At 45.5% G+C, this 288,358-nt stretch overlaps 5 protein-coding genes, 2 long non-coding RNA genes and 35 other non-coding genes across 44 annotated transcripts; 33 read left to right on the top strand and 9 right to left on the bottom strand.

Moving 5' to 3' along the window:
- The first annotated feature begins 69,857 nt into the window (after positions 1-69,857).
- Positions 69,858-69,930, top strand: Trnat-ggu (transfer RNA threonine (anticodon GGU)). Its single transcript has one exon. It is a non-coding gene; the product is annotated as a tRNA-Thr (tRNA).
- Positions 69,931-82,996: 13,066 nt separating this feature from the next.
- On the top strand, positions 82,997-86,875 carry LOC135377171 (uncharacterized). Its single transcript, XM_064609457.1, has 2 exons — positions 82,997-83,085; positions 85,312-86,875. Exons 1-2 carry the CDS (start codon positions 83,062-83,064, stop codon positions 85,945-85,947), a joined length of 660 nt encoding a protein of 219 aa, XP_064465527.1. The 5' UTR covers positions 82,997-83,061; the 3' UTR covers positions 85,948-86,875.
- A 9,903-nt stretch (positions 86,876-96,778) lies between these two features.
- Positions 96,779-107,732, top strand: LOC135377172 (uncharacterized). Its single transcript, XR_010418079.1, has 3 exons — positions 96,779-96,981; positions 105,575-105,686; positions 107,592-107,732. It is a non-coding gene; the product is annotated as an uncharacterized LOC135377172 (long non-coding RNA).
- An 11,761-nt stretch (positions 107,733-119,493) lies between these two features.
- On the bottom strand, positions 119,494-119,565 carry Trnad-guc (transfer RNA aspartic acid (anticodon GUC)). The gene has a single exon. It is a non-coding gene; the product is annotated as a tRNA-Asp (tRNA).
- Positions 119,566-119,815: 250 nt separating this feature from the next.
- On the bottom strand, positions 119,816-119,887 carry Trnad-guc (transfer RNA aspartic acid (anticodon GUC)). Its single transcript has one exon. It is a non-coding gene; the product is annotated as a tRNA-Asp (tRNA).
- Positions 119,888-120,459: 572 nt separating this feature from the next.
- Positions 120,460-120,531, bottom strand: Trnad-guc (transfer RNA aspartic acid (anticodon GUC)). Its single transcript has one exon. It is a non-coding gene; the product is annotated as a tRNA-Asp (tRNA).
- Positions 120,532-120,781: 250 nt separating this feature from the next.
- On the bottom strand, positions 120,782-120,853 carry Trnad-guc (transfer RNA aspartic acid (anticodon GUC)). Its single transcript has one exon. It is a non-coding gene; the product is annotated as a tRNA-Asp (tRNA).
- Positions 120,854-121,103: 250 nt separating this feature from the next.
- Trnad-guc (transfer RNA aspartic acid (anticodon GUC)) lies at positions 121,104-121,175 on the bottom strand. The gene has a single exon. It is a non-coding gene; the product is annotated as a tRNA-Asp (tRNA).
- Positions 121,176-121,425: 250 nt separating this feature from the next.
- On the bottom strand, positions 121,426-121,497 carry Trnad-guc (transfer RNA aspartic acid (anticodon GUC)). Its single transcript has one exon. It is a non-coding gene; the product is annotated as a tRNA-Asp (tRNA).
- Positions 121,498-122,714: 1,217 nt separating this feature from the next.
- Positions 122,715-122,786, bottom strand: Trnad-guc (transfer RNA aspartic acid (anticodon GUC)). The gene has a single exon. It is a non-coding gene; the product is annotated as a tRNA-Asp (tRNA).
- A 5,564-nt stretch (positions 122,787-128,350) lies between these two features.
- LOC135377173 (uncharacterized) lies at positions 128,351-162,888 on the bottom strand. The gene is made up of 5 exons (XM_064609458.1): positions 162,730-162,888; positions 152,228-152,290; positions 140,568-140,645; positions 131,124-131,177; positions 128,351-128,441 (listed from the first exon to the last, which is right to left on the bottom strand). Exons 1-5 carry the CDS (start codon positions 162,868-162,870, stop codon positions 128,361-128,363), a joined length of 417 nt encoding a protein of 138 aa, XP_064465528.1. The 5' UTR covers positions 162,871-162,888; the 3' UTR covers positions 128,351-128,360.
- A 14,267-nt stretch (positions 162,889-177,155) lies between these two features.
- On the top strand, positions 177,156-178,877 carry LOC135396170 (uncharacterized). Its single transcript, XM_064627200.1, has 2 exons — positions 177,156-177,224; positions 177,996-178,877. Exons 1-2 carry the CDS (start codon positions 177,156-177,158, stop codon positions 178,875-178,877), a joined length of 951 nt encoding a protein of 316 aa, XP_064483270.1.
- A 2,743-nt stretch (positions 178,878-181,620) lies between these two features.
- Trnar-ucu (transfer RNA arginine (anticodon UCU)) lies at positions 181,621-181,693 on the top strand. The gene has a single exon. It is a non-coding gene; the product is annotated as a tRNA-Arg (tRNA).
- A 369-nt stretch (positions 181,694-182,062) lies between these two features.
- Trnar-ucu (transfer RNA arginine (anticodon UCU)) lies at positions 182,063-182,135 on the top strand. Its single transcript has one exon. It is a non-coding gene; the product is annotated as a tRNA-Arg (tRNA).
- Positions 182,136-182,504: 369 nt separating this feature from the next.
- Positions 182,505-182,577, top strand: Trnar-ucu (transfer RNA arginine (anticodon UCU)). Its single transcript has one exon. It is a non-coding gene; the product is annotated as a tRNA-Arg (tRNA).
- Positions 182,578-182,946: 369 nt separating this feature from the next.
- Positions 182,947-183,019, top strand: Trnar-ucu (transfer RNA arginine (anticodon UCU)). The gene has a single exon. It is a non-coding gene; the product is annotated as a tRNA-Arg (tRNA).
- A 366-nt stretch (positions 183,020-183,385) lies between these two features.
- Trnar-ucu (transfer RNA arginine (anticodon UCU)) lies at positions 183,386-183,458 on the top strand. The gene has a single exon. It is a non-coding gene; the product is annotated as a tRNA-Arg (tRNA).
- Positions 183,459-183,827: 369 nt separating this feature from the next.
- On the top strand, positions 183,828-183,900 carry Trnar-ucu (transfer RNA arginine (anticodon UCU)). The gene has a single exon. It is a non-coding gene; the product is annotated as a tRNA-Arg (tRNA).
- A 369-nt stretch (positions 183,901-184,269) lies between these two features.
- Positions 184,270-184,342, top strand: Trnar-ucu (transfer RNA arginine (anticodon UCU)). The gene has a single exon. It is a non-coding gene; the product is annotated as a tRNA-Arg (tRNA).
- Positions 184,343-184,711: 369 nt separating this feature from the next.
- Trnar-ucu (transfer RNA arginine (anticodon UCU)) lies at positions 184,712-184,784 on the top strand. The gene has a single exon. It is a non-coding gene; the product is annotated as a tRNA-Arg (tRNA).
- Positions 184,785-185,146: 362 nt separating this feature from the next.
- Trnar-ucu (transfer RNA arginine (anticodon UCU)) lies at positions 185,147-185,219 on the top strand. The gene has a single exon. It is a non-coding gene; the product is annotated as a tRNA-Arg (tRNA).
- Positions 185,220-185,587: 368 nt separating this feature from the next.
- Trnar-ucu (transfer RNA arginine (anticodon UCU)) lies at positions 185,588-185,660 on the top strand. The gene has a single exon. It is a non-coding gene; the product is annotated as a tRNA-Arg (tRNA).
- A 360-nt stretch (positions 185,661-186,020) lies between these two features.
- Trnar-ucu (transfer RNA arginine (anticodon UCU)) lies at positions 186,021-186,093 on the top strand. Its single transcript has one exon. It is a non-coding gene; the product is annotated as a tRNA-Arg (tRNA).
- Positions 186,094-189,178: 3,085 nt separating this feature from the next.
- On the top strand, positions 189,179-189,251 carry Trnar-ucu (transfer RNA arginine (anticodon UCU)). The gene has a single exon. It is a non-coding gene; the product is annotated as a tRNA-Arg (tRNA).
- A 360-nt stretch (positions 189,252-189,611) lies between these two features.
- On the top strand, positions 189,612-189,684 carry Trnar-ucu (transfer RNA arginine (anticodon UCU)). Its single transcript has one exon. It is a non-coding gene; the product is annotated as a tRNA-Arg (tRNA).
- A 360-nt stretch (positions 189,685-190,044) lies between these two features.
- On the top strand, positions 190,045-190,117 carry Trnar-ucu (transfer RNA arginine (anticodon UCU)). Its single transcript has one exon. It is a non-coding gene; the product is annotated as a tRNA-Arg (tRNA).
- Positions 190,118-190,485: 368 nt separating this feature from the next.
- On the top strand, positions 190,486-190,558 carry Trnar-ucu (transfer RNA arginine (anticodon UCU)). The gene has a single exon. It is a non-coding gene; the product is annotated as a tRNA-Arg (tRNA).
- Positions 190,559-191,349: 791 nt separating this feature from the next.
- On the top strand, positions 191,350-191,422 carry Trnar-ucu (transfer RNA arginine (anticodon UCU)). The gene has a single exon. It is a non-coding gene; the product is annotated as a tRNA-Arg (tRNA).
- Positions 191,423-191,791: 369 nt separating this feature from the next.
- Trnar-ucu (transfer RNA arginine (anticodon UCU)) lies at positions 191,792-191,864 on the top strand. The gene has a single exon. It is a non-coding gene; the product is annotated as a tRNA-Arg (tRNA).
- Positions 191,865-192,227: 363 nt separating this feature from the next.
- Trnar-ucu (transfer RNA arginine (anticodon UCU)) lies at positions 192,228-192,300 on the top strand. The gene has a single exon. It is a non-coding gene; the product is annotated as a tRNA-Arg (tRNA).
- Positions 192,301-192,666: 366 nt separating this feature from the next.
- On the top strand, positions 192,667-192,739 carry Trnar-ucu (transfer RNA arginine (anticodon UCU)). The gene has a single exon. It is a non-coding gene; the product is annotated as a tRNA-Arg (tRNA).
- Positions 192,740-193,101: 362 nt separating this feature from the next.
- On the top strand, positions 193,102-193,174 carry Trnar-ucu (transfer RNA arginine (anticodon UCU)). The gene has a single exon. It is a non-coding gene; the product is annotated as a tRNA-Arg (tRNA).
- Positions 193,175-193,539: 365 nt separating this feature from the next.
- Trnar-ucu (transfer RNA arginine (anticodon UCU)) lies at positions 193,540-193,612 on the top strand. Its single transcript has one exon. It is a non-coding gene; the product is annotated as a tRNA-Arg (tRNA).
- Positions 193,613-193,978: 366 nt separating this feature from the next.
- Trnar-ucu (transfer RNA arginine (anticodon UCU)) lies at positions 193,979-194,051 on the top strand. Its single transcript has one exon. It is a non-coding gene; the product is annotated as a tRNA-Arg (tRNA).
- A 362-nt stretch (positions 194,052-194,413) lies between these two features.
- Positions 194,414-194,486, top strand: Trnar-ucu (transfer RNA arginine (anticodon UCU)). Its single transcript has one exon. It is a non-coding gene; the product is annotated as a tRNA-Arg (tRNA).
- A 365-nt stretch (positions 194,487-194,851) lies between these two features.
- On the top strand, positions 194,852-194,924 carry Trnar-ucu (transfer RNA arginine (anticodon UCU)). Its single transcript has one exon. It is a non-coding gene; the product is annotated as a tRNA-Arg (tRNA).
- A 359-nt stretch (positions 194,925-195,283) lies between these two features.
- Positions 195,284-195,356, top strand: Trnar-ucu (transfer RNA arginine (anticodon UCU)). The gene has a single exon. It is a non-coding gene; the product is annotated as a tRNA-Arg (tRNA).
- Positions 195,357-195,724: 368 nt separating this feature from the next.
- Positions 195,725-195,797, top strand: Trnar-ucu (transfer RNA arginine (anticodon UCU)). Its single transcript has one exon. It is a non-coding gene; the product is annotated as a tRNA-Arg (tRNA).
- Positions 195,798-202,645: 6,848 nt separating this feature from the next.
- On the bottom strand, positions 202,646-204,290 carry LOC135377175 (uncharacterized). 3 transcript variants are annotated; one of them, XR_010418081.1, is made up of 4 exons: positions 203,417-204,290; positions 203,308-203,332; positions 203,081-203,242; positions 202,646-203,022 (listed from the first exon to the last, which is right to left on the bottom strand). It is a non-coding gene; the product is annotated as an uncharacterized LOC135377175 (long non-coding RNA). The 3 variants fall into 3 exon arrangements; XR_010418082.1 differs by having other exon boundaries at positions 202,646-202,901; positions 202,996-203,022; positions 203,308-204,290; XR_010418080.1 differs by having other exon boundaries at positions 203,308-204,290.
- Positions 204,291-219,138: 14,848 nt separating this feature from the next.
- LOC135396190 (keratin-associated protein 19-2-like) lies at positions 219,139-219,644 on the top strand. Its single transcript, XM_064627218.1, has 2 exons — positions 219,139-219,168; positions 219,234-219,644. The coding sequence occupies exons 1-2, from the start codon at positions 219,139-219,141 to the stop codon at positions 219,642-219,644; spliced, it is 441 nt and encodes a 146-aa protein (XP_064483288.1).
- Positions 219,645-229,804: 10,160 nt separating this feature from the next.
- Positions 229,805-229,877, top strand: Trnar-ucu (transfer RNA arginine (anticodon UCU)). The gene has a single exon. It is a non-coding gene; the product is annotated as a tRNA-Arg (tRNA).
- An 8,532-nt stretch (positions 229,878-238,409) lies between these two features.
- On the top strand, positions 238,410-240,597 carry LOC135377176 (uncharacterized). Its single transcript, XM_064609459.1, has 2 exons — positions 238,410-238,443; positions 239,941-240,597. The coding sequence occupies exons 1-2, from the start codon at positions 238,432-238,434 to the stop codon at positions 240,523-240,525; spliced, it is 597 nt and encodes a 198-aa protein (XP_064465529.1). The 5' UTR covers positions 238,410-238,431; the 3' UTR covers positions 240,526-240,597.
- Positions 240,598-288,358: the final 47,761 nt, after the last annotated feature.

Below are 288,358 nucleotides of genomic sequence, written 5' to 3' on the forward strand. Positions count from 1 at the left end.
CATCACTGGAAAATCGCCGCAAGGCGTCTCGTTTGAAACTTTTTTTCGACATATACTATGGATACACGGGTGTTAGCCGATACGATTATTTGCGAAGTCCCCATTTTATCTCGGAACGGCTGGATCACGCATGCAAGGTCGAGCTGTATCGCCACCGGTCGTCAGTCTTTAAGGATTCATTTTTCCTGCGAACCATATCAGAATGGAATGGCCTTCCACGGGACCTAGTTGCCACCAACAGTAGAAACACGTTCTCCATGAAGCTTTTTTTATTTATGTCTGAATCTTCCTGATACTTAGAAAGCACTGAGTTTCTGTTAGCTAGATATAGTGATTGACATTTTTGTATCAGCTGTATTTCGCTCTCCCCTACGCAATTCCACGTTAAGTGGAGAAGTAGGGTAGTTTGAATAAATAAACTGACGACTTTGCACTATTCTCGACGAAGTTCTTACACTCAGCATTACGTCTCTGCCGGGTTCTACTTGCGTGGGTACCTTCGGGGAGCGACGGATGATTACAAATACGTACTTATTCGAACGTTCGTAGCCGCCGCCACTTCTAGGTACCGAAAAGCTGCTGCCAACTTTGTGCTTCCTCTTACTCAGCTTGGCGGCGCCGTATTGCGGTCTCTGCCTTCTTTCGCCGGTGCTCCTATAGGGATTGGTTTCATAACCCATGGCGCGGCCACACTAACACGTCTGAACCTGTCGACCAGCACAGCTGCACTGGCCGGCAGTGTTGCCACACGTAAAATAAAATTAGCTGTAGATCGGAGTCCGAAAAAAAATCTGTAGCCACTCAAAACTCAGCTTCTTGAACGTTTTGCCTTCAAGTCTACGAGGGGTGTTCAAGTCAAACCGGGACTTTTGATTTGTCGCAAAGGTAAAGTGAACTGGCAGGCGAGAAATTAGTTTTATTTTTCAACGTAATTTCCAGCTGCACTAATGCACTTCTCCCAGCGTTTCATGAGGGCTTGGATGCCACCAGCGTAGAAATCCTCACCGGCGCGTAGCAGCCACGATCGGACCGCATTCTTGACCTCGTCGTCGCAGCTGAAATGGCGAACCCCAAGGAATGCCTTCAGTGGCCCGAAGAGATGGAAATCGCGGGGGGGGGGGGCGAGGTCTGGACTGTAAGGGGGATGTGGCAGCAACTCCCAGCCAAGTTCCTGTAAGGTGCGTGTTATGAGATGTGCGGTATGCGGGCGTGCATTGTCCTGTAGGAGGAGGACTCCTTTGGTGATGAGGCCCGGCCTCTTTTACTCTAGCGCCTTATGCACATCCCTGAGAATCTGGCAGTAATATGCGCTATTGATGGTGGTACCATTGGACAGAAAATAAACCTGAAAAACGCCAGCCTTGTCCTAGAAAACCGTGGCCATGAGCTTACCCGCAGACGGGGTGCTTCGGAACTTCTTGGGAGCTGGCGAGCTCGGGTGCTTCCAATGTTTTGATGCGCGTTTAGACTCAGGAGTGAAATGGTGCACCCACGTTTCATCGCACGTGATGATCCGATCAAGGGACGGCTGTCCTTCAGTGTCGAGACGGTACCTTAGCTCTTGGAAGATTTCCAGTCTTCTCTGCCGGTCAAACGCGGAGAGCTGCCTCGAGACCCAACGGGCACTAACTTTCCGAAACTGGAGGTGTTCATGAATGATAGTGTTCAACGTTCCCCCAGAAAGGTCAGTCTTTCGAACCAGTTCGAGACATGTTATCCGTCGGTCCTTGAGGATCAGGCGCTCCACAAGTTGGATGTTCTTAGAAACTTTGACACTGTGCTCTGAGTCGCCCCGGCCGGGATCGTCCTGCACTGATGTACGGCCGTCTCGGAACCGTTTGCACCACTCAAAGCTTTGCTGCTCCTAAGTGTACCGTGGCCATACTGAGCCTGAAGTATTCTGTGAATTTCAGATGACTTTACGCCTTCATTCACGAGAAACGTCATGACAATTCGCTGTTCGATGTGCGCGCTCACCTCGTTGTCGGCCATCTTGTCCAGCACGTGTCTTTTGTTTTGCACAAACTTTGGACCACCACGTGGTGAACGCAGAGGCCTGTCGCGTGTGGAAATGACGAAAAAGCAGTAGCACGAGCCATTTGTGCACTCAGGAGACAGAAAGTCCCGGTTTAACTCGAACACCCCTCGTAGAATGTCTGCCTGCATCTCTAAATTAGTGCAAGAGCAAGGGCTTACTTCGTTCCACTGCTAAAGACCACAGCCGGAATTTATGGCAGCGGACCACTGGCATTACGTTGGAACTTTCGGTTTCGGTTTGCGATGTTGCGTACTTAAGTCTGCCACAATCTGAAAAAAGCGTCCCTTCACGTAGTATTTAATGCACTGACATGTGCATTCACATCAGCTGCAGGGATCAGAACCGGTATTTTTTGTCAGTCCGGTTCGGGTTCAGACATATTGGTTCGGTTTGGGTTTAGCTCCGCTGAATCGAAATTATCAGCTTGAACCGGTTCAGGTATTTCGGTTTGGATTTGGCTCAGGGAGAATCCCCCCCTCCTCTCGCACACACGCAGACAAGAAAAATCGGTCACCGGTCGGGACAATTACAGGGATTGCACCGTTACGTTTTTCGGTCCCGGTTTAACCGGTTCATGGGCAGTAATTTTGCTACATGAAAGCGAGCTTACGCTCACGATACACGGTTGTAAGAGAAAGGTGTGAGATAACCGTTTCAGTTGAGTGGAAAAAAAAAAAAAAGGTCGGTCAGTAGTACAATTATTTCACTTCTGAACCGATTCGCGAACCGGTAACCGTATGAATCTTTTTCGGTTCAGTTCCGGTACGGTTCAGGACAAGCCAAAAAATTGTTCGGGTTCGGTACGGTTCGGTTCGGGTTCGTCAGCAAACAACGTTTTTTCCGTTTTTCGGTTCGGGCTCAGTTCCGGTTCCGATCCCTGATCAGCTGTGGCACTCTAGTGCAAGAATAACGCAGGGGGGCCGTACCGCGTGAAGTAGAAACATTCCTATCTCTCTCTCTCTCTCTCTTTCGTTCCACCATCACAGTGATGAGTGAGGATCGCAATGGAACACAAAAACAATCATCAAGATCGACATCTTATTTCCAGATATATAATAAAGGCGTACATGTGTGACGCGAACTATAAACTTTGCGGTTTCGCTTCAAAGCTAGTCAATCCAAACCTGTGAGCCAAACTGGCGACGCGCTCACAAACGTTCAAGAAAACTTATTTAACGTTGAGGTTCGCCAAAGGTTCAGTCGCTGCATAGACATCCTTCTCCTCCGCCGAGCCCCGCCAGTTTCGTGATCGACGGATCAAATCATTGTCAACGGCGACGGCGAAGCAGCTTGACTCAACGCGTGCGCAGCGTGGCGCATTCTCCACGTGCCCTCTCCTTCCCTCCTTCCCCGTCCACTCACCGCGCCGCGTCGTGGCTACAGACAGACCTCACCGTGATCCTTTGCGTACCGAGGACTCTAATGCTAAGGCATTAAGCGCGGACCCCATCACAAGCGACAAGCGAAACGATGCAGAATTTGTCGCTGTCGGGTCTGGTCGTGGCGCGACCTCCCGGTCCATTTGAGCAGCGACATTTCGTCGCCGAGATGATGTTTTTGGAGAAGGAATGCTTATTTTATTCGAGCTACGTTCTAAATTGCCATAAATATACCAAAAATAGTATTTCACTCGTCAAAACGAGGAGAACTTGTAATAAAGGTGCTACGTAATATTCGCCGTAAAGCAGTGGCGCTGTGGTTGAAGTTCCCAACACCCCGCCCACTTTCTTCGTCTGCTACTTTTGTTGGTTGCCCTTTCCACCCTTTCCCTTGCCCTTCCCACCCACCCTTTCCCTTCAATTGCTAAGAGATGCTATGCGGTGAAGTTCTATTTTTAGAGTGTACGACACGTCGCCGCGCGACAAAACTGCTTGGACATCTCCGCTCCCGTCGGCGGCTTGTCGCACGGACGTTTTGATGTCGCGAACCAAGCAGCCACTGATGCTGCCTCTCTGGTAGGTGTAAGTGGGTCCGAGAAAAAAATGGCGGACACCGTGCGTTCTGAATGCAAACAGTGACTGATTTCGTCGCGTAGCGCCCTGAAAGCCAAATGAGATAACGAATTGAATGAATTGTTCTCGTTTACTGTGTTTTATTATGTGAGCAAATTTCGGTATGTTAAATAGAGTGTAATACCCCGTCACAAGTGTCATTTTCGTCAAGTGCACTCCCATCAAGCGAATGTCACTTTCACTAGTGCTTGCTACACGGCTTTAAGTAAGTGTCACTAACGCAATGTAAGAGAGACGGAAAGACTGGGAGACAGAGAGTAGTGGGGGATAATAATGGGCTTGTACGAAGGCGAGAACCCTCCCCGAATGTCGAAGTCCGGGAAGCGCCATGATCGAGATTTTGGGTTCGGCCGGACTCGACCACCTCCATTCCACGTGTACCAGGACGCGTTGAGCGCCATGGTATCCAATCCAGTAAAAGTCGGGCTTGCTTCCCTGGGCTCCGTGTGCCATGCCGTGTGCGAGGTGTGTTTTTGTTTTTTCTGCTCCCCTATAAGAACGACTGTTCTACGGTTTGAACCCCGTGCTGTGACATGAAAAAACGGTGCACAGAACTCGTAGGAGGCGCCGTTCGTAGCACGCTAGGCCTAACGTATCGATGATGGTGACTCCCATGTTGAGATGCCCTCATTCACTGGCTTGGTTTCCAGTTATTATGAGAGTTCGATGGTATCTAAGAACACCACTGAAGCAGCAAACAGGTACGGACAACAGACTAACAGGACCACCGCTGTGGACACTGGCTTTGTTTGTATAACGAACTGACTATGCCGCAAACTTTTGTTTCGAATTTTGTAAACATGCCATGCATAAAACAGGAAAAAATAAAGGAGAACTGAAGCTCATAAGGCACAATTCTAGAATGTCGTCAGCGTAAGTATGCCCCAGAAAATTTTCCAAACGCATCTCCTCTCCTACGCTTTTATTTAAGTGCATGGTGTCACATGCGATTCCATGCAAGTATGGTGACACGCGTCTCCTTATATCTTGTTTCTCACTAATCTCATGTTATTACCTCTTCTCTTTCCAGAACACCTTATCTTGACAGTAATCCGTATTTTTTTATATATATTTGCTCCACAAACGACAAAGGAAGGAAACATTCTGTTATAACCCACCCGGAAATATTAACCTTTTAGGTCTGTAGTTTATAGTGACTGTCACCCTGTAATCGCGATCGCCCGCAGCGCCGCGGAATCCCTTTTCTCAATGTCGTCTTCTGATTAGAGATGCAAAATTTTGAATCGCTCAAAAACCCGTTCTTTTCGGGTTTTTTTTCCAAAAATTTACAAAAATTGAAACAAACGGGGTTACTGCTGAGTCAAAGCATTGCCGGCCAAGCCAGAGCATACAATGAGCTAGGAACTTTAGTAATGTTCACCCTCTACGCATAAATGCAGAGCAGAGCATCCCATGAGACTGCTGTCTACTCAGCGATAGGTAATTGGAACAACCCGTCCACTCCGACCAGAACTCCGACATTATGTGAACGCGATGGTGATCGCTTTGAGCGGCGAGACGGAGCTCTAAGTTGGTGGGTTTGGCGGATTAGAGGCACCCAAGGCACTGTTGGCGATCGCTTTGAGCCGCGAGACGGAGCTCCAAGTGGTGGGCGTTGGCGGATTAGAGGCACCCAAGGCACTGTTGGCGGGTTGGAACACATCGAAGACACGAAAATTTACAGCTATGAATTTTGTCGCTTGGAAATTTTGGGCAATTTTTCCGGAGACGAGGAAAAAAAAAAGAAAAACTGTGCTTTTCCCCAAAATTTTCGTTTATCTTCTCAGGACTTCGCATCTCTGGTTCTGATTGGTGGCTTAGGGAATGACGTGTTCGCCTTCTCCCAGGGAGGGAGTTCCGGCCAACGCCAAATAGATACTGAAGCCCTGCGTATTGCCTCCTCTCCCTTTTTCGCTACGTGCACGCATAAAGTCAGAATTCGTGCTGTGATTCGCCGTTCTGCGATTTCGAGAACTCGCAAATAATTGCAGCTAACTTGGAACCTGTAAACCCGAATCTGTAGACAAAAAAAAAAAGTGCAACACGCTTTCCAGAAAACCAGTCTTGAGAACGATATGGGACCGTTTTGCCCCTTATTTTAAAGGTTTCCCATTTTGTACGCGGGAACGTTCAATCACTACTCGCAGACGATGGTGGTTCGTCCCCATGGCCACGACCGCTGAAAGCAAGTTCGTGATTCGCTACTGCCGTTGAAAACGCGAACCTGATTGGCTTACTCTTAGTTGTTACGTCACCTCGACGATTGAGCAGTCTTTCTCTAACTAGGTGGTGCTGGTTCCGGCATACTCACCACATCCGGCGCCTGCTCTTGTCACGTAATTTCGATTGGCATTTTCGTTACCGTCGTCAGTTTCCAACGAAACCAGAGTGACAAAATGGACAAGATTAGATGTGACCGTCCCTTTACACGAAAGGTTATCACAACACAGCTTACAGATTACAATCTCAAGACTCTTCCTCTAAAACACCTTTTGCGTTTCTTAATTATGTTTCAAATTGAAAAATTTCGAGACTTTCCTGTTTTTTTCAGCATATTGTATATAGGATGAAATTGACGATTATTAACCAAAGTGATTGGTGTTGAGGTTTCACGTGATCCTTTGCCCTCATGTACTTTGTCCTTTTTCTCAACCCAGGGTTTCTTCACTTCCTACGGCTTGAATATGACCCAGTTTGAGCGGTATTTCAGAGTAAGTCTTTGACTATCTCGTCAATAGCATATACAGGATTATCAAGCTGACTGGGAACTGACTGGGACTTTCCTATGTCCATATTTAAGAAGCGACGTCTAGTAGTCATGACAAGTAATTGTTACACAATTGTAACAGCTCGGACAGAGACAAAGGTGACTGGTAAATCTAATCGCTGCTGAAACAATTCGTCTCAGGCAGGGAAGGGTAATGGTAACGGAAACAGAAACGTTATATTACCGATATTGGAAATGGTAACGATAACGAAAACGGAAACCCATACCACGATCATCCATTACCGGAAACAGAAACGGTAACGAAAATTAGCGTCCGGTATTGAATTTGGGTAATGGCTATTCCTGTTGTGTGACGATATTTGAGTCGCTTTTCTTTTTTTTTTGTATTTTGATGTCTCCATTGCCTGTAATGCTCTCAATACACCAGAGCATGAAAAAAAAAAAAGAAAAGAGCGCAATATTGGATCTTGTGGGTGCATCTCGCGCTTACCTACTTGTCGCAGTCCTCCAGACTGTAGACTCCAGGCAATCTACCCCACCATAGCACGAGGATGAAAGCCGATATTTTTATTTATCTATTTTTTTTTTACTCTTTGCATTTCACCGTGGCTATCTCAGTATTGTTTACTACCGAGAGCGTCCGCCCATGAATGCGACATTGGACGAGGCTCACGCCCATCTTGAGTTGCTGGACTCAGAGTGGCTGAACACAGAAGACTGAGTGAGGACTGAAGAAACGTTCTCAAATTTTTAAGAAATCTTGCAGGACGTGCGCATCCCAACGACGTAAAATTACTTGTGTAATGTGTGTGCGTGACACCGTAGCAGCACTTGGGAAAAACAGGGTGCAGACAGAGCCGGACGGGCTGTCCTCCCGCAGCTTTGTAACAGCCGTTCCATTACCAGACACAGTAACGGAAACGTAACAGAAACGAAATTAAAAGGCAGGCGTCAGCAACGGATGACGGAATTGAAAATATAGCGAAACGGAAACGAAAGTAACGAAAATGGAAGCGGTAACGAAAATACGTCTGTTACCGTTCCCTGGTCTCAGGTATACCTTATTTCGAGGATCATTTTTGTTCCGGATATCAGTCAAAAAGTAACCTTAAAATGGCGACAAAAAGGAGGAGATAGCGTAGGACGCGGTTGATTTTTAAAATGGTAAAATGGTAATGGTACCGTGATGTTACACGTAACGTTAGTCTGCGTAGAGTGTGGGGCGACATGTTGCACGTTCCGCTGGGTAGAACTGCGGATAATTTGGACCACCTGGGGTTCTTTTGACGTGCGCCGGAGGTATCCGACACACGGTGCTGGGAAGCAATGTTTGCCTCCCCCACATCGCTACCATTAGATATGCTCGCATTAGATATGTTCCAAGGTCACGCTAGACCGAGGAGCACGTGGCAGCCAGTTGGCGTGACGCAAGGTATGACGTTACAAAGTCATGTCCAAGATGTTCGTCCCATTGAAGGTTTGCACCTGAGAGGGGCAACATACCGTTATCGTTTTTTTTTTTTTTTCTGATAATGGGACGACGATTAACGGCCCCTTCGTCATCCCACCATGGTCGTGCCCTCCACAGATCTATTACAAGATGCTGAACAGTACATCAATCTGCCGTAGACCACATGGAAGAAGCAAAACGAACATCTTGCGCAAGTCTGGCAGAGGTGGCACAAAGCGTACCTCACCGGGCTAAGATCAGCGTACCACTCTAAGGGCTTACGAGCTTGCGACCTAAAAGTCGGGGACGTCGTGCTCATCAAGGATCCCTATAGACTGCAGTTGTAGATGGGGGTCATAGAGGAAACGTTCCCTAGCTCAGACGGTAAAGTTAGAGTCGGTGTCTTGCGCACTGCCAATCGTACAACCATACGCAGGCCTGTAGAGCACCTGCACAAGATCGAGTCTGCTGACGTTCAGCAGTCATCCGACCAACCAACTCCTGGGGCGGCAGGTTATTGAATCTATATGACGAGGACAACGATCTTCACCTGCCTCCCACGCACGCGCCTTACACCTGATTCATTCATTTTGCACTCTTTCCACGTAACCCATCGTCTACCCGTATCTCTGTCTAGCCTCCCACAAAGTGCCTACAGGTTTATGGATGTTGCAGAAAGTTTGAACCTGGCTTCTGAACTTTGACTCTTGCATGTCGGTCCGGACAATCAGGTGTTAAAGACGCTATCGCAGAGGCGATCATGCACGAAAATCGGCGGGAACTGGCTGAAAGAGTTAAACTGAGCTGAAAAGGTTAACCAGCTGTAGGGATCGAACCCACATCTTCTGGATTGGGTTCGATCCCTACAGCTGGTTAACCTTTTCAGTGACTTTCATCTTTCATCGTTGATTTCTTGGCAATTTGAGGCTTTGTTTGTATCTGTCCCTTCTATGTTGTTCCAGCCTCAGAACATCAGTTTATCTCTTGTTCACCAGGATGCTTTCTTCCCGGATTTCGTGCATTAGTCAAGTGATGAGATACGTGGACTGAACGCGGGGAGGGAGTGCACTCTTAAAAATGAACTTCACCACATAGCACGCTCCTAGCCAACCACCATCCCGAATGACAACGTTCTCGCCCTAGATTTGTTGAAAACGGGAGGAGGAGCCTATTTTGTGCCGTGCATAATGGGCACAAAATAGGCTCCTCCTCCCGTTTTCAACAAATCTAGGGCGAGAACGTTGTCATTCGGGGTGATGGTTGGCTAGGAGCGTGCTATGTGGTGAAGTTCATTTTTAAGAGTGTGGGGGTGGCTATATTGATAAGTGACCGAATTATTTTGTCTCGAATTTTGTTTAAATAAATGTCTTTTGTTGTCTGGAAAGAAAAAAACAACAACAACAAATATTAAGGTTCCTTTTTGACTGCCTTTCGTGTAATCGTTCCGTCAGTCGCAATCCGTGTATACCTTCAATACGCGATTTGCGTAAATTCCTGGAGGCGCCGCGAAGCCGCACGGTGCACGTGAAAGGTTAAGCGCGGATCACGCTGTCGCGTTCCAGCGCGTCCGCCCTCATGCGTATGTATGAGACTGACGCATGGGTTTCCATTTCTCGTCCGCACCTTCGCGACGTTTGTGGTGGTCGCTGAATTCTCGCCCCCCTCTCTTACACAAAAGTGCTTGGTCCCTGGCAACATCCAGCCCACCAACGCTCTGCCCTCAAAGCTCCCTTCACCTTTCTGGATACTATATAGGACTTGGATCCTTATTGTGAAGGGGCTCATCACTTGAACAACAACAACAACAACTTTATTTCAGAATGATTCGTGGGGAGTTTCTTCGCCGGGGGCGATGCTCTACCCCATTGCTGGAGGTGAAGCGGGGAATGAAGGAATGGGTCACGTTACAATGAGGATCGAAGTCCTGTGGCGTCCAAAAAGGCTAAGAGAGCCTTGAGGGCAGAGCGTTGGTGAGCTGGATGCGGCCAGGGGCCAAGCAATTGGCAGCAGGGGCCAAGTGGCCCAGTGGCCAAGCAGGGGCAAAGCAATTTTGTAAAGGAGAGGGGGCGGGAGTCTAGCTCGTTGAGGGAGGAGGAGAGTACGGAGCGGGAAGGGTGGTAGTGTGGGCAATGGAGAAGAATGTGCTCGAGATCTTCAACAGCACCGCAGTGACTGCAGTGGGGAGAGTTAACTTGTCTCAAGCGGTAGCGCCACTGCGCTGTGAAGGCCACGTCGAGGCGCATTCGATGAACTAATGCGACGTCTAGACGAGAGATATGTGCTGGCATGTGGAAAGCGAGCGCTGGGTCAACTCTGCTTAGCATGGCGTGGGGTAGTATGTCGGCGGTCCGTTGGCGGGTAGCCAGAGGAGTCACAAGTCACAAGGCTTCGAAGTATGGACCTACTATCACCCTGTATGCTGGGTTTGCCACGTCCTTTCGTCGGACTGACAACGATTGCGCTCAAAAAGTCATCCAGAGCTCCGCTCTTGGTGGCCCGAAACGCATGATATTCGGCTATTTTTTCCGATAGGACAGCTCCTCAATATCCTATAAATTTCAGTAAATTCGGCACGCTCTTCACATTGGTGGTGTAAAAAAGTGACCTTTACTTGGCAAATTTCAGAGTTCGGTCCGCAAAAATTCACATAATAAAGCTTACGTCACATGATATTCACATCAGGGGGTGGCAAAAACCTAGTAAGAAGAGATGCCGTTATAACCGTATGATTCTAGGTGGCATATTTTTTTAAAATCCATTTTACTTCAACGACACGTTTTCTGGGGCACCCTGTACATATCTATGTTTGAAGTGCCTTCTGTGGATCAAACTTCTAACGAGAAAGTCACATTAAGGGAAGGGGGGATTTGACCACAATACGCATGGAGTACCCAGCGCAACTTAGCAAAGGGACGCGAAGAGGCAAGAGGACGACGACGAACCTCCATTTGCCGTTCATTACAACAAACAATTCTCTAAATACTTATCCCAAAGCCAATCCAGGTACCTATTCCTTGACCGAGCTACAGCGAGGGCTACAATCAGATACCATGAATGTTGTTTCCGAGCAAGCTAAAGCACTTCTTCGCAAGGATTCGAAAATAGAATAGGGTGAACATCATTCTGAAGACGAACCACCACCTCGATACCCAACATAACACTCGCATTCATTTTGAGCCAGTAATTAATTCGTAAATGAGGACAAGAGCCAACCGAAACTGAAATGTGAAGAGCAGAAGACAGAGCTCCGTACTGCGGCAGTTCGTCCGGAGCTGGATACTGTGACGCCACCCAGCATTGTCGTCTGCTACGAAGCCTGCATTCTGACTTGCTGGATGTCGGATGATGTCACAAGTGTGTTACTTTCAGTGCTGTCTCGCTTACACAGGGGGAAGCGCTGGCTTCGTAGTAAGTTTGTTTCAGTAAAATCTGCAGAGTTTTGGAACGAGTGTTCCACACGGAACATTCCATTGCAACACATGTTCCTTAAAATCTCAAAGTTTAGAGATATGTGACAACCTTTGTGGTGATTTTGTTGCGGACTCCCACTTTAAGCACTTTTCAGTCCCAAGTCGACCAATGAGGTATGCCTCTGCTATCTTGGTTCCTATTATTATTATTTATTTTTTTTTTCAATAAACCGCTTCAACTGACGTCTTGCCGAATCTGGGAGTGCAACCGCACATGTTGCAATGAACGGAAAGGTGACCCGACAGAGAGCCTCGTGATTACGCTGCATGTTCGTTCAGCCTAATACTAGCGCACCTTGCTGTCTGACCCACGTAAACTTTGTCGCAACTAGTACCCCAAACGTACTATCGCACGCAATCTGAATCGGCCTGAAACCCTGGTCGGAGCAATTCCGCTGGATACGCCTGCGTCGTCCGCAATTCACGCTCGTGATCCAGGTTTTGATTTGACGCCGTCTGGCGAGAGATTTTCACAATACAAACTAAAGTTTCAAATAAAAGCTTCAAATGAGTTTCAAATTAAAGAAAAACACTGATCCAGAATGTTTATTTGAAAGAAGTTCACATCAATCCAAATGCTACTTAAGCTATTTCAGCGCTTATCCATGTCGGTTTCTTTGCGCGTGTCGCCGTCATCGCCGTCATCTTGCCCGCCCGGATCCGGCAGTGCGAGTAGCGAGAAGGCCAAGGTAAAAGGAAGCTACTACGCCTGCGCCAACCCTCCTTGAAGCGTGTAATCATGTTCGCGAAAGGGGGACTCTTGTCTGTGTTGTTGATCTCTATCGCCGAGACTCGCATTGATCCCACCTGAAGGCGATGACAATTGGGCTGCGTAATCACGACTGCGCGCGATATGGATCCCGCGCAGTATGTTTGGCGTATAAGTGACATACAACGGATCGCTCCCTTCTTACACGGTACGAAGGACTTCTCATGGGCGGTGGAGCACGTGGTCGTGACATATCCTGTGTGGTCAGTTCCGCTGGTTATATCTTGTGAACTACTTACTAACTACCCCACATTGTCCTCTTCCTTTAATTTGACCATAATACGGATACTAGGGTTGTCCCAGTTCATCTTCGATACACACGTGGGAAAAAGAGCTTCTTCGAGCGGCGTAACATTGTAGAATCTACATTTTTTTTTGTGGCATATATACGTCTCTCTATTCCCGCCAATGGACAACTTACGTTCTCTCCCTATCTATGCTGAGCAGGGTTGGTCCAACACTCGCTTTCCGTATATGCCACGAAACGGCTCTCATCAAGATGCTCCATTAATTCCTCCAATGCAACACGATGTGGCTTTTACAGCGCAGTGGTGTTTGCGCTTGAGGCGCTCCCAGATGCTGTCACTGCGGCGCTCTAGAACACCTAGAACACATTCTTCTTCATTGCCCACGTCACCAGCCTTCGAGAACCGCACTCTCCGGGTCTCTTAACTAGCTAGACTCCCCGCCCCCCCCCCCCCCAGAGATGCAAAATTTCCGGAAATTTTGAATCCGAAAAAACCCGTTTTTTTAAGGTTTTTTTTTTTCGAAAAATTGGAGAAAATGGAAACAAACTCGGTTACTGGTGAGTCGAAGCTCTGCCGGCCAAGACACAGCATACAATGAGCTAGAAACCTTAGTAGTGTTCACCCTCTAGACATAAATGCAGAGCAGAGCATTCCATGAGACTACTGTCTACTCAGCGACAGGTAAAAGGAACAACCCGTCCGCTCCTACCAGAACTCCGACATTAGGTGAACGCGATGGCGATCGCTTGGAGCGGACAGACGGAGCTCTAAGTTGGTGGTTATTGGCGGATTAGAGGCACCCAAGGCACTGTTGGCGGGTTGGAAGGCGTCGAAGGCACGAAAATTTACATTTTTAAATTTTGTCGCTGGAAATTTTGGGCAATGTTTCCGGTGACGAGGAAAGAACCGAAAAATTAAGTGTTTTTTTTTCAAAAATTTGAGTTTTTTTTTCAGGGCTTCGCCTCTCTAGCCCCCTCCCCCCTTTCTCAAAATTGCTTGGCCCCTGGCCAAGTCCAGCCGAGCAACCCTGTGCCCTCGAAACTCTCATGACATTTTTGGACACCGTAGGATTTCGAATCTTATTGCGAAGGGGCGCATTATTTTATTCCCCACATCACCACCAGCAATGGGGTAGAGTATCGCCCCTGACGATGAAACTACCCACTCAGCATCTTAAAAATAAAGTTGTTGTTGTTGTGCCATATATGTATTATTATTTTTTTTTTCAGAACTGTGGCCGTCGCCTGCTGCCAAGAAAAGTGAACCACATGTTGGGACTCGTTCAACTCATTCTGAAATTTATGGGATGAAAGAATAAACAACACAATTGTTTGGGTTTAGAACCACACGTGACAGACGTGGTAAGGAGTCGTATCTCATATACAGGTTCAACGCTCTTCACCCGTCCGGTATCAACAAATCACGAGGCACCCTGGAAACACTTCACAAATAAAATATGCTTTTCCCTTCTATCTCCATTATCATCAGTTATGTTCTGCATGGCCACTGCCTTCTGCTTTCTTTATTGCATGCCACAACTTTGTATTACAAATATTAAAAAAAAACCTTTGCTCGTTCTGGAATTTTCCCCACGTAACCACTAACCTCCTTACCTTTCGCTATGCTTGCCAATTCTTGCCTATGGTCCCATTTCGTCTACGTGTTCGTGAACCCCCATTTTTCTGTAACCGGTCAGGAGCCTAGATGACTTCGTTCACATAATCCCCTACACACTCTAACAAAGCGGCCATTTACTTCTGCCGTAAAAACCCGTACGGACCCTTTCTTCCCTCCGGGCTGTTGAACCACAATTCGTACGAACCTTTAAACACGTCACACCTAACCCTTTAAATACCATGCCAATGATGAGGACGGTGCCCAGAAGAAGAACAGTCTCTGTTCGAAATATCGGCGGCTTCTGTCCTGAGGCAACTCCCTTCCTACATCTCTACCGGTTCGCTGGATTTCTACCCAACTACAATTATTTGATGTTACTGAGGCGTTAACGGGCGTCATTTTTTTTTTTTTTTTCATAAAAGTTTCTATGGTGGACTCAGTTCATCAAATTTGGAGGACTCGGAGAAAAAAAAAAGAAATGGTATGCACGTGCTGTTAAAGGTCAGCTATGCCGATATCCCAAATAGTCGAAACGGTTGTGATATTCTGAAAGCCCACATCCAGCTCTCCCCAAAATGCACCTTCATTCTCTCAGTTCGGTACAGTACCATGTCAAAAAAATAGATAATTCATTCCGAAACACACATGGGCGCAGCCATTTTTATGACGTAGATGCACCCGAACGGGCATTGTGACGTGTACGCGCCTTCGTACTTGTCAGTGGATTTCAGCTACGGCTTCTCACGGATTCACGTACCTGTGCTTGAAGATGGCGGACAGCCGGGTTCCACCGTTCCGCGATAAGTAAACAGTGTAGCAGCTGCGAACTCATTCGCGAACCAACCTCTGTGCGATGTTGTGACTGGAATTCGTCGTTTGTGTTTTGTGAGCACGTACAATTTGTATCAAGTCGCGTCTGCGTTAGCCCCTTTACAGCACTTGCCCATTGTAGAGACTGACGTTCCGACAGCCGTGTTAGCAAGAAAATGCCGACAGCGCTTTATTCCTGCAGGAAAAAATTGTGCTATGTATTTGAGAAACCGCATACTGCTATGGGACAAGTTTTACGTACGATTTATCAATGTGCAACAGCGTCGACGATGGTATGTAACGACGAGAGACGTAAAACAAAATATAAATCACATTTTAAACTTTTTGGGGGATTCTGTGCATTTTCCAGAAGCTTTCTTTGAATAACACACTCCCATGTCACGCTGCGTTGTGTGGCACGCTACAAACTACTGCATTTTATGTCTAACATCTGGATATTGTTTGTAATGTGCACCGTCGCACAAAAACATGCACACGAAAGCTCCAGTAGCCATGTGGTTGCACACTATGCAGACGCAAAAGAAGTACCAGAGCACATATTGCCACTTAGAAATGGTGTTTTTAGAAATGTGGCGCTGAAGAGTTAGGGCATAGCATAGATCCTAGAAATCAGGTGCACCTTATCCTTCTGTAGAGTGCTCTTTCAATTCACAACTCAGCCCATGGGGTGTAAAAGTGTTAGAGGCAATTATGTGACTTGTCGTCCTGGGTGACATCACTGGCCAGCCTCGGAATTAATTCCGTCCTCAGGAATTATTGTACAAATCACTTTGTATGTAGGACATGATAAGCAATATGTAAGTTGCAACCTTGTCTGCAGCATTCTCGATTGCCTCTTACCTTTACAGTTAGAGACACGTTACCAAACCATTTGCAAAGGGCACTCTTACAGGGGCCATGTAACTTGAGTTTTTAATTTATAAAAATATAAGTATACAATATGTAATATGAAATTTATATAAAATAAAAAATAACATTTATCAAAAGAATTTATAAAAATAAATAAAAAGGCTTCATGGAAGCAATCCGTTAGCATACCCATTGCACATGAAGCACAATTATATATGCTTGGACATCATCTAATTAATCTTCTGAACCATATGTGTGGCTGCATATGACATTTTTTATGCATATGCTCTACCTTCCTATTCCTACATGTGCACACGAATATATGTGAAGTGGCAAAAAGCAACGCTAGACTCTACCATCATTATGCCCCTTTAACTTTTCCACATTTATGTCTGGTGAACAGGGAATATCTCACTAGAAAAGAAGACATTTGTGCATTGTTTGGCAAGCAAATAAATATGTTTATTTCCATTTTCCATCAATCAACAATGTTGTGACCTGCTGCAAATATTAATGTCAACAAGGAAAGTACTTACAAATTATTCCTATGTGCTCAAATCCAGATATGACAATTCTCTTTTTGTACCTCAGCACAGTACAGTTTCAAAATTAACAAACTGCACAGCATCAGCAATCTTAAAGTATCTCAAGAGGGGAATCACATAAAGTTCCAATAATAGACTCTGCAAACAAAGCTCCAAAAAACAAAGTACTTCAAGAAAAATCTGAATAATCGTTGCCATTGCGATATGTACTACTATGCACAGTTCATGAATGGAACATGTTACCTCATTGCATTGCCTCCATGTGAGCACTAGAACAGGCAGCTTTTTAGGTCGCTCTTTTCGTGTTTTTCTATTGTCTTTTTTTGTTTTCTGTTTTTGCAATAGCAAGCATGGCCATAGTGAAACACAAGCAGCCAAGGACAGGATGAGACATCTACAATGCGACTGCTAGCTCTAAACTGATATATTTATTAGCAGACTCTGGCATATACACATATATGCTGCTAAGCAAATGACAATTTAACCAATAGAATAACAGACAAGAAAAAAGGGTTATATATCTTCCCCTCTCCTCATTCTATTTCACAGGCAGCCCTAGTATCATTCTGAGTGTGTCCGTGCGTTCCCTTTGAGATAACGCATCTCGGACAGAAGCAAATCCAACAGCGGACTGCTTACACATGCAACTGTCTTGGATTTCTCTAACCACTTGTTATGTAACCGCTGCCTTGAGGTGTGTGTTCTGGAAATTTAGGCAGCATCCAGAGTTCCTGCAATGTGTTGCCATGTTTCTCGAGGGCATCAAAAGTCTGTCCTTGGCTGCCTGTGTTTCACTATGGCTCTCAGATACAAACTACCCCATTTTAACACAGTAGAAAGCACAGATTTGTAAATAGCATCTGTTGATTGCACTGTACATACCCCCATATAAAGGATCATAGTGGATACTACATCTTGTGCGATAATGTCAGGAACACAAAAAATGTAGATTTGAAACCACTCTTATGTCGTAGTAGTAGTATTTGTGTGAAGCTACGCAATTCCTGTCCTGCAAATAATATATAATATATATAATATAATAGAATTTAAACCATATGTTTCATCTGCTAGCGTGATGATCCCCTGAAAAGCAATTCATACTTGGCGGGAACTACCGGTTCTGAAACCTATCCCTGACATGTGTAGGCATCAGGGAGGAAACCCAAGGGCTGCGGTAGAAAAGACAAACACACACGGGCTATGTTCTCACTGTGTATCAGCTGCTCTGGCTACTAAGAAGAACATGTTCCAAATTAATATAACATGGCTTGATATGATACGCCGGCAAAAGCTAACCAATAAAATTAGTAGTTAAACGCACAATACGTAAACACTTGCCATAACATGAGTTTCCTTCCTGCATTTATGCGCTACCATTCAACCCACATAAACAGTGTACTGAATTTTTTTATAGCATTACACATCGTTTGACAGAACTTGAACAAGATTATATAGCACACGATAAAAGTAGAGTGAACATAATGTGCAGAAAAAATGGCTAGGAAGCAAGCGAGCTGGTGAAGATGATGCATATGTAAGACCCCAAGACTAGGGAACACAAAGGGACGTGTTTGTGTCTGTCCCTTCGTGTTCCCTAGTCTTGGAGTTTTACATCATGCATAATGTGCAGCTTTCCATTCACGCTTAATGGCCGTAGCAGTAATGCATGAAGGCCACTGCTAAGTTGTGTTGAGAAACACCACTTTATGTTTGCCATGTCTAAGTGGAACGTACATGACCTGATCCAAATTAACCGTTCTGAGTCTGGAACACACAAAGAGAAAAACGCAACACACGCCACAACATTAACAGATAGGCAAATGAGCTGTGGCGAGCTCCACCTTGGGACAAAGTCAACAAGTAATTCACCAAAAGTCAATGAGCGCCTGAAATGTAACATCTCTGACTGGTAGCAGGACGGTCCACGTTCAATTCCTGGTGCTAGCACTGACTGGCTTTTTCATGAATTATTTGTTGAAGTTTCGATGTGCTTGAGAACCATTCGTCAACCATTGTAGCCTCATGAGGTGATGAGGGTTTGTCATCCCAAAGAGACTCCCTTTCTTGCATGTGTTCTTATGGATGCTCATCACTGCAGAAAAAAAAGAAAAAGCATTTAATGACAAGAAATGGATATTCGTATTTACTGTATAATGATTGTGCACAATAGAAAGAAGACTTTCGCACAGAAAGCTGTACTTCTCGAGGTCTAACATCCAAGTTACAAAATTCCAGAATATATAAGACATGTTGTAAGGTAGAGAACAAGTAGAGTGATTGAGTTGTCGAGTTGTGTTGAGGGGGGAGTTGTACCCCCTTTTTATTTTATTATATATGATTGTATAATTATTTTTATGTCTGTACCAACCCTCACTCTCTACATTACAACATGTTTTATATATTCTGGGATTTTGTAACTTCATGTTAGACATTAACAAGAGCAGCCTTGTGCATGAAAGTCTCGTCTCATTAAAATTTAGATGCTCTCAACAGTCTTCGTTCTGTTGTGAATCTCTATCGCAGCATGCCTGCACATTCTACGCTGTTCTATGTACTGTGACTTTGCACTAAGAGTATGGACTTTGGGTAAAAAGACTACACAGCACTGCTCAGGTATTTTTGCCTATCGAACAGTATGTATGTATGCAGTATGCACACATTATTTGTGCACCGGACCCACTAAAAATGTAATGGATGTGGCATTGCCCACGGTAATGCACCAAGTTCAACACAATTATTGTAGAATCCAGGTATTTTAGCTTACATGTCAATCCAGTACCACATCCAGTGTGAAGTTGTGACAAATAAATAGTTTCCATTTTTCTTAGCTCTCAGAACACAGACAGTGAATTAATAAGAGTAGACAATGTTAACATGAATTCCGGGCTATTCTTCAATTAAAGATTCACAGATAGTAAAGGCACCTTCCTCAATGGACGTTGATGACACTGAAAATTCTAAAATGTTATCAGAGGCGACATCAGCTTCTGTGTGTCAAAGGATTGTATGTCCAACAGTAATCCAGCTAACAGTAACAAAAATGTGCAAAAGACAAATTAACTGAACTAATGTAATGTACCTTCTATATCAGACAGTGAAGCTTGTAACACCCCATCCACAGGAACCAGTGTCCAGACAGCAAAAGTGCTTGAACTGGGAGATAGCAGCTAATCGCAATGGCGACCTTTGTTTTCCACCCTGAAAGCACGGGTTGTAACTTTGAGGGCAGATTTAAAAGTGGTGTCAAGATGTTTGCATGCGAGTGCACATGAAAAGTTGAACATAGGTGAATACTCAAATTATGACATCACATTGTCATACCTGTTGGTGGAGGTAGACTGCAACTAACGTGTCAGCAATTTCTTCATGCACCAGATGCAAGACAGATCATGCTTCATTTCCGCCTTCAGCGTGCACCTGTGATAATTCAGAAGTTAGATTATCAATACTATTGTGTTGTTAATCGTGGTTATATCAGAGTAAGTGCAGTAGGACAGCTGCACAGTCGATTCATTAAGCTTGCTATTTTTTATATCTGAACCTCGACTTACCTTTTTTGCTCTCGTTTTTTTGCCTTGATCCTCCGTGGCACGTTCAAAATGTTGTGCGTCGGGCACCTCAGATTTTCATCAGACGATTTCGTGCCGAGATTCCAAATTGCCTGTCGCGCGTAACCTATGATAACATTCGTGGACGAAATCCTTGCAGTGGAAATTAGCAGGCACCACTGTCAGCCAAGAGCTTCGCACTGCTTGGTCTTTTGGCAGCTTATAATAGGTAACACTTGAATGCTCCGACGAATTGTTCTAACAGCGTAGCACCGTCGCATCTTCGACAACTTCGCCGTGGCATATCACGCATCATATAGCTCCAGCCCATAAAAGGCAAGGTCAGAACAAGGAAGTGCACTTTCCAAACGACGCCGTGCCAAAAAAAAATATTCACACGCTTTGTTTCCGGCTTAGCAACAACATAACAGCTGTTCGCTTATGTACGATGCACAGAGGACGAAACGAAAGAAGCCAAGCGGCCAAGCCAAGAGTTCATGCCAAGCCAAAGACGGATAAACCGAGAGCAGTGACGTCGGTGCGCCCGTGCGCAGGGTTTGCCGACGGTCTGACGGCCGGGCGTGGGAACTAAAAAAATTGTTTTCTAAAAAACTACGAACAGTTGGAGCAAGATATTTCGCACACATGTTCAGTGTTCGGTAATGAACACACAGCGCGAGTATCGCTCAGTTCTGCGGCACTTCAAAATCGGCATATCTGACCTTTAAGCAGTCGCGGGTAAGTTACTCAAAAAAAAAATTAACTGTGTTACAGATGCCCTTACCCTGCAAAATAGTAAGGGCATGATAAGATCCAAGCCGACCCATCACAGCTTCGATGACTCGCACTCCCAGCTCAGCTCCATGAGGGACGCTGGAAGCACCGCTTATTTTTTTCGGCATAGCACCACATAATTCATGTTGGGGGCGTTATGCATGTTTTGCATGTGCACCATAGATTGAGAAGCAACCCGTCAAAAAGAACTCGTTACGAGTTAAGTTACCGTGTGAAAAATGTCACTAAGTTAATAACGAAGTTCTTCAGCATGAAATGTAACTCGCAGTTACCGAGTTACTTAAGAAAAAGAACGAGTTAGTTCCAAGTTACTTCGGACGCAAAGTAGAACTACACAGGTGCAGCGCGCGTGAGCAGTTGAGTTAGACCTCGAATTGCCTGCGGAGGAGTGCAACACGCTTCGATCGTTTTCGTTTACGTCCAACAATTCAAACGCTTTGCCTCTTACTCCCTGTGGGCGCACAGTGGCTCAGCTTCATTTCAGTGAGAGCGGTTCTTACTTCCTGAATAGTATACTGTCGCTGATTGAATATCACGTCTTATGGCATAAAACGCCATGAAAGAACCTCATAGGAACCAAGAAAATATGTGGACGTGAGTGAAAAGCGAATTAAAAGTAACTTGAAACTTAGCTTCAGTTACTTTGTCAAAGTTACATGAAAAAGAAACGAGTTCCTCTAAAAGTTACCACGGTGCAAAAGTACCGCGTTAAGTTACAAGTTATCCAGATAGTTACAGTGACGAGTAACCTCAAACTCTGGCATAAACACAGACAATTGATCCATAACTTAAAAACCCGAAACTGCGGGACAAAAAAAAAAAAAAAAAACAGACAAGGTCTCTCTGTCATCTCGATACGGATTATTGTTTTCCTTCGTCAATAAATTTATTTCGTTTCCGTCCTATATACGCTAATACGGACGACTCGCTTTATTCACTCGCACCTGTGTTCAATGCAATTTTCTATGGTGTCCATGAGCGCAGCAAGGGTAAATCCAAGGGGTAGTCAGCGTTCAAGATGCACAAGCACAATGAAGTTCACGCCAGTGAAAGCTTTCAACTGTTTACTCACAGTAGCTTCCGTGGATAACATGCACTTCGTCAGGTTCAACTGTGTCCCCCTCGCTTGAAGGAGGCGAGCGAACATTTAAGTTGGAAAACGACGATAAAACCAGAGACAAGGAACAGAAAATAACCAGTTTTGGCAAGTTACTTCTAAAAAGTAACTGAGTTGCAGTTATAGTTACTTGCTCGGTCAAGTAACTAGTTACAGTTGTGACTGAGATACAGTAACTTAGTCACATTACAGTTACTTTTCCTAAAAATGACCATGAGAGGGTGAACAATCGTTAAAAACATTCATTTATTTACATTTACTTAAGCGCGATAAAAGTATTATTGCACTTAACCAGAAGCTGTATAAGTCAATATGAGGCTCTCCCACAGGGACATATACGACATGTGTACGTACGCAAACAAGAATCGACATTTATTCCAGTAACACTTACATTTTGCAGTTACATTCACAGTTACAGTTAAAAGCTACTTTTCTGGAAACATAACTATTTACTGTAACTAGTTAACCCCAAAAGTAACTAGTTACAGTTGCAAGTTAAAAGTAACTTTACCACACGATACGTTTTCAAACTCAGCAACACAGAGAGACAGAAACACCTACGCTCCCAATAACCTCCTGATGGTTGAAGGGGGCGAAACAGAGGGGAGGGTAACACAATTGCCTCTGGACCGGGTCAAGCACCTTTTTCAAAACACAGGTCTCGTGGGATATTGTTTTGGAAAGGTGCATGCCCAGTTTGGTCGACTCTTAGCCAAGTTCAAGGAGATTAGGTCCAGAGGCGTTAGCGTCCCCTCTGTTTCCCCCTTTCCACCCATCAGGAGGTTATTGGGAGTGTAGGTGTTTCTGTCATTAAATGGGTTGCTGAGTTTGAGAACCCGTCGTGTTATTTTCTGTTCCTTGTCTCGGGTTTTATCGTCGTTTTACAACGTACCAGCTCACCTGCACCCTCGCACTTCCACCACTTAAGTTGGAAAATAAATGAAAGACACAATACGCGGAACACCTATAGGTCCCTCCTAGAGATAGCTCGTGTCAAATCAGGCATTATTTCTTGCGCATATAATGCATAGTCGGAAACTGACGGTCGGCATCCCTAGGCTTCCGCACGAATATTACTTTTCCCATGGCTTTCCTGTTCTTTACTTGGCTGGTACCCATGAAATTCTATGTAACGTTTTGACGTTACGGACCAGACGTCCGACAGCGTAGAGCCAGAAAACTTGGAAAGGTGCCTTCGTCGTCCATGGCAGTCATCGCTCTCAAGCGCGCAGGGTCAGCAAGCAACAGCCGTCAATATCGTCGATGAGAGGTGATTCAGCTCTCGAGTGAAAAAAAATTGCGGCACGGCTAACGCTTGGATTTAAGTCTAATTAGCAGCGGCAGCTGCTTAGGGGTGGTGTTGACACTTTCGTCGCTGCGTGACACCGGCACCTTGGACGTACACGCACGCCTATAAGTAAAGGCCATCATTATGTGAGTTGTGTGAGTACCCGTACCTACCAGGTGTAGCTTTCATCAGATATAGGTCCAGTTAAGGGCAACTGGTACATATTCAAGTTTTTTTTTTTCTCCCACCTCTTTGACAACTCAGGCAGTGCTGTTGTTGCGACTTCAAATCAGCAGTAGAAATATTCTCAAAATGACGAAGGGTTGCTGTCCTGAAAAAACTGCGGAGTTGCCACTCTGGAGTTGGAATGATCCCGGAATCATTCCAGATATTTAGCAGAGCCCGGAGTGGAATTGAAATGGAACGGCGGAAACTGTCCTAGGAATGGGAATGAAATGGTCTGGGTGCGCCGGTGGCAGTTTTGGTTTCAACGTGCTGGCTTCTGCCCTCGCACCCTTTGCACAACACCTGCACGCGGTCAAGATTGAAATAACCTTGTCTTTGTGCTTTTTCCGTGCTTGGTAATGTCAATCTCCTCTAGCGCTTCTGGACTTGCCAGTATGGTTACCGGTCCTTTCCTTTTATTGAGGGAATTAACGGAATGGGAATTGGGTTGCCAAGCCATTCCAGGAGTGGGAACTGACCATACCTTTTCATTCCGAGGAATCGACAGGAATGGAATTAGCGCAAATCTTCATTCCTCGAAATGGAATTGGAACGGAATGGGGTCTCCCATTCCGTTCCAGCAACTCTGGTTGGGACAGGAGCATTCGGCGACTGATGGCAGACATATGGAACTCATTTAAAGGGACTATGGACTCTACCAAGCCCGTCGACTGTGTCGGCTCCAAACGGCGATTTTAACTTTTGGCTGTGACACCTTTTGTATAGATGAATCGGATAGGTCCGTTTCTTCACCACATATAGCGCTGTCTCTCATGCGGTCCGAGAACTCTGTTGCGCTGGACTTCTGCAAGATTATATCCGCAAATTCGCAAGCTTCAAACACTGACGTATTCCGCGCTTCCACTTCCGAGATACAGGAGGCGATCTCACGAAGAGAGCCAGTGGTGAACGAACAGATGGATATGGACTTCACATTGGGTGAATTCAGAGCCGCGGTGTGCCTGTCACGAGTACAATCGACGCCAGGTGGAGACGGAATCTCCTATCGAGCCATCCGAAACCTTAGCGACGGCTGTGTTTCCTGTGTGATCCATGTCTTCAATACATCATGGAGAAGCGGTGAAGTGCCGCAGTCTTGGAAAGATGCCGTAGTAGTCCCGCTGTTAAAGCCTGGAAAGCACCCATCTGACCTGTCATCCTTTCGTCCAGTTAGCCTGACGAGTTGTCTTGGTAAAGTCTTGGAGCGAATGGTCTTGCATAGACTGGAGTGGTGGCTTGAGGGTCATCGTACCTTCCCCGAAGAGATGGCAGGCTTCCGTCGGAATACTAGCTCCATAGACTCTGTTCTCGATCTCGTCACCACCGTCGAGCAAGCGAGGAGCCAGAAGAAAATAGTCATGGCGGTGTTCCTGGACGTCAAGAGAGCCTACGACACCGTCAGTCATGCGAACGTTCTGCATCTTTTGTTGCAAGCAGGCGTTCCCGACAGAATGTTCTTGTGGCTGGCTGATTTTTTGCGCCATAGAACACTCTCTGTTCACACAAAAGAAGGAGTCACTTCGAAAGTTGTCTTGACTCAGGGCGTACCACAAGGCAGCGTTTTAAGTCCTATCATTTTCAACCTTGTAATGACAGGCCTAAAGTCCTGTATCGCCCCTAAAGTCAATATATCTATCTATGCTGATGACGTCTGCATTTGGACTGTTGGGAAATCGAGGCCTGCAATCCTACGCCGTCTTCAGCATTCCCTGGATAACATCTTGCGGTACCTAACGGAGGCAGGCATGGATATATCAACTGAGAAAACAGCAGTCATGGCTTTTACTCGGAAGCATATGCATCGGTATCAGCTCTTCCTTGGCGATACGCCTCTTAGGCTGGTAGCACACCATAGATTCCTGGGTGTCATCCTACACTCCAACTTGTCCTGGAAGAAACACATCGATCACCTGGACACAAAGGCACACCGGTGGATTTCCGTCATTCGCCACTTTGCTGGGCCGAAGTGGGGAATGAATGAGAAGTCTATTCTGGCCATCCACAAAGCCCTAGGCCGAGGGACTCTGCTATATAGCCTACCAGTCTTGCACGGAATTTCACAGACGCAAGAACAACGACTGCGGTGTATTCTAGCACGGAGCTTAAGGGTATGTCTTGGCGTCCCGAGAGCCGCGGAAACGCGGATGGTGATAGCAGAAGCCCGCGAAATACCCATTGAAGTCTTACGGCAGAGGGAGACCATTCGCCATTACTTGCGCCTCAGAGCACACCACCGCCGCCATCCACTAATACAAAAAGTTTGTCGCCGGAAGCAATGTAACGCATACAACTGTTTCATGGAAGTGAAACCTAAGGTTCCCCCGTTTTCTGCAAGATCAGTGGTGCCCACGACGCCTCCGTGGTCGCTTCCAGTACCATCGACCGCATTGTCAATTCCTGGTCTTAATGTCAAACGAAACCAAGTGCCTACATCAGTTCTGAAACAGCTTGCAGCGGATATGATGCACAATCGCTATTCTGACCACACTGCAGTTTTCACTGACGGATCCTCCAGTCATGAATGTTCATCGTCTGCATTTGTTATTCCAACTGACGGTGTGTCACATGGATACCGTCTCTCACACCGCACATCATCAACGTCGGCTGAGTTATATGCTATCCTGTTGTTTCTACGTAAGACGCCCTGTGACGATCCGCGGGCCTGGATCATCTACTCAGATTCAAAGGCTGCTCTTCAATGTATAGCCAACATGGGAATACGTGGATCGCTCTACCCAGTTGTCACTGATATCCTCCATCAGGTTCAGCTTCTAAGCGATCACGGTCATCATATATCCCTGCAGTGGGTCCCGGGTCACTGTGGTTTGAGCGGAAACGAAGAAGCCGACAGAGCGGCAACGGCTGCCCAACAGTCTCGGGCTGTTGTACCAACGGTGTTATCAAGAGGAGACAGGAGATCACTTCTGAATGAGCTCATTCAGCCACTAGCTCGCCAGCAGTGGAGTCGGGACATCACTGACAGGTCTCTCATGTATTCTGTGGATCCCACTATGTCCTCCTCAGTTCCTGACCGTTTACCACGCTATTTTACGTCCCTCCTGCACAGGCTTCGTCTCAACGTTGCCTTCACTCCCCAATTCAAGTGCCGAATCGGATACTGTGACAGCTGCCTATGCTCCAAATGTGGCGTTGAAGCGAACATTGAGCACGTCCTAATAGAATGTAACCTCTACGAAACGGAGAGGCGGCAACTCTGTGCTCAGCTGAGTGGTGCTAGCCGACAGACGTTCAACCTGGCTGCAATTCTTGGTCCATGTCAGAGCCATGTCCAACACCGTCGAGGACTTCTGATGTTCTTGGAGTTCCTCTTGGCTACCGGCTTGCTCCAGACGCTGTAGGGTCCACCCCTGCATCTCAAGGACCATTGGCGCTTCTTTCATGTGCTTCTTCCTTTTGTGCGACGTATAGCGTTGCGCAACCAGACGACGGGAGTTCGAGTTGGACTTGCACATAACTTCATTTTCATATTTCACATCTCATGCTTCTCGTGTAATGGGGTAGGGTACTGCTCTCAAGCGGTGAATCACCCCAGGCCATAGTCATGATTTAGTTGTTGTTGTTCACCACATATAGCACGCTGCTAGCCAACCACCATCCCCGATGACAACGTTCACGCTCCTGATTTGTTGATAACGAAAGGCGGAGCCTATTATGTAACATTATGTACGGCATTATGGCTATAAAATAAGCCCCGCCTCCCGTGTTCAACAAATCAAGGGACGGGGATTATGGTTGGCTAGGAGAGTGGTGAAGTTCATTTTTAGGAGTGTAGAGCAGAACGTTACGTGTACCTCCGCGTTGGCGTCTGATTGGGTACTACGATTCTTCAGATGACGGAACAGTGAATAGAGGTATCTGGACGGGGGTACGTCTACTCGGCCGTATCGCAAAAAAGTGCGTTTTTGTATTAACGCTGCACACGTTATGAAGGAGAAGTATCACACAATAAATTGTAAATAGAATTACGAAACGTATAGAAGCACAATATTTACACCTATTACACCCGTAACTAAAGTACGTGCAGATAGGAGTCATTACCTCTTTTAAAATCTCTAAAATACAGACAGACGATATGGTACGAACAGGCGCAAGCTGACATTTTAAGCATGGAACTCATGGATTTGACAGCCACTGCAGCAAAAATCGCCGGTAAAGTTCAAGTGCGAGACTTAACGATTTTAATGACTTAAGGATAAATTCGATCATCCGACGGGGTGTGATTGTATTTCTAATCGTCGACAGAAGTCGCTGCGCGTGGCCGTGTACTTAACCCGTTATGGCATTCAGCGCCGTCCACAACAAAGTTCGGTAACGCTATACGCCCACTTGATCCTCGCCCACTATCGGTATAGTGACCCGGTGTCAACGGAATTCAATTTTTAAAGAAGCATGGAAGAGACCCCAAAAATATTTTTAGTTTTTCGCTGCAGCGTCTTCTGCAACACATAAAATGAGCTGCTGCGAAAGAACGATGGGCGCAGATAACCCAGAGAGCACGCGCGAGTCCCCGTTCCGCAAGCCTTTAAAGAACCCTCTCCACATCCAAAGAGCGGCGAAGCGAAGCCGAAGACGGCGTGACGTATCACGGGCTACGGCACGTGACCAATGACGTCCGACTGCCGTTCTTCGACTGTCTTCTGTAAGTTTTGTTGCGCGGTGACAATACGCCGCAGATCGGAACTATTCTGCATGGTGATTCCTTGTGGACAGCTTCACAAATGAAGCACGATTTCGAGTCATGTTAGTTGTCACTTCCATGCTCCTTTAACCATTCACTGATGTTGTAGCAGCACTAGCTGCACCAACATCGCCTTTGGCCACATGACCCTGTTTGTGCCCTGCCACCTCGCGCTCGCGAGATGCGAGCTAGTTACTTCTTCTTCTACTCGAGCGACCGGCCAGAACGGTCAATAAAATAGTCTGGTCCGACTTGACGCCTTTTGTCTCCTGACCTCACTCAACACACGACAACTGGTGACCCGGACGTGATGGCCACTGGACCCCCTTCTGCTACTGGCCCTCTCCCAGGACCAGTCATTCTACAATGTCATTCTACGTGATTCTCAATTGAGTTCTTCGGCGCATTAGGCGGCGTAACGTAGAAACCGCGATAAGTTCGTCCTAATGTTGGATGTCTTCAGAGGGTCGATGCGTCCTTGTTAGCATTGTGTCCAGTATCTCAGCCCGTCACACGGGAGACAAGGATCCGATCCCTCGACAGCGACAGAATCTCCAAGTCCGCGTCACTGAGCAGACTTGGGAAAATCTGGGATACATTCTTCTCCATCGCTCGCAATGTCAACCTTTCAGGATCACACTTACAGTGTCAGTGTAAGAAATCAGATTGTCACGCTCTCACTAGAGACTCGCTTCACTGCGTGATATCGGTACCGCGGCGATGCTATCCTGCTTGGCGGGGCAAAAATCGCAGGATCATCGAGTCATTGGGTGTTTTCTGTGCTTATTGAAAGCGTGCCGCAAAGTGATGTAGCTATTATATGTACTACGCGGTACAGAAAGGCTAAATACGCCATACGGTTTCCTACTCTCTTTTGCCCACCAGCGACATCTGCTGTATGCGCATGCGGAGGATGCGCCCTCTTGTTTACAAATAGAAGTGGGTCTATGGACTCACTTCAGTGCGTGACGTCATAGCGATGTGACGGCGCTGCTGTCCTGCTTGGTGGTCAAACATTGCGCAATCTCGAGTCACAGTTACCCGTATTCACCAACTTACTTAAACCATTGGTTTTGTGACGTCGGGTTTAAATCGATCACGTGAGACTTTCGTTCGCCAATCCTGGATCACCATCCCAACGAGGTCCCCATTTTCCCTGAATTCACATGTAATAGATTTGTAGTTCACATAGATGAAACTGAAATGTGTGTTTTACTTATTTCAGCGTGCCACAGCAGAGGAGACCAATGAAAAACAGTTCTTCAGGTAATGTGTTACTACTGCTACATTGGAAAACATTCAAAAAGACAGCTGCTTACTTCTATTTTGATTTATTGTATGGTAACAGTAGATCTGCTTTTGTAGGGCTGTTTCTGCAAAAGACACTACACAGCAGTGTGCTAAAGGAGGCTGGAGTCGTTTTGGATGCATCATTACTTTTTAGGTTAACTATTGCAGGTACATAACCATAACCAATCACTGACAGTTCTCGTGCATTGTATAAGCACAGATATTCTGGAGATAATTTCTTAAAAGATCTCTGTTGTGGACTCATTCGTCACAACAACTTTGTATTTCGTGAGATTTTTGTTTATATTCAGACAATAAAGGCTATTACGTAGTTCCACAAGGATGACTTTTTTCATACAGGCATGCACTCTCGATACCCTGCTCAATTAGTTGGTGAGGTCACGTGAAAACATAAGTAAGCAACGGTGCGCAAGGAAAAAAAATCCTTGCTACATTCCACATACTGACTCCACTAATATGTCTGAGGTGTACTGCAAAAGAGCTGAATTGCATAGGAATCAAGGGCAATGTGTGCAGAAACTTTGAGCTCCCTTGCTCATTATTGCATTGCACTTGAAGTTGAAAATTAGATCAACTGCAATTACTGCATATAACACCTTCCAGATAGATTTAACAAAGCATAGGGTACAGACTTATCAATAGATGGTATTGACAATTACAATAGTAGCCAGCTGGTACACGCAACATCAAAATGCAAACGTGGTTCTGTCATAACTGTAGCATGAGTGCATGGAAATATTGAACATGGCCACGTGACTGTTGTCAACTACGTAAAAGAAAGTTAGCTTCTGTTAGCATGGGTACAGATTTGTCCTGCCAGTGCAGCTGTTTGTATATACACTGAGCACACGAGAACATGAAAGAGCACGGTCCCATGTTAACAATAGCTATCGTTCTTTTACGTTATAGACAGCTGCCATATGGCTGCATAGTTAATTTCTGTGTGCATGTGTTCAGTGTGGATATTGATGACAGTAGTAAAGCAGGGTAAACATGCACCTATGTTACACTATCTCTTCTTGTATGTTGTTGATATAGCTGTCATATGGCCACCGAGTTTATCCATGTACTCAGGTGTTGAGTGTGAATATAGTACTAAACAGAAAAACAGAGTCCCTTTTCTGTCTCCTGAAGCTCGAGGCTTTTCTTTCAAGCTAAAACGTATGCATGCTGTTCTGCATCATTTCTGTGAGCAGGACTGTTAAAAATTGCTTGACGACACTGCAGCTTTACACTAGTGTGATCAGTGCACTCTTGTTGTGTAGTCGCATATCCTGTAGAGGTAAATCTTATGAATGGGAAAACACATTCCTATGGAATCATGCTACATGATTTATAATATACTCCCGCATGCACATTGCAATCATGCTTCTATTTATCGCGAATGCCACAATGCCTCTAATTTGGTGTTGTGCCTGTCTTCAACGTGTTCTGCATAGCTGAGTTCAAAAATAGTGAACCAAACCAATATCCACTTCTATTATGCGTATGTGTAATACCTCACTATACATTCAGTTATGTTACAACTTGTTCCCCTTACACCAGCTCAGGTGCATGCTAAGTGTCCACGGTTTTTCCCGTATGACATGTCCTGTACAATATCTACGCAGAATGGGTACTCCCATATCACACCGTCTCTCCTCTGCCTTGACTCGCACTCCACCCCTAAAGCAGTGAGCGGAGGGTATACACAATATGGGAATACTACGGTAACAAAATTCAGATGTAACTAAGAGTGTGTCATCAGCGTCATGACAAATGGTTTTAACGTCTATGGATCTGTCACTCGAAACAGTGCCTGAATGCTGTTGCAATACATGCCACCATGACATATATTTATCGCTGGAAAGCTTCCTTCCCCCTCATCGTCACCAGGAGAATATGTGGCATCTCATGCAAACTACTTTCACTGAATTACTGGCACCAAATGCCTGTGACATTGGATTGTACATGTGTCACACCTGGTTATTTATTTTGTTTCAAGTAAGCAGTTCTTCAAAGTCACATGTGAAGAAAATTTACTGCTATACAAATATGTGGCTGCCATTAGCTTAGGCTTATCGCATACCATACCATCCCCAACACGACTGACCTTCATGTAACACACGAAAAACATGTCTGTGTAAGAGCTTGCTTCACCATAGGTTCATAAACCTTGTGGTTATGTGTGTGGAATTTTTCATTTCTTTTTAACGGGAAATTCACACTACTTCTGTTTCTTTTCAGAACCCCCCCCCCCTCTCCTCCCACATTTTCATTTTGTTAGGGGTGCATAAAGTTCAGTAAAGTGGAACGAAATAACTACATGCTTATCTTGGGTGCGCCAACGTAATGCATTTGGCCGGAACTCGTGAAACTGTTGCTTTGGGTGCTGGTAAATCTTCTGAACCATTTCCCCATACATCATGTATTAATTTCACGAAGTTGCCTGAAGACTGCATGTTCATAACTCGTTACTGAAGTTAGGTGGTTAGTCATGCAGAGGCATCTGTATTATTTTACTACATATTCAGTGTTATGTCCCATACACCTGATCCCAAACTTTGTCCTTCATGATGCAGTACACCATGCTCACTACATTAAACTGTCCAGTTGCACACAACTGGATGAATATGTCCGCCTCTACAAAGTGACAACTACCAAAGTGGTTCAAAAAATAAGTGAAATTGTGGAAGAAAGATATACAAACATGTAAATTCTAATAAAAGTAATACAGCACATTGTAGCTAAGTATCACGTGATTTCAAGTTGCATTCCTTTCTTTGTGTGAGCTTATTTGCATTGCACATATTTGTCCATTGCAAACTTCATCTCACTGTCTGCTATAGATCAATACAGAAAGCAATCAGACAATGATCAGTGCTACTCCAGAGATTTCATCCGAGAATGAGCACCTCTAGATGTGCCTTGCTTTGATATTCCACTGTGTTGTTTCTCAAGAAATAGCACAATCTCTCAATACAAAGCTGTACAGTCAAACTGCATGACCACATAGTGCAGAAATGCAGTCTGCGCAATAATTTTTCAGGGGTTTAACATCGGTGTAAAGAACGAGAACTAGTCTAGGCTTGTCACAAACATGTAATCCTCGAATGCCCAGTTGCTTGAATTACAGTGTGTAGCTCAGGATGTCTGCAATCCAGTAAAGCATTGAAAACTGGGAAAGTAGTCCGAGAACTATTCCATGACTGGAAAACTAAAAAAATGCCAAGCAAGCGGTGAACAGCTACTGAAATAAAAAGTAACAAACTAAGTTTACACAATTATTCAGTGGCAGTTATCATTCTCATGGCATCACACAGGCCTCTTATGTCATTTCACAGTCAAAGTTGAGTGATCTGTGTTAGGGTGGAGTGATAACTAACTGCATCACAAGCGCAAATTCTTTCTGAACAGGAATCATAAATTAAAAGCTTAAATAAGGAGTGATTTCACAGAGCGTAGTGCATGATGCAGTCGTCCGTGTCATTGTTCTTCTGTCCGCGTCTTTTGGCTGTCTACGCACCATAATTCGTACGACATACCCTGCCTTGCTACACTTGTTTAGTGCATGATGTGCTGTTTCCAGCCGTATTTTAGCATGGCATGGCATGAGCTGTGGGGAGTTTTTAAGCATTGGTGGTCGTGATGGTTTGGCATGTAATAGTGCGATGATAATGCTAGTGAAATTTACAATGCCAGTCTGAAGTTGAGAGAGAAGCTTGTAAAGAATGAACATGGAAAATGTGTAAGTCCCGAACAAGTTGCATAAAAGTGTTCCCTCAATAATATATGAAGTTGAACAAATAAACACAATGCAATTATTGAACAAAATAACAGCACAGGTTTATTTCTAGCTGATGTTGCAGCTGTTGTATGTGTTTTCTTTGGTCTATTCCTGTTTGCTCTATCCTTTGAACACCACTTGTGACACTGGTATAACACCTCCTTCTTTATGAGACATTTGGTTCATTTTAACATCTGTATTTTGTGTACATGGTCCCACTAAACTACAAAGCCTGAGTGGTTCAGACGTAGTGTGCTGGCACTAAAGTGTGGCCATTTATTTTAACAATGTCGAATGCATCATATCAAATGACAAATTTGCTCAGTAACTGTAATGACAAATATATACTATAGGTATGTTCCTATTTCGTGAAATTTCATCAGAGCAAGAGACAGTCACAACGTAACGATGAATCTTTGTGGGCTGAACAGAACAATCAATTTAGTGCTTAGTGATTTCTACAATAATCTGATATGCTGAAATGCAGAAATAAAAGCGGTCAGAGTTAAGCACAGCAACGCACGGCACTGACAGGGGGTCACAACACTTCCACGCTCACAAGCAAGGACGCCCTGGGTAACATGACGAAAACAGAGCTAAACAAACAAAAACGAAATACACACACACACACAGGACGACGACGCAAACAAGGCAGCACCCTGAGTACGTCTTCCGTATCAGTCGCGCTCCAAAGAAACACAGCCAGCAAATAGATACTCTAACGCGTTGCAGGTTTGTGACACGTTGAAAGTATCACGTCGATTTCTTAAACCGATAACACCGTAAAAGTTGTGCGTGTGGGAGCCCCATGCAGCATAAGGCCACCCTTGCATCAACTTTCTTTCTGTTTACATAGCCCACAGTGATCAAACACTTGCACACACGTTGCGCCCATGACACCAGGCTCGAAAGCGTATAAAGGACGCTGCTGGAATGCCCCAGCAATCGAGAGGCAATCTTGATCGTTGCAGTTCACCACACATATCACACAACAGGCGATAAATAAGCGATGGTCGATACGGATGAAGTTATTACACGCAACCACAATCAACGACCAAACACTGACAATACCACAACGACCACCTCCGCGAGGATACCTACTTCTGTTTTTCAAATAACATTGCAAACGCTTTTTAGCGACCATATAAACCATATCTTGTTGAGCTTGTCATCACAGATACAGAGGTAGACCTAACTACCGATACCCTGATCCGCAACCACCTGCAGCAGCGCCATCTCAACTTTTCTTCCGTAACAACCTCATAATAATAATAAAGAAAGAAAACAGGAGCCTTCCCTCCTTCGCAGTCCTGTCGTCTGCTACTTTCTCTCTCCCCTCAACCGTCACGTGACAGTGTGAATAATGCGCATGCGTTGTGGTCAACCCCTTGGATGGCGCTTCATAGCCGGAAAGATCACGTGATCGATTTAAACCCGACGTCACTAAACCAGTGGTTTAAGTCGACTGGTGAATACGGGTACTACTGTTTCAACTCCGGCTCTAGTCCTCGTTATAGTATAATGGCCAGTATCACCGCCTGTCACACGGGAGATCGGGGTTCGATTCCCCGACGGGGAGTGAATATTTTGTTTTGCACGCCATGCGCGATCGTGCGCTGGCGTTATCGGACGTTTTCCTCCTCCCCAGCCTGCTATCGAATGAATAACCGCATGCATTCAGTTCACGGTCGACTTCTATCAGCTTAGTATGTGCGTTGGCATGCTCACTTTTCCTTGTGTCCGTCATGGTATGTAACAGATAGGACTTTTACTTGGCAAATTCCCGAGTTCAGTTCCTAAAAACTGACACAATAAAACTGAAGTTCGATGACATTTACCGCCAGGAGGCGCCAAAAAGCTAGTAAGAACAATTGCCGTTGGCCGCGCGATTCTAGGTAGTGTAGTTTCACTATCATAATTTAATGTTTTCTTCAACACCCTGTATTCTCTCCCAGTCTTCCCCAGTCAAGACCAGTTAAGGCCCCAAGGTCAGATTCTCCATGCGCGCTGGCTTTGGTGCTGAGCTAACATCAGCGTGACTTCCTGAAGGCGAGCGTACATCAGTGGTTGTTTGACCAGACTCCGAGACCGAGCATGTGTGACGATAGCCGTGACGCACTGACGAAATACGCTGCTGGGAAAAATGTGTCAGCGAAAGCCAAGAAAGGGAGGAGGAGAGATCGGCATGGACGTTCGTCTTGTGTGTTTCGCTATCTTATTGATGGGTGCCATTCAACGGGCTCAAAACAAGTCCTTCTCTTGGTGTTTCGTGAAAAGGAGTAAGTACTGAATTGCATTTTGGTCAAAGTGACGTTTTCTACTTGCAAGAAACGAACGTAAAGCGAAACAAGATGTGCGCTTATATGTTACGAAGGAACGTCGCAATGTAGCCTGGTCTAAACGTGACAGTGGAAATAAACGGCATCGAAAAGGTCAGGGGAACAACAGTGCAGTCGTGCGTCCACGAATTGAGGTGTAACCGTCGAAGAGCGTTTTGAGAAGAACAAGTACGGGGTGAACATAGGACGCTCGTTCATTTTAGGAACTAAGGCATAAGGAACTAAAAGCGTCGAGGACAACAAGGACCTGGGGAACCGGAGGACACTGGTTTAATGAGGAACTAAGGTGTCATGTAGGACAGGAGAAGCGGCAGGACAATCGTTTAGGTAAAGGGTGAGGCTCCATAAGCCAACGGCGTCTAATAGAAGGAGGATTGGACAACAACAACAACAATAACAACGACAACTTTATTGCGAGATGATGAATTGGGAGTTTCATCACCAGGGGGCGATACCCTACCCCATTGCTGGTGGTGATGCGGGGGAATTGAATAATGAAATTAACAACATGAGGAACTAGCAACCACAATTAATTGCCTGCAAATTCTGAACTGTTTGTCCCTGGTTCAACGATACACATGCTGTTTCTTTGTATTCTTTCTTTGTGTATTGCCTTGGTCTCCACTGTAATTTGCTGCCCTTTTCAGGGGGCAACGTTCGTGAAATAAGCACTTCAATGGGGTTGTTCGACTTTCCGTGAGTTCGCAGACTTTACTCGAGGAACGATCTTCTTTTTAATTGCGTGTTAGCGCCGCGAAGCAACTACAGCGTACAGCGTAACTACAGCGTACAGACGTGGACAGATGGAGAGTCGACAGCAGGAATGAGTCGGGGATAAGGGGTTAGTATGCGTACAGGGCCGACTTTACAGGAAACTTTGGCCAACATTCGTCTGGAAAGTGCTCGTAAAGCCCAGGGAAAACCGAAGACTACACAGTCGGCGGTAGGATGCCCAGGAACGACCTATACTTAAGGAATGACTTTTTCTGGTTAAAGCCGATTCCGCCCTGTTATCGCCCCCCCCCCCCCGAACTGACCTCCTACCAATTCGGGTTAACCCCGATTTCTCCCCGAATTCCAGTCACTATGAAATCCTCAAGTGACGTTTCCACTGAAGACGAACAAAGGTCGCCACGCGTAACACATGTAAGAATGGGTCACTTACTTTCCAAGCAATACACCCAGGTGTGTCAACAGTGTCTATGCCTTCGGGGATAACCGCTGGAAGGTCACGATCTCGCAAAAAGAACAACAAAAGAACAAAAAAGAGAGATTAGGAAGATACTTAATAGAGAAGAGGAGAAACAAAAACACCCGATAACACCCGAAGGTACAACTGTCGCCCGATTTCTCCCCGAATTACAGATTTAAAAATAGCGCCCGATTTTTACCCCCCGAATCTGAGAAAGGCATTTAACCCGAAAAAGTCACTCCCTACCTATACTGCAGCGCGTTCCACGGTTGGCCATCGCGTAGAATCAGACACAAAAGACAGCAACAAGAGACAACGGCAATACAAAGACACTGGTGAAGCGAGCAACAGGTTTTCATGTGTCTTGGATAGGTAGCAGCAGAAATGCAGCTATCACGCTTGGATAACACCTTCTTTGTAGAATGTCTGCGCTACCCCATATATGAAATTGGCTCGCTATACAGACAGTGCTTGACACCATTAACATGACACAATGACCCATTACCAAAATAATGTGATTTGATGTGATGTAATGATAGCAACACTCGTTACTCGAGCCAAATATTGCCAAATACATATATTGATACCCGTTTTTTTTAAGTAATGCAATACCGGTAGCGTTACTCATGGCAAGGAAGTCGACACCTTATCTGCCACTTTATCCGCCACTTTAGCAAACTTGTGTTTCGTGTTCCTGTTCCTACCACCACCAAGAAAATGAAGCCGTCAAAATAGAGATATTGTTTGTAGTATTTGTATTGCAGTCCAGCATGTTTTGTATAGCTGGCAGTAGGCCGTGCGTGAATTTGATTGGAAATCTGGTGTAGCTGCGCTCTAGTTTCGCAAAGGCCATTAAAATAGTGTAGCCGTTTGTATGTATGTAGCAGAATGTTGTTACTAAACGGGGAGGATGCCGTAAGCAGATAGGAAATCTGACAAGGCAGTCGGCAGTGATACAGTCACCGAGGCGATACCACGTGTCCATGGGAGTAGGGCAACCCTCGGATAGGTTGTGGAACGGGAGATGCCACGGTTCTTAGCATGGCGACAGCAGACGCCAGTGACATTTGGGCCCCGGGACATCAAAACCGGTGGCCGCCGCTTCGGTTTAGTGTGATGTTGTTGACTTCGGTATGGGTTCATCTGCGTGGGTTCGTAAACCATTCAAGCCACGAGTTAGGGGTATTTACCGCATGTTCCGAGAAAGGGTAGCGCCACAGTGGGGCGAAACAAACCCGCCATTGGTGTAACTATCCTCAAGCGGGTACTTTCTGCAAAACTGCCATCTTGTCCTAGTCGCACGTCATAGAAAACGTCGTTTTGAGGTCACGTGATTTTGTTTACATGTCGTTTTGCCGCTTACCGACATATTTCCGTCGTCACAACGTCAAGAGATGGACGTATTTTGCCAGCGTAAACTACGCGGTGCTTCTTCCGCAACATGGTAGCCCATTTCTCCTTGCACGTTTAAGTACGTCGCATCGGCTCAGTGAGTCTTAACGCGCGGTCGTCATCGCATCTTTGGAAGTGGTCAACGGTACGAGGCATTATACGCAAAACTGCGCGTTTTACTGCGAGATTATCGGATAAAAATAATTGTCGTGATCGAAAGACGTCCAAAACGTTTCGCAGAAACGACAACCGCATTGTCTACAAACGGCTTGGCCGCCGATCATGGGCGCCGCCATCTTTAAGGTCACGTGTGCCATGATGTTTGTTGTGACGTGCGACCAGGACCTGTTGAGGGTGCATTGCGTTCGCCCAGCACGCTTTCGTCAAAGGAGCGATACATTGGATGCCACCCCTGTGGGTCGCGCTGTTCTCGTCCGCAACTAGCTCTGAAACGCCTAGAAACAGGTTTCGAGCACCATATGCAACGATCTGATGTGTGTGGTATGTAAGCTTCCGTGCATGTTGCCCTGAACAAAACATTAGATGGCAAAATCCCCACTGCAACTTTCCTGCGCCCTCTATGATCCAGTCGAGACGAGCAGCAGCAAAAAAAAAAAGCAGACGACCGTAGATTTTAATGCAGACGACAGCTCTGACGTCACTACTCTTAGCTACTCCCGTCTGATAGGGAGTAGAGGGAGTCTACCTCAAGTGGACTCCCGAGTAGGCTACCCGATTTTAGAACGGAGGTCGTGACGTCATCGGGTAGGTTTTGGAACGCAGAGAGTACAGCTACTCCTTACTGTCGGGTCAACCCGTGCGAGTTCTCGAACGCAGCCATGGAAGCAGCGCGCTTCCACTGCGCTATTTTTCTTTCTCTTTTCTGCTACGTTTTTTTTTAAATTCCGTGTTAGCGCCGCGAGGCAACTGAGGCTATGAGCAGCGTACAGACATCGCCACTATATGTATGCGATAGTGCTGATCATCGTAAGAAACTAAAAGAGTATATATTTGTCGAACGGACACATTCAAATATTCTTCGTTTCCATGGTCTATATTTCACAGCGGTATCACCCCCACCAAGCTGTAGTTAGTCAACCAAATGTTAATTTGTCCGATAACAAGTTCTGTTAGTTATGACAGTTGATAGTTGAAGTGGCATGTATCGGCCGCAACGCGTTCATTTTAGTTCTCTATCTCCCTCTCTATCACCCCCCCCCTACTGTAATGTATTTTAGGCGCTGTGGGTACTCGAATAAATCAATCAAACATGCCTCACTCTCAATGTGTACACTATCCTCATCGCTGGCGCGGCATAAAGGTGTGTCGTCCATCCATGAATAAAGCGATTCTTGCGAAAAGCTAAACGTTACATATACGTGTGCATGCTGAACACAACCGTGAGCCACGTCTCGAACTTATTTGCCGCTCCAGCTTGCTGCCCGCCACCTAGCGGACCCTTGTAGAAGCACTCAATGCGTGACAGTAACAGCAGCCGATCGATATGTTTCGCGGTGAAGGAAACAAATGCCCAAACTTCCCTTCCCGCGCGCGATCCAGTTTCCCGGCTTACGGAGCTCGAGCAGCAACATACACTGCCCGGTTCCACATTGCTAAATCAGCGCGAAGGAGAAGATTTAAGAAGGCAAAGAAAAAATAAAAGAAAAAAAAGAGTTACGTTATTTTTACACAACTCTTGCAACGTGTCTCGTGGAAGAAAGCGTGCAGAGGCAGACTGTGATTCATCGGCAATCATTCATTTCTCCGCCATCTTGAGGACGACGCGAGCGCCTCTGAAGGTATTCGAATGGCAGATTTGGAGCGCCTCCGGAGCAAGTTTTGTTGCCCCGCCGAGAGCGAGTCTGTTCGAATGGCAGATTGGGAACAGTCTTCCAATGGGAGCTTCGGAGCGGCATTCGAGCAAAAGGTCGCTCCAGGGAGCAACCCAGACTGCTCCGCCAAAAATAGGCAGATTCAACGGGAACTCTACGTGACGTGTCACTTGTAGCTTGTGCTTCCTATTTCCTGTCTCTGCTTCGCCAACATGGCCGCCTCGCAAAGCGTCTGCGCCGTGACTGGTCTTTCGCGTCGTACGTTGGCGATTTTGTTTCATGAAGTAATAAGTCAGACATTACAATGGCAACGTTAGGATCGAGATTAGAAGGACCTTGATATTGCAAAACATGGCGTTATAATGGAACATGAGTACGTTCTGCTTCTTCTTCCGTCTCTGGCCGCCATCCACCAAGGGAGATTGGCCAGGGCTAAACTTCAAAGTTGGGCGCAAGTGTTCCAGTCGCAGATCCGCATCACTTGCTCTAGGCCTGATCAAGTCGCTCCATTGCCGAGTCTGCCACTTGCTCGGACTCTGCCATTGGAATTCAACAGTGGAGAGGCTGTAGCGCGTGGATGATACAGGTATCGCTGACACTTCTTCCCAGTCTCAATATTTTACGAGTACTTTTCCTGCGATGTTTTGTGTGTAATTTTTTTTTTTGTAGTAGCAATTTTTCTGTCAGTACCAGCGGGTAAGCATTTGAAGCTTATAATGGGCGGCTGCTCCACCCGCCCCCCTCGAAACGGCTCTGATGAGAGGCCTATTCAGAGACATCGAAAGTGTGGTTCGGAAAAGTTGGTAGTGCCAGCAATCGAGTGGGACGCGCTGTAGATTTTTCAGGTCACCTCATTCCTCGCGTTTTAGGTACGATTCCATGTTTTCTTAACTTGATCCGTTCACTCCCTGCAGATGCCATAGAAAACGCAAAGATAGCGAAGCTCGGAGCTGACATACTCGCTTCGTGCAAGCAGGAAATCATCACCATGAACGTGAAGCCCGGCATAATTGAGGTAGGGATAACTTGGCTACAACAACAAGGGATTGGAACCGCTATTCTGTTGGTTCGGTTTGGGTTCGGGTTCAAGCCCACCGGGTCAGTCTGGGCATGGGTCTAGAACAGGAGAAAATAAAAGTTTGAACCTGTTCAAAGCCGTTCACCGAAGTTAAAAATCATAGTTTTTAGTGGCAAGTGGACGACGACGTGCCATTGCTCCCGCGTGTCATGGCACCACCCTGTCAGTTACACGCTTGTGATGGGCAGTACTTGAAGTACCACGTACTGAGCATGAACGCCCACTTTCCCTTTGCTGTAGTGCGGAGCACAGATTTGGTATCGTTCATGGTAAGCATTCCACTAAGTACATGCTGCCTGCGGACATGAGGAGCGATAGACCTCTCCCTGTTTGTAAACAAATGACATCACAGTGTTCGACAGCGCCACCAATTTGGTAGAGTTGAACTACGTTCGAAGCTAGGGGGGTCGAACAGAAAGCCACGGTCTGGCGGGGATTACGATGGTCCCTGAATGGGACGCGACCTTCGATCCTACTTTTCTTTCAATAGGAGGCAGCGAACAAATGCCCATTCGTGGAACCCAGCCCTTCCCTTCCAATTTGTTTCGGTTTCAGTCTGTCTACCATCGTCATGATGAGGTCTATTGACGTAGTAATAAAGCAAAATAATAGCAACACAAGCAAAAAGGTGGTCGAAGATGCTCGCTCTTTTACCATATGGCTGTTGCTGTAGAAGGAAATGAACTCTTCGGTGCGTTAGCGTACTAAAAACGGCGAAAATATACTAACTACAGCAGTAACTTCTGAAGCAACTAGTAATGCCGCTATACTAACAGGCTAATACTAGTGCTGTGCGAACAATAAAGATGTCGGTTATGGATATAATATTAATGTCGCGAATATTTGATTTTGAGTACTGAATCGACTGAGGCCTTCAAGCAGCCATGCTTACTGCAACGTGCACATACAGCAGATAAAAGTCCAGACTGGTGCGAAATGCGTTACTAGCAATTGCGTTACTTGTAATAGTTTACTTTTGAGTAATTTTTCGAGTAATCGGTTACTTTACCGTCCGAGTAATTTTTCGCGCAATCAGTTACGTTTCGGACCAGTCGATTACTCAGTAATTGATTACGTTTGCGATTAGCAGAGATTAACCTCGTATCTTTCTGATACGTATTCATCCCCAAGTTAAGCCCCTCGTGCCTTCTCTTCTTTTTCTTTCTTATTTTCCTTTTCTTTTCATTTCTTCTCCTTTCCTTTTCCTTTGCTTTGTTCTTCTCCTTTTCTTCCCGTTTCTTTTCTTATTTTTCTTTTCTTCCCCTTTTCTCCTCCTTCCTCCCCTTTTCTTTTCTTATTTTTCTTTCCTTCCCCTTCCCTTTTGTTTGGAATAGCAAGCCGACCCTCGTCTGGCTGACATTTCCTTTCTTTTTCTTAATAAACATATCCCCCCCCCCCTCGTGCCGTCGGCCTTTGTAGGGCCGTTCTGCTATAGCACGCGGGGGTCAGCGTAATAACGTTCTGGAATTTCAGCGCCCCTCTCTCTAATCTCTTCCCACACCAGTGTGGTGGCACCTGAAGCTTTGAAGGTTTATTGAATCATGGGGAAGTTCCACGCAATGTTCTTCCAAAATGGGGTCATGGTCTTCCCGGGCGACATATACAGCAGACGTACAGATCTACCTTGTCCTGCACGTTTTTGTTTTTCGTGTTATTTGAGCTGTTCCACTGTTGAATCTTGTCCTCTCTATTTATCATTTTCTGAGGCACCCAAAGACGGCTGTAATTCGCGTGAATGGGGAGTAACGACCGTAGTAACGCGTTACTTTTCTACTCGTTACTCAATTAGATTTGGAGTCGAGTAATTGGTGACGGTAATCAATTGCTTTCTGCGTAGAGGTAACAGTAACGGTAATCAGTTATTTTTTTTTTTAGATTAACGGGCATAAGTTCGCATAGGACCACGTTTTGATAATCACAGAAGCACAACGAGTCGCTTCCCCAAACCCCTCAGTCCCGCTGGCCCTTGGGTGCAACGAACCGCCTCGCCAGAGAAGGCTGAACGCACCTTCCCACTACAAGCACTTAAATACAACTTTAAGTACATTTCCAACTGTGTACTTTGAGGAGTACTTTAAGTACCTTTGTCTAGTACTGTCCCACGAGGTACTCAAGTACCGACCGCAAAGGTAAAGCCGAGGCGTGGAGCATATTAAGAGCTGTACTGTAACTTTGCAAGTTAGTACAGTTTTGTATCCTCCATGGTATTAAGCAAGTTTTGGGCCTAGAAGCACTATTTTTGATACAAGAAAATGGATTGCCGTCCCCCTGCTTCATATTATACGAAGAGAAGCGAGAACGAATACATAAAAATACTTTCCTCAGGCAGAGCTCGTTGCTCGAGCAAAGGGGTGCATATCCATGGGTGCAAAGGCGCTAAGGAGAGCCGAGCTTCAGAACTAGCATTTGAGGAAAGATGCTTAGATTGGCACTCACTCGATCACCGTATAAGACTTTGCACACCACCAAGCGGTGACAGGTGGCACTATGGAAACTAGGGTCGCAATGCAGAAGAGGAAAAACGCAGTGCAATAAATGAACACATAAATAAAAACAAACAAAACAAAATAGTGAAATAAAAAGAAACGATAATACAATATATACAAAAGAGAAAATGCTGAACAGATGAGGATAGTCTATATAGACACACACTTTTCCTCAGTCCCGTCTTTGCACTTGCACGTATATTCCAAGTTTTTCCTCTTCAAGTTGTGCCCATTTGCATAAACTACTTCCCTAATTCACTTGCAACGTACTTCACCAGTATAGTTCAAAGTACAATTCCCAGTGCTTTGTACCTTACTATAAGTGCAGTTAAAATGTGGTACTTTGTACAGTACTCCAAGTACCATTGACGGCAAGTACTGTGTACGTTAAGTGGGAAACATATCCTTGAGCTTGAGGATACACGATTGAAACAGAGAGGGGACAAGAACCAGACAAGACGATCTCGTGAGCTCATATGAGCTCGTCTTGCCTGGTTCTTGTCCTGTTTTAATGGTGTTTATTGAAGCTGGAGGATATGTTTTCTCACCTCACCGTTACACAGGCTCGCTTGTTTTCTACTGCTGTGTTCACTTTGGCTAGTTGGGTATACCGGGTGTTTCAGTTAAATCCCCGGGCTAAATAATTCGCGAACGGGTGCACCAATCCACGAGCTTTCTTTTTTACAAGTATCTGTCCGATACCACCTACAAGCTGCACACCGTGTGGATTAGTGGGAGGCGCTCATTATTAAGATAAAAATGCAAATGAGTTAAGTAAAAAAGCGTAACTTCTAAAGCAGGGCGCTGTCGGCATCAAAATGGGTACTACCCCTTTTGGGACCTTCAGTGGACACCTTTTAGAGAAAAATCTGCCACCGAAGCGGGTCATTTGTTGCAGTAATTAATTGGTTTCGGTTTACGTATTTTTGTCGGGGCTTGTCGCTGCGAAGCACAAAAGGACGCTCTTTCACTCCCTTATCCATCAATGAATTACGTCCTTACACCAATGAATTACACCAATGAAATACGCCCTTTTGCGCTTCGCCGCGACCAGCCGCGAAAAAATACGTAAACCGAAACCAATTAATTACTGCAACAAATGACCCGCTTCGGTGGCAGATTTTTCTGTAAAAGGTGTCCACTGAAGGTCCCAAAAGGGGTAGTACCCATTTTAATGCCGACAGCGCCCTGTTTTAGAAGTTACGTTTTTTTACGAAACTCATTTTAATTTTTTATTTAAATAATGAGCGGCTCCAATTCGTTCACACGGTGTGCAGCTTGTAGGTGGTATTGGACAGATACTTGTAAAAAAGAAAGCTCGTGGATTGGTGCACCCGTTCGCGAATTATTTAGCCCGGGGATTTAACTGAAACACCCTGTATATACTTGGGTACTTTGACCACAGCTCCTGCTAGCGGCGCGGTCTTGGAGTCCTGTGCGCGGGCGGCGTATATGATCCCCAGCACATCGGGTCATCCGGGACATTTCATCATCGCCGATCGGGACTCACTTAGCGGGAAACCATCACATCTACCTGTGCACCAATATCTCACAGCGCAAACGTGACTAAAGCCGGCTTAAGTACACAGAATACAACTTTCTCTCACTTAAGTGTAATATAGTAGATGACCCCCTCGTTACTATGACCCCCGATCATATGACATATGCGCTTTACGACGATACCCCTGGGGAACAATGCAGTGAAACCTCTGCAAATCCCCCCGGTTAATGTGACAATTCCGCACTACGACCAAAATTTTCGGGAACGACCATGGTCATAGTAACAAGGGTTCACTGTACCACTCTGCAAGAAGAAATTTGACTGACACCGGGTGGTTACACTAATAAATCTTTAAGAATAAGTACTTTAAGAAAAACGCTTTCAAAATATATTGTTTTACAATAAACCGCATAAAACCGCGCAAAAATTCTCGCAAAAAAAATAATCGTTCAAGAATCCACCATGAAAATATATCGTGCCAAAATATATCGTTACAAATCAACTGTTTAAAAATATATCGCTAAAAATAAAATGTTTCAAAATATATCCCGTTGTCCAACGGCAGCGGAGTGATAGGTGTGTATCTCTACGCAGAACATAGCAGTCGTACGTAGCTCACATTGGTGGTTTTTGCCCTTGTTAACACTCACCCTGTACCTAGTGGTCTGTCACGGCTGCTATATTTATTTGCTCTGTGTGTGTGTTGTTGCTATGTTTTCCTTTCTAGTGTAGAAAAGCCTATGCATTATATGCATGTCCCGCGTTACTGACAACTGTAGTACAGCGTCAAAGCTATCAGTGGGTTCCAAATATCCATCCCGACCGGTTTTCGATCCTTTGTGTTGCCCACGTGGATTTGTTTTGCCACGCTTCGAGCGTGGTTCGTTTGACAGCCGCTAGGGTATGACGCGTACGTGAAAAAGGTCCATAGGAGGCAGCGAGTAAGTTCCCATTCGTGGAACCCAGCCTTCCCCTTCCTATTTGTTTCGGCTTCAGTCTCTCTACCAACGTCATGATGACGTCTCTCCGGTAGAGGTCTATTATGCAGCAGCTCATTATGCATGCTGCTCGCATCTCACGACCAAGTCATTCATACATAGCGATTTTGCAGAAACTCTAATTACGTACAATCACGTCACAGTACGAGATTCGAACACCAGAGAGGACAGTATTGCAGACTTCCGAGAAAATGTAGCTCTAAAGTAATGTCATTGCTTGATGAAAGTAATTACATTAATAACGCGTTGCTTGAACGAATAATGCAAATGCAAATACATTACTTTACAAAACTCTAATGAGTGGAGGGAAAGCGCAGTGATGGCCACTAACTACTTCTACAGTAGTTTAACTATAACTACTAACTACTTTGCCACTGAGTAGTTAAACTAGTAGTTGAACTACTTTTCAGAGGAGGTAGTTAAAACTACTTCTTTAACTACTGCAATGCATTTTAACTACATCTATAACGACTTAACGTTGTCCATCGACACCAATCCCATTCTATAGTGTTCTTGGACACCTAAATATGAACCACAAGCAGTGATAAAAGTGAAGGTTTAGTACGCATGCACGGCACAATTGCTCTGCACCTCCGTTCTCATCAAACAATCAAGGTATCAACGTAATAAATCATCAGTCAAGGTAAAAGTCGGAAGCACAATCGTGCCGTAAAGCTTGCGGCAAAATCGGAAGTAGCTGACGCCTCCAGTAACCTAACTACTGTAGTTAACTACTCGAAATAGTGGTTTAACTAGTGGTTGCACACTACATTTCTGCAAGTAGTTGATAACTACTTTTTAACTACAATCAGGTAGTTTAACTAGTAGTTTAACTACATGTAGTTAACTACTGGCCATCACTGGGAAAGCGTCACAAAAAAGTAATCTTCCTGACTCTGCTTTTCAACGACTCCTCCCTTTCGATCTTAAACCACAGTTTCTCTGCGAGGTATAGCTCTCTATCTTTTGCGTACTGCTCTTCTTAAGTACTAGTGTGTTATTTCCTTTACGTGCAGCACTTGGACAAAACGTGCTGGGGCATACACATGTCATACGCTCTCGCCGAAGACGACCGCCACGTAAGTCTCAAACCAAAAGACATCTGAATGTCCTTATATAGTCATAATAAAAGAAAGTAAAAAAGTAAAAAAATAAAAGTAAGTAAAAGTAAACAGTCATAATTATGCGTAATGCCTGTCCCCAGTCTACACTCTTAAAAAATGTACTTCACCGCATAGCACGCCCCTAGCCGGCCATCATCCCGAATGATATCGTTATCTGCGCTGATTTGTAGAAAAACGCGAGGCATAAGCCTTTTTTTGTGACAGTTATGAACAGCATAAGTGTCACAAAAAAGGCGTACGCCTCCCGTATTCAACAAATCAGGGCAGCAAACGATCTCATTCGAGATTTTGATGGGCTAGGGGCGTGCTATGCGGTGAAGTTGACTTTTTAAGAGTGGTGGGAACACGGAGGGGCAGACACAACACGATGTTGTAATTACTAATTTGCTACGCATACGTAATTACTATATTACATATATTTATTATTATACATTATCGAATAATTACTATACAGGATATCTGTTGATCCGTAACACGTCCTTCAAATACCAGTCCGGACTCGGAAAAACGGCGCTTATATTATTTTGTTCATGAAAAGAAGGTGCCTCAAGAATTCTATACGCGAAACTTCAATCCTGTTAACGAAAGCTTTCCATTTCTGTCAATTTTTGAAGATCTGTCGAGCCTCCACAAGTTTCGATGACGCGAGGAGCGGGTGACGTAATCATAAGCCCACAGATTGCAATGATGTCACGTTCTACGGAGGGCACTCATCTGCTAACAACGACGCTAGCCGGGAGGGTCACGTGGTGGAGAAGTCACGTGACACTGATAGAAAGAGGGGGAAATGGGGGAGATGTCTCCTACCTCGCTTGATGTGTTCTCGAAGGTCGGAGCGGGCGGATGATATGTCACGTGGGGCTCCGCAAACGGGGTGCAAAAAGTGAAGCGAATTTCTCACGCAAGACGCCCGGGGCAATAACGTTGAACAGATGAGAGCCGAGCGCCCCGTGGGAGCCTAACGCGACGTCACAGTTGTCAAAAATAATAAAAGAAATAATTTATCTACCTTTCGCGTAGCGGAAAGATACGTATTTTGGAGGAATGCAAGAGTGAGACAAAAGGATTTGAGCAACATAACTTTGGCAGGATTCCGAAGACGCGAGATCCAGTTCATAGTGGCACTTTAATTAAAGCAAGCTATGGAACCAGCACAGACGCTGTTTTGCAGTCCTATATTATACGACTAGGTGGGCATACTGTCAACGAGAGTATGAAACTACAAGAACATAAATTACCTGAGACTCGTCAACTACCTATTATTTATAGATAATTAGTTCGAAAAATATGAGTGAAAATATTTCGAAGATATCTCCTCTTTGAGACCCAACACTAAGGGTTTTATCGCCTGTATCATTTATTAGAGGCACACCCCATTTTTGTCGAAAAAAAAAAGAAAAGAGTGGGCATGTAGCTACTTTTATGTATACGTCGCCAAAGGTTCGTTAGCAAATGAGCCGGCATCAAAACAAGTACACAACCCGGCACCCCCAAGAAAAAAAAAAGGAAAACGGGCCTTCATATACGGCCTGTGGTTTCTTTACATTTTCATTATACGCCTGTTACGCGGGCGCTTTCGATCCACATTGAGCCAACGCTCATCGAACTCAATGCGGATCCGAGGCTGCTACACGGACACGTTCGAGTATGAACGAACTCAGATCCTGCTTAACCCAATCCAGTTTGCTAAGCAGGATTGAAATTCTCGAGACTGCTTGAAGACCGCGATAGGCATGCTCGAACTCAGCGAGTTTCCACTATGAAACAAAAACATACATTAATTTGATGCTGATCATAATGAAGATGATGATTCGCGTTTTAATGGCGCAGCGGAAACTATACGACCATAATGCGCCAAGACCATGACAAAAAAGCATTAACAGTTCTAGTGATTAATTAAAGAATATAACGATTCGGCTAAGACTAACGCGTTACCAATGAAAGGGCATAAAAGCAACTGTAAAACTGGAGTGCATTTAAAAGACCAATATTTTGGAAAAAGTTAAAAGCCCGTTCAAACGGTACGAAAGCTTAATCTCGTAGTAAAAGGGAACGATGGAGAGGTAAACGGTATGTGTAAAACTCGTGGAATGTACATCAATTTACTGATGTTACCATACGAGTGTACACTCTTAAAAATGAACTTCACCACATAGCACGCTCCTAGCCAACCACCATCGCGAATGATATCGTTATCTGCCCTGATTGGTTCAAAACAGGAGGCGTACGCCTTTTCTGTGACAATTATGAATAGCATAAGTGTCACAAAAAAGGCGTACGCCTCCCGTTTTCAACAAATCAGCGCAGATAACGATATCGTTCGCGATGGTGTTTGCCTAGGAGCGTGCTTTGCGGTGAAGTTCAGTTTTAGGAGTGTATGTAAATTCATTTCACGGTCAGGGTTTTCGTCTAGGTACACTCTTAGAAATGAACTTCACCACATAGCACGCTCATAGCCAACCATCATCCCGAATGACAACGTTCTCGCACCTGATTTGTTGAAAACGGGAGGCGGAGCCTATTCTGTGCCGTGCATAATGGTCACAAAATAGGCTTCGCCTCCCGATTTCCGCAAATCAGGGGCGAGAACGTTGTCATTCGGGACGATGGTTAGGTAAGAGCGTGGTATGTGGTGAAGTTCATTTTTAAGAGTGTATGACAGCCGACTGCGTTTTCCAGTTTGTTTAATCTCGACCGCTCTCGACACCGAACCCCCCCCCCCCCCCCGCTGTGAACACTTACTAAACAGCACAATCCGGAGGCGGATGCGGTTATTCTTGACTTTTTAGGAACACATTTGTCAATCCCACCGCAGTGCGCCGGGACTGTTAGCGCCGCCTGTCGACAAGCGAACCTTTCCAAACGCATCGAGTTGGACGGTGTAGCAGCATCGCGCATCGAACTCTCTTGAGATACTCGATCCGGATCGGATTCAATCCGCATTGAAACTGCCGTCTGAAGAGGACACTAAAGGAGCATGAAAGTTACCTTTAACACTTTGACTCGAAATCCTGCTTCATTTGCGAAGCTATCCACAAGGAGTCGCCATGCAAAATATTTCCGATCTGCGGCGTATTGTCACTGCGCAATACAATTTAGAAAAGAAAGTCGGTGGCGAGAGACGCGAGCCCCACGTGATGTAGAACCTGCTCCGTGCCTTTTTTCTTTATCTCAACTTTATCTCTCTATTCTCTTCGACTCTACTCGACTATACCGTACTCTACTACTCGACTATCGACTATATATATATCGACTATCGACGAATCGACGAATATATATCGACTATCGACTATACTCTTTATCTCATTTTTTTATCTCGACTTGCGAGCCGCTTATACATGTTTCAGCTGTGCCGTTGGACGTCACTGGTCACGTGCCCTAGCCCGTGATACGTCACGCCGTCTTCGGCATCGCTTCGGAGCTCTTCGGATGTGGAGAGGGTTCTTGACAGGTGGGCGGAACAGACCCTTGCGCATGCTCTGTAGGCTATCAGCGCTCATCGTTCTTCAGTTCGTTCTTTATCGTTCGCAGCAGCTCATTTTATTAGTTGAAAAAAGACGTTGCACCGAAAAATTTAAGACAAAATATTTCTGGGGTCACTTCCACGCTCTTTTGAACCTCTTCGATCACGCACATATGTTGCGCTCATCTCGTAGCTTACGTAACACGCGGCCGCTCTAATTCTCCAGCTGCCCGCGGGTCCGTACCAGGAGAAGCTGTACCAGTACATCATGACACTTGTCAAGCTGTGGGATTCCCTCCAGCCCGTAAGTGCTCTCACTCCACGCAATCACTTTTGGATAGAGGACCGGAAACACTGACAACTTTGCACAACGAACCCCCGGAAGTCGCTTGGGAGGTGAGTTAGCTTAGCTCAGACACGTACAAGATACTCAAAAATGTATTTAAGAAAGATAATAAATACTAATGTTAGAATGTAATTAAGGTAGAATATAAATACATGAAAATTAAAGTAATTAAGGTAGAGGACAAAATACTCCAAAAATTATTTGAACTGTTAGCTTAGCTCAGACATGTACAAGATACTCAAAAATGTATTTAAGATAAGATAATAAATACTAACGTCAGAATGTATTTAAGGTAGAGTATAAATACATGAAAATTAAAGTAATTAAGGTAGTGTGCAAAATAACCCCCAAAAGCATTTGAAATACAATTAAGATAGTATTTATCCTTGAACGAAAAAAAGTCACCGGCCACTGGTGAATGCAGCAAGAATTGGCTATGTGACTTGAATCACCTAAACCCCGCGCACTATGCTAGCCGCCGCTGTGTGATAAGAGTTATCTAAACACAAGTCCCAAAAAGATGACAAAGCGATACCGCATAGCTGCATTAATTATATGTGACCCAGAACAAAGCAAACTTCTAGCAGGTCCCTGATCGGCGAGGTCACAATTCCGCGTCACCGCGTCAGGGCATACATAATAGAAAGCTCACTGGCCAAGGATTGGTACACACGGGGCAAGATCTCTAAATGGAGACTTCCAAGAAGGGCAAGTGTCCGAGGGACTCAGGAAATTTCCACTGAACAGGCAAGATAATGGAAAGACCAGACACAGAAAGTTTGAGAGGGAGATCGAAAATATGTAATTAGAGTATTGAGTAGAAGATACCATAAAATGTATTTTAAATAGACTACAAATACACAAAACAAGAAGTATTAAGTAGAGTACCAAAATACCGCAAATTGTATTTAAAATACAGTATTTTAAATACAATACTTCAAATACGTGCAAGTCTTGCTTAGCTTAATTGGTAGAGCCCTGGACCGGTAATCCAGAAGATGTGGGGCCGAGTCCTTTAGCTGGCTAACCTTCTCAGTGAGTTTCATCTTTTTCTTTAATTTCTTAGGCAATTTGAGACTTTGTATGTATTTTTGCTTTCTATGCTGTTCCAGCCTGAGAACATCAGTTCTTTCATTCGAAGTTGTTACACTCAGCCATAGCCTCCTACACAGGGTGTTCGCTCCAAAGTGTCCAGAAATTATATTTAAAGCGAGCGGTAAGAGAAAAGCAAGTGGTACTTTTCTTCAAACTTGAGTAAGAAACCGGTACTGCTTCCCTATAGTATCACCTGTTGTTTAGTCAAGTAGCTGAAAAGTAGCGCTCGTTTCTCTTTTATCTCTCGCTTTACATAAACTTTCTGGATACGATGAAAGATGAAAGTCACTGAAAAGGTTAGCCAGCTGTAGGACTCGAACCCACATCTTCGGGATTACCGGTCCACGGTTCTACCAATTGAGCTAAGCCAACACGCCTTCTCAGCGACTTCCAGGGTGCGTCATCTGAAGGGACGGTAATCCAGAAGATGTAGGTTCGAGTCCTACAGCTGGCTAACCTTTTTAGTGACTTTCATCTTTCATCGTTAATTTCTTATGCAACTTGAGGCCTTGTATGTGATTTTCCCTTCTATGTTGTTCCAGCCTCAGAACATCAGTTCTCTCATTTCTGGATACGTTAGAGCAAACAACCTGTATGCTAGATGCCTGCCCAATGAGGCGAAATGAGCCGTTCACGCTACCGTATGGAGGCGCCACTTTCCTAGGGTTGGAAACGCGGACAGCCAGAGCAGTGACAACCTTTGTCTGCACTCTTCGAAATGAACTTCACCGCATAGCAAGCTCTCAGCCAACCGTCATCTCGAATGATATCGTTACCTGCCGATAATATCATTATGATATCTGTCGAATGATATCGTTATCTGCCGACCGTTAACGATACCATTCGAGAAGAGGGTCGGCTAGGAGTGTGCTATGCGGTGAAGTTCATTTTTAAGAGCGTACTCCGTAAGCGTACGCTGCCGGGTGCCCGGTGCATACGCGCATACGGTGCATACGGTGTTTTGCGTTGATTCGCGTCCTCGATTGGGTGCACGCTGTGCAAGCCTCTGTCATCGCTCGATACACCGGTGGTTATCGAAAGACGCCGCGCCAGTTGGCATTGTCTCTTGGCTAGCGTTGGCTAGCGTAGTTAGCGGTCTCTTTTCGGTGCCGCCATCATGTCTCCTACTGTCGGACGCCACCGGTTGTAACCTACAGTGTGTGTGTGTGTTTAGGAGGACGGTGTCATGACCATATCTGCTGATATGGTATCGAAGTAACTATCACCAACCTAGGAAACTAGCGCCACTATACACTCAGAGGGAAAAAAAAAAGGTGTGAAAATGTGGTTACTTCGATAGTTACCACACTCTTAAAAATGAACTTCACCGCATAGCCCACTCCTAGCCAACCGTCATCTCGAAAGATATGGTTATCTGCCCAGATTTGTTGAAAACGGGAGGCGTACGCCATTTTTGTGACACTTACGCTGTTCATAATTGTCACAAAAAAGGCATATGCCTCCCGTTTTAAACAAACCGAGTCAGATAACCACACCTTTCGAGATGATGATTGGCTAGGAGCGTGGTGTGCAGCGAAGTGCATTTTTAAGAGTGCACCAAGGTCAACATATAACGTCTGATAAAGGGTGTAAAAGGGTGGTAAAAGCAATTATCATATATCCAAATTGCTACAAAACGGCGTACGCCCTCTCCGCTTACCGAATCAGAAGTGGTAGCCCCGTATCATTCGTGGCAGAGAGTGAGGTATAGCAGGTAGAACTTTGCAACCTTTTATGCATAACATTTGCGACAAATATTACCTTCTGAAAGGTGCAACTTTTCCTTCCTTTTTTTTTTTTTTTTCTGGGAGTGTTTTGTGGACAACCAGCGCCCGTGTGTTTTGAATTAATTGGGCAGGCACTGCAGCAGTGTTACTTTTTTGTTGATGTTTTTTTGCGTGGAATTATTTTTCGCGCTTTTCGCGCATTCCTCCACAATCGCGAACTTAAGTTCCCGCGAACAGCTCTGGCCACACGAGGGCGAAAATTGTGTGGCGTTCGACGCCATAACGTGACTGCCTTGACCCTTTCTACTCCGTGCAGCGTAGGCAGTTTAAGCAAGCCGCAGAAGATTGTTTTATCCCACCAGGCAAGATGCAAAGGAATGAAGAGTGATCACGCTTTTGTTACTCCTACAAACGCATTGCACTGTACATACAGGGTGTCCCAGCTAAGTGTATACAGATTTTTTAAAAATATATATAACACTTTTTCCAAGATGAAATCAATTGAAATATAGCATTTGCTGAAGGGCACTCCCTAGGAGGGCATTAGCAGAGTCCAAAGGCAATGTCTTAATTAACTTTCATTAATTAACTTGTTAATTATAAAAGCTACAAAGTTGTCCCAATGAGAACATCTGTTCCTTTCGGTCACCTGATATCGTAGCTGTTTTCAGAACAAAAATCCGTTTCATAGATCGCCCGCAAAAAATTAGTGAAGGAACGCCATTTTTTTCTTTATTTTGTTCATTGCGCATCTTTGCAGACGCGTATTTCCTTCATCCCCAACGTGAGAGGGGGAAGGACCACAGTGCCGCCTCATGCGTCGAAGATGAGCTTTAACTTGCGGAAACAAAACAAAAACAAATGTATCGGGTGACTCTATCGGAACCGGCCTTATCTTGGGTTGCATGTTGTGTTTCCTTTTAATCTTTTTCCAGGACGTCAGAGGCGATAGTGTGCTCTTTCTCCCTCTCACATTGGGGATGAAGGAAAGACGCGTCTTCTAAGAAGCGCAATGAACAAAATAAAGAAAAAAAATGGCGTTCCTTCACGAATTTTTTGCGGACAATCTATCGAACGGATTTTTGTTCTGGAAACGGCTACGATATCAGGTGACCGAAAGGAACAGATGTTCTCATTCGGGCAACTTTGTAGCTTTTATAATTAACAATTAAATTAACGAAAGTTATAATTAAGACATTGCCTTTGGGCTTTGCTAATGCCCTCCTAGCAGTGGCGTATCTAGAGCTACCTGCGCCCATGGCAACATGGTTAACATGATGTCCTTGGGGATGCGTTTTCGTGTGTTCCGCACTACGTTTCACACTGCAACCTCTCTAATGGCGGGTGCTTTAGATCATTTATGAACGTGCCAGGTTGAGTGCCCGACCTTGCACATTCACACCCGACTACATAATGGCGCCCCTGTTCACCTGGCGCCCATGGCAGCTGTCCACACCTGCCACACCCTAGATACGCCACTGCCTCCTAGGCAGTGCCCTTCAGCATATGCTATATTGCACTTGATTTCATCTTGGAAAAAGTGTTATATATATCTTTCAAAAATCTGTATACACTTAGCTGGGACACCCTGTATATACCACTACACCACGAAGCCGCAACATGTCCTTCCCCGCCTTCTCAAAACCAGCTTGTACGATAGTACGACATCTCAACAGAACTGTTCAGTGTGCCTCGAGTGATAATGAATGAGAACTGCTAAAATGAACTCGCTGACCTGCACACGGCCAGTACTATATGGCCTCCTGCAGTGTCCTTAGAGGTCATCGTACAGGGCCTTTCCTCCCATGTCTTCTGTGGAGAAGAATGGGATGGACCTAGAACGCCACCATCCCCGTGAACAACGTATGTCTTAGTACGTGCCGAAATATGCCCGAGTACTGACCGCGTCACGCTACCCAAGAGCGAAGCACTAATGGAAACCTGTGTCGCGAAAATAAGTTCTCGCGAATCACTCCTCAAACGAGCTTTGTTCGAAAACGCGAAAATATTTTCCACGCGAAAAACAAAACAAAAAAAAAACACTTCTACAGTATGTAGTATAAACGGAGGCTATAACGCACCATTACGTCCCGGAGCGATGGATCATTGCAAATCACGCCCCCACTAGATTATAACGACCATGTCATAATCGGCATCTCTCATGAGGAGCCCGTCCGCACAATCCGCTAGGGGCGCTACTCATCGGCACGCGAGCATCTGCATCACGATTGGGCGATGGAAATTTGAATTCTGAACGCGCAGAAGCGTACGTACGACTACCGTAGCAGACGACAGCGATAGCTCCTATGAAAACGCGTAGAATGATGATGATAATCAACCTCAGAATAGAACATCTGTGGAATATCCACCGCTTGTATTGAGAACTACTAAGCTAAGCTGAAGTACAAAGTATTGTTGAAGTTGAGGAAGCAATAACTGGGACGATGAGCAGCGCCACCGCTACGTTCCGAAAATGCGGCGCTGGGAAGGGGTGCCATGTCATGGTCGTTATAATCTAGTAGGTCGTGTTTATTCGAGCGTTCGCAACCGCCTCCTGTTCTACGTACCGAAAAGCTACGGCCAACCTCGTTCGTTTATTGACCAAATGTTGCCACGTAGAATACGTCTCTGTCCCGGAAGATTTGTCGCGGATACTGTGGAAGAACATCCAAAGTGGTTAACAGGTACAATGAACCCTGGTTAATATGACCCCCGATAATCTGACATACGCGCTTTACGACCAGACTCTTGGGGAACAGTGCAGTGAAACCTCTGCAAACCCCCCCTCCCCATTAAGATGACAATTCCGCATTATGTCCAAAATTTTCGGGAACGACCATGGTCATAATAACGAGGGTTCACTGCACACTAACACGCACGAACGCGCAAATAGAAACAGACCGCCGTACCGAAGTGAGGAGAAAGGGGGGTGGGGGTGGAAATGTTTATTAAAGATGAAAAAAGAAAGGGAGAAAGGAGGAGAGGAAGGGATATGTGAGGAAGTATCCAGCGAACACTCTTCTTCAAACGTGCGGGATAGAATGAGAGATCGTCCGGCGACGCGTTTTCGCCGCGGCATTCCCCACACATCCGAAAAAGAGCATTCGCTCCAAAAATTACACCTCATCCCTCTCTCCCCAACTTTGGTGCACCACAGGCTCTCTATTTTCTGTGATACTGTAGCACCCACCACACAAAGAAACGTCTTGGCAGACAGACAGACGTACGAACAGAGGCGTAAAATTGGCATAGATTCAAGTGCTCACCAACCGCTGCTGCTTCTGGGTGAAGTATTAAAAAGGCATCGAGTCTTCACGAAACCCTTACACCAGGTCCCCCAAGGTCGCCATTTGCCCATGTATTTGTTCCTATCCCGATGCGTGCAATGCCGGAGGCCGCCCTTAGATACCCCATTGTTACCAGACGTTGGCTTGCGTGGATTGTAGCGCGTTAAAGATCCAGTTGAAGCACAACCCAAGCCAGGCCAAGTCACCGAAGGAGAAATGGACGACTGCAGCGCCTGCGGCGGCTGGTACGACAGGTACGCTATGTGATGCACGCAGCCGTGCACTAGATCCTTGCGATCGCTCAACACGTTTAAAAACGGGACCAAAAAGTGAAACACGACAGAGAAAGTTGTTATACGCGTTTTATTTGGACATATAAAGACTAGATTCATTCGCAGAAACAACAAAAACATTTTGCCGCTAAACTTAGCGCGCTGAAGCGATCCGGAACGGCAACAGTGGGGTATCTAGTGGCGGCCTTCTTCGTTGCACGCTTTTCCGAGGTGAGTTTGGGGGACCTGCCTTACACCTAGAACACGTCTGTGTCATGTGGAATTACCTTTGTTCTTTTCCAAGAATGACAGGAGAAGTAAACTTTTATTTAAGTAGCTCATCCGGGACCTACAGACCTAAATAAAAAACCTTCTTCAAAACCGTATAATTCGCACAATATTGAATGCACATCCTAGGCAATCACGTCTACCTTTGTATGAAACACTGCGCATTCTGCCATTTAACACACTGTGTTTTGAAAGGACTGTATTGATGATAAGGAAATGTATTATTACTGAAGGGCTAGTTCTAGGTCTTCATTTTTCCTCTGTAACTCGCATCAGCCGCTCCGTGTTAGGGCATCATCTCTTAGTACAACAACAAGCGAATGAGCATGGTATGCGTACTTTACAATATCAAGGCGTCATTAAGTGGAATTCCTTACCACTATCTGTAATTTCATCTAGGAACTTTAAATGAGCGTTACATATGCACTTACTTCACAGTACTGGTCTTGAATCAACATAGGTAACACTGTTTAGGATTTTTGTGTCTTGCATATTTTTAGTGTAGTAGTATTGGGGTTCAGTGTATACTGCTGTCATATATTTGTTTGACATGTTTCTACGGATCGCACTAGCTTCGGCTATGATCCGGATGGCCTTTCAGCCTTAATGTATCACTTTTATGCTGTCACTGAAAAAAAAAAATATTTAGACAAAACGCGAAAGACGCTTTCCAGGAAATGAGTTTTGAGAAACATTGAGACTTTTTTTTGCGTTTTATTTCCAAGGTTTCCCATTTAGTACGCGGCAACGTTCAATCACTACTCGCAGACGGCGGTGGTTCGTCCCCCATGGCTACGAACGCTGAAAGCACGTTCCTGATTGGCTACCGTCGTCGAAAAGACTATCCTAATTGGCTGACTCTTAATTGTTACGTCACATCGACATGTAAGCAGGCGTTTTCTAACTGTCTCGTGTTGGTTCCGGCAGACACACCCCATCCGGCGGCGCCCGCTCTTGTCTAGAGATGCAAAATTTCCGGAAATTTTGAATCGCTTGTAAAAAAACGGTCTTTTCGGGGTTTTAATTTCAACAAAAAAAAAGAAAACGGAAACAAACGCGGTTACTGCTGAGTTGAAGCATTGCCGGCCAACACCCAGCATACAATGAGCTAGAAACGTTAGCAGTCCCATAACTTAAAAACCCGAGACTAGGGGACAAAAAAACGACAAACACAGACAAGGTCTCAATAATGCCCAGCGTCCATGCATGCCATACGCCAGATGGCATGAAACCTTTGTAATGTCCAGTGAAAGTGACCTCAACAAAAGGCTTATGAAGGAAACACTGTCCATTATCTCTGCTGGGAACTGTGTCAGCAAGCCTGCCCTGACCTTCCCGTTGGTTTTGGGGACGTTCTTACGTGCTCCTCACCCTTCATTCTCACCCACTTGAACCCTTATAGGTTTGTACTGTTATGTAAACTTTCAGAGACTTTGTGTTCTGTCGTCTGTTTTTCGTCTTTTTCCCAGTCTCGGGTTTTCGTCATGGATTTCAGCTGTGTTTGAGACCTTGTCTGTGTTTTGTCGTTTTTTTTGTCCCCTAGTCTAGGGTTTTTAAGTTATGGGTCTATACCACCAGCTCGCTTGCTACCTCTCTATCCTCACTTTAGCAGTGTTCACCCTCTAGGCATAAATGCAGGGCAGAGCATCCCATGAGACTGCTGTCTATATACCCAGTGCTAGGTAATTGGAACAACCCGTCCACTCCGACCAGAACTCCGACATTAGGTGAACGCGATGGCGATCGCTTGGAGCAGCCAGACGGAGCTCGAAGTTGGTGGTTGTTGGCGGATTATAGGCACCTAAGGCACTGTTGGCGGGTTGGAACGCATCGAAGGCACGAAAATTTACATTTTCGAGTTTTGTCGCCTGGACATTTTGGGCAACTTTTCCGGAGACGAGGAAAAAAAAACAAACGAAAACCCAAAATTTCCGGTTTTTCCCGGGGCTTCGCGTTTCACTATTTCGGGTGGGACTGTCGATACCGTAGTCAATTTTCAACGAAGAATATTGGCGGCGAGACCCTCACTAGGGGCGCCACTGTGCCGTCTCTTGGTGGGGATCCCCGTTTCGGTTTCGTTTCTGTTACTTACAGTAAAAGCTGTCATATTGGAATAAAAATGCGATTTACTTGGCACACATATGTCGTTTTCTTCATGAATCACCAGGAAATATCAATGCTGGACAGCCCCTAACACGTGCAATGCCTTTATACGCAATGCAATGTGAGAATACTGCCCGGGGACATCCCCACGACAAGGTTCGTTCAGTGAACACCAGGGGGCGACTCCCAAACTTCTCGGCGCCAATAAGCTGACACTTAGAGTTACAGAATGGACAGGAACGGACTTGTCCGTCCCTTTAAACGAAAGATTATCCACAACACAGCTGCAGATTACCACCTCGAGTCTCTGACCCTAAAACGCCCTTACGCGTTTCTTAATTATGTTCCAAGTTGAAAAATTTCGATACTTTCCTAGTTTTTCAGCATACTGTACGGATGTAACTGATGATTATTAGCCAAAGTGATTGGTCTTGAGGTTTCAAGTGATCCTTTACTTTCATGTACTTTTTCGTTTTTTCTCGCCCCAGGTTTTCTTCGCTTCCTATGGCATGAACATGACCCAGTTTGAGAGCTATTTCAGAGTAAGTCTTTGACTACCTTGTCCATAGCTATGGTTCCGAGCTTTCGGAATTTTTCGTTTTGGAAAATTCGGACTTTTCAACTTTTCGTAAATTCGGAGTTTCTCGGAGAATTAAAAAGTCCGGAAAATGAACGGCGCCGATTTCGGAATATCGCGGAGCAGTTATCGAGAGACAATACGAGAAAAGCTGTGCAAAAGTGACTGGGACCACACGATGTAACGCACGGATGTTTTAATATCCAGAGCTATTGAAGTACCAGCAAGCGTATTTGCACAAATTGTGAGTGGTGCCCAGACTCAAAATGTGTATTAGCCTTGACAAACACAGAACTGTTCTGTGCCAAACTATAGTCCAATACCCGGTGTCAAGTAGAGTCACTAGGGTCGAGGATACATACAGATGGGAACAGATTGGACAAGTGTGTGTAGTATCCTCCTTTTGGGACATTCATGCGTCCAGCGACCTTGAAGGAGGCTACCACTGCTGACCTTTTGTTGTTGTTTTTTAGTTGTCAATCAATTTGAAGTCGAAAAATAGCTGTGGAAAAAAAGGACAAGGGAAAGAAAGAAACGGGGAAAACCTGAAGGCCGCCCCGTGGGTGTTGGAAAAATCGGAGTTTATCGGATAAATTCGATGTTTTGCAAAAAAAAAAACATCGGATGGAGTTTATCGGAGTCTATCGGATAAATCCGAGAAGTCGGAAGCCTATCTATAGCATATACAAGCTTATCAAACTGACTGGAAACTGACTGGAACTTTCCTATACCCATGTTAAAGAAGCGACATCTAGTGGCCATGACAAGTAATTGTTACACAATTGCAACAACTCGGGCAGAGACAAAGGTGACTCGTAAATATAATGGCTGCTGAAACAATTGGTCCGAGGCAGGGAACGGTAATGGTAGCGAAAACAGAAACGTTACATTACCGAAATTGGAGATGGATAACGATAAGGAAAACGGAAACGCATACCACGATCATCCGTTGCCGGAAACAGAAACGGTAACGGAAATTAGCGTCCGGTATTGAATTCGGGTATAATGACTATTCCGGTTGTGTGATGACATTTGATTTATTTTTTTTTTGTTTTTTGGTTTGATGTCTCCATTCCCCGTAATGCTCTCAATACACCAGAGCACGAAAAAAAAAACAAAAAAACGCAATATTGGATCTCGTGGGTACATCTCTCGCTTACCTACTTGTCGCTGTCCTCCCGACTGTAGTCCTGTAGACTCCAGGCACTCTACCCCACCATAGCACGATAATGAAAGCCGAGATTTTTATTTATCTACAGTCAAACCTCGCTTTACGAACACCCTTCGTTTCTCAGAAAATCGTTCGTAAATCGAGGTATCCGTAAATCGAGGTCCGAGGTGTGCAGTGCACAAATACTTCACAAAACCACTTGAAATTCATTTGAATAAGTTTTATTTTTGAAAATACTGCGTAATTGTGCTTTGCACCGTACTTTCTGCAGGGTCTCTCCTGTTTAGAAGAGATGACAGATGTCTGACACTTGACTCATCCACCCGGTCCTCAAAGTACCGTATCGCGCGCGGATGAGACTGTTTCCAACGGCAAATATCTGAACTGCTGAACGGCTGAACGCCTTCTCTTGGAATGGCAAGATGTTTCCATATCGGAGACCTGGTCCAAACTCACAACCGTTCGGCTGTAAACGCCGGAATTATTCTTTCAGGAAATAGTGAATCATGTTTGTGGAACGTAGTGGCGTTGGGACATTGTATGTTTGACCTTGGCAGCATGTACTGAGGAACTTTCATTATCCTCTGGTCCATTGGCCTGGTCCTCTGTACGTTCATAACGCCCGTTCGTATATCGAGGTCAGAATGTCTTGGCTACTTTGGGTCCGTTCCCTAATAATCTGTTCATAGTTCGGATATCGAGGGTTCGTAAAACGAGGTCAAAATACACGGAAAAAGTTTGGTTCCCTGTGGAGCCGTTCGTAAGTTGAGGGAATTCGTATATCGAGGGTTCATAAAACGAGGTCCGACTGTACTTATTTTTACTCTTTGCATTTCACCGTGGCTATCGCAGTATTGTTTTCTACCGAGAACGTCCGTGCATGAACGCGACATTGGATGAGGGTCACGCCGATCTTGAGTTTCTGGACTCAGAGTGACTGAAGACAGAAGGCTGACTGAAGGCTGAAGAAACGCACCCACATTTTTAAGAAATCTTGCAGGATGTGTGCATTCCCAACGACGTAAAATTACTTCTGTAGCGTGTACGCGTGACACCGAAGCAGCATTTAGGCAAAAACGTGCCCTTCCCAAGAACTAATTTTGGTATACAGTCAACCCTCGATTTATGAACCTTCGATTTAAGAATTCCCTCGTTTTATGAACACTAGCACGATAAACCAAACATTTTACATGCTTTTTTTCCCTCGTTTTATGAACCTCGATATTCGAATAATGAATGGAATTTCTGGGAACCAACTAGGAGTTGCCCAGCGTTTTTGCCCTCAATTTATGAACGGATTCTTCCGAGGCCAACAAAAACCTTCATAGGGATTATTCGTGGTCTTCTAAATGACGCCTTAACAGACAAAACGTTTTCCAGGTATTGCACCCTCGGTTCTTAACCCCTCAAAATCCGAACAACAAACGGGTTTTCCACAAGTGTTCCTGACCTGAATTGATTAAGAGGGTGTCCGCTGTCACCCGGAGATTAACACAGATTGGAGATTGACACAGCAGAAGGCATGGTCGAAAGCAAAATTACACAATATATTGCATTATAAACACAATCCCAACTCGGAAATACTGCTCCATTCGCTCGATAGTACTCACTTAACGGAATTTTCGATTTATGAATCCCTCGATTTATGAACGATTTTTTGGGGGAGCCCAGGGTGTTCATAAATCGAGGGTTGACTGTATATAGATTTAGTTATTGTGGACCAAAAGCATGCAATGAGTTACCAAAAGAGCTTCGGCAATTAAATAACTTTTTCTTATTTAGACAGCGACTACGAGTACATTTAATTGGGCGTTGATACACCGCTATCTTTTTCACTGGTTTACAGTATGATATTGTTGTCGTTAGTGATGCATAGCATATGTCATTTAGTATTACTAGGGCTAGCCATTCTACTTGAGGTGTTAGCGTTGTAGTTGAGATAACTATTGCTGATGCTGTCAATTTGTCGTACGTATGTTACATACCTGCGGTTTCACTTTATTGTCATTACACTTGTGCACATATGCTGACTCACAAGACATGTAACGCAGTTTCGGTAGTGTTTACCCACACGGGACTACATAACAGGCTACGGCCAAGTAGTCCCACATTTCATCAGTGTACGAGCAAGGTGTCAGCAAATAAAAAAAAAACACAAAAAAACAGGGTGCTGACAGAGGCGGACGGGTTGTCCATCCGCAGCTTCGTAACAGCCGTTCCATTACGCGTAACAGTAACGGAAACGTAACAGAAACGAAATTGAAAGGCAGCTGTCAGGAACGGATGACCGTAACGAAAATATAACGAAACGGAAAGGAAAGTAACGAAAATGGAAACGGTAACGAAAATCCTTCCATTACTGTTCCCTGGTCTCAGGCATAACTTAGTTCAAGGACATTTTTGTTACGAGTATCAGTCAAAAGGTAACGTTAAAATGGCGAGAAAAAGGAGGAGATGGCGTTGAAGGAGGACGCGGTTGATTTTTGAAATGGTAAAATGATAATGGTACTGCGATGTTATACGTAAGGCTTGTCTTCGCAGCGTGAGGACATCCTGCATGTGCCGCCAGGGCCAGTGCGCGGGGCCTGAGGCAAAGGCACATCGCGGAGCCTGTTACCAGACCAGCACTAATGAAAAGATAAGAAATGATAAGATTAGCGCAGTGGGAGTATTTAGCAGTACACTCTTAAAAATGAACTTCACCACATAGCACGCTCCTAGCCAACCACCGTCCCTAATGACAACGTTCTCGACGCTGATTTGTTGAAAACGGGAGGAGGAGCCTATTTTGCGGGAAATGGCAGCAGGAGAGAAGGGTGCGAAATCCTCGGTATAGCTTGCAGGGTTGGCGGATTTTTCTTAAAAGTGGGACTTTTGTCTCATCACATGACGGAATGGCACATAACACATTCTTCCGTCGAACATCCCGCGTGCGATTAAGTGCATACTCGATATTTAAAAAAAAGTAATCACTGGTTGAGGGCTTCGTGCGCGGGGCCTATGCAAGCGCGGGGTCTAATAAGGCGGTCGCCTTACTCGCCTATCCCTATCGCCGGCCCTGCGTGCCGCAGGGTAAGAGTGCGGATAATTTCGACCACCAGGGGTTCTTTTGACGTGCGCCGGAAATCTCCGACGCACGATGCTGGAAGCAATGTTTTACCTCCCCCGCACTGCTACCATTAGATATATTCACGGGTCACGCTAGGGCGAGAAGCACGTGGAAGCCAGTTGGCGTCACGCAAAGTATGACCTCACAAAGTCATGTCCAAGATTATGCATAATGTAAAACCCCCGAGACTAGGGAACACGAACGACGTGTTTGTGTCTGTCCCTTCGTGTTCCCTAGTCTCGGGGTATTTACATTATGCATCGTCTTCACCAGCTCGCTTGCTTCTTAGCCATTTTTTCGTTGTCCAAGATGTTCGTCCCGTTGGGAGATTTACACCTGAAATGGGCAACGTACCGGTATCGTTTTTCTGACAAGCGAGGACGGGAAACATGAACACATTTATTGGAGGACGTCTGAATATCGTGTCTGCACGCTTATGGATGTTGCAGAAAGTTTGGATCTGACTTCTGAACTTCGACTTTTGCATGTCGCTCCGGACAATCAGGTGTTAAAGACGCTATCGCAGAGGCGATCATGCATGAAAGCAGGCGGAAGCTGGTGGGTAGCAATTAACAAAGCTGTTAAAAAAATTAAACAATAGTCACAGCTAGGCCCACTAGAATGTTAACGACGAGCTGCGCTGCCGCAAAGTCTCCGCCAGGTGGGTCCCAAGGTAGCTTATCGCGCCTTTGCGACGTTTGTCGTGGTCACTGGATTCTCGCCCCCTCTCTCACACAAAAGTGCTTGGTCCCTGGCCACAACCAGCCCACTAATGCTCTGCCCTCAAAGCTCTCTTGATCTTTCTGGATACCATAGGACTTGGATCCTTATTGTGAAGGGGCTGAATATTTCAACAACAACAACTTTATTTCAGGATGATGGGTGGGGAGTTTCATCGCCGGGGGCGATGCTCTACCCTATTGCTGGAGATGAAGCGGGGAATGAAGTAATGGGTCCCGTTACAATGAGGATCGAAGTCCTGTGGCGTCCAAAAAGGCGAAGAGAGCCTTGGGGACAGAGCGTTGGTGAGATGGATGCGGCCAGGGACCAAGCAATTTTGTAAGGGAGAGGGAGCGGGAGTCGAGCTCGTTGAGGGAGGAGGAGAGTACGGAGCGGGAAGGGTGGTAGTGTGGGCAATGGAGAATAATGTGCTCGAGATCTTCAACAACACCGCAGTGGCTGCAGTGGGGAGAGTTAACTTGTCTCAAGCGGTACCACTGTGCTGTGAAGGCCACGTCGAGGCGCATCGATGAACTAAGGCGGCGTCTTGACGAGAGGTATGTGCTGGCATGTGGAAAGCGAGCGCTGGGTCAACTCTGCTCAGGATGGCGGGGGGGGGGGGGGGGTAGTATGTCGGCGGTCCGTTGGCTGGTAGCCAGAGGAGTCACAAGGCTTCGAAGTATGGACCTACTATCACTCTGTTTCCTGGGTTTGCCACCTCCTTTCGTCGGACTGACAACGATCCCGCTCAAAAAGTGATCCAGCACTATGCTCTTGGTTGCCCGAAAAGCATGATGTTCGGCTATTTTTTCCGATGGGATAGCTTTTCAATATCCCTGCCAATTATCACGAATTTCAGTAAATTCGGCACGCTCTTCACATTGGTGGTGTAAATAAGTGACCTTCACGTGGCAAATTTCAGAGTTCGGTTTGCCAAAATTTACATAATAAAACTTACGTCACATGATATTCACATTAGGGGGTGGCAAAAACACAGTAAGAAGAGATGCCGTTATAACCGCATGATTCGAGGTGGCGTAGTTTTTTTTTTAATATATATTTTACTTCAATGACACATTTTCTGGGTCACCCTGTATATATCTATGTTTGAAGTGCCTTCTGTGCATCAAACTTCTAACGAGAAAGTCACATTGAGGGAAGGGGGATTTGACCACAATACGCACTTCGACGAACGACGAACGACGAACTTCTATCTGCCGTTCATTAGAACAAAGAATTCTTCAAATACTTCTCTCAGAACCAATGCAGGAACCTATTCCTTGTCCGAGCTGTAGCGTGGGCTACAATCAGATACCAGGAATGTTCTTTCCGCCTGAAGGTTGACTCAAGCACTGCTTCGCAGGGATTCGAACAAAGAAGAATAAGGTGAACATCATTATGAAGACGAACTTGTCCTGAATGCGGTCACGACGAAACCCTCCAACATTCTGTTCTCGACTGTAGTACCTACCGCCGCCTTCGCCTACAGTCCCTCACCCTTCCACTGCTAAGGTTTAGCGGGCCTCTCTCATTATGCGCATTACTCTCGTTCGGTGCGTCCCATACCGGAAAATGGAATCCCGTCATCGCAGATAATCTCATTTCATTCGTTGCCGGCTCCAACCGGTTCTAGCCTTTAGTGTCACTGTCACACTCATATCATAATGAATTAGCCCTGGCCAATCTTCCTTGCGGATCGTGGCCATCTTCCTGAGGAGAAGAAGAAGCAGAAGAAGAAGACGAACCACCACCTCGATACCCAACATAACACTCGCATTCATTTTAAGCCATTAATTAATTCGTAAATGAGGACAAGAGCGAACCGAAACCGAAATGTGAAGAGCAGAAGACAGCGCCCCGTACTACATGGGTTCGTCCGGAAGGGGATACTGTGACGTCACCCAGCACTGTCGTCTGCTACGAAGCCTGCATTCTGCCTTGCTGGATGCCGGATGGTGTGAGCAGCGTGTTCCTTTCAGTACCGCTTATAGTACTCCTTTCAGTCTCGCTTATACAGGGGGAAGCGCTGGCTTCGTAATAATACTCCCGTCAGACGTGCACATATACGGCCTTAACGGTCATGGCCGTAAATGCATACTGTCATTAACTTCCTGCCAGATGGTCAGCAATAAAGTCTTTGTGACAAAACGGAGAAGAGCAACGGCGTTCCCGCAAAATAGTTTACGGCATCACGATCGAAACTGCCCAAGCCTCGTTACCAAGCACACCATAAACAGGATATAGCACATTTAATTCAATTCGAAATAAAATACTTTTCACCCGACGTTATTCATATTTTTTGTGTGTTTTTCTGGCGTTTTTGCACTTTGCTTCGCTTTTAATACGATCTGTACAAGCGATACGTTTCGAGTCACACCCTCGAACCACTCCACGTGGCAACTCACAGTGTCGTCTGCATCCAAAAAGTCTGACGCCACTAAAAAAAATATCCAAAGCGCTTAAAACCAAATATAGCTTGCTGTTGTATTTTACAAACAAAACAACGATACGAAAATACAAACAAAACGTTGTTTTCGTGTACTTTCAGGAAGAAAAAGCGTGATTTTGCTACATTACATTCAGCGTCCACATACTTGCGTATCGACGTAGACATCGTCGACAAAATGCCTTCACGGATACCGTCTGGCAGCTCCCCAGAGCTTAGGGCCGTATGCAACTTACGGCCATTTCTTAATGCTCGTAACTTTAAGGGCGTATACGTGCCCGTCTGACAGAGGTATAAATTTGTCTCGGTAAAATCTGCGCAGTTTTGGAACGAGTGTTTCAGATGGAACAAACCCTACAAACTCTACAGATATGCACCAACCTTTGTGGTGAACAATTTTCAGTCCCACGCTGACCGATGATGAGTGCCTCTGCTATCTCGGTTCCTATTATTTTTTTTAATAAACCGCTTCAATTGGCGTGTTGCCGTACATGGGAGTGCAACCGCACATGATGCAATGAACGGAAAGGTGACCCGACAGAGAGCCTCGTGATTGCGCTTCATTTTCGATCAGCCTAATGTTAATACACCTTCCTGTCTGACCCACGTAAACTTTGCCGCAGCTACTACCCCAAATGTAGTGTCGTGCGCAATCTGGATCGACCTGCAATCCTGGTCGGCGCAATCCCGCTGGTTATGCAGCACCGTGCGCACTTCACGCTCGTGATATCGTTCGTTTTAATTTTACGCCCTCTGGCGAGCGGTTTCCGCAATACCAACTTCAGTTTCAAATTAAAGTTTCAAATTAGTTTCAAATTAAAGAGAAACACTGATACCGGATGTTTATTTGAAATAAATTCTCATTGATCGAAATACTACTCAAGCTATTCCGACTTTTATCCATGTCGTTTTCTTTGAACGCGTCGCAGCCATCGCCGCCATCTTGCCAGCCCAGGGAGCTTAATCGCTTCATCGTCGTTACGGTCGTTACAAGCTAACAAGTGGCGGGAAATTCAAAAAGGTGGACACGTGACACATTGCGCGTGACGTGTACCACGGCCTTCACGAATCGCGCGAAGAGCGCCGTGCACGTGTTTTATCACGTGCCCACCTTTTTAAATTTTCCGACCGCCTTTTTGAATTTCCCGCCACTCGTTAGCTTGTAGTAACCGTAACGACGATGAAGCGATTAAGCCCCCAGAAACGGCAGCGTGAGTAGCGGGAAGGCGAAGGTGAAAGTGAAAGAAAGCTACTGCGCCTGCGCCAATCCTCCGTGAACTGTGTAATCATATTCGCGAAAGGAGGTCCGCGTTGTTGATCTCTGCCGCCGAGATACGCTCTGTCCGCACCTGACGGCGCTCACAATCGCTGCCCAATCACGACTGCGCGCGACATGGATCCCGCGTCAGTGTGTTTGGCGTGTTATACCCAAAACTTGGTTATTGCTGAGTCGAAGCATTGCCGGCCAAGCCGCAGCATAGATACAATGAGCTAGAAACTTTAGTAGTCAACGATGAAAGATGAAAGTCACTGAAAAGGTTAGCCAACTGTAGGGATCGAACCCACATCTCCTGGATTACCGGTCCAGGGCTCTACCAATTGAGCTAAGCTAACACGCCTCTCCAGCGACTTTCGGGGTGCGTCATCTGAAGGGACGACAAACCAGCCACACACTCTCACTCACCCTCCTTTCACTCTTACATTTCTTGCTCACTCATACACACATTCATACGACTGAAATCGACGCAAGCGGCACCTGTTGAACAAGAGATAAACTGATGTTCTGAGGCTGGAACAACATAGAAGGGACAGATACAAACAAAGCCTCAAGTTGCCTAAGAAATCAATTATCTCTTGTTCAACAGGTGCCGCTTGCGTCGATTTCAGTCGTATGAATGTGTGTATGAGTGAGCAAGAAATGTAAGAGTGAAAGGAGGGTGAGCGAGAGTGAGTGGCTGGTTTGTCGTCCCTTCAGATGACGCACCTTAAGTCGCTGGAGAGGCGTGTTAGCTTAGCTCAATTGGTAGAGCCCTGGACTGGTAATCCAGAAGATGTGGGTTCGATCCCTACAGCTGGCTAACCTTTTCAGTGACTTTCATCTTTCATCGTTGATTTCTTAGGCAACTTGAGGCTTTGTTTGTATCTGTCCCTTCTATGTTGTTCCAGCCTCAGAACATCAGTTTATCACTTTAGTATTGTTCACCCTCTAGGCATAAACGCAGAGCAGAGCATCCCATGAGACTACTGTCTATACTCAGCGACAGGTACTTGGAACAACCCGTCCACCCGATTAGGAGTCCGACGCTATGTGAACGCAACGGCGATCGATAGGAGAAGACACACGAGGCTCTAAGTTGAGGGTTGTTGGCAGATTATAAGTACCTCAGGCACTGTTGGCGGGTTGGAAGGCATCGAAGGCGCGAAAATCTACATTTTTGAATTTTGTCGCCTGGAAATTTCGGAGAATTTTTTTCCGGAGACGAGGAAAGAAACCGAAATAAACTTTTTTTTTGCAAAATTTCCGGGTTTTTTTTTCACGGGACTTCGCATCTCTAGTTCCCCTCCCCTCTTCTGAAAATCGCTTGGTCCCTGGTCAAATCTAGCCCACCAACGCCGTGTCCTCAAAGCTCTCATGACACTTTTTGGACACCACAGGATTCGGAACCTTATTGTGAAGGGAGGGCCCATTATTTCATTCCCTGCGTCACCATCACGAATGGGGTAGAGTATCACCGCTGGCTATGAAACTCCCCATTCATGATCTGAGAAATAAAGTTGTTGTTGTTGTTGTTTTTGTTGTTGTGGCATATACATACACCAGCGGCAGAGCCGCTCGTTGGTGAGACAGCCAAGTACCGTGCTGAAGACTGTGAGGTGGTGGGTTCGAATCCCACCACCGGCTGCGTCGTCTGAGCTTTTCCCTGGGTTTTCGGAAGACTTTCCAGACGAATGCCGGCACAGTTTCCCCCGAAGTCGGCCCTGGACGAATTACTAGCGCCCCCTGTACCCAGCTCCTTCGTGCTGTCCTCTCTCCATCTGTCCACGTCTGTACGCCGCTCATGGCCACCGTTGCTTCGCAGTGCTAACACGAAAAAAAAAATATACACATGTAACTTTTTTTTTCGTTTTTTCAGAGCTGTGGCCGTCGCCTGCTGCCAAGGAAAGCGAACCACATGTTGGGACTCGTTGACGTCATTAAAAAATATCTAGGATGAAAGAATAAAACAACACAATAATTGTCCGGCTCATATTTTTTTCGTCGTTACTGCGACAAATAACGGGCGTCATTTTTTTTTTTTTTCATAAAAGTTTCTACGGTGCACTCAGCTGGCCAGATTTGGAGGACTCGAAGAAAAGAAAGAAATGGTTCGCACGGGCTGTTAATCAGTCGCGGGTAAGTTACTAAAAAAAAGTAATTATGTTACAGATGCTCTTACCCTGCAAAATCCTAGCTGACCCTTCACAGCTTCCATCCCAAGCAGCACACGATATTGGGCCCATACTGGCTGGTCATTGGCGATACGGGTTCAATATGGGGCCTATATTGCCCGTGCACACCCCACATTGACTGAAAATGATACGTACCCGTGCTGCACAAATGCCCAAGCAGCACGGTAAGATTGGGCGTTGAAGCGTGTGGAATGCCCAATTCAGTACATCGTTACACAAGTCCAACAACTTCCCGCAGATGATACACATTGCTCGAAACAATCAACATGTGTGGAAAATGCCATTGTAACGTTCACTAGAACTCGACAACTCAACTTTCCACGTTCTGGAAGCAGCCGCCATCTTGCTTCGCGATGCCAATGCCAATCGGTCGAGCCGACTGAGTGCGAGCGGGTCGTTTAAGCGAAATCACGCCTACAATTAATGCGCATGCGCGACAGCGGGATCGGACGTTTCACATGGGCTAAAATGTCACTGGTTGCTGTAATGATAACGGAATTGCGGCAGGTCAAGTAAAAAAAAAACACAATGTTTGATTGAGTGGGATGGCTCTTCTGTAAAGTTAGGTGCTTTCAAGTTGCTGCAAGCAGTGTGAATTGCTCTGGTCTCTGTCCGTCACCGTCACGAAAGTGTTTCGCTCCTTTGTACTCTCGGAGCGGGTTGGAAATTTTTGGTTCAGAAAGACGGGCTTCAGAAAGACAGGCGTAAAACCCGTTCTTCGTTTACTGCAGCGTTGTTTTTTTTGTACTTCTAGGCAACGTGGATCAATGACGTATGCAGAAATGAAAAAGCAAAAAGCACAGAAAAATAATATGAGTGGTGGAAATTAAACCGGATAATGCTTTATTATTACACGGACTCCTCGTTAGCGTCACCACAGGAGTATTGTCAATATTGGCGCAAAATGGGCTTGCCAATATTGGACCAATATTGGCGTCCTGCTTGGGATGGCTCGCGCTTCCCGCTCAGCTCAATGGGAGACGGTGGAAGCAGCGTTTATTATTATTTTTTTTTGGCATAGTGGCGATCTGCACCGCATATCTTATGTTGAGGGTGTTTTGCATGTTATTCAACTGCGTAAATACAGATTATCGATCCATAACTTAAAAACCCGAAATCGTGGTACAAAAAAAAAAGAAAAAAAAAGTAGAGGTACAAGGTCTCTATGTCCTCTCGATACGAACTATCGTTTTCCTTCGTCAGAAATTTATTTTGTTTCTGTATTATATGCGCTAATTTGGACTACTCCCTTTATTCACTCGCACCTGTATTCAATGCAATTCAATTTTCTATGGTGTCCATGAACACAGCAAAGGTAAATTCAAGGGGTAGTGAGAGCCCAAGATGCACAAGTACACGCAGTGAAAGCTTTCAACTGTTTATTCACAGAAGCGTTCGTGGATAGCCTGCACTTCATCAGGTTCAACCTTTGGTTGTTTGACCTGTGTGTGTGTGCCCCTCTCGCTTTAAGGAGGGGAGCGAACATTTAAGTTGAAAAACGACCATAGAACCAGAGACAAGTAACAGAAAATTACCACACGATACGTTCTCAAACTCAGCAACCCATTTAATGACAGAAACACCTACACTCTCAATAGGCTCTGCAAGTAACCGAGCGTTCTGCGCATATCTCCTCTCCCTGTTGCCCCACTCGGAAAGCCCCAATGGCTACCGTCGGCGCCCTCCCTCTTCCCTCTCACAACCTCCTCTCATGCGTAGAGACGCACTTGCACAGCGTATAACCTCCTGATGGGTGGAAAGGGTGAAACAGAGGGGACGCTAACACAATATTGCCTCTGGACCGGGTGCAGCACCTTTTTCAAAACTCAGGTCTCTGGAGTATTGTTTTGGAAAGGGGCATGACTAGTTTGGTCGACTCTTAGCCGAGTTCAAGGAGATTAGGTCCAGAGCAGAGCCGTATATTAAAAGGGAGTCTGGCCATTGGGAGGAGTCACAAAAATAGGCTCGACTTGTCAATCACAGTTTCGCTCCTCTGATTAGTTTGCTTTTTACCAAGGGGGTCGCCATGACACCATACTGCCACCCAAAATGGCGACGAAAACAAACACAGTGAAGCGGGGATTTCGTGACAAAAATTTTTCACAGACTAACTTGATTTTACGCTGCAAATGTACATCCTAATATAAAATTCCTGGAAATCAGTTTCAACTTATGCTCATCCATCGATATCTAACTGAAAATAATACGTTTTGTCGCCGATGTTAGGCCTAGTGGACACGGCGATCACAACGACAACATTCATTACGACACGACGACAATTATTCAACAAATCAGTTTCAACTTATGCTCATCCATCGATATCTAACCGAAAATAATACGTTTACGAAATACGAAATATGTAATACGAAATCATAACAAAAACGGCGCTGTGCTGTACAATGTTATATTTAACAGCTGGATTTCATGGATATAAACATTCTTGCCTCTTATATTCCAACTATTCATGTAGATTTCTTTAAAAATCATACCGACAACAGAATGTGCCCCAGCAGGTGGTTCTGCCGGCAGCGGTACAACGACGGAAGCAGACGACAATTCCCGACGTGCCTTACTCTCCCTAGGTGGCGCTTATGAAATCTGCACCAACAATCCACTACTTTTGCAGATTGCGAGAGGTATCCATTTCAATCCCATCCAATCCATTTGCCATCCAAAATGGCGCTGCCCATATTGGATAGGGGGGCAAATAGTGAGGATAGGCTGATTGATAGCGCCCCATATTTCAAGACTTTCATTGGTCGGAAAGCTGAAAAAGCGGGTGGAGCTTCAGGTATAGACATGACCCATTAATCGCCAGACTCCCCTTTTAATATACGGCTCTGGTCCAGAGGAGTTAGCGTCCCCTCTGTTTCCCGCTTTCCACCCATCAAGAGGTTGTTGGAGCGTAGGTGTTTCTGTCATTAAAGTGGGACTCCGCAACAAAATCGCCAACAAGATTGTGACACACCAGTAACCCTCGGGATGTCAGGAACATACATACGAAATATCGCGTTGCCAGTGCGCGCAGATTTCATTCGAACGAATTATTACGAAGTAAGCGCTTCGCCTCTGTGAAGCAAGGGGGCGCTGAAAGCAACACTGCTGGCGTCATCCTGTATGGAAGAATGGAAGCTTCGTAGCAGACGACAATGCCGGGTGACGTCACAGTACTTTCCTCCGGGCAAACCGCTGTGCGCTTTGCCCATGTTGGTTTCGGTTTCGTATTGTCACCATTTGCGAATTAATTACTGATGACAAACACAAAATGAATGCGAATGTTCTATTCGCTATTGAGGGAGCGTTCCGTGTTCGGTATGATGCTCACCTATTTTTTTTTTTTTTTTTTCGAATCCTTCTGAAGTCTCTCTTGAAATGTGTGGCTGAGTTTGAGAACGCGTCGTGTTATTTTCTGTTCCTTGTCAGGGGTTTCATCGTCGTTTTCCGACGTACCAGCTCGCCTGCACCCACGCACTACCACCATTTAAGATGAAAAATAAGTGAAAGGCACACGTACAACAGCTAGGTCCCTCCTAGAGATGGCTTGTGTCAAATGAGCCGTTATTTTTTGCGCATAACATGCATTGTCGTTAACTCCATCTGTCGGCATCCCTAGGCGTCCGCACGAATATCAGTTTTTCCAAGGCTTCCCTGTTCTTTACTTCTCTGGTACCCAAGCAATTCTATGCATCGTTTTGACTTTGCAGTCCAGACGTCCGACAGCATAGAGCCAGGAAACTTGTGAAGCTGTCTTGGACGTCCATGGCAGTCATCGCCCTCAAGCACACTCGGTCATCAACCAACAGCCGTCAACATTGTCGACGAGAGGTGATTCAGCTCTCGAGTGAAAGAAAAAAGGCATGGTTAACGCTTGGATTGAAGACGAATTAGCAGCGGCAGCTGCGGAGGGGTGGTGTTGACACTTTCGTCGCTGCGTGACACCATAGACGTACACGCACGTCAATAAGTAAAGGATATCATTATGTGAGCGCTGTGAGTACCCGTAGAGTAACTAAATAAGCTACGCTTCAGGGTATCGACACTGAGTTCCGAGAGCGAGCATGCGCCATCTTGTTTCCGCGCCACGCTTCCTACGCGCACGCTAGCGCCATCTATTGTGCGTGGGTGAATTTGTTCCTTTCGTTTACAAGCCGCAACCCTTGTTTCACAGCAAGCGTCTGATTGGGTACGACAATCCTTTAGACGACGTAACAATGCGGATAGAGGTATCTGGACGGTGGTACGTCTACCCGCCCGTATCCGAAAGAAAAAGTGCGTTTTTGTATTAACGCGCTGCACACGCTATGGAGGTATTATGGAGAAGTATTAAACAATAAATTGGAATTGGAATTACGAAACGTATAGAAGCACAATACTACACCCATAACTAAATCCCTGCAGATAGGACTTCTTACCTCCTTTAAAAGCTCTAAAATACAGAGGATAATGTACCAACAGGCGCAAGCTGACATTTTAAGCATGGAACTCAAGGATTTGACAGCCGCGGAATCAAAAGTCGCCGGTAAAGTCCAAGTGCGAGACTTAAAGTTTTAAAGGCTTAAAGAAATTCGATCATCCGACGGGGTGTGATTGTATCTCCAATCATCCACAGAGGTCCTTGCGCGTGGCCGTGTGCTCAACCCGTTGCGGCATTCGGCGGCGTCCACACTCCTAAATAAAGGGTGTACTTTAACTCATTTCCTTGGCACATATGTCACTTCCTTTTTGGAGAGTACAATTACTCTCAAAAAGGGTGTCTCCTCACTTCATTCAGACCTTTTAGCTCCATACCGGAGAGTAACGTTACTCTCCCGGGTCTATGGGGAATCTTTGTTCGCAGGGTTCTCGTAAACCTCGCTAAATTTCTACATCAGGCAGGTACAGTCGTGTTCCCCTCGAGTTTATCTGGGGAATGACATATTTTTTGAAGGACTAACGCGGTCCACTGATTTTCGGCGAATTAAAGTGTGTCAAATTTTCAATACATTGGAGTCTATGGGAGATGCAACAAAATCGCTTCTTTGGGCACGCCCGGCCGCGATATCTCGGCCAAAATGAGGTCATTCCCTACGGTAACAGTCGGGGAATTAATTGCAATCGACAAATTCGACAAGCCAGCAGCAGTTTTCCAGGTCCCTGCGAATGAAAATAATGGTCTTTGTCGTTTACTATCACGTTCTGCACGCTGGCACCGACTACATTACTTCCTTAAAGCGCAGGAGGAAAGCAAAGGAAAGAAAACAATTTCGCGATTGTACTGTAGCTCTTTCGGAAGCAAATGTTAACTAGACCCCACGAGTCCATAAGAGTGTATGTGGCAAGAAAAAGGAGTTAAAGTACGCCGTCTTTTTTAGGAGTGCACGACAAAGTTCGGTACCCTACACGTCAGCTTCATTCTCGCCGGCTGTTAATATAGTGACCAGTATCCCCGCATGTGACGCAGAAGACCGGCGTTGGATTTCCCGGCGTCAACAGAATTCAGTTTTTAACCATTCATCAGTGTCTTTCTGCGTGACTCTGTAAAGAGTTCATTAAACGGCGTAACGCATAAAGCGCGATAAGTTCGTCCTTATATAGAACGTCTTCAGGGGGTCGATGTGCCCCTCTTTGTGGACAGCATCTGAGCCCGTCACACGGGAGATCCGGATCCAGACTTGCACGTATTTGGAGTATTGTATTTAAAATACTGTAATTTTAAATACAATAATGCGGTATTTTGGTACTCAATTCAATATTTTTTGTTTTGTGTATTTGTACTCTATTTAAAATAGAATTCATGGTATTTTCTACTCAATACTCTAAGTACATATTTTGGATCTCCCTCTCAAACTTTTTGTAGCTCGTCTTTCCATTATCTTGCTTGTGCAGTGGAAATTTCCTGAGTCCCCCGGACTTGACCCGGACATTGGCCCTTCTTGGAAGTCTCCATTTAGCGATCTTGCCCCGTGTGTACTAATCCTTGGCGAGTGAGGATTCTATTATGTGCGCGCTGACGTGGTGACGGTGAATTCTGACCTCGCCAAGCAGGGACCTGCTAGAAGTTTGCTTTGTTCTGGGTCATATATATTTAGTGGAGTTACGTGGTATATCTCTGTCATCTTTTCGAGACTTCTGTTTAGATGACGCCTATCACACAGGGACGGCTTGCGTAGTACGCTGGGTCTCGATGATTCATGTCACATAGCGGCGACTTGCCGTATTGAGCAGTCACACGTCACTTTTTGCACTCAAGGATAAATGGCATCTTAATTGTATTTCAAATACTTTTTCAATTATTTCGTACTCAATCTTAATTACTTTAATTTTCATGTATTTATACTCTATCTTAATTACATTCTAACGTCAGTATTTATTATCTTATCTTAAATACGTTTTTGAATATCCTGTACATGTCTGCGCCGGATCTGATTTGGCGACAGCGAGAGGATCTCCAAGGCTGCGTCACTGAGCAGACTTCAGGAAATCTGGGGCACATCCTTCTCCATTGCTGATACGGTCAACTTTTCAGGGTGACGCTTACAATGTGAGTGTAACAAATCAGATTGTCACCCTCTCACTGGAGACTCACTTCACTGGGTGATACTGGTACCGCGGCGCTCTTGTCCTGCTTGGCGCGGAGCCGTTCATAGAGAGAGCTTGGCCACTAGGAGGAGCGTAACTTGAAACCGCGTCATGCGACGTCACGGCTGAACGACCTCCCCCTCCACCCTCTATTGTTGTACAGTCGTCAACCTGTGGCCGACGCCGTGTTCATGCAAAGCGTTGGTCTGGAGGTGAGGTGGCAGACACGTGCGTACCTCGTCCTTTGAGACTCCTTCGTCCTTGTGTCCTATCCGTCTGGTAACAAAGCCCCCATTTCATGTCAGGCGCTTGTAGGTGATAAGCCGGCGACCCTGGTAGATTACATTGAGCGCGACAACTGTGCGAGTCGACCACCAGGTGAACAGCATCAATATCTTGCCTACCTGCTGGCTGGTAAGCGGATTTCGCTTGGATTCAGGAATTTTGGGCGGTGCAACCCCGACTCTGACGTCAAAACAGGCTCCGCCCGCGAAGCGGCAAAGGATCAAATGATAGCCAAACTCTCTCTACAGGGTGTCCCAGAAAACGTGTCATTGAATTATAATAAAAAAAACTACACCACCTAGAGTCATGCGGTCAATGGCATTTGTTCTTACTGAGTTTTTGCCACCTCCTCATGTGAATGTCGTGTAACGTAAGTTTAATTATGTAAATTTTTGCGAGCTTAAGTTAGAAACTTGCCTAGTAAAGGTCCCTTTTTTACCCCACCAATGTGAAGAGCGTGTCTAATTTAGTGAAATTAGTGATAATTGACAGGGATATTCAGGAGCTATTCCATCGGAAAAAATAGCCGAACATCATGCTCTACGGAGGTCGCACAGAATAGCGCACGATGAATTTTTCAGCGCAATCTTTGTCAGTCCGACGAAAGGAGGTTGGAAACCCAGCCCTCCCCGACATCGCAGAAAGAGATAAAACAGGCACGGCTTATCACGTCCGACTTTCACTGGGATAACGCTTTCCCTCTCCCAATTTTAGGAACTGTTACTTTTTCTACTATCACTCTGTGGGCTGGCTTCGGAACCTCCTTTCGTCGCACTGAGAGCGATTGCGCTCAAAAAGACATCGCGCGCTATGGTCCGATGCTCCGAAAATCATGATATTCGGCTATTTTTTCCGATGGGATAGCTCGTGAATATCACTGTGAATTATCGCGAATTTGAGTGAATTCGGCACGCTCTTCATATTGGTGGGGTAAAAAAGTGACCTTTACTTGGCAAATTTCCGAGTTGAGTTCACAAATATTTACATAATTAAACTTGGAGTACATGACATTCACATTAGGAGGTGGCAAAAACCTAATAAAAAGAAATGCTGTTGACCGCATGATCCTAGGTGGCGTAGTTTTTTTATTACAATTCAATGACACGTTTCCTGGGACACCTTGATATACGGCTCTGGCTTGACGGGGCAAAAATCGCAGGATAATCATCGAGTGACTAGGCGTTTTCTGTCTTTACTGAAAGCATGCCGCAAAGTCGTGCAGCTATTGGACGTACTACGCGGTACAGAAAGGCTGAATACGCCGTTATACACCATGCGGTTTCCTACTCCCTTTCGCCTACTAGCGCCACCTGATCTATGCGCATGCGCAGATGCGCCCTCTTGTTCACAAATAGAAGTGGTTCTATGGACTCAATTCGGTGCGTGACGTCATAGCGATGTGGTGGCGCAGCTGTCCTGTTTGGTGGTCAAAATTGGGCTTTCATCGAGTCACATTGTGTTTTCGGTCGATATTAAGGGTATGCAGCAAACTGATGTGCTATTGTACGTACTACTAGGGATGCGAAGCCCCGAAAAAAAAACCCGGAAATTTGGGGGGAAACATTTTTTTTGAGTTTTTTTCCTTGTCTCCGGAAAAGTTGCCCAAAATTTCCATGCGACAAAATTCAAAAATGCAAATTTTCGTGCCTTCGATGCATTCCAACCGGCCAACATTACCTTAGGTGCCTCAAATCCGCCAACAACCACCAACTTAGAGCTCCGTATGGCTGCTCCAAGCTCGCCATCGCGTTCACATAATGTCGGAGTTCTGATCGGAGTGGATGGGTTGTTCCAATCACAGGGGTTACACAAACCCGCCATTGTTGTAACTATCCTCAAGCGGGTGCTTTTGGCAAAACGGCCATCTTGTCCTGGTCGCACATCATAGAAAACGTCATTTTGAGGTCACGTGACTTTGTTTACATGTCGTTTTGCCGCTTACCGACATACTTTCACCGTCATAACACCAAGAGATGGCCGTATTTTGCCAGCGTAAACCATGATGTGCTTCTTACGCAACATCGTAGCCCATTTCACCTTAGTTTAAGTACATCGCATCGGCTCCCTAAGTCTTAAGGCGCGGTCCTGAAAACATCTTTGGAACTTGTCAACAATACGAGACTTTATGTGTAAGAATGCGCGTTTTACTGCCAGATTATCGGATAAAAATAATTACCGTGATCGAAAAACATCCAGAACGTCGTCCAGAAACAACAACCACATTGTTTACAAACAGTTTGGCCGCCGATCACGGGCGCCGCCATCTTTAAGGTCACGTGTGCCTTGACGTTTGCTGTGACGTGGGACCAGGACCTGTCCATGATGCATTGCGTTCACCCAGCACGTTTTCATCAATGGAGCAATTCATTGGGTGCCACCCCTGTGGTTCCGATTACCCATCGCTGAGCAGACAGCAGTTTCACTTGCTACTCTGCTCTGCATTTATGCCTAGAGGGTGAGCACTACTGAACTTTCTAGCTCATTGTACGCTGCGGCTTGGCCGGGAATGCTTCGACTTAGCAGTAAGCGCGTTTGTTTCCATTTTTTCAAATTTTTCGGAAAAAAAATTTGCTTTTTTTTTTCTAGCGATTCAAAATTTCCGGAAATTTTGCATCTCTACGTGCTACGCGCTGCAAGAAAGTCAAATACATCGTCCACACCACTAGCAACGTCTGCTACGTGCACATGCGAAGGCGCGCCGTCTTGTTTACAAGCTGAAGTGGGTCTATAACTAGATCATTTGGTCCATGGTCCAAACCGGACTCTAAGAAAAAAAGGTGTGAAAAGGTGGTAAATTCTCTACACAGTAAACTTTTTTACACTTTTTGGGTGTAAATGGTTTGTCCCATGGCGCACACCTTTTTGGTGTTGCCTTTAAACTCAAATGATAAGTGTTTTCTAATGCACCCGTTAGTTAAGTGTATTCCTAATAAAACACTGTTATAATGGGTGTTTAAAAGCAAAAACACCCTTAAAATGGGAGTATTCTATTGAAAACCCCTTTTATGATAGAATTATTTGCTAGCAAATATTCCCTCGCAAATAGTGTAATAGGAGCTTCCGCGGCAGCATACAGACACCACTGGCCGAGACATACAGTTCGACGTTCTTGCTCCTATGGCAAGCAGCACCGCGAACGCGGTAGAGTTCCAGCCGTGGTTCCTTCGTAGAACCTAAACCGGAGTGCAATGCGTCGCAGGCACGCCTCGTTAGCTTGTTAACACTGTGGGACCAACGTGAGTGCAGAGGCATAAAGAGACCTGGGGCACCCTCAGTAGCCTATATTGGCGTGTCGGATGTATCATATACTGAAATAAAATTTGTTGGGGCACGTTCGTTACATGTGGTGGGGCGGGAAACGTTTGTAACAGTGGCGGGAACGTGTTTTTGCAATTAACACCCACGCTTGCAACGAGTCAAAGGTATAAGCTAAATTTCTAACTACCCTCCCTGTCAAATACTGTGTTTTTAACTCAGGTTATCGTCTATAATGTGATTACTTGCTGAGCGGAGCTGTGAAACCAGCTTAATTTTTCTCTCACGAAATAAAACACCATTTTTAACACCATACTCCCAATTCAAATGGGTGTAAAAAAGGTGCATTCGACGGAAAACACATGTTTCAACACTCCACTTTACACCCTTAGTGATCCATAATCCTTGTATAAGACGTGGTGTATGTCGATATTACACTTTTAGTAATGCACTTTTTGCACTCTTTGTGGAATAGAAAAGGGTGTTTTTATAAGAATACACCTTGTTTGAGCAAATAAAGGTGTAAAATGATTTACTGTGATAGTTGCCACCTACACTCTTAGAAATGAACTTCACCGCATAGCACGCTCCTAGCCAACCATAATCTCGAATGATATCGTTATCTGCACGGATTTGAAACGGGAGGCGGACGCCTTTTCTGTGACAATTATGAACAGCATAAGTGTCACAAAAAAGGCGTACGCCTCCCGTTTTCAACAAATCAGGGCAGATGACGATATCATTCGAGATTATGGTTGGCTAGGGGCGTGCTATGCGGTGAAGTTCGTTTTTAAGAGTGTAGGTCAACATCGCAACTAATAAAGGGTGTGAAAGGGTGGCAAAAGCAATTATCATATATCCAAATTGCTACAAAAATGCGAACGCCCTCCTCGCTCACCGAATCAGAAGCGGTAACCCTATCATTCGTAGGCAGAAGGTAGAACTTTGCAACCTTTTAGGCACAACATATGCGACAACTGAGACTTTTCTGAGAGTGCGGTATACCGACGCTCTGCACTCTTAAAAGTGAACTTCACCGCATAGCACGCTCTTGGCCAACCACAATGTCGAATGGTATCATTATCTGCCCTGATTTGTTGAAAACGGGAGGCGTACGCCTTTTTTGTGACAATTATGAACAGCATCAGTGCCACAAAAAAGGCGTACGCCTGCCAGTTTCAACAAATCAGGGCAGGTAATAATTTGAGATGATGGTTGGCTAAGAGCGCGCTATGGGGTGACGTTAATTTTTAAGAGTGTCTCGCAAACAGGACTGGCGTTTCTCAATCTCAAGAATGTAGGATTTGTTTTGAAGCTCACCGTTATATCCCTAGCGACTTTTCGCCAGCAATGAGGTCGTCATCGGAAAAAGGGTTGTTGTTGTACTCTACGGTATCCTCTCATCAGGGACTATTAATGAGCCCGCATCATTAAAGAAGTACGCCTCGCGTTTACAAAACACGCATCAAATTCGAGGTCTATCTCCCGATTAGACAGTATCGGTTAGGTAGGCTCATTCAAGGACATCGTTTTGAAACGTCGAGATGTCTTCTGTGGCCCCGTTTCTCCGCAGTTGCAACTTTGCGGATCACCCGTTGAGAACGGATTCGCGCACGGCTACATCGTGCGCGCTGTCACAGCGCGTCTCGAATTCGAGTCTTATGCAGGAGAGGATGAAAGTTATTGTAAGTGATTAATTGATTGTTTATTGCCAGTACTACGCACTAGCTTTGTGCCCACCGCTCCGTGAGTGCGATCTCTTGCGTTGTGAATGGTTGCTACTCATGTCGCCATTTTTTATTTGATTTTTGAGTTTTTAAAGGGCGTGGGGAATGCTGGACACTTCAGGTGTAGCGTGATGTCGTGTTGATAGCGAATATTATGATTATGTCTGTGCGATATGAGTGTATCGAAATCGCGTATTACAACATGGCATTACTTAATGAAAATGGTGAGGCACATGCATATTATTATGTGCATATAGTTTGTTAAGCATGTCTTGATGCTGAAGCGTCTGCAGCTTCGTTGCTATTTATTGAGCATGTTTCTGAATGAAGTGCATTTTGTTTTTCAATGCCATGTATGTATTCGTTAACGGGTAGTTTTTTTTTTTTTTTGCTTCCTACCTTTTATTTTACATTACTTCTGTAGGCAATAATTCGCAGCCTTTTGTCCTAATAACCAAAGTAAATAAATCGAACGCTGCTACCGAACGGCTTCAGTTGCGACTGTGGTTGATTGCGTCTCAATCCTGTCATGTTGTACTTTCAATAATTTGTGTGTGGTATTTTGCGTTTAAGTAGAATAATATCGAGTCCCATTACTCTTGCCTATACTCAGTCCCTACTGCTTGTGATCCGAGAAAAACATCGTGACGTATTTCTCCGCAGACCTCCTAAAGATTACTTAGGTTAATTTGAATATGCGTGATCCTTTAACAAATGGGTAACATTTGGATGTGTACGTGGGAAAGAGTAATACCAGATCTACCTTCTGCACCCAATTTTGAGGTGACATCGACGAACGCCTAATTCCAGGACCTAGACCACAGGCAAATGCTGAATCCTAATCCTGCGCTTCACCGCCGGATGTGACCTTGAAGCCTTGTTGTGCTATAATCCATGTATGGTCCCCGAAGATGTCAACGGCGAGCTCAAGGCAGTCAACTGATTCTTGTAAACGAAAGGAACATTTCACCTGCCCACGATAGATGGCATCGTGCTCTAAAGTGCGCGTGCGCGTGGGTAGCGTGGCGTGGAAACAAGATGGCGCTTGCTCGCCCTTAGAACTCAGTGTCGATACTCTGAAGCGTAGCCTATTTAGTGACTGTAGTTCTAACAGCGCGCAATGAGGGATGGGAAAGAGCTCAATCCCCGTACGTCCTTATGAAGTTTCCTTCGAGTCGCATCCGTTTTATGCCCCCCCCCCTTTTTATATACTGGTCAACCATCACCACGTAGCGATAAAACCTGGTCGCTTGAGCGACGTGATATCAGGGCCTGTTCCCCTTCAATGGCGAACCTTTCATCTCCTAGGATGGGGATCATATTATTTATTAAATAATTTATTGATTTATTATTTCATTTGAGACAATTACACCAATCAAAGTCTGGAGGGAACAGCGAAAGAAAAAAAGGCACTATAGTGGCTTGACGAGCTCGCCATTCTCACATACGTGACAGGCAAGAAGTAGTAACAATATGACTTGTTGAGAAGACATTAGTAAATATTAATATATTAACAACATTACATTAATAATAGTACGTAAATAGTACATTAATTAACTATGGTAATCACAAAGGCACAAATACGCTACGGCACTAAGGAAACTCAGGCAAACAAAAGAAACAAAGGTACTAATAGACCAAGGCATCTCATAAAGCATATTCCTCCCGTTTTGTCTGACCTGTAAATTCCCCTGCTCCATACTCAACCCTGTGAACTCAGTCGTGCAATCTCATTCTTCAGTACCCCACTCTCACCCTCAACGCATTAACCTCATGCTTTCCTTTTAAAGCCATCCACTGTGATCCATCTCATCATTCTTTCACCGTTTGTTAGTCATCTTTGTCTTTAATCTACCTCATCCTTCTTCCATCATTTGTTAGTTTATCATTTATTTCCTAATTCATTTTATTTTCTTTTTATTTATTTCTTGTGTCTTGATTTCTTTATTTATTTCTTATGCCGTCTTCTTTCTTTCTGTCTTTCTTCCTTTAATTATTATTTTCTTTTTATTTATTTCCTCTTTCTTAATTTTATTTGTTTATTTGTGGAATAGCAAGCCCACGTCCCGTTTGGCTGACCTTTCTCCAGTTTTTTTTTCCTATTCGTCTAATAAATATATCCCCCCCGCCCCCGTTGACCTTAAAAAGAGCAGTTGTGGATCACCTTCTGTTTTCCTATTTCAGATCTTCGTCCTTTTCGCCATTGTGGTCAGCGCCTCCGCCGGAAACGTTGGCTACGGACGCCAATTTGCCACCGGAAGCCGCTTCGCCGTCGACGCTCCCGTCAAGAAGCCGCTGGTCACCGTGGGCTTCGTGAGAGAACCGGTCGTCAAGCAACACTTCGTCACGAAGGCCGTCGTGAAGTACGTGCGCGTTCCGGTCACGACTGTCACGCACGTTGTCAGGCCCTTTGTTTACAACCACGGAGCCAAGAAAGGGTCCCGACTACGTTTTGGTCCAGCCGAAGAATTTGGGTCTGGACGGCTGGGCGTCACGTACATTAAAGACACGATCCCCGATTACGGTGATCTCAAGGGACTCGGCGTAGGATACGGACCGGGAGGATTTGGAGGAGGATACCTTAGCGGATTCGGTATTGCCGACCGGTTTGATCCGCCGCGCGTTTACAGTGATCTGAAGGAACTACCGGTGACAGACGGCGTTCAGGATGGATATGAGGACGTTCTCGGATCGAGCTCGAGGTTTGGAAACGATCTAAAGGGATTTTCGCCGGTAGCGGGCCTAGAATCGGCGACGCGGGACTACAAACTGAAGGGTGGGTTTGACGATAGCTACGGTTACAGCAAGGGTTATTACTAAACGTGGGTATATTTACGGGGAGCAGAAAAATCGGAAGTTAACCAAGCGAGCGAAAAGCGCGTATTTTAAGCGCCACCTACACTCTAAGAAAAAAAGGAGTAAAACGGGGAGTAATTGCAGCTTCTACTCCCCTAGTCTGCAATTACTCCCCATTTTAGTCCCCTAACCCGACATTTAGTCCCGACGTTTACTCCCCAGGACTGCAAATTGTCACTAAACTTCGAGAATGGTCTCTTGAATGCAACAGTCTACGTAAATATGTGCCCTTTGTCAATCTGAACGACATAAGGCTGTATAACTCAGACAACGTAGCAATTTTTCAGCGACACAGAGTAAGAAACAGTTAGCGCATCTTTCTTCGCAAATTGTGCCCTAGTATGGCGCAAGATTTTATATAACTCGATATATCACGGTTGACGGTTTGCTTCAAAGTATTTTCATGCATGCACACCAATTATGTACCTGGGACTCTTACAACAGCGCCTGAAATTCGGTCTCCACTCTGTGACATTCATTTACTCCCGTGAATCTACTCCCAAAAGGGACTATTTTTTGTGGCAACGCATTTAGTCCCCAAAAGGAGTAAAAGTACTCCTTTTTTTCTTAGAGTGTACTTGGTTAACATTGCAATACTGTTGCGTTCACATCGTAAAGTGAGAAAAAGATGGTCGTATCTGGAAAACTACGGAGAAGTATTTCGTCTCGTTCTAGCCCTGGAAGCACGCAGATATCAGTGCCTTATTGAGATAACGTGATAAGTCATATCTGGAGCCCTTTATGTAGCGTAAGTAGATTGTGTAAAGAAAGGAACTGAAGACCCACACATCAAAATCATAACGAGGCCGCTGACGGAAGAAAGCAGAGGCTGGTCGGCGCTCATGATGAAATTCTTTGTATCATGTAATGATGATGATGAGCATTAAAAAAAAAAAAAACACGCGTGCTTTCATGAGCCATTGTCTGGTTGTCTGGCTCAGTGAGCATCCATGCTTACAGCTAAAAAGTTGAGGTTGACTATTTTCTCTGCTCGTTAGACATCCAGAACACTATCTCCTGCGGACGTCCAAAATAGATCCCCATGTCCATATCTGGAAATGAATGTCTGGAGGACATTTCAGGAGCTATGGAAGGGTGTCCCTAGCCGTATATCCGCAGGATGTGAAGTAACGGCCGTTTCAAGAATTGTCCGAATAGGGTCCCCGATTAGATGTTACGTGGAACATTTATTGCGACAGAGAGAGAGAGAGAAACGCGGCATGGTGTAACACGGCGGGAGTGCCAATGCCTCAGACCAAAAGCTGCAAGAAACACAAACGTTATATCGTCATAGTGAATTAATACGCCAAGCAGTTCCTCAGTTCAGTGTTACCTACATACGCAATCGCATGAAACTTAAGCACCTCGCCCTTCATTTTGCCTCAAAGGCAAACAGGTCTGTCGAATTTGTTGAGGCTCGCGAGACAAGCAACATGTAGTATCCGTTTTCTCAATGGAAAGATATACCAGTGCGTTTCTAAGCGATCTTCATTGACTTAATGGTCCCAAGCGCTCTTGTATGTATGTCTCTATTTTTTGCCTTCTAAAAATTCACGCTCATAATGGAAATACAAGAAACAAACGAAGAGGAGCAACAGAAACAGAAATATGTAGTTGCCGAGGTTGAAACAAAATGGCAGAAAAAGTGCCTACACACCGAATAGGAATCTGCCCACTTAGCAGCAGCTCCACAATGAACAGTGTCAATACTGATCAGGTAATACAGCGCTTACTACGTTCACAGGTAAGTCCGTGCAAAGTACCGATATCTCCGTGTACTTCCTCTGACGACAAAGGATGGATGTTTGTGGGATGCCCGAACCGTGGCCTGTGGGAGACGTGGGGGACGTCCTTCGGGAATATGTCTGTCTCCCAGAGAGATCCGTATTTCCGTGAAAGGACATCCCCAGGAACACCATGGGAGGTTTTGTTCCGTTTGGGTATCTAATAATGTGTTCCTCTTGATAACAATGATTGTATGCAACAGAAACGGAGCTACATGAGCTTCCCACTTTTTGTCTCTTTCTTCTGCTTTGCCGTCAACACTCGAGAAAAATGATCACATAAGACACTTAGAAATAACCACTAGTACGCAATGATATCTCCCCGTTTCCTTGGTGGTCAAAAAGTGAAGGGCGACTCGTGTATGTGACAGCTGATGTCCTTAGAGAAATAGTCCAGCTTAGGATTTAGTCTTTAAGATTTATTAGCGTAGCACCCCTACGCATGCACTGCCCAAAGCAAGGTGAACTGCAAACAAGGGGCTTAACTAACCTCCCAGGACCAAACTAGCCTTAGCTATCCCAAACTAACCCCAACTTGAACAAAACTAACCTAACATAACCTGATCTAACCCAACGCAGAATGCAATCAATCCGTGTCAGTGCTGGATGATGAGGGGATTTTGAAACAGTTTATTTTTAATGGTGGATTCTCACACGGTGGTCTCTAAACGTGGATATTAACCTCTGTGTATTTTTAAGCGGTTTATTCTTGAATGTTTTATTCTTAAGCGGTTTATTCTTAATGGGGGATTTCGGGTACCCCCACCCTCCACCCTTGTCTTACGCCTATAATCGTGCTTCACGTGACCTCGCAGTGTGGAAACAACCGTGAAAGAAGGTAATGATGAAAGAAGGATGTCACCGAAAAGGTTAGCCATCTGTAGGATTGGCATCTTGGCGTAGGATTTTTATTAATTAATATCTAGGCACTTGAGGCCTTGTACGTATTTGTCTTTTCTATGTGTTCCAGCCTCAGAACATCAATTCCGATCACGTTCAACATATGCCACTTGCGTGGCCCCGTCGTGTGAATGTGTGTGCGAGTGAGAAAAAAAAACATGTAAGAGTGAAAGTGGTGTGAGTGACTGAGTGAGTGAAGTGAGTGAATCTGTTTGTCCCTTGAAATGACGCACCCTTGGAAATCACTGGAGAGGCATGTTAGTTTAGCTCAATTGGTAAGAGCCCTGGACTGGCAATCCAGGAGATGTGGTTTCGAGTCCTACAGCTGGCTAACCTGTTGAGTTACTCCTTTCTTTCATCATTAATTTATTAGGCACGTGAGGCTCTGTATGTATTTGTCTTTCTACGTGTTCCTCAGAACATTAGTTCCTATCATGGGAAAACAAGCGTGTATCTCTTTGTGTGTCAGAAAAAGAGAGGGGTAGAAATTGCGAAGTTTCGTAACTGAAAAGCTTCGAAGGCAAGTTTGAGAGCGTGGAAGATGCTGGAAGTTTTATATTTACAACGGCTTCCTTATCCTTTCACGGTCAACCCCAACTGGATATTGTGTAACTCTTATACGATGTTCACACCCAGGCGGTCAAGGAGGAACTGACAACAATCACAAGTATGTGGTGCCATGCAGCGCGACCAACAGTGTAAACGTGGTGATCCTGGGTACCTGGTTAGAAATATAGGGTGCTCCGCTTCGGATAACTGGACTAGCGATGACACGAAGACGTGTACGACGTACAGTGTTGAACAAAAGTTTACGGAACCCGCTCCGGCGCGTTCCTCCGTAGGAGCGACACGCTAGCAACAAATGGTACCGCGCGGACTTGCAAACAGGTGACTGGGTTACCGAGGCACATATTTGTAAGTCCGTACATCCCATTCGGTGCTAACGTGTCACTCTGGAGAAGGAATAACGCGCCGGAGCATGTTCCATTAACTTTTGTCCTGCACTGTACGCGTCTTTGTGTTCCCACCTATTTCTCGGCAATGGATAAATACCGTATTTTTCTGTGTACAACGCGCGCGTTATACAGTAAAAAAAGTGCTCCGAAGAGGTTCTGCGCGTTATCTAACAGTGCGTGTTATACACAGAAATACTTTCCTATAGAGTTCCTTTTCTGGTCAGTAACGTGCAAATTCTAGCCTCTTCCAGGGTGTGCGGGTGAGTTTCTCCCAAATCACTCAGTGGACAAAACTGGCGAAATATGATCTGGTCTCCCTTCAAATCCGCGTAAGCGGTGGAGGGAGGCAAATGGGAGCTGGTCGCTCATATAGTGGAGAGGGGCCCCTTGATAACGCGGTGTTGTTTCGGGAAGAACGCTTCTTAGATATTCACATTTTCCATGCACTTTTAGCATACCTTAGGTGAATGAGGCGCTTACATTTTCATTTTTACATTTATATTGCATTATACTTTTGGTGCACAAAGAAGCACACGACTCCTCGAAGCTACGCTTGCATAGTGTAAGCAGGACAGTAGAGGCAGGATAGGAGGGCAAGAGACCGTTTACTGAGCGACGCTCAATATTCGAAAGCGGCGGGTGCTAACCCAACGATAGCGAAGCGGCTGCCCGTTGCTCGTCTTCTTCACATCTCCCCCGGGGCAAAGAGGGAGCCATCCTGGCGATCGCTCCGGTGTTTGGGGACGGGAGGACACACGGTTTTAGCCGGGAGACGTGGACGACGTCGGAGCCGCGGTGTCGGGCGTCGGGCGGGGAGTGCACAGGCTCAACGGCGTAATTGACATCAGAAACCCGCTGCACGATTCTGTAAGGGCCGGTGTAGCGGCATGAAAATTTGGGGGAGAATCCGGGCTTCCGTCGAGGTACCCAAAGCCAGACCAGATCGCCAACTTTGTGAGACACAACACGGTGCGTCTCATCGTAGCGCTGTTTCGCTGCAGCTTGGGAGTCGTAGGTACGGCAGCGGGCGATTTGACGGCATTCCTCGGAGCATGAGGTCGCCTCTTCGAGTGTCGGGTTGTTGGCGCTACAAGGGGGATACGGAAACATGGTGTCGACGGTACAAACGGGGTTTCGGCCGTAAAGGAGGTAAAATGGGCTGTAGCGTGTCGTGGACTGGACCGCCGTATTGTAAGCGAACGTGATGTAAGGGAGAATGGCATCCCAATTGTCATGTTGCGCCGACACATAAAAGGCGATCATGTCGGCGAGAGTGCGGTTGAAACGTTCTGTGAGACCGTTCGTCTGAGGATGGTAAGCGGTGGTAGGCTTGTGGACGACCGCGCAGGCACGGAAGATGTCGCGCAGTAAAGTGGCGAGGAAGGAGCGACCACGGTCGCTGATGAGGACGCGAGGGGCGCCGTGGCGAAGTAGAATGTGAGATATGAAAAAGGCAGCTATTTCCTGAGATGTACCAGAAGCGAGGGCTGCAGTCTCGACATACCGTGTGCTGTGGTCGATTGCAACGATTACCCAACGCTTTCCAGTAGACGATGTGGGAAGAGGACCAAACAAGTCGAGACCGATGCGATCAAAAGGTAGTTGCGGCGGCTCAAGAGGATGAAGGAGGCCAGGGCTAGGAGAGGGCGCAGGCTTCTGCTGTTGGCAAGCCAAGCAGGAGTTCACGTAGCTCAGTACAGTGGAATACATGCGGGGCCAGAAATACCGCTGACGGACGCGCTGGTATGTTTTGTAAAAGCCAAGGTGGCCCGCGGTGGCATCGTCGTGTAAAGCGCGAAGGATGCGCGCACGGAGCGTCCGAGGAACCGCTAATAGCAAGCGCTGGCCGTCCGGGCAATAGTTCTTTTTGTACAAGACGCCGTCCGACAAAACAAAGTTCCGAGCTCTCTTGAGAAGTTTCTTGTCAGATGAGGCGCCTTGACCGTCCAGAAGAGTTATTAAGGAAGAAAGGTTGGGGTCCTTCAGTTGTTCATGACGCAGAGAGCGGGCATCGTAGGACGTGAAAGGGCACACAGAGGCCACGCACGCAGTCGGTGATTCCGGAGGATCTGCAGTAGCATTCCTCGGGAGGGGACAGCGGGACAGGGCGTCGGCATCACAATGTTTCCTCCCGGATTTGAACTTGATGGTGATATCATACTCCTGAAGACGGAGAACCCAGCGGCCGAGTCGTCCAGATGGATCCCGCAATGAGTGGAGCCAGCATAACGCGTGATGGTCCGTCACGACATCGAAGGGTCTACCATAAATATATGGGCGGAAGTGGCAAACGGCCCAGACGATCGCAAGACATTCTTTGTCAGTGGTGGAATAGTTCTGCTCAGCTTTCGTAAGGGTGCGGCTGGCGAACGCCACGGCGTGTTCCATCGGAGCTCCAGGCAGGCGTTGTGCAAGCACGGCCCCGATACCCACGCCGCTGGCGTCTGTATGGATCTCGGTGGGAGCGGACGGATCAAAATGGCGGAGAACAGGTGCGGAGGTCAACGTAGATTTGAGGCGTTCGAAGGCTTCCGTGCAGGCCTCTGACCACAAGAAGGGCGCGTCCTTGGAGAGTAAGGTGGTTAACGGGGCTGCTAGGGCGGCGAAACCACGAACAAAACGTCGGAAATAAGAGCAAAGTCCAATGAAACTGCGGAGCTCCTTGAGAGTCTTGGGTGCCGGAAATTCAGAAACAGCTTTGATCTTCTCGGGATCGGGGGAAATGCCCTCGTGGGAGACAACGTGGCCTAATACCTTGATTTGACGGTAGGCGAAATGGCATTTTTTGTGGTTGAGTTGCAGACCGGCGGCGACGAAGCAGTCGAATACAGCTTGAAGACGCTGGAGGTGGGTGGGAAAGTCTTTGGAGTATACAACTACATCGTCCAAGTAGCAGAGACAGATGTTCCATCGCAAGCCTCGGAGCACCGTATCCATCATTCGCTCAAAGGTAGCTGGGGCGTTGGATAGGCCGAAGGGCATGACGCGGAACTCGTACAAGCCGTCGGGAGTGGTAAACGCGGTCTTTTCGATATCGGATGGTTCCATTGGTATTTGCCAGTAGCCTGACCGGAGATCGAGGGAAGAGAAATACGTAGTGCCTTGAAGTGAATCCAGTGCGTCGTCAATGCGAGGCATGGGGTAGACGTCCCGGCGGGTAATTTTGTTAAGGCGACGATAGTCAACGCAGAAGCGAATGGAACCATCCTTTTTGGTGACAAGTACCACTGGAGACGCCCAAGGGCTGGAAGATGGCTGTATGACTCCTTTAGCTAACATGTCCTGGACTTCCTTTTCAATGACTCGCCGCTCGGAAGCAGACACGCGGTAAGGTCTCTGTCGGACTGGCCGAGAATCTCCGGTGTCGATAGAATGCGTAACACCCCTGGCAACTCCTTGCCATGGCCGGCCGATGTCAAAGAGCGAAACATAGTCGTGAAGAAGGCGGAGCATATCGGGGCGGTGACATTCCTCGAGGTCGGTAGAGATCATTTTGTTTAGAGCGCTGGAGTCGGTGGCCGATAGGGGGGGCGGTGGGTCGTCGTTGGCGGCGAGCAGAGGCGTAACGGCAGGAGAACTGGGCGAGTCGAGCAATGCGGCAACGAACCCAGCCGGCAGCCAAACAGGCGCTGCCAATGTATTGGTGATGGGAATACAGGTTTCTCCATCCTTGATAGTGGACAAAGTACACGGTCTTATAACGGTCAGCCGCTTTCTTGTATGCCGGGCGGCCGAAGAGCTCCCGAGCGCGTTGGCAGAACACAGGCCAGGTGGCAAGATCAGCTTCGTGGTTCAGGAACCAAGTTTTCGCGAGGTCGGTAAGATAGAACGCGACATTGGTGATTTTCATGGTGTCATCCCACAGGTTGTGTTTGCTCACGCGGTCGAAAGCGGCTAGCCAGTCCTCTATGTCACAAGAGTCAGCCCCAGAAAAGAATGGAGGATCGCGTTGGCGGAGCGCAGGGGCGGGCCGAGGAGAGGAGGATGGCTGGGCATCCCCAGCGGGAGGAGAAGATCTCTCAGCATGATTTTGTGGCATGGCGACTGCTCGCAAAACTCGTCCGGAGCGAAGTTCCAGGTCAGTCAGTAGGCGAGGGAAGCAACGATAAAATCGTCTCGAGGATGGGAGCGGCCGCACCTCCACCAAGTGTAAGCAGGACAGTAGAGGCAGGATAGGAGGGCAAGAGACCGTTTACTGAGCGACGCTCAATATTCGAAAGCGGCGGGTGCTAACCCAACGATAGCGAAGCGGCTGCCCGTTGCTCGTCTTCTTCACAATACCATTATATGATTGCAATGTCAGAGGGTTCCAGTTGGCAGCTGACTGAAATTATGTTGCCCGAAGTCCCCTAACAACAACTTCATTGATTTTATGACTATGAACGGAAAACTCTTGGAGAAGATGCCCGCCCGGTCGTATATCTCAACTGCAGAAACGGGATGAATGCTGCTCTCGTAAGTTATTTATCACAAAACTGTAAATGATTAAAAAAAAACTGTCACGTGTACAAGGTGTCTCAGCCACTGTGCCATGAATTGTAAGGAAAAAACCGCGTTGTAGGAAAATATGATAGAATATCGGTGGCATTGGTCTGTAGGAAAATCTTGCCACGTACTACATGTAATTTTACGAAATATTCGTTGGATTGAATCACATTTCATGAAGCGAACCCAGAACTATAAGAACTTTATTCGGCTCTTACAATAGTTGTAGAGAACGTATTTTGTAATGGAACGTAGCAAAGTCGCATGCGCTTTGTGTTCTTGCAAAAAAAAAAGAAAGAAAAAGAAAAAAAAACACTCAATTCACCTGGGAAATTTGAATACAATTCAAGAAATTGAATTGCTTTACAGCGAAATTCGATAAAATATCTTGTAGCTAGTACACGGCATAGGTTATCTAGACACGAATTCATAAATGTTGTTCAATGCATGTTATTTCTGCAGTGTGCTTTTTCTTCATAATTTTTGACACTATTACTGGAACACCCCGCACGTCGCACGAAAAGTGGGACTCTAAAGAATAAAGTGTGTGCACATTAGCATTACTAACAATGTAACGAGACCGATATTAGCTCCAGTGGCGTGGTGGTTAGTGCGATAGCTTTCCATGCCGAGACTGAGAGGTGGCACGGGTTCGAATCCTGTCACCGGCTGAGGTTTTCTCTGGGTTTTCCGAAGACTTTCTAGACGTAAAATAAATCGGCACAGTTCCCTCTGAAGTCGGCCCAGGACGCATACTGACCCCCTGTCCCCCCACTTCTTCCTGCTGTCCTCTCTCCATCTGTTCACGTCTCTACGCTACTCATAGCCGCAGCTGCTTCGCGGCGCCAACACGAAATTAAAAAAACAAACAAGATCCATCATCCTTCCACGCCGATTGTCGAACAGCACAACATATTGGCCCAATAACGGACCATTATTGGCAGTATTTGACCAATATCGGTCCAGTGTTATAGAGGGTGTCCCAGCTAACTGCGAACAGATTTTTTAAGAAATATATACGACACTTTTATCAAGGTGAAAGCAATTGCAATATAGCATATTCTGAAAGGCACTCCTTAGGAAGGCATTATCAAAGTCCAAAAGCAATCACTTAATTAACTTTCATTAATTAAGTTTTTAATTATAAAAGTCACGAAGTTGTCCCAATGAGATCATCTATTTCTTTCGGTCATCTGATACCGTTGCCATTTTCAGTAGAAAAATCCGTTCGGTGGATTCCCCGCAAAAAAATACTGAAGGAACACCTTTTTTTTCTTTATTTATTTTGTTCATTGCGCATTTTGGAAGACGCGTATTTCATTCATCCCCAACGTGAGTGGGGGAAGGAGCACAGTGCCGCCTCATGCGTCGAAGATGAGCTTCAACTTGCGGAAACAAAACAAACAAAAACAAATGGATCGGGTGACTCTGTCGGAACTGACCTTATCTTGGGTTGGATTTTCTGTTGCCTTTTAATCTTTTTCCAAGACACGAGAGGCGATTGTGTGCTTTTTCTCCCTCTCACATTAGGGGTGAAAGGAAGACGGGTCTTCTAACAAGGGCAATGAACAAAAAAAAAGGCGTTCCTTCACGAATTTTTTGCGGGCGATCTGTCGAACAGATTTTTGTTGTGAAAATGGCTACGACATCAGGTGAGGTGACTTAAAAGGAACAGATGTTCTCATTGGGATAACTTTGTACCTTTTATAATTAAAAAGTTAATTAAGAAAAGTTAATTATGACATTGCCTTTGGACTTTGCTAATGTCCTCCTAGGGAGTGCCCTTCAGCATATGCTATATTGCAATTGCTTTCATCTTGGAAAAAGTGTTATATATATATATATATTTTTTAAAGAATATGTTCGCAGTTAGCTGGGACACCCTGTATATGTTCGTTATTGTGCAGAGATGTTGTGCTGCTTGGGATGATGCGAGGTGGAATCCCGCCATGGGCTGTGCTGTCCGAGATTTTTCTGCAGATTTCCTGCACAGAGGAACGTCGACAGGCTTGCCCCTGAAGTCGGACCAGGACGCAAACCTGCCCCTGTGTCCTCCTACTCTTTCCTAGCTGTTCTTTCTCCACGCCTGGACGACGTTTGAGCCTGGAGTCATATAAAGCTGCGGCATTTAATCGCTTTGGCACAATGTGCAAAGATTAGCACCCAATTATATAACAATGACGTCACCGCACGCTCCCATGTGTAGCAGCACCGAAGCCTTTGTTATCAAATACGAAAAGCAATATTACACCATGTATTGCCGTATAATAAAAACACACGAGTAGACATTATTTCCTCAGTTTACGCGAGTCGCAGAAACCTTGACACTATACATCGTCCGAAAGCAATAAGCACTGCCTCGGGGCATAAAAGTAAAAGATAAATAAAGAAACAAATAAATAAATAAATAAATAAAAAGAAAAGAACATAAATAATTCATTATGACAAATAACGATATGCTGGATTCCCAGGCACGAAAACTCGTATTGGCCACCCAGACATTCCTACGTGCTCCGCATTCAACCCGAACCCGCATTGATATTCTGAACGCGTCCTTTCCAAGAATCTCTCCGCATGCGGGAGCCGTTCTTGTTAGAAGAATAAAAAAAAAGAAACGAAAATGAAACAAAAACTCACATAACTTACAGTTTATCAATTGGTAGGTCAGTCGTCGTATTTACGTACCTCACTTACACTCGGAGTTCTTTTCATGTTGCCGCGTGTCGTTTGAATGGTTCAGCCGCGGGACATCGTTTGAAGTGTCTCTGTGGGGCGGCCCGTCATGTCTGTCTTGCGCTCGTGTTACCTTCTGACGGTCGTCGCGACTGTGGCGTCAGCGGCAGTGTTTGTGCAGAAGGTCCCTGTTGAAAACGGTGAGAATTTTTTTTTTTCAATATTAAAAATAGGGCTGTTCGGTATTTCGTGCTTCAGGAGCGATAAACAAAAACGATAGAGCTGCTGACTGAGTCGACGAATTTATGAAAAGTGATAGGAGGAGGACCTCTTGATAAGTCCTGCGCATTAGAGAAAAGGCACTAAGCAGGCTTGAGGGTGTAGGAGGGGCAAGCTTGCAGAAGAGGGCTTTGCTGGCTCAGGTTATTTAAGAAGCAGGTATGTCAATAAAAATACTGTTCGTCAGTCTGTGCTGTGTGTTGTGTCGTCTTCGTGTTTGTTTCCCGGCACGTTTTTTTTTTATCGCTTTTAGAGTATTCTCTTTGTCGATGAATTTCTTGCGTTTCTGTCTCGGTTTTGTGTGTGGGAGCCTGTCAAATCGTTGCTTAGTGATTGATTTTATATACTAATTAATAATAGTGATTGGGGTTTACGTCGCGAGACAACTGGAGGACTTTATATACAGCTCTAATAAGATGCACGTTCCAGTACGTGTTAAGCAGTAGCGGATATTCCATGTTTAAAATACGTATGTAGATATAAGAGCCGGTAAAATTTATGCGCACTTACAACGTGACCATAAACGTGTGCATACATAAATAAAATACACTTCTATGAAAATGAACGTGTGGTACGTGGCCCATACAATGAAAAACCTGGAAAGACAGACATGCATGCCTAAAGTGTGATGTAATGGTTAGGGTATAAGGGTAAACAGGAGGGACTATCAAACTATACGCTCGTATCTCTCAGGAGCGCCTCCTGCAAGGTCCTACACTCTTAAAAAAAGAGTGTACTGTAAGTCCTTTTTTTTTTTGCCACATATATAACACCATTTTGGAGAGCACAATTACGCTCAAAAGGGTGTTTCCTCACTCCCTCAAGGGAGTAGCATAACACCTTCTCCCTGCCGGGGAGTAATATTACTCTCCAGTTGGGAGAAAGGTGTTATGCTACTCCCTTGAGGGAGTGAGGAGACACCCTTTTGAGCGTAATTGTACTCTCCAAAAGGGTGTTATATATGTGGCAAAAAAAAAGGAGTTAAACTACACCCCTTTTTTAAGAGTGTAGAAGGGCCTGACAAAGGCTGACGGCATGAGGGGCTTGACTTGGTAGCAGCATATCTAGAAAATGAGTTAATCTCTGCCGGAGAAGTAATCAATTACTGAGTAGTCGATTACTCAGAAAAGTAATTGAGTTACAGTACACCCTTTTTTTAAGAGTGTAGAGCATATCATCGTTAGTCGTCTAAATAATTATATTGAGAACGAAGGGATATTGAAGTCGAACGAATACGGCTTTCGAAAAGGCCATTAAACTACTTTGCAGCTTTTAAAAGTTAAGCCCTTTTCAGTGAATTCCTTCTTTAATTTTACAAGTTACACATGAGTTCGCAAAAACTTTGGGTAGGACTGGACAAATTGATGTTGTATTCCTCGATTTGCATTCGACCGAGTCGACCCTAGGAAATTGCTACAAAAATTGAGCAGTATTCTACCGAAATAAAATATAGCAAAGTGGATTGAGTTCTATTTGCTCGACAGAAACCAGTTTGTGCAGATTGGCGATGTTAACTGGGATAAACTTTCCGTCTTATCGGGGGTGCCGCAGGGCTCGGTTATCGGTCCCTTATACGCTTTGTAAGTGAGTTTCTGCGCAGAAGAGGAGGGGGAGAGAGTGGAGTGACGCGCGCGGTGATGTGGCGAGCTCCTATTGATGGAGAAGCCCATTGCACCACGTGCGAGCAGCGAAAAAGATAAACAAGACGGATCGGTCGCTTTCACGTTGTCAGTTTGTTGTGTTTTACGTCGTTTTTAAGCGACCAAATGGTAAATACGTGTTGTGGATTTCGTGTTGTGATAAATACGTGCTATGGACAATTGGATGAAGTATCTGTCTTCCCTGTTCCAAAAGACAAACGGGAACGTCGTCGGTGGCAGAAGGCACTCGACCGTCGCGACTGGCAAGATACAGCTACCAGAGTTGTTTGTTGTCGTTACTTTGACGCCGCAGTTCCGAGGCACCATCTTCAGGACTTTTAAAAGTAACGAGTTACTTTCTATATACTTTGATGTCACATTCCGGCGGACATCGGTCCTGTCTGATTGGGTTTGGATAGTTTAACCGCATACCGTTCAGGACCTCACATCGCTCCCTGCGTGCCCCCAAACCGCCCAAACCCGAGGCACAGTACGCTACCCCTTCAAAAGAGGGACATGGATGTCCCGCTTGTTTCGGTCATTGAAGCATTCATACACACATGATGCATTGCTGCGATAAAAGGGAATATTTTCTTGACATCCAGGTGACGCACAGAGTAGTGCTTTCAGTGTAACATGGAAAATGCGTAGAAATACAGAAAAAGTATTCAAGTTCGATGACTAAATTTGGCCTTTTTAAAAACACACTTAAATACACTCCTCATGTCTAGTGGTATGGTACTGTTGGGGCGGCGTTTCTACTGTTGCGGTACGTTAGTTTTTGACACGTACTTGATGGCAGCAAACGGCATGACTACATTTCTCATTTCCGTTGGGGCATTCACACAAAGCACACTGCATCCGTCCATAGGTTGACAGCGTAACCCTGACGCGGTATGAATGATCTCTGAATGAAGCACGCGCATTCGAACTAATACAGACGTCCAGGAATTCACGCTTAAGCGCGTTTCCTACGTTCAACTTTCTTTTCACGTCTGTTCATACAGCCAAGATCATCACAGAAAGAAAAAAAAACACACTTTTGATGTCGATATCAGAGCCGTATTCGCTGTTTTACAGTTCAGCTTCGGCTAGACGCTGCATTGTTTACCTTTTAGGAGCGAGCACATGTTTCGTCCAGCCAATCAAAGGCGTCCTTGGAACGTCACTCCTGCGTCATGCGCGGTGACCCCGCGCGCTTACAGAGCGTATTGTTTGTTCTTTTTATCAACGATATGAACGATAGCTTCGACGGCAAAGTTTGGATAAACATTACGCTGATGACACAGATAAGTAGCACCTAAGACAATATCTTATTAAATAATGACTTGGCGAAAGTTTCTAGATGGTGCGAAGATTGGTATTTTACCTCAAGTATTTTAATGATCGTTATGTGGAAGTAAATCAGACTGTTATGCAGGTTGCCCTGTGTATGACATCCGATTCCTGCTCTCAGTCCTCCAGAAGTGCTCACTACACAAGTTAACTATCGAAAACCTCAATCTTCCTTTTGTGTGCAAATGCGCACCCAGTAAGAGTAGGATGTAGACCTTGAGGAACCAAGCTTTGTATCTTGGGCTGCTCATATAGGCATGTTGTAGTCAAAGATGATATGTAACATGAAATGTGGTCTATATAGTTCATTGTGGCACTCAGATAATATCTTCAAAATATGTCTGCAGAGATTGTTCCAAAATAGCATATGTGATGCAGCGTCATACATTATTGGGCTCCTGGGAAAAATCATGATTCACCTGATACAGACGGCAGCCTTTGTAACGGTGTCTGACACATTTTTTGCAGCCACTGTTTTAAAATATGCATTAAAAATGCTCCAACTATGAAAGTATCACGAAGTTCTTCATTTCATTTGTTCACTTTAAAGACCCTTGTGAAGGGATTAACATAAAGGGGGAGGTTTGTATCCAAAAAATACAAATACCAAAATGATGTACACTAAAATACACAAAATTCGTTCACTCACCACAAAGAAATTCATTCGATCTGAAAGTGATCGTAGCAATTGGAAATAAATGACGATATATTTTGTTCTGATGCTACGTGGACAGGAAGGTCATTCCAGTTTGACACCATCAGTTGGTGCGGAGAGTAGAGAAGTTTTTTTGTTTGTGTAGGTGGAGCAAGTACTTTGTGCGGGGTCATCAAGTATTGGGAGTAACTTGTGAGGGGATTGAAAGTAAGTGGGGTGGGGAGGAGGGTGACCGTAATATAGCTTATGAACCAGCCACTGAAAAGAAGCATATGCCATATGAGCGCCTTGAGTTTCTACACGCGAAAGAAACAACGAATATCAGGACGGGACAAAGAAAGACTGTACACGAGGCCGAGGTATTCGAATAGTGGAAAGAAGGCAGCCGCAGTACCCTAGCTGCCCTGAATGATTTCCCAATTATAAGAATATTCGCTAAATATAATACCGGCATTCCCTCCAGCGCCCCAGTTGAGCGGCTTTTCAGCGGGGGCCGGGATATTTTCGCAATTTATAGAGGCAAACTCAATGATGCGAACTTCGAGCAGCAGCCGCTCCTTAAGTGCAGTACGCACAGATAATATGTGTAATAAAAGTAACTATGCGATAAAAGTTGGTGCGCCATCTTAATTAGTAAATTTTCTGAAAGTAACCGTAATTTGTAACTGTAACTTAACTAGTTACATTTTTCGCGACGTAACTGTTGCTATAACTTAACTACTTTTTAACTGGGGTAGTTGTAACTCGAACTAGTTACTTTTCAAATTAACTTTTCCCAAGACTGGACCGTGCACTGTCTCGTGAGTGCTTATGGCCAAACGTCTAAAACACTCCAAAGGCTCATGTTGGAGACGAAGGTCATGGCAGCCTCTCATGTCATATGTCCCCTTTCCAGGAATGGGACAGCCCCATCGTATTTGTGCCAAGTTACATTTTCGGGAGAAGTAACTAGTTACTGTAACCGGTTACGTGTAACTAAGTTCCTTCCCAAGGCCTCCTCTAGAAGTATCGTTGATTGGAATACGCGTCCAGAATATATAAATCAATTGTAGCCTATTAAAAGGTTCTGCTCGGGTCCTACATGACCACCTGGTACAATCAGTCTTGTCCTGAAGGACCACTCGTGTGTTTGTGGGATTTGTACGGAACAGAAGTTTGCAGAACGTACTCCGGAGCATTCCTTCCTCAGAATAGCTACGCTAGCAGTGAATGAAACCGCACGGACTTACACACAGGTGTCTTGGTTAGCTAGACACACGTCTGGGAGTCCGTACGGTCCCATTCGCTGCTAGTTTGTCACTCTGATAAAGTATTGCTCTGAAACGTGTTCCGTAAACTTTTATCCAGCACTGTACTGAATTAGTGAACTAGTTCTGTGTTTGTTGATTCTTATCCTTAGCGTCTTTAGTCGTGACCACTTCATTTCCACTTCACCACTTCCCGGTCCCTGGCCACGTCCAGCCTAGAGTCACTATAAATAAGCTACAACTCAGAGTATCGACGCTGAGTTCCAAGCGCGAGCATGCGCCATCTTGTTTCCGCCCCGCGCTACCCACGCGCAGGCGCACTGCGCACTTTAGCGCACGATGCCATCTATCGTCCGTGAATGAAATGTTCCTTTCGTTTGCAAGCAGCAGCTGACGGCCTTGAGCTCACCGTGATGTCCTCGGGACGCTCTGGTTGACAATACATGAATTATTGCGCAACAATCATACATACTTTTCTGTCCCACGGGGAGCATTATGTTAGCCGTCTTTGGTCCTCGAATGGGGATGATTCCGGTGTGATGCGGTCAAGATGGCACTTCTGCTCTCCCTCGGCCCTCAGTGTCGATACTCTGAAGCGAAGCCACGGTGAGCGAAGCTTATTTAGTAACTCTAATCCAGCCCACTAATGCTCTGCCCTCATTGCTGTCTTTACTTTTCTCGATAAAATATGACTTCGATCCCCATTGTGAAGCAGAGGCGGATTTAAGGGGGAGAAGGGCGACCGCCCCCCATACGGCCGTGTTCCCTATGTAAAAACCCTATCTCCTGGATGATGATGCGCCGCAAGCACAAAAAGACCGCCCCACCCCCATGACAGACCCTTAAATCCGTCCCTATTGTGAAGGGGCTCATTATTTCATTCCCCGCGTCACCACCATCGATGGGGTATGGTATCGCCCCCGGCGATGAACCTCCCCAGTCATCATCTCGTAATAAAGTTGTTGTTTGTTTTATGTAGAATTGCATGCAGTATGTACGTGTACATACATGTACAGAAGGAACAACCATCTGGAAGTAGATAGTTGCGACTACGTATGAATAAAAATCGATAAAATCAACGTGCATGGGGTAAATATTTTTCGCGAAGCCTACTAACTGACCGAGCGTTCATCTTACGTTCCGAATAATGTTAATACTAACACTTTGTTCACAAAAGGCGCAGAACGGGCCAGCCAGTTACACACCTTTTCCTGAAACTACGCGTTAGGTATTCGCAATCACTGTGTTCTGACAATCTTGTGCTGTGATTTATGCCCTCCTGAAAGGTATGTATAGGTTTTACCTCAGTGGACGTCCAGAATTTATACCTCTACAGAGGTATATTCGAATCTAGTTTGCGACAAATTTTTAGGAGAGTGAGCTAAAATGACATTTGATGAGAAGAAAAAACATTTCTTTCACACACACTCACACACGCAAACTATTTGAGAGCAACGACCGAGTGTGCCATACGAGTTCCCCATATAAATTGAAACATAAAATACAATAAAATAAAAGAAGAAAGGGTTCAAAGAGGCATACCGTTCCGCGAGTTTGGCAGTTTGGATCGACCAAATCCAGACACCAACATGTAAAGGACAACAAATAGTGATATACGGCTGGCAACTTGGCAAATTGTAGGGCGTCCTTCGCTTGACCGGCAGCCATACAAGTGAGAACGGCAAGATTTCATTATTGCAGGTACACATATTACGCAGTCAAAAACGCAACCTGTAGATTATAGTATACAAATCTAAGGAAGTCTGTGTATTTTAAAAGAAATTACTGTTTATCTTGAATGATGCCGCTTCAACAACAACAAAAAAATTATGTGATTCAACACGTGGTGGAAGTAAAGGTATAAAAACCCTGAAGGTATAAACGACCTGCAGTTATACCCTAGGAGGTATAACCTCCGGTGTTTACGCTATACACAAGGTTTAAACACGCGATGATGAGTTATAAATATGTTACATTATCCCTGCTGACCTCTGATTAACCGTGATTGATCTCTTTTATATCCTTCTGCATGGTTGGAGGTATAAAGGTCCACTTTCTATCTTTTGTATACCCTAAAGAGGTATATATCTGAAACAGAAGGTATAAAAAAGGTTCAATAGCCAACCATCCTTGTAACAGTGAAGCTTGTGGCACGCAACTTGTGTAGGGGACATAAAAAGAGTACTAACTTCAACTTTGTATTCTGTTTCTGTACCTCATTTTCATATGTTCGGGAAAAGCACCCGTACCGGCAGGATAATTAGACAGGCAGACTGAACAGGTTTTTGGCTGCTTTTATTTCTGAATCACCCACAAACACACGTCCTCAAAGCCGCGTTTCCTGCTTTAAATTTTGGTGTTTACCACGGCCACCGAGAGGAGGCAGCGAACAAGTGGCCATTTGTGGAACGCCACCCTCCCCTTCCGATTTGTTTCGGTTTGGGTCTGTCTACCAACGTCATGATGACGTTTCTCGGGTAGAGGTGTATTCCCACATCTTGGTCACCAAATAAGAGGCCCCGGTACACTTTTCCTTCGTGGTACTTACCCTATTAATTGTAATAGATTTGTATTATTATTAGTATATTAAATGTTTTATTTTTTAAACATGTGGTAGAGTTGAACTATGCTCGAAGCTATGACACGAACAAGAACTCTCTCGAAAGCCACGGTCGTGGATTACGATTTTCTATGGCAGAGACGCCACCTTCGGTCCTACTTTTCTTTCGGTAGTAGGCAGCGAACAAGGTGCCATTCGTGGAACGCAACCCTCCCCTTCCGATATGTTTCGGTTTCAGACTGTCTACCAAAGTCATGCTGACATTTCTCGGGTAGAGGTCTATTCCCATATCTTGGTCGCCAAATAAGAGGCCCCGGTACACTTTTCCTTTTTGTACTTTCCCTCTTAATTGCGATATATTTATATTATTATGAGCATATTACATATCTTATTTTTAAAGATGTGGTAGAGTTGAACTATGCTACACGCTATGGGGGCGAACAAGGACGCGCCCGAAAGCCAAGGTCTTGAGGGGATTACGATGGTTCCTGAAAGGGACGCGACCTTCGGTCCTACTTTTCTTTCGATAGGAGGAAGCGAACAAGTGGCCATTCGCGGAACCCAGCCCTTCTCTTTCGATTTGTTTCGGTTTCAGTCTGTCTACCAACTTCATGATGGCGTCTCTCAGGTAGAGGTCTATTGTGTGTGCGTGCGGACGTTCAGTAGCTGTCTTATAAGCCATCCCAGACGGACGTACGGAACTACTGAGGAAAATCCTGCTGCGAGTATGTTCGGAAGAAAATCCCGCTGCGGGGTGTACGGAAGAAAATCAACAGGGCGAACCATTCACATCGGTATAGCTCAGATAAACGCCACCGTCGCTGTCGTTGACCTGATGCCACTGTAATCTGCATATCATACCTGCCAGTGTTTGTTGATCTTTTGTAGCACGTGTGTTTGTGTGGTTGAGCGACAAGAGTGCTCCGTTGAAGCGCCACTTGACTGTTGATAAGATTGGTAAATACATCCATTGTAAGGCCGTATCTAAAAGCAGGTCAGCACTCTACGAGTGATATTGACGCAAAATATTTACACGTTCACTCTATGAAGTGACATTCCTGTCTCTTATCTTCGCAGGTATGTGTCTCACGAAGAAGGGAGCGAAAAGACACGGAGAAGTCTTCTACGATATCGAAAGTTGTCGGAAACACGAATGCAATGCCCGCCGAAGCGCCGTAGATATTTACGCGTGAGCCTTACGTTCGTTCCTGTACTTTCCTAATACCAGAGAGTTTTAGTCGACCGTTACAAAGCGAACGGAAGGAACGCCATTCTCCATGTGAGCAAGAGCGCGTGCGCGGGAACGGAGACGTGGTTTCCGCGTTTCACGTTGGAACGATCGGCTCATCTTTACGCGTTCCGTCCTCTACGTTGTTTTCGTTGCAAAAAACAACATGGCTGCCGGCAACACCTCCTCGACTGTGTCCGAAGTGAAGGCCACGAGATTACGCTTCACTACGAGGGACTACATCTTCTGCTGATAAGAAGTCGTATACCTTCTACCGTTCGAAGACACGTAACAGAAATTCTGGTTTTGGTATGATGCAGACCAAGTCCGACTCAGCAGCAGCGTCCGCCATACCGGCAGGTGATGGCGATGAACTGACCGGCAGGGGGTGTCTGTTGTCCTTTCGTTTGTTGGTGGAACAACATATTAATTTTCAAACGCAAAGAAAACAAAAGCAGACCACGAAAACGTAGTTATAATAGGCAATTCTTTCATAAAGAGATGCCTAGACAGCTTGGGAAGGGTAGCTCATGTTGTCGCCGTTGGATGGCAACACAGTTCTTACAGTACCGTTCGTAGCGTTGCCTAACGATCTGCTAAAACTCTCTTGCTATCCGTTTCACGGTAGAGAACCACGTACTCTGCGTTAACGTTCCGTGCGTTACGGAACGGTCTACTAAAACTGTCTATTACCAGAATTCGTCGATTTGCGTCGCGTGACAGTGAAGTGTTTAGACTGGGGAACCCAAGTGCTTTGAATGCGTAGTATGCGTAATAGAGTCATCGCCATGCCGCATACCAAGAACTGAAATGCCGCTTGGGGGTTTTGGTTGTGTTCGGGGTTTGGACTTCGCATCGCGTTTCCTTTCTTTTTGTCTAAAATTGCGTGGAGAACGTGAGGATAGGCTTCGTTCTCCCGGTCGACCAGACTGCGCCATCCGAGACCATCCGAAACGGTCCATCCGAGAGTCGCGCATGTGTAGGACGCGTGATTTCTCTCAAACGACCCCGCTCTCAGTCAGTTCGACCGATTGGCATAGGCATCGCGAAGCAAGATGGCGGCTGCTTCCTGCAAGTGGAAGGTTGAGTTGTTTAAGTTATAGTGAATTTTATAATGGGATTACCACGTATGTTGACCGTTTCGAACAATGCGTATCATCTGCGGGGAGTTGTTGGATGTAACGACGTATTGAATAGGGGATTTCACGCGCTTCAACGTTGAATCATGCCCTGTTGCTAGGGGATTTTTACGAGACGGGCACCGACCATTTTCTGCATTTTGAACCAATATGGGGTGTACAGCGGTAGTACGGGGCCTATACTGCCAGGAATTTTCCGATATTAGTGGCTCAGACTTTGCAATATAGGGCCCGTGTTGCCAAGTTTGAGCCAATATGGGTGAAAAGGCATCCATTAGAGTTACAAAGCTGCCATCAACTGGTTTCGTATCGTCGATTCTCTCGCAACAAGTTTTTCATTAACATTTCGGGCTGTGTTTCATTCTAATGAAAAAACAAAAAAATATTCTTGACAATTTGTAACAGATCCTCAAACCTGAAGAAGTGCAACCTACAGCACGGAAGTCTTGTTTTTAGTAAATTAAACTGTTTAATGCTCTCAACCGTTTTTCTCTTTAATTGTGAATCGTTATCACCGGAAACTTGCACATTGTTTTTTCACGTTACACGATGAAAAAAAAAACTGACTGATTACTTACGCGTGTGATTAATACAATAATTAAAAATAAGATAGTCTGAGCATCCTCACAACTGGTAACATGCACCATTATGCAGTGCGTCTTTTTTTTTTTGTCTGTGTGTGCGATTCATTTTTTTTTTACTGAAAACTATGTGGATTTGTTTGCAGGTGTTCTCCAGCGGCATTCGAGGTGGTCGGCAGGACATGCACCATTGTTGGGTTCCAAAGAGGCTTCTATCCGGAATGCTGCAAGGCAAGAGTGATGTGCGAAGGACAGAAAGCAAAGTCAATAAAATGTGGCTGATGAGCGATACGTTGCTCAGAAGAGACACACACAGATACACACAGAGATAAACATCTGGAATGAAAAAAAAAACACATATACACACCAGGCTGAAATCCATGAAAAGCTCCGTGGAGAAATATAGACCATGTCCTCATTGGTGGGGTATCGCATTGTCGGGTTTTATTTTTGCAGCAGATTCGACGCATGTTTTTTTTTTTTATGTTGATTGGTTTTCACGAAATTCGCGCTTTTCGACGTCTTGCTTGACGTCTACATGGTTTACCCAACAATTATAGGCGTAACAGAAATCACAATGTAATTTCCGCATGACGCACATTCAACATGACGTCGTTAGCTTTGGCGGCGTTTTAGGACCTTTTGTCCGTTTCTCCACGCCTGATTGGTGAAATAAAATGAATTGAATTGAAATAAGTAAACGGACATTTTCCACAACCGTAGTATTTCTCCGTTTCTTTTGTCTTTTTGTATTTGCATCAACGATATTTTAAGGCATGTGCAGCATCTTATCTCTGTCATGTCCTGGAGTGCCCCTGTGTACCAGGGGTTTCTCGATTAAAACCGAATGAGGGTAAATTTGCCCAGAGTATTTTTCGACGTTTTTCGGTTTAAACCGAAAGCGAAGAACCCTATTCGCGGGATACGCAGTTGACCTTCGTTCGCCAACTCTGAAGTATTCAACGTCGGCTCCCTCACTCCGTGTTTGGCCGGCGGACGCTATCGGACATCCTCTACCCTGGTGGTTGACCTTCCCTCTCTGTAGGAGTGTCGGCCTTGCCCAACGGCCTCTCTCTTCCTTTGCACTACCCCGCGGACTCTTGCACCCACTACACCATGTCTATCCTTCACTTTCCATCGTCCATCGTTTATTTTCTTGTCTTTTTGTTTTTGTTTGCTATATGCTCTCGACAATGCCCACTTCTGTGTGGCCAGCAACGCCGAGACGACACAGACATTCCCCCTCCCACACACCTGGCATATGACTTGCATATCTGATAAAAAGTCTGCATATTTTTGCGCATACTTCTCGTGACAGTGAGAACGCCACGCGTATTCAAAGTACAGAGGCCAAGAACGGCGACGCACAAAGAACACAGCCCGCCGCGAGGAGCGGAGCAGACGCCGTAAAGGCGCCGTAAAAAGAACGCTCCTGGCGTCACGACTGTCCAAGTGCGGCTTTCAGTCGAGCGGCGCAAAAGGATGCAAGTTGAAAATTGTATTTCAAATTCTCGGAGCCGAATATAAACGAAATATTTTGCATGGCGGCTCGGAAACATACACAGAATCATGTGATGAGGCCTATTTACGTCACACCTGGGGTCCAGACTGTCTAAAAGCGATAAAACCCCAGTTCATGAACTGATGAATTTTCTCGGGAATCCGCACGGAAAACGTCTCGGTAACACTGCAACACCAATCCGTACCAATTGATATTTCCGTGAATACAATTTGTCGTTAAAAGAGGCGCTCCAACGGCTATGACGTTCATTGCCGGGAGGTTCATTGCCAGAGGCGATACTCTACCCCATTGCTGGTGGGGATGTGGGTACGAGCACTATCTCTATTGTCAATTTCTTCGCAATGGTCGTTCAGAAAAAGAAAACAGTTAACATGATGTTCATGATGAAAGAAGAAAGTAACTGAAAAGGTTAGCCAGCTCTACGACTCGAACCCACATCTTCTGGATTACCGGTCCAGGACTCTACCAAATGAGCTAAGCTAACACGCCTCATCAGCGACTTCCATGGGTGCCTCATCTGAAGGGACAAACCAGCCACTCACTCTCACTCATCCTCCTTTCAGTCTTACATTTTTGCTCACTCATACCAGAGCCGTATATGAAAAGGGAGTCTGGCCATTAATGGGTCGTGCCTATACCTGAAGCTCCACCCACTTTTTCAGCTTTCCGACCAATGAAGTCTTGAAATGTGGGGCGCTATCAATCAGCCTATCTTCACTATTTTCCCCCCTATCCAACATGGGCAGCGCCATTTTGGGTGGCAAGTGGATTGGATGGGATTGAAATGGATGCCACTCGCAATCTGCAAAAGTAGTGAATTGTTGGTGCAGATTTCATAAGCGCCACCTAGGGAGCGTAAGGCACGTCGGGAATTGTCGTCTGCTTCCGTCGTTGTACCGCTGCCGGCAGAACCACCTGCTGGGACACGTTCTGTTGTCGGTATGATTTTTAAACAAATCTACATGAATAGTTGAAATATAAGAGGCAAGAATGTTTATATCCATGAAATCCAGCTGTTAAATATAAGATTGTACAGCACAGCGCCGTTTTTGTTATGATTTCGTTGTGATCGCCGTGTTCACTAGGCCTAAGACCGGCGACAAAACGTATTATTTTCAGTTGGATATCGATGGATGAGCATAAGTTGAAACTGATTTCCGAGAAATTTATATTAGGATGTACATTTGCAGCGTACAATCAGGTTAGTCTGTGAAAATTTTTTGTCACGGAATCCCCGCTTCACTGTGTTTTTTTTTCGTCGCCATTTTGGGTGGCAGTATGGTGTCATGGCGACCCCCTTGGTAAAAAGCAAACCAATCAGAGGAACGAAACTGTGATTGACAGGTCGAGCCTCTTTTTGTGACTCCTCCCAATGGCCAGACTCCCATTTAATATACGGCTCAGACAAATGTGACGTAAGGATAATGGAGGAGCTGTAGCTTTCTTTGGAACCACACGGGGGGGGGGGGGGTTACGTTGACTGCATGGCGCAATGAAGTACGTTTGCACACGCCACTTTGGGAGTCACTTCGGCGTGCTGTCACCACAACGCTCCAAGTATTCCGAAACTATGCATTAGGGTGGCTCCCATTTACACGTATGTAACCGGAGTCGGAAGCGGATAGCTGTTGCGTCATCAGCGTCTGCCGCTTCATCCAGCGATGGCCAGTAGTTAACTACATGTAGTTAAACTACTAATTAATCTATCTGATTGTAGTTAAAAATAGTTACCAACTACTTGCAGAAATGTAGTGTGCAACTACTAGTTAAACTACTATTTCGTGTAGTTAACTACAGTAGTTAGGGTACTGCAGGCCAACTACTTCCGATTTTGCCGCAAGTTTTACGGCAGGATTGTGCTTCCGACTTTTACCTTGAGCTACTTGTTTGATGAGAACGGAAGTGCAGAGCAATTGTGCCGTGCACGTGTACAAAATCTTCACTTTTATTACTGCTTATGATTCTTACTTAGGTGTCCAAGAACACTATAGAATGGGATTGGTGTTGGTGGACAAAGTTAAGTAGTTAGAGATGTAGTTAAAATACATTGCAGTAGTTGAAGAAATAGTTTTAACTACCCCCCCTGAAAAGTCGTTCAAGTTCCAGTTAAACTACTCCATCGCGAAGTAGTTAGTAGTTACAGTTAAACTACCGTAAAAGTAGATAGTGGCCATCACTGGTTTCTTCTTCGTGTGTAGCTTCGCTCGCTGCTGGACTACATAAACTATGGACTATTAAAACTATGTACTATACAGGGTGTCCACGCTAAGTGTAAACAGATTGATCAAAAATATATCAATCACTGTTTCCGAGATGAAATGAATTGCAATATAGAATATGCTGAAGGGCATTCCCTAGGGGGGCATTGACATACTCCTAAGGCAATGCCTTAATTAACTTTCAATAATTAACTTTTTAATTATAAAAGCTACAAAGTTGCTCCAATGAGAACATGTGATCTCTTCGGTCACCAGATACCAAAGCCGTTTTCAGAACAAAACTCCGTTCGATAGATCGTCCGCAAAAAATTCGTGAAGGAACGCCATTTTTTACTTTATTTTATTCATTGCGCATCTCTAGAGACGCGTCTTTCCTTCGCCCCCTATACGAGAGGATGAAAGAGCACACTATCGCCTCTTGCGTCCTGGAAAAAGATTAAAAGAAAACAGAAAATGCAGTCCAAGATAAGGGCAGTCGCGATGGAGTCACCCCATAGATTTGTGTTTTTGTTTTGTTTCCGCAAGTTAAAGCTAATCTTCGACGCATGAGGCGGCACTGTGCTCTTTCACTCTCTCACACTGGGGCTAAAGCAAGCCGCTTCTTTGAAGATGCGCAATAAACCAAATAAAGAAAAAATGGCGTCCCTTCACGAATTTTTTTGCGGACGATCTACCCAACGGATTTTTGTTCTGAAAACGGCTTTGGTATCTGGTGACCGAAGAGATCAGATGTTCTCATTGGAGCAACTTCGTAGCTTTTATAATTAAAAAGTTAATTATTGAAAGTTAATTAAGACATTGCCTTAGGAGACTGTAAATGCCCCCTAGGGAGTGCCCGTCAGCATATGCTTGATTGATTTCATCTCGGAAAAAGGGTTATACATATTTTTTAAAAATATGTTCACACTTAGCGTGGACACCCTGTATATATATATATAAAGAGGGGGGAAAGCCATTAAAAAACAAGTAAATGATGCCAGACGTGTTTGAAATTCAAGTTACAGATTAAGATGGCTTCTGTGGCTGCACGTATAGAAACAGATACTGATGGAACGATGCGAGAGCACTAAAGGATACGTGTTTGGCCGTGTTTGCGGCTCGTCAGCTCTGGGTAGCTGCGCATCGTTCGGGATTGGCAAACCAGGGGTCACTCAGCGAGCGATATACACCTGGGAGGGTGACTGAACACCCCTCAATGCCACAGTGCAAGCCAGTGAATTATAAAGAGGGGGGAAAGCCATTAAAAAACAAGTAAATGATGCTAGACGTGTTTGAAATTGAAACTTACAGATTAAGATGGCTTCTATGGCTGCACGTAGAGAAACAGATGCTCATGGAACGATGCGACAGCACCATGCGACAGCCATCTTAATCTGTAAGTCTGAATTTCAAACACGTCTAGCGAAAGGCTTCCCTTGTTGTTGTTGTTATTCTTGTCCGTGCATACCCAAACATGTTTGCAATTTCCTTATTGCTATTCTCGTCGGTGCCGCATATGTTCGCGAAGGTGAAAATCTTGTGTGTGTGTGTGTGTGTGTGTGTGTGTGTGTGTGTGTGTGCCTGTTTTCCCGCGTGTTTTCCCCTCGTTAGCACTTTTTGTTTTGTTTTTTTGTGCATTCCACGGAAGTCCCCATGATGACAGCGGTGCTGCCACCTGACGTGACGCTTTCCGACCTGCCTGGTGTGACGCTTTGCAACCCGTAATGGCGGCGCCCATGGGCTGATGCTGTTACCGAACCAGACATATTAATGAATTGAATGCGTATAGTAATGACTTTAATTATTCAATGAGTTTAGATATCGTATTTCTGCATATGTGCGCTTGTTTTCGTGTGTCTCATTATAGAAAAATACAAGTTAACGATAATTTGATATTTTCCTCCTCTTTCTCTTTCGTAGGAATGAATAATAATAGCCTTTATTAATTGAAAATTATATTCTACTCTCCTTTATCGCATTCGTATGCGTGTATGAGCGATTTTAAACAGGAAATCGACAATAAAAACATAAAAATTGGGGTGGGGGATTGCAAAATTGGGGGTAGCAAACGAGGTGAGGAAGGACGAAAGCACCGAGTTGCTCGTTAACTTGTATTATTCCCTCACAACTGTTATAAACACAGGAATTCCTATGCGCGACGTCTAATGCCATGGGAGCTAGTCAAACCTCTGTCAAACAACACATATACTGCCTTTAGGGTTACTGCGTTAAGAAATGGCCGTAGCTTAGATACGGCCTCAAAGTAGGACAGAAGTCATTTTAACACCCAGTTTTCTTCCTATAAAACTGCTAAGTTTGCCAGTAAGATGCACGATGCGAAGTATTTTACACCACAGAGTCATAATTATCGCAGAAATTGAATTTAAAATACGCCGCAAAAAGCGACCGTGCGCAACGGTGGCGAAGAGCTGTACCAGCCTCTGATCTGCCTGGAACCTCGCGCTGACGCTATAAGGAGGACGCTCGCTGATTGCCCTAGAGAAATGTTGTCTACTACTCCGCTGTCGTCTGCTACTCGGCTGTTCGGGGTTCTGATAAAGCATTTCTCCTTGCTCGATAATGCTTCGGCCACTTCTTCTATCCCCAATTCTCCGGGAAGACTGGCAAAACAGGTTTACGGCGGCAAAGGGACAAGGCTCTGACCCCCACTGACCGGCAAACCAGAACGAGTCTCCTTATGCCGTCATCGGTGACGTGGCATCATACCTCCTCATCCTCGTTATAGCTGGAGTGGCGAGTTAAGGGTGAACGCGCGGAGCCATGTTTATGAGAGTTTGTTTCTGGCAAACAAATTGCACACATCAAAACCGTTCGCGCTATTCGGTACACACACACTTTCATCAGATGTCTTAATCTGAATTTTTTTGGATGGCCCTCTGTACTCCTTTAAGGGAGAATTCGCACCAAAAACGTGTCGAGGTAACAGTGCAACAGCAATCCGTACCGAATGATATTTCAGTTAATACAAATTCTCGTCACCGAGTGGCACAGACAATTAGAGACGGGATATTATCTTTGGAGTGATCAGCGCTTCTCCACGGAAGAGCAGTTCAGCGATACTGAACTTCACTTGACCGGTATTCTTCGTGTACGGCTTTGAGTAGGTTCTTCTTTTGCCGCTGGAGAATATTTTAGAATGAAATCGATGAAGCGGAAGAGTGGTGAGCCACGTGGGGTGAAGTAGTTACACAGCACGTGCCCGAAAAACACCCTGATGGCCCACACGAAACTACAGGCGACGTCAAGCAGGGTACACGAGGGAGGGAACGGCCAGAAGTTTCGGTTTCGTTTTGAGCTTCCCAGCTCTTTTGGCAATTAACGGGCCGCCGACTGCCAAAGCAACTTGATTGCTTATTTTGGAAAACAAAGTGTATCGAGCCTATTTTCGCCGCCATTATAATATAGCTTCGGATTGCTCCGGAGTCTCCCTGGGAAGCTCTCGGAAGCTGTAGGGCGGTGTTGGACGGCCAGACGGTAAAAGACGTGCCACAACGGCTCTTCAACAGAACAGAGAAGCCTGGTGCATGTGACGTAAGGGTTAGAGATGAGCTGTAGGTTCTTCACAATCACACGAGGGTCACGTCGCCTGAATGGCGCAATGAAGTCCGTTTGCACACGCCACTTTGGGGGTCACTTCTGCGCGCTACCACCATAGCGCTCCAAGTTTCCGTTGGGAGTATTCCGTTCCGATCCCCCCAACTATGCGTTGGGGGGATCCCTATATCCCCCCATATACCTATATACCTTTGATACCTATATAACCGGGGCCAAAATGGGGAGCAGTCGAGTCATCAGCGTCTATCGTTTCTACTTTGTGTGTAGCTTCCCTCGCTGCTCTTTTACATGAACTATTAAAAACAATGCAATAAACATATGTGTTTAGCGGTCCATTCGAAGCCCATTCATGGTGTAGCGGGCCCCCCAATTTGCAACGCCATCAGCGCTCGTTCGTATTGGTCGCGCTAATAAATGCAGGGCGCACGGGCCGCCCCGCCAGTTGTTCCGGTGGATTAGTCAGAATGCTGTCTCTTTCTTGGAACACGCTACCTACAAACTGGTGACCTGTACGTGCTAATGGCGGTCTTCGGAAGGCTCCCATGCGCTATCGGGATCTGGTGGTAGGCCTTGACCAGATCGATCTTGCTGAAGGTGGTCGAACCAGCATGGCCACTGGTGAAATCATGAATGTGCGGCAAGGGATACTGATCTGGTACGGTGCGGGAATTCAGGGCTCGATATAGTCGCCGCAAGGCCGCCAATCGCCGTTTGGCCTGTTCGAATTCGTACAAATGCCGTTCGGTCTTCGGAATGCCGCACAGACTTTCGAACAGTTTATCAAGGAGGTCATCCGAGGTCTCCCACTCGTGTTTGCGTATCTGGACGCTCTCCTCATTGCCAGCAAGTCTCCTGAGGAACACAAATCATACCTGCGGCACGTGTTCCAGCGCCTGGACGACAACCGCCTTGCCATCAATCCCAGCAAATGCCCTTTCGGCGTTCCATCGTTGCCATGCCTCGGCCACAGCGTGTCAGCAGACGGCATTTCACCGCTCCCGTCCGAGGTACAAGCCGTCCAAGACTTCCCCGTGCCTTCTTCACTGCGGAAGCTTCGCGAGTTTCTCTGCCTCGCAAACTTCCATCGCCGTTTTATCTCGCACTGTGCCGACCTTTTACGACCCTTGACAGAACTCCTTCGTACAAAACCAAGGCGAACTCCCCTCTGACTCTCCACTCAAAAGCTCTCACTGCCTTCCAAACAATCAAGGCGCCCTTGCCTCAGTCGCCATGCTCGTATATCCGGTGTCTTCGGCACCTACACGCCTAATCGTTGACCCCTCATCTCATGCCGTTGGCGCCGTTCTCCAGCAGCAACATCAGTCTGGTTGGGCCTCCTTGGCTTTCTTCTCTCAGCGGCTCAAGCCAGTATAGCACCTTTAGCCGAGAACTCCTCGCCATATACTACGCTGTGAAGTACTTCCAGCATTACCTCGAAGGCCGACGGTTCTACGTTCTTACCGACCACAAGCCTCTGACGTTCGTCTTCAAGTCCAACCGTGGCACATATTCCCCGACTGATCTCCGTTGTCTCTCGCACATCTCGGAGTGCACCACCGACATCCGCTTCGTTCGGGGTGATCAGAACGCTCCGGCCGACGCGCTGTCGCGCCTCGAGGGCGCCACGTGTTCGGCCGCCATGACCTGCGACACTCTGGTCTTCACGCAAGCAGGAGATCCTACGCTCAGTCACCTTCTCTGAGACTCGACCAGGCACTGCATACGGCTTCAGAAGGTGCCGCTGCCCTTTTAGTCGTCTGACATATAGTGCGACGTCTCTGGCCCCGTCCCCTGTCCCTACTTACCGCCTTCCCTGCGCTTCGCCGCCTGTCCAGTTCTTCATAACATCAGCCAACCTGGGACCCGTGCAATGCAGCGACTATTGACATCTCGCTTTGTGTGGCCGGGAACGAACATGGACGTTTGGCGTTGGACGAGGGCTTGCATCGCTTGCCAACAGGCCAAGATCACACGTCACACCAAAACACCCGTTCATCCCTTCACCTTGCCTGACGCACGGTTTTAGCACATTCATGTCGACCTCCCTGTTCCATTACCACCATACCACTGTCATCGCTATCTTCTTATTATCGTGGACCGCTTTACACGATGGCCGGAAACAGTTCCTCTTCCCGATGCGACTGCAGATACCTTGGCGCACGCCCTCCTCTCCGCCTGGATCGCACGCCACGGCTGCCCCGACCGCGTTACCACCGACCAGGCACGGCAGATGCATAGTGCGACTTCACGCAACTCATGGTGCTCCTCGGCACTCACCATCTGCGAACCACAGCCTACCACCCTGCTGCCGACGGTCTGGTGGAGCGTTTCCACCGGCAGCTGAAGACCGCTCTCGTTGCTCGCCAGGCCGGGACTTATTGGGTGTCAACCATCTGACCCTAGTCTTGCTAGGCATTCGCTCCGCCCCTCAAGAACTACCCTGCCTGCTTTGCCGCGGAGTTGCTTTCCGGCACGTCCTCCGTTTGCCCGCTGACTTCTGGTGCCCCAGTCAAACTGAGCAGCCTGTTCCCCCGGCAGACTATGTCCACGACCTCTGACGCTTTTTCCATCAGCTTGCTCCGACACGTTCGCCCCGGCCCACCACCGTCCCCGTTTTTGCTCCCCACAGACCTTACCTCCTGCACACATGACTTTCTGTGTCGTGACGCCGTTCGCCGTCCCCTGACCCCCGACTACGACGGCCCCTTCCGTGCCGGTCTGACAAGGCAATTACACTCGACATGGCCAGACACACAGACCGCGTGAAGCCGCTTAGATGGAGTCCAACTCACCTGCACCACTTCCTTGCACCACTCTAAGACCTCTGCACCCAGGCTCGGTCGTACTGTCTGTTGGGTCAGCATCCTAAGCCTCTCTTCAACTCCCCCCTCAGTCAGTCCAAGGGGAAGGGAAGCGCTCTAGCGCTCCTTCGCATTGGTCGCGCTAATAAACGCATGCGCTCGTCCAGTTGCTCCCGTGGATTAGTCAGAACGTTGTCTCTTTCCCACCTACAATAGTATCCTGGGAGGTACCTGGGTTCGAATCCCGGAGCCGGCTGTGCGGTCTGGGGTTTTTCCTGGGTTTTCCTCAGAAGCTCTCAGACATATGTCGGCACACTTCCCTTAGAAGTCGGCCCAAGACGCACATTCTCCCAGGGCGTCAGTCGTGACGTTGCCCACATACGTGAGGCCGACAACGGCGAGCACTTTCATCACCATCACCACCACCACAATGGTGTCGTGTCTACATACTACGCTTTAAATCACCGTCTGCTACTTGCGTCACTAAAATGTATCACACATAATAACCAACCTTGTTAAGAACAGCCCAGGACAGCTGTGAACTAGAGCCCTGCGCGGATGAGGTTTTTGGCATCCGCATCCGACCCGCATCCGCGCACACGTTATCCGCATCCGATCCGCATCCGCACCATACACAACAGTTTACATCCGCATCCGATCCGCTGAGCAAAACGCACCATCCGCATCCGATCCGCAAAAATCCGCACGTTTCGAAAGACGCGTAAAGACCGCCGGAAGCATGTTGGTATAATTTCGGATGCCTCCATGCTGTCACGGAAGGACTCAGTCATGACGACAAGCAAAGGTAAACCTTTCAACAAACGCGATATGGAGAGACTTCTGGAACGCGTGGAACGCTACCTCGTCGGCGCTCGCGCGGTTCGAGACGCCTGAATGCCTCCTCTCCCGTCTTGGCGCCGTGCATGGTCAAAGGTGAACCAGAGCATGCGCTCGCTGTCGGCTGTCGGCGCGCAATACAAATAAATTGCGGGTGGAAAAATGACAGCACGCGGTATATCCGCATCCGATCCGCTACCGATCCGCTGCCTTCGTATCCGCATCCGATCCGCATCCGACCTCGAGCCATCCGCATCCGATCCGCACACCGCAGAAAGTGCTAAATTTTCATCCGAATCCGCAAGTATATTGCAGATATCCGCGGATGGTGCAGGGCTCTACTGTGAACGGAACGGCTTCGTGTCCCATCGCACTCAATCAGCGTATAATGAGCAGTACGCAAAAAGAAAAGAGTATTCAAAAGAAGACAAGATTATACCGCGAGTACGGTCGGTTTATTACTTCTAAAAGTGTTGCGTTACTGTAAATGGATGATGTATGGTTTCGCTGGCGTTTCAAGGGCCCGCGAGCCATAAACTGCAAACCTCTCTTCTCAAGGTAATATATCACGGTTATAGGCTACAACCGGAGGCTTACGACGTGTCAAAAACACCGGGGAATGCAACGTAGTAAAAGTGCACTATTTAACATAGAGGAAATTCTGCAAGCCGCAATGTTTAGTGGATGCTCCCGTGTGTGCAGGAGAGACAAGTAATGTACGTCTTCCACTGTTGCGTAGCCCTGGCGGCTCTGTTGAGTGTAGCTTGCCTCAAGGAAGGTTCTTCGTTGACTCATGTGGAGAATGGTGAGTACACTCTTAACTCGATACCCTTTATTGTACCTTTTAGCAATGTGTAACATTTATATAGACGTAGATTTCCAAATATCGCAGAGGTTTTTAAATATATTATTATATATTTATTATATATATATTATATATTATAATATATTATTTAAAAACCTCCGGAGGTTTTTAAATATATAGAGCTCTGGTAAATAAATTTTTTTTTGCTGTGTTCGAGAATTCTTGTTGTGTCGTCTCTCTCCCTCCCCGTCTCGGGTACCGCCTCTCTCATCATGCACCAGCTTGTCAGCGCCCTGCCACTTCTTTTCTCTCCCCGTCGGGGAATCGAACCCCGGTCTCCCGCGTGACAGGCGGGGATACTGGCCACTATACTAACGAGGACGAGAGCTGTTGTTGAAACAGTAGAAGTCGACCGGGAACCCAATGTTATGAACCTATATCTGTTCGATGTCATGACGGATAGAAGGAAAATAATTGATTGAGTGAGCATGCCAACGCACATACTAAGCTGATAGAAGTGGGCCGTGCACTGAATGTATGCGGTTAATCATTCGATTACACTCTGGGGAGGAGGAAAACGTCCGATAACGCGAGCGCACGAACTCGCATGGCGTGCAAAACAAAATTTTCACTCCCCGTCGGGGAATCGAACCCCGGTCTCCCGCGTGACAGGCGGGGATACTGGCCACTATACTAACGAGGACGAGAGCTTGAGTTGAAACAGTAGAAGTCGACCGGGAACCCAATGTTATGAACCTATATATGTTCCATGTCATGACGGATACAAGGGAAATATTTGATTGAGTGAGCATGCCAGTGCACATACTAAGCTCATAGAAGTGGACCGTGAACTGAATGTATGCGGTTATTCATTCGATAACAGGCTGGGGAGGAGGAAAACGTCCGATAACGCGAGCGCACGAACGCGCATGGGGTGCAAAACAAAATTTTCACTCCCCGTCGGGGAATCGAGCCCCGGTCTCCCGCGTGACAGGCGGGGATACTGGCCACTATACTAACGAGGACGAGAGCTGGAGTTGAAACAGTAGAAGTCGACCGGGAACCGTATGTTATGAACCTATATCTGTTCCATGTCATGACGGATAGAAGGAAAATAATTGATTGAGTGAGCGTGACAACGCACATACTAAGCTGATAGAAGTCGACCGTGAACTGAATGTATGCGGTGATTCATTCGATAACAGGCTGGAGAGGAGGAAAACGTCCGATAACGCGAGCGCACGAACTCGCATGGCGTACAAAACAAAATTTTCACTCCCCGTCGGGGAATCGAACCCCGGTCTCCCGCGTGACAGGCGGGGATACTGGCCACTATACTAACGAGGACGAGAGCTGGAGTTGAAACAGTAGAAGTCGACCGGGAACCGTATGTTATGAACCTATATCTGTTCCATGTCATGACGGATAGAAGGAAAATAATTGATTGAGTGAGCGTGACAACGCACATACTAAGCTGATAGAAGTCGACCGTGAACTGAATGTATGCGGTGATTCATTCGATAACAGGCTGGAGAGGAGGAAAACGTCCGATAACGCGAGCGCACGAACTCGCATGGCGTACAAAACAAAATTTTCACTCCCCGTCGGGGAATCGAACCCCGGTCTCCCGCGTGACAGGCGGGGATACTGGCCACTATACTAACGAGGACGAGAGCTGGAGTTGAAACAGTAGAAGTCGACCGGGAACCGTATGTTATGAACCTATATCTGTTCCATGTCATGACGGATAGAAGGAAAATAATTGATTGAGTGAGCGTGACAACGCACATACTAAGCTGATAGAAGTCGACCGTGAACTGAATGTATGCGGTGATTCATTCGATAACAGGCTGGAGAGGAGGAAAACGTCCGATAACGCGAGCGCACGAACTCGCATGGCGTACAAAACAAAATTTTCACTCCCCGTCGGGGAATCGAACCCCGGTCTCCCGCGTGACAGGCGGGGATACTGGCCACTATACTAACGAGGACGAGAGCTGGAGTTGAAACAGTAGAAGTCGACCGGGAACCGTATGTTATGAACCTATATCTGTTCCATGTCATGACGGATAGAAGGAAAATAATTGATTGAGTGAGCGTGACAACGCACATACTAAGCTGATAGAAGTCGACCGTGAACTGAATGTATGCGGTGATTCATTCGATAACAGGCTGGAGAGGAGGAAAACGTCCGATAACGCGAGCGCACGAACTCGCATGGCGTACAAAACAAAATTTTCACTCCCCGTCGGGGAATCGAACCCCGGTCTCCCGCGTGACAGGCGGGGATACTGGCCACTATACTAACGAGGACGAGAGCTGGAGTTGAAACAGTAGAAGTCGACCGGGAACCGTATGTTATGAACCTATATCTGTTCCATGTCATGACGGATAGAAGGAAAATAATTGATTGAGTGAGCGTGACAACGCACATACTAAGCTGATAGAAGTCGACCGTGAACTGAATGTATGCGGTTATCCATTCGATTACAGTCTGAGGAGGAGGAGAACGTCCGATAACGCCAGCGCACGAACTCGCATGGCGTGTAAAACAAAATTTTCACTCCCCGTCAGGAGATCGAACCCCGGTCTCCCGCGTGACAGGCGGGGATACTGGCCACTATACTAACGAGGACGAGAGCTGGAGTTGAAACAGTAGAAGTCGCCCGGGAACCGAATGTTATGAACCTATATCTGTTCGATGTCATGACGGATAGAAGGAAATTGATTGATTGAGTGAGCATGCCAACGCACATACTAAGCTGATAGAAGTCGACCGTGAACTGAATGTATGCGGTTATTCATTCGATAACACTCTGGGGAGGAGGAAAACGTCCGATAACGCCAGCGCACGAACTCGCATGGCGTGCAAAACAAAATTTTCACTCCGCGTCGGGGAATCGAACCCCGGTCTCCCGCGTGACAGGCGGGGATACTGGCCACTATACTAACGAGGACGAGAGCTGGAGTTGAAACAGTAGAAGTCGAGCGGGAACCCAATGTTATGAACCTATATCTGTTCGATGTCATGACGGATACAAAGGAAATATTTGATTGAGTGAGCATGCCAATGCACATACTAAGCTCATAGAAGTCGACCGTGAACTGAATGTATGCGGTTATTCATTCGATAACAGGCTGGAGAGGAGGAAAACGTCCGATAACGCGAGCGCACGAACGCGCATGGCGTGCAAAACAAAATTTTCACTCCTGGTCTGGGAATCGAACCCCTGTCTCCCGCGTGACAGGCGGGGATACTGGCCACTATACTAACGAGGACGAGAGCTGGAGTTGAAACAGTAGAAGTCGACCGGGAACCCAATGTTATGAACCTATATCTGTTCCATGTCATGACGGATAGAAGGAAAATAATTGATTGAGTGAGCGTGACAACGCACATACTAAGCTGATAGAAGTCGACCGTGAACTGAATGTATGCGGTTATTCATTCGATAACAGGCTGGGGGAGGAGGAAAACGTCCGATAACGCCAGCGCACGAACGCGCATGGCGTGCAAAACAAAATTTTTACTCCCCGTCGGGGAATCGAACCCCGGTCTCCCGCGTGACAGGCGGGGATACTGGCCACTATACTAACGAGGATGAGAGCAGGAGTTGAAACAGTAGAAGTCGACCGGGATCCGAATCTTACGAACCTACATCTGTTCGATGTCATGACTGATACAAGGAAAATAATTTATTGAGTGAGCATGCCAACGCACATACTAAGCTGATAAAAGTGGACCGTGAACAGAACGTTTGCTGTTATTCATTCGAGAGCAAGTTGGGGAGGAGGAAAACGTCCGATAACGCGAGCGCACGAACGCACACGACATACGTACCATAGCAACGTCTTAGCAACATTTCTTGAAATAGTTAGCGCACGTAATAATAATAATAATAATAATAATAATAATAACAATATTAATAATGTTTTATTGGTTTAAAATGTTGCCACTTACCTCCGACAATGGCATGCTGAGCAGTTGCCTTTGTTCATGGAATACAAAGGGCCCCAGGGGGCCTTTGGGGTACATCGAATAAATAAATAATGAGTAAATAAATAAATACTGTCAGCACGGCGTCAACTCAGACACAATCTTTTGAGTGGAATCCATTCCAGCATTGGCAGTGAACCTGTATGCGCCGTTAGAAAAATGTGAAGAACAGACGCGCAGGACGTTTTTCTTTCTTTGTTTGATGGTCCGTCAGGGTTTGCACAGGAGATTGCATCCGCTCACCTTCGCTCTTTCTGGCGGTCTCTTGGCTCGTGAACCGTCGCCTCTAGGTTAGCGATGCACGTCTTCATGCAACCAGAAACGTAACAAAATGCACCGCAGGGCACGATCACTTTGGAAGTGAAAGAAATGTCACGACCAGAAGTGAAATGTCAGCGAATTTGCCACTATTCGCAGGTGTTGAAAGCAGTCTTGGGTAAGTTTCTTCTAAAAAGTAAATGAGTTGCAGTTATAGTTACTTTCTTGGTTAAGTAACTAAGTTACAGTTATAGTTACTTTCCTTGTCAAGTAACTAGTTACAGTTTCAGTGACTTAGAGAAAGTAACTTATTTACATTACAGTTACTTTCTATAAAAATGACCATGAGAGGGCGATACAATTGTTAAAAACATACATTTATTTACATTTACTTAAGTGCGATAAAAGTATTATTGCACTTAACCAGAAGCTGTATAAGTCAATATGTGGCTCTCCCACAGGGAAAAATACGACATGTGTACGTACATAAACAAGGATAAACATTTATTCGAGTAACTAGTTACATTTTGCAGTTACATTCACAGAAATAGTAACTAGTTACAGTTAAAAGCTACTTTTCTGGAAATATAACTAGTTACTGCAACTAGTCAACCCCAAAAGTAACTAGTTACAGTTACAAGGTAAAAGTAACTTAGTTACTACCCAAGACTGGTTGTTAGGAGAGCAGACGAACTTGGAAACAACAACCTGATCGACTGATCGCACCCAGCGCAGCAGCCCTCTGGTTCGCTTCGAAAAATACGTCACGTTGATGCATAGATATCCTAAGGAGGGAGGTTAGAAGAAAAGGTGGAAGAGAGAGAGTAATGGGGGAGAGCAAAGGAGTTGTACGGGTGCAAAACCCTTTCCCAATGTCCAAGCCCGGGATGCGCCATGATCGAGATTTTGGATTCGACCGGATTCTGCCACCGCGTTTCCACGTGTAAAGACCAGGCGCGTTCGGTGCCATGGTATCCAATCCAACGAAAGTCGTGCTTGCTTCCGTTTTGCTCCGTGTGCCATGACATACCATGTGTGAAGCGTGTTTGTTTTGTCTTGCTCTCACGTGTGCGCTTGAATTGTGTCTTATAGCGTCCTCGATAAACTGCACCGGTGCGCCCCGGTGCGACCTGGTGCGGCTTGCCATCCTCGATAAACTGCACTGGTGCGCACTGAACGTCTTCGATTAAAGGAGTGCACCCTTTCAGTGCAGCACTGAGTTGCCCCGAACCCACACCGAGAAAATCGGCCGGGCGCCAGAGTGCAATCCCAAGAAGCATCGCGATTGCCGGAAGCACGGAGGAAGGCAGAAGCGGCAAGTAGCCAGGTGTAGCCGGGCAAGTAGCAGCAGACAGTCATCGTCAGCATGGCATTCGATCGGTGCCGCTCGCCGGGTCGCGCAGCCTACGAGCCACAACGAGCACAGATCCCTAGGTAGCACATGCTAGTATCCATCAGATCCACCAATGCAGTGCAGTTTCATGTTCGATAATGCCTCCGCCCAGGGCACCGCCAGTGTAGAGCGCAACGCACCACTGTGGTTTCGGGGCAATTCCGGAGCAAGTTTATCGAGGACGCTATTATTTCCGTAGGGAACGAATGTCGTACGGTTTACACCTTGTGCTGCGACATGAAAGAAGGGCGGAACTCGTAGCAGACACCGTTCATAACACGCTAGGCCTAGCGTATCGATCATGGCGTCTTACATGTTGAGATGCCCCCCCTTCGCAGGCTTGGTTTCTGCAGGGTTATTCTAGCAAACGTTACACATTTCGATCGCACTGTAAAAATAGAAGACTCGGTTTGACCCATCCCAAACTTTGCAGACTGCATGATAGCCGTTTATCTGAAGTTTCATTCGAATTTTTTGTTAGCGCTATGGTCATCTAGAAAGAAAATTAAAAATAAACCAAAATCTCGCCCCATGCATTTTCAATGGCCTATCCCACACAAACGCCGCCATTTTTTCTTGTGTCTGCTTCACATTCACATCACTTCACGCAGGTAGCGCTGCCTACAACGATGTGACATGCCGTTTCTGATGTTATGCACCAATGCTCATGTTCAAGTCCTGTTCTGTATGCTGGTGCCACCTGTGTGTGGTGGAATGAAAATGAAGCGCACACAGCACAAAATGGCGGCTTTTGAGTGAGATAGGCCATAGAAAATGCATAGAGTGAAATTTTGCTCTATTTTTAATATTTTCTTCTACAGGACCATAATGCTCACAAAAAATTCCAACAAAACTCCAGACAAATGGTAACCAGTCTGCAAAGTCTGGTGCAGGATAAACCCCGTCTTCTATTTTTACGATGCGACCAAAATGTGTAACGTTTGCTAGAATAACCTGTAGTTATTATGAGAGTTCTATGCGTTGATGTCGTTCCCGCTGGAGCCTTCGTGGCTTCGCAGGGGGCGCTGATCCCTAGAATTCGTTTATTTAATATTTAAGGTTCCCGTCATGAAAATCAGCGAAAGTGACCAACCAGCGACGCCGAACATTACGGTTGACATGTTGATGGTTGATATGAAATTTCCCGAACCCCCATACTTTTTTTCGATGGAAACTGTTCTTCCCGCAGAGAAACTAATATGCCACAAATTTTTCCGGACGAAATCGCTCCACTCTGCGAGGAGCGCGCGCTGGAAATGTCTCTTCCGCGTTCCTCCTCTCCCGCGCATATTTCCCTGCCGATGGTGTAACAGTACGGACCGCACTTCGGTTCCCCGTTACGTCACCGGTGTTGCACAATGGCAAGTAATGCCGCGAGCTCGCGCTGTGGCTGCCGCCACTGCCGAAATCTGCCGATCACGCGAAAGCTGCTGTCATGGAGATTTCCACTCCCGATGAACGCATACGCGGGATCCTACGGCGCATGCTCCTGGCGGGATTGCTCGGCTCGGCAACACGTCACGATGACGTGTTGCTGAGCCGGCCGTGGTCGCGTCAAGTTGCCCGTTGTGTCTCCGCTCGGCAGCTCGCCACGGCGCGGCGCTAGCTGTCCTCCCTTCGCCGCTCCGTTTAAATTCGCTCCCGAGAAATCCGCTCGCGCGACGAAAGTAAAATTTTGGTTCTAGACTCAGAAAAATGTCTTCTTTCGAACGAAACGAAGAAAAAAATCGTTTCATAGTCCCTTTAAAGTTGCACTCCGCAACCAAAATAACCGGAAATGTTGTGGTGTATCCGTAACTTTTGGGATATGGAGAACATGTGTACGAAATACCCCGTTCCAATACAGCACATATTTTACTTCAAGGAATTATTACGAAGCCAGCGCTTCGCGTCTGTGAAGCGAGAGGGCAGTGAAAGGAACACACTGCTCACATCGGCTGTGTTCCAATACTCCGGTAAGCCGACTACTTGGCGGTGTAACCGGAAGTGCCGCCATGTTAAGTTTCGTTCCAATTCCCGCCTAGACTGCTATTCAGGTGTCCTTCGCATAGTTTGCATCGATGCAGACTAGCTATGCGTCTGAGTGGTCGTCATTGACCTGCAGCCGTGAAAATTAATACACTGGTCTGCGACATAGGTGCGCTTCGGTCTGGCGTGTTTATAACGTTCAACAATAAGTCCAAAAGGTGATACTTTATTGAATTTATTTATTGCAGTACCGTAAGGGCCCAGGGTTAATACATGGCGGAGTGAAGCTTTGCAAAACGTGAAGAACAATGAAATGCAAGGAACACTGAGGAAATAGCGACATATACGAATGATATGAACACATCAAGAAAATACAAGAAACGCATATTTATTGACTACGCCTTAATAGAAGTGAGCCTTGACGGCATTTTTGTCGGTCATTGCTAACTAATGCTACTGAGGTCACTAGGTGTTCTGCAATATAACGATAGGCAGGTAGAATGCATCGACATGTGAGCTGAATTATTATAGTTTGCTTTTATTTACTTTATTTGCTTTATTTGCTTTACTTTTTTGCTTTATTTGCTTTACTTTTATGCTTTATTTTTTATTTGCTTTATTATAGTTTGCTTTATATAGTTGCACAATTGTTGTGATGCTGCTGTACGTTATTAAAGGGGCGTGCCCTCGTCAAGCTGCAGTATTGCCGCTTTTTGGCCGCCTCTAATCAACTGATGTAACATGTTGTCTATAATAAATAAATAAAGAAAGAAAGAAAAAAATTATATCAGCGTTTATTAATGAATTATGCGGCGTTTAAATAAAGTGCGGAATTGATGTTCCTATGGGCCACGACAGATGGCGACAGCGCCGGCAATTCCGGAAGTGTGTTCCAAATCTCCGCCGATAAGGCGTCTATCTAGCTGTCCACTCAGACAGCTTCTGCTGCGCCGAGTATTGAAATACAGCCATCATCTGCATGGTATCCAGCAAGGGAGAATGCAGGTTTCGAAGCAGACGACAGTGCTGAGTGACGTCACGGTATCCTCCTCCAGGCGAACCGCTGCAGTATAGAGCTTTGTTTTTCTGCTCTTCCCATTTCGGTTTCGGTTTGTTATTGTCATCATTTACGAATTAATTATTCTCGCACAATGAATGCGAATGTTGCACTATTCGGTATCGAGGAAGAGGTCCGTGTTCGATATTTCGTTTTTTCGGAACCTTGCTCTGAAGGGATGGGTGTTTGTGGGCCTCATTGGCTACGAGGATCCTGTACTTAATGCCCAGTTTTTTCGAATAATACGCTGTAACGCAGGAATAATAAGAAGTGCATGTTATTTCGCGATACCGATTGTAAGGCGTGTGTAATGAGAAATTTCACGTCAAAATGACGAATGAATACTTCGTAGTCGAAGTTTTTTCTGCGTCATTTTTCAGACCACAGTTTCTTTTGTGTTGACGAGCTGACTACACCATAGAAAGTTGTATGCCAAAAAACAGTGACGTCCGCCAAAGGCTAAGTAAAAACATAATTGCAGGATCGTCGCACTGTTTATTCTTTCATCCAATAAATTTCTTTGCGATGTGAACGACTCCGATCGCGTGGTTCTTTCTTCGTGGTATCAGGTGGAGAGCACATTTCTGAAAAAAAAAGAACAAAAGAAAACAACAACAAGAGGATCATTTTCCCACATGTGTGTGAATGATGAGCTAGGACAACCCCTCTATGTCCAGGGTGTGGCCAAATCCCACTCTTTTCCACGTTTGGCGATTTTCTGGTTCGAGGATTAAAAGTACCGTAGAAAAGTAGAGCTGCAATCTTGAAAAATGCGCGGATTCGATAGCTTTTACCGCTTTTTACATAGAGATTAGTTTCGGCAATTACATGCCCTCGTGCTGCCACCGTGAACTAAATATGCCGCCAGGATTTTCACTAAATACTCTATAGCGCTTACTCATTTTGAGATCCTCCCGGTTTTCGGCCCATCGCTTCACCTGCATTACTGTGTGACTAAATGAACGCTTTATAGCACTTGGTAGGAATCATACACTTCAACATTAATAATGCATTTCAGTTTTCGTCATATGCGGTAAAGCAAGCTGTCGGCTGTAAGAAACAAGCAACGCGCCGGCATTAATGAGGGCCAAAATGGCTGCTTAGTCTGGGAATGGTGCTCTCCCGCCAAGCAGGTGGTGTCAGATGACGCACCATCACGCAAAGTTCCGCCCCTTGACCGAACCCTCCCTATACAAGGCTGTGTACCGCAGAGCCCCCGCATCTCGGCCCTTCTTCTTCACAGAGATGCCTTATTTTGCAAGAGGGCCGTTTATAGAGAGAGTCTGGCAAGTGGGAGGAGCCGACCTTGAAGTGCGCCAGGAGTCGTCACATCTGATCGACCTGCCCGACACGTGCGTAGTGCGCCCTTCGAGAGCGCTTCGTCCTTCAACTCTTTCGGTTTGGCTAGAGTCACTAAATAGGGGTACAGAGTATCGCATTCCGTTTCCGCGCCGGAGCCGCCGTTCGGTGTCCGCGATTGGGCCGATCTTGTCACGTGGTTTCTCCTTCCAAGAACGCACCGTCCATGTTGTGTTCCTAGCATCCAAAACCAGTTTCCTCGGTTGCGAGCTGGCTCGATTGTGCGTTGTTCACCGGCGGAGGAGGGGGAGATGGGAGCCCCGTTGCTAGGCGACGCAGCCACGCCGGACCCAAGATGGCGCTCAAGCTCGCCGGCGCTGCTCAGTGTCGCTACTCTTCTCCTTGTTTAATGACTCTGGATGGCGCCCCCCCTCCCAAATGGCTGATAAACAGATTCTGGACGGATTACGCTTGGCTTAAGGTTTTTTGGGAGCCGCAACGACGACTCTGACGTCAACATAGACTCCACCCACAAGGCGGCAAAAGATCGAAGAATCTGGTCAGACTCTCTTTATATATGACTGTTTTACGGCAAGTTTACTAGCAAATTAAAAAAGTATTCAGTGTTACCTGTCACATGTGTAACTTGTTGTGCTGGCTTTACAAGCAAGAAGCTGTCAAGCTACGCCGCCAACAGAATCGCTCTGTCTGCTGCTTCACGGTATCCTCAAGGGACTTGAGGTGACTCAAGGGTAGTTACAACGCTGGCGGGTTTGTGTCACCCCTGTGTTGCGCAGGGTCGCTTTTTGTGACGTACTTTAAATTCAATTTCTGCGATAATTACGACTCTGTGGTTATTACTTTTTTTCACTTCTCGCGGTGCATCTACTGGCACACTTAAACTCTCTTACGGGAAGGAAACAGGGTGTCCAAAAATGACTTATGTGTTACATTAAGTGTGAAACGGGATAGAAAACAGGGTGTCCAAAATGACTTCTGTGTTACATTAAGTGTGAAACGGGATTGAAAACAGGGTGTCCAAAATGACTTCTGTGTTACATTAAGTGTGAAACGGGATAGAAAACAGGGTGTCCAAAATGACTTCTGTGTTACATTAAGTGTGAAACGGGATAGAAAACAGGGTGCCCAAAATGACTTCTGTGTGAACGGGATAGTGCGCAGAGGAGCTTCCTGTCATCTTTCCCTGCGGTTCCGGATCATGTTCGCTCAACAGAGTCGTCTCTGACTCTTGAAAGACTCTTTCGTGACTACTCTCGTGAAAGACTTCTTCTTTATCAGTATGACTGCAGGGTGTGCGCGCTACTGTGTCACCATAAGGAACGGAGCCACCCCCTAAGGGTGTTTCTCTCTCACTCTCGCTTTTCTTGTTTTTTTTCTTCTTTTTGTTTTCGTGCATCTAACGTTCCTTGCGTCCGAAAACTTCGATACGCAAATTGTATGAATCACAACATTTGCTGTTGTTGTTGTTGTTGAACAGAGGTAGCACGGGTGGTCCAGAAACATTATCCTTCTGAGAGACAATCATACAGACGTCAACTCGTCAACTTTTTCCCTGTACACCTACGTGCAGAGTCATTATTTTTATTCGTTTACATAATTTTTATAAAAATCTACGAGAACAGCAGATATATTGATTTTGCAGTAGATCGTACGTAGTAGACTGCGCGTACATCTTCTAGAAGAAAGTATGTAATTAGAAGATGCCTAATTACCTAAAAATTGTTAAATAATGCTCGAATTACGGGATTTTTGGGCGAAAGCGAGATAGCAGAATGTGAGACTTTCCTCGCTGAAAGCCACTTCACGTCTCACAAATTCTTAAGCACGCGCGTGCACTAAAACATCCTTTCCCGTATCTCTCCCGATAAAAAATAAACACTCTGTATATATATGTGCAATTAATTATCATGTCACTAGAAGTTGCTTCTTTAATGTGAAACACTTACTCTCAAATGCGTCTGAAACTTGGTCTTATTCACCCCGTAGGAATCGAGGAAGCCCTGTGAAGTGAAAGAGAGCAAGAGATCACGTGACACCACAGCACCCATCACCTTGGTCAAGATTGAGTTTCATAGTACACAGTTTTCTCAAGAACCGCTTAAAAATCCCGATTTTTTTTATCTGAAACACATTTGGTCGCATCTTTCTTACGGTGTATTCTGCTTTTCCTTGGAAATGCCTTCTTTTGCACCCTTTAAACACCTTTTTAGGAGGGTGAAATATTGTTAAACACCCTCCTAAAAGGGCGTATAAAGGGAGAAAGGGTGCAAAAGACGGCATTTCCAAGGAAAAGCACCCTTTCAAAGGATGTTTTACACAGAATACACCATCTAAAAGGGGCGTTCCAGACCATACGGTGTAAAAAGTGGTCTGAGTTATAGGACAAGCCATTTACACCCATAAGGGTGTTTTTTAGTTTACAGTGCAGTTGCTGGTGGTGATGCGGGGAATGAAATAATGGACCCCTTCACAATAACGATCGAAGTCCTATTGTATCCAGAAAGGTGGAGAGAGATTTGAGGGCAGAGCGTTGGTGGGCTGGATGTGGCCAGGGACCAATCACTTTTGTGTGAGAGAGAGGGGGGGCAAGAGTCCAGCTCGTTAAGGGATCCGAGAGCACGGTCCGGGAAGGTTTGTAGTGTGGGCAGTGGAGAAGAATGTGCTCTATAGATATACTACAGCACCGCAGAGACTGCAGTGGGGAGAGTGAACTTGCCTCAAGCGGTAACGCCACTGTGCTGTGAAAGCGACATCGAGGCGCATTCGATGAACTCATGCGGCATCTTGACAAGAGATATGTCGAGGCATGCGGGGCCATCGAGGAACACGGAGGAATAGGAATGCGGAATCATGCGGAATATCGAGGCATGAGAGATACGCGGAGGCATCGGGCATGCCTGGGCCAAAAAGAGACAACGAGCATAACAACACAGGGGTGGCATCCAATGTATTGCTCCGTAGACGAAAGCGTGCTGGGCGAACGCAGTGCATCCTGGACAGGTCCTGGTCGCACGTCACAGCAAACGTCAAGGCGCACGTGACCTTAAAGATGGCGGCGCCCGCGATCGGCGGCCAAACCGTTTGTAAACAATGCGGTTGCTGTTTCTGGACGACGTTTTGGATGTTTTTCGATCACGGTAATTATTTTTATCCGATAATCTCGCAATAAAACGCGCAGTTTTACACATAAAGCCTCGTATTGTTGACAACTTCCAAAGATGTGATGACGACCGCGCGTTAAGACTTACCGAGCCGATGCGATGTACTTAAACTAAGGTGAAATGGGCTACCATGTTGCGGAAGAAGCACCACATAGCTTACGCTGGCAAAATACGGTCATCTCTCGGTGTTATGACGGCGAAAATATGTCGGTAAGCGGCAAAACGACATGTAAACAAAGTCACATGACCTTAAAATGACGTTTTCTATGACGTGCGACCAGGACAAGATGGCAGTTTTGACAAAAGCACCCGCTTGAGGGTAGTTACAACAATGGCGGGTTTGTGTCACCCCTGTGCATAACAACGAGAACGGCACCAGCATGGCGTGCCACGTGATGTCGCCACTGAACTCACTGCTGCAGTTTCATTAAAAGCGACTTGCGCTGTTCTTCTTTCTTTCTTACGAATAAACTAGCTTGGTCACCACTTGGCGCTTGCTCATTGGGTCCAGGAACCCAGGCGTGTCACTACGGAACAACATACACAGAGAAACTATGTATATACGGAAGCTCTTGCAGCGCGGAGAACTCACATCCACTATTGCACAACATCTATTACAAAAAAAATTATTACATATTACGCTGCACACTTGAAGAAACAATATATACTTGTGCATATGCATTAGCTGGTTTAGGATAGTAACAGCTATAGTCCCGTTCAAAGTAAGACGGGAAATAAATCTAGTCCGTCAGCTCTCAAAATATTACTGCGCCGCGGATAAGATGGCTGGACACAGTGAGCGCGCGCTCCCTCCTTGCGCCACATAATGTAATCCATCATACTCACTCTGCTTCCGTATTGGCTGTTAAAACTGGCCGCATGACGCAACGCTGCGGTAGAAAGTGCGCTCCCCTGCTGATGGCGGGAGGATGACACTACAGTATTTCTCCTCGCGCTATTCGTTCTCATTATGTCGAACGGCGTATGCCAGTTGACGGACTAGATTTCTTTTCCTTCTTAAGTTGAACACGAGTTCAGTCAAATATGAACAACAGCTCAGCAGAGCGGCGAAATGGGAATAACATAGCATTCATGTCGCCTGTAGCTGTGCACGCTTAGAAAAAGGGGTGGAGCAGTTATACCCCTTAGGAGGCAGTAGCTGTCGCATATATGTTGTGCCTAAAAGGTTGCAAAGTTCTATCTGCTACCTCACTCTCGAAAGAGAACTTCACCGCATAGCACGTTGTCCGCCAACCGCTGCCAACAATGGTAGGGTTAACGCTTCTGATTCGGTGAGCGAGAGGGGCGTACGCCTTTTTGTAGCAATTTGGATGTATGATAAATGCTTTTCACCACCATTTTACGCCTTTATCAGACGTTATGCTGACCTAGGTGGTAACTATACAAGTTACCACCTCTTCACACCCTTTTTCCTCAGAGTGCGTGTTTCGCGTCCAGTATATACGGAGTTGTTGGTTTCTATTGCCATAGTTGTAACCGGGGCTATCAGTTAAAAGATAAGTGTATTGCTTTGGTATAACGCGGAGCTCATACCGTAACATCTGCGTCTCATGCAGGGTGCGACACTGGGGGATCTTTCATTTTTCTCTTGTCCTGGTTTGAAAGCGTCTATCATTTCTGACGATGCGTGACAATACGTTCCGTATTGTTTGACCCTCAAGCTCGCGTTCTCATCACCAAGCCTCCGTTCCCTTTACCATATCTTTATGTGTGAACTTTCTCTCATATTATTTTTCATTCTTTCTTCCTCGTTGTTTGCCTTGTAAACAAAAGAGTAGGCATGCGTAAAGAACTACACATGTGCACTTATTTGTCTATAAATGTGTTGTGCAATTGAATGTACATGTAGTGAAGTGTATGTGAATGTATATGTAGCCGCTGGTGCTGGGGGGCCGAGGTGCTCCTCAAGCCTAAAGGCTTTTTTACCTCGGTCCCTTCACCCAGTAGGGTGAAAAACAAGAAAAAAAAATAAAATATAAAAAAATGTGTCTCTAATTGCCACCTGTCGTAAATTTCAGCGTTGCGGTTAACCGGTACTCGTGCCAATGTGACACTGCGATAATGGCTAAGTTGCAGAGTAACAAATTCCCTGCGTGCGAGAAAGGATTCTTTAAGGATAGCACGAACTGCGTTCTTCTCGGCTCTATAGAAAGACTGTTCGGGTTTTGTGATCGTCATTGTTGCTTCCCACACTAACTGTCTATACGACAAATTATGTGAAAATAATAAGGCATAGTACAGGGTGTTTCATCTACAATGAGAAAAAAAAACTCTAACTGGCCACGTACTCGCCGGAGGGCTGTAGGGCTTTCGGCAATGACCTTTGGAAACTTTCGCCACCATTGAGGAAGGCTTCGGACAAATTTCAAATTGCGGAAAATTTATTTTTCCACTTGAAGTTTGAAAATTGGCAAGCGAACCTCACCTTTTTTTTTTAAACAGAAATATGAAGTCCTCCAGGGATAACCGCAGACCAAAAAAAAAACCTATGCGTAGTATCGCAATAGAAATAGTAAAAAAATAAAAAAAATAACGCTCTAGCCCCGCCTGCCTGATTTTCGCAAAAGAAGCGCGCCCGAAATGTCCTCTAGAGGAGGAAGTGTCCCCGCCCTCATTTGTTTTGCCTTCTTTGTGATAAGCCGTTTGTTTCGTTTTCTTTGTGATAAGACCAGCACATAAGATCACCAGCATTAAGGTCAAAGCGTGGGGAAGTACACTCTTAAAAATGAACTTCACCACATAGCACGCTCCTAGCCAACTATCACCCCGAATGACAACGTTCTCGCCCCTGATTTGTGGAAAACGGGAGGAGGAGCCTATTTTGTGCCGTGCATAATGTCACAAAATAGGCTCCTCCTCCCGTTTTCCACAAATCAGGGGCGAGAACGTTGTCATTCGGGGTGATGATTGGCTAGGTGCGTGCTATGTGGTGAAGTTCATTTTTAAGAGTGTAGGTAAAACAAGAGGGGAGAATAGTTCCTCCTCTCCCCGAGCCTTTCATGCGCTCTTCTTTACACTCTTAAAAATGAACTTCACCGCATAGCACGCTCCTAGCCAACCATTATCTCGAATGATATCGTTATCTGCCCTTATTTGTTGAAAACGTGGGGCGTACGCCTTTTCTGTGACACTTATGCTGTTCATAATTGTCACAGAAAAGCCGTACGGCTCCCGTTTTCAACAAATCAGGGCAGATAACGATATCATTCGAGATAATGGTTGGCTAGGAGCGTGCTATGCGGTGAAGTTCATTTTTAAGAGTGTACGACATTCAAGCAGGCGGGGCTAAAGCGGATTTCTTATTAATTTTTTTAGACTATTTCTGTTGCGATACCGTGAATAGTTCTTGTTGGGTGTACGGTTATCTGTAAAGGACACCCTATTTCTGTTAAAAATAAAAAAGTGATGTTCGCTTGGCAATTTTCGAAGTTCAATTGAAAAAAAATGAATTTCCCGCAATTAAAAATTGTCCAAAGCCTTCCTCAATGGCGGCAAAAGTTTCCAGAAGGTAATTGTCGGCGAGTACGTTGCCAGTTAGTATTTTTTTTATTACTTTAGGATGAAACAGTCTGTATAAGTGCCAATTTAACTTTAGTTGGTAACAATAACTTATCATGGAATATAAAGCTTGAACGTTCACTAGAATTCTTCCATCGGCCTTCCAAGATATCCAAGACCAAGTTCACCAGACAGAGACGTATTCTTAAAGAACTAAAAAAAAGTTACAAAAACTTTAAAAAACTTAAAACTTAAGAACTTAAAAAAACTTTTAAAAAACTATTAAAGATGTCTACTCCCGGCAATTGGACTATATTCAGGGACGTATTCTGCATCGTACAACGTTGTCAAAACATGAGCAAAGTTTTACGTCCTTTTTCGCTACTTTACGTAGAAGTGGTAGCGATGGTAAGCACATGAAACAAACGCTTGTTTCCAGTGTCCTCTCGTTCGTCAGAACACCTTCTACATGATTTCGTACGAGCAAGACATACAGGGTGTCCCAGAAAACGTGTCATTGAATTATAATAAAAGAACTCCACCACCTAGAATCATGCGGTCAACGGTATTTGTTCTTACTAGGTTTTTGACTGAATAAAACCGGAGCACAAAACACGGACAAGAACACACATAGACGACACTCGCTCCACTATCAACAGATTCTTTAATGGCCGCAATCCTTAAATAGGGCTTGCCGAGGGGAAGGGGAAAACAAAACAAGTCACTATTCATGTTCTACATCTGCCTTCTAGATATTTAAATTCTCCACGTGTCAGTGCCGCAGACGGTTCGCTGACACAATTACCTTTGCCCAATCTCTCGATTCAGGTCCCCCAAACTCACCTCGGAAAAGCGTGCAACGAAGAAGGCCGCCACTAGATACCCCGCTGTTGCCGTTCCGGATCACTTCAGCCCGCTAAGTTTAGCGGCAAAATGTTTTTGTTGTTTCTGCGAATGAATCTAGTCTTTATATGTCCAAATAAGACGCGTATAACAACTTTCTCTGTCGTGTTTCACTTTTTGGTCCCGTTTTTAAACGTGTTGAGCGATCGGAAGGATCTAGTGCACGGCTGCGTGTATCACATAGCGTACCTGTCGTACCAGGCGCCGCAGGCGCTGCAGTCGTCCATTTCTCCTTCGGTGACATGGCCTGGCTTGGATTGTGCTTGAACTGGATCTTTAGCGCGCTACAATTCACGCAAGCCAACGTCTGGTAACAATGGGGTATCTAAGGGCGGCCTCCGGCATTGCACGCATCGGGATAGGAACAAATACATGGGAAAATGGCGACCTTGGGGGACCTGTCTCGATTAAAAAGGCTTCGAACACTTCCCTTTCAGTTTTTTTTTTTGAACCTACCCTTTATCTGTGTTTTTGTGAAATCGGGTGAGCAACCACACTTCATTACATGCACCCCAAGTGTACCACTAGCTGTGCCTTTGGTGTTGTAGTCGTGCTCTTTAAGACGTTGATTGATGCATCTACCCGACTGTCCTATATACACTTTTTTACAAGGTAAGGGAATTTCATACACCACTGAAATCCCGCGGAAATGGATCTGGTTCTTGTGACTCACATCACACAGCTGCACTGGTTTTTCATTTGTCATTGGAATTAATGATGATAACTTGGGCAATGAACTGAAAACTACTGGTACGCCGAACCTGCCTCCCATTTTTTTTTATATGGTGAGATGTTTTGTGCATATATGGCACAACTACTGGTCGTACTGAGGGCCTACTCCGGTCTTTTTTGACACCTTTCACCTCTTTTTGTAACCTAAGCTACCTAACCTACACTTGGGGTGCATGTAATGAAGTGTGGTTGCTCACCCGATTTCACAAAAACACAGATAAAGGGTAGGTTCAAAACAAAAACTGAAAGGGAAGTGTTTGAAGCCTTTTTAATCGAGAGATTGGGCAAAGGTAATTGTGTCAGCGAACCGTCTGTGGCACTGACACGTGAAGATTAAAGGACGACGGAAACGAAAATAGGCTGCAAAGCTATTTGCCTCATATTGCGATGTGTACCAAAACAATCCGGAATTCAACTTAGATTTGCGTATATTAGTTGAAACGCCGCCACAATCGCGATATAAAATTCGGCCGTGGAGCACTCTGAGCCCCTGGTGAGCGTCGCCACGCCGCCGTAGCAGACCACGGAAGTGACGCACGTTGGCTCTCCTGTTGGAGTTCCTGACTTTCATTTCGCTTCATTTCATTTGGTGTTTCGGCGTACGTCTAATTCCTGCTACGGGGAACGAACGGAGACGAAGAAGCATGTACGAACCCATCTCTCATAGGATATATTGTCTTCAGACTTCCACGAGATCTCCGAATCAAACATCTTCAGGCGTTATTCAGAATTCGCCGTGTTTGTGCCGGGCAGCCACACATGGAGCGCGAGAGATATTTGACGTCACGCGCTCCTCAGATTTTTCCGCAATGCTTGGCGCGCTCCATGGGCGATCGTGTCGTGTGGGCGGCCCAGCGCTCTCGTAATCGTCAGAAATATGGCCATCCGCACAGCGTACTTGCAAAATACTAGTGGCACCATAATTTTACATAATATTTACACCTTGTTCGGTCCCCTTTTTACAATGGACAAATTTCGTTTCCGTTGTCCTTTAAATATCTAGAAGGCAGATGTAGAACATGAAAAGTGACTTGTTTTGTTTTCCCCCTTTCCCCTCGGCAACCCCTATTTAAGGATTGCTGCCATTAAAGAATCTGTTGATATAGTGGAGCAAGTGTCGTCTATATGTGTGTTCTTGTCCGTGTTTTGTGCTCCGGTTTTATTCAGTCATGTACCAACAGGCCCATTCTGCCATTTTGATGAACACCTTTACTAGGTTTTTACCATCTCCTGTTGGTGAATGTCGTGTAACGTAAGTTTGATTATGTAACTTTTTTGCGAACTGAAGTCGGAAATTTGGGGGATTCCCGAAATCCTCCATTAAGAATAAACCGCTTAAGAATAAAACATTCAAGAATAACCCACTTAAAAGAATACACGGTTAAAAATATATCTCCAAAAATAAACCGCTTACTATCCCCGCTTCGAGATCACCGTTTAATAATCCACCATTAAAAACAAACAGTTTCAAAAATCCCTCACCATCTAGCAGGGAGGCGGATTGATTGTAATTTGCGCCGGGTTAGATCAGGTTGTGTTAGGTTAGGTTAGGTTAGGTTAGGTAACACAGTTTATTTTGGGATAGTTTAGGCAAGTTTCGCCCTGTGGGGTTAGTTTAAGCCCCTCGCTTGCAGTTCGCCTTGATTGGGGCTATACCACATGACTCTAGCAACGATAGGGTGGACTTAAGGGGATTCTGAGACGATTTATTTTTGACGATATATTCTTAACCGTGGATTCCTTAGCTTTTTATTTAAACGGGGATATTTCGGCGATTATTCTTGTGCGTTGATATTTAAGCGTATATTCTGTGATATATATTTTTAACAGTGTATACTTACGCGTTTATTTTTGAAAGTTTATTTTCAAGGGTTTGAAACGGGATGCACCCGGAAATTTCCCAAGTAAAATCACTTTTTTACCCCACCAATGTGAAGAGCGTGTCTAATTTACTCAAATTAATGATAATTGACAGGGATATTCAGGAGATATGCCATCAGAAAAAATAGCTGAACATCATGCTCTACGGAGGTAGCGCCCGACAAATTTTTCAGTGCAATCCTTGTCAGTCCGACGAAAGGAGGTTGGAAACCCAGCCCACACCTGCAGCACTGAAAGAGATAACACAGGTATGGCTTATCGTGTCCAACTTTCGCTGGGATCGCGCTTTCCATCTCCCAGTTCCAGGAACTGTCACTTTTTCTACTATCACTCGGTGGGCTTGGTTTGGAACCTCCTTTCGTCGGACTGAGATTGCGCTCAAAAAGTCGTCGTGCGTTATGGTTCGGTGCGACAAAAAGCATGATGTTCGGCTGTTTTTCCGATGGGGTACACTGTAAACCGAAAAACACCCTTATGAGTGTAAATGGCTTGTCCTATAACTTACACCTCTTTTGACACCATATGGTCTGGAACACCCTTTTTAGAGGGTGGATTCTGCGTAAAGCACCCTTGGAAAGGGTGCTTTTCCTTGAAAATGCCTTGTTTTGCACCCTTTATACACCCTTGTAGGAGGGTGTTTAACGATCTTACACCCTCCTACAAGGGTGCAAAAGAGTGCAAAAGAAGGCATCTTCAAGGAAAAGCACCCTTCCAAAGGGTGTTTTACACAGAATACACCCTCTAAAAAGGGTGTTCCAGACAATATGGTGTAAAAAGAGGTGTGAGTTATAGGACAAGTTGTTTACTCCCATAAGGGTGTTTTTCAGTTTACAGTGTAGCTCGCGAATATCACTGCCAATTGTCACGAACTTGAGTGAATTCGGCACGCCCCTCATATTGGTGGGGCAAAAAAGTAACCTTAACTTGGCAAACTTCCGACTTCAGGTCGGAAATATTTACGTAATTAAACTTACGATACGCGACATTCACATGAGGAGTTGGCAAAAACATAGTAAGAACAAATGCCGTTGACCGCATGATTCTAGGTGGCGTAGTTTTCCCTTTTTTTTAAATTATAGTTCAATGATGACACGTTTTCTGGGACACCCCGTACGTAGAAGACTTTGTAAACGATTGAAGCAGGTGGACCCCACTTTTTTTTTCCGTAATTCATTCAGAATAGAGCGTACTTACGGGGTGGAGGGAATCCCACGTGTCGAGAATCGCCATGGCGTACTTGTACGTCTTCTCCTGAAATGCAGCTGTGGGCAGCTGGAGAAACAGAACGACGGCCGCAATGAATTATACGTTGTATACAAAATATAAATATATAAATAAATGTAAATATATTTTAAATAAATATACAAGTAGAAATATTAAATAATATACCAAATGAATATGCGTGCAGAATATGCGCGCGATATAAACAATAATCCGACGTCGAGCAAGTAATATACGAGATGTTTTCTTTTTTTTAATTCAACGCATTTTTTTTTTACAAAGAACTGTGTGAGCAGCGCTGATGCGATCTTGGTAGGCGAGTTACGAGGCAGCACGGACCTCTTGTATAGATCATTGTAGCGAACTATCGGACCACTAATTAATCGCAAATTCTTCATTAACCAATTCATTACAGTCTTAAAAATGAACTTCACCACATAGCACGCTCCCAGCCAACCATCACTCCGAATGACAACGTTCTCGCCCCTGATTTGTTGAAAACGGGAGGAGGAGCCTATTTTGTGCCCATTATGCACGGCACAAAATAGGCTCCTCCTCCCGTTTTCAACAAATCAGGGTCGAGAACGTTGTCATTCGGGATGGTGGTTGGCTAGGAGCGTGCTATGTGGTGAAGCTCATTTTTAAGAGTGTAGACGTTTTCCGGTAGCGGTGATGAAGCTGCTCTCCCTATGGTCAGTAATAACATAAGCCATACACTTGACCCCGCCCCCACATAAGATTCGCTCCGCGCCCGCTAATGTAGTGCGGCGCGGCCAAGTGTGGGCAGGAGGGAGAGAGGTACTACATCACGAAGCGGAGGGATCGCGCGAAAAGGCTGGTAACCAATCGTGGGAGCCTTCCACGCTGAACGGCCGATCGCAGTTGTAGGAGTTGTCAAGTTGTCACTCACTATAGTCGACCGCAGTTAGGCCTGCAACGTCCCGACTAGGGTTGCGTACACTCTTAAAAATGAACTTCACCACATAGCACGCTCCCAGCCAACCATCACCCCGAATGACAACGTTCTCGCCCCTGATTTGTTGAAAACGGGAGGAGGAGCCTATTTTGTGCCCGTTATGCACGGCACAAAATAGGCTCCTCCTCCTGTGCTGTGCTGCCTGGGGTTTTTCCTGGGTTTTCCTCAGACGCTTTCAGACATATGTCGGCACAGTTCCCATAGAAGTCGGCCCAGGACGCACATTCCCCCAGGGCGTGAGTCGTGACGTTGCCCACATACGTGAGGCCGACAACGGCAAGCCCTACACTCTTAAAAATGAACTTCACCACATAGCACGCTCCTAGCCAACCATCATCTCAAATGATATCGTTATCTGCCCTGATTTGTTGAAAACGGGAGGCGTACGCCTTTTTGTGACAATTATGAACAGCATAAGTGTCACAAAAAAGGCGTACTCCTCCCGTTTTCGACAAATCAGGGCAGATAACGATATCATTTGAGATGATGGTTCGCTAAGAGCGTGCTATGCGGTGAAGTTCATTTTTAAGAGTGTATCACCACCACCACCACCTCATTTTTAAGAGTGTACTTGCCACTCCGGAGTTGGAATGATTCCGGAGTCATTCCAGATTTCAAACACACAAGCATTCCAGACAAACAAGCGTTTTCTTTTTTGAATGGTCATATGCAGCATACAACAGTGGCACATGGAATACAGGAATGTATTTAGTCGTATCATATATATGCTGCACACACACAGGCACAATACTGTGCAGGGTTGCGGCGTTGCCACTCCCGGAGTTGGAATGATTCCGTAATCATTCCAGATTTAGCAGAGCCCGGAATGAAATTGGAATGAAATGGGGGAAACTCTCCTAGGAATGGCAATGGAATGGTCTGGGTGCCCCGGCTTCTGCCCTCGCACCCTTTGCACCGCACCTGCACACGTTTCAGAGTGATATAACCTTGTCTTTGTGCTTTTTCCGTGCTTGGTAATGTCAATCTCGTATAGCATTGCTGGTCTTGCCAGATTGGTTACCGGTACTATTCTTTTATTGAAGGAATTAACGGAATGGAATTGGGTTGCCAAGCCATTCCAGGAGTGGGAACAGACCATACCTTTTCATTCCGAGGAATTGAAAGGAATGGAATTGGGTTGCCAAGCTATTCCAGGAGTGGGAACAGACCATACCTTTTCATTCCGAGGAATTGAAAGGAATGGAATTGGGTTGCCAAGCTATTCCAGGAGTGGGAACAGACCATACCTTTTCATTCCGAGGAATTGAAAGGAATGGAATTGGGTTGCCAAGCCATTCCAGGAGTGGGAACAGACCATACGTTTTCATTCCGAGGAATTGAAAGGAATGGAATTGGGTTGCCAGGCTATTCCAGGAGTGGGAACAGACCATACCTTTTCATTCCGAGGAATTGAAAGGAATGGAATTGGGTTGCCAAGCTATTCCAGGAGTGGGAACAGAACATACCTTTTCATTCCGAGGAATTGAAAGGAATGGAATTGGGTTGCCAGGCTATTCCAGGAGTGGGAACAGACCATACCTTTTCATTCCGAGGAATTGAAAGGAATGGAATTGGGTTGCCAAGCTATTCCAGGAGTGGGAACAGAACATACCTTTTCATTCCGTGGAATTCAAAGGAATGGAATTATCGAAGATGTCCATGGGAATTGGAACGGAATGGGAGACCGTATTCCGCAACTCGACCATCGCGGGATGGCTGTCCTATTACTGGCCGGTCTGCCAGCCGATGTGACGGCACGTTGTTCGAGGGATCGTGTTCCCCGGGCCGACTTCACACTTAAAGCGTCAGGGGAACCCCAGGGAAAACACCCAGACACCACAGCCTGCGCCCGGATGCGAACCCGGATCTCATCCGGCGTCGGACGTTCTCTGGAAAACGCGAGATATCAGAATGGAAGACAGTCATTATTCAAATCCATCGCCCTGGTTGAATACCCTGCGAAGCGAACGTACCGTCCCCAGGAACACCGAATATCCTCCGGGTGTACGAATAACGTCCTAAGGAATTCGTACGTCCGATGAATATCCTCAGTACGTCCTATGAATAGCCTCAGAATATCTATCGGATATACGAATCACTTAGGGGATTATTCCTACATCCAGAGGACATTCGGTGTTGCTGGGGGTGAGATATAATTGCTTACAAATTTTGATATGCAAATGAGCCGATACCAGAACTACGCACTTCTGGAGCTGGAAAGAGCGACAGCGAATCAGCGTGAGAGGGCCACGTGCTTTGGAGCGATGGGGCTGATTGGAGTAGGTGCTAATCTCTTGGCCAGATAAACCGCTCTCCGACCCGGATAGGGCCCAGCCCGCGTTTCACGTTCCAAAGTTTCGGGTTCTCCGCGCCCAAAAAGTGCAAGTGATCATTTCTGGTGGCCCATTAGAAAGCAAAATTTGGAAATTTTCATCTCAAGGTACGCCCTCTTCACTGGGTGTTTAAAGGGATACTTCGGCACCATCGGTGAAAAAAATTGCTGCACATCCTAGTTGGTGCACAACATGCACGGTATACCTGCCATCAACTTTGCTTCTTTCTCATGTGACGAATTATGTCTCAAATCAGGGAGGAATCAAACCGAAACAGGAATGCTGACAGATGTCGGAGAAACGTTTCCTTCCGGGAGCCAACGCGTGACGTCACCCAGCATGAAGCGGACAGGTAGTATTTACTTGAAGTTTTTCTCTTTTTTTTGAAGCAGAGAGACAAGGACAGAAGAAACAGACAGGAAGGCTGCGTCTGTTTCTGCTACTGCTGAAAAAAAAAAGACAGAAACAGGAAACGGTAAATATGACTTACCAACTACCCCGTTTCTCTAAGTTAGTCAACAGGTAGTATACCACGCCGGATGTAGCCCCTGTGTTACGTTCCCGAAACAGAACAATGGACGAAGGTTCGGGATCAGACTACTCAATCACAGATGGGGTATGATTAGTGCACGGTGATGTTGGCCGAACAAAGAAAGCAACAGGTACTTCCGCAGACGCTGGGTGGGAGCCAGACTTTTGTCAAATTTCAAAAGTCGTTTTCGTGATTCCACCTTGGTTTTTCAACGTAGAACGTGAAAAAAAAAACAATGTGCAAGTTTCCGGCGATAAGGATTCACAAGTAAAGAGAAAACGGTTGAGAGCATTAAACAGTTTAATTTGCGAAAAAACGAGACATTCGTGCAGTAAGCTGCACTTCTTCAGGTTTGAGGACCTGCTACAAATAGTCAAGAATATATCAAACCCAAGTCGCAAAAAAAGTAGAGGGCGAGGGTTGAGAAGAATGCAAATAAATGTACTATAAAGGAGGTGACTAGACAGATTCGGGCAGACGTACAGATGACGTAGCACAACATATATATCATATACAGTCAACCCTCGATTTATGAACATTCGATTTATGAATTCCCTCGTTTTATGAACACTAGCACGAGGAACCAAACTTTTTACATGCATTTTTCCCTCGTTTTATGAACCTCGATATTCGAATAATGAATGGAATTTCTGGGAACCAACTAGGAGTTGCGCAGCGTTTTTGCCCTCAATTTATGAACGGATCATTCCGAGGCCAACGAAAACTTTCAAAGGGATTATTTGTGGTCTTATGAATGACGCCTGAACAGACAAAACGTTTTCGAGGTATATTGCACCCTCGGTTCTTAACCTCTCGAAATCCGAACAACAAACGGGTTTTTGCAGAAGTGTTGCTGACCTCAATTGACACAGCGGAAGGCATGGTCCAAAGCAAAATTATACTATTTGGTATTGCATAATAAACAGAGTATGGATGCCCTAACATCTGTGTTTTGTGAGACTGATACAGCAGAAGGCATGGTCCAAAGCAAAATTACACAATATATTGCACTATAAACAGAATATCAAATCGGAAATACTGTTCCATTTGGTCGATAGTACTCACTTAACGGAATTTTCGATTTACGAATCCCTCGATTTATGAACGATTTTTCGGGGAACCGAAGGTGTTCATAAATCGAGGGTTGACTGTAATCGCATATATCATATATCATATCATATGTTGTGCTACGTCATCTGTATGTCTGCCCGAACTTATCGAGTCACCTCCTTTGTAGTACATCTATTTGCGTTCTTCACAACCCTCGCCCTCTGCTCTTTTACGACTTGGGTTTGATCATGGAGGTAAGAAACTAAGGAGATGGCTACACTCTAAGAAAAAAAGGAGTAAAACGGGGAGTAATTGCAGCTTCTACTCCCCTAGTCTGCAATTACTCCCCATTTTAGTCCCCTAACCCAACATTTAGTCCCGACATTTACTCCCCAGGACTGCAAATTGGCACTAATCTTCGCGAATGGTCTCCTGAATGCAACAGTCTACGTAAGTATGTGCCCTTGGTCAATTTGAACGACATAAGGCTGTATAACTCAGACAACGTAGCAATTTTCCAGCCACACAGAATAAGAAAGAGTTAGCTCATCTTTCTTCGCAAATTGTGCCCTAGTATGGCGCAAGATTTTATATCACCCGATATATCACCGTTGACGGTTTGCTTCAAAGTATCTTCATGCATGCGCACCAATTATGTACCTGGGACTCTTACAACAGCGCGTGAAGTGCGGTCTTCACTCTGTGGCATTCATTTACTCCCGTGCATTTACTCCCGAAAGGGACTATTTTTTGTGGCAATGCAATTACTCCCCAAAAGGAGTAAAAGTACTCCTTTTTTTCTTAGAGTGTGTAAGCACGGAGGGCCGTGTGACTCCTCCAGCGGTCGCTCTTCACAATACCGCGCCCATCTAGTTGCCCGGTCACGTGATCCCCACATGTTTCGGTGCTATGGCAGTCCGCGCGGAGGCTTGCAAGTTTAGCAAACCTCATCTCCAGCAAGCCTCTTACCTATACAAGGAGTCCATTTGTACACTACTTTGAAGGTTATGAGGTGTTTCAAGATTTTCCGCTTGATAAATCACAGCAAAACAGCAGAACAGAAGAGCAGACAGGCAATGTCACGATGACGTACGTACGTCTTCGAGCGTTTTAGTGATCCATTGCTTCCACACACGCCTGGTCTATTCTGTGTTTCAACGGGTATGAAACTTCTAACTCCAAAGATGATATGAAAGCGGAAGCAAGTTTTTCGGCCGCAGCTTGTTTCTGCACTGTTAAAACAGAACTTCACCACATAGCACGCACCTGACCAACCATCATACCGAATTATATCATTCTGTGTCATGATTTGTTCAAAACAGGGGGGAGGCGCCTATCTGGGACAAGATAATCTGTCCCAGATAGGCGCCTCCTCTCATTTTCAACAAATCAATGCACAGAATGATATCATTCGGAATGATGGTTGGCTAAGAGTGTGCTATGCGGTGAAGTTCTGTTTTAACAGTGTGTATTCAGGTAAGGTACGCCGTGGGCATGGATGACGCCATGTTTTATGACGTATTTCCGTGACGTTTATGGGTCACGTGTGTAGGCAACTAACCACAATGCCATGCGCGGGCAGAGCACGCCTGCTTGCATTCGTGAGAAACGCTTAGGGCATCTCTTTAGTTTCTTACCTCCATGGGCTTGATATATTCTTGACTATTTGTCGCAGGTCCTCAAAACCTGATGAAGTGCAGCCTACCGCATGAACGTCTCGTTTTTCGCAAATTAAACTGTTTAATGTTCTCAACCGTTTTCTCTTCGTTTTCCAAGTGAGATATTTCACAACTGTGCTCAGTTGTGGGAATACGGCGAGCTTGAAATCCATTTCGTTGCGAAGTCTCCCTTCAAGAAGGACAACTGGTTTGGATAATTGCTGGCTCCATTTCTGCCCGCTCGCATTTTCCAGAAAACATTTCAATGATCAGCTAAGAACTGAATTTTAGCTAATTAGCGATCCAGTAGTTGCACGATGTCCGCCCATAGCCTGCTAAGATGGCATCGGCGCTGCTCTCACAGCTTCTTTTACAAAAAAATAAAAAAAAGAAAACACCCTGTGTATGACAATGAAAAAACGAGCTGGTGAAGATGATGCATAATGTAAAACCACATAATAATGTAATTGAGACTTCGTATTTGTGTCTGTCCTTTCGTGTTCCCTAGTCTCGGGGTTTTTTCATTATGCACCCTGTGTATATCCGTATATGTAACCTTTATATAACACCCTGTCCGTAGGCTTTTGTTTCTTTTGCTTCGCTTAAAGCAACCCCCTACGCCTTCGCCGATGAATATTCGCCAGCCGCTAACGCTGGTATTGTTCGGGACACGGTAGTCTAAAACCTCCAGCCTGTAGCGGAGCGAGCCCCTACCGGCGAGGTCGCGCACGAAGGAACTATACCAATACCCTCCCCGAGGGAAGGCGGCGCTGAACTGCTTTCCTTAAAGGGACTATGAAATTTCCCGAACCCCCATACTTTTTTTCGATTCAAACTGTTCTTCCCGCAGAGAAACTAATATGCCACAAATTTTTCCGGACGAAATCGCTCCACTCTGCGAGGAGCGCGCGCTGGAAATGTCTCTTCCGCGTTCCTCCTCTCCCGCGCATATTTCCCTGCCGATGGTGTAACTGTACGGACCTCTCTTCGCTTCCTCGTTACGTCACCGGTGTTGCACAATGGCAAGTAATGCCGCGAGCTCGCGCTGTGGCGCCACTGCCGAAATCTGCCGATCGCGCGAGAGCTGCTGTCATGGAGATTTCCACTCCCGATGAACGCATACGCGGGATCCTACGGCGCATGCTCCTGGCGGGATTCCTCGGCTCGGCAACACGTCACGATGACGTGTTGCTGAGCCGGCCGTGGTCGCGTCAAGTTACCCGTTGTGTCTCCGCTCGGCAGCTCGTCACGGCGCGGCGCCAGCTGTCCTCCCTTCGCCGCTCCGTTTAAATTCGCTCCCGAGAAATCCGCTCGCGCGACGAAAGTAAAATTTCGGTTCTGGACTCAGAAAAATGTCTTCTTTCGAACGAAACGAAGAAAAATATCGTTTCATAGTCCCGACGCTTCCCGACGTTCCCGTCCCGTCCCGTTCCCGTCCCATAGTCCCGACGATCGACGCTGAGAACGCGATGGTACTCTCTGCCGACAGGTGGCGCTGCGTGGCCTTACCTCAGAGACTGGAATGGTATAGTCCCTTCGTGAGCGACATCGCCGGTAGGGGACTCCTGGGCCACGGGCTGGATTTTTAGACAACCGTGTCCCCAACATATATCTATCCAGAGACATTTCCTCCAAGTACAACACTTCACGTAACATTTCCTCGAAAGGTGTGCACAACCCAGCAAACCAGTAAGGAAACGTTAAAGGTACTGTAAAGCAGTAGACAAGCAGGATATGCTGGCGACGTGGCTTGAGACTGTGTTGCTTGTAAATCCCATATGCGGAACCATACGACCGACAACGCTCTCTAAATATTTTTAATTTATCATTAAAAATCCGGCATTGTGCAGCTGCGCGACGCCTGGTGTCGAACGACCCCCTGTGCAGTGGGCAACAGTGTCGAATATGTATTATGCATGCAGCACTATTTTGTCGCGTTTTGTTCTTTTGGTGGCTATATTATTTCGTATCATATTTCAATAGGAATGCAGAGACCCCTTTTTAGTGTGTTTTTTTTAGAAATAAAATCAAAAAGAAACGCAGCGCTGTTCGGCTGTCGGGCCCAGTGTTATACGCATGCAACGTGGTTGCCGCCGTATGCGGCTGAGAGTACGGATCCCTTCCGAATACTAATACAGTGTTGCCCGTAATCTTTAGTTTTAATTTTCTAATTAATTGCACCACCGATTGGAATGAAATTTGCACTGTTTTTGTACTGATGGCTTGGACCATCGAATAGCCACGCTAAATAAAATTCCGCCTCTGCTGCTTCACAGTACCTTTAAAGGCGAGTTCCCACATATAGCGCTTCGCTCTATAGGGCTAGAAAATAGCGCTCGAAACCTAGCGCTCTTTTTCCGTTTGCAGTTCTCAAATACAACCGAACACATAGCGCAATCCTGCTGGGGTCACGGGATATCTCTTTGTGACGTGATGCACCGGTGCTACCGTGATTGCTTACTGTCGGCGTCGGGTATCCGCAGCATCAAGGGGGATGGCACTTATGCTGTGATCGCGATACCAGACTTTGTAACCAAACACCCATGCATTGGCAGATGAAACTCGTGGCCATTTTCACGTCGTCGTCGCTGCCTTCCCGCCTTGCTGCTTCGAGTGATCGGAAGCAAAACATACTCCAGCTTCCGCGACGTCACGGCTGAAAGAAGCTCACGATTGGTTAACGGAGACTCACCGCTCAATATAGCGCTAGAAAAGTTGACCGGGGCTCTACTTCGACAAGAGAGGTTTTATAGCGGTTCGTAGCAATTCGAGGAGGCAAATATAGTGCAATTTTCAAGTACTATGTAGCAAAGCGCTATATGTGGGAACTGGCCTCTAGGGAAGTGCCTCAGGACGGGAAGCGCCGATATTTCGAAGACAGGCCGGGAGGTGTAAACGGGGTGGGGGTGGGGGGCGTACGCCATTTTTGTGGCAACACGCAGTTCGCAATTGCCGCGAAAACGCAGTTTGCCCTCCCGTTTTCATCGAATCAAGGAAGAACTAACGTTGTCATTCGCGGCGATGGTTGTGCTGCTACGATCGTGCTATGCGGTGAAGCTCAGTTTTTTAGAGTGTCACGTCGAGACTGGGAGGTAGCCGGGTTCGTTCCTGGGTTTTCCTCAGGCGCTTTCAGAGGTACCAGGGTTCGTTTCCTCAGACGCTTTCAGGCATACGTCGGCACAGTTGCCTTAGAAGCCGGCCCAGGACACACATTCCCCCAGGGCGTCGTCAGTCCTGACGTTGCCCACCTGTGCGATGCCGACAACGACGTGCTCTTTCACCACCGCCACCACACTACACACTCTGTTTTTACAGTGTAGACCAGCAGACCCAGAAAAAAAATGATAATCAGCATCACTCGTTATCTCGTTCAGCTCGTGAGAGGCCCCTGCATTTATCGTCGCATGTTATAATCAGTGATGTCCAGTATAGTTAGCTACATGTAGTTAAACTGCCTGATTGTAGTTAAAAAGTAGTTATCAATTATTTGCAGAAATGTAGTGGCAACTACTAGTTAAACTACTATTGAGAGTGGTTAACTACAGTAGTTGGGTTACTGCAGGCGCCAACTACTTCCGATTTTGTCGCAAGCCTTACGCACAATTGTGTTTCCGACTTTTACCTTGAGCTACTTGTTTGATGAGTACGCAGGTGCAGAACGCTTGTGTCGTGCATATGTACCAAATCTTCACTTTTTATCACTGCTTGTGATTCATATTTAGGCGTCCAAGAACACTATAGAATGGGATTGGTGTTGATGGGCAACGTTAAGTAGTTATAGATGTACTTAAAACACATTGTAGCAGTTAAAGAAGTAGTTTTAACTACCTCCCCTGAAAAGTAGTTGAACTACTAGCTAAACTACTCCATCACGAAGTCGTTAGTAATTATAGTTAAACTACTGTAGAAGTAGTTAGTGGTCAGCACTGGTTATAAGTAGGGCCCGGATTTTTAGGCTCTAACAGGTAGCGCTCTTCGTCGGATAAATCATTCTAGGCCAACCAACCTTCAGAACCGTATTGTTTTATCTTCCGATTGGAAGGAATGTTACTACATAAAACGGTGCACACCCCCTTTTTCAGCTAATCGGGAGACAGAGCCATATCATTCGCGATGATGATTGGAATACTCCGTCTTATGCAGAGCCGTATATTAAAAGGGAGTCTGGCCATTGGGAGGAGTCACAAAAAGAGGCTCGACCTGTCAATCACAGTTTCGCTCCTCTGATTGGATTGCTTTTTACCAAGGGGGTCGCCATGACACCATACTGCCACCCAAAATGGCGACCAAAACAAACACAGTGAAGCGGGGATTTCGTGACAAAAATGTTTCACAGATGAACCTGATTTTACGCTGCAAATGTATATCCTAATATAAGTTTCTCGGAAATCAGTTTCATCTTATGCTCATCCATCGATATCTAACTGAAAATAATACGCTTTGTCGACGTGTTAGGCCTAGTGAAGACGGCGATCACAACGAAACCATAAGAAAAACGGCGCTGTGCTGTACAATCTTATATTTAATTGCTGGATTTCATGGATATAAACACTCTTGCCTTTTATATTCAAACTATTCATGTAGATTTGTTTAAAAAAACATACCTACGACAGAATCTGTCCCAGCAAGTGGTTCTGCCGGCAGTGATACAACGACGGAAGCAGACGACAGTTCCCGACGTGCCTTACGCTCCCTACGTGGCGCACGTCAAATTTGCACAAAAAATCCACTAGTTTTGCAGATTGCGTGAGGTCTCCATTTCAACCCCATCCAATCCACTTGCCACCCAAAATGGCGCTGTCCATGTTGGATACGGGGACAAATAGTGAGGATAGGTTGATTGATAGCGCCCCATATTTCGGAACTCTATTGGTCGCAAAGCTGAAAAAGTGGGTGGAGCTTCAGGTATAGGCATGACCCATTAATGGCCAGACTCCCTTTTAATATACGGCTCTGGTCTTATGCGGTCAAGGGCGCCCCCTCTTAGTGCCTAAAAATCCGGGCCCTAGTTATAATACTATCAGAATGCAATGTTATCATAATAATTATCGCGTCTTAACGTTTCCTTCTCTTTTCAGACTTACTTGGGCGTCGTCTTCGGCAAGGGCGTATGCCACGTGTATACCCCAGCAGATTCTATCCGTGTACTGAACGCAGAGGAAATCGCACATGAGTGATTAGAAAACGCAGTACCCGAGAGAGACATAAAGCTGCTGTGCAGAGGGACCAGACTTGTGCGAAATACTGCGCAAAAGTATTTAGAATAAGATACTAAGTACTCCGACGTAAAAAAGTATTCAAAATAGAGCACGAAATACTCAAACCTGAAATAGTAGCTATTGTAGAAATAGCTAGAAATAGTAGAAATAGCTCCAAATAGTATTTAAGACATCTCTTTAAAGTACGTTAATATTAGCAGTAAATGAAACGCGTATACTCTGAACGTGGCCGTACAAATGAACCAAATGAACTTCATCTCTCACGCTGAAGCACATCTTTCATATGCAAGGTCTTGGTGTCAAGCAATGTTTGGTGAACTTTGGTGAACCCAGGTGAACTTTGTTGATATTTTCTGACCCAAAACTTCGTAATCCCTCGTGTATGATTTTTCATCCAACCCAAAGAAATCTGCGACTACACCATATGGTAAGCTGTTGCTGCGAGGTGTGGAATTACGAATGGCAGCTGTAACTAAGTTCCTGGGGTTGCACATTGACTTACACTTATCCTGGTCATTCCACATAGATCACGTGCGTAAGAAAGGTTACGAATGGACTACAGTCAACCCTCAATTTATGAACACCCTCGGTTCCCCGAAAAATCGTTCATAAATCGAGGGATTCATAAATCGAAAATTCAGTTAACTGAGTACTATCAAGCAAATGGAACACTATTTCGTAGTTGGGATTGTGTTTATAATTCCATATATTGGGTAACTTTGCTTTTGACCATGCCTTCTGCTGTATCAATCTCACAAAGAATAGATGTTAGCGCATTCACACTCTGTTTATTATGCAATACTAAATTGTTTAATTTTGCTTTGGACCATGCCTTCCGCTGTGTCAATCTTGGAAAGAAGAGATGTCACCACATTCGCACTGGACTGGTCTCGGATTTCCTCCGGGATTTTTAACCTCCGTTTATTAATCTCCGGGTGACAGCGACCACCTGATTCATCAACCGAGGTCAGGAACACTCGGTCGCACCTTGTGCGACCCCGGAAAACCCGTTTGTTGTTCCGATTTCGAGGGATTAAGAACCGAGGGTGCAATACGTGGAAAACGTTTTGTCCGTTCAGGCGTCATTCATAAGACCACGGAATTATCCCTTTGAAGGTTTCTCTTGACCTCGGAACGATCCGTTCATAAATTGAGGGCAAAAACGCTGGGCAACTCCTAGTTGGTTCCCAGAAATTCCGTTCATTATTCGAATATCGAGGTTCATAAAACGAGGGAAAAATGAATGGAAAAAGTTTGGTTCCCCGTGCTCGCGTTCACAAAACGAGGGAATTCATAAATCGAAGGTTCATAAATCGAGGGTTGACTGTATTTGCTATTTCCCGGTTGAAGTTTGTTCTACCCAGGTCCCCCAAACTCACCTCGGAAAAGCGTGCAACGAAGAAGGCCGCCACTAGATACCCCGCTGTTGCCGTTCCGGATCACTTCAGCCCGCTAAGTTTAGCGGCAAAATGTTTTTGTTGTTTCTGCGAATGAATCTAGTCTTTATATGTCCAAATAAGACGCGTATAACAACTTTCTCTGTCGTGTTTCACTTTTTGGTCCCGTTTTTAAACGTGTTGAGCGATCGGAAGGATCTAGTGCATGGCTGCGTGCATCACATAGCGTACCTGTCGTACCAGGCGCTGCAGTCGTCCATTTCTCCTGCGGTGACTTGGCCTGGCTTGGATTGTGCTTGAACTGGATCTTTAGCGCGCTACAATCCACGCAAGCCAACGTCTGGTAACAATGGGGTATCTAAGGGCGGCCTCCGGCATTGCAGGCATCGGGATAGGAACAAATACATGGGAAAATGGCGACCTTGGGGGACCTGGTTCTACCACTACACACATTGTTGATGGTGTATCAGACTGTGATCCAAAGCCACATAATATATGCCCTCGAAGTTTATGGTGTTACGTATGAGTCCCGACTCTCTGATCTTTACGTATTACAAAAAACGTGCGTTGCGCATAACGTTACATGTGCCAGCTCGTGACTCAATTACATATGCTTTCTCGTTAGTGAACATTAAGCCCGTTTGTGTTCTACTCAAATATAAGTGTCTATTACTTTTGTATAAGTGTAGCGTTTTGTATAAATGTATATCTTGAAGCCGTCCAAAATCGCGCAGCCAGATTCATCACCAATAACTACTCACCTTATGCGAGCATCTCCTCACTCAAGGAACGCATCGATCTCGCTCAACTGTGCATTCGTAGAAAGGTTTCGCGTTTATCATTATTTCATAAATTCTATCACTCTCCTGCAATACGGTCACCCTACATCATTCCTGCTCATAGAATATCTTCACGTATCGACCATCAACTCAAAGTAGCACGTGTCAAATGTAACACTTCCACGTTTTCGAATTCATTTTTTCCTAAAACCATCATAGAGTGGAATGACCTCCCATCTCGTATCGTCACCATACCTGACCCATCTAGCTTTCGCGTGTCTGGTAGTAATGTGTAACGTCCGTGGATAACCTTTTATGCTCAGTTTTTTTTTCGTTGTTGTTGTTGTTGTTATTGTGTTGTTTAAAATGATCCTTGTCGCTTTTTTTATTTTTTTATTTCCTGTAACCCACTCCTCCCATGTAACGCCCTCCCGAGGGACTCTTGGGAGTAAATAAATTGATTGATTGATAAGATTATTCATAATATAGCAAGTTCATGTATGATACAACCCAAGTTCCTGATTCATGGACACAATCTCAGAACCGATACTTTAATGCTAACTTTGCCTTGTCCTCGTACTAATTTTGGATTGTTTTCCTTTCATTACTTCTCGGGTATATTATGGAATCGCATTCCCTATATGTTATCCGTGATACCCCGTCATTACTCTCATTCCGCCGCAAATTGCAGGTGTACCTCGGGTAAAAAAACTTGCTGTTGTTCCCACACTGTTAGAAAAATCTATACCTTTTGGGGTATAAACGGCTTGTCCCAGGGCGTGTACCTTTTGAGGTATAAACGTTATACCTTCCTCAAGGTATAATATCTTTATACCTCCCTGAAGGCATATTATTTGCACCTCAGGGTATAAACATATACCTCCTAGAGGGTATATTTTTAAGGGCTTTGTGGTATAATTGAAGAAAACAGTAATACAGTCAACCCTCGATTTGTGAACACCCTCGGTTCCCCGAAAAATCGTTCATAAATCGAGGGATTCATAAATCGGAAATTCAGTTAACTGAGTACTATCGAGCAAATGCAACAGTATTTCCGAGTTGGGATTGTGTTTATAATGCCATATATTGTGTAATTTTGTTTTTGACCATGCCTTCTGCTGTATCAATCTCACAAAGAACAGAGGTTAGCACATTCACACTCTGTTTATTATGCAATACTAAATTGTTTAATTTTGCTTTGGACCATGCCTTCCGCTGTGTCAATCTTGGAAATAAGAGGTGTCACCACATTCGCACTGCACTGGTCTCGGATTTCCTGCGGGATTTTTAACCTCCGTTTATTAATATCCGGGTGACAGCGACCACCTGATTCATCAACCGAGGTCAGGAACACTTGGTCGCACCTTGTGCGATCCCGGAAAACCCGTTTGTTGTTTGGATTTCGAGGGGTTAAGAACCGAGGGTGCAATACCTGGAAAACGTTTTGTCCGGCCAGGCGTCATTCATAAGACCACGGAATTATCCCTTTGAAGCTTTCTGTTGACCTCGGAACGATCCGTTCATAAATTGAGGGCAAAAACGCTGGGCAACTCCTAGTTGGTTCCCAGAAATTCCGTTCATTATTCGAATATCGAGGTTCATGAAACAAGGGAAAAATATATGGAAAAAGTTTGGTTCCCCGTGCTCGTGTTCACAAAACGAGGGAATTGATAAATCGAAGGTTCATAAATCGAGGGTTGACTGTATTCGATTTGTTTCAGCGTCATATCCGAGTGGCGGCTTCCCAGCGCAGCTTTCCACAAATGTTGAAGGAAAAAAACAGGACCGAAGGAACGATAACAAAAAAGAAAATACCTGGAGACACTCACGCACAAACTCACAAAACATGGATGTGGATCGGAGAGGAAAAAGATTAAGTAACAATTAGCATTACATTGGAAACCAAGAAGCAATACAAACAAATATTAGGCAAAATATTTCCAGGAGCAGTTGACATTTGCTGGAGAACAGATACATATACAACACACCGCGGCTACACATGGTGGAGACCATCCCTCGCGCGGGAAGCAACTTAAGAAGTGAGGGCGTGTAAATTTATTTATTTTGGGATCAAATAATTGGCTTCCAGATGTCACTACCCAATATAATTAGAATGCTACTGTATTACTGACTATGTTTTTAAATTAACTTATTGTTTAACTGAGATGATATAGTCGCCGTCACAAATTAATGTGATCCCAGATGTTGCGGGAGAAAAGGTATACAAAACGCTGAAGGTATAAACGTAATATAGAAGTACTCTTTTATACCCTCAGCTGCCGTGGAAGGTATAGAATCAGTGATCAGTACCTTACACATGGTTTAAACAGGGTATAGACAATGGTGATGAGGTATAAATGTCGTACTCTAGACCTTATTTATACCTTTTTTATACCTTTTATATACCTTTTCTTCTAACAGTGCAGTTTCTTTTCTTTTTTTACCTAGGGTATTTCTTTTGATATGCATTGTCTTCACCCTTAAGTCTATAGCAGAGGCGGTGTCTCTTTTTCGCTCCTTGAATAATTTCATTGAAGTGCATACGAGTGTTATATTATATGATTGGTGTCTTTTTTGGTGCTTCTTTTCTCTGTATTGATACTTTGTATTTCTTTTTGTGCCCTGATTGCTGCCAGAACCACGTCACAGGCTTGCCTTGTGGTTCTGTGTATTCTGTATTTGAACATATCTCACAAAATAAAAGACCTCTGACTTCCGACCTCTGACTATGTCAGCTGGGATCTTTCAATCTCTGGCGCGTGTCTATTGCTTTGATGACCGAGAACATACATGCCGGTATTAACGTGTAACATCTGGCGATTCACCTGGCAATATGAATAGGAAGCGTTGTCTGACAATATTGCCTATTGACAACATGGCCAAGCGTGGGCCCAGCCTATTGTAGAAGACGATAAGTGACAGATTCCCCAATTCCCGAAAAAAAAGAGAGAGAGGGAGAGAGAAAGGGTGGTAAGTTGCAGTCACCTGAAAATCTGGACACAGCTGAAAGTGTGCTTGGCGAGGAAGGAAATTATTTAGAGTAACTGAGTAGCAACTACAGAATTTTTTTTTAATACGTTAGAAATACAGTCAACCCTTGATTTATGAACCTTCGATTTATGAATTCCCTCATTTTATGAACACGAGCACGGGGAACCAAACTTTTTCCATTTATTTTTCCCTCGTTTTATGAACCTCGATATTCGAATAATGAACGGAATTTCTGGGAACCAACTAGGAGTTGCCCAGCGTTTTTGCCCTCAATTTATGAACGGATCGTTCCGAGGTCAACAGAAACCTTCAAAGGGATAATTCCGTGGTCTTATGAATGACGCCTGAACGGACAAAACGTTTTCCACGTATTGCACCCTCGGTTCTTAATCCCTCGAAATCGGAACAACAAACGGGTTTTCCGGGGTCGCACAAGATGTGACCGAGTGTTCCTGACCTCAGTTGATGAATAAGGTGGTCACTGTCACCCGGAGATTAATAAACGGAGGTTAAAAACCCCGGAGGAAATCCGAGACCAGTCCAGTGCGAATGTGGTGACATCTCTTCTTTCCAAGATTGACACAGCGGAAGGCATGGTCCAAAGCAAAATTAAACTATTTAGTATTGCATAATAAACAGAGTGTGAATGTGCTAACATCTATTCTTTGGGAGATTGATACAGCAGAAGGCATGGCCAAAAGCAAAGTTACACAATATATGGAATTACAAACACAATCCCAACTCGGAAATACTGTTCCATTTGCTCGATAGTACTCAGTTAACTGAATTTTCGATTTATGAATCCCTCGATTTATGAACGATTTTTCGGGGAACCGAGGGTGTTCATAAATCGAGGGTTGACTGTACTTGTCACAAAAACTATTGAGTAGAGTACCGGAATACCGGAAAAAGTATTTCAAAATACTCGTTGAGACACGTCAGGCCACAGTGGTAGTCGAATATGAACACTTGTTGATTGCACGTCGTGTGCGGTAACCATTATACCACGCTGACACGATAAGAGATGCGATACCACGTGCGAGACGGTTCCGTTCCATTCTTTTCCTCAAGGTAAGGAAATATTGTCAATTTCCAAACTGGGAAGGAAAACAACATTAAATTGTGGCAAAATATAATGCATAAACGCATCCTCAATACATCAACAGAAGTTCTCAGAAGCTCTTGTCGAGTTAGATAAAAGAAAACGTATGCAACATTTGAGCCGTAAGGCTAGCGCTCGTGCTGCTTATACCGTAATTTCACGCGTGTAAGCCGCACCGCAGATAAGCCGCAGGACGCGTTTTTTTGGGACGTTTTGAAAATTTTCTGGCAGATAAGCCGCACCCGCAGATAAGCCGCGGGCAATACGAGACGACTGATTTGTGCGACAAAGGAGACCATAGAGAAGGCCATAAACCCTGAGGTCCATACTCCGGGATCGGCACAGTGTACAACAGAGGAGGTCAGTTCCGGAGTTCTACCAAGATCCGATTGTGCCCTCGTCGGGTGTTTTTCGTGGACTGATGGGTCAGTGATCTTCCAGCAGACGTGAATCACTGTCACCACTTTCCTTAAACCACTTGGGGGAATGCACCAGGAAGATCAATCTACTCGAATGTGGACCCGTCCCTGTTACGCACTGTTCGTGCATCGGCAGGGCAGTGCTGTTCCAGAGACACTGTCGGCCCTTTCGTTAAAATCGGCGTATGCGGAAAATACCAGGAAAAAATAGTCATCAGATAAGCCGCACCGGTGGATAAACCGCAGGGCGCCCGTGAGAAAAAAAAATCGCGCATAAGCCGCGGCTAATACGCGTGTAACGCGTTGACGTTACGATTAGGTGTAGGGCGAAATAATGCAGACAAGTAAAAAATCGAGGTTCGAATTGAACATTTTTGATTAAATAATTGGTAATTGCTTAGTTTTCGTTGACGAATGAAGATGAAACACCGGCTTGACGCAACGGGCAACAAAATTTACCCTCGAAGTGTGTGTGTGTGTGGGGGGGGGGGGGGGGGGGGGGCTCCATGAGCTTTCCGATGAGTGTCTCATTTCGATATCTCTAATGCAGTTCATGCCCTCAGAAGTGAGAGCGGTTGTGGGTATATCCGGGTTACTAGCAGTTATGCGGGTTACTAGCAGTTTTACTCATAGGTGGCTCTCAACTCAACTTTTTACTCAACTTTACTCATAGGTGGCTCTGCGCATGTCTGCACGCAAGAATTGTCCGGATAGGTGTTTCGGTTGAAGGAAAAAAAAAAGTTCAGTTATCACTACATTGAATGTAAAGACTAGAGAGATGTCACGAACTTATTGCGAACCTGCTGGCTCAGGAGGGTTCGGCGGACCTTCGAACTTCAGTCGGGTTCGGAAAGACCCGCATATAGGTTAGCAGATTTGGCCTCAGTCGCGAAAAGGTGAAAATTCTGTGACTAATATAGGTCTTGAAATTGAAATGCCTGAAGGAAAAGAACACAAACTTGAAATATCTGTCTCTCAAACGTGACAACAACATTGGCTTGGCTAGTGAGTACACGTTGACGATGAAACGAGCGGAGCACGCACAGGGACTGAGAAAGAACGATGCCACGCACGTGCTCAGTAGCAAGTATACGGAAATTTTATTGAAAACAACTGTTCTTTTAACCACAGGAAGTGTAATTCAGATTGTAATAATGCATAATGCACCCGCATCTACACTCTTAGAAATGAACTTCACCACATAGCACGCTCCTAGCCAACCATCATCCCGAATGACAACGTTCTCGCCCCTGATTTGTGGAAAACGGGAGGAGGAGCCTATTTTGTCCCCATTATGCACGGCACAAAATAGGCTCCTCCTCCCGTTTTCAACAAATCAGGGGCGAGAACGTTGTCATTCGGGATGATGGTTGGCTAGGAGAGTGCTGTGTGGTGAAGTTCATTTTTAAGAGTGTGTCAAACCCTTTATGTCGTCTGCCTGCGTCCGCTTCCGAATAGTTTCAAATCGCATGTGATGAAAACAAGCGGCGCACAGTAAGCTATACGGTTGTTTTCCGGCTCCGTTCTCAGTAGTGCCAGCAGGTGGCTCGCGTTGTACTTTTTCCTCAGAGCCGTTCATTAGGAGAGTTTGGCCACCGGGAGGAGCCTGTCCCGAAGCGCGCCACTTGACGTCACGCTATGGGCGGCGCCAAGGCCACTGGCGCCATTTTGGATCAGAGCTACCGCCTTGAAATCTACCATTCCGCCATTTTGGAGCAGAGGCACAGCCTTGAAATCACCCGAGCCGCCGCGGCTTGCTTTTCATGCCGGTCAAGTGGGCGGAGCGATGACAGCTCTGACGTCACAGCGGCTCCCCGTCTCCATGCGGCAAAATATCAAAGAATGGCCAAACTCTCCTCATAAACGGTTCTGTTTTTCCTCTTCAGATTTCCAATCCACCTTGCTAGTGTAATAATAATAATAATAATAATAAAATATATAGCACGCAGAAAAATTGAGAAAGTCATAATCTAAACATACCACGAGAACTTGGCGGCTTTTCGAGTCGTGAAATACATGCTTCCGCTTCCGGTAAGGAGACCGGCGCGCATGCGCAGTCGAAGTCGCGCTTCGACCAACTTTTCCGAATTTTCCGAAGAAAGGTTCAAATTTCGCGAACTTTTACGATTCATTTCGAACCTCGAGAGGCTCGTGATATCTCTAGTAAAGACCCGCAAAAAAAGGCGCCATTTTGTGTAGTCCTTTTTTTAGTCAGCTGTGCTGCAGTAGGCTTATTCTATAAATGTAAGTACATATACTATTTCTTCATTCATTCATCTAGATATCTGCAATATATGGGCGCTCTTGGTTATTCATTGTCTAACTGAAAAAAAAAAAATGCATCCGATGATACGCAGGGGGAAGACGCGACAACTAAATGTAATTTAAATTTATTTGATTTTGAATTTAATGTAATTTAGAAACTGATAAGTCACAAGTCGACTATCAGGTGACTTGATGCTTGTTCCTCAGAGATTACTCTTTTTTTTTTTTTTTTGCATATCGCCTACGATTTTCCAGCAAATTTTCCTGTTTCCAAGGATACTTACAGCAAAGCAGAAGCGCACGCTAAAAAGCGAACGACCAGCGACAGACCAGTATGGCGATGCCCTGTTTGCAGAGGACGGTGGATGGAAATAGCACGGGGTTCTATGTGGTTTTATTGCACATAACGTGGGCGTGGGTCAGGTCAGGTCAGGTCAGGTCAGGTCAGGTCACGTTAGGTTAGGTTGGGTTAGGTTGGGTTAGGTTAGGTTAGGTTAGGCTAGGTTAGGTTAGGTTAGGTTAGGTTAGGTTAGGTTGCAAAGACTAATCTGTATAGTTCATCACCATGGCTTGTCTCATCTTGCCCACCCCGATGCCTCGTCTTGCACTGAGTATTGGGGGGCAAGACGAGAAAATCTGCATATTTGAATTTCTTGCTCTGCGTTTATCTTAGAACCGGCTACGTCCGTTCTGATTTACAGAACAGAAGCTCTAGAGCTCTGAGAATGCGCCCATGGCTAGTTTTAAGCACGAAAAATAAAAATATCCAATTGCCAATTTCTGTCTCATCTAGCCCCCCCCCCCCTCCCCCCTAGATGGGCGTATAGTCGCGGCACGTTGGGGGTGCCGGTGCGGGTACGAATTTACTTTCCGGCGTTTAGATTTATTAATGCGTCACACTCGTAAACAAACACTCTGCAGCCGTTATGCACTGTAAACCGAAAAACACCCTTATGAGTGTGAATGGCTTGTCCTATAACTTACACCTCTTTTGACACCATATGGTCTGGAACACCCCTTTTTAGAGGGTGGATTCGGTGTAAAACACCCTTGGAAAGGGTGCTTTTCCTTGAAAATGCCTTGTTTTGCACCCTTTATACACCCTTGTAGGAGGGTGTTTAACGATCTTACACCCTCCTACAAGGGTGCAAAAGAGTGCAAAAGAAGGCATCTTCAAGGAAAAGCACCCTTTCAAAGGGTGTTTTACACAGAATACACCCTCTAAAAAGGGTGTTCCAGACCATATGGCGTAAAAAGAGGTGTGAGTTATAGGACAAGTTGTTTACACCCATAAGGGTGTTTTTCAGTTTACAGTGTGCTGTATCTGTCTTTTCGTGGGTCACACTTATCCTCGAAAGTTACACGATAGCGTTTTTACCGCATGAATGACGTGCTTTAGTCAAATGATTCTTACCTCAGTTATACTGGGTTTCACGTTCAAATCGATGATGGCATGCTTGCACGAAGCGAGAAGTTCAGCTCCAAGCTTCGCAATCCTTGCATTCTCGACGGCGGCTGTACAGGAGGAACGGATCAAGCTGAGAAAAGTTGGCATCAAACCGGACAGCCGAGGCTTCACGCGTACTCCCAGCACTAGAATCACCACAACGATTGCGAGATAGCAGTAACCCTTGGGACGTCAGGAACATACGTACGAAATATCGCGTTCGCAGAGTGCGCAGATTTCATTCCAACGAATTGTTACGAAGTAAGCGCTTCGCCTGTGTGAAGCAAGAGGGTGCTGAAAGCAATGCCGCCGACGTCATCCTGCTTGGAAGAATGCTGGCTTCGTAGCAGACGACAATGCCGGGTGACGTCACACTCTCTTCCTCCGGGCGAACCCCTATGCACTTTGCATGTTGGTTTTGGTGTTGTATTTTCATCATTTACGATTTAATTACTCGCACAAAATGAATGCGAATGTTGTATTCGGTATCGAGGGAGTGGTCCGTGGTCGGTATGATGCTCACCTAATTTTTTTTTTTTGAATCCTTCCGAAGTCTCCCTTTAAAGCGCTACTCGGGACTGAATCCCGTGTCCTTGGAATCCTGCCAAAGTTTTGTCACAAACTGCGATCTGCGATCAAAGCGCAAAATATTTTCGCTCTTCGCGACGCGAAAGTTAGAGAAAATTACTATTATTACTATTGTTGTTGTTATTTTGATGTTTGTTTGATTATGTTATTTTGTTGTCATTTTGTTTTGTTGATGTTTAACTCCACCACAAGTTCGTAGTTCTGTCTTGGACGCTCTGGGGCATAGCGTTCTACGGTATGGGAAAACTCTGCTTTGCCATTGTACACTGTAAACTGAAAAACACCCTTATGAGTGTAAATGGCTTGTCCTATAACTCACACCACTTTTTATACCGTTTGGTCTGGAAGACCCTTTTAGGAGGGTGTTTAACAATCTTATGCCCTACTAAAAGGGTGTTTAAAGGGTGCAAAAGAAGGCATTTTCAAGGAAAAGCACCCTTTCAAAGGGTGTTTTACACGGAATACACCCTCTAGAAAGGGTGTTCCAGACCATACGGTGTAAAAAGTGGTACGTGTTATAGGACAAGCCATTTACACCCATAAGGGTGTCTTTCAGTTTACCGTGTAGTGAATCGTGGAGAACCAAAATTAATTGTATCTTGCGTATAGCTGCGTGAAAAGTGTAGCATACAAAAACTGTCTCAAGCAGGTCACTCGGGTGATCTGTTTCGTGATCTTCAGTTCCCTTCTGGGAGAACACCGAGCACGTGTTGGTCACCTGCGGACTCTTCGACTTCAGTCGGCGAATACTGAAGAACGCCCGGGCGAAACTTGACGATCGACCGTTCAGTGTTGAGAAGGTACTGGGGAGCTGGCCGAGGCAGCAGCAGCACACCTGCGCTGTGTGCACTCACGACCTACCTCGAGGACATACGTGCTGATGTAATCTTTTAGTTCGTTCAGTGCTTCCACCCGTCGAGCGTCCTGGAACAGCTGCTCGCAGCAGTGCGACCTACGTTTCAATTTTTCTTCTTTTTATTTCTATTTCGATTTATATTTGTAGTAATAAACGGCTGATACACTGTAAACTTTTTCACACCTTTAAATGTGTGCGCTATGCACATTCAATCTGGTTGCGTAACATTGCATCTCCAGTATGATATTTTACAAAATTCGGAAAGCATTACTAAAGATCAAGTGTCAGTGCAAATCTTGCTTTCATTATGTCTTGGATATCGTCGGTACGAGCTAATGCATATATCCATCGCTATCGATAATCGAGCACGCGCAAGTGTCTACAATACTGTTGAACAATGTTGAGATGTTGCAAGACTAAATTTTTGGAGGACAGACAACACTCGAGTAAAGAAAATTTGTGCGAAACCGTGCTCCATTATGATGTTACCAAAATTACACCTAAAAAGGCGTGCGCCATGCACGCTATTACACCTTTAAAGGTGTGAAAAGATTTAGAGTGTAGTTCGCCGTTCACCGTGTTTCGTCTGCCTTTGTTCTTGCCTCGCCGTCGCTACCTTGCCACAGCTCCTGTTTGTCTCCGTTGGTTATAAGGGGAGAGAGCCAATCTGGTATCGTGATAACGTAGACATTGCACAAAAAAAAAAGGAGAAGAAACTGGCGGCAACCAAGCTACAAGTGATGGCTACATTTTTTCTGCAACTCTCTTCAAAACTGAAGAAGGTAGTCATGAAACCCAGTTGCTCGTTTGGCCACACTTATGTATTAGTGTTTGTCTTCTGTTGGTAGTCACTGTTGCAGCACGATGGGCAAAAGTGGCACGCGTTGCCGCGGTTCATTTCTGGAGTAAAGTCTGCAACTTCAAGGAAAGTCGAACGACACTGCGGAGGAGCTCACTTTAGGAGTGTCGGATAAAAGCAGTGTCACGTAACAATGCAGACACCGTCTGCGAAAGAAAGAAAGAAGCAGCAGCACTATAACTGAACTATGCACAAAAGTCCTGAATTAACGAGCAACTAACTGGCCGTTGCTATAGTTCCCAGATTGTTATATATCTGTTTCCAATCCTCGTTCTCTTAGACGCTGTTCGTTTATGGAGCCTTTTTGTCCTTAGTTAGACGGATGTCGTGTTGTTTCTCCTGTCCTTGTGTCTTTTTCGACGTTTTCCTTCGCTACACTTTAGGTCCTCATTAAACCAGTAGGTCCCGTCGTGCCATCTCGTTCTTTAGTGCCCCACTCTCATCCCCGAAGCATTAACTTCATCCTTTTCTTTAATCCGCCTCACCCTTTTTTCACCGTTTGTTTCGCCTTTATTCCCTAATTAGCTTCTGCTCCTTTTCTTCTCCTGTCTCCTTTCTTCTATTCTCCTTTTCTTCTTCTCCTTTTATTTTATTCTTCTTCTATTTATTTTTGTTTTGTTTTTCCTTTGCGGAGTAGCAAACCGACGTTCCGTTTAGCTGACCTTTCCTCCCTTTTTTCCTCATTTTCTTTCTGTGTCCCCCCCTCCGCCTGCCAAGTGTCCTGTTCTTTCTCATGTCTTAGTTGTCTGCGACGCTTTCCGATCGTTACGCCTTAGTTCCTCGACGAGCGAGTGCCCTATTGCATCCCCTGTATACTTGTTCTTCTAAAAAAGAAAAAAAAAACTTTTCTCTCGTTACGTCTCAATGCCTGGATGCACGTTTGTGCTGCTGTTCCCTGGTTCTTTTCTACAACCCTTCCCGCTCCGTACTCTCCGCCTCCCTCAACGAGCTCGACTCCCGCCCCCTCTCCCTCACACAATTGCTTGACCCCCGGGCCGCATCCAGCTCACCAACCCCCTGCCTCAAGGCTCTCTTCGCCTTTTTGGACGCCACAGGACTTCGACCATCTTTGTAACGGGACCCATTACTTCAATCTCCGCTTCACCTCCAGCAATGGGGTAGAGTATCGCCCCTAGCGATGAAACTCTCCACCCATTATCCTGAAATAAAGTTGTTGTTGTTGTTGTTGAAATATTGAGCCCCTTCACAATAAGGATCCAAGTCCTATGGTATCCAGAAAGATCAAAAGAGCTTTGAGGGCAGAGTGGGCTGGTTGTGGCCAGGGACCAATCACTTTTGCGTGAGAGAAGGGGCGAGAATCCGGTGACCACGTCAAACGTCGCAAAGGTGCGGTAAGCTACCTTGGGACCCACCTGGCGGAGACTTTGCGGCAGCGCAGCTCGTCGTGAGCATTATAGTGGGCCTACCCGCGACTATTCTTTAATTTTTAACATCTTTGTTAATTGCTACCCACCAGCTTCCGCCTGCTTTCATGCATGATCGCCTCTGCGATAGCGTCTTTAACACCTGATTGTCCGGAGCGACATGCAAAAGTCGAAGTTCACAAGCCAGATCCAAACTTTCTGCAACATCCATAAGCCTGCAGTCACGATATTCAGTTCGAAGTTTTTTTTTGTTTCGACGCTCTTTCTTTCCACTGTCACGCGCAGACTAGGCTACGTTGCCACTGTTCTTGCGTAACAAGATACCGCACGCCTCACGCGCCTTATACCCCTGTCACACGGGCATTTCGATCCTTATCGAATCCGATCTGCATCGAACTTCCCGAGCACGCTCGAGTTTTGACGCTGCTACACGGCCACTTTCAATGCGCATTGAATGGTTGACGGTGTCGAGAATATAGGCAAATGAATAAACGGAACTCATTAATTTCGCGTTTCCTATATAACAGCGATATTAGTGGTAATTTATCGTATACCGATGTAAGCATCATTTGTAGCTTCGCGCGCATGTCCGTCTTAAGTTATGACAGTTCACCGGGGTCGGGGATGCAAATGGCGGCCGTCGAGCCGTCTTGAAATTCTCAATCCTGTTATGGGAACTGTCTTGAGTCAAGCAGGATCAAAGTTCGATCCTGCTTGGAAGCGGCCGTGTAGCACCATCCGATCTGCATTGGGTTCAAGCAGGTTCGGTCGAGCAGGATCGAAAATGCCCGTGTGACAGGGGTATTAGGCTGGTTTCTTGGAAGCGGAAAAAGAGGTCGCGCCGGGCCCAAAATGCGAAACAGCACTTACTTCTTTTGACGGAACACCAGGAAAAGGACTTGCTCTGCGCCCGCTCAACGGCGCTGATTAATACAATGGTGAACCAGAGGAGACGGTCACCCATACCAATATTTTCGGAACCCTTCCGCGCCAATACACTTTTTCCAAGCAGCGTACCTCGCTGCTGCGGACTTATTACGAATATCCACAAACATGTTCAGTCTCGACGTCTGTTCAAACAACCGCACGCGTAGGTTGGCTATGAGGAAGTGGTACAGATGTCAGCCCAGCAGGCGAAGCCAGTGCGCATAGAGACACTGTCCTTGACCGCTCGACTGGCCTTGACTGAGCAGAGAGGGAGAATACAGAGTCGTTAATAAGCCATCGCGGCCGCAGGCAGGCGCCACCGGAAAATACGCGCCAGAGCCGTTTATAGGGAGAGTTTGGCCATTAGGAGGAGCCTAACTTGAAGCGCGTCATGCAACGTCACGGCTAAGCCACCTCCCTCGCCGTGCTCTATTGTTGTCCCGTTGTCAGCCGATCGCCGACGCCATATTGATGCTGATCGTTGTTTACGATGCAAGGAGGGAAGACACGTGCGTACATTGTCCTTCGAAAGCCCTTCGTCCTTGAACTCTTTCAGTTTGGTAACAACCCCCCCCCCTTATCAGAGACGGCTGTGGGTCATAAGCCGGTTATTCCATTCATTGCGACAACAAAGCTGACGGACAGCATCAATATGGCGCGCATCAGATGGCTGATAAGCGGATTCTGCTTGGATTCAGTCTTTTTGGGCGGCGCAACGATGACTCTGACGTCAAAATAGGCTCCACCCACGAGGCGGCAAAAGATCAAAGAATGGCCAAACTCTCCCTATAAATGGCTCTGATACGCGCTAAGAATAAAAGTTGACGGGCGCTCACGGGCTCCAGTTTTTTAGCGAGCCGAGTGCAGCCCCGAGTTCTGTTGCCTCACGCTTGTCGGCCTGTCTACGTTTCTCTGCCACACACACCAAACGAAAACAACTAACAACTTTAGTTTCGACCTTGGAGAGTGGGGAGTTTCATCGCCACAGGCGATACTCTACCCCATTGCTGGATGGATAGGGCGGAATAAAGTATAAGTAACGACCCCCTTCACAATAACGATCGAAGTTCGATGGTGTCCAGAAATGTCAGAAGAGCTTTGAGCGCAGAGTGTTGCTGGGCTGGATTGGGCCAGGGACCAAGCAATTTCGACAGGGAGAAAGGGCGAGAGTCCAGCTGACGAAGAGACTCGGAGAGTGTGGTTCGGGAAGGTTCGTAGTGAGGGCAATGAAGAAGGATGTGCTCCAGATCCTCAAGAGCACCACAGTGGCAGCAGGTGGGAGAGTCAACTTGTCTCAAGCGGTAACGCCACTGAGCTGTAAAGGCCACATCGAGGCGCATTCGGTGGATTAATGCAGCATCTTGACGAGAGGTGTTTCGTGGCATGCGGAAAGCGAGCGTGGGATCAACAAGGGACACACCAAAGCTCAGCTTGCGACATAGAAATCTTACGAAGCAGGACATAGACTCGCCCTCCAACGGTTTCCCGCCTATTGCGGTGTCGAAGACAATGAACTGGCGGACAGCGCCGCCGAAGCCGGTCTCCCGTCTCGGACACGCACGCGTATTGCGCTGCTGAGAGGCGATCGGCGGTCCATACTTAGAAGCCTTGTGACTCCTCTGGCTGCCCGCCAACGGACCGTCGACATACTAGCTCCACAAGTTTAATTATGTAAATATTTTCGAACTGAACTCTGAAATTTGCTAAGTAAAGTTGGAAAATTCATTTAAAATTCATGATAATTGACAGTGACATTCACGAGACATTCTGTTTGAAATAATAGCCGCATTATGAGTATTTCACCTATCGCAGGAATGGAAATGACATGTTCATCGAGAGATTGTGTGCAAGTATGTGACAGTTGTTACTTGTTGGAATATGCTGTGTCGATATGCGTGCTTTGCAAGTTTGAACTCTGTTTGCAGTGTGCCAGGAACGCTATACACGATGGCCTCAGTACGCTCAGTGCATGTAAATGCGTCTACCTGCGAGGCGATTGTGTCAGTATATTGACTCAAATTAATTTCTGTTCATTACAACACTTTTCATAGTTGTTTTGGAATAATGGAATTACTGTGCAGCGTGCTTTAAAGCGGGTTGGCCTAGTAGCCATTGGTGGCCGGGACCAACCAAGCCAAACTGTGAGCTGGACCCCAGTCAGAAAATTCTGTCCAACGGATGTCAATCGGATATACTTTCACGGAGATACGGATATCCGCAGAATAATGAAATTCCTCAAGCTTAGATACTACGGAGATCACTTGGCCGGGCTTCGAACTTCCTACGAACGTTCACTTTGCGGACATAACCAGGAGATACGGACATAAACAGGAGCTCTCTGGGATGTAACGTGTATCTGGAGCACGTGTTACTTTTTATTGTTCAGGAGTCAGTATGCGCTTTGTAGTAAAATATAAAGCGTGCTTCCGCCATTTTTTTAACATGTGCCACCGTCGCCGCTCGTTTCACTTTCTGTTGCTCCGCTTTGCTTTCCATGTGGGAAAATCTGCGCGGCGTTTCAAAAAAAGAAAAAAAGAAGAAGAAGAAGAAGAAAAGAAGAAGAAACAGCAACAAGAGATTGGGCCACTCAGCCGAAATGCTTTGGAAATGAGATTGCATTCACTTCCAAACAGGGAACAAACACTGTACATTGGTGTTCTCGCGAGCTTCTACACATTCGAGAGCCTTGTTCGCCTGGCAGTCGAAATGGAGGGTGAGCTGTCTAAGTTTAATTCGATTGCGTGCACAAACAACCGTGAAATGAGAAATTGTTTGGCGTATTAAGTCGGCGTAGAGGTAATGTCTCTGTTTCTTACTCATGTAGTTTGAGAAAGGGAGTTGATTCATGGAGAGTCGAATTTCTGCAGTGCTACATCACCCCGCGTTTCTCTCTCTCTTCAAATACATGATCTGTACAGCATCCCATCACGGAGCTGATTCGGACAATCCGTGAAACCGCCGCAACAGGACCTCCTGAGGATATACGGCTACGGATATCCCTCTATATATATCCGAGGAGAGTCCCACGGAGGTCAGTTTTCGGATATGGACATTGGGATCGATTTCAGACGTCCGTAGGAGATGGTGTTCTGTCTGGGACGGCGAGGCTCAGGGGCGGATTTAAGGGGGAGGGGCGATCACCCCCCCCCATACGGCCGTGTTCCCTATCTCCTGGACGATGTCGCGCCGCAAAACACGCAATTTCCTTAAGCCCCCCCCCCCCCCAATGACAGACCCTCAAATCCGTCCCTGGCGAGGCTTCTGACTGGAGGATTGAGGGAGCAATCGCTGAATTCTGATTGGTCGTTTGTCCAGTGTTGTGTGAATTATCCTATACTATGGGGTGTATGGGGAGCTACGGCGTGCTGGCTACGCCAGCTATGTGTCGGACTGCACTCATAAACTGTACTACATTCTACGGTCAAGAAGAACGCGTACTAGGGTTTTCCCTCTCCACGTAGGAGTTGCCACGCCTTATGTACCACGGGACTTCGAAACCTTCTTTGTACCTCCACGTTGTGTGGAAGCGCTCAAAGCAGGGATGGGCATAAATAATTTTTTTGAGTATTTAAATATAAATACAAAATACTTTGTTGACAGGGGTATTTAAATACTCTTCATAAATAGTTTTCAACATGAGTATTTAAATACAAAATATAAATACTGTATTTAAATACCGTAACTACTACCATAAATACTGTGAGGAAGATGTCATCTGGAATTATAGAAATAATTATGATCATAAGGACAAATCAGCGAGAAAGAATAGCATTTATTTGGTTAGATTATCATGGCGATTTTAATATTAGAAATTTCTCGAAGACTGCTTCTTTTAGGCATCTTCTGTTCGGCAGTACAATCAGATTCGCAAAGGAAAACAGCATCTCCACAGGTGCCGATGAACAAATGCTTGTATTAAATTTGACGAGGATGCTTCGTAGAACAATGTAATCGGGTAGTCACGACCGTTGTCCGCAACAACAGTGAAAAACTCGCCATCTAAAATGGTTTGTCGCATGCGCATGCTAGCGCAAACCCGGCATAATTGCGCCCCAAACTCGCCCTTCTTCCCGAAAGGTCAAATGCGGGCAACTTTAAGATATGAGTCAGTATATTATGTATTTAAGAGTATTTATAAAGTAGAATAAATTCCCGAAAATTGGTATTTAAATATAATTATAAATACATTTTTCAAGTCTGTATTTAAATACAAAATATAAATACATGTATTTATATTTTAAATAGTATTTTAATTACAATGTATTTAAATACTGCCCATCCCTGGCTCAAAGCAATATTTTGCCCAGGTGACAAAAGGCAAACTGTGAAAGTCTTTTGAATACGACCGATTCATCTCTGCTTGGAAAATATATCTCTACCAGAGAAACGTCATCATGACGTTGATAGACACTCTGAAAACGAAACAGACCCGAATGGGAGGGTGGAGTTCCAGGAATGGACACTTGTTCGCCGCCTCCGACTTAAAGAAAAGTAGGACCGAAAGTCGCGTCCTTGTCAGAGACAATCGTAATCCCCACAATGCCGTGGCTTTCTGGCAGTGATGGCCACTAACTACTTCTACAGTAGTTTAACTATAACTACTAACTACTTCGCGATGGAGTAGTTTAACTAGCAGTTCAACTACTTTTCAGGGGAGGTAGTTAAAACTACTTCTTTAACTACTGCAATGTATTTTAACTACATCTCTAACTACTTAACGTTGTCCATCAACACCAATCCCATTCTATAGTCTTCTTGGACACCTAAATATGAATCACAAGCAGTGATAAAAGTGAAGATTTAGTACACATGCAATGCACAATTGCTCTGCACCTCCATTCTCATCAATCAAGTAGCTCAAGGTAAAAGTCGGAAGCACAATCGTGCCACAAAACTTGTGGCAAAATCGGACGTAGTTGGCGCCTGCAGTAACCTAACTACTGTACTTAACTACTCGAAATAGTAGTTTAACTAGTAGTTGCCACTGCATTTATGCAAGTAGTTGATAACTACTTTTTAACTACAATCAGGTAGTTTAACTAGTAGCTTAACTACACGTAGTTAACTACTGGCCATCACTGCTTTCTGGCACTACCTTGTTCGCCCCCTAGCTTTGAGCAACTAACTTTGAGCAACAGCTAGTGCAACTCTACCACTTTTGTGACGCTGTCAAACACTACGACGTCATTTGTTTACAAATAGGGAGAGGTCTATTGCTGCTGTACATTGGGGTTGCGAACAGGGCTTGTATAACGTCGCAGTAAAGGTTTCTTCTTTGCGCTGTGACCTGGTACATACCAACCTCATATCTTGGAAAGAGCGTGTCCGGCAATCAGGGGAGGAGGAGGGCATGTGGTGACGTAGCCAGTAACACATTCTCCTGGCACATGGTTCGTGACGTGCGCCGGCCCATTGGTGGTGGTTGTGGGGATGGAGCTGTATGTCCGAGCGGCGTTCCTGGTTCCAGCTCAATCGGTTAGAAACAGCGCGTGAGCTGAGAAGAAAGTAGCAAAGATGAAAACGCACGCGGAGTTTCCGAATTCTTACGAGGATTATGTTGATGTTGGCGAGGATTAGATTCATCACAGGGCAAATTCGTCAACAAAGAAAAAGCTGGCCCCATAGCTAGGAAAGAAGACGCCGCAAACGGCGACATGGCCAGCACGCTAGCCACTGCACGCCAACTTAACGCAACCAAGAGATACGCTCTTTCCCGATCACGTAAATATCTCGATGCGACGTTTCCGCGGCGGGTGGTCCGTCTATTGGTTGAGAAGGAGGACAACGTAACAACTTATTCAATAAAGACAACGTTGGTCTTCATTATCGATTATGGAGGAAACCTGTTGATCTTAGTAGTATCTTTAAAGCTCGCACGCGAATGTCCTCACGAATCCACAATTTGCATGTTGCGGAAGCGATGGTATTATGCACTGTGAAAGCGAGAAGAAGAGTTTTTTTTTTTTTTTTTAAATCTGTGACCGAATAAAGTGAGGCGGGAAACTGCGCTGTCCATTTTGCAATAGGAGAAGAGGAGAATATTTCCGGATATTGGAGAGAACTAGTCGAAATGGACCGTTTGTCCCTTTCGCTTTCTCGTTCGTCTCCCCCTTTTATAAGCGCAGGTATAAATAAGGTGGACGGTACAATGTTGATCAGAGGATACGTTGCAAGGACCTCTTCGCACTATGAAGGCTTCTGTAAGTATACACTGATCCCCACCTTTAATGCGAAGAAATGGTTAGAAAACGAGTTAATCTTCTTCTTGAAATCCGGAATGATGTGCTTGCTGTCTTGTCAGTTGCAGCCCGCTTCGCTGAATCGTTCATTCACCGGTGATTGGGCTTTGATCGATTGAGCTTCTATTTTGGCACAGGTGCCTGCAAATGGCTAAGCTATAGCCTAAAGGGCAGTGCACCGGACAAAAGGTTCTTCGTTTTAGGGTTTTATGATTTTTCAAACTCGGTAGGGAAAAATCTGGTGCTATTTACGATCGAGAATTTGGGAAGAAATCGTGCGCTATGATATCTGTTTGATATGTCAGCGGGGAATTTTCCGGTGAAACGAAAGGCATATGAAACAAGCCACTGGCTGTGACACTGGGACGAGATACAAGGATCTTTATATTTCCGCTCGGAACTGGGGCAATATAATGACCGTGGTAATCAAACATTTGCCCGAGCTCCAAGCTCGTCTTTGACTCCTGCAGGAGGGGATCATAAACGGAGGGCAAAGCGAAGGATCAGAAATAGGACTCTTTGCTGATATTATGATTCACTTCTCCGACGGTTTGCCGATGAGAGCATGTTGAAGGACAGCAACGATTTCGGGCAGATATCGCGTTTTACCCGAATTCTTGAAAATGTGTTCGGGGAAGGGGGGGGTGGAACTATCGTGAAAAATCGGGTTTAATCCGACAACGAAAAACCCTAACCATACAACATCAGAAATAAAAACAGTGGTTGTAGAACATTAGAAGAAAAATATAAGCAAGAGAAAAAATAAATTAATGCATTTCATGCAGTACCAATAGAACACTTGGCTACACTTATTATTGCAATGCCTAAAATTGGAGAAGATATCAATATAAAGGGAGTCAATATCATTAAAGTACAATGGCATACGGGATGTTGTAATCATGGGATGTATTTGGTGGGGATAAAACAGGGAATGATGTCTATACTAGACAGTGACGAGCAACGGAAGCACGCAGCAGACAGTAGACGTGGGATGTTAGACATACCATTGATGAATTTATAGAAAAATAAATTCATCGCGCGGAGAGAATCTAGATTTCAGTCTAGCCAAACACAAATGCTCCAACATAAGCCTATGGGAACAATACAACCTCCTACCAACAAACCTGTCATAGAAAATTCTAAGAAACCTCGTTTTGAACATTTTGAATCTCATTGGACTTCGCTAACGACAGATAATTTGAAACATTACGGGCAAATTCAACTCTAGTTCTCACAAGAGAACAGTCTAGTTTTAAGAAACAGTGTGGGAAAATACTCCAAAAGACTCCATGACATAACGAAAGAAAGAGAGGACCCGGACTTAACCTAACGAACAAACATACTTTAAGCAGACGTTTCTCCTGTCATACGACGGGCATCATCAGTGATACCAATACTGTCATCTCCTTAAATAGCGACTGGTTGGCGGCTCTCCCGCTCAGTCTTGCACTGATGATGCCCGTCGTATGACAGGCGAAACGTCTGCTAAAAGTTTGTTTGTTTGTTACGTTAAGTCGGAGTCCTCTCTTTCTTTCGAAACAATGTGGGTATAATAGAAGTGGCGTGTAACTCTTGCAATAACACCAAGTAATCGAAAACTACAACCAAACAATTGAAGGAATATGTGATACCTGAGTTAGAAGCAACTTATAAATGCTCACTTTGTTCAATAACTCTAGTTACATATCGTGCAGGCATGTGATGTAATTTCTTAGAAGCAACGCAAGTGCAGTACTTAATTATCTTCGTGGTAATCCGTGGATTTCAGTAATATACTTGCATGTTACGTAATCGTAAAAATAAGTTTACTTGCGCAAGTAGTTTCGAATGCAGTTGAGGTAGCGTTTAAGATAAGTTTGCATGCACATTGTGGAACAACTTCCCTTTAAAGGAGGTAAGAGCTCCTACTTGCAGTTGTTTAGCTACGGGGGTAATAGGCGTGATATTGTTCTTCTACGCTTCTTAATTCTATTTATACAAGTTCTTGTTCGATCCCCCTCGGTCGTAACGGGTGCAGCGTTAATACAAAAACTCTTTTTTTTTTCGGGTACGTGCGGCTAGATGTACCACCATCCAGACACCTCTATCCATTGTTACATCATTTGTAGAACTGTAGTACTCAATCAGACACCAACGCGGAGGTAGACATAACGTCGTCTGCTCTATAGGTCGGAGAGCAGTCTAGAAGCAGCGAGAAAAAGTGACGAACTTACGCAAGTTGGTCACATGGCGTAAAATCCTGGACAGAAAATGTGTGCCCGAGCAATATACTTCAGCGCGTCATTCCTTTGTCGGGCATTGTTTTCTAGGATGCGTCGCATTTCATTTTCTGCTTGGGCGAACAAAAAAACAGGAGTAACTGATGAAGAACGTTTTACAGTCTATTTGCTGAAGACATCCCATGAAAGCGTCTACGTCGTTCTAATCTCATGCTGTAGTTTTTCCAATGGAGCTTTTACACGGTCAGTGGCAAACCAAATATGAATATATTTCTGTTGCTTCTGCACGCTGTAATTGTGCGACTGCTGCGGCAAGGACAGTGCTCTTTTAGGCTTACTGGCCGCTGCACACAGAGCATATTGAGTCATCGTGAAACCGGACATTGGTTTTGGACACGCGTCATTCGAAACAATAGGGCACTTCCAGGCCGGGAGTACCACTTGTTCAACCGCTGGCGATCATAACATCCAGGGCGGAAAACATCTGTTCGCCCTCTGTTCGTGTGAAAAATCGCGATCGTTGTCAGATAAGCGAGCTGTCATATTAACAGGGAGGGTTTGCGAGGGGGAGGGAAGAGTTTCCGAGCAAAATGGTCGTAAAGGGAGGATGTCAGATTAACGAGTATCGTATAAACGAGGTTCGACTGCATTTTCAAAATAAGTTCTTCCGCATATGGAACAACGTTGCTAGAAGGTAAATCCTGTGTTCCCTTGAGGCTCACGAATGGCTCCTCAAGTAGGGCAGTGCTCCATTCCTTCGCTCACTGGGGTTGGAGGCAGGGGTGTTGAGTAGAGGATCATTTAAGAATACGGTCTTAACACTAACTTGAAACTCGATCGATATTTAGGTGCGTTTTATACAGTCTCTCGTAACTTCTATCGAAAATAACAAAGACGGTTAAGAGCATCAGCTGTTTACTATATACATTAAAAACAAGACTTTCGTGCAGTAGGCTGCACTTCTTCAGGTTTGAGGACCTGTTACTTATGGTGAAGCATATATCAAAAACCAGTCACATGGTACAAGAGAAAAGGGTAAGGGTGAAGAGAAAAACAAACGCGATACAAATATCAACGATACAAATATCGCGTTTGTATTTCTCTTCACCCTTACCCTTTTCTCTTGTACCATGTGACTGGTTTTTGATATATGCTTCACCACTTGTAACAGGTCCTCAAACCTGAAGAAGTGCAGCCTACTGCACGAAAGTCTTGTTTTTAATGTATATAGTAAAGAGCTGATGCTCTTAACCGTCTTTGTTATTTTTGATTCTGCATCGGCGCCGGAAACTTGCACATTGTTTTTCTTCACGTTCTACGATGACAACTTCTATCGACCAAGATAACGTGTTTCTCAGTACCTTATTGTCCTTGACTGAAAACATGCAGGTAAGAAATGAAGGAGGGGGCTATAAACACGGATGCCAGTAGGACTCCTCTGGCGGTCGCTCCTGGCAATACCACGCCCATCTAGTTCCCTGGTCACGTGATCCCCACTTGTTTCGGTTATGTCGGTCTGCGCTGAGGCTTCGAAGTTTAGCATACCCCATCTTGAGCAAACCTGTGACCGTCAAGGAGACCATTCGCATAACACTTTGAAGGGTACGGGGTACTTCAACATTTGCCGCGCAATAAATCACAGCGAAAGTTCAGCAGAACAGAAGAGAAGCCTGACAATGTCACGATGACGTACGTACGTCTTCTAACAGTTTAGCCATCCATTGCTTCAGCAGTGAGATGATCTATTTTGTGTTTTGAACGAGTATGATAACTTCAAGCTCCAAACAGGTTATGAAAGCGGAAGTAGGTTATTCGACCGCTACTCGTCTCCGTATTCAGGTAAGATACGTCACGGGCGTGGAGGACGCCATGTTTGATGACGTGTTGCTGTCACGTGTATGGGTGACGTGTGGGGGAAACTAACCACAATGCCATGCGCCGGTCAGCACGCCCGCTTGCATTGGGAGAGGCTCTGAGGGTATATCCTTAGTTTCATTCTTCCACGGCTGAAAATATGTTCATAATATTAATTAATTATAATTAATTAATATATCGGTTAATTAATATATACGGTTCCGGCAATAACTAATTAATATTTTTACAACACATGTTCACGCTTGCCGTACAATGCACCTCACATATCATCCTTCGTCGTAACAGGTTTTCACCCTGGCAGCCCTTGTGGCTTGCGTCAGCGCCGGTGGTTACGGCGGTGGCCTGGGCTATGGAGGAGGAGGTCATGGTGCCGTCGGTTTCGGAGGAGGTTACGGACATGGACAGGTCGGGCAAGGACACGTCGGGCCAGCCCAAGTTCATCGTGGTCGCGTTGCTGTTGGACACCCGGTCAAGAAGCCCATCGTCACCCTGGCCGTCGTCAAGCAGCCAGTCGTAAAGCAACACTTCGTGACTAAGAAAGTCGTCAACTACGTCAGGGCTCCAGTCACTACTGTCACGCACCGCGTAGAGCCAGTCGTAGACTATCACAACGCCGGCGGCGTCGGCGCCGGCGCTGGTCTCGCTACTGGGGCTGCGTTAGGCACCGAAGCCGCTCTGCGCGCTGGTTCTGCTGGTTCTGGTGGATTTGGCCTCGGAGGAGGGTTTGCCGGTGCCGGGACCGGAGGCTTCGGCTTGGGTGGTGGCTTTGGAGGATATGGCTCGGGTGGATTCGGCGGCTATGGTCTTACTGGTGGACATGCCCTTGCTGGGGGCGACGGTGGTTACAGTGTAGGTGGTGGATACGGTGGTCTTGATGGGGGATATGGTGGAGACGGTGTAAAGGGTGTTTACGGTGGTGTTGGTGGAGGCTATGGTCGACACGGCCTTGGTGGTGGACATGGGGGTTACGGTGGTCTTGCTGGAGGCTATGGTGGACACGGTCTTGGTGGTGGACAGGGGGGTTACGATGGTCTTGCTGGAGGCTCTGGTGGACACGGTCTTGGTGGTGGACATGGGAGTTACGGTGGTCTTGCTGGAGGCTCTGGTGGACACGGCCTTGGTGGTGGACATGGGGGTTACGGCCTTGGCCATGGAAAGTCGTGGTAATTCTTTGCATCTTGCGAATAGCTTGTGGTCAGTTTAAGCAATCGTTTCTTTGGGTGTGGATGTGTATTTCAGCGACGGACATCAGTTACGGACTTTTATCATCAACATGCTTATAATCATTGCCTACATGACTGTGTGATCCGTGCAAACTGTCAGCGCAATATGCGTGCGAGAATAAAAGCAAGGAGACGATCTTCATTTTTTGTTTGTAATTTTACTCTATGAAACAATCGTTGGGTCATTTCTTCAATTTTGGGTCAAAACGTTCCTGCGAGTGCGCGTGAAGACTACAGTTCATAAGATAGTTTACGTCCGTAAGAACAAATTGTATGCACATCGTAATTCTTCAGAAAAGCTGTCATGGTTCAAAGGTTGAGGAACTGACAAGAAGCTGCATACACGGACAGTCGCTTGCAATGCATTCCAAAGGGAAAGCGTGTATGTCCTCACCACATCCATTCAGCGGGCCAATGGAAAAAGTGTTTCTACTGATCAAGGTGCAACCAAAACATTCAAAGCTCCTGGATAAATTGATAGATGCAATGCAGACACAAAACATTATGCTTTTTATTTCCGTTACCTCCCTTCAAGTCATCGGCTTACATGGGATTAGTAGAAGCCGTCGCCATACGCAAAGAAAAATAAATTGTATTGCACAATAGATGTGATTCAAAATCAGCTGAAGAAGTTGGGCAGCTTGCAAGCAGAAGATATTTCACCCTAACGAGAATATCTCAACTTGACTGAGCTGAGTCTGAGACCGTGTATGTGTTGTCTGTTATCGTCCCTACACCGTCTCGGGTTTTCGAGTCATCACCACCAGCTCGCTTGCTACCTAACTTTCATTTCGTAATCACCCTGCCTGTTTCTTCAGTACAATATAAGGGCGAAAAAAACGCAGAATTTCCCACCGAAGCCGGTAGAACTACAATACTTGTACCATTTCGGGCCAATCCACGCGGCCTTCTGCTGCGCTGGTACAAGCGGCGGCGTCCCTTTCTTTTGATCCTCTCTCCCACGTCTGCATTAAAAAAAAAAAAAAAAACTACAATTCCTTACTCAATCTGGTAGAACGACAGTTTCTGCTCTGTAGTTTCTTTCTACTGTGCTTTTATGCCCAAAAGGTAAAATTGGTTTGAATATAAATGTGGCTGCAATACAGCTCTACTGAGTTGGGTAGTCAATTCTACCTTTTTTGTTTCTCCTAGAGCGTACGGTCTCGGTTGTTCTTAATCGACTCCAGCTACCTTATCTGAAATTGTGTAGCGTAGGGTACATGCATATATAAACCAGCTCCCATGCCGTAGTGGTTAGGATGATCGCTTTCCACGCCGAGACTGGGAGGTGACACGGGTTCGAATCCTGTCACCGGCTGTGCTATCTCAGGTTTTCCTTGAGGTTTTCCGAAGACTTTCCACACGAATGTCGGCGCAGTTCCCCTTGAAGTCGTTCCAGGACGCATACTAACCCTCCCTGTCTCCCACTCCTTCCTGCTGTCCTCTCTCCATCTGTCCACGTCTGTACGCAGCTCATAGCCACAGTTGCTTCGCGGCGCTTACGCGGAATTAAAAAAAACATGCACATATAAAGTTAATATCATCATAGTTGCTCGGTGAAAGGTGTTGTGCCCGTTTTCATCTAAACAAAGCACTTACAGAGCAAAGCAACAAAATTCGAGCAAGCTATAATGTTGGCTAGTTGTTAACATTTCCCAGCGTGTGAGGAGTTATGAAGAAGTATCGTCCCGTCTGTTTGTGTTGGCGGCTTGTGTTGGCCGCTTGTTCAGAATTCCCGGGACGCAGGGATGAACTACATGGTGTATAGGGCCGATTGGTCAAAACTTGACATGATGGAACGCTTGTGTGCATTCTTTCATGTGAAGACTCGAGAGAGTTACCGTAATATTACGGTAGCAAAGAAAATTACGGTGTGTGAAATACAGGGTTCGCCAAGATAAAAGGTATCTTCGATTTGGCCTGCACCTCCGGCACTAGTTCAGGGGAGTGCCGATGTGGTGCAAGCGCGTGCACCGCCGTGCTAGTGTAGGTTCAGCACAGGCGCTTCCAAAACGAACAAGCCAGTACGCGTGTAGTGTAGTGGTCTGCTGCCAGCTCCGCGGTCGTGTTCTTTACGCTTGTCTTTCCTTTCGTGTATACTGTTTGTGAGAGTTGTACTCGATTCGCTTTACTAGTCATTGGTATAAGTGTTTGTTATGGCTCTGTACCTGTAAGCAGAATTGGATTCCGACAGCAGCAACGAGTTTCATTCTAATTACTTGCGCCGAAGGGAAGGAAGATCGCAGTCGTGTTCCCAGCCATCACGGGAACATCGTAGAAAGATACTACGAATAAGAGTCTTGTCTTTAATACTCAGTCCTTCTCTGGATATTTTCATGAAAAAAGAAAGAAAAACATGTGCAACAAGTGAAGTCATGCTCTTCTTCGGCTGGTTGCACAGGTGTAATAAACATACACGATCTTTGTTAATACACGCGCGTTTTCGAAAACAAATTACTTCGAAAGGATAGCAGGGAAGAGCCCCACAAGAGGATTCTGACACATTGCCGTTGGTAGGACACGGTTTTTTAACTTGTAGGCAAACCACTCGTTGAGCACGAGGAGCACCAGAATTCGTTCCTGCAACTCTTTTACACCCGTTGGCATATCTCAATGTGTAGGTTCCCTGATGGATGAAAACACGCAGCAGCTTTGTTTCCTCCAACTCATGTAAGTCCTGGACATGGGTCCCTGTGGCGCAGAGGATAGCGCGTTGGACTTCTAATCCAGAGGTCGCGGGTTCGATCCCCGCCAGGGATGTAATTTTATGAGAATCTCAGATGTAGAGTGGAAAATCACAGTAGAACAAGTGAAGCCTTGTTCTTCTTCAGCTGGTTGCACAGTGTATTAAACATACACGATCTTTGTTCATAGACGGGCGTTCTTGAACAGAAAGTACTTCGAAAGGATAGCAGGGAAGAGCCCGACAAGAGGATTGTGACACATTGCCGTTGGTAGGACACGGTTTTCTAACTTGTAGGCAAAGCACTCGTTGAGCACGAGGAGCACCAGTCTTTTGTTCCTGCAACTCTTTTACTCCCGGTGGCATATCTCAATGCGTAGGTTCCTTGATGGATGAAAACACGCAGCAGCTTTCTTTCCTCCAACTCATGTAAGTACTGGACATGGGTCCCTGTGGCGCAGAGGATAGCGCGTTGGACTTCTAATCCAGAGGTCGCGGGTTCGATCCCCGCCAGGGATGTAATTTTATGAGAATCTCAGATGTAGAGTGGAAAATCACAGTAGAACAAGTGAAGCCTTGTTCTTCTTCAGCTGGTTGCACAGTGTATTAAACATACACGATCTTTGTTCATAGACGGGCGTTCTTGAACAGAAAGTACTTCGAAAGGATAGCAGGGAAGAGCCCGACAAGAGGATTGTGACACATTGCCGTTGGTAGGACACGGTTTTCTAACTTGTAGGCAAAGCACTCGTTGAGCACGAGGAGCACCAGTCTTTTGTTCCTGCAACTCTTTTACTCCCGGTGGCATATCTCAATGCGTAGGTTCCTTGATGGATGAAAACACGCAGCAGCTTTCTTTCCTCCAACTCATGTAAGTACTGGACATGGGTCCCTGTGGCGCAGAGGATAGCGCGTTGGACTTCTAATCCAGAGGTCGCGGGTTCGATCCCCGCCAGGGATGCAATTTTATGAGAATCTCAGGTGTAGAGTGGAAAATGACAGTAGAACAATTGAAGTCATGCTCTTCTTCGGCTGGTTGCACGGTGTAATAAACATACACGATCATTGTTAATACACGCGCGTTTTCGAAAACAAATTACTGTGAAAGGATAGCAGGGAAGAGCCCCACGAGGGGATTCTGACACATTGCCGTTGGTAGGACACGGTTTTTTAACTTGTAGGCAAAGCACTCGTTGAGCACGAGGAGCACCAGTCTTTTGTTCCTGCAACTCTTTTACTCCCGGTGGCATATCTCAATGCGTAGGTTCCTTGATGGATGAAAACACGCAGCAGCTTTCTTTCCTCCAACTCATGTAAGTACTGGACATGGGTCCCTGTGGCGCAGAGGATAGCGCGTTGGACTTCTAATCCAGAGGTCGCGGGTTCGATCCCCGCCAGGGATGCAATTTTATGAGAATCTCAGGTGTAGAGTGGAAAATGACAGTAGAACAATTGAAGTCATGCTCTTCGGCTGGTTGCACGGTGTAATAAACATACACGATCATTGTTAATACACGCGCGTTTTCGAAAACAAATTACTGTGAAAGGATAGCAGGGAAGAGCCCCACGAGGGGATTCTGACACATTGCCGTTGGTAGGACACGGTTTTTTAACTTGTAGGCAAAGCACTCGTTGAGCACGAGGAGCACCAGTCTTTTGTTCCTGCAACTCTTTTACTCCCGGTGGCATATCTCAATGCGTAGGTTCCTTGATGGATGAAAACACGCAGCAGCTTTCTTTCCTCCAACTCATGTAAGTACTGGACATGGGTCCCTGTGGCGCAGAGGATAGCGCGTTGGACTTCTAATCCAGAGGTCGCGGGTTCGATCCCCGCCAGGGATGCAATTTTATGAGAATCTCAGGTGTAGAGTGGAAAATGACAGTAGAACAATTGAAGTCATGCTCTTCTTCGGCTGGTTGCACGGTGTAATAAACATACACGATCATTGTTAATACACGCGCGTTTTCGAAAACAAATTACTGTGAAAGGATAGCAGGGAAGAGCCCCACGAGGGGATTCTGACACATTGCCGTTGGTAGGACACGGTTTTTTAACTTGTAGGCAAAGCACTCGTTGAGCACGAGGAGCACCAGTCTTTTGTTCCTGCAACTCTTTTACTCCCGGTGGCATATCTCAATGCGTAGGTTCCTTGATGGATGAAAACACGCAACAGCTTTCTTTCCTCCAACTCATGTAAGTACTGGACATGGGTCCCTGTGGCGCAGAGGATAGCGCGTTGGACTTCTAATCCAGAGGTCGCGGGTTCTATCCCCGCCAGGGATGCAATTTTATGAGAATCTCAGGTGTAGAGTGGAAAATGACAGTAGAACAATTGAAGTCATGCTCTTCTTCGGCTGGTTGCACGGTGTGATAAACATACACGATCATTGTTAATACACGCGCGTTTTCGAAAACAAATTACTGTGAAAGGATAGCAGGGAAGAGCCCCACGAGGGGATTCTGACACATTGCCGTTGGTAGGACACGGTTTTTTAACTTGTAGGCAAAGCACTCGTTGAGCACGAGGAGCACCAGTCTTTTGTTCCTGCAACTCTTTTACTCCCGGTGGCATATCTCAATGCGTAGGTTCCTTGATGGATGAAAACACGCAGCAGCTTTCTTTCCTCCAACTCATGTAAGTACTGGACATGGGTCCCTGTGGCGCAGAGGATAGCGCGTTGGACTTCTAATCCAGAGGTCGCGGGTTCGATCCCCGCCAGGGATGCAATTTTATGAGAATCTCAGGTGTAGAGTGGAAAATGACAGTAGAACAATTGAAGTCATGCTCTTCTTCGGCTGGTTGCACGGTGTAATAAACATACACGATCATTGTTAATACACGCGCGTTTTCGAAAACAAATTACTGTGAAAGGATAGCAGGGAAGAGCCCCACGAGGGGATTCTGACACATTGCCGTTGGTAGGACACGGTTTTTTAACTTGTAGGCAAAGCACTCGTTGAGCACGAGGAGCACCAGTCTTTTGTTCCTGCAACTCTTTTACTCCCGGTGGCATATCTCAATGCGTAGGTTCCCTGATGGATGAAAACACGCAGCAGCTTTGTTTCCTCCAACTCATGTAAGTCCTCGACATGGGTCCCTGTGGCGCAGAGGATAGCGCGTTGGACTTCTAATCGAGAGGTCGCGGGCTCGATCACCGCCAGGGATGCAATTTTATGAGAATCACAGGTGTATAGAGTGGAAAATGACAGTAGACAAGTGAAGTCATGCTCTTCTTCGGGTGGTTGCACAGTGTAATAAACATACATCATCTTTGTTAATACACGCGCGTTTTCGAAAAGAAATTACTGTGAAAGGATAGCAGGGAAAAACCCCACAAGAGGATCCTGACACGTCGCCATATGCAGGACATGGTTTTTTAAATTGTTGGCAAAGCACTCGTTGAGCACGAGGAGCACCAGTCTTTTGTTCCTGCAACTCTTTTACACCCGGTGGCATATCTCAATGCGTAGGTTCCCTGATGGATGAAAACACGCAGTTTCCTCCAACTCGTGTAAGACCTGGACATGGGTCCCTGTGGCGCAGAGGATAGCGCGTTGGACTTCTAATCCAGAGGTCGCGGGTTCGAACCCCGCCAGGGATGCAATTTTATGATTATTTCAGGTGTAGAGTCGAAAATGACAGCAGACAAGTGAAGTCATGTTCTTCTTCGGTTGGTTGCACAGTGTAATAAACATAGATGATCTTTGTTAATACACGCGCGTTTTCGATAACAAATTACTGTGAAAGGATAGCAGGGGAAAACCCCACAAGAGAATCCTGACACGTCGCCGTTTGTAGCACACGATTTTTTAACTTGTAGTCAAAGCACTCGTTGAGCACGAGGAGCACCAGTCTTTTGTTCCTGCAACACTTTTACACCCGCTAGCATATCTCAATGCGTAGATTCCCTGATGGAATAAAACACTCAGCAGCTTTGTTTCCTCCAACTCATGTAGGTCTTGCATGTGGGTCCCTGTGGCGCAGAGGATAGCGCGTTGGACTTCTAATCCAGAGGTCGCGGGTTCGATCCCCGCCAGGGATGCAATTTTATGAGAATTTCAGGTGTAGAGTGGAAAATTACAGTAGACAAGTGAAGTCATGCTCTCCTTCGGGTGGTAGCACTGTGTGATAAACATAGATGATCTTTGTTAATACACGCGCGTTTTCGATAACAAATTACTGTGAAAGGATAGCAGGGAAAAACCCCACAAGAGGATCCTGACACGTTGCCGTTTGTAGGACACGATTTTTTAACTTGTAGGCAAAGCACTCGTTGAGCACGAGGAGCACCAGTCTTTTGTTCCTGCAACTCTTTTACACCCGGTGGCATATCTCAATGCGTAGGTTCCCTGATGGATGAAAACACGCAGTTTCCTCCAACTCGTGTAAGACCTGGACACGGGTCCCTGTGGCGCATAGGATAGCGCGTTGGACTTCTAATCCAGAGGTCGCGGGTTCGATCCCCGCCAGGGATGCAATTTTATGAGAATTTCAGGTGTAGAGTCGAAAATGACAGCAGACAAGTGAAGTCATGCTCTTCTTCGGGTGGTTGCACAGTGTAATAAACATAGATGATCTTTGTTAATACACGCGCGTTTTCGATAACAAATTACTGTGAAAGGATAGCAGGGAAAAACCCCACAAGAGGATCCTGACACGTCGCCGTTTGTAGGACACGATTTTTTAACTTGTAGGCAAAGCACTCGTTGAGCACGAGGAGCACCAGTCTTTTGTTCCTGCAACTTTTTTACACCCGCTGGCATATCTCAATGCGTGGGTTCCCTGATGGATGAAAATACGCAGTTTCCTGCAACTCACGTAAGACCTGGACATGGGTCCCTGTGGCGGCTTCAACATGACCCGCGAAATTGGGCTGCTAAATGGGAAACACTCAAACAAGACGTGAGAGCCTTTGCAATAGAGAGAAGTAACGTGCTAGCCTACCTAGAAATGTATGAAGAGAACATGTTAAAGGAAGCACAACAAGAACTCACAAGACTGGAAGCAGATAACCCTGGGACGTTCTTGGAAGATTTAAATGAGATTCGTCTCCGTCTTGAACTTTTCAACAACAACCGGTATGAAGGCGCGAGGGTACGATCGAGAACGAAGAGGTTTTTGCCGGATATGACCGCGTCTAAAAGTCATGCTGCAGGAGAGCGTAAGCACACCGGCTCTCGACTCATCACGCGGTTGGTGGACCAAGGACATGTTGTCACAGACCTTGAACGCATGAAACAAATATTTGTTGACTACTATGAGAACCTGTTTGGGAGGCCAACTGCCACGGTGGACGACGATTTGATCCAGTCGTTTCTCTCTCATATGCCCAAGTTAAACGAGCAAGAGAAAGATGTCCTGGACGCTGAAATTACAGAGGCGGAAATCCATTCTGCAATACAGAGTTTGAATTTTAACCGTTCTCCTGGACCTGATGGCTTGGGAGCTGAGTTCTACAAGCGGTACGTGGACCTGCTGGTGCCCATTCTACAATGCGTCTACGCGGAAGCTGAGACTAACAGGATCTTCTCGCACAGTTTTCGAAGGTCCCATACTGTGCTCATACCCAAAAAAGTGGCGGAGACACGGTTACCCAAGGTGACCGATTATCGGCCTATCACACTCTGTAATGTGGACTATAAGGTGTATGCCAAAGTACTTGCTGCCAGGCTCCAGCTTGTGGTGACACAACTTGTTGGCGATCATCAGACATGCGCAATCAGGAACAGGACCATACAAACAAACATCCATGTTGTCCGCTCAGTTCTAGACTGGTGTCGACTTGAAGGAAGTCATGTAGCCCTGCTGCAAGTGGACCTCTCTAAGGCTTTTGATCGGGTGTGTCACGATTATTTGTTTTCGCTCTTGCATTACGTCAACATGGGAGACAAGTTCGTAAGCCGAATCAAGTTGTGCTATGAACAGGTTGCAACGAGCCTGGTAATTAACGGCACTCTTACCGCGCCAGTGCCCCTTCGAGCTTCAGTACGACAAGGCTGTCCCATGTCGTCCCTACTATTTGATCTATACCTTGAGCCGTTATGCCAGCGTATCATCTCTCGTGATGACATACGTGGTTTCGAGCTTCGCGATGCTGTGGTGAAGGTCGTGGCGTACGCGGATGACCTTGCGTTTCTCGTGACAGACAAGCCAAGTGTCGTCAAAGTTATTCACGAACTTCATGTGTTTGGTTAAGTCTCTGGGGCACGTCTAAACAAGGACAAATCTCTGGGGATATGGTGCGGTCAATGGGGAACAGCCCCGGAATTCTTTTGTGGCGTTCAGTGGCAAACCCGTGGTCCTTGCTACCTTGGGGTCCCGTTAGACAAAAGTTGTAACACGACCTCCTTGTGGTCGGAGCGATTACAAAACATTAGGACACATGCTTCGACCTGGAAAAAACAAGATATCTCAATGTTTCAACGAGCTTCTGTGTGCAATGTTTTTCTGGCCGCTAAGCTGATTTACCTCTTGCAAGTTCTGCAATGCTCCCGCAAAATTATACATCGTTGTCATCGCATATTTGCCACCACAATATGGTGTTCAACGTTCGAAAGGATACGAAGACAAAACCTGTTCAAGAAAGTCAAGGACGGCGGACTAGGCTTACAGCATCTCTACATCAAGCAACTCGTCATGAGACTGTTTTTTTATAGGCAGAGTTCACACCCGATTCTGGAAACCATCAAGCGGGCCCTTGCGTACAACTACATTCCCGATATATATGTTGGGTTTCACGAAGAAAGTCTACGCTTAAGCGGGTTCTACAAAGAGGTTGTCGAGAGCCTAAACTTCTTGAAGGCTAGATTCAGCTTAGAGTACCTCTTTTCTGTCGCCAAGAAAACGTTGGTAGCTCATCTTCTCGATGTACTCTTTCCTGTGCCCATCTACCGTCAAATCCCCTCCGGATGGCACGGCACGGATGTATTGTGCAGAGTCAGGAAGATGCCGGTCAAGCCCAACATGAAGTCATTTTTCTTTAAATTACACACGTCCACACTGCCCGTGAAAGCTTGGCTTCAACAAAAGGGATTCTATGTTCCGTGGTCCGTGAATTGCAGATTTTGCAACACGCCCGAGACTGTCGATCACCTTTTTCTGGACTGCACAGAAGCTTTATTCTTTTGGGATGACTTACAGTTCAAAGTCCTTAAGCGCCGTCTTTCGCTTAATCCTCACACTATCCGCTTCCTCCCATTACGCCTCGGTGAAAATGTGAGATACGATATCGTTCTTCTTGTTGCCATGTACTGTTTGTGGAAGCTTCGTATGGCCGATAGGAACGAAGAGCCCTTGTGTCCTCCTATGAAATATTTCAAAGCCGAACTACTGCAGGTAAAGTTAGCTTGTACTCAGCTCTTAGAAGTGCCTGAGTGGTTAGATACAGTCTGCGAAAGGCTGAATGTTTTGTAGAAATTGTGTTATTAACGTGTCCGGTATAGAGGAGAAACATCGTATTCTCTCTCTGTGATTTTGTTGTATAGTGTATGGTATTGTGAGGTATTGAGTCGACGTGACTCAGAGTAGTAAGCTCTGAAAAATAAAGGTGGAAAAAAATAAGTCCCTGTGGCGCAGAGGATAGCGCGTTGGACTTCTAATCCAGAGGTTGCGGGTTCGATCCCCGCAAGGGATGCAATTTTATTAGAATCTCAGGTGTAGAGTGGAAAATGACAGTAGACAAGTGAAGGCATGCTCTTCCTCGCCTGGTTGCACAGTGTAATAAACATATATGATATTTGTTAATACACGCGCGTTTTCGAAAAGAAATTACTGTGAAAGGATAGCAGGGAAAAACCCCACAAGAGGATCCTGACACGTCGCCGTTTGTAGGACACGATTTTTTAACTTGTAGGCAAAGCACTCGTTGAGCACGAGGAGCACCAGTCTTTTGTTCCTGCAACTCTTTTACACCCGGTGGCATATCTCAATGCGTAGGTTCCCTGATGGATGAACACACGCAGTTTCCTCCAACTCATGTAAGACCTGGACATGGGTCCCTGTGGCGCAGAGGATAGCGCGTTGGACTTCTAATCCACAGGTCGCGGGTTCGATTCCCGCCAGGGATGCAATTTTATGAGAATTTCAGGTGTAGAGTCAAAAATGACAGCAGACAAGTGAAGTCATATTCTTCTTCGGTTGGTTGCACAGTGTAATAAACATAGATGATCTTTGTTAATACACGCGCGTTTTCGATAACAAATTACTGTGAAAGGATAGCAGGGAAAAACCCCACAAGAGGATCCTGACACGTCGCCGTTTGTAGGACACGATTTTTTAGCTTGTAGGCAAAGCACTCGTTGAGCACGAGGAGCACCAGTCTTTTGTTCCTGCAACTCTTTTACACCCGGTGGCATATCTCAATGCGTAGGTTCCCTGATGGATGAAAACACGCAGTTTCCTCCAACTCATGTAAGACCTGGACATGGGTCCCTGTGGCGCAGAGGATAGCGCGTTGGACTTCTAATCCACAGGTCGCGGGTTCGATTCCCGCCAGGGATGCAATTTTATGAGAATTTCTGGTGTAGAGTGGAAAATGACAGTAGACAAGTGAAGTCATGTTCTTCCTCGGTTGGTTGCACAGTGTAATAAATATAGATGATCTTTGTTAATACACGCGCGTTTTCGATAACAAATTACTGCGAAAGGATAGCAGGGAAAAACCCCACAAGAGGATCCTGACACGTCGCCGTTTGTAGGACACGATTTTTTAACTTGTAGGCAAAGCACTCGTTGAGCACGAGGAGCACCAGTCTTTTGTTCCTGCAACTGTTTTACACCCGGTGGCATATCTCAATGCGTAGGTTCCCTGATGGAAGAAAACACTCAGCAGCTTTGTTTCCTCCAACTCATGTAGGTTTTGCACGTTGGTCCCTGTGGTGCAGAGGATAGCGCGTTGGACTTCTAATCCAGAGGTCGCGGGTTCGATCCCTGCCAGGGATGCAATTTTATGAGAATCTCAGATGTAGAGTGGAAAATGACAGTAGACAAGTGAAGTCATGCTCTTCTTCGGGTGGTTGCACAGTGTAATAAACATACATGATCTTTGTTAATACACGCGCGTTTTCGAAAAGAAATTACTATGAAAGGATAGCAGGGAAAAACCACCACAAGAGGATTCTGACACGTCTCCGTTGGTAGGACACGGCTTTTTAACTTGTAGGCAAATCACGAGGAGCACCAGCCTTTGTTCCCGCAACCCTTTTACACCCGGTAGCATATCTCAATGCGTAGGTTCCCTGATGGAAGAAAACACTCAGCAGCTTTGTTTCCTCCAACTCATGTAGGTTTTGCACGTGGGTCCCTGTGGCGCTGAGGATAGCGCGTTGGACTTCTAATCCAGAGGTCGCCGGTTCGATCCACGCCAGTAATGCAATTTTATGAGAATCTCAGGTGTAGAGTGGAAAATCACAGTATACAAGTGAAGTCATGTTCTTCTTAGGTTGGGTTGCACAGTGTAATAAACATAGATGATCTTTGTTAATACACGCGCGTTTTCGATAACAAATTACTGCGAAAGGATAACAGGGAAAAACCCCACAAGAGGATCCTGACACGTCGCCGTTCGTAGGACACGATTTTTTAACTTGTAGGCAAAGCACTCGTTGAGCACGAGGAGCACCAGTCTTTTGTTCCTGCAACTCTTTTACACCCGGTGGCATATCTCAATGCGTAGGTTCCCTGATGGATGAAAACACGCAGTTTCCTGCAACTCATGTAAGACCTGCACATGGGTCCCTGTGGCGCAGAGGATAGCGCGTTGGACTTCTAATCCAGAGGTCGCGGGTTCGATCCCCGCCAGGGATGCGATTTTTTTGGGAATTTCAGGTGTAGAGTCGAAAATGACAGTAGACAAGTGAAGTCATGCTCTTCTTTGGGTGGTTGCACTGTGTAATAAACATAGATGATCTTTGTTAATACACGCGCGTTTTCGATAACAAATTACTGTGAAAGGATAGCAGGGAAAAAACCCACAAGAGGATCCTGACACGTCGCCGTTTGTAGGACACGATTTTTTAACTTGTAGGCAAAGCACTCGTTGAGCACGAGGAGCACCAGTCTTTTGTTCCTGCAACTCTTTTACACCCGGTGGCATATCTCAATGCGTAGATTCCCTGATGGATGAAAACACGCAGCAGCTTTGTTTCCTCCAACTCATGCAAGTCCTGGACACGGGTCCCTGTGGCGCAGAGGATAGCGCGTTGGACTTCTAATCCAGAGGTCGCGGGTTCGATCCCCGCCAGGGATGCAGTTTTTGAGAACCTCACGTGTAGAGTGGAAAATGACAGTAGACAAGTGAAGTCATGCTCTTCTTCGGGTGATTGCACAGTGTAATAAACATACATGATCTTTGTTAATACAAGCGCGTTTTCAAGAAGAAATTACTCTGAAAGGATAGCAGGGAAAAAACCCCACAAGAGGATTCTGACACGTAGGTAGGACATGGTTTTTTTAACTTGTTGGCAAAGCACTCGTTGAGCACGAGGAGCACCACTCTTTTGTTCCTGCAACTCTTTTACTCCCGGTGGCATATCTCAATGCGTAGGTTCCTAGATGGATGAAAACAGGCAGCAGCTTTGTTTCCTCCAACTCATGCAAGTCCTGGACATGGGTCCCTGTGGCGCAGAGGATAGCGCGTTGGACTTCTAATCCAGAGGTCGCGGGTTCGATCCCCGCCAGGGATGCAGTTTTTGAGAATCTCACGTGAGAGTGGAAAATGACAGTAGACAAGTGAGGTCATGCTCTTCTTCGGCTGGCTGCACAGTGTAATAAACATACTCGATCTTTGTTAATATACGCGCGTTTTCGAAAACAAATTACTGTGAAAGGATAGCAGGGAAGAGCCCCACAAGAGGATTCCGACACATTGCCGTTGGTAGGACACGGTTTTTTAACTTGTTGGCAAAACTCTCGTTGAGCACGAGGAGCACCAGTCTTTTGTTCCTGCAACTCTTTTACTCCCGGTGGCATATCTCAATGCGTAGGTTCCTTGATGGATGAAAACACGCAGCAGCTTTGTTTCCTCCAACTCATGCAAGTCATGGACACGGGTCCCTGTGGCGCAGAGGATAGCGCGTTGGACTTCTAATCCAGAGGTCGCGGGTTCGATCCCCGCCAGGGATGCAGTTTTTGAGAACCTCACGTGTAGAGTGGAAAATGACAGTAGACAAGTGAAGTCATGCTCTTCTTCGGGTGATTGCACAGTGTAATAAACATACATGATCTTTGTTAATACAAGCGCGTTTTCAAGAAGAAATTACTCTGAAAGGATAGCAGGGAAAAACCCCACAAGAGGATTCTGACACGTAGGTAGGACATGGTTTTTTCAACTTGTTGGCAAAGCACTCGTTGAGCACGAGGAGCACCACTCTTTTGTTCCTGCAACTCTTTTACTCCCGGTGGCATATCTCAATGCGTAGGTTCCTTGATGGATGAAAACAGGCAGCAGCTTTGTTCCCTCCAACTCATGTAAGTCCTGGACATGGGTCCCTGTGGCGCAGAGGATAGCGCGTTGGACTTCTAATCCAGAGGTCGCGGGTTCGATCCCCGCCAGGGATGCAGTTTTTGAGAATCTCACGTGAGAGTGGAAAATGACAGTAGACAAGTGAAGTCATGCTCTTCTTCGGGTGGTTGCACAGTGTAATAAACATACATGATCTTTGTTAATACAAGCGCGTTTTCAAAAAGAAATTACTGTGAAAGGATAGCAGGGAAAAACCCCACAAGAGGATTCTGACACGTCGCATAGGTAGGACATGTTTTTTTAACTTCTTGCCAAAGCACTCGTTGAGCACGAGGAGCACCACTCTTTTGTTCCTGCAACTCTTTTACTCCCGGTGGCATATCTCAATGCGTAGGTTCCTTGATGGATGAAAACAGGCAGCAGCTTTGTTTCCTCCAACTCATGTAAGTCCTGCACATGGGTCCCTGTGGCGCAGAGGATAGCGCGTTGGACTTCTAATCCAGAGGTCGCGGGTTCGATCCCCGCCAGGGATGCAGTTTTTGAGAATCTCACGTGAGAGTGGAAAATGACAGTAGACAAGTGAGGTCATGCTCTTCTTCGGCTGGCTGCACAGTGTAATAAACATACTCGATCTTTGTTAATATACGCGCGTTTTCGAAAACAAATTGCTGTGAAAGGATAGCAGGGAAGAGCCCCACAAGAGGATTCCGACACATTGCCGTTGGTAGGACACGGTTTTTTAACTTGTTGGCAAAACTCTCGTTGAGCACGAGGAGCACCAGTCTTTTGTTCCTGCAACTCTTTTACTCCCGGTGGCATATCTCAATGCGTAGGTTCCTTGATGGATGAAAACACGCAGCAGCTTTGTTTCCTCCAACTCATGCAAGTCCTGGACACGGGTCCCTGTGGCGCAGAGGATAGCGCGTTGGACTTCTAATCCAGAGGTCGCGGGTTCGATCCCCGCCAGGGATGCAGTTTTTGAGAACCTCACGTGTAGAGTGGAAAATGACAGTAGACAAGTGAAGTCATGCTCTTCTTCGGGTGATTGCACAGTGTAATAAACATACATGATCTTTGTTAATACAAGCGCGTTTTCAAGAAGAAATTACTCTGAAAGGATAGCAGGGAAAAACCCCACAAGAGGATTCTGACACGTAGGTAGGACATGGTTTTTTCAACTTGTTGGCAAAGCACTCGTTGAGCACGAGGAGCACCACTCTTTTGTTCCTGCAACTCTTTTACTCCCGGTGGCATATCTCAATGCGTAGGTTCCTTGATGGATGAAAACAGGCAGCAGCTTTGTTCCCTCCAACTCATGTAAGTCCTGGACATGGGTCCCTGTGGCGCAGAGGATAGCGCGTTGGACTTCTAATCCAGAGGTCGCGGGTTCGATCCCCGCCAGGGATGCAGTTTTTGAGAATCTCACGTGAGAGTGGAAAATGACAGTAGACAAGTGAAGTCATGCTCTTCTTCGGGTGGTTGCACAGTGTAATAAACATACATGATGTTTGTTAATACAAGCGCGTTTTCAAAAAGAAATTACTGTGAAAGGATAGCAGGGAAAAACCCCACAAGAGGATTCTGACACGTCGCATAGGTAGGACATGGTTTTTTAACTTCTTGGCAAAGCACTCGTTGAGCACGAGGAGCACCACTCTTTTGTTCCTGCAACTCTTTTACTCCCGGTGGCATATCTCAATGCGTAGGTTCCTTGATGGATGAAAACACGCAGCAGCTTTGTTTCCTCCAACTCATGTAAGTCCTGCACATGGGTCCCTGTGGCGCAGAGGATAGCGCGTTGGAGTTCTAATCCAGAGGTCGCGGGTTCGACCCCCGCCAGGGATGCAGTTTTTGAGAATCTCACGTGAGAGTGGAAAATTACAGTAGACAAGTGAAGTCATGCTCTTCTTCGGGTGGTTGCACAGTGTAATAAACATACATGATCTTTGTCAATACAAGCGCGTTTTCAAAAAGAAATTACTGTGAAAGGATAGCAGGGAAAAACCCCACAAGAGGATTCTGACACGTCGCATAGGTAGGACATGGTTTTTTAACTTCTTGGCAAAGCACTCGTTGAGCACGAGGAGCACCACTCTTTTGTTCCTGCAACTCTTTTACTCCCGGTGGCATATCTCAATGCGTAGGTTCCTTGATGGATGAAAACAGGCAGCAGCTTTGTTCCCTCCAACTCATCCTGGACATGGGTCCCTGTGGCGCAGAGGATAGCGCGTTGGACTTCTAATCCACAGGTCGCGGGTTCGATTCCCGCCAGGGATGCAATTTTATGAGAATTTCAGGTGTAGAGTCAAAAATGACAGCAGACAAGTGAAGTCATGCTCTTCTTCGGGTGGTTGCACAGTGTAATAAACATACATGATCTTTGTTAATACACACGCGTTTTCGAAAAGAAATTACTGTGAAAGGATGGCAGGGAAAAACCACACAAGAGGATTCTGACACGTTGCCGTTGGTAGGACAAAGTTTTTTAACTTGTACTCAAAGCACTCGTTGTGCACGAGGAGCACCAGTCTTTTGTTCCTGCAACTCTTTTACTCCCGGTGGCATATCTCAATGCGCAGGTTCCTTGATGGATGAAAACAGGCAGCAGCTTTGTTCCCTCCAACTCATGTAAGTCCTGGACATGGGTCCCTGTGGCGCAGAGGATAGCGCGTTGGACTTCTAATCCAGAGGTCGCGGGTTCGATCCCCGCCAGGGATGCAGTTTTTGAGAATCTCACGTGCAGAGTGGGAAATGACAGTAGACTAGTGAAGTCATGCTCTTCTTCGGGTGGTTGCTCAGTGTAATAAACATACATGACTTTTGTTAATATATGGGCGTTTTCGAAAACATATTACTGTGAAAGGATAGTAGGGAAGAGCCCCACAAGAGGATTCTGATACGTCGCCGTTGGTAGGACACGGTTATTTAACTTGTAGGCAAAGCACTCGTTGAGCACGAGGAGCACCAGTCTTTTGTTCTTGCAACTCTTTTACACCCGGTAGGATATCTCAATGCGTCGGTTCCCTGATGGATGAAAACACGCAGCAGCTTTGCTTCCTCCAACTCATGTAGGTCCAAGACACGGGTCCCTGTGGCGCAGAGGATAGCGCGTTGGACTTCTAATTCAGAGGTCGTAGGTCGCAATTTTATGAGAATCTCAGGTGTAGAGTCGGAAATGACAGTAGACAAGTGAAGTCATGCTCTTCTTCGACTGGTTGCACAGTATAATAAACATACATGATATTTGTTAATACATGCGCGTTTTCCAAAACAAATTACTGGGAAAGGATAGTAGGGAAAAACCCCACAAGAGGATTCTGGCTTGTCGCCGTTGGTTATGGAGACGGGCTTTTAACCTTCAGGGAATGTATTCGTTGAGCACCAATATTTTGTTCTTGCAACTCTGTTATGCAGCTTGCATATCTCAATGCGTAGGTTCCCTACTTGATGAAAATAGACAGCAGCTTGGTTTCCTTCAACTCATGTGAGTCCTACACACGGGTCCCTGTGGCGCAGAGGATAGCGCGTTGGACTTCTAATCCAGAGGTCGCGCGTCGCAAAACCAAAGTAGACAAGTGAAGTCAAGTGGTGCTGTGTTTCCGCTGCATGCACAATTTTCTAAACATACAAGCTCTTTGTCAACAGACGTGCGTTTTGCAAGGAAAATTGCCGTGAAAGGCCAGTAGTGGAAAAGAGGACGAGAGTATTCTCAGACGTCGCCATTGGCTATGGACTGTGTGTTTTTAAGTTGTGGGCAACGCATTCGTTGAATGCTAGGAACACTAGCCTTATGGTCAAAAAAGTACAGAAACACCGACTTAACATAACAAGTCGGAGTTTCTCTACTTCTTTGACCTGTTATGTCGTCTCCCGGCTTTTGGAGTATTTTTGCTACTATTCTTATGTTTCTGCCACTGTATTACACCAGCTGGCATATCTCCATACGTAGGTCAGATAGTAAAGGTTGCTTATTCTACATCGCTTGAGTGCGACTTTGTGTATGCCGGGCAGACAGGTCGCTGCTTGAATGAATGGATTATGGAACACAATGGTCAACGTTAAAAAGATGCCTGGTCACTCATAACTTGTAAACCACCTGAAGGAGTTCGAAAGCTCGCGCATGTTTCGAGGACACCGTAGTGCATGCGTCAGAACCCCTCAGTCATCGAAGGTTGTTCCGCGAATCGCTGGAAGTAGCTAGCAGAGGGAATGCGATAAGGAGTGCACGGATTTGTACCCAAGCAGCACAATGTACCGAAAGTCGATTACAATGGGCGTGGACGGTATGTGTCTTATCAATGTTCTTTAGTTTCACGAGTCTGTACAAGGCCTTCCACCTACCCGTCCACCCCTATTGCTCTCGACTTTCAGTACATTGTGATGTTTGGGTAGGCACTAAGAGGTAGCGCTCTTCGTCGCATACACCGTTCTAAGCCAACAAAACCTTCAGAACCGTAATGTGTTATATTCCTATTGGAGCGAAACCTGATAAATAAAAAGGTGTCCGACCCCTTTCTAGACTTATCGGGAGACAGACAGCGATAACATCCGCGATGACGATTGGCATACTGCGTGTTGTCCGGTCAAGAGCGCCCCCTGTTAGTAGGTAAAAATCCGCTTTGTAGTGATAATCAATGTTCCTTATTTCCCCTTGCTCCTCTCTGCCGGTTTATGGCAATAGTCATGTTTCGCTTATCCTGAGTTGAGATTTCGAATTTGTTTGAATTGATATTGGAATTCGTTATCCGTATCCGGACAGCAAGTACGGGGAACAATCTTTCAGGGCCCGGGACATTCAGATGCGCTTATCTGGAAAAGTGTCAACGTCCTCCGTCCCTGTCATGCGCTGTGTTTGCATTCCCAAGCAGCACAGTGCACTGAAAGTCGAGTGCAGTAGGGGTGGACGGTATGTGTCTTATCAATGTTCTTTAGCTTCACGAGTCTGTTCAAGGCCTTCCACCTACCCGTCCACCCCTATTGCACTCGACTTTCAGTACATCGTGCTGCTTGGGTTGTTTCAGGAAAAGCTCACATCTTACCGGGGTATTCTGCACAGTTTGACGCCCCTCTCTTTGGCGCCTTTTGATGTGTGCGGGCACGCAGTTAAAATGGAAGACGATAAGTGGAAGAGGTGCCCTGCATCCACCGCGTGCAAGAAGACCACATGTGAAGATGAATGTTCAGGCCGTCCGAAATCATCGCCTGTCTTTCGGCATGTGCCAAAGAGATTTGTAAGAAGACAAACGCATGTACAGAGAACCAACTTTCTGAGACACTTCCCTTCGCTGAACAGATAGTGTCACGCAGCAGGTGTTGTGGCTACGACCATGACTCTGTCGTAACGCGTGCCTACTAATTTCAAGCGGTCCACTTCCGAATTTTGGAAGTAACGATCTTTTCCTTGTTTCCTTCTCTGGAGCTAGAGGCTAGCTAAAGAGGTGTCCCAGATTTTTCGGGTTTCCCCCGCAAGTTTTGCGTCGTCCGGTTATCCGGAAATTCGTTGTCCGGGACGAGAAAGGACTACTCACCAAGCTGTCCGGATAATGCAGACATAAGGTATGTTAGACCATTAGGCCATATATTAGACATATAATACACTGACATACATAGACATTAGACACATTAGACCATATATAATTCCATAAAGAATATCTTTGCTGCGGTGTAGGACCTGCGTGTATGTGTAGGGTACATGACGTCATCATACGCGTGAGTGCTCGTCTCCTAACAACGGTACAGCTGTACTTCGAGCCGGTGTTCGGCCATTTCATCGAACACCGTTTCATCGACGTCATTTGATCGAATGCCGCTTCACTCAACACTTCAGCACGTCGCTTCTACAATACATGCAGCAACGTTTCTTGGCCCTGAGCACTGTTGTACGTAGCGGCGTTACTAGTAGCGGCGTTACCGTATCCGCTACTTTTTTCGGTAGCGGAGTAGAGATCGCGCTACATTTTTAAACTGGTAGCGAAAGAAGTATTCCGTTACAAATTTCCGGTAGCCCAATCTTTGAATCTCGCTACCGCAACGGCTACTTTCCGAGCTGAGGTTCGCGACAACTCGACTTCAACCTATCATCAAGCCTCCACTCTGCCTGTCTTCGAACAAGCTGCACAATATCACAACTCAATTTTTGAACACGGGGCAAATAGCCGAAAGGAGGGCACAGAGGCCATTATCTTACAAAGAGGCTGTGTCCTCCACTTGTTCCCTATTTGGGATTAACCCTCTTGAAGATCCGGGGTATGGTCCGATCCGAGTTGCCTGCAAACTGACGTCACTCCTACTGCATTCTGGAGCCGTCCCCGCTAGCTATGAGTCATGACGTTCCACATGACATTGTACATGGTACGCTTAGGTGCTTGAGAGTTGCCATTCCCTGTCCGCTGCAATGGAGGGACCATGGCCTGCTACAGCAAGTATGGTGAGCTACATACATACAGCATACAGCAAGCATCTTTGAGTATAGGGAGGAGAAAGAAAACGGTATAGCGTGGTGTTCTGATGTTTACTATGCGCCTTGGTGGGAAAGCTTTATCTGCGCGTCAAGGAAGTCATCGTCCCATTTGAAAAAAGCACACCATAGTATGTTTACTAACTTCTCGCTCCGGGCAACCTGAGTTCTTTTTGTGACAAAGCTGTTGAGCCTTTCATCGGTAGACTTGTTATGTGCTTTATTTACTTTAGAGGAAGGGAAAAAATATATGCAGGCTCTCGACCAAAGCGGCTTTAGTAAATCTGTAAAAGCGGTTTTCCAAATGTGGCCTTCAGGCTACCTACGTGTAACCTCTATTGGACGTCGATTTATTATTTTGGTATATTATCTTATTTTATTATTCATTATTTTGAGATATAATTTAATTTTGTTATTTAGTATTTTTACACGTTTGAAGTACGCCATCAACGACGCAGTTTCTTTCCTAAAAAGTAGCGCATTAAGTATCGTGTTACTTGTTATGGGTAACGGTAGCGGTATTCTGCTACTTTTAGGTACGTGTAACGATATTGGGAATTTCGTTACTTTATGCTCAGGTAGCGCGTATCGGTATTACGCTACGTTTTTCGGGTAGCGCGTACAACACTGGTACTTAGTAAGGAGAAAATGTTCGTGTTTCCGCACGACAACTTTTATATTGGACAGCCTATTACCTATTCAGTTGAACAGCGTCATAACAGTGTTCCTGACCACTGCTACGATATAGAACAGGCTAGTCGATAGAATAAGATACTGTCCGACTGTTTCCATATGAATGTCTATTTTACCCGTCAGTGAAATCGCTGGGTGACCAAAACAAAAAATAACGATACGTGTCGATAACATAACGAAATTTTGCCCAGAATGATGGATGGTAATTAGTTCTGATCAAACTGTCTATTGCTATCGACTACAAGAGATATACGGGTGTCTTGAAAATGAGACTGAAGTGTATGATGTAAGCTATTGAAGAATCGTGATTACTTAAATACACTTATACTTACATCTCTTTATTAGAAGCAATCTAAAACCGGATAGGCATATTAAACAAGTGTTTTCTAAAGCAAGTCGACGGCTTTCGACGTGAAAAAGTAAACTTCGCTTCGGACCAACGAAAGAAATTAACAATATACAAACTTACTTTCTATATCTAAATGTTTTTGTGCCATCAAATGTGCCACGCAGTTCATCGCTATGTACTCCCTCATCCTCTTTCTTTCCGCCCTCACTCATGTTGGTGCTATATATCGTTTCGTAACACGTGCGCAATGTACCTGAAGAAGGACAGCCTCTGCCTGAAAGCTCGTATAAACCCCTAAATTTGGATGCATCCTTAGTCTTCCATTCTCATGCATACCTCTCTGGCTTCGACATTCTTCATTGTTTTCTTGGTCAACATACAAATCATTAGATTCCATTAGAATACACACACATATATATATATATATATATATATGCTACAAAATTTAGGTTCGAACGACCAGGATGTTGAATATAGATAGGGGAGAAAAGACACCAGAGACTGAAGCAGGGAGTAGGGGAAATTTATTTATTAAGCTGGCATTTAAACTAAGGGTCTGGGGAAGTCTACGTTTCGGCGGAAGCTCCGCCTTCTTCGGGACTGACACGAAAATCTATGTACAAGGTCTTTTAAAAGGTTACAAAAGTGTCGTCACAGTTGGTACAATTCCACTGCGAGGCAGTCGTCAGTGAGTCATGTTCTGGAAGATTCCGGAAGGTTCCTGGGTCATCGGCCGGGGAGATTACGTGTCAGAGCCTTGGGTCGCACTCGTTGGCACTGTCCCAGTGGCACTGTCTTCGTCAGGACTAAAGCCAGGACTAAAAACCTTTAGTCCTGACGAAGACAGTGCCACTGTCGAAACGTCGACAACCCTTTTAGCATTCCAAGTATATTAAATGTAAATAAATTATCCCTTTTTTCTTACTTCCCGTACCTTCGTAGTCTGTGTTTCAATTTTCATTTCAGCTACATATATTCGCGGTCGTCCGAACCCCATTCACCAAGTATATATATATATATATATATATATATATATACCGGGTGTTTCAGTTAAATCCCCGGGCTAAATAATTCGCGAGCAGGTGCACCAATCGACGAATTTTCTTTTTTGCAAGTATCTGTCCGATACCACTTACAAGATGCGCACAGCGTGAATGAGCGGGAGGCGCTCATTATTTAAATAAAAATTCAAATGAGTTTCGTGAAAAAAGCTAACTTCTAAAGCAGGGCGCCGTCGGATTTAAAAGGGTACTACCCCTTTTGGGACCTTCAGTGGACACCTTTTAGAGAAAAATCTGCCACCGAAGCGGGTCATTTCTTGCAGTACTTAATTGGTTTCGGTTTACGTATTTTTGTCGCGGCTGGTCGCGGTGAAGCGCAAAAGGACGCTCTTTCACTTCCATGTCCACCAATGAATTACGTCCTTACACCAATGAATTACATCGTTTTGCGATTCGCCGCGACCAGCCGCGACAAAAATACGTAAACCGAAACCAATTAAGTATTGAAACAACAACCCTTATGAAAATGGGTGTTTAGTTTCTGTTTACTTTCTACAGACCAAGGTCAACATGGAAAACAAACATTCTTCAGAGTTTGTGTTGCTTTCATGTTTACATCATATGTTTACTTCTTGTTGACTTATGGCCCTCAACTTTCTGTAGACATTTGGCTACAGAATAGCTGTGGAATTTTTTGTTCTCTTTCTGTGTACTGTCAACATAATTCTGGTAACACCATCCCGCGTATGATGTGAAGACTTTTTGTAGACTTCCTGTGACTCCACTCTCTTAGAAATGAACTTCACCGCATAGCACACTCCTGGCCAATCATCATCTCGAATATCGTTATCTGCCTGAAAACTGGAGGTGTACGCCATTTTTGTGACAATTATGAACAGCGTAAGTATCACAAAAAGCCGTGCGCCTACCGTTTTGATCAAATCAGGTCACATAGCGATATCAGTCGAGTTGATGGTCGGCTAGGAGCATGCTATGCGGTGAAGTTCATTTTTAAGAGTGCATATGTTCACTTACTCGCAACACGCATAAAATACACGAAATGAAGTACTGCAAAATTATATATGTATCTACTTTATTCCGAAAATGCATACCTTGAAAGTGGTATCCAGTGTCAACACAATCATACAAAACATCCCGCGCACACAGTAGTTACGCATTTCACACGTACACATCCTTCGTGCCACATAGTGTCGCGTCGCACAATTGACAGTCAATGATCTGCTGTTCTTCTGGCGACCCACGGTGAAACAGCTAGAATTTCGGCGCCAGCGACGTCTCTGAAGCGCTGGAGAGATATGTGTCTGAAATAGGGCGTGCAATCGCAAATTAGTAACGTTCAAACACAAGTGAGTAAAACTGAGTAATACGGTCATAGCAACAACAAAGTTGGTTCACCCAGCTTAGTGTTCAACAAAGTAGAGCCTGCAAGAAGGAAAATGAAATTAGGAGAATCAACACCAGCCACGAAGTGTACACTTACCTGACGGGACGCAACACTGCAGCCGCTGCTCCGAACAAACAACAAAAACCTACAGCACAACAGTCATGGTGTGAATACATGCGAAGCTTAATCACACACTCCGATCACACAGCTTACCCATTACCCGACGCAAAATCATATCCTCCTTCCTTCTTTCATGGCCTGCAACAACGAGAATGAAATTAGCAGAAGCAACACCGGCCACGAACTGATACTTGTACACTTACCTGACGGGACGCAACACTGCAGCCGCTGCTCCAAACAAACAACAAAAGCCAACAGTCATGGTGTGAATACAAGTGAAGCTTAATCACACACTTCGATCACACAGCTTACCCCATACGACGCAAAATCACGGCCTCCTTTGTTCACAAATGGACGAGCGAGCGCGAAGACCGTTCAAACGTCTTGCAACGGTTCCAACGACATTCCGATGATGCTAATGGCGATGACTCCTTCGTGACCAGGCGAGGGGCGAGGGTGAAGCACGGCGGCGCAGAGTCAAAATGTGGAGCAAACTTGTCGCATGCGCATGATCCTCATGTGGTCGTATAAGTTGGAAATATATTGCATAATAAACTGAAATATAAATAATACGAGGAAGCGCCTTCCCAAAGCCAACGAAAATGTATTTAGAGCTTTAGTGTGCAGCTAAAATGTGGCAAAGTGTCATTTAAGCTACATTTGATCATAAGTTCAGATTCAAATACCGCTTTGTTTAGTGGAAAGACGGTAACACTGATCTGTCTACCTCCCGGGACGTTTTTTTTTTTTTTTTTTGAACTCACCCTGAAATTGCTAATATTACCCATACAGCCTGTCTCCCAATGAATAGATTCACAAATATGCCTCTATACATATATACCACCACCCCCCACCCCGTTAGGAAATGCTCGGTACCCCCAGAGGTCGACCTCTGGGACATTACTGGCCGATAATGCAGTAATTAATAATACAAAATACATCTATAAAATAAAACGGTCGAAATAAATACTCGTTACACAGGTGCACAGAAAGTCCACAAAGCGTCAACAACGACACCTATGTACATTGTCCACACAAGGTACACATAAGGTATTTCAAAAGACTGTCAACATGATGTCAACAGCAATTCCTGTTGACTTGATCAACAAGAAGTCGAAGTCAACACACTGTCAAGACAGGAAACAAGAAGTCCACAAGAAGTCTGCAGAAAGACAAAATGCATTTTCATAAGGGAACAGCGAATAGCACTCACACAAAGTATCAAATGCACACAATGTAAACGAAATACGCAGTAATGTGACAGACATATGACAAAGGTCGTGGCATTAGAGTAGGTCGCACAGTCCTCTTTTAAACTCAACACGGTGGTTATTCTAACAAGACATGAGGGTAAGGTGTTCCATTCGGAAATCCCTACTGGCATGAATGACTTCGAAAAACTCAATGTACCAGCTGTACACTCTTTGAAATGAACTTCACCACATAGCACGCTCCTAGCCAACCATCATCCCGAATGACAACGTTCTCGCCCCTGGTTTGTTGAAAACGGGAGGCCGAGTCTATTTTGTGCCGTATACATAATGGACACAAAATAGGCTCCGCCTCCCGTTTTCAGCAAACCAGGGGCGAGAGCGTCGTCGTTAGGGATTATGGTTGGCTAGGAGCGTTCTATGTGGTGAAGTTCATTTTTAACAGCGTAGGGCACACTCTTAAGAGTGAACTTCACCCGATACCGCGCCCCTAGCCAACAATCATTTCAAATATATCGTTATCTGCCCTGATTTGTCGAAAACCCCAGGCGTACCCCTATTTTGTGACACTTATAAGTCATAAGTGTCAGAAAATAGGCGTATCCCTCGCGTTTTCGACAAATCCGGGCAGTAAAGCTATCATTCGAGATGATTGTTGGCTAGGAGCGTGCTATGCGGTGAAGTTCATTTCTAAGAGTGCAGATAATGTGACGAAGATGTTGAATGCGAGTTAGTCGACGATGAGGAAGATGAGGAAGAGGAAACTAAGCTAGCCTGCCCACTGTGTCATCTCCAAACGGCGATTTTATCTTGTTGGCTGCGACACCTTTTGAATTGATGAATCCGATACGTACGTACCTTCACAGCACATAGCACGCTGCTAGCCAACCGTCATCCCCAATGACATCATCCTCGCTCCAGATTGGTTGGTAACGGGAGGTGGAGCCTGTTTTGTGTTCATCATGTACGGCATTATGACTACAACATAGGTGCCGCCTCCCGTTTTCAACAAATCAGGGACGAGTACGTTGTCATTCGGGATGATGGTTGGCTAGCAGCGTGATATGTGATGAAGTTCATTTTAATAGTGTAGAGGAGAACGTTATGCGTACCTCCGCGTTGGCGCCTGATTGAGTGCTACAATTCTTCATATGACGTAATAATGGATAGAGGTACCTGGATGGCGGTCAGCTCGCCCGTATCCGAAAAAGGTGCAATTTTGTATTAACGCTGCACACGTTACGAAGGAGAAGTATTGAACAATAAATTGTAAATATAATTATGAAGCGTAGAGGAACAATATTACGCCTATTACACCCGTAACTCAATACCTGCAGATAGGAGTTCTTACCTCCTTTAAGGCTGTAACGCAAGTAAATCTAGAGCAATTATAAGTTATGAACCTTACGGCCCTTCTCTGAAATGCTTCAAGATCCATACAGCGGCAGCGTATTGAAGTTTACTGCGAAGAAACGGTTCGTAAGCTATTCGTTTAACTGTGGTTGTACACCTCTTCAAATCACGCTTGAGAAAACCTAGAACTTCACTGGCGGCAAAGACTGTGTTATGAATATGAGTTTTTGCAATTCAAATCATATGAAAGGTAAACCCCGAGTTTACTGCCTTTAAAGGGACTATCGCATCCGTCCAGGTCGATTCCGAAACTGCAGTGCTGTTTTACTCCGCGTTCATCACTGATAATAACGCCGAAAACCCGACGCGAATTGGCAGCGTTGTTCCTGTGTAGTTCGCTATAAAACTTCGCAAGAGCAGACAACGCATTCCGGGATTCCCTCTCTGGAAACGTCACACGGACGAGGCCAATCACTGCGCGCCCTTTGACATGGAGAATACCAATCACGGAGCGGCCGGAGGGACCTTGGTAGCCTTGGCAACCAACCGACAGGCAGGCGGGCGGGCGAGCGAGGCGGAATGCTAGGGGACGGCGTCTTCTCTGTTACCGGCTCGCGGAATGTTGTTTCTGGTTAGTGTCGAACGTGTTCGTACAGTCAGGAGCGTAACGCCGTGTTTCACGTAACATGGTTACGTCTGCACTCACGCTGGTAAGCGAAAGTAAGCGTATTTACCGTGGACTTTTCACTTAGTATAGCGCGATGCGAACGCCAAGCAGACGATCTCGGAGACAATCGCCTGCGCTGCGCTCCCATTCGTTCGCCTGGCTTACGTCATTATCGTGTTGGCCGCAGATGGAATGCGAACCTTTAAAACTCGTTTACTTAATATGTAAGCTGTTTTCGGAAGAGAAATTTGGCAAAGTTGAGTCTGAAACGGTGACGAACATTGTCCTATCGGTATCATACACACGTTGCCGGATGCGATAGTCCCTTTAAATATTTAAAAATGAATGGCTCAGTTGCGAAGTTTTTCTTTCGCTTGGAGGGTGAGGGCCCCATGGATGGTTTCCGAAAATTTTAGGTTCACTACTGCTTAGAAAGCGTCGCCAGAGTCATGCACGAAAGAGAAAAAAAGCAGCCGATACCTCGCTATCGTACATTGAAGTCGTTGCCTGTAGCTGCGTGTGCATGTACACATAGGTCGACTGAACGTGTAAGTCGACTTCTCTGGAGTCGAGTTATACTCGTTTACATGTGGGAGGCTGGGGCGACTGGATGAATCCCACAGGCCACTTACGAGCGACTTATCCGATAGCAGCGCCCTCTTCAAGTCCGACAACAAACATTCGACCCTTTGGAGTCAAGCTATGATGCAATATTCATTTCCAGGATGATAGACAGCATGAAATTCGTGCTCTCTTTATTCCAAATGCACTTCTGCTGATTGCGGGAGCTACCGTTTCCGCCATCTTGCTTATTTCGAGAGGGGAAATCACTGGCGCGGAGGAAGTGACGTAGCGGATATAGGACTCGCAAAGTCGTCTTCGCCGGTTTACATGGCAGATGGCAGTCGACAGCTGTCGCCTAAACTTTCAAACGTTGTCGATTCAGCGGCGTTCAAGCGAAAGCTGATTTGAGTCGTCTTGCAACCGTTTACATGCAAAGCGTATGTCGCGTATGTTGCGTTTACATAAAGCGTATGTCGCCTTCTGTGGCTAAGTCTCCTTCTGCCGCCTTCATGTAAATGCAACTTGTGAGATAGGAAAGCAGTTTCCTGTGAACGACCCGAGTGCTTCATAAAGATTGCTAAAGTGATTGGATGGATTCGCCACGATACGCCTGCAAAAAATCTGACTATAGAAATTATATTTATTTCATTTCATGAATGTTATGATATGCGTATATCCTTATATTGCACACATGTATCGGAGCGTAGAATATAGAGCCATTGATATGCCATGCCCGCCATGCCCGTCATGTAGTACTTTTTACTAATCACCCCCAGTTTCAGGCGGCCATCACCAATTTGTCATCTCTTCCCTGACTCTTCTTTACGTTCTGTTTTTTTTTTCGCACTGTTGTTCACAGGATCCATATGTGTACATCCTTGCTGGTTTGTTGCATTATGTCATGATGACTTCAGTGTTGTAGATCCTTTTTTTTTTTTGTATATCTGACGTTTCTTTTGTTGTTTGCCGATCATGTTAATAATTTTTTTTAGTCTTTACAGTGTTATTCTAGCCCAATTCCTCCGCTATGTTGTACCCGTTTGGGCCTTTAACGTATTCTAAATAAATAAATAAATAAATATGTTCTGATACATTTCAGGCAGCTCACTGCAATAAAAATATTACTGCGGTAAATTTACGCATCCTAAATTTAGCCATTTGCAGCACGATAGCGTGTGCATGTCATGGCGGGCCTGTTGCTGTAGTTGAGTGATCTGTTATTGTTCGGCTTCAGCGCTTCGACCGTGAGCAATGTCCGCACCCCTCGAAAAACACTTGAGTACATTGGGTGTAGGCCGAAATAAATAATTAAAAATAAAACATTAAGAAACGAACGCTTAAAAATATACACCAGAGAACACGCATTCTGAAATAAATCGCTGAATCGTCCACGCCCTCAAAATAAACCGGTTAGACTGAGGGAGGGAATGTGCCGAATGTTAATGTAAGGCAACACAACGTTGTTTTCAATGCAACGCACAGGTCGCACGTTTTTGATCAACATTTCTACCGTTATTAATGATCCGCCTTCTAATAGGAGCTGCAAAAATATAAAATACCCAGCTTAAAAGTGCAGAAGACGAGGCGCGTATGGTTAATAAGGGCCCGATCTTGGAATCCACGGTCTCGAAAGAAAAAGAAAAGAAAAAGTAAGTAATCGATTGCTTCGCAAGATGACATGCGTGAATACAATATAACTGCTCAGCTTCACGGGTTTGCGATGTCTGTGGTCGTTCAGGCGAATGAACTAACCAACAGGTTTGTTTGCATAACAAAGGTAAATAATATGTATACCAATTTGTTAATGTTACATATCAACGCTTCCTAAAAACCACCCCTGAATTAGAGGACTTCAGTCGTACCAACTGCCTCCGTGGTAACGATAAATTTAAGATTCCGTTCTTTCGCACAAATTGCGTGAATCAATCACTTCGTGATAATTTACCACAGTCACTCAATCAAGAACTCAACAATAGTACTATTCTAAATATACGTACTAAAAAAGATATACGAACTTTCATTGTTAAGAAATAGAAATGTTATTTTTCACCATCCCCAGTTATTCTACATATAGTATATATTTCCCATGCACGCTTGATAATAAATAGTGATTGTTATTTTTTAGCTTGTGTATGTATAATACAAGACACGATGTATGCTGCTGAAAGCTTGGAAGGTTTCTATGCTGCTGAGACGAAGAGCAATGTCAAGTTACTTCCGCTAACTTTTAGCATTGCTGTCCCACCACGTAATGTGGTAAACCAATAAATTGGATCGAACTGAATTGAACATGCTGTCCCGACGTGTCTGCCCTCCTAAGCCTAACGGCCGCAATTTGACTCATGCGCTTAGAAGACCTCACAGACATCGAAAACTCGTGAAGCTGAGAAGTTAATTCGTGATATCGATATTTTTTTTTTTTAACACGGCATATCATCTTGCGAAGCAATCGGAGCGTTTTCCCTGTTTCGAGACCGTGAATTTCGAGATAGGGAATATCGCAATCGGGAATGTCGAGGCCCTTTCAGCGACAAGCCGCACTATTTTTCGATGCGGACGTAGGGATCTTCGGCCATCCACCAGTCAGAGAGGATTTATTTTGATAGCTTGATTTTGGAGGGTTGGAGGTGTATCTTTACGAATTGATTTTGCCACCGTGAATATTGATGGAGTTTATAATTGAAAATTTATTTTTGAAAAGTGGATTTTTACATGATTTATTTTTCAATGTTTTATTCATCAATGATTTATTTCGGCGTCATCCCAGTCGAATCAGGTCCACCCGCGACGATGTTGATAGTTGTAAATGCCCTTCGTGCTTCCAATTTAAGGTTCTCTGTGCATATTTCACATATTGTTAACAATGCTGTTCACACCTTAGGTATGATAACACACCTTACAAGGACGTTCACTTCTGTCAACGCTCTTCTATGCTGATACAATGCTCCTGCGCTACGGAAACACGAGTTTATGTCCATTGCCTGCGTTGCCTGGAATGTTTGTAATGCTACAAATGATTCATTACCGTAATTTCACGCTTATAAGCCGCACCGCAGATAAGCCGCAGGACGCGTTTTTAGGAAAGCTTTGCACTCGCAGATAAGCCGCGGGCAATACGAGACGACTGATTTGTGCGACAAAGGCGACCATAGAGAAGGCCATAAACCCTGTGGTCCATACTCCGGGGTCAGCTCTAGAGTTCTACCAAGATCGGATGTTGCCCTTGTTGGGCGTTTCTCCTGGATTGATAGGTCAGTGGCCTTCCAGAAGACGTGAATCACTGTCACCATTTTCGTTAAAGCTGCTTTGGGGAATGCACCAGGAAGATCAATCTACTCGAATATGGACCCGTCCCTGTTACGTAGTGTTCGTGCATCAGCAGGGCAGTGCTGTTCCAGAGACACTGCCGGCACTTTCATTAAAACCGGCGTATGGGGAAAATACCAGGAAAAAAATAGGCAGCAGATAAGCCGCATAGCGCCCGTGAGAAAAACAAAAATCGCGCATAAGCCGCGGCTAGTACGCGTGAAATTACGGTACCTAAAAGTGTGCAACTTCATTTCGTACGGGTGTCGTATACGTACAAATATGAATACGTACATTCTTAGAAAAATTTCATCTGTTACTTTGTCCCAACGGCGCTTCACATGGGTCTTTACCTTCCTGTACAAGCTGGACATGGGTCACCGGGACATCGGCTCCCCTGAGCCCTATTAGCCAATGCCCAACGTTTTACGCCCAGAATAACAGTCACACTCAAAGTCTTCTGCATCGAGGCCTTGAGCTTGTCGATAACTTTTGCGTCGCGCATGATGTTCATAACTGTCACTTAACATTGCTGGACGCTACCGTCTGTTTTGTGGTGTAGGTCTTTGTGATGTCAGGCTGTTTTTGCGCACGATTACCCAGACAAGTTTGTTGTTCACAGGTATACCTGAAAAAAACAACAACAAAAAAGAAACACTAAAATACTTTGACAATTCGTTACCGGCACAACGAAAATTGAATTGAAAACTGTTGTTTGATAGTTTTATTCACAGCGACCTGCCAGCCAATGTGGCCGCATAAATACTAGCACAGTCGTTCGTACCGGGCCGGCTTCACTGTGAACGGCGCCGTCTTTTGCCTTACAGTGTCAGAGAAAGGCCCAGGGCAACTAACCAGAGAGCATGGACAGGTTTCGAACTCTGTTAACCTCGTGGTACCCTCATGCTCAGTATCAGCTCCCGTGGCGTGGGGCCCAAAAATGATTGCGCATCGCTGTGGCACGTCGTCCCGCATCGGAATATTAAATGCAGACTGCAGAATGCTCTGTGACTTCGGCTTAGGTTGATGTACCCCGTGGTGTCAAAGAGGATGATATCCAGAGGATATTCGGTGTTGTTGGGTACGTCAATCCAGGAATTATTTCAGTTATCAACATTCAACAGTATGCGCTGTAGCATATGTAGATGTGATATGAGAGAAACGCCTAGCGCCTGATGAACGTTTAGGGTATAAAATGGCTAGAACCTCAAACGTTGACGTGCGATATCATTTAGTTGTTCACAAATCACACTTACAGGGTATAGACGCGTGCTCCGAGCCTCAAATAATTCTATATGGAATAGCTTAATGATGTTGTCATTATCACCATCTCAATGCATCCTTCATTATTATTATTATTAGTCAGCAGTCAGCGCAGTCATTAGGCAGTCAGCGGCTTGTTTGACTGTTGCTCATATCTGCGTTTCATGTTTGAATAGGTTACAACCTTCAACGGTTATCTGCTTTGGAGCGGGACCGGCTTGCAACCTTTCTTCCTGACATCGTTTCTACCGCCTCTGCCCAGATTCTTCAGACATCAAGATTGTGGTGGCAGCACTGTGCGCCTATAGAACCTACAAAAGGATGCTACACCCCTCAGATCACTGCAGTCAGCGGCTTGTTTGACTGTTGCTCATATCTGCGTTTCATGTTTGAATAGGTTACAACCTTCAACAGTTATCTGCTTTGGAGCGGGACCGGCTTGCAACCTTTCTTCCTGACATCGTTTCTACCGCCTCTGCCCAGATTCTTCAGACATCAAGATTGTGGTGGCAGCACTGTGCGCCTACAGAACCTACAAAAGGATGCTACACCCCTCAGATCACTGCAGTCAGCGGCTTGTTTGACTGTTGCTCATATTTGCGTTTCATGTTTGAATAGGTAAGCACGTACAACCAGTAGTCATCAATTTATAGTGGTTATTGGCGCCGCTGACTGCATCATGAGTGACTGTATCAGTTGCAATAAGGCTTTGCCTGTTGATGGTCATATGTTGTGCTGTGCAAACTGTAAATATGGGTACCATTTAAATTCGCAATGTTCTGGTGTGAATGACAAGACTTTTCGGTCAATGAGTTCTCTAAAGCGGCAGGAATGGGTCTGTCGTACGTGTCGGGTAAATGAGACTCGTTCAGGGGATGCAAGCCAAGGCGCCCAACTAGCAGCGGCTGCTAGTCAGAGTATGAATGATTTTAGAGGTAGCATTGATAAGATTATGACTGAATTGTTGCCAGTCAAAGCAAGTGTAAGTCAAATTCCTCAACTGAGTGAGAAAGTTGAGGACCTCGTATCACTAAAGCCTGTAACTGAAACACTCCTACCTATCAGGGACACCATCAATGAGCTTAAAAGCTCAGTTGCCTTCCTCTCTGCAGTTTACGATGAAGTTCATGAGACAGTAACCAAACACAAGAGTGAAATAACTGACATCTCAAAGAAGGTAAACCATCTGGAAGATAAGGTGAAAGATCAATCTGAAGTAATTCAGAAACTGCAGATTTCTCTAAATGAAAGTGAACAGTACAGTAGAAATTTGAATCTTTAAATTCATGGTGTTCCTGTTGAGGCGAATGAAAACATAGATGATATAGTCAAAGACATTGCTAAGAAACTTGGTATGTTTGAATTTAAACCAGAACATGTGCAGGCTGCCCACCGCCTTCCAGCGAAAAGCGACAAAATACCGCCTATACTAATCAGATTTATCTCTTCGGCGATAAGAAACATGTGGCTGCAGAAACGGAAGCTTGTCCGTTTACTGTTCGAAAAAGGTCATCTGCCGTTTCCGTTATTTGTCAATGATAATCTAACACGCTTCTACAGAGAACTGTTGTGGATGGCTTTACAACGCGCTAAAGAGCGTGCATACAAGTTTGTATGGGTAAAAAATGGAAAGATTTTCGTGAAGAAGGATGAAAAGGGTTCCATTTTGCGCATTACCTCTCAGAGTGATCTTGTTAAAATTGTCTGAATGATATGGATTTATGTACTACATGGTCTAACTTCAATGAATTGCAACAGAAGGTGAACGTTTTCAAGACTTCTGCAACTTCTATTGGTGTTTTGCACATTAATATCAGAAGTATGCGTAGGCATTGGGCGTTATTGCAAGTTACAATTAGCAAAGTGAAAAACTGGGTCGATATTTTCGTTATAACGGAAATAAACGTTTCCGCTGCTGAAATAGATCTCTATCAGGTTCCTTGTTACTCATGTTTTTCGTTCACACGGGAGAACAGTCGTGGGGGCGGTATAGCTGTTTTTGTTAGAAATGGTATTCTTGCTAGCATACAGTCAACCATGTGTAAAGAAATGGAGTGTGTGGCCTTAAAGATAACTACGGACAATGCTTCATTTGGTTTGTTAGCCATATACCGGCCTCCTAAGAGTAATATAACTGTATTTTTCAGTGAGTTAAGACAGCTTCTTTCTAGTTTTTCTTCCACTGACATATGTATGACTGGTGATATTAATATTGATGTTATGAAACCGGAGAAATCTATTGTATGTGATTATTTGAATATTCTTGCGGATTTTGGTATTTCATCATTGATACAAGTACCGACTAGGGTTGAGTTTCTGGGTGATCATCTTGTTTCTGCTTGTTTAGACCATTTTAATATGAGATGTCGTGACACTTCCGTTTGGGGAGGTGTTGTTGAGGAAAAACTTTCTGATCATTTTTTCACCTTTGCATTTATGTGTTGTCAGGATTTGTTCAAACCCCCTGCTACTATGCATCAGTTTTTACTACTTATGTTATTGATAATGATGTATTCGACAGACATCTAGCATCGCTTGATTGGAATCATGATTTCAAAGATTGTACGCACTTGCAAATGTACGATATTTTAGTTGGCAAGTTTACAAAATGTTATGATATATCGAAAAGGCGAGTAAGATTCCACAAGCGGAAGGTTGAAAATGCGTGGCTTGATAATAATATTCTTGCTCTAATTAAGCAAAAGGAAATTTTGTGGCATAGGTGCCGTAGGTTTCCCTCAGATCAAGACTTAAAAAATAAATTCAAGGCCATGCGTAATAGGATAACCGCTCTCATTCGATCAGCGAGGAGCGCTTACTTCAACAATAAATTCAGTAGTGCGAAGAACAATTCGAAAGAGACGTGGAGTTTAGTAAACCAGTTGCGGGGTGTGCACGCGGAACGTAATCTAGATGAATTTTTGCTGAATAGCTTTGGTAGTGTGGACAACCTTGCTGACAAGTTTAGCGATCATCTTAGTAGTGTCCCAAGGCAGCAGGGTTATTCTACTTCCTTTGGCTATGAGTTGCCAGTATTTTCCAATAGGGATTCGTGTGGGTTTCCCGAGTCGAATATGGGTGATCTGTTGTTTATTGTAAACAGCCTCTCTAATACAAGAAGCCCTGGTTGCGATGACATTCGCTCGATTGACATCAAAAGAAATATTCATGTTATTAAACATATTCTGCTTTCTATTTTAAATGGTATTTTTTCTACGGGTCACATACCTGTTTTACTAAAGCGAGCCGTGATTAGGCCTGTCTTTAAGAAAGGCAAGCGTGAAGATGTTAAGAATTATCGTCCAATATCTATTGTCCCGGTTCTTGCATTAATAATGGAAAAAATTTGTATTCTCGACAATGAATAACTTTGCTGCCCGTTTTAAGCTTTTTTCCGACAACCAGTTCGGTTTCATTGAAGGTCGTGGTACAAGAATGCTCTTGGAGAACCTTAGCGATCTACTTTATGGTGCTTTAGAAAAGAGGCAGTTCGCTGTTGGATTATCGTTGGATCTCTCTAGGGCCTTTGACACCATATCCCATGATATTCTTTTGCGTCTTCTCTATGCTTACGGGTTCAGAGGTCGTATATACTCTTGGTTGGTCAATTTTTTAAGTAATCGAACTCAGGTGGTTTTTGTGGGTGGTGCATTTAGTAACGTTGTAGCAGTAGACATTGGTGTTCCACAAGGTTCTGTGTTAGCTCCCTTATTATTTAATTTCTACGTGAATGATTTATTTCGTGTTTTGAAGTTCTGTAGAGTAATTCAGTATGCTGATGACACTTTATTGGTAGCGGTACACGTATCTCAACGTGAGGCCATTCGGTTGCTACAGATTGATGCCACTAACGTTTCTAACTGGTTCTCTAAAAGTGCTATACAGTTGAATATTGACAAAACCCAGCTCATCTGCTTTCGCAATCCTTCTAAGGCCTTTGATGACACATGCTCTATTGTTTTACCTGGCTCACAACCATTGACGTATTCACATACAATCAAGTACCTTGGCTTGTATTTTGATTCGGACATGACATGGAATTCTCAGTTATCGTATGTTTGTAAGCGTCTGCGGCAAACGTCCTGCGTACTTTTTTCTCTTAGGTATGTAACGCTTTCGAGAGTTCGTGGGTCAGTGCTAGATGCTCTCGGTTACAGTATATTACGATATGGTATAACATTGTTCGCACATTGTAGTGAAACTTGGAAAATTAAGGTTAATAACATTCTTAGAAGCTGTCTCAAAAGTGTTGCTTACAAAAATTGCTGCATGGGGAATTCTGGGGACCTTTTTTGTGATCTGTCTTTTGCATCTTTTGATAATCTTTTTAAATCCACCATTGTACTAAATCACTTTTGGGAACCTTCCTTCAAAATACCTGTCACGACGAACCGTTCAATCAGAACAAAATCATTTAATTTTGTTGTACCATTCCCTTTCACTAGGTATGGGCTGTGTCGCAAAGTATGTTATGTCCCTCGTGTTTTTAATGGTCTTCCTTGTCAGTTTTTAACGATCCAGTCTAAGTCAGATTTGAAAAGGTCACTGCGTCAATTATATTATTGTGCCTAATTAGTGTACTATGTAGTTGTGTTTGGTTTGCTTCTTCTAGCTAAGTTGAGTTAGTCTTGCTATTGACTTCCTCCAGGCCTAGCGTCACAAGCCCTTCGGCTTAGGCGGGCCTGCTTTGTATCTTGATTTGATTGAAAAGGAATAAAAATTATTAATTATTATTATTATTATTATTATTATTATTATTATTATTATTATTATTATTATTATTATTATTATTATTATTATTATTTTGTAATTGCGTGTTAGCGACGCCAAGCAACTGTGTTTATTTATTTATTTAGTTGAAAGATACTGCCGGCCATCTCTTGATGGCCACGGCAGATGAGGTGAGTACACTACATACAACACATAAAACACACGGCTATACACAGTGCAAAATGTCAAGTGTTAAACATCTGAAGTCTAGAAAGAAAGTTACTCTACAAGACATTGTAAAAACCGGGCTTTGAGCACCGTATCGTCGCGAACAGATGGAGAGAGGATAAGCAGGAAGCAGTGGGGGACAGGCGTATTAGTGTGCGTCCTGGGCAGACTTCAGGGGAAACTGTGCCGACATTCGTATGAAGAGGCTCTACCCGCAAATTCTGAAACACCACAGCCGGTGCATGGATTGGAACCCGCCCCACCTATCGGCTAACCGCGGCAACTATAAGGCCTCCGATCCATCCTAACCACTACGCCACGCCAAGTGTTTCTTTTTTTTTTTCGGAACGTTGCATTGGAATATCCGGCATTTTATTTCATTTCATTTATTTTTATTTATGATGACCTCGGGGCTTATTCGCATTAGAGAGCGGAGAAGCGTAACAGTATAAGTTCAAATATAAATGGATGGATACAGGAGATACAAAACAAAACGATCAACAATTAGAAAAAAAAAACAATCGCTATGTGGCGTTCAGTTGATCACAAAGTGCATTCTTAAACAATGGAGGGTCAGTAATGGAGCAAATAAGAGCCGGCAAGGTGGTTCCACTCGAAATAAGTTTTGGGCAGAAATGACTGAAAGTATATCTATTCGGTACATTGTTCTTTTTTTTTTTTTTTTTTCAGGCATTCCTCGCGTTGCAAAGCAGCACGTGCTGTTCGAATGCAGAAACGCTTCCGGGTCCGCTATCTCTGCCATTCTTTCCCGCATTTCAAAGATTTAATTTGCAGATTTAGCGCCCTAACACGGTTAAATCACAGATGCGATTACATCGCGGTGACACTGCCTTAGAGGAAGACGAAAGAAAGAAAGAAAGGAAAAAAAAAGAAGTATGTTGGAAGGAAAGCGAGGCAGAACTCTCTTCTTTCGAGATCGCCCTCTCTGATCACTCTGCGTACAACTTCTTCCTCTTCCGCGCCCCTATAAAAGCGGGGTAGAGTTCGACGGGTGTATGCATAAGCCTCTAACAGGGTCTGAAAAAACAGTTCCTTCCCTCTACATCATGAACGCTTGCGTAAGTATGAGCCCATAGACTTGCGTTCGTTTGGTGCACCGTTGTTCCCAAAGCAATTTCGCTCCGGCAACTTCGAACGAATTCGTGCAATAAGTCTTTTCTTTGGTAATGATAGCACGTTCCCTCGAAGGCCTCAAGGTTTGAGGAGTCGGGACCCAGAGAGGTTTTGTGGTGGTGTGGTGTAAAGTGATGATTGATTGAATTTTGTTGGCGTAAAATGGTGGTACGTAGAGGTGAACAGCCCGTGGAGTGGTACGCTAAATACGGTGGCGCCGGGGGCCGTGCTGGGAAGTAATAATACTAATTAGGAGTAGATTTATGTTGAGTTAGAAGTAATGATGAAACCGCGTAGAACGACTACTGTGGCGTCGTTAACCATCATGGTTCTTTAACGACGCAAATTCATTAAATACAATTATATCATCACAAAATCGTGGCGAGCTAGCACTACAGAGATGCAAAATTTCCGGAAATTTTAGATCTCTCGAGAAAAAAACGTTTTTTTTTTTCGAAATATTGGAAAAAATGGAAACAAACGCGGTGACTGCTGAGTCGAAGCATTGCCGGCCAAGCCACAGCATACTATAAGCTAGAAACTTTAGTAGTGTTCACCCTCTAGGTATAAATGCAGAGCAGAGCATCCCATGAGACTGCTGTCTACTCAGAGATAGATAATTGAAACAACCCGTGAACTCCGACCAGAACTCGGACATTATGCGAACGCGATGGCGATCGCTTGGAGCAACCAGACGGAGCTCTAAGTTGGTGTTTGTTGGCGGGTTACAGGCTCCTAAATCACTGTTGGCGGGTTGGAACGCATCGAAGGCACGAAAATTTACATTCTTGAATTTTGTCGCCTGGAAATGTTGGGCAATTTTTCCGGAGACGAGGAAAAAAAAACGAAAGAAACTGTTTTTTCCCCAAAATTTTCCGTTTTTTTCCGGGGCTTCGCATCTCTAGCTAGCACTTGTCACTACACATGCTTGTCTAAGCGTGTGTTTGCGTTGTATCCCGTACGTTTGTTCGACGCCCATGGTTCCATTTGTGAATTTAAGGGCACATTAAGCTTGTTCTTTACCGAATTGTTAAAAAAGAAAGTTTAACGAGATTGTGTCACATCGTGTGCCAGAACTATTCTACGTTCCGAAACGAAGCACGTTGTTTTCCTAGTCTATGTTACAGATGACTAATTTTGTAAAATATGTCATTAACCCCCGGCCTTGGTGGCTCAGTCGGTAAACTGCAAATTTCAATTCGAATCATTTGGACAGACTCACGCGCCCGTTTCGAGAAGAGGTGTAAGGAAAAAAAAATAAAATATCGGGCAAATTCACTAAAAAGTGAACAAATGCGCATTGGCTGATTTTTTTTTCTCTGTTTTGCTGACAAAATAATGTTAAGGTCTCAGTCATCAGATTTCTGTTCTTTTTTCTTCTTCCTTTTTTGTCTTCTTGCTTGCGCGACATTCTTTACTCGAACGCATTCCCATATACTTCTACTGTTACCGTTTCCAGGTGGTTGTACTTGCAGCCCTTGTGGCTTGCGCTTCCGCTGGAGGTTTCGGTGGATACGGTGGCGGTCTCGGCTACGGAGGCGGCTACGGAGGCGGCTACGGAGGTGGCTACGGAGGTGGCTACGGAGGCGGTTACGGTCATGCCCACGTGGGACCTGCCCACATTCACGGTGGTCACGTCGGATACGGACACGCCCACAAGGCACCAGTGCTCACCTTGGGCGTTGTGAAGCAGCCCGTGGTCAAGCAGCACTTTGTCTCCAAGCCAATCGTGAACCACGTGACATCTCCAGTCACCGCTGTTAGCCACGCCGTGGCGCCACTCGTCCAGTACCACGGTGGCGTCAGCGCCGCCGGAGGCTTCGCCACTGGTGCCGCCCTCGGCACCGCTGCTGCTCTTCGCGCCGGAAACGCCGGATTCGGCGGCTTCGGTCTCGGAGGTGGTTTGGGAGGCGGTCTCGGTGGAGGTTTTGGAGGCTACGGTCTCGGAGGAGGCTTCGGAGGCTACGGTCTCGGAGGAGGTTACGGAGGCTACGGTCTCGGAGGAGGTTACGGAGGCTACGGCTTGGGTGGCGGCTACGGCCTGAAGGGAGGATACGGTCTTGGAGGCCTTGGAGGTTTCGGCGGCTACGGCAAGGGATGGTAGATAGGGCGTGAGAGTGATACTTAAATTGCGAGTGTAAGGGATAAACTGTCGTGGATACTACTGATATGAAAGAGTGCGTGCAAGAAGTTTGTCATTATCATCTGTACATTAAGCGTCCGCACTGTGTGCAGTACTTGCGCCTCGGTTCAAAATAAAAAGAAGTACTAACGGTATCTGTGAACAGTTTTTGTCGTCGTTACTGCATGCGTCGTTTTATTTATGGTGCTCTCCTGGCACTCTCATCGTCGATATCAGTAATAACCTCGTCGTACGGACAGACTTCAATGATCACGTAGGCTGACACGTTACAGGTTCAGTGGCGTTACACACGTGTAAAATGCCCGTCGGTGCCAAATGCCATTGAACGCTGCCCGTGCTGGTGTCGTATACATATGCCAATATGTGCTGAACGGGTAAGACACGCCTCAGAAAAAAAGAAGAAGAAAGAAGGAACAATGAAAGAAGCACCTTTGCATTGGCCGTGCCAGTAAAGGCTCAGCAACCACCGTCGTAGGCCTATGCAATGTAATAACCTCGCCCAGTCTGCAACACGCATGACATCGATGATTTTGACATTAATTTATTAAACTTCATGACTATCGCATCCGGAGAGGTGGGTGTGAGAGCAATATACGATAATGTTCGACGTCGCTTCACAGTCTACCTGGCCATGTTTCTCTTTGGAAGGCGGCTTACATGTGAAATAAAAGAGTTTTAAATATCCGCATTTCCAGCGATAGTAACACCATGATGACGTAAGCCAGGCGCACCAATGAGAGTGGGCGTTTTTCCCGGAGCTCGTCGGCTTCGCGTTCGCTCCACAATATAGTAAACGTGTATTCACACGAGCGACACCACCCTAGAAGCGGAAGACGCGGAAAGCGTCATAGCTTTCTGCTGTCACGTGAGCGCGAGCGCTCAACGTCGTGTCTTCACGTACGGTGCTAACCGTGTGGAATATCCTGCTACGCAGCCACAAGATATTACGTGGCAGACGACAGGAACACACGCTGACGTTGTCGTCTGCTAAGCGTCGTCTGCTAAATGCGCAGTCAAGATAATGCGCAGCAGACAACAGGAAAACACGCTGAGGGGTGTTGTCTGCTAAGTGTCGTCTGCTAAATGCGCAGTCAAAATCATACGCAGCAGACGACAGGAAAACACGCTGACGGTGTCGTCTGCTAAATGCGCAGTACGCCACTCCCGATATTCCGGAACCCTGTGGGTGCTCAACATAACACGGGTGGGAACTTCGGCTCTGTGAACAATGTTTTCGCGTTTTCTTCCACTAGAATATTCCTCGAGGATGTCGCTCGTGTGAACACACGGCGAGTGAAAAGTTATCTGTATAGGTCATGGTGTCCACTAGGCTGTAGCCTTCAAATTATCTGACTTTTTCAGGTTTTCACTCTTAATTTTACGTCAATTCCTTCACCAAAAAAAAGGGGAATAGAACTTGGTGACTGCTGCTACGTTTTGATGCAGATCCTTCATAAAACAGATTATTGATTAAGAAATTAGTAAAACTTCTCTACTTTTCTGCCTTTGAGCTTGTCGTGTTGGAGAACTGCTACTCGCGGCAACGTTGCTGGGGCGGGCCGCTCGATCCTCGGCGATTAATCGGCGCTTCATCAGCATTCGTGATTCACTGCGCATCGTCACGGCGCTTGTCTGAGATTTTCTTATGACTTCAGGCTGCCTTGTTGGCAAATTCCCTGACAATCCCCGCCGACTTTCTAATCTCATCAAAATTCCCCGATACCGTGTATTCACACGAGCGACATACTCACGGAAGATTGTAATTGAAGAAAGAGCGAAAACGCTGCTCACAGAGTCGAAATTCCGTGCCGAGTTGTGTTGAGCATTCACACCAGGTCCCAAAAGGTCGCCATTTTCCCATGTATTTGTTCCTATCCCGATGCGTGCAATGTCGGAGGCCGCCCTTAGATACCCCATTGTTACCAGACGTTGGCTTGCGTTTGATTGTGGCGCGCTAAAGATCCAGTTGAAGCACAATCCAAGCCAGGCCAAGTCACCGAAGGAGAAATGGACGACTGCGCCTGGTACGACAGGTACGCTATGTGATGCACGCAGCCGTGCACTAGATCCTTCCGATCGCTCAACACGTTTAAAAACGGGACCGAAAAGTGAAACACGACACAGAAAGTTGTTATACGCGTTTTATTTGGACATATAAAGACTAGATTCATTCGCAGAAACAACAAAAACATTTTGCCACTAAGCTGCCTGCGCGCTGAAGTGATCCGGAACGGCAACAGTGGGGTATCTAGTGGCGGCCTTCTTCGTTGCACGCTTTTCCGAGGTGAGTTTGGGGGACCTGACTCACACGGTGCGAAATGCCGGGAGTGGCGTCGTGCGCATGTAGCAGACGACACTTAGCAGACGACGCCGTCAGCGTCTTTTCCTGTCGTCTGCTACCGAATATGTTGTGGCTGTGGCGCAGGATATTCCCCATCGCGACAGACACGACGCTAAGCGGTCGCGCTCACTTGACAGCAGAAAGCTGCGGCGTTTTTCGCATCTTCCGCTTTTGGGGAAGTGTCGCTCGTGTGAATACACGGATAATTCCGTATATTCCAGGTTTTCCAGGTCGGTAGACACCCTGTTTAAAGTATGGCGACTTCCGCTTACCAGCACGAGGTAGCGTGGGATACGGTGGGATGCTGCTTGCAAGCCATTTCGTATTTTACAAATCCTGAAACCCGCACGAGCGTTAAAATATTCATCCCCGAATTTTGATATGCAAATGAAACCGAAACTGAAACCGCGGCGACCGGGAACGCGGAGAGTACAGCGCTCATTTCACGCCAGAGGGCTACGTCATTTTGAGCGGTGAAGATAACTGCAGTCATAGATTGTTAATAGGACTTCTATACAGTTTCTTTAGATTAAGTGGATAGAAAGTACCAGTGGATACATACCAGATGCAGTCTATAAAATGAAGTTAGGAATTCTACAGACAGGAGAAGCCAACTTTTGTAAGGGAGCGCGTGTGTAATTCGCTTCTCAGGCGCGGTTTCTCGGTTTTCGTCTCATATGCACACAAGAACTCGGGGATGGATATTTTAGCGCACCTGCGTGTTTCAGGATGTTTTTTAAAGGCGGAATGGCGATCAACTAGGATAGTCTTTCAATCTTGCTATGTCGCTTTTGCCCGATATTGCGCAATTACAAATTTAATTCACGAATTTCAAGTAATTAGTAATCTGGTAGTTACACACTCTCTTCCAGAGGATGTCTGCCTGGCCGTAGAAATCAACTGCAAAAACAACATCTATATGCATCTCTCACAGCTTTTTTTAATAAAAATTCTGGTCAGCTTTTAATGACGCACGCTGTCCACTCTTTAAAAAAAGGGTGTACTTTCACTCCTTTTTCTCGCCACATATATAACTCCCTTTTGGAGAGTGCAATTATAGGGAGTGGGGTTACGCTCTAACTCCCTACTGTAGAGTAACATTACTCTCCAATTTCAATTTTCAATTTTATTATTAGTATTTGCCATACAGAGTACACAGTGGGAGCCCCGTAGCATGGTTACACTCTTAGAAATGAACTTCACCACATAGCACGCTCCTAGCCAACCATCATCCCGAATGACAACGTTCTCGCCCCTGATTTGTTGAAAACGGGAGGAGGAGCCTATTTTGTGCCGTGCATAATGGGCACAAAATAGGCTCCTCCTTCCGTTTTCAACAAATCTAGAGCGAGAACGTTGTCATTCGGGGTGATGGTAGGCTAGGAGCGTGCTATGTGGTGAAGTTCAATTTTAAGAGTGTAGAGGTGGGGCCTCCCGGAAACAATCTCAACATGATATCATATGTGGCGACAACATCAGAGCAAGTTATCCAACATAAGGATGTACTGTCACAGTAAGGGAGAAAGCACAATACCCACAAAAGAAAAAGAACAAACAAATTAAATAAATGAAAGAAACGAGAACAACCGAGAATGAGCAAAAATATGACGTTTTTGAAGGTGAACAGCGTTGGCGCAAAAACCCATGGGAGAAAGAAGACAAATAGTTAAAAATTCTAAAAAAAAGCTAATGTGTATGAAAATGAGCAACTAATTCATGAGGAACCCGTACGGAGCCTTTCTTCCCTCCGGGCTGTTGACCCACAATTCGCATGAACCTTTGAACACGTCACACCTAACCCTTTAAATACCATGCCAATGATGAGGACGGTGCCCAGAAGAAGAACAGTCTCCGTTCGAAATATTGGCGGCTTCTGTCCTGAGGCAACTCCCTTCCTAATTCATGAGATGGTTCTTTAAGATGATCGGAGAACGATGGAAGGAACGTACTGACTTTAGGTAATCGGGCAAGGCGTTCCATAGTTTGGCAGCCACGAAAGTGAATGTTTGCTTCCCGTAGTTGGTTGTTGTGCGTGGCAGGAGAAAATTACCGGAGCGAGATGATCTAGGTGGAACGGCTACTGGCAAGACACTGATTGTTGAAGACACCTGACAAACGCTTGTACAGAAGCAGTAAAACGCGCAAATGAAACACAGCTGCATGAGTGGCGAAAATACGCAGTGATATGAAGAGGTGGCGACTGCTGCATACTGTGGGAGTGAATGTAAGGCCTCCTCTGTAATGGCCTCTGGCAGGGGAAAGGGAGTTACGCTACTCCCTTGAGAGAGTGAGGGGAGTCCTTTGTTGAGAGTAATTGCACTCTCCAAACGGGGAGTTATATATGTGGCGAGAAAAAGGAGTGAAAGTACACCCCCCTTTTTTTTTAAAGAATGTATAATAGGCAGTTTTAGTGAGCCGTTTACGCATGAACGAAACCACCGACTGGAGTGTCGAGCATGCTGGTTACGAATCGGTGTACGATTTCCCAAACGGTTCACCCAATCGCGCTCAGTCGTTTCGTTCAACGTGACATCGCGTAGCAAGATGGCGGATGTTTCCAGTGTTTACAACAGGGGGGGGACACAAACCCGCCATTGTTGTAACTGCTCTTAAGCGTGTGCTTTTGGCAAAACTGCCATCTTGGGTCCTGGTCTCACGTCATACAAAACGTGATTTTGAGGTCACGTGACTTTGTTTACATGTCGTTTTGACGCTTAACCGACGTCCGTCATAACGTCCGATTATTAACGTCCGATTAATTATCGATCATTAACATAACGTCGATTTTTCCGTCGTCATAACGCCAAGAGATGGACTTATTTTCCATGACGAAAACCCGAGACTGGGAGAAAGACGAAAAACAGACGACACAACACAATGTCTCAAACACAGCTAAAGTTTAATCGACAACCGCACACTTTTAACACATCAGGTGGGACTTATCTGGGACTTATTTTGCCAGCGTAAACTATGCGGTGCTTCTTCCGCAACATGGTAGCCCACTTCTCCTTAATTTAATTGCATCGCATCGGCTCAGTGAGCCTAAAAAGGTGTTTCGACACTTTCTCTGATGCGTTGAAGAATAATATATATGCATCGTACTCATTATGAGAACACCCTGGAAAAAAGAATTTCTCCTCTCGCTGGATCGGTTCGGAAAATAGGCGCAGCCACAAAACGACGACCCACGGTGTGACCTCACGGGCCCTTCTCTCCCATTTGGCTTGGGAGACGCGCGTCTTCCCTCGCTGCTCCTCTGTGACGTCACCAATGTCGTTTCTTCGGGGCCGGGGCTTTTCTCCGTACCTGCTCACGTCATGGACCTGAAAACTTGAATATGGGATGATGTCGGGTGATAGGATAGTTTTTTTGTGTTTATCTGCACTCTTAAAAATGAACTTCACCACATAGCACGCTCCTAGCCAACCATCACCCCGAATGACAACGTTCTCGCCCTAGATTTCTTGAAAACGGGAGGAGGAGGCTATTTTGTGCCCATTATGCACGGCACAAAATAGGCTCCTCCTCCCATTTTTCAACAAATCAGGGGCGAGAACGTTGTCATTCGGGATGATGGTTGGCTAGGAGCGTGCTATGTGGTGAAGTTCATTTCTAAGAGTGTGGGAAAGCTGGAAACCAACTGTCACAACACCTTTAACGCGCGGTCATCATCACATCTTTTCGAGTTCGTCAACAATACGAGACATTATGTGCAAAACTGCACGTTTTACTGCGAGATTATCGGATAAAAATAATTGCCCCTCATCGAAAGACATGCAAAAGGTTGCGCAGAGAGAGAAACCGCATATTGTTTACAAACGATTTGGGCGCCGATCACGGGCTCCGCCATTTTTATGGTGACGTGCACCTTGTCGTTTGCTCTGACGTGCGACTGGGACCTGTCCAGGATGCATCGCGTTCGCCCAGCACTCTTTCCTCTACGGAGCAACACATTGGATGCCAACCCCCTGTGTGGTGTTTACTGTAGCAAAGTTGCAGTGGGATTGAGCGATGTGTATTAGGTGCCGACCATGTATAATCTCTGCGGTAACTTGGCTTATGGCTTTTTTCAACAAGTGGAAGTAGACATCAAATAGCAGATCATTTTTCCAGAAAGATGAGAAAATTACGGATGAAATCAAACAATAGTCGACGTCGTATAACATGCCAAACGTATTAAAATTAAATTTTGTCATCCGTTACTTCAAGGCGATCCGCTATCATTGCTGATGACCTTCCGTCCTAAAGCAAGGCACAGTCTCGACGCCCGCACCGCCAAGTGCGTGCCTGAGGGAGGGGGGGGGGGCACCCCCCAGACTCCGCACCCCAATCTGTAGGATCTATCCTGGACTAACTTCACTAGAGTGAGGTGATTTATTCAATTTCAACGCCCCTACACTCTTAAAAATGAACTTTACCGCATAGCACGCTCCTAGCCTGCCATCATCTCGTGTGATATCGTTATCTGCCCCGATTTGTTGAAAACGGGGGGTGTACGTCTTTTTGTGACAATTATGAACAGCATATTGTCACAAAAAGGGCGTACGCCTCCTCTTCTCAACAAATCAGGGTCGAGAACGTTGTCATTCGGTATGATGGTTGGCCAGGAGCGTGCTATGTGGTAAAGTTCATTTTTAAGAGTGTAGCTTTCGCAAGATTGCAGGTGTCAAATCCGGTAGGCTTAGCATTCCCGAGTTTCTCCTGTGCTAGAAGTGCATCAGACGTGGTTCTTGAAATGCATATACCACACCAGACCATATATACCAGACCACATATTTGTGTAATTCTCGTTTGTTTTTTACATATATATTCGCTATGTAGCCATTCTTTCACTTCAGTACACTATTTCGCTTTTAAAGCACGGCGGCTAATTCTTAAAAGCCACACGCCCATCTACACCGTAAGAAAAGAGAGGGCCGTTTTACTCCTTTTTGGGACTAAATGCATTGCCACAAAAAATAGTCCCTTTCGGGAGTAAATGAATGTGACAGAGTGGAGACTGCATTTTGCGCTCGGGCTTAGGGGACTAAGGGGGCTTAGGGGGACTAAAATGGGGAGTAATTGCAGTCTAGGGGACTAGAAGCTGCAATTACTCCTCCCCACCTTACTAATATTTTTTCTTGGAGTGTACGGGACTACACCCGCTAACCCTTTTCGAAGTAAAAACTGCTTCCTGCATCATCATGGTCCATCAACACAAGACCGGCCCTCCCAACTCCAAGCGTCAGCTTGACAGCACATTGACAACGCGGTGACCGACGTATATAGTTCGCCTCAACGGCAGCCCTCTGCGCAAGGAAAACCTGAAGGTGCCCCGCGAGATGTCGTATTTACCACACGAAAAGATGCGAATGACCCACTTGTTACTCAAACCCATCCCGAATACATTTGGAGATGAACGATTCTTCCGATTCGCTTAAAGTCTGCGTGGTTCGCTCCACCATTCGCGTTAAAATTGCCAGAATCGGTCGTTTGGTTCGCGCACAAACGTTTCGCAAAAAACTCCCTATATATGGATGTGATCAATGACGGAAATTCGTCCATTCAGTATTATTTTTGTTTTTATTTTCTAATTGTTTCCGTTTCCGTCTAACAAAAGGTGGCGCTGGCCCCGGAACAAACGAAGCTATGACAAAGTAGCTTGAGGGCATCCCGGGAGCCGCACTGACGCTAGGCAGCACTATAATTATGGCGCAGAAGTGCAGTAAAGATAAAATGCACAAGAATCTGACACACAATAACCTACGCTACATATTCTCATACCCATAAGCTTTCTGTATTAAGTAGAAATATGACACAGGAGAATAGTGAAAAGAGAAATGATGAAATAAAAGCACTCAATACAGCTCACTAAGTAGAGGAAAAAAATCATGCAAACTTTACTGCAATACCCATACCATTTCTGTAGTAAATAGAAACAGGAGAACAGTGAAAATAAGAGAAAAAAAAGATAAAATAGAAGTACTCTATACAGCACACCAAGTAGTGGAAAAATCACACAAAAGTTACTCATTTTTTTTAGAATTATTGTCCAAATGAAGCGGGAAATCCGTATAACTGTACATTTACGGGACATTTGGTAGTTCCTTTAGTAGGAGGTACCCGGGGTTGGCATTCCTTCGTATTATAATCGCTATGAAACCGATGAAAACGGTGACCAGTAGTAACAGTATACCGTAAGGCGAAAACCAAAACTGACAATTGTTTTCTCCGAAGGTTGTGGTTGCACGTTTTTTTTTAAATACATGTTTGTAAATATAAGTGCAGTGCTGGTATACCTGCGGGTACCCGCGCAAGTTTGTTCTTCGCGGGTACTCATTTCAGTGTCATCGCGGCTTGCGGGTAAGGTGCGGGTAGACCTGCACTGCTTCCGCGGTTGACGCGGGTGTGGGACCCGATTCATTGCAAACATCTTTGTCCCGAAGTACTTTCCAAGACATTCCATTTAGAAATCATCATCTTAAAATAAAGTTCTTGTTGTTTTTATTTGCCACATAGGGTTAATTTTTGGCTCTCTTTCGACAGCACGACTGGTACGCTTTGCTTCATTAAGCCGGCAATCATATCTGCAGTCGCCACAGAATATGCGTTGGAAAAGTGGCTCGCCGAAGGACAGTGTCACAGGGGTGACACAAACCCGCCATTGTTGTACCTGCAATCAAGCAAGTGCCTCTGGCAACACTGTCATCTTGTCCCGGTCGCACGTCACAGGAAACGTCATTTTGAGGTCATGTGACTTTGTCTACATGCCGTGTTGCCGCTTACCGACATATATTTCCGTCGTCATAACGCCAAGAGATGAATGTATTTTACCAGCGTAAACTATGCGGTGTTGCTTCCGTAACATGGTAGCCCATTTCGCCTTAGTTTAATTACATCGCATCGGCTCCGTGAGACTTAACGTGCTGTCGTGATCACATCTATGGAAGTCGTCAACAGTAAGAGGCCTTATGTGCTTCTTTCACTGCTGTGATGGCTAATGCTGTATTCAATTGACGCGTATAGTTTTAATCGTGACAGATGAAAGAAATTAGGAAAGAAGGAAGTGACTGGAAAGGTTAGCCAGCTGTAGGACACGAACCCACATTTTCTGAATTACCGGTCCACGGCTCTACAGAGCTAAGCTAACACTCCCCACCAGCGACTTTCAAGGATGCGTCATCTCGAGGGCACTCTCTCCAAGCACTCTCTCACTCATCCCCCTTTCAGTCTTACATGTTTTCCTACTCATACACCGCATTCATACGACGGGATCGACGCAAGCGGCATCTGTTGAACATGATGACGTCACTCGCGTCGCGTTCGATGTCTCCCGGCTGCGGTTCCTCATGTGAACCCACCCTTATGTATGTACATGATGGCAATTGATGTTCTGAGGCTGGAACACATAGAAGGGTCAAATACATGCAAGGCCTCAAGTGCCTAAGAAATGAATGATAGAAGAAGGCAGTCACTGTATGCATTTGTCTCTTCTATGTGTTCCAGCCTCAGAACATCAATCGCCATCATGTATACATACTTAAGGGTGGTTTCACAGGAGGGACCGCAGCAGGGAGACATCGAACGCGACGCGAGTGACGTCACGCGTACCCACTGGTGCCCGCGCGGACCGTTTGTATGACGCATGCGAACGATCTGCTCTCCCTGATCTGGTCCTCGTGGAGTGGAATGCGCACGTTTCCATGACGTAAGCTGTCGCGTTTACGCAGTGCGGGGATCCGTAACCTGTCGACCGTCTAGATGTACCCTTTATCATACATGACGTGCGAAGCAACGGCAAGTCCCTGTGGCGCAGTGGATAGCGCGTTGGACTTCTAATCCAGAGGTCGTGGGTTCGATCCCCACCAGGGATGGACTTCTTTTAAAAGAACTTTAAAGACGATTCAGAAAACCCCGTGCCGGGGATAAAAGAAAAAAGGGGGTGTCACGTCTTTCTTGTCGGTTCCCACGGGACGCATTTGCTTAACTTTTTTTTGAAGCATGCACCACCGAACAGCCAAATTTTTAACTATTTTCGATTAATTTGAAACTTTACTACAACGCACAGCCCCACGCAAACGCACGCACGCACGCACGTTGCGAAATTTGTTCAATAATAAGAAAAAAAAGCAAGCATTGCTTCATCGGTTGCAGTAATGAAATGTGATGTGATGGGATGGGATGAGGATCACTAGAGGTCGGGCGTGCAGACAGCCCTGTAATACCGGAATTGTGACGCGACAAATAACTTCCCTTCCGACTCTTTTATCATTTTTCATGTCCCAGGTGAATTTACATGACGTTCGAAAGTAGGTGAGCGAATATTAAAAGTAGTTAAGAAACCAGTGATTGTTTTTGTTTCTTTTTTCTTTTCAGCTGAAGTATAGTTCCTAAAATGGTTACAGAAATACTCAAAACTTAAAATTTCGGGAACGAAGCTCAAGAGACGTAAAATAATAATACATTTACGTGACGCTAGAAAGTGGGGAACATCCCGCGATCGAACGGAGGCTGTCGTCTGCAAGCGCCGCGGTATATCGAACAGAAACTCGCCCTCTACTGCGCTTTAGTTCGAAATATCGGCGACTCCTTATCCGGAACTTTCATTTCAATGAATCGAGATCATGGTCTATAGACATGTTGTTACCAAAGGGACCAGAGGGTGATACAGCTAGGTCCGAAAACATCGCTGACAAAGTGTTCAGTGTGCAGATGGGAGGAATCTAGAATTTTGCGAATCCGGATCCGGATCCAACGAAGGTTCCGAATCCAAATCCGAATCCAAGGAAGGTTCTGCGAATCCACGAATCTTACGAATCTCGAATCTTTCGAATCCTTTCCTTAAAAGGAGTTCACCAGCTCGCGTCGCATAGGACGCCGTTAGGACGTTGTTAGGACGGCCGCTTTCCACGCAGAGACTGGGAAGGTGACACGGGTTCGAATCCTGTCACCGGCTCTGTGCTGTCTCAGGTTTTCTGTGGGTTTTTCGGAAGACTTTCCAGACGAATGTCGGCACAGTTTTTCTCTGAAGTCGGCCCAGGACGCATACTAACCCTTCCCTCCCCCACACCTTCTTGCTGTCCTCTCTCCATCTGTCCACGTCTGTACGTCACTCATAGCTGCAGTTGCTTCGCGGCGTTAACACGGAATTTTAAAAAAAAGTTCAAAGAGAAAGAGAGAGGGAAAAAAGATTCTATTGGAGAGTGTTTTGAATACCATATATTTGTTTAATGAAAAAAAAAAGAAGTAAAAGTTCAGTTCCGGGAGAAAGTACACCAATATAACGATGGAAGTCACTGAATCTCATATACATCTCATAGAATCGATCTCATAATCTAATCTCAATCTAATCCAATCTCATAATAAATCTCATATACCGACATAGTTCGTAATGATTTTAACATATTGTTTATCGACAACAAGAAGTGCATAAAACCTCGAGTCAGATTTAGTTTCATAAAGCTAAAGAAGCGATCTGGAGCGAAACCGCATTTCTTTTAAAACATGCAATGTAGTAATACATCCTGCGTGAACTCCTTCAGTCGAGGGTAACGTAAACAAAGAGCAAGAAAACTCTCGTCGGTCAATAAGGCTTTCAGCGGACCACGGAGACGCCAGGTTGAAAAAGAAACGAGCAAACGTGGTGTGTGGATTCGAAAGGTTCGATTAGCCGTTCCGGGGCACTGGGTTTCGGACTCCGGAATCTCGAATCCCTTCCTAGGATTCGTGGATTTGTTGCGAGAGACGATATGATAAGAAGACGACGAAGCAATGATGACAGGTTAACACAACGTGGGCCTAGCCGGCATTTTCGAAGATGAAACAGGATAGCATTTGTTTTGAATGGTACAGTTTGATCCCGTGGAAGCACATAGCACGTGATACACCCTAAAAACACCACACGAAAACTTGTTAAGGCATGTTCACAACACGCTATGTTCTCACGCCAACAAACACAGCGGCCGCCATGAGAAATGGCTAGGCAGGCGCATAAAAGTACATAGAAATGACCCATTCGCGGATTCAGGTGGCATGTCCCTATAAAGCACGAACACGCAGATAGAAACAAAATTAATAAGGAAAATCGAAACTACACGCGCAGCCAACTACACTGTTAAAGCAGAACTTCACCACATAGCACGCTCCTAGCCAACCATCATTCCGAATGATATCATTCTGTATACTGATTTGTTGAAAATGGGAGGAGGCGCCTATCTGGGACAGATTATCTTGTCCCAGATAGGCGCCCTCCCCGCTATTTTGAACAAATCAAAACACAGAATGATATCATTTGAAATGATGGTTGGCTAGGAGCGTGCTATGTGGTGAGGTTCTGTTTTAACAGTGTAGTGTCAGAGGACGGACAGCTTCGGTGGCTGATGGTGCTGTCTTCTCACACGTCTGGTGGGTCTGTTACACCGGCGTAAGTGCGTGTAATCTGCCTCTGCGCTCTGCAGCCACTGCGGGGCTGTAGAAGATTTATAGCACGTACTTGTCCAACCTGCCTGAACTGTACTCTCCGCATCCCTCAACGAGCTCGACTACCCCCCCCCCCAACCCTCTCTTACAAAATTGCTTGGTCCCTGGCCTCATCCAGACCACCTCAATGCTCTGCCCTCAAGGCTCCCTTCACCTTTCTGGACACCACAGGACTTCTATCCTTATTATGAAGGGGCTCATTATTTCATTCACCCCATCACCACCAGCGGGTAGAGCATCGCCCCCGGCGATGAAACCCCACAGTCATCATCGCGTGATAATGTTGTTGTTGTTGCTCAGATCTGGAATTCCGAAAACGCATGTGATGCGACAAAGTCCAGAAAGAGCGCAACGTTAATGCTACACGAGATTTTGTGATTTAAATGAGTGCACGCTTTGAAAATGCCGATGTACGAATTGGAAGGTGATTCATGTGCATTTTATTCGTTACTACCTTAATAAGTTTGATATGGGAATACGCGTATGCTGACATTAGCTTTCTTTGCGTTTGTTTTTTATGCGTGACACAACGAAAAGAAGGAGATTAAAGCAAAGTTTGTTTCATGTAATGGCCAAGGAGACCTATTGTTTTGTTTTTAATATGGTTCATACAACGCTCTCTTGCCCCATCCCTCCAAACAACACTTCTCATCAAGTGGCTGCATTAATGCAACGAATGCGACTCGATTTGACTTTTACAACTCAGTGGCGTTACCGTTTGAGGCAAGATGACTCTGTCCGATGCTGTCACTGGGGTGCTGTAGAAGATCTACAGGTCCCCCCCCCCCATTTTAGTCCAAGCGCCATCTCAACTAGTCGAGGTGCCTTCTGAAATAATTCGAGTGTCATTCAGTTTAATCCGGGCGCCATCTGAGAAAATCCAGAGACTATTCAATTTAATCTAGGTGCCATCTGAATTAAGCCATGGTGTATTTTAAACACTATAACAGTACAAGAGAGAAACTGATGTTCTGAGGCTGCAACAACATAGAAGGGACAGATACAAACAAAGCCTCAAATTGCCTAAGAAATCAACGATGGTAGAGCCCTGGACCGGTAATCCAGAAGATGTGGGTTCGATCCCTACAGCTGGCTAACCTTTTCAGTGACTTTCATCTTTCATCACTATAACAGTGTACTCACACGAGGGACATCCCCGCAGAATACTCTACAGACATGTAGTGAAAGGAAAAGTAAAAAGTTGCTGACAGGACTTAAGTTCTGCTGCGTCTTATGTTCAGCATGAGCACAGCGCCCCGATTTCGGGAGTTAAAGTGGAAGCATAGCAGACGACACCACTGGTCATGTCGTCTGCTTTGGAACATATTGTGACCGATCTGCACGATATTCCGCGCAGTGAGAAGAGCGCGATAAGGCATGATTCATATAGAACGAAAAACCAAAAGGGCTGCCAGGTACACGTACACAGAGAGAAAAAGAGGGGACTGGTGTACCGTAGAGGGGAGCAAAGATATGGGGTGATGACGTTTCGAGGGAAGGCTCTTCTTCAAGCATTCCATCCACCTAGCGCTAGCCTTCGCTCGAAACGTCATCCCCCCCTTTTTTTTCCTCTCCATGATTCATATAGCAGACGACACCACTGGTGCTGTCGTCTGCTACATAATGTCTTCTGACTGAACTCCAGGATATTCCACGCGGTTAGAAGAGCGCGATAAGGCCCGCATGGTAGACGACACCACCGGTGCTGTCGTCTGCTACAGAATGTCTTCTGACTGAGCTGCAGCTGCAGGATGTTCTACGCAGTTAGAAGAGCACGAAATGCATGACTCACATAGTAGACGACACCATCGGTCCTGTCCTCTGCTACGGAATATCCTGTGACTAAGGTGCAGGATATGCGTGATGTCCTTCCGTGCTCTTCAAACCGCGGGGAATATTCTGCAGCAGAGTCACAAGATACTCCTTCGCGGACGACAGGACCACTGGTGTCGTCTGCTATGGTCACCGTGCCTTTTCGCGGTCTGCTAACCACGCGGAATATCTCGCAGTTCAGTCAGAAGATATTCTCTAGCAGACGACAGCACCAGTGGTGTCGTCTGCTATGCGGGTCATGCTTTTGTTGCTCTTCTAACTGCGCGGAATATCCTCCGTTCAGTCGGAAGATATTCTGTAGCAGTCGGCAGCACCAGTGGTGTCGTCTGCCATGCCAGTTATGCCTTTCGCGCTCTTCTAACTGCGCGGAATATCCTGCAGTTCAATCAGAAGATACTCTGTAGCAGACGACAGCACCCAGTGGCGTCTATACACCCGCTCCAACTCCCAATATCTCAGCGTCGTGCGAATGTTCAACATGAGACACGGCACAACTTCAGTTCCATCAGCATTTTTTTTGTTTACTTTTCCTTCCACTTGAACTCTCTACGGGGATGTCCCTCATGTGGATACACAGTTATAGTGCTTAAAAACACAATGGATTAATTCATATGGCACCCGGATTGAATTCAATTGCATCTGGCTTTTTTTCAGATGGCGCACGGATTAAATTGAATGGCGCTGGGATCATTTCAGATGGCACCTGGACTAATCCAGATGGCACTTGGACTAAAATGGGCGGGAAAACCTGTAGAGCACGTTCTTCTTCACTGCCCACGCCACCAACCTTCCTGAAGAACCGCACTCTCCGCGACTCTTAATCAGCTCGCCCTCTCCCCCTCTCTCTCACTCTCAAAATGGTTTGGTCTGGCGAAATCCGGCCCACCAACGCTCTGCCCTCAGAAGCTCTTGTGATCTTTTCTGGACAAAATTGGACACAAAGATATTGAGGGATCATTTCCGTCGAGCTTTTAAGAAAACTGTGGTACGTATTGATTGTCGAATGTCACGGATGTGACTGTACTGCATTAACAATGTGCCTCATGTTGTGTGCGCCGACACTATGGTCCCTGTGTCTGTTCTTGGGCACCAGTGAAACATTTTATTATTATTATTATTATTATTATTATTATTATTATTGTTTTGCATGAAGTATTGTCACGAAGCGAAATGGGCCGGCGAGTCGTCGAATACACAGCAAACGGTTTATTAAACTACTTGGTAGCAAAAGCACAAGAGTAATAGCTCTCTGAACACAACTGAGTCCAAAGAATGAATGCCCCAGCCTGGAGCGCACAAGCATTTAAGCGTGGCGCCGAAAAGTCTAGAAACAGCACGTGCGTTTGCCAGAGAGCAGGCGATGTGTCTGGAATCTTCTTGCTTCTTCTTCAGCACGTGTCGGGATGAGATGACCGTTTCGTGCCTGCCCTGGAAGTTTCTCGAAGACGATTCGTGGCAATATGCAACCGAACTGGAAGCTTTTCCTTCACAAAATCATCCCTTTGACACAAATCAGCTCTGCTTTTTGTGAAAGGGTTCATTTTTCTTGTGTCTACCTCTGCTAGTATACATATCACAATATATACAGGTTGACAAACAAGCTGCTGTTCTCTCTTTTTATTATTGCGAGCCTCTTACCAACAATTGGTCTGTAACACATCCTCGTGTCTCTCAGGTGGAAGGAATGTAACGAACGCTGTGCGAACCACAGGCGGATAAACACGACTCTTAAGGCCAGTTCCGACATATAGCAGCGCGCTAATATAGCGCTACAAAACGGCGCGCAAAAAACAGCGCTCACTGTTGTCGGACGGATCACACTTGCAAAGCGGCGCTAACGCTATAACTTAGCGGAAGTTCGGTGCTCGTTTCCGGTCTGTCCCATCATGGCGCCTCCGGAATTCAACAGCGTTCAGACGTACAAGTTCGATCAACTGATTGAACCAAAAATTACCGGACATTTTGAACGACAAACTCGCCGATTCCAATGATGTCGCCGTGCCATTAAATGCGGAGCCAAAACAACTCCACGACTTCCGCGACGTTATCGCTGAAGGGCCTGCTCATTGGCCAACACGAATGTAGCGCTAATATTAGCGCTGAAAAAGTTGATGCGAGCACATCTCCGGCAAGCGCTAATTTTCGGCGGTTTGGAGCAATGGGAGGAGGAAAATATCGCGCTATTTTCTAGCGCTACCTAGCAAATCGCGCTGTTTTCGCACGCTGTTTTGTAGCGCTATAGTAGCAGCAGCCATTTTGTCGCAACAGGCTTTTGGAGCCCCTTTGCAGTAGGAAATTAAAAGCAATCGTCGGCGAAGGCGAAGCTCGTATCTAGTTCGATTACGTGTTTCACGCGCAACAACGTGACATTCGACGATCAATACGCATCGGCTATTTATGTCTTTTCTTTTTACCTGGACAGAAATGCTCGAGCAACGTGTTTAAAAACGCACACAAAAACCAAACGATTAAAGCAAACTCATCAATCCTCGACAAAGAGCAGGAAAGTGTTCGAGCTTCGAAATTGCGGATATTTCTAACACAAAACTGTTCCTGCACAAAAACACTATTTAAAAAGTATCGCGTTGCAGAAGTAAGTAAATAAGTATTATCTGAAAAAAAAAAGGTTGAATCTGGATAGATGACGTAACACATGACGAGTATAGACGATCTCTGCCCCTACGTCATTGATACGTACCGTCGCCGCGCAAAGCATGGTGGTGGGCACTATCAGGTTTATGAACCAATGAGAGGACGCGTTTTTCCCGCTTCATGACGTCCACTGCAAGGTGTAACCTCGAACCAGTATTCTCGTGACGTCACATGTTTGCACACAGAAAGTCATCTACGTGCTCACCCACGCGCTATGGGGCCACGAAGTTATGATGGTTCGTCATTCCTTATTGCGCTTAATGCTGATTTTGCTTCCTAGTATGAGCAGTTACGACATCATGTTGTTCTGTTAACTACAGTATTACAATATTAACAATATTAAATATTAACAGTATTAAAGAAACGTTGAAATAATAAGCACGAACATTTAGATCACATTGACACAAGTGGAACGTACACGAATACGTTAGTAAGCAGATACACACACACAAACTTTCCTGCTTGACCGAAAAAACAAAACTAATAAGAACAGTCAACGCATTCACGATTCAATTTTGCTGTGAATTCCTGTTGCACATGTTTTCTTTTCTTTTTCTGGTTACACACACTATGCATTGAATACATTTCTTTTTTTTTTAAGTACGACTAATGCTTACGTTATAAAACACTTAATACTCTTGAATGCGAAATACAGACTGTGAGTCAGCAGTTGCTCTGGTGCCGTGTGCTTGCAACGTGTACGCGTCGTTGATTGCAGTTTGGAACATCTTAAGATTGCGTAAGGACCGAACATAAAATTAAGCGGGAGGGTTTTTGTGTATAATTTTCATTCGTGATGTCTCAACGAAAAAAAAGTAACAACTTGAATCAAATGAATTCAAAAGTGTACGCAATTATTTACTAAAATAATGTAAATGCGCATAAACAAAATACAATTTTGTTCATGAGCACCATAAAAACACCAATCAATAAATTAACTCAATTAAAAATTAAATTAATTCGATAAATTAAAACATAAATTAAATAAACATTGTTTAATTAACTACAGCAATTCTAATTACGCAAAGCTCACATCAAACCGTCACGCCGAAGCGTTAGATAAGCCTTCTGAAGTAACAGCCGCATAATCGGATAGATCAGAAAGAACCCCACAAGACGTTTCTCACTTCTTCCTTTTTCTTTTTTTTTTTTTGCAACATTTCCTGAACATAGCAGCATTCCCAGTTACCAATCATATTGACACTTTGAAAGCGAATCACGGAATGAAATCCCGCCACGAGGAAAAGCAACGAATGCAAAGTATACTGAGAATCTTTAGAACGGAGATGATATCGGCGTGAAGTGAGGAAAACAAAAAGACATCTAAGATCAGCGGGAGTGGTCTCGCCCCTTTTTCTTAAAACGTCCTTTCCTGATACTGCCCACGTATAAAAACGGAGCGCACTTCCACTTTCAAGCACATTTCGTCCCTTCAACGCAGAACGGTTCGGAACAGGTCCCACAATGAACGCTTTTGTAAGTGTCCGCCTCTTGTGATATATACTGTGGTCGAACTTTCTGTTTCTGTCCAACTCGTTAGAACGGGTGACAACGTCCAAGAGTGTCCGCCATTGAGTAACGCACGGTGGAGTGGGACGCTTTTTTTTTTATCCAGTCCCCTTACACCCCTTACACCACGATCTCCCCTCCCTATCCGCTTCGATATCGATATCGATTACGCATTGTGGTAGAAACATCAGTAATTCGGCGGCTTCTGCGCGTCATTACAAGGGTGTTAACGATAATTGAGGACGTATCCTCATCGGTCCTCGTAACTGCACGTTGTCCGTTGGGGCAAGTTTTTTTTTTTTTTTCAATTGTTCAAGTAATGGCGCGATGGCTTTTGAAATATCGATATATCTATACATCTTTTGAAAATGCCGGTACAGCGATAAAATATCGGTAGGCATACAGATAGTATATCGATATACCGGTATTTTGAGATGAGACATAGGTATATCGACGTTTGAAAAGTCATAAATATCAATATTTTAATCGCTGTTATCGATAATTTCTTACGATGTTGATATTTATCGATAACGAGAGTTTCGACGTTTTTGCATCACTACTAGTGGGACTGGGTACTGATAACCCGTTGCTTCACGTCACGCGCTCAATTACGATCACGAGCTAATTGGATAGGTAGAAAAGTTGATTTCCACATAAGCACGAGGTATGTCGCTGTTATTTCAAACCATGCAAAGGCAAAAACATCACGATAATTCACTTCTTGTAACTAAAAAAAAATAATAATAATAAATGAAGCCCATACGTTGCTCTAAGAGCCTCTAATGACATTTTTTTTATTTGATTTGGCTTTTTTTATTCCTTGGAAATAGTATAATTGAAATACATCGAAACATCCTGTACGTAAGCGCACCCCACAGTCGAAAATGAAGCATGTTTTGAAGACGCCTTCGAACAATTTCATCGAAGAGTTCACTTGTGAAATATATGGTTTTATTGTCATCCGATATAAGATAATAATTTAAAGAGATTTATACATTCAAATAATTTATTTTACTATTGCTTTATCAGCTTTATCAGGTGCGTGCATCAGGTGCTTCGTGGGCTTGCTTCTTAGTAAAATAAATTATTTCCATGTTTCAATTACTTTAAATACTGATCTTATTCCCTAGCGCTGTGCTAGTCGTTTCGCATTTTTGCTTGCTAGTTTAATAACTAGTACTAATAACTCTGTGTACAAATAAGTGCAATAAGCATGAGCGCGTGTAAATAATTGTGCTAATAAATCGGGCACGTAGCAAGCGACACAAGAAATACTGCGCAGATACGTCATGAGACATTTTGAAGCCCTCCACAAACTCACGCTTCCACAGAAGATTTCTACTTATGATTGACATTTCAAATAAATAAGGTACCGATAAGCTGGCGATAAGATACCGATCCCAAGACGGCAAATGCCGACAAATCAAGAAAACTTGTTCACCACGCCTACCCCGTCCCTTTCAGGTTGCCATCCTCGCTGCTCTCGTCGCTTCCGTTCACGCCGGTGGCTTCGGAGGACACGGCTTCGGCTTTGACGGAGGCTTCGGATACGGTGGCGGCTTCGGCCACGGCTACGGCCATGCCCACGTGGGACCTGCTCACGTCCACGGCGGACATGTGGGCTTTGGACACCCGCACAAGGCGCCCGTTCTCACCTTGGGCGTCGTGAAACAACCCGTCGCCAAGCAGCACTTCGTCTCCAAGGCAGTCGTGAACCACGTGACATCACCAGTCACAGCTGTTAGTCACGCGGTTGCCCCGCTTGTTAACTACCACGGCGACGTCAGTGCTGCCGGCGGCTTCGCCACTGGAGCTGCCCTCGGAACAGCCGCTGCTCTGCGCGCCGGAAACGCAGGGTTCGGCGGCTTCGGCCTCGGAGGAGGTTTTGGAGGCTACGGTCTCGGTGGAGGCTTCGGCGGCTTCGGTCTCGGCGGCGGATTTGGCGGCCTCGGGGGAGGCTACGGCCTTGGATATGGTCTCGGCGGAGGCTACGGCCTCGGCCATGGAAGTTTCGGAGGATATGGTCTCGGTTATGGCAAGGGATGGTAGAACTTGAGAGAATTGTGACAGAACATAGTATTCACGTATGGAAGGAAGTAGTGATTGTGCGTATTGTGTGACATTGTGTGAGAGGATGAGTTTATCATTGTCATTTGTGCATTCAGCATTTGTCTGCATCTGCGAATTTTGATGGTCAAATAAACAGTTAAATGCTTAAAAATGCTGAGCAGAGTTGATCCAACACTCGCTTTCCGGATGTGCTCGACATACCTCTCGTCAAGATGCCGCATTAGTTCATCGAATGCGCCTCGATGTCGCTTTTACAGCGCAGTGGTGTTACTGCTTGAGGCAAGTTGACTCTCCCCACTGCAGTCACCGCGGTGTTGTAGAAGATCTAGAGCTCATTCTTCTCCATTGCCCACACTACCAACCTTCCCGAGCCGTACTCTCCGGATCCCATAACGAGCTGGACTCTCGCCCCTTCTCTCGCACAAAATTGCTTGGCCCCTGGCAACATCCAGCCCACCAACGCTCTGCCCTCAATGCTCTCTACACCCTCTGGACACCATAGGACTTCGATCCTTATTGTGAAGGGGCTCATTATTTCATTCCCCGCATCACCACCAGCAATGGGGCAGAGCGTCGCCCCTGGCGATGAAACTCCCCATTCCTAATCGCGCAAAAAACTTGTTGTTGTTGTTGTTAAACGAAAAACACGCTCACTGGATGTTAACATTCATTGCATGCTCTCTACGAGGGATTGAGACCGTTTCTCCAAAGATGTATACCATAACCTGAAGCAACGGGCTGGTTCGAATATGGATGACTTTCCTGCAGTTCTGCAACAACTCGTGCATGAAGTTTCGACTTCGTTATCGAGCTACGGCGACGTCGACACTGGTGCAACTTTACTATGGTCACAATCGAACGGGGAAAGAAATTCATGGTGTCGTATTTCTCCCAAGTCACCCGACTTCAAGTCTCCCGGGACGAAACAACCGGTTCACGACTCCCAAGATGATTTTTCAGGGCGAAGGTCATTATTGTTTTTTTTTTTTATAGGTTCGGGTTAGATTATCACACATTGTAGGGCTGGCGGTTGCGGGCGCGACGAAGTAGCCTGCGCTTTAACGAATTAAGCGACCTAAGGAAAGGGTGCTAACGCGGGGTATCGAGCCTGGCTTACGTGTTTGTTAATACGAGTAATAGTTAATAATTCGGGGTTTTACGCCGCGAGACAACGGAAATCATGAGCGACGCCACAGCGGTCGGTCTGTGGATTGCTTTTGCCCACCTGAGGGTTCTTTAAACGGAGACTTCTTAAAGGGACCGAAAAGTGAATATAAACCTATCGAAACTTTATGTTCAGCGAAAAGCTTGAACCTTCAAAAGTTCAAGTATCAAAGAACTCCACTAAAATCGCTGTAGTTTTTCTGTATTCCAATTTTCATTAATTGCATGTCCAGGGACCTAGTCAGACACCGAGCAGTCTGTCAACAATTGCGTGACCCCGCACCATATGTCGAGGACCCATGTAATACGTGTGCTTCCGGTCGCTAATCCGGCGAAAACGAAAATGGCAGTGGACTTTTGTGACCACTTTTTACGCCGAGAATGTGGAGCCTCTTGAACATGAGTGCGCTGGAATTCTGCATTCGAGAACTGTCGCTCACAGAACTTCGTGCTTTAGCGTGCTGGAAAGTGTGTGCCACTGGTGTGTGCTTCGCAGTAGAAGATTACTCGTCCAGAGATTAAGCGGAGTCACATTCGTGTTCACCAGTAGCTCATCGTGCCGTGAACATCGACTGGTTTGTGAAATTTCCATGTATCAGGGAGGAGCACTTGTGTAAGCCGAAACAAGCGCTGTTTTTTTTTTTTTTTTCGTCGTGCAGGTGTTCACGTGTGAAATGCAAAGTGTGGAAAGCGGACAGCCAATTGCATCACAACTAACGAACATTTCGAAATGCTGTGCCTTGGCACCGAAGTACTGCAAGTGTCTTTTACATACATCCGAGAAACTGAACAGCATTGCTACACACCCGGCAGCGCCTGTGGTCTTTACGCGCTACTTGAACGCCAAACTGGACGGAAAACCCTTATTTCTGCAGGAAATTCCGTTATATCATCTGTCGGCCATTCACAAGAAGGATATGGGATGCTCCGAGAAAATACAATAGAAAGTCTTCCACTAGATATCGATCTGCGTCGTGCATGCTATTTGGTATGCTTTCCCATCAGTGCGCAGACTTGTAGAAATGTTGATGTCAGCAAATTTTCATTTCTTGCTTGATGCAGGTTTTTCTCGTTGCTTTTTCTTTGCTGTCACAGCATATTATAATTACTAGTTTGTTCCTGGAGGGTTAAGTAACCTGGGGGCTAAGTGATCTTGAGGGTTAAGTAATCTGTATTTGTAGGTTATACTAATGTCTTGTACATATGAGCAGTAAAGAAGATAATTTTCATCAGTGTCATTCAGCTGAACTGTGTTCATAGCCTTTTAATATACTTCTTATTGTCCATGTGTCCAAATGCCAATTAATATTTGAACCAAGATTGGGATTTAACACTTGATTAACTCTGTTTTACTAAAATTTGTAAACTAACTTTCTAACAACTAACATTTGTAAAGAAGGACTTGAGGGCTGACTTCAAGTATTATCAACCCTTCGGATCTGGGTACAAACTCAACCATGCAGCATTGGTGTGCATAATAGTCAAAAATGGTAAAATAATTTAGTGCATAAGTTCTCTGTTTCTGTAATTGAGATGTACTTTTGTAAAGTACTTTTGACAGCCACGCGTACTGCTACTGGCTTCAGTGTACACGACAAATGCATCGTAACATTTAATTGAAATATAACATAAGAGCAGAAGCAACATTTTGTCACAACTGAAACTATATCTTTCTTCTAGAGATTTAAGAAACAGAGTAGGACTTCTTGCCCTCTGATGTTTTGACGTACTTGATAGAATTGTAAAACCTGCAACAAAAATAAACAAGAGAAGTATAAACAGTTTTGTCTTTCCCTTTTGAATTTAACAAGTTATATTTCACCATGTGTGCACTTTTGTGTTCTCTTGCTGATGAGAAAATTACAGGAACAATAATGCTGCAGATAGATCCAACAATGACCTGTCATCTTCATCTGGATGAGAACTTTTCTTCACGCGTGCTAAGCAAGACAAAAGAAATCTAGAATGAAGGCTGTACAAAAACAGAAAATCTCCGTCGACTAAAATTTTATATATGTGGATGCTACCACATCGTGTAGTTTCCGTCCAAAAGTACAACTAGACAAGGTTGTTTGGTTGTTGTTGGTAAGTTGTCGGCATGTTGATATGCTACACCGTTATAGCACATCAATATAGATGAGGGGCAAACACAGTAGACAGCGTGATGGCTGCAAACTCTCAATTGAAGATTTATTCAACAGAACAAGAAACTGACAGCATAAGTAGAAAAAGCATAAGCAGTGCCCATGCAACGCAGGACCACCTTAACCTAGGAGAAGATAGGATTGAGAGAGCAATAAAGACAAATGACCGTTGTGTCCGAGATAGGGGAACTCTGCAAATTTAGGACCAATATGATGTAGCCTTGTGTGGCTCACTGCAGCTGCGACACGCTTTGAACTATTCCAGTATACGGGGGCTTCAAATACAATGAACATTCGCTGTTTCAGTGGGTATTCAAGTGCAGAGGATGCATCTCTAGAAAATTAATTAACGTTCCCTAGTGATAACTGTACCTCAACAGGAAGTAGTCCTCTACCCTTCAAAGAAGCTAGTAGTTCTCATGGGTTTCTCCTCCTGCTGTTGGTGTCATACTAATGTTCTGCACCTGCCCAAAAACGCTAAATTTGTCACGAAGTCTGCAACAAGTAACAGATCTAGTGATTCTATCTGTGGACTTTGCATACCTGCTTTCAGCTATTTCTGTCAGGTCAACTTGAGCGCCTGGATCACACACACACGAAGCAGTTTGGCGCCACTTCAACACTGGAAGGCCCTAAAATAAAATTTGTTGATGTTGACAACGTTCAGTACGGGACAAGTAGGACAACATAAGTTAAATGGAATTGCTATATTATAATTTATACATGCGTGACACCTGCACATTACCTAAGAGGTTGTGTTGAACTCGTCACCTCGATGAAGCAAAATCACTGGTTACTGAATGACAGCTTGCTTCGGACGACTTCGCAATTCGCCTTCTACGTCATCTTCGTAGTCATCGGCAGCAAAATGAGCTCAGCACAAACGACACGACTGCTGTATCAAATAGCAGAGTGCTTGGAACCACATTTGTTTCCGCGAACTCTGATGTGGAATCTTGTGGTAGGAAACGCCCGTAGTCGGAGATGAACGAAGATGATTTTTGCATCCCCGAACACCTAAACTACGCCAGTCGGTCTCTCGAATACATGACACAGCAGCCACAGACATATCATTCACCTCCATTTTCTGCTTCGCGCGACCAGCATGACCACCCACGATGTAGACAATAAACCACAATAAACGCCTAGCAGATGGCGTTGCGGATCGTAGCTCGTAGCGGCGGGAGCGATGGAGTATCTGAATGCTTTATTAACGCTTTATTAATGTAGAAACTTTGTAGAAACGGAGTGAGCGTCATTTTTAAAATGGCGTTTAGCTGTAAGATTCTGCGCGTCAACTTTGTTCTCTACAAAATTAACTGTCACGTGGTAAGGGTTGACCAATCATTGGAAGCCCTGAATCCGAAACCCAAGTTGCTCTTTTTCGCAGTTCGTTGGCAACACCGTCCATGTTCCTTCCAGCAAACTTCAAAATATTTATACCTAAAAATATGCCGAATTAAGAAGTAATGCTTTCTGTGTGTTAGCAAACAATGATGCTGCGCACGATGGTGGGGGAAAATAGGGGGGTTATTTTTCACTTTTCAGTCCCTTTAAGGATTAAAAAAAAAATAGGTGAACGTCATGCCGAACACGAATCGCTCCCTTGATGCCGAATATATCATTCGCATTCATTTTGTGTGCATAATTAATTCGTAAACGATGACAATACCAAACCGAAACCAACATGCAAAGCGCACAGTGGTTCGCACGGAGGAAGATACTGTGACGTCACCCAGCATTGCCGTCTGCTACAAAGCTTGCATTCTTCCATTCCGCATGACGTCAGCAGTCTTGCTTTCAGCGCCCTCTTGTTTCACAGAGGCGAAGCGCTCACTTCGTAACAATTCGTTGCAATAAAGTCTGCGCAATTTTTGGAAACTCGTTATTTCTCCTGACACCACAAGGATTACTGCTATATCACATTATTTGTGGTGATTTTGTTGCGGAGCCCCACTTAACGCGCGATGAAAGCTCACCACACGGCACCCCCGTATTCAAGGTCCCTCGCGTGCCTGCGCAACTTGTATCAATCTCCCACGTTGCTGGCGTCATCCGCCGGGTTCGAACCCGCGATCCTGGTGTCACAAGGTGACTTACGTGTTTGTGTCGTCCGTGTTTGTTAACCTGCCTCGGTTAATTGCCGTTGTTTATGTTGTTTCAACCTGCGGTAGCGAACAGAAGACACGTAACGCGGTGGCGGATAAATAAGCGCTATTTGTTTTGCGAATTTATAGCGCTTACTCTGAGTCAGGATACATCTACCACAGGGTCAACCGCCACGACTTCTATGCGCCTCCACGTTACACGCCGTGTACTCTATGCGTTGCGCGCTTTATTCGCTTGAACCGGTATGCACTACTTCAACTACACTCTAAACCCGGTGGCGGATAAATAAGCGCTTTTTTTTTCACATTTATAGCGCTTACTCTGAGGCCGAACATAACCGCCACAGGAGGTAACCGCCACGGCTTCTATGCGCCTCCACATTACACGCCGCGTGCTCTATGCCCCGCGGCTCCTATACGCCCCCACGCTTATGCATTGCGCACTTTGTTCGCTTCAACCGCTATGCACTACTTCAGCTATCTGCTATGTTTCCAATCACCACACTTCACACAACTGTGTGGAAAGCAAATTCAGTACATCTTTATTGGCACGCAACACACAAAGATCATGTACGGCACCAATACTTCTGGTATCTATATCGGGCCTCCTGGTGCATTTCTGACAAGACAGTTGTTTTCTTAAGCTACTGGACTTTCACAACAGGACTGTATAAGAGCAATGCGAGTGCGGTTCTTGCAGGTGATCTTGTTGAAAACATGTGCAAAACAGAAGAACATTAGACCTTTTTCTTTTTTAAGGCTTGAATCAAAATGCATTGCTCAGATGGTGAATTACATACAACAGCAACAGACATTAACTCCCTGCCGACACCACCTCCCTGCATCGCTCGGAATCTTGTCGAATTCATAGAGCGGACAAATTGATAATCCAAGAAGTGGTGAGTCTACGCACATCCTACAGCCTCACCTCCAAAAGATTCACGGCATCCCTGTACATTTTTGCGACTCGAGGTGTTAAAAAAAAAGAAAGGAAAAAAAAGATGTGCTACACGACAGCTACACTTTGCAGTGTTGCCTCGGCTGCTTGCTTTCATTCAGCGTCGCAGTGTGAAGGCGACGTAAATTTTAAAGATCACAGTGACATGCACAAAGCAACGCCGACCTCTAGCAACCATGGGAAAGAGGTTGGCGTGTGGTCCAAGGCATGGAGGAAGGTTAGTTTATTATTGATACTACTATCTACGACACCTTTAGAAATTGACCATAGTCTTTTTTTACAGTGGAGTTGGATGATATGCTGAACGCCATTTTCCAGCACTTTTCGGTACCTTAAAGGATTATCTGCTGTGAATTGCATTGTTCTTAATCTACCTCTCACATGTAGTGCACTGATTAGCACAGCACGCGTAAACCGGTTCCAACCGATTAATGTCGGTTCAAATCGTTATTTTGGTTGCGCTGAACCCCAGAACCGGAACTTGAACCGAACCCCCAAAAGAACGGTTTCGAGCCCTGGATTTTATATGCTCACTTACTTGCTAATCAGGCTGACTGATGTGACGATTTTCCTTATTTCGCTAACTCTCACAAGCTAAGCGTAATCGGATAGTGATATTAAACGGTAGGAACGACTTGTTTATTTACACACGGTAAGCGAGACTACACTTCTTCAGGTTATAGAAATATAAACATGGTACAGACACATATATACAAGAGAGAAACTAATGTTCTGAGGCTGGAACAACATCGAAGGGACAGATACACACAAAGCCTCAAATTGCCTAAGAACGAATTTCTTAGGCAATAATTAATTATTTAATTAGGCTAAGAATTTCTTAGGCAATTTGAGGCTTGGTGTGTATCTGTCCCTTCTATGTTGTTCCAGCCTCAGAACATCAGTTTCTCTCTTGTTCAACAGGTACCGCTTGCGTCGTTTTCCGTCGTATGAAAGTGTGTATGGGTGAGCAAAAAATGTAAGAGTGAAAGGAGGGTGAGTGAGAGTGAGTGGCTGGTTTGTCGTCCCTTCAGATGACGCACCCCGAAAGTCGCTGGAGAGGCGTGTTAGCTTAGCTGAATTGGTAGAGCCCTGGACCGATAATCCAGAAGATGTTGGTTCGATCCCTACAGCTAGCTAACCTTTTCAGTGACTTTCATCTTTCATCTTACATACATACAGTTGACGAGGGAGTTCTGGCATGAGGGGGTAACTGGGTGACGGCAAGGATACAAATGCAGGTAAAAATAAAAAGAACATAAATACAAACGAAGGGGTATGAGAAGCGCAACATAACGCGAGCCCAAGGACTTACACACAGGAAACGAGAACACATCTAGGTGACGTTCCAGGAATTAAGGATAAAAAGGGGGTTATGGCGACGGAATCAGGACACAGGGGCGGAGTACAAAGGTGACCAGTGGACCGTGAGAACGTGAACACAGAGGTGGTCTCAAGAGGGAGACAAACCAAGAAAATGTGGAAATGGATCATTTCCATATTCGCGTCGCCTTGGTGACGGAATGTCGAACGTCGTGTCTTTCCCCCCAATAATGGTGACGCGCGTTTCGAACTGGCACGTTGCGTGGGAAAGTAGCGAGATAAGATTGGAAGAAGAATGTGGAAGGAGTGAAAGCGCATTGTGCTCGTTACCAGACCTCAAAAGTCCGCGTAACCTTGAAACCTATTATCTCCCCACAATGAACATGACAGTCTCCCGCAGGTGGGTCCATAGCGATGTTTTCCACTCAAAGATGGCGGACTCAAGGGCTGGGCATGCGCATACGCGTTGTAGGAAATGGTCCATTGGAGAGTGTGTGTTGATCATTATTTCATTTTACTTGAAAAATAATATTTACCGGATAAATAATCGTAGTGGGCGTGCGTGGATGTTCAAACCATGAGCCTTCAGAGACTGGAATTTCGCAATTAAAAAGGATTCGCTATTTTTGCGCTTCATGTCACGGCTATAACCTGATTCAAGGATAACGATAGGGTAACGATAATATTGTGTAAATAAATAAGTTGTTCCTACCGTTTAATATCCCAAGCAGCAAAATGTACTGAAAGTCGAGTGCAATGGGGGTGGACGGGTAGGACGGGTTGAACAGACTCGTGAAACTAAAAAACATTGATAAGACACATACCGTCCACCCCTATTGCACTCGACTTTCAGTACATTGTGCTGCTTGGGATCACTCTTTCCATGACTTGAAAACACGAGACGAGGTAGGGACGTTAACGGACAAACACAAACACGGGTTTGAGCTGAGTTTGAGACAGCTGAGTTTGAGACTGTTTGTGTTTATCTTTTATCGTCCCTACCTCGTCTCGTGTTTTCAAGTTATGGATCGTCGCCACCAGCTCGCTTGCTACCTAACTTTCTTTTCGTTAGCACTCTTTGATTTACTCACCACCGAGAACTTGTCATCACCTATTTTTTCCTTTCCTTCGGAACCGAATATTTAGGAATGGCAATTTTTCGTAATACTGACTACGGTCTACTTTCCGTCATACAATGACTTGCAAGACTAGTGTGAGCGTGTTCATAGTACATTTCAAACTGTTTTTTTTTAACTTCGGAGACAAAGAAAGCGTCGCGCCTTTTGGAACAGGAACACGAAACCATATCGGAAACGCGACGAGATATCACCATGGTAATCGCACTCCAAACGTACCGCCGAATTTTTCTTTAAGTATTTGTGCGGTATGTGAAACATATTGTCACGAAGCGAAATGCACCGGCGAGTCGTCGAATGAACAGCAAACGGTTTATTAAACTACTTGGTAGCAAAAACACAAGAGTGATAGCTCTCTGAACACAACTGAGTCCAAAGCACGAATGAATGCTCCAGCCTGGAGCGCACAAGCATTTAAGCGCCGCGCCGAAAGGTCCAGAAACAGCACGTGCGTTTCCCAGAGAGCAGGCGATGTGTCTGGAAACTTCTTGCTTGTTCTTTAGCACGCGCCGGGATGAGATGTACCGTTTCGTGCCTGCCCTCGAAGTTTCTCGAAGACAATTCGTGGCAATATCAGGCAAAACATAATTACCATACCTTACACAGGTTGCCGAATGCTATCTAGCTATTTTCTGGCATTATACACGTTGCACTGTAGTTACCTGATCACACCCACAAAATGAAGAAATAATCTCATTTGGGAGTCAGTGTGTGCCAACATTCTTATTAATGCAATTTTGCGGGGAAGATGAGTTCCTCAAGAAGAGTTTACCAAATGAGATAACTTAGGTAATGAAGCATTTACAGAAGAAAAAAATGCAAGAAGCAGTTACAGAAAAATAAAAAAATGAAACAAAAAATGCAAGTCGGCCCTAAATATGTCGAACTCTGTAAAAAATGAATTCATTTTAAGAAGTACAGAGGGCGTTGCACAAAATTTTCAGATGAAGACGCCTGATGAAAGTTTGTGTGTCATTTTACCGAATGGCGCTAAAGGTTTTGCTGTGTGCAATTTCTTTCCAAGAAGAAAACTCAAATAAACATGGGTCCGCGCCTTCACACTTAACTCGCCACTAGACATGTACAAGAAACTCAAAAACGTATTTAAGATAAGATAATAAATACTGACCTTAAAATGTAATTAAGATAGAGTATAAATACATGAAAATTAAAGTAATTAAGGCAGAGTACGATATACTTCAAAAAGTATTTGAAATACAATTAAGATACTATTCATCCTTGAACGCAAAAAGTCACCAGTCACTGGTCAATTCGGCGAGTCGCCTCCATGTGACATGAATCACCTAAAACACGCGTACTATGCAAGCCGTCCCTGTGTGATAGGAGTCATCTAAACACAAGTCCCAAAAAGATGACAAAGAGATATCATATAACTCCACTAAGTATATGTGACCCAGAACAAATCAAACGTCTAGCAGGTCCCTGCCCGGCGTGGTCAGAATTCGGCGTTACCAAGTCAGGGCACACATAATAGAACCCTCACCCGCCAAGGATAAGTACATACGGGGCAAGATCTCTAAATGGAGACATCCGAGAAGGGCCAATGTCCGGGTCAAGTCCGAGGGATTCAGGGAATTTCCACTGAACAAGCAAGATAATGGAAAGACGAGACACAGAAAGTTTGAGAGCGAGATGTCAAATATGTAATTAGAGTATCGAGTAGAAAATACCATAAAATGTATTTTAAATAGAGTACAAATACACAAACAAAAAATATCGAGTAGAGTACCAAAATACCGCAAATTTTATTTAAAATACAGAATTTTAAATACAATTTGCGGTATTTTTATTTTAAACATTATATTTAAAATGTTTAAATATTATTTACTTTACATATTTTAAAATAGAGTAATTTAAATACAATACTCCAAATACGTACAAGTCTGCTCGCCACTCCGATGAGGAGAAGGTATGAATGCCGTCACCGATGACGTCATAAGGAGAACTCGTTCTGGTTCTCCAGTCAGTGGGGGTCAGCACCTTGTCCCTTTGCCGCCGTAAACCAGTTTTGCCAGTTCTCCCCAGAAGGAGCGGCGCAGAGTCATTACCGAGCCAGGAGAATGGCTTTTTCAGGACCCCGAACAGCCGAGTAGCAGGCCAATATGAAAAAAAAAAGACAAACTTGTCCAGTCGTTCCGTTTACCGTTGTATGGCTGTGCGTTCTTCGTAGCATCCGCGAAAAAATTTGTGATGATCAATATGCCAATTTGTTAGTCGTGAAATGTGCCTTCACGTGTTGTAACCTTGGTACTTGTAGGATGCCCAGTAGTTAACTAAATGTTTTTAAACTACCTGATCGTAGTTAAAAAGTAGTTATCAACTACTTGCAGAAATGTAGTGTGCAACTTCTAGTTAAACTACTATTTCAAGTAGTTAACTACAGTAGCAAGATTACTGCAGGCGCCAATTACTTCCTATTTTGCCGCAAGCTGTACACCACTATTGTGCTTCCTACTTTTACCTTGAGCTACTGCTTTGATGAGAACGGAGGTGCAGAGCAATTATGCCGTGCATGTGTACTAAATCTTCACTTTTATCATTGCTTGTGATTCGTATTTAGGTGTTCAATAATACTACAGGGTGGACTTAGGACTGCTCATTCTCACCAATGCAATTGAGAGTCAATCGAAACAGCCGGAAAGTTTTAATCTGTGTTATGGACGTCTAGTGTACATCCTGCTTCTGAGGTCGTAGCACGAAAATGGTGCCCAACGAGTGGTTGCTATCGAGGACGCAGTAACAAGGGCGGTATGTTAGAGTCAGTAAGACGAAAAATTAACACTGTGTCCCAGGGCAATGTCCGAGGCAACCTGGAGAAGATGGGCTGGGGGGTTAGTATGTTGACTAAAAAGAAAGGATAGCCTGGGAAAGAGACGTCTTGCTATTCTAAAGAAAGACCAAAAAGAAAAGAAAAAAAAACAGAAACGAAGAGAAGTCCTCTCTCCATCTGTCCACGTCTGTACGCCGCTCATAGCCACAGTTGCTTCGCGGCGCTAACACGTAATCGAAAAATAAAATGAACTCCTGGAGGTACGGTGGAAAGACAGCCGTTTTGGACCGTTGCTCTGGCCCACGTGACGGCGCGTGTTGTCAATCAAACCAAAGTTCAAGGAAAGAGAAAATGCAGCTTTTCGGCAGAAGTTCCGTAACACGAAAATGACGCTGCGCACTTTTTTTTTTTCTACCGAGAAAACTTGAAGGATAGATAGTGGGCGAACTTTCGACGTTCGTTATAGAAGGATGGCAGCCGGTTTCGTAGACGTGCGTTTACTGCTGCGCCGCAAACTCCGCATTTATCGTGAGTGACGAAGACGCGTTTGGAATGCGCAACAATGATTTTGAGGGTTCTTGCAAGACGCGCTTCACCCCACGGATTGCGATGTTCAGTGAGCCCTCCTTATTATGACCGCGGTCGTTCTCGAAAATTTTGGTCGTAATGCGGAATTGTCGTATTCACGAGGGGGATTTGCTGAGGGTTCGGTGGCATTGTTGCCCAGGGGTATGGTTGTAAAGCGCGTAACTGCGGTTATCGGGAGTTACATTACTATAGCGAGGGTTCGCGGTAATTTCGCACAGGATTGCTGTGTTCTCCACGTATGACGATGTACGCCAAAGGTTGTAGGCCCCGTGATATTCTCTCGTTGCACTGTACGTAAACTCACAAATACCCTTAAGGGTGTAAATGGCTTGTCCTATAACTCGCACCACTTTTTACACCGTATGGTCTGGAACACCTTTTTTTAGAGGGCGTATGCTGTGCTAAACACCCTTTGAATGGGTGCTTTTCCTTGGAAATGTCTTCTTTTGCACCCTTTATATACCCTTACACCCTTCTAAAAGGTTCTATAAAGGGTGCAGAGGACGGCGTTTTCAAGGAAAAGCACCCTTTCAAAGGGTGTTCTACACAGAATACACCCTCTAAAAAGGGTGTTCCAGATAATACAGTGTAAAAAGTGGTGCGAGTTATAGGACAAGCCATTTACACCCATAAGTGTGTTTTTCCGTTTACGGTGTGTCGTGTGGTTTCCTTGCTGCGGGTGTGTATGTCTCATCTTTTTCATCGTCATCCCACTAACGTACTAACACACAGCCATTCAGGTATGGTACCGCAATTGTTGCGGTGAATCACCGGTGTTCACCGCGGTGAATCACCGCAACAGTTGCGGTGTAGTTGTCGTTGCTGTTGTTGCTGTACAAAAATGAGGTTTTCCATTGGGACCCGGAGGAAAGACAACAGCTTTGAGTCTAATTGAGAGCCGCATCCTACATGTGAAATGCATACAATGGAGACACGAGCAATGCATATGCAGGGCGTTGCAAAGCGTCGGTGCTTTTCTATGCGGCGGAGCAGCACCTAGAAATCGGCGCTTCCAAGTGCACGGACCCCGGGTTTTTCGGACATGCGACGTTTCCGACGTTTCTACCATAAACTGTTGGCGCCGTCGCAGTGGGGGCGCTTCTGCGTTCATATGCTTTCAAATTTCGATGGGGTCATTGTGAAATGGAAGCGAGCAGACAGATAGAAAAAAAAAGAAGAAAATACGAAGCAAATAGTTCAAAAGCCGAAGCTAATTTTTGCGTTCACCCATCCCCGTTACAGGTATAGCCCATGTGCAGATACACCGGGTGTTTCACGTAATGTGTCACAGAATAGACGTTGAAAAATCCACCTTGGATTGTCACTGGTGTTTGTATTAGACAAACTTTTGCCGTGAGTAGCAAGTACTTGACCGATTTTCAGTCGCGAGAAATAGCGTTTTGTGAATTGAACTCTGAAATTCGCCAAGTCAGCGGAATGTTTTTTTTTGTCCGTTTTTCTTTTTCTTTGTGTTGTTGTCGTCTGGAACAGAAAGGGCATTTCGTCTTTATCCCCCAATTTCGACGCACAACACATTCCACTATACCAAAATGGCAACAATAGCTGACAAAAAACAAAAAAGAAAAACAAAAGAAAAAACAAAAAAAACGGAAATAAATAGTAAACTTTGCTGTGGTGCACAAATTGTCGGCTGCGTTAGTAATTCCCTCAAGTAATGTAAAAAGAAACAATATTTGAAATTAATGAAATAACGTAAAAAGACACCATGATTCTGCGTTTCAGCTCCCTCTTCCAGGCTTCTGCCGATACCGACATCAAGGCTGAAACGACACGGCTATCTGAATGAACAGTGAGGAAATAAAAAATAAAGAAATAAAAATGCGGCCCATCGTCTCTTTCCTTAATCGTTATTTTTTTTTTTTTTTTTGCATACCTTGAAGGGGACTGCGCCCCCGGCAGTTTGTGCGAAGGTAGTTTGTGATGTTGTGAAATAAATCCTCAAATCTTCCTATTTCTAGGGGGGGGGGAAGCAGCGGGACGCACCCCGAAAGTCGCTGGAGAGGCGTGTTAGATTAGCTCAGTTGGTAGAGCCCTGGACCGGTAGTCCAGAAGATGTGGGTTCGATCCCTACAGCTGGCTAACCTATTCAGTGACTTTCATCTTTTAACATTGAGTTTCCACATTTCAATTTGGAAAATTCAATTTTTCGTGACTGAACAGTGAAAAAAGTGCTCTCAAAATACCCACAGTTCCTCAGAGAAGGATATTTAATTTTGTGACATACGCGGCTCGGATTAGGAGGTGTCACCCTTATTTGTTTGATGTCCAAGCTCGGGCCGTGTTCACCATGGAGACCGTCAACCAGCTGATCTTCGTCTATGCAGTCCTCACTGCTATACTGACTTCGTTTGCTTCGTTTTATGCCCTCTCACGAGAGAGGGGGTAGGGATATATTTACTAGAGAAAAGGAGAAGAAAAACGGGAGAAAGGTAAGCCAAACGGGATGTCGGCTTGCTACTCCGCAAAGAAACAAAATAAATGACAGAAGAATAAAATAAAGAAAAGAAAATAATTAAGAAATAAAGGATAAACTAACAAATGTTGAAAGAAGGATGAGGCAGATTAAAGAGAAAGATGACATAAAAAAAGGTGACTACAAAACGGTGAAAGAATGTTGAGATCGATCACAGAAGATGACTTTAAAAGGAAAGCATGAGGTTAATGCGTTGAGGGTGAGAGTGGGGCCAGCGCAACTGGAGTTCACAGGCTGTTCATTAAATCCTCTCATGGGCTTTATGTGTGCTGGTTCGGAACTACGCGCACACTCTAAGGAAAAAAAAAAGGAGTAAAACGGGGAGTAATTGCAGCTTCTACTCTCCTGGACTGCATTTTGGTCCCCTAACCCGACATTTACTTCCCAGGACGCCAAATAGTCACCCAACTTCGCGAATGGTCTTCAAAATGCAACAGACTGCGTCAATATGTCCAATTGTTGGTCAATTTGATGGCACAAGGTTTTATCACTCGGCTAACTTAGCAATTTTCCACCCACACAGAGTAGCAAACAGTTAGAGCATCTTTCTTCGCAAATTGTGCCCTATGTATAACGCAAGATTTTATATCACTCGATATATCACGGGTGACGATTTGCCTCAACATATTTTCATGCATGCACACGAATTATGTACTTCGCACTCATGCAACAGCGCGTTAAATCCAGTCTCCACTCTGTGACGTTCATTTACTCCCGTGCATTTACTCCCGAAAGGGACTTTTTTTTGTGGCAACGCATTTAGTCCCCAAAAGGAGTAAAAGTACTCTTTTTTTTTTGAGTGCATGTGCTAGAAGAAACACTGATTCGATCCAAAATTACAACATATAATTCCGGATTATTGGATTCTGGACACAGTTATTCGCTTCGACCACGGTTGCGGAGTTGCCACTCCGGAGTTGGAATGATTCCGGAATCATTCCAGATTTAGATGGAATTGGAATGGAATGGCGGAAACTGTCCTAGGAATGGGAATGGAATGGTCTTGGTGCCCCGGTGGCAGTTTTGGTTTCAACGTGCTGGTTTCTGCCCACCCTCGCACCCTTTGCACCGCACCTGCACACGGTGAAGAGTGAAATAACCTCGTCCTTGTGCTTTTTCCGTGCTTGGTGACGTCAATCTACTCCGTGCCCTGCTGGACCTGCCAGTAAGGTTACCGGTCCTTTTCTTTTATTGAGGGAATTAACGGAATGGGAATTGGGTCGCCAAGTCGTTCCAGGAGTAGGAACTGACCATACATTTTCATTCCGAGGAATTGAAAGGAATGGAATTATCGCAAATCTCCATTCCTCGGAATGAAATTGGAACGGAATGGGGTCTCCCATTCCGTCCAACCCTGGCCTCGATATCCGAAATCGACATGCGCCAGGGTGCTCGAGATTTTGCGTGACGTACTGCGTGTTTTGCGGCGGCAGGACTTACTGCGTTTCCCAATGGCCCGATTTCAGTAAACTGTAATATTTTCAGAACTGTTATCGTGCTTTTTCATTAGTGGACGACTTCCATACGGATATTGGCGGTTATTCGCGGGAAGAACCGATTTATGCGGGCACTTTCTTGTGAAAACGTACATATTAGCTGTCAAACATAACAATGAATGTTTTCTTTCATTACTCCCGCTTGAATGGTTCCCATCCCGATCGCGTCATCGCAACAGGCTAAAAATTGCAAAGTTCAGAACCAACTATGGTCATCAGTCGCTTATCATATACGCTTCCATGCACATTAAACCATTAAATGAGACAAAACATCAATATTCATAACCAGTCACTGTCTTCATTGACTTCATTGTCTTCAGTGGGCGCGGCATTTATGTAGCATGCCTTGTACTTAGTTCATATACCTGTGCATGTAACTTCACGATACCCTGACATAATATAATGACAACTTCATTTTTCGGGGTGTATGTGTCTGTGTTTGTATATATATATATATATATATATATATAAGTTCGAAAAAAGACGCGAAAACAGATTTTAGGGAAGTTACAAACACTAGTTTATTACATAGGGAGACGTTAAAAAGTAAAATGGGCAAGGGGTCGACGTTTCGACAGTGGCACTGTCTTCGTCAGGACAAAATATGCGTAGCTGGTTACACATTACTTAAATAGGTTTGGTACATGACGTCATAATCGGTACGGGCACCCCACAGGCGTTTGTCAATGAGTCAGATTCGGGAATATTCCAGAAGGTCAAGTCCGGGTGGTGATGTCATTCGCCGTAGGTCACTGTCCGCTTTGGGGAAAATTCCAAGCTGGATGAGCGCTGCTTGAAACTTTGCTGAAAAAAACGAGAACAAGAAAAACAGAAAAGAAACGAAAAGGAAGAAAGTGTAGCTCATCTAGGCGGCCAGATTTCTTACCGTTGAAAGTGCTCCCAGATCTTCGTTAATGGTTGATTGGAATTTGTAAATGAGATAAGATTCGCGTTGTTCCCTGCACCGATCTGAGCTAAAATTTGACTGGAGAATAAAAAGTGACACATTATTTAGTGCATGACCTGGTTGCTTGAAATGGCAAGACACCGGGAGGTTTGGCTTTTTTGTAACGTCAGATTGGTGGTTGTCGAACCTGATCCGAAATGATGTATAGTATCCTAGCATAGTATCCTTCGCCAATCGGAGCGCATGGGACAAATTTTTCCTCAGCCACGGCGGGTAACCTACAGGCGAGCGCGCAACCTGCACGATAATCTAGTTAGCTCTAAGGTTAGCAAAGCAGCGCATCCAGGGAACGGCTGTCACCGATGCGATGGTCGCAGGTGTGAAATATGCAAATTAATGCAAAGCACCCAAGTACTTAAAAGTACTAATTCAAATTTGTCCGTCAAAATTAATGGTGACTTCGACTGTAATTCATCTAACGTCATTTACGCCATTCAGTGCGGCATGTGCCAAGCACAATACGTTGGTCAGACTAAAACATCATTTCGGATCAGGTTCAACAACCACCGATCTGACGTTACAAAAAGGCAAACCTCCCGGTGTCTCGCCATTTTAAAAACCAGGTCATTCACTAAATAATGTGTCACTTTTTATTCTACTTTTAGCCTTGCTGCGCTTCTTGGGACTGCCTTCTGACTGGACATTCTTGGAACTTTCTTTCCTGCCTGTTTTTCTTTCATTTTTTCCTCTCCTTTATTTCTTTCGTTTATTCTCAGTTCATTTCTTCATCTTTCTATTTGTTTATTTTTCAGTTCCGTTCTTTTTCCTTCCTTTTGTTTATTTTTCAGTTTCTTTTTCGGAATAGCAAGCTGGCAATAGCCTGGCTGACATTTCCGTTTTCTTTTTTTTTCCACTCTATTAAACATATCTCCCCCTCTCCCGCGCTTCCTTCACCCGTCATATTCGTTACGTTTATTCGTTTGCGGACAGTGACAAAGACAGCCTACCGAACTTATACTTTGTCCACAAAAACAAGACAACACAGAAGTTCCTTTTAGAGCTTCAGCAGAACGTCTTTTCAGTATCTGTGCAGACACGGTTGAAGAAATCTTTGAGCGCCAGCTATAGCTGAAAGACAACCAAAGTGTTTAAGCTGTATGGTAAATATTCTATGCTTTTATGTTGTAAAACCGCCTTCTCCAAACTCGCTGACATTGCCACTCTCCTTCGTTTTCTCAGAGCCTGGAGTAGCCAGTCCCGAGTGGCTCGAGACTAACATCTCCATTTTTTCTTTTAAAAATCAATCAATCAATCAATTAATCTCAGAGCCTCAGAACTCATGAACGACATGTGAATTCGTCATGTTGGTGTAGTGTCTCTTCTTCCTGTCTGTCTTTCCTCTTTTTTTTTCTTTTGAATAGCAAGAGGGCTCTTTACCTGGCTAACCTTTCTTTTCATTTTTTTAATAAACATATCCTCCCCCCCTCCCCCCTGTACTCCAGGCGGCCGCGGACATTGCGCTCGGACACAGTGTTAATTTCTCTCTTACACTGTAAACTGAAAAACACCCTTATGAGTGTAAATCGCTTGTCCTATAATTGACTCCTCTTTTTACACCGTATGGTCTGGAACACCCTTTTTAGAGGGTGTATCCCGTGTAAAACGCCCTTTGAAAGCGTGCTTTTCCTTGAAAATGCCGTATTTTGCACCCTTTATACACCTTTTTAGGAGGGTGTTTAACGATCTTACACCCTCCTAAAAGGGTGTTTAAAGGGTGCAAAAGAGGGCATTTTCAAAGAAAAGCGCCCTTTCCAGGGGTGATTTACACGGAATACACCCTCTAAAAAGAGTGTTCCAGACCATGTACGGTGTAAAAAGAGGTGTCAGTTATAGGACAAGCGATTTACACCCATAAGGGTGTTTCTCAGTTTACAGTGTACTGACTCTAACATACCGCGCTTGTTACAGGGGCCTCGATAGCAGCCACTAATTGGGCACCATTTCCCTGCCACGACCTCAGAAGCAGGATGTATATACTGCAGCCGTCCATATAACACAGATTACTACAACTTTTCGGCTGTTTCGATGTGACTGTCAACGGCATCGATGAAAAAAAGGAGCATTCCTCAAGATATGCGCCCACTTCCTTGAAATAACGAGAAGCGTTCAAGCACATTCGCTTATCAAAAAACTACGGATGTCTGGCCACTGTTCTGTGCGTCCTGTTTTTTTTTTTTGTTTTTTTTTGTTTTTTTTCACGGCGAGCTTCCTGAGTTTCGCATATAGCGTTCTTCGACACTATAGCACTCGATAGATTTGAGCCTTTACACGTGGCGAGACACGCCTGACCCTTATTAGGTATAGAGGCGGACAAATATGCACTAAAAACCAGTGATGGCCACTAACTACTTCTACAGAAGCTTAACTAGAACTATTAACTACTTCGCGATGTAGTAGTTTAACTAGTAGTTCAACTACATTTAAGGGGAGGTAGTTCAAACTACTTCTTTAACTACTCCAATGTATTTTAACTACATCTGTAACTACTTAAGGTCGTCCATCAACACCAATACCATTCTATAGTGTTCTTGGACACCTAAATATCAATCACAAGCTGTGATAAAAGAAAAGAGGGGGGAATATATATTTATTGAATGGAAAGGTCTGCCAGACCAAGGTCGGCATGCTATTCCATTTAAAAAAATTCAAAAGAAAACGAAGAATAAATAGAAAGGAAAGGACGAAGAGGAAAAGGTGAGTCTCCGTAAAAAGGAGGAAAAACAAAAACGAAAAGAAAGAAGGGAAAAGGAAAAAAAAATAGCAACGAAGAAAGAAGAAAGAGAAGAAGAAAAAAGAAGAAGAAAGAAAACGGAGGTGAGGCTCCTGGAGCGCGCAGCTCAGAGCTTAGAGGCCAGGCCAGTGCACTTCATAAAGTGCAGTAAAGCAGTTGTGACGGCCCACTGTTGGTGCTGAGGCACAGGGCCAAGAAGTGCGGCCAGCGTGAGCTGGTTGTGCCCGAAACGTTCGAGGCAGCGGAAAAGGGTATCGCGATGGTTGGTGTACTTGGGGCAGGTCAGCAGGAGGTGTGATGTGTCCGCAACCACTTCGCAAGCATCGCAGAGGGCCGAGATCTGCCTCCCCATCATGCGCTGGACCGGTGGCGTGTATGCCAAGTTGAGGCGCAGTCGGTGGAAGAGTGTCTCTTGTGGTCTTTGGAGACGTCGTGGTGGGGAGAACTCCACCGCCGGGTCGATGGAGCGAAGGAGCGAAAGAAAAGAGTTAGTACATATGAACGGCACAATTGCTCTGCACCACCGTTCTCATCAAACAAGTAGATCCAGGTAAAAGTCGGAAGCACAAGCGTGCCGTAAAGCTTGCGGCAAAAATATGAAGTAGTTGGCCCCTGCAGTAACTTAACTACTGTAGTTAACTACTCGAAATAGCAGTTTAACTAGTAGTTGCCACTACATTTCTGCAAGTAGTTGATAACTACTTTATAACTACAATCACGTAGTTTAACTACTAGTTTAGCTACATGTACTTAACTACCGGCCATCACTGTTAAAAACTTCTGAAATATCCCTGCAACTACGCACTAACCATATTCAAAATATGCAGTGAAAAACCTGAATATACATATATACGCAATACTAAATGGTGAGAGTTGAAGAAGAGGCACCTGTACTGGGATCATCCTCACTTCCTCACTGGGGAACGTACATCCTCTGGCAAATGGACGCTATGAGACATAGGTTGTGTTCGTCCTTCTATGCTTAACTGTCTCATTCACTGGAACTTGATGGGTAACGTTTGAATACAACGCCAAAACCTCAGCGTTTCTTCAGGGATGGCCCGGTAAAATAAAGCAGTCTTCGTTATATTAACGTGCATTCTGCAACCGCAAACGTTAACACAACCGTGAAAAGAACACCGAGGCAATAAATGCCGCGGCTTTACAGAAACTTTACAGAAGGCTCACAGGCCGCAGCACGTCGTTGCCATCGCGGCTTCTCCCGCACCTGTTTTTTTTAAGGAGTAGCAAGCCGGCGCTTGCCTGGCTCACATCTCCTCCTTTTGTGTGAATAACCGTATACCCCCCATTTTAAATCGACCAAGGTCCTCCGATGACATTTTTTGGGTGATTTGTGAGTAGGACGTGGTACTTGAGCTATAACAATATTCTCTCTAAGCTGAGCATGATGCCCCTAGGTAATAGACGAGAGCTGCGTGATGTGATATTTTTTTCACAAGCTTGTTCGTGGAACAATGGATGCTCCCGCACTCTTGTCTGAGGTTTGGTTTTACGCCCCTCCATGGCTAACTAGTCTTCCTTCTACATTTTACCCTGGTTTCCCTTATATATGCACTCTGATTGTTCGAATGCAGTGTTCTTACAATGACTCCCAAAATAATGATGTTAATCTTTTCTGATTTTAAGGTTTTAGAACTGCTGTCTATTCTTGTTTTTGTGTCTAATGTGCGTTTTTTCTGTTTTATCTGTATTAATTACTGTATTGGTGTTTTGTCAATTAGAGTGCACCCGGTGTAGGCTTCAGCTGCTGGTGGGCACTGACAATAAATAAATAAATAAATAAATACCGCCCTCATTATTGGGGCCGCGATAGCAACCTCTAATGGGACATCATTTCTTTGCTACGACCTCAGAAGCAGGGTGTAGAGCAGATGTCCAGAACACAGACTACAACTTTCCGACTCTTTCCATAAGCTCCCAATACAATTCATGAGAGTGAGCAGTCCTGAAATATGCGGCCACTTCCTCGAAATAATGAGCAACGTTCAAGCACCATTCGATTATCAAAACTGCGGATGTCTCGCTACGTTCCGTGCATCCTGTTTGACATGGCCTTTGTTTAAACACAGCGTTCGTCGGCGTTCTTGATAGATTCGGTGCTCTACGTGGCCACACAATCCTGAACGTATGGGGTAGAAGCGGAAAATTATGTATCAAGGACCCCTGAAATACAGATGCATCTATACGTAGTAACCATAGGTCACGCGCACCATGCTCACTCTCAGACAAAAAAGGAGTACTTTTACTTCTTTTGGGGCCTAAATGCATCGCCACAAAAAAAAAAAAAAAATTGTCCCTTTCGGGAGTAAATGCACGGGAGTAAATGAATGTCACAGAGTGGAGACTGTACTTCACGCGCTGTTGTAAGAGTCCCAAGTACATAATTCGTGCGCATGCACGAAAATACTTTGAAGCAAACCGTCAACCGTGATATATCGAGTGATATAAAATCTTGCGCCTTACATAGGGCACAATTTGCGAAGAAAGGTGCGCTGTTTCTTACTCTGTGTGGCTCGAAAATTGCTACGTTGTCTCAATTGTGCAGCCTGATGTCGTTCAAATTGACCAAGGGCACATATTTACTTAGACTGTCGCATTCTGGAGACCGTTCGCGAAGTTCAGTGACAATTTGCAGTCCTGGGGAGTAAATGTCGGGACTAAATGTCGGGTTAGGGGACTAAAATAGGGAGTAGAAGCTGCAATTACTCCCCGTTTTACTCTTTTTGAGTGCACCATATGTTAAAAGCATAAACTGGCGCGAATGCAAGCGACCTGCCAATGAGGAAAATGAAGTTTGTGCATTAAAAATACGCAAAATAGACCTGTGTATTACCAGCCGGAGATGAGATGGCTGTATGGGGGGCGTATATCAAAAGTCTCTATACGCTTTCGGGCGCGTTGATGTTTGCCGAAGAGGGGTGTTTTTAATGCAGCGGTACGCAGCTCAATATCTTTGGATAGAAAGATGCAGTGGTACATTCTCCGTCTGCGTGATTTCAAGCAGTGTCAGCCATGGTGGTGTCGGTCGATCTCTGAGATTTTTTTTTTTCTTACCAATATATATTGAAGTCCAGCGCTTAGGAAGTACGTTGGCGGAGGACATAGCTGGAAATATCTTATATTCGTCTTTTTTTTTTTTAAAGATAATCTTCACTTCAAGACTGACCATTTCAAGCAGTCAGCTTCTTGGCAATTTTCGGGCCTTCTCTCTTCGTAGCCATTAAGGTCATGCAGTTATTTTTTCCCATACATATTGCTGATGTACCATGCTAATCACGCACAAAATATGAAGACAGACTTAATACTCTCACGTGGTAACTGATTTACAGTAACTAGGTACCCAGCATTGGTAATTTTTGCAGGGTCATTCCAGGCCAAATCAGCCAAAGGTCGTGCTCGTGCCCACCTTCAGTTTTGGTTCTAAAAATTATCATGGACTCCTTACTGCAAAGAAAGATACTTTTCCGAGTTTTACTGGGCTATTTCTGGGGTTATGGCTGCGCGAAAACCAGGGATGGGCATAAATACATTTTCTGAGTATTTAAATATAAATACAAAATACTTTGTTGAAAGAGGTATTTAAATACTCTGCATAAATACTTTTCGACATGAGTATTTAAATACAAAATATAAATACAGTATTTAAATACCATAGCTACTACCATAAATACTTTGAGGAAAATGTCATCTGGAATTACAGAAATAACGATAATCATAACAAATCAGCAACGAACAATAACATTTATTTGTTAGGTTATTATATTTGTTAGAACAAATGCTTGTATTAAATTTGAGGAAGATGCTTCGTACAACAAGGTATTTGGCTAGTCGCGACGTTGTCCGCAACAACAGTGAAAAACTTGCCATCTAAAATGGTTTGTCGCATCCGCATGGTAGCGCAAACTCTCCCTTCTTGCCAAAAGGTCAAATGCAGGGCAACTTTGAGATATAAGTCAGTATATACTGTATCTAGGAGTATTTACAAAGTATTTTGAAGAATAAATACCCGAAAATTGGTATTTAAGTATAATTATAAATATATTTTTCGAGTCTGTATTTAAGTACAAAATATAAATACATGTATTTATATTTGAAATAGTATTTTAATTACAATGTATTTAAATACTGCCCATCCCTGGCGAAAACTATGCTGCGAAAAAAAGTAACCGAGTGAACAGGGTTTTGCGTCTACGTGGACTTTAGTGACATAGAATGAAAGCGCGTGGCTCTAAAATTCTGACAATATCGAGTCGCTCCGCAATGGCCCATTTTCGGCCAGGGAGACAGAGCTACTTTTTTGGCGCTATTTCTTACAACTTTGCGCCTTGCTAAGGGCACCTTTTACACAAGCTGGAAGGGCCAAAAAAATTCAGTGTGTTGTTGACCTTCCATGCTTCAAAACCACACGTTTTGAAGACCGAGCGCGTAATACTTTTTGGCACATTTAATCCGAAATGTCGTACTTTTGGCAAAGTTGGCCGTTTTCAACGCCATTTTCGAAAATGAAGCGTTAGGCCGAGAACAATTCAAATGGATGGAAATGAGAGATCAACATCTACACTAGCGCATATACAAAAATCAAGAATGTACTTTTTGATAAGCGCGAAAAAACATTTTTTATGTCCCGTCCACTGTACACATGGTTACGTATGAAATACTTTTGACTCAGTATATTGCAGAGGGCGCGAGAAGCAGACGATCTCGAAGCCAATCGTTTTCGCTGCGTTCCCATTGGTGTGCTTGAATTACGTCATCGAAGAGAGAGACCATTGGAATGACACCATTCTATACATGTATGTGTGTTGGCGTGCGTGTTGTGGGTTGGAACGAACGTCCCTTCATTTGCTGCGTATGTATAGGGCCTGACTTTTTCGGGTTTTATTTTTGGCCAAATTCGGGTGATATTTTTCATTTGAAAATTCGGGTGTATTCGGGTTAAATCCCGTTACGGCATATTCTGTCGTCAGGAATTCGGGTGTATTCAGGTGATTTTTTTTGTTTAATAAAAATTTGTCTTAACATGGAACTAATGTTTAGCAATGTTATCAAAGTTTATTTTAATGCACGCTTATGAGTGTGCCACGCGACCCGGATGTTTTCGGGTAGATTCGGGTTAAACCCGAATTTTACAGATTTCGTTCGGGGGGTAAATATCGGGCAGACACGGGTTTAACCCTAAAAAGTCAGGCCCTACGTATGTAGTGTATTCCATTGATGCAGCACTCCATTCGTATTCTTTTATTCCGGAATTTCTTAATGCAGCAGCATTTCCTTTAGGAAACCCAGCATGCGAATACTTCTTTTCGAGCGTTTTCTTTCTTTGTTTATATTTATTTTTCTAAGATGACGGTTAGCGTAATCTTAAACACATTCTTCGCACTGACCACGACCACTTTTTATACGTTTTCCGTCAACCAACCCTCTTCTTCCTATAGTTGATCTCCGTACAATGAGGTATACAAAAGAGTGTGTCGTCTGTTGCCTACCTCTCTCTCTCTTTTCAGCCATCTGTTGAGTCATCGCAAGGGGCTCCTCCTTTCCATGTCGGCTCACAGTGGATTCCGAACCCTGAGAAACAATCTCCTTCACACCCCGTTCTCTCCCTTCGTCGTGACCCTCATTACGATCTCGGAATGACGTCATTTCCGATTTTAAGTTGAGTAGCCGATTACGACGACGCGCGTGTCGTGCGAGCGACGGACGGATGTCACGACAGACGCCCGTATAAACGACACGGACGCTGTTCGATGTTAATTCTTCAGCATCAACGTCTGGTAAGTTCATTTTCCTGTCTTCACTATGCTTGACAGAAGCTGCTTTTCGAAAACAAAACCCCACTATGTAGCACTGTAGTAAGCACTATCTTAACGTGACGTTCTTGGAAATGCACTTTCTTCAACTCCCTTCTTACCTGAAAGCTGGACACTTTTCGTAAGATTGACGGATCTTAACGCTGTGCTAGTGTACCGTCGAAAGATATACACATACTGCATCACACTCCTCTGTGGCTATAAATGTGGTTGTTCCGACTCCGCGCCTGCTTGTAAGCGCGCTGATATTTCGGTGCATTTTGTCACGGGCAATAACGTTTTTTTTTTCGTTCTATTCTGATTAGTGTTTCTTTCTGGTAGTGTTTCCCATTTTGCATCGTTGTTCAGCCAGTGGCATTTCAGTACAGTTCATTTCAGTTTCACTTTAAACAGCACAATTTCCGGAGTACGAGAGAAATTTATAGCCGTCCTTGTTACGAGGAATCATTCACCCTTGCTGATGATCGTGACATGCGTGGATGATAAAAACAAAAGCAAAACTTGTTGGGGGTTGTTAGCATTGCATGAGAAGTTCTCGAAAAAAAAAAGGGGGGAAGATAACTTGAGTGAGCCAGAGTGAAAACTGCCGAGGTCTCTGACATGCCCGTTGCCTGAACACTATGCCGCGTGACACCGCTGAAGGGAAAGAGAAAAATAGGAAGTTGTTGTAGGCCGCAGTGACTCAACACTCTTAAAAATGAACTTCACCACATAGCACGCTCCTAGCGAACCATCATCTCGAATGAGAGAATCATCTCGGCCGGAGATTTGCAGAAAACGGGAGGCGTACGCCCTTTTTGCGACAAGGGAAAGTTTCTGCAAGAGTGCCACAAAAAGGCGTACGCCTCCCGTTTTCAACAAATCAAAGGAGGGAACGATGTCACTCGCGATGATGGTTGCCCAGGAGCGTGCAATGTGGTGAAGTTCTTTTTTTAAGAGTGTAGTAGTTACAGTCACATTCCCAGAGGTAGTTTCTAACCACTTTACAGCTGCTATGCAATAGTTTAACTGCCTTTCCAAGTAACCTGCCAACAGTGGTTCTAGGTACGTTCCAGACTGCACTACCAAATATAAATGGAGTACGTTCCACGAGACACGTGATGTTGTATACAGTGCGTTCTACGTACGCTACCGTTGTATACAGCGTGTCCTTTTTTTCTATGCAGATTTTTCATTAAAAAAAACTATAAGGGCTAAAAACATCCCGTATTCACTGCTATCATCTCGGGGCTGACGGAGGTTTTTGGCCATATCTGTTGCTCAGCCGGCAAATTCATTGTGGTGCTCCAATTAAGCGCCTTGCGGCATTACATGGAGAATACTTCACAGCACTGATTAGAGGAGAGTAACAAAAAAAAAAAAATAAAGACATGGAATGTAATATCACTAGAAAACAAAATGCAGTGTCGCTAACAACTAATACCTCTGTCACACGGGCATTTTCGATCCTGCTCGACCGAACCTGCTTGAACCCAATGCAGATCGGATGGTGCTACACGGCCGCTTCCAAGCAGGATCGAACTTTGATCCTGCTTGACTCAAGACAGCTCCCATAACAGGATTGAGAATTTCAAGACTGCTCGACGGCCGCCATTTGCATCCTCGACCCCGGTGAACTGTCATAACTTAAGACGGACATGCGCGCGAAGCTACAAATGATGCTTACATCGGTATACGATAAATTACCACTAATATCGCTGTTATATAGGAAACGCGAAATTAATGAGTCCCGTTTATTCGTTTGCACAAGTCAACCATTCAATGCGCATTGAAAGTGGCCGTGTAGCAGCGTCAAAACTCGAGCGTGCTCGGGAAGTTCGATGCAGATCAGATTCGAGAAGGATCGAAATGCCCGTGTGACAGGGGTATAATTGTGTAGCAACATTAGCATCGATTAGTAAAACCACAAAGGAAAAAAAAAGAGCGGAGAGCGGTTTTGAATGATGTATGATTTACGACTGAGGTGATGGATGAGGGAAAGAAGGAAAATAAAAAAAATGTCATGGGAGAAGAATTGTTAGTATATCTGAGCGTTCTCCAAGCGTTGGCTCGTGTAATGTGCTGGTCGGATGTAAGGAAGAGTAAGGGCGGGGGCTGCGTGTTGAAAGGTTCATGAAACAGATGGAGTGTTTGGAGGTTACGGCGGTAATCTGATGGAAAAAGGTACGAGAACTGACTTTAGAGCGGTGACGCCACAGGAGCGAGAATAGTTGGATTATATGAGGCGAGCAGCGCGATTTTGTACTGATTCGATTGGCATTTGAAAGGAAAGATTGATGATGGGGGCAAGGCCTGCGCCCGAAATGACCCAGGCAGCGGTTCGAGTCACTGGTAATGTCGTTAAGATCAGCGTGCCATTGAAGGGTGGGCGTGATTTGAAGACCAAGGTACTTGTAGGAGAGTGTGCGACTAAGTAAGGTGTTACCGTGTTTGTAAGGGTACAAGAGTAAGGGTCTAAGGGTACAAGGGCACTCTACTTACCTAAGAATCGTGAATTAACCTTCTAGTTAGAAAATGGTTGTCCCAGTGAGAACCTCTTGTCTCATTCGTCACCTCATACTGTTTGCCGTTCGTGGAACAGGAATCCTTTCGATAGATCGTCCAAAAAAAGAATAAAAGAAAGAAGAAAATCGTGCAGGGAACACCACTTTTTGCTTTATGTTGTTCATTTGGCATCTTGGGAGACACGTCTTTCCTTCACCCCCAGCTCCTTCACCCTTTCGCATATTGTAAGTGTAGGGAAGACGCTCCTCTGGAGACACCCAATGAACAAAACAAAAGGTGTTCTTTCACGAATATTCCGCACGCGATATATCGGAATTATTTTTATTCTGAAAACACCTTAACAGTACCAGGTGACCGAAGGGGACTAGGTGTTCTCACTGGGAGGAAGTTGTAGGTGTTTAGAACTAAAAAGTGAATTAAGGATTCTTAGGTAATTATTCATTCGACGCTTGAAGCAACAGTTGGCCAAGAGCGTCCGTCGGTCCAGAGATGGTAGGAGTGAAAACGGCATGGCTAGAGCCAACCAGGTAGAACTCTGCAACAGTTTAAGCATAACATACGCGACGGCCGTTACCGCCAAACAGGTGTAACTGCTTCTTCTTTTTTCTTTTTTTTTTCTAAGAGTGCGTAAAAGTGACTCAAACTGTTACCATACCGGCGTCATCGTTTTCTCTACTAAGTATGCACAAAGTTAAGCCTCTTAGCAAGTCAGCATGTATTTTTATGAGTGCAACGTTTTATTCAAAATCTTCAAACAGACAGATTGACGTCACCATCAAATGCAGTTGACCCCTGGGGTTCACTGAGAAGTCCCGCGCTATCACGGGAAAAACAATGCCATTTCAAAGAACGATTGCACTCCATGCAATTTGCTTTGCTTATTTGGAATTGGGTTCCCGAGTCCGCACATGAATTTCCCGGGACCCCAAGAAGAAAATACCCAAGAACAGCCCTCACTTACCCCGATGAATGAATTAGGGTACTCGCAAACGGGAAGTAATTTTGGAACGAAACATCAGCCTCCACCCCGATTTCTGATTTTTTCGCCTATCCTATCTTACCAGTGCACTACCCCATTGACCAGTTCAGTCGTTTTGAGGTTTGTTATGAAACGTACTTTTTGATTTTGATGATTATCGTCAAGAAAGCCGAAGAATGCGCAAAAAAGAGGAGATATCATCCACGAAGTGTTCGAGTATTCAGGATTTATGAAGCCCGCGTGTTGACTCTTGAAGATGTGTGACGTGCAATGAGAACGGCAACGGCATTACTTGAACAGAAGATTAATCTTTTTTGAAAGTCCACCTCATAGATGGGTATTTACAGGAGTTGACTCTCTTACCAGCCAGAGCGTCCTAAACTCTGCTATCTCGTGCCCCATCAAACATAGAAGATATCGTGTCTTGCCCCTTGGTGCTCTTCCCGATACCACAAGCTATTCAACTTGAATGCATGAACGGTAATACACGAAATTGATGCTGAAATTTTGCTTGACGCTGGACGTGGGCAGTGTGAACAAGCCGGGCAACAAATATTTACGCGGCCGCACGAATTGATGTTCCTCTGTTCACGAAACTGAGCTTGTCTCTCTCTGTACCTCAGTGTGCGCTACCACGAGCTTCCTGGAGACCCAGAACAGTCGGAGGGCATCATGTCGCTAAGGGCATAGTTCGTTGCCCCTTTTATTTCCCAAGTTCCCACACTCTGGGAACACTGCCGTATCTCGACTGGTCCGCGGTAATAATTGTAGTTTCCTATGGTCTCCCAAATAGACGCAGTTTTTGTTGATAACAGACGACATCGACTCCCGAAGAGTTCCGTTCCTTTGGATGTTCCGCTGTTATCGGGGCCGCATATCCGGGAATCGCGAGATAAACTAGGATCGATCGTATGCACTTTGAGAACTGCACTTACAATAATAACATATTGATAACAAACAGCTTGCTGAACTAAGACACTTTCCCAAGGTGCTCGTTACACTCGAGAAAGTGATGAGCCCAACATAAAAACGCCAGCAGACTAATAGTGTATCGACGAGGGCGGAGCAAGTTCCTTGAGGTTGAGAGGAGTGTCGTAGGGACACAGGCACTCTAGTCCTTTCTCCTTCGTGTCCACTGGCTCTGCCCCTATTACCTCGTCATGTCGAAGGAATCCCTCCGAAGTCGGCCCAGGACGCATACAGCCCCCCCATTTCATCCTGCTGTCGTCTCTCCGTGTGTCCATATCTACACGCAGCTCATATAGTCACAGTTGCTTCGCGGCGCTAACACGGAGCCCCCTCCCCCCCCCCCCCCAAAAAAAAAAGCTCAAAGAAACGATGCCCTCCACACAAGAAAATGTTTTTCGCTGCCCCAGAAACTTGGATAATCGGAAACAGAGAGAGAATGGGAAAGACGGTTACATTATCACCTTTCACCTCTCACAGCTGACTCTGAAGACAATCGTCATGAAGACTGCCATCCTTATTCTGTTCGTCCTGATCGCTTGGGGTGAGTATGCGTGTGGACCTTTGTGCTCGATGAGATGCACTTTCTGACGACCCCTCTGCGCAGGCGCTGTCTTCGAGGTGGAAGCCTTGCCTGGTGCTCCCGTAAAGCGTGCACTCAGGGCTGCTGCCCAAGGTAAGGCCCTAGAGGCACATCAAACAGTATGAAAGTGATTGGGCTTACAGAACTGAGATGGGTCTCGAGACGCTCCATCACAAAAGGCTATATGTGAAAAGTGTGATTGAATTCGCACCACCACGATCGCCAGAAGGGATATCTTCACTTTGAGGGAGAGGGGACAGCTGGTTATTTGTCCAAGTGAGAGAGGGGAATCACAGTGGTTAAAAACGGGAGGTGCTGATATGGTATCCGATTCCTGATCCGTGATCCTCACGACATTGTCTTCCTAGGTAGATACCGGTACAGTTGGCGATACATTTTAAAGGGACTCTGACCAGAAGGTCGACAAATCTTTCTTTTGCATCTATTACAAAGGTATAATATGCCTCCAAGCCACACGCGAAATATTTTGGCTGTGCGCGGCGGCAAAGTTTGCCAAACAGGGAGCTGAAAACCAGCTTCGCTTTTCCTCCTCAACTCGCGCACGCTGCGCCGAAATCTAGCCTCTTTGTTGTGGACATCCTCCAATTTCCGTGTGCGTGACGAAAGCACGAGGTTCATGTTTCATTGGGCACCCGGACCGGAAATTCTGATGTTAGTGAGTTTCTGAGTGCGGCGGCGTCCGAATGAAGCTACCGACGCAAGGTAACGCCTCCCATAACCATCGGATCCGATCTCTATGGGTTTGGATGAATGTCGCTGCTCTGCACTCCGATTTAGGGTTCTGTGAAACAGGGTTCGTGACCCCTTGTGCGAAGGGGTCACTGTGGAAGATCCACGCGCCCGGCACTCTATGAGATGTCAGCAGTTCACACCCTGTCACGTGACCCGCTGTCACACCCTCTGGAACTTCACTGCTCCAATGGTCGCATTTTTATTCAGTATTAGAAAGACTATAGTCGTGTGGAACTTAAGACGAAAAAAAATCTATAGTCGTGTTCAACATAGGAAGGAAAAGAAATGTAGTCCGTCAACTGCGTACGCCGTAGGAGATAAGGGGACGCCATAGCGCGCCAGCAGTAAATACTGCAGCGCCACAAAGCGCCATCAATAGGGGAACGCACTTTTTGCTGCAGCGTAGTGTTATGCGACCAGTACCAACAGCCAATACTGAAGCAACGTGAGTATGATGGATTACATTATGTGGTGGAAGGACAGAGAATGCCTTCTCTACGTCCAGCCTGCCTATCTACGGAGGAGTAATATTTTGAGAGGTGACGGACTAGCTTTCTCTTAAGTTGTACACGGCTATAGTTTGTCAACTAGGCACGCCGTTGCAGATCAGGAGACGCCATAGCGCTCCGGAAGAATACCGTAGCGCCGCTATGCGCCATCAATCGCCAAAACGCACTTTCTGCCGCAGCGGAGCGTCATGCGGCCAGTCATGACATCGAATACGGAAGTAGAGCGAGTACGATGGACTGCATTATATAGCGCAGGAGGGAGCGTGGCCTCTCTGTGTCCAGTCGTCATATCGGCGGCGCACTAATATTTGGATAGCTGACGAACTGGGTTTCTCTTCCTTTTTAAACTGAAAACACAATATCAAAATTAGCAAAGAAGTTGAATCCATGTATGCGCAACATATTTTGAGTAAATTTTCATTCGCTTTTCTCTCACAGGCTTCGCTCCTTCGTCGCTGGGGGCTCCTGGCGGAGGGCGGTTCCGTAGGAGCATCTGCTGGTACCCAACGACGCCTCCCGTGCTCTACCACTGCTGACGGCACCCGAATGGCACCCTTCAAGAGGTCACCAATACCAGTGGTTCTTACCCTGGTTACACAGTGGTTACCGTGAAATAAAAACATTGAACGAGATCCGTTGGACAAAACTTCTCGTACGCAGAATGTATTATGACGCTGTGGCTATCCCATGGCATTGCAGTTACCGTACACCATCATTCTATGTCGCACGCTATGCAGCAAACGTTCAGTGTAGGATTTTTATTTTATTTTTTATTTTCCCATTCCTCGTGTCGCTTAAGTCTTGCGTGCATAAGTAACCATCCCTCCCTCACACTTCTTCGGACCGCGAAGACAGAGTTGTTTATTTATTATTATTTTTTGTTTAACAAACGTACAATACAAGTACAAACTGTCAACTCTCGATTGATGAATTGCTTTCTTCAGAAAGCTGCTCAAAAAAGAAGGGATTCCTAAATCAGGGTTCTCAGTGAAAGTCTTAAGAATGACGGCAACTGCATTGCAAATATCTTTCAACCTTATTTCCTTTTCGGTCAGCGGTGTTCATTATATATTTCTGAAAATAGTTTGAAATTACGCTGTGGGTCAATGGCTCTCCACACTGTACTGGTCTGACACTCCAATCCTCATCGTGCTACTCTGTCCTATTCTACTGATGGTTCCACACTGATCCAGCTGTGGCACGTCTGCTTACAACGGTAGATATCCCGCGTTTGCGCCTTTCTAAACCCGGTCCTGTACAACAGATACTACGCACTATCAGGTACTATACACTACGGGTAGTACACAAGAGGTACTACACTATCCCATTCTACAGATGGTTCTACAATGATCCAGCTGTGGTACGCCTGCTTCCAACGGTAGATACCCCACGGTTGCTTATTTCTAAACCAGCAGCTCCAGTACAGCAGATCGCCGCCGCTGCCGCCACCTAGCGTGGCGACGGCGACATACAGCGGTGGCAGCAGAAAACACTGAAATGTACGTCATGGCGGCCGGTATATTCGTGTTCGGAGCGTGTTATTGGACGGCGGATGAGTGGAAAGTAAAAGATATATTGTTAGGTTGCTTCGAAAAGCGAGCTTTATTGTGATGACGATGTGGTGGAGTGAGCCACCCCGGACGAAGCACACGAGGTGTAGGACGGCCGTTCAAGGAGCAGAGGCAACATACGTTTTCAGGCGCGACACTGAACCGACACTGAACGTAAACTGGTTCCCTCTAGGGTTAATCTATATGGTTTCTTACATTGAGGAGTCTTTTCTCATGAGAGCTACAAGTCGCCTGCAAAGAAAGACATCTCGCATTGCTTGTTACTGTACAACGTGATGCTGTAATGAAAAACAAAGTGGGGAAGCCTGCAGGCCGAATTCCTAAGCAAAAGCTTAATTCTGTCAACAGCGATGCGACAATTTATCATGAGCTACACATAGAGAGGGCAAGGAGCGTCCCACAAACTTCTTTCTCGAAGCGTCATAAGAAACAGGCAATAACAACATAAGAAGACACGGTCATCCTGCGTGTATCACGAGAATGACTGAAGTCTAAGGTTTCATTCGCGGAAATCGCGGTCACCCTCCCGTCGGCACTCTCCACTGCTATACCGAACTGCTTTGCGGGAAGCGACCTTACAGAATGCAATGAGAAATTTCGTTTGTGCCAATTAACAGCGAAGTTGAATAAGAATTTTAAGATGTCATCGTCTAATAAATAAGAAAACAATGTAAAGAATTCCTGGAAACAAGAATATCAGTAGCAGAATGCATATCTATAGTGCACCCAGGTCAAATGAATTTTAATGCATAGCGCCTATGGGGACCTCGTCGATTTTTGCACAGGACCCATTTTTAGACTATGATTTTTCCACAAAAAAGTAAAATCGTTTAGATGTCATCGCCTATTTTGAGTCAGTACGTCATCAAGGCCACATATCAACCACCGCACGGTGTGTGAGTGTTAACCCTGATGCACCCTGGGCCTTTAAGGATGTGTCCCAGACAAGACTCCGTTCTCAGGCGTCCCTCGCACTAAGTTCTTAGCTATCGTAATACGCATGCGTCTAAACTCGGAAGGAGTTCAAAAGGGGAAGGGCCATTCCTTCCAGATATCCAATGGGCTCAACCGGGGTGCCACAGGGGAACGAGACCCGGGTTCCGTACTTTGTGTTATTAATTAAGAACATATAAACTAAATAATTAGATTGTGGCACCTCTGATATCAATTTTATATAAAATGTTATTATCAACAAAAGTTGGTCAAAATGTCACTTTGGCGTCAGTTGACGATCGGCTGGACGAGGGCTTGAGCAAACGCATCGACCGGGGGTGCAACAGGGGAACGAGACCCGAGTCCGATTCTCTGGGACATTAAGTAATAATATACAGACTAAATAATCAGATTCTAACATATCTGATATCAATTTTATGACAAGTGTAAACGCCCGTTCCGACATACAGCGCTTTGCTCCACAGCGCTGCACCACAGCTCTGCAAAACAGCGCTGTATTTCCACTGTGGGGTTCGCACTTGCAGCGCTTGTCCCAGCGCTGTACTTGGTGATCTCACGTGATCGTACCGTCACGTGAACGCGGCGCCACGTTCTCATTGGTTCAGGGAGCCTATCGCTAGGAGACAGCGATGGGAAAGTTCACCGAAGCTCAACTTCGCCAAGCGCTGTTTTCCACCGAGTCGCAGCCGGGAGAGGAGGGAGAAACAGCGCTGTTTTCCAGTGCTCTGGAGCAAAGCGCTGTATGTCGGAACGGGCCTTTATATGTACAAACAGAGATGATCAAAATGTCATTTTGGCGTCTGTGACGGCCGTCAGACGAGGATTTGAGCAACCGCGCCGACTGGGGGTTCAACGGTTGAACGATCGAACGATCATTGGGTCGCATACTCTGGGATATTAAATAATAATATACATACCAAACAATTAGATTATGACATATGTGATATCGATTTTATATCAAGTGTTATTATCAACGAAAGTTGACCTAAACGTAATTTTGGCGTCTATGACGGCAGTCTGGACGAGGATTTGAGAAAACGAGCGGCCGGGGGTGCAATAGGGGAACGATCCCCGGGTCCGATACTCTAGGATATTAAATAATAATATGGAGACCAAATAATATTTTGACATCTCTGGTATCGATTTTATATCAATTGTTGGTATCAACCAAAGTTGATCAAAATGTCATTTTGGCGTCTGTGACGGCCGTCTGGACAAGGATTTGAGCAAACGCGCCGAACGGGGGTGCAACAGGGTAACGAGACCCGGGTACGATGCTCTGGGATATTAATTAATAATATGCAAACCAAATAATTAGATTATGACATGTCTGATATCAATTTTATATCAAGTGTTATTGTCAACCAAAGACGATTAAAATGTCATTTTGGAGTCTGTGGCGGCCGCCTGGACGAGGATTTGAGCAACCACGTACGCCGACGGGGGTGCAACGGGGGAACGAGACCCGGGTTGGGATATTAATTAATTATGTACAGACTAAATAATTAGAATATGACTTCCATAACGCAAGATCTTAGATGCTGTCACTCATTTTTGCCATATAGCCGTCACCACAACGCCCTTTTCTTCGTTGTTCGAAGGTACTGAACCGAAATTGTGTAGTCGGCATTTTGTGTGGATCTGATTTTCAGAGAAAAAAAAACGTAAATAAGGGGGCAAAAGCCTTCCAGTGCTCGCTATCCGTACAGAAGAACACTACCTCACATCGGCACCGCTACCTGAGATCCGAAGTAGCAAAAATACGCCACTTTCACCGATTCACCGACCGGGAACATACGGATAATCTTCGTACCGTCTCACCGTAGACTCTATCTCAGTGTTTCCCAAAGTGTGGTCCGCGGACCCCTGGGGGTCCGCGAGAGTGTCCGTGGGGGTCCGCGACCGTCTTTCACATTTCAGTGAGGATTTTCGTCCCAACAAACACGCGCTCGTACATGCTGCCCGATTTCCAAACACCCAGAATTTCCAAAATTGCTACAAGCATGCTTCAACGGCTAGCTTCTAATTTCTGATAGAAAAGTCCTGCAATGCACGTTTGTCCGCGTCATACACATACAAACAAGAAGAAGAAACCAGTCCGGAATCCTTTCTGAAGCTGTATCGAAAGCACGCAGCAGCTGACGAGGTTGCTGGTTATGCACTAGCTAGCATGGGAAATACAGTGCGTCATATCGTTTTGCTTCGAGTTCGAACTGACTGAAGAGTGTTCCTGTGTTTAGCGCATTTTATATTTGGCAGCCTGCGGACCTCTTGCAGCGATGGTGGCACTACAGATGATACCTCGCACTGAACGCGGCGTTGGAAGTCAACTTCGCTTCTGTCTAGACAGTCACTTGACCACCTTTATGCTTGCACAAATGTTATTTCGTTCCGTGTTATACCCTGTCGCGCATATTAAACGCGGTCTGCAATGCAGTGTACACAGCGCGTAGTCCGGTATATTTGTGTGTGTGTGTGGGGGGGGGGGGGGTCCGTGAATTGGTTCTCATCGCTTCCGGGGGTCCGTCATCGCCAAAAGTTTGGGAAACTCGGCTCTATCTAGCTGTTGAAGCATTAATAAAACGACCGCAGGGCTTATTATCTTTACACAGTTATACACTTTATGGTCAGTCACGCGAAACTTTCATTATAGTTAAATCACTCTGCTTCGCAAATCTTTTGAGATCTCAAATCAATGAAATCAATCTTTTGAGATAAACGAACGACCAATAAATGCCGTGCACTCCTGCTCAGCTTTTATTGATATATCCCAATACCACGCGAGTCCTAATTGTGCGTCTATGCTTGTGCACATGTTTGAATAGTTTTACACTTAAGCAGCTTAAATCATGCGCGTGGTTAAAAACGTGGTAATCCCCCCAAGGCACAACAAAGCTTGATTTTCTGCACAAACATTTCATACCGTGCCACCAACCAAACACGATTCGAACAACTCAGTTAAAAGAGGTACCACATGGCTCGGCTGGCCGTGCCTCCTGGTCTGTTTCGGCCATTTCTATGTCTATCTTCTTCTGTCTGTTATGTCTGTCTTCTTCTGTCTGTTTCGGCCATTTTCGGCCTGGTCTGTTTCGGCTGGTGGCTAAGATCCAGTCACGAGTTTTTCGCCATGGATCTGTTCGAAATATCGGCGGCTCTCCTCCTGAGGCAACTCCGTTCACGGCAAGCACTTTGTACTTTAAGTATGTTTGTTATACGGTTCTTTGTGCTGTACCTAAATTGGAACAGGTGCTAGATACCTGGTAGCAGTGATGGTCACTAACTACTTCTACAGTAGTTTAACTATAACTACTAACTACCTCGCGATGGAGTAGTTTAACTAGTAGTTGAACTACGTTTCAGGGGAGGTAGTTAAAGCTACTTTTTTAACTACTGCAACATATTTTAACTACATCTCTAGCTACTAAACGTTGTCCATCAACGCCAATCCCATTCTATAGCGTTCTTGGACACCTAAATATGAATCACAAGCAGTGATGTGAGGGACGACTTAGTACACATGCACGGCACAATTGCCCTGCACCTCCGTTCTCATCAAACAAGTAGCTCAAGGTAAAAGTCGGAAACACAATCGCGCCGTAAAGCCTGCGGTGAAACCGGAAGTAGTTGCCGCCTGCAGTCACCTAACTACTGTAGTTAACTACTCGAAACTGTAGTTTAACTAGTACTTGCACACTACATTTCTGCAAGTAGTTGATAGCTACTTTTTAACTACAAGCAGGTAGTTTAACTAGTAGCTTAACTACTGGCCATCACTGCCTGGTAGAACAATTATTGAGGTACTTTCCCGCCACTACAGTCAGACAAGGCCCCAGCGGACCCCTTTGGCGCAGACAAGCCCAATCAGGAATCGGCCGGAGAGTCTTTGGTGATCGGCGGGCGCGTGGGACGCCGTCTGCAGGTAGTGGGTAGACTGCGATCCGCCTGTGGAATTTCATTTCTTAGTCAGCGGCGGGCGTGTTCGTACATACAGAGTAATAACAGCGTGTTCTCCGCGGCGTGGTCGTTACACAAAGTCGGCGTATTTACCGGTGACTTTTAACTTAGTATATTGCGGTACGAACGCGGAGCAGACGACTTCGGAGAGAATTGCTTGCGCTGCGTTCGCATTGGTGTGCTTGAATTACGTCATCGTGATGCTACTGTCGCTCGGGCTTCCTTATCTGCAGACGGAGCGCGACACACTAAAAATCGTCTGTTTAATATGCAAGCTGTTTCCGGAATAGTAACTCAGGCCAAGCAAATTGTGAAGCAGTGCCGGCCATTACCATACGGAACATTACCATATCGTTCTCATACACACTTCTCCAGATGCGGTAGTCCCTTTAAAGATAATCACCGCCGTTGTTTGACTCGATGTTGATATTTTATTTTGAGCACTCCCCGTCAACTAGATGAAGCACTTCGAAACCACGACTGCATTGGGACGACGCCTTCCTACAAATGTGTGTGTTGGCGTGCATGTTATATGGGCTAGAAGAGACATCACTTCACTTCGTCACATGGTGCGTGCTTGATGCTTTCGTATGATGCCATTCGTATTTTTCTTTCCGGTATTTTCTAATACATTTGCATCCACTCAGCAAAGACATCCTAAGACCACTCCTTTCTAAGCGTCTTCTTCTTTCGTTTCTTTTTCTAGAAGATACGAAGGCAGAAAAATAGGTTATGTCAAATTGCCGGTGATGAGTAGATCAAAGAGTGATATTAAACAGTAGTAGCAACTTATTTATTTACTTATGAACATGGTACAGGAACATATATACAGTTGACGGTGGAGTTTTGGTATGGGAGGGTAACAGGGTGATGGAAAGAATACAAATACAGGTAAATAATGAAAACAACATAAATACAAACCAAGGGGTATCAGAAGCGCAACATAACGCGAGTCCAAAGGCTTACACAGGAAACGAGAACGCATGTAGGTGACTTTCCAGGAATTAAGGACAAAAAGGGGGGTTATGGCGACGGAATGAGGACACAGGTGCGGAGTACAAAGGTGACCAATGGACCGTGAGAACGTGAAGACAAAGGTGGGTCTCAGGAGAGAGTCAAACGAAAAGAGTGACGAAATCTGGGCTTGTTGGTATGAGACCATATTGCTGCTGAGCGCTATAAGACGAGGACTTAAGAAGGAACACAACACATGCGCTAACTTCCAACACTTTAATGAAATTTGTCGTACCAGCTGCTTAAACGCTTCTGGCCACCTGCCGGTTCTTTCTACTTTTACACGTGCAGAGGTACGTCAGCTTCCTATCAGATAAAGCAAGGGAAGGAACACTGACACAGGCCTGACCCATATCCTTAAATGTTTGGGTCTCTATAATCTCTCTAGCTGTTCTGTCTGGATTTCTTCCGATGATTACACATTGGGTTACCACAGGCTCACACCCACACACCCTGCAGTGTTCCGCTCGCCACCCACCCCTGCAGTTCTTGAAGTTTAGCCAATGCTTCCGCAGTCGGTCGTTCACACAGCGCCCTGTTTGTCCCACGTATGACTTTCCGCACGAAAGTGGAATCCTGTAGACAACGTTCTGCCTGCATTCCACGTACGGATTCCTGTGTTGCTTTTTGCACCCCTCCGGTACTCGATCTACGCCGTTCAGCAGCCGACAAAGTTTAATGAGTTTTTCTGGGGCCGAGAACACAACTCGGACGTTGGCACGACCAGCCATTTTTTTTAGTTTATGGGATACTTTATGGATATAGGGAATAACTGCGGTTCTTGCTGTTCTATCCTCCAACTCCGGATCCGATTGTCTCCGACTTAAAGTCTTTCTGAGCAGGGACTCGGCAACCGTCGTGAGCAAGGTCGTTGGATACCACGACTTTTCTAGCCTGATGGCCTGTTGGTGTACGCTATGACTCATAGAATGGGGGCATGATTTGTTGATTGCGTTCTGAAAACACGTATTAACTATGCTCCTCTTCACCAACTTCGAATGGGCTGACGAAAAAGGCAGGAGAGGTTTGTTACCTCTGGGCAGGTACATCCAACAGGCGTGCTCTTCGGTGAACGTCAGACTTAGATCCAGGAACTTAATGCTGCCATTGGTCATCCTCTCTTGGGTGGTTTCAAGCGGTCTCAAGGCTTCCTGTATCGATGTCAGGACTGACTCCATCATCTGCTCAGTAGCCTGGTGCCTCAGAACGACCAGAATAGTCATCAACATATCGGAATACGCGAACGACCTCATTCTGTACTCGACCTGCGATCTCCCCGTCTAGTCTCACAACCAAGATCAACAGCTACGTGGCGGTTCTTCGTTGCCTCGCTGGTTTGCGATGGGGCCCATCCTTCTCTGACCTCCGCCGTGTCCACCAATCCCACGTGCTGGGTTCTCTCCGGTATAGCCTTCCCATCCTGCATGGTATCAGCAGAAGCAGAAATCGTGACCTCCTTTTTAGCCAAGCCAGGAGCCTACGCGTCTGCTTGGGAGTCCCTTCGACCACCGAGACATACTCTGTCCTAGCCGAGGCACGTGAACCGTCGATCGATGTCCTGCGGGACGGGGCAACCCTCAGTGTTCTCGCACGGTACCTTACTCGGCACGCTCTCCACTACCTTCGCCACGTCGACGAAGACTGCCCAGCCTCTGACTTCGGTTGTACTCTCGGTCGCCTCAAAGGGTCCCTCCCTGCACAGTTCTCTCTGCCCTTGACAGCCCCTGCGATGTGGACGCTTCCAAGACCCGAGACCTGTGCCACTATTCCCGGCCTCCAGAGGAAGAACGATATGCCTGTGACAGTAGCCCGCCAGCTCGCGCTCGAGCATCTCAATTCGGCCTATCCTCTGAGCCGCGCCATCTATACTGATGGATCGGTAGCGAATGAGTCATCTGCAGCGGCCTACTACGTCTCGCAGGAAAACCGTGACCTCGCCCTCCGACTTCCCTACATAGTGTCCTCCACGGATGCGGAGCTGCTCGGACTGCTGGCCGCTCTGCGGTATATCGCTGAATCTGTGCCTGATGCGTGGGTCGTCCTCACAGACAGCAAGGCGTCTTTGGCGCTCCTGTCCACATACCACCCGAGTGTCGTGAGCGATCTGCGTACCATGGTACTTCAGGAGTACGCCCAACTCTCCTCGGTCGGCGACCGCATCTGCTTCCAGTGGGTACCCGGGAATACAGGGCTACACGGAAACACATGTGCTGACGCGGCTGCGAAACGCGCCGCGCTTGATGCGGGTACGCCGGTGCCCCTACTACCGCTCCTGGTGTTTGCGTGCCGCCTGCTTATACGGCGTCTCTGCGGCGACGGCACCCGCCAGTTTCTTGTGGACGCTATCCGACCTAATGCGTTCCTGCAGTCCCTCGACCCCTCACTGGAGTTGGTCATCGGCTGCCGCTGTACCCGCGAGGAGGAGACCCTTCTACATCGTCTCCGGCTGAACGTTGCCCTCACCCGTTCAATCCTGTTCAAAATGGGCCGCGTCTCATCTCCCCCTTGCCCCTGCTGCGGTGTAGAAGACGATATTTCTCATCCGCTCCTCCACTGTCAGCGTCACCACCATCATCGGGCCGTGCTCTGGCAACATCTCTCAGAGCTTGGGTGCACGGACGGACGGACAGACGTTTCTCTCGCAACACTCCTTGGCCCTGTGCAGCGAGCTAACCAGTGGAGAGTCACTAAAGCGGTGCTCCGCTTTCTGCGTAACACGGGTCTCCTGGGCTCCCTGTGAGCCCTGTGTTTCTCTCTCGGCCCAGTGGGCAGTCACCACAGCGCTCCTCCTTCGAACCTTGTCAACGCCTTGTGATTGTGTGACTGTGTGTGTGACTTTTCAGTTTTAGTTTTGTGTTCTTCCTTTCCTTACCTTACCTCCTTTGTTCTTAACTCTTTTTTCGTTTCCTTTCCTTTTCTTCTTTTTCTTTCTTCTTTTCCTTTCCTTTTCATTTCTTCTTCTCCTTTCCTTTTCCTTTCTTTTCTTCTTTTCCTTTTCTTCCCTTTCCTTATTCTTCTTTTCTTCTTCTTTCCTTCCCTTTTCTTTTCTTATTTTCTTTTCTTCCCCTTTTCTCCTTCTTTCTTCCCCCTTTCTTTCCTTATTTTTCTTTTCGTCCCCTTTTCTTTCCTTCCCCTTCCCCTTCTTTTGCCTTTTTTTGTCTGGAATAGCAAGCCGACCTTCGTCTGGCTGACCTTTCCTTTCTTTTTCTTAATAAACATATCCCCCCCCCCTGTCTAGTCTTGCCAACACAATGTCACTAAGTACCAGGGCCAAGCAAGACCCAATGCATATTCCTTGCTTCTGGATTAGATGCTCCCCCCGCCATTAGAGTTGAGGTACACAGATATCAACTCCAAAAAACAGCACACCGAGATTCCCGTCGCATTCTGAAAACGAATGTTTCTGAACTTCTCGATGGCCTCCTCAACACAATGGCTTACTAAGTCATGCGGCGAAGAGAATATGGAAGAACGAAGAGAAACGAAGAGAATATGGAAAGAAAAATGGAAGAGTTGTTTTACAGTTTGCGTGTGTGCGTGTTTATCGTTATTTTATTTTATTTTATGCGAGATGACTGCGAGATGGCGGCTGCATCCTTAAACATGTTCTCGGCGCTGACCACAACGTGTTTTTCTACTTTCTCATTCAAATATCCCTCCTCTACCGTGAGTGGATAATCATCCGTTCATATGTAAAAAATAGAGCGTCGTCTGTTCTATCTCTGTCGCCTTAGAGTGGATTCCTAACTCGGAAAAATAATTTGCTTCACATGCCATTCTCTCCCCCCGTCCTGTAGCTCCAACAATCTTGCGTCTCCTTAGAATCTTCCCTTCAGCAACCAATCAGAGCGACGCGCTTCTCTCCAGAGGTGTTTGGCGGAAGGGACGCGCCCTTATAAAAGCCACGAACGCCGTTCGATAATACTTCTTCAGCATCGACGTCTGGTAAGTTTCCTTTTATGCTTTAACTGGTTCCGATCCAGGCTGCCTCCTCAAAGCAAATGCTCACTGTATATATCATTCAAGTAGGGATGCTCTAAACGTGACGTTGTTGGAAATCTAGCTTCTCCAACTGCGTTCTTATCCAAAACATAGGTGAACATCGCATGCCGAACACGGATCGCTGCCTTGATACCGAATACAACATTCGCATTCATTTTAATGTAATGAGTAACTAATTCGTAAACGGTGACAATACCAAACCGAAACCAACATGCAAAACGCACAGCGCTTTGCCCGGAGGAAGATACTGTGACGTCACCCAGCATTGTCGTCTGCTGCAAAGCTTGCATTCTTCCATGCCGGATGACGTCAGCAGTGTTTCTTTGAGCGCCCTCTTGTTTCACAGAGGCCGAAGCGCTCACTTCGTAATAATTCGTTAGAATAAAGTCTGCGAAGTTTTGGAACGCGTTATTTAGTCAGGATTGTTCAGTTGGGTGCCCCATTCTTTTACGGTCTAACATGTATGTTCCTGACACCACAAGGGTTACTGCTATGTCACAATATTTTTGGTGATTTTGTTGCGGAGTCCCACTTTAACGTGCGATGAAAGCTCACCACACGGTACCCCCGTATTTAAGGTCCCTCGCGTGCCTAAGCAACTTGTACCCTTCCACCAAGTCGCTGGCGTCCTCGGCCGGGTTCCAGTCCCACAGCAAGAATCCCTCTCTCTCCCTTTCTCTCTGCTCTTTTTGTTCTTTTGATCCGCACGAATACGTATATATATATATATATATATAAAGAGGAGGAAATCCATTAAAAAAACAAGTAAAGTACTTGTTTCTTTAATGGCTTTTCCCTCTCTTTATAAATAACTGGCTTGCACTGTGGCATTGAGGAGTGCTCAGTCACCCTCCCAGGTGTATATCGCCCGCTGAGCGACCCCTGGTTTGCCAATCCCGAACGATGCGCAGCTACCCAGGGCCGACGAGCCGCAAACACGGCGAAACACGTGTCCTCTGGTGCTGTCACATCGTTCAATGAGTATCTGTTTCTCTACGCGCAGCCATAGAAGCCATCTTAACTGTAAGTTTGAATTTCAAAGACGTCTAGCATCATTTACCTATTTTTTACTGGCTTTTCCCCCTCTTTATAATTCACTGGCTTACACTGTGGCATTGAGGAATGTTCGGTCACCCTCCCAGGTGTATATCGCTCGCTGAGTGACCCCTGGTTTGCCAATCCCGAACGATGCGCAGCTACCCAGGGCCGACGAGCCGCAAACACGGCGAAACACGTGTCCTCTGGTGCTGTCGCATCGTTCAATGAGTATCTGTTTCTCTACGTGCAGCCATAGAAGCCATCTTAACTGTAAGTTTGGATTTCAAACACGTCTAGCATCATTTACCTATTTTTTTACTGGCTTTTCCCCCCTCTTTATAATTCACTGGCTTGCACTGTGGCATTGAGGAGTGCTCAGTCACCCTCCCAGGTGTATATCGCTCGCTGAGTGACCCCTGGTTTGCCAATCCCGAACGATGCGCAGCTACCCAGGGCCGACGAGCCGCAAACACGGCGAAACACGTGTCCTCTGGTGCTGTCGCATCGTTCAATGAGAATCTGTTTCTCTACGTGCAGCCATAGAAGCCATCTTAACTGTAAGTTTGAATTTCAAACACGTCTAGCATCATTTACCTATTTTTTTACTGGCTTTCCCCCTCTTTATAATTCACTGGCTTGCACTGTGGCATTGAGGAGTGTTCGGTCACCCTCCCAGGTGTATATCGCTCGCTGAGTGACCCCTGGTTTGCCAATCCCGAACGATGCGCAGCTACCCAGGGCCGACGAGCCGCAAACACGGCGAAACACGTGTCCTCTGGTGCTGTCGCATCGTTCAATGAGTATCTGTTTCTCTACGTGCAGCCATAGAAGCCATCTTAACTGTAAGTTTGGATTTCAAACACGTCTAGCATCATTTACCTATTTTTTTACTGGCTTTTCCCCCCTCTTTATAATTCACTGGCTTGCACTGTGGCATTGAGGAGTGCTCAGTCACCCTCCCAGGTGTATATCGCTCGCTGAGTGACCCCTGGTTTGCCAATCCCGAACGATGCGCAGCTACCCAGGGCCGACGAGCCGCAAACACGGCGAAACACGTGTCCTCTGGTGCTGTCGCATCGTTCAATGAGAATCTGTTTCTCTACGTGCAGCCATAGAAGCCATCTTAACTGTAAGTTTGAATTTCAAACACGTCTAGCATCATTTACCTATTTTTTTACTGGCTTTCCCCCTCTTTATAATTCACTGGCTTGCACTGTGGCATTGAGGAGTGTTCGGTCACCCTCCCAGGTGTATATCGCTCGCTGAGTGACCCCTGGTTTGCCAATCCCGAACGATGCGCAGCTACCCAGGGCCGACGAGCCGCAAACACGGCGAAACACGTGTCCTCTGGTGCTGTCGCATCGTTCAATGAGTATCTGTTTCTCTACGTGCAGCCATAGAAGCCATCTTAACTGTAAGTTTGAATTTCAAACACGTCTAGCATCATTTACCTATTTTTTTACTGGCTTTCCCCCCTCTTTATAATCCACTGGCTTGCACTGTGGCATTGAGGAGTGTTCGGTCAGCCTCCCAGGTGTATATCGCTCGCTGAGTGACCCTTGGTTTGCCAATCCCGAACGATGCGCAGCTACCCAGGGCCGACGAGCCGCAAACACGGCGAAACACGTGTCCTCTGGTACTGTCGCATCGTTCAATGAGTATCTGTTTCTCTACGTGCAGCCATAGAAGCCATCTTAACTGTAAGTTTGAATTTCAAACACGTCTAGCATCATTTACCTATTTTTTTTACTGGCTTTTCCCCCCTCTTTATAATTCACTGGCTTGTACTGTGGCATTGAGGAGTGTTCGGTCACCCTCCCAGGTGTATATCGCTCGCTGAGTGACCCCTGGTTTGCCAATCCCGAACGATGCGCAGCTACCCAGGGCCGGCGAGCCGCAAACACGGCGAAACACGTGTCCTCTGGTGCTGTCGCATCGTTCAATGAGTATCTGTTTCTCTACGTGCAGCCATAGAAGCCATCTTAACTGTAAGTTTGAATTTCAAACACGTCTAGCATCATTTACCTATTTTTTTACTGGCTTTTCTCCCTCTTTATAATTCACTGGCTTGCACTGTGGCATTGAGAAGTGTTCGGTCACCCTCCATGGTGTATATCGCTCGCTGAGTGACCCCTGGTTTTCCAATCCCGAACGATGCGCAGCTACCCAGGGCCGACGAGCCACAAACACGGCGAAACACGTGTCCTCTGGTGCTGTCGCATCGTTCAATGAGTATATATATATATATATATATATGTTTGTAACTCAAACGCCGCCATGCCAGTACTGGACAGCTGTTTCGGCCTTGTTGGGCCTCATCAACAGTACGCAGGCAGGCAACGTTTGAGTGGATGGCGCCAGAAGGTCACGTAACACGTGATTCCTCCCGTCAGGGTGACATAACTCACTCACTGAAAGCCCAGTGCAAAGCCAGTGAAGTATAAAAGGAAAAAATAGCCACAGGTCTTTGGCTGCACGTATAGCATATGTTTGTAACTCAAACGTCGCCATGCCAGTACTGGACAGCTGTTTCGGCCTTGTTGGCCCTCATCAACAGTACGCAGGCAGGCAACACTTGAGTGGATGGCGTCAGAAGGTCACGTAACACGTGATTCCTCCCGTCAAGGTGAGATAACTCACTCAATGAAAGCCCAGTGCAAAGCCAGTGAAGTATAAAAGGAAAAAAAATAGCCAGAGCTCTTTGGCTGCACGTATAGCATATGTTTGTAACTCAAACGTCGCCATGCCAGTACTGGACAGCTCTTTCGGCCATGTTGGGCCTCATCAACAGTACGCAGGCAGGCAACGTTTGAGTGGATGGCGTCAGAAGGTCACGTAACACGTGATTCCTCCCGTCAGGGTGAGATAACTCACTCACTGAAAGCCCAGTGCAAAGCCAGTGAAGTATAAAAGGAAAAAAATAGCCACAGCTCTTTGGCTACACGTATAGCATATGTTTGTAACTCAAACATCGCCATGCCAGTACTGGACAGCTGTTTCGGCCTTGTTGGGCCTCATCAACAGTACGCAGGCTGGCAACGTTTGAGTGGATGGCGTCAGAAGGTCACGTAACACGTGATTCCTCCCGTCAGGGTGAGATAACTCACTCACTGAAAGCCCAGTGCAAAGCCAGTGAAGTATAAAAGGAAAAAAAATAGCCACAGCTCTTTGGCTGAAATGAAATCATTGCCCTCCGGCGAAGAACATGACTGCCTGTGATTCATTGTACCCTTTTACCTTTGTTTGACAAAGCACG

This window comes from Ornithodoros turicata, chromosome 1 (assembly GCF_037126465.1).
Source record: "Ornithodoros turicata isolate Travis chromosome 1, ASM3712646v1, whole genome shotgun sequence".
NCBI classification, from domain to species: Eukaryota; Metazoa; Arthropoda; class Arachnida; order Ixodida; family Argasidae; genus Ornithodoros; species Ornithodoros turicata.

Coding starts and splice junctions, on each gene's coding strand:
- LOC135377173 (XM_064609458.1), bottom strand. CDS start 162,870: ATGCCAACTTTTCTCAGCTTGATCCGTTCCTCCTGTACAGCCGCCGTC. Junction 140,646..152,227: donor TTGCCGAAGACGACGCCCAA/GTAAGTCTGAAA, acceptor CTGTTTCTCCAG/CTGCCCACAGCTGCATTTCA. Junction 131,178..140,567: donor CGTGGGATTCCCTCCACCCC/GTAAGTACGCTC, acceptor TTCACTTCACAG/GGCTTCCTCGATTCCTACGG.
- LOC135377171 (XM_064609457.1), top strand. CDS start 83,062: ATGCAGGAGAGGATGAAAGTTATT. Junction 83,086..85,311: donor AGGAGAGGATGAAAGTTATT/GTAAGTGATTAA, acceptor TTCCTATTTCAG/ATCTTCGTCCTTTTCGCCAT.
- LOC135396170 (XM_064627200.1), top strand. CDS start 177,156: ATGACAACTTCTATCGACCAAGATAACGTGTTTCTCAGTACCTTATTG. Junction 177,225..177,995: donor CCTTGACTGAAAACATGCAG/GTAAGAAATGAA, acceptor TCGTCGTAACAG/GTTTTCACCCTGGCAGCCCT.
- LOC135396190 (XM_064627218.1), top strand. CDS start 219,139: ATGCCCACGTGGGACCTGCCCACATTCACG. Junction 219,169..219,233: donor GGGACCTGCCCACATTCACG/GTGGTCACGTCG, acceptor GTTGTGAAGCAG/CCCGTGGTCAAGCAGCACTT.